Source organism: Diadema setosum, chromosome 5 (assembly GCF_964275005.1).
Source record: "Diadema setosum chromosome 5, eeDiaSeto1, whole genome shotgun sequence".
In the NCBI taxonomy this organism is placed as follows: Eukaryota; Metazoa; Echinodermata; class Echinoidea; order Diadematoida; family Diadematidae; genus Diadema; species Diadema setosum.
Window position 1 is genome coordinate 38,123,017 of NC_092689.1, and position 288,358 is coordinate 38,411,374.

The window sequence follows — 288,358 nt, forward strand, 5'->3', positions numbered from 1 at the left end:
ATGTGTGGTCTCTTCAGTCCACAGTGTATGCACACAGGTATCTACTGGCTCACAGTGAGCGACAGGCTTGCAGGGTATCTGTCGCTCGGGTAAATCAAGGTTTGTGAAATTAGTTAGCCTCACACCACCTCCCAGTGACTCTTTATCTTGCCGTGTGATGAAGAACGCCATGTAAAAACATGACAAATTGACTTTAAGAAACTGCGCAGGAGCTACATCCCCAAGATTATTCCCTCTGCAAAACTTGGAGCTAATGTAATTCCAGTTAGGCAGCAGGATATGCCAAACATGAAGTCTTCCAGCAAAGTGATTCTTACTGTCTGATGCAACTGACCCTTTAAAGCCCTTTAGAAAAGTTGCAGCCTTCAACATCTCTGAGCCAGTAATATGGGAGACACTCCGATTCAACTCCTGATCACTGGTAATGCACTTTTTTTTTTTTGGGGGGGGGGGGGAGGGAAGGAGGCATACCCTAAATGTTAAGCATCTGCATTATGCTTGATTTCTGTCTTTCAACAGAATGAAAAAAAAAAAAACTTCCCTCTAGACTTTCAATTTCTTTTACTTGAGTGCATAGCTTTTGGGGCAATTTGGAGGAAATTATGAGAGATGGCAAAAGATGAATTTCTAGTTAAGGATACTCAAGTAAATTCTGGCCAACAATTCTTTCGAAAATTCAATATGATACCACAAAACTTGGATGATTACATGGGGCTTCTGGATCTCCACACATCAAGCGAAATGACAGAGGGAAGGGCAAGAATATTGCTTACTGTGCTCTCTCTAAAAGCAGGCCCTTCAACATTTTCTGGGTCAACGCGTTCGGTGTTGTGTCCTTATTCATCTTGCCCACTTGTTTAAGAGAGAACCTTTCATGTGCAGAGAGAACCCTTCATGTGCATCGCATTTCCTAATCACAATTGCACTATTAACCGTGCTCTGAGGCAATGGAGGAGGGATGATACATTCCTCATTTTGAAGGCTGCAGATTCTTTTTTTTTTCTTCTTCTTTTCCAGATTCATGGCTTAGGGAGCTCTCTCTGCCTATCTATATATATAATCTCAAAGGGCAAAAGGATATCAAGGATTCAAACAGCGTCTTTGAGCCACAATTAGAATGAGACTGTTAAAGGATTTGTGCACCCAGCATACATGCATTATTCCAGCAGGAGTGGATTTCTTGTATTGCCCCATTTAGAATATGAAAACAAGCAAAAAGAAAACCGTATGAACTAGTAAAGAAAAAGAAAAGATTGGTAAGATAGGGGTGATGACAAAAGTTGATATGTCCCTGATGGCAGCATTATGTTGTGGAATTAACACCGATACAAAAGAGTCATGTAGGAGCTTGGTGGTGAATGAGGACCATGTGTCTAATGCACTACTCTCTCACTCTGTAGCTTTGTATAGAGCTTGGGCAGGCAGGTTAGAGTCACGTTTACATCTAGAAATGATACTACACTCAGCCTTGGGGCAAACCTGCCCTGGCAGTTTGTTTTTGTTTGTGTTTGTGTGTGTGTGTGTGCTCTTCTGTTTTTTGTGTTCTTCTTACACTATTAGAAACATTCGTACACAGTGACATTGCGAGTGGCTTTTTCTTTTTAACCTCTGTTTTCTTTTATCAACAATATTTACAATGCGTCTTTGTGTGTTCTACACTCCTCTGCACAGATAATAGTTATTACTTCTCTTGTATACATACAAACAAACAAACAAACAAAGAACAGCAAAAGTTCTTAACAAGGCGAGACCAAAGACTCCTCTTGCAGTATCCGTTAGTACGGGAGTGTTGAATTGTGGTGTCTTGTGCAGTGGTATGTTCCTCGTATCACGGCATGCCATGAGGAGAAACAAACCACTGCGACTCGAAGCTATTCAAGACACAGACGAAAAAAAGATTCGGTGTGTAGTGGTTGTGGTTGGAGGGAGCCTCATTGTACCTCTTGACACGACCTTTGACACGACCTTTGACACCCTATCTCTGGCTCTCCCCTCTCCTCTAATCCCTCGCCTCTGACAAGTGGGAGGCGCAACCCTCAAGTTGTCTACTGAAGGCACCTCTGAAGATGGCTGACTGTTAAATTTTGTGCTGCACATGTATAACAGAATATTTCTCGCTTGTGCTATTTTCATCCTTTTCTTGGTTTTTTGTTTTTCTAAACCAGTCAAAGTAAACTAAATTTGTGGGAATCAAGTCCCACTAGCTTTACTCTGGTTGCATGAAAACTACAGCTACGTGAGAGCAGATTTCAAAAGTGAAATGACAAAATGTGTCCATGCCGACGCATGCTAACGACACAATTTAAAGCACACTGTCAGTTCTTTCTCAACTATATAAAAGCTCTATCTGGCTAAATGTCACAATGTGAAAAAATGCTCAAGTTACCAAGAAATCTGACCACTGCGTGTGTTTCATTTTCTTTACCAAGCACAACTAGTTCTTCTTATCTGATATGTGAGGGCTTTTTTTTTTCCTTCTAAATTTATGGATTCACACATAAAACACAGTAACAAATAAGCCTAGCTCTTTGATGACCAAACACAACAGTCAACCTGCCACTGTTTTCGTCTCTGACAAATTCAAGGATGGACTGTGCAAAGCTTGAATCAATACAAATGCATGCATGTACCATCCCCATGACACACAACGTACACGCATGTACCACAAGACAGGGACAGGTACCCCAAATAGGGCAGTCATGACTGGGTGCGTTTCGGATGTACGACACCAACGACTCGACTGCTGTGAGTTTAGCATGCAGAAACATGGAGTACTATGGAGACAGGGGTTTCTAGGCGGGAACGAGTTAACAAGCTTCTATGATTAATATTCAATCACAAAGATTTCAAAATTAGGTGCAGGGGAGAGAGAGAGAAAGAGAGAGAGAGAGAGAGAGGCTAAGAGAGATTGAAGAGATTTGATGGTAAAGAGAACATACTGTAAAAGCGGAAATTTTCACGGTGTGGTTATTTTCGTGCATTTCGCCAAACCAGAAACTAGCACGGAAAGAAAAGCATGCAAATATTTTTGCTTGTTATACATACCACTATGTAATGTCTCAATTCCATGGAATTAAAAACATATTCATCTTACTCAGCAGAGTGCGAAAAATTACTTCCACCAAAATATCCACTTTTACAGTACGTAATTTCACATCAGAGAAGGATTTCATCTCCTCGATGGAATCAGCTGTTTGTTTGGGAGTTTTTTTTTTTCTCTCTTTTTCAGTTAATTTGGGGAGAAGACTCAATGAAAAATGTTGACATATTGGATGCATATGTACAATCTTAAATATAATATCTATACACATTTTTTACCTTGCAATGGAAATGCATACTAATATAATTTTTTTTCTTGTGACTGCGCCAAATCGGCGACTTGCCATAATAGAAGCTTACGTGTCTCTTACTTGAAATCTCTAGAGTCATGAACACCATAAGTTTCATCCTGGATTTCTCATCTTATTGATACACATAAAAGTTTTGTTTAAAAAAAGAGAGAGCCTTGGGAAATCAGGAGCGAATTAAGAGTCTGGCATCATAGATTGCAATGTGTGCAATTCATCTCGTATATCTGTCACTTCCCTCATAGGATGGAGAAGTTGTGTCTTAAAGCTTGTTCCTTGAAGGCACAAAACTATGTGAAATCTTAGTTTACTTGTTTGCTTTTTTCTTTTTCCTTCAGATCTCTTCGATCCTTTTTTTTTTTTCCCAGTCACGGAGAAGATTTCCAAGTTACAGGATTAAGTACTGATATAGGATGTGGCTTTAATAAGTGGACATAATCAAAAGGAGAAGAGAACAAAATGAAGAAAAATCTACCATCAAGTTGATAATTATCTGTTATGGCTTATGTAATTTTACTGATATGCTGCGGTTGACAATCAAACTATGTTACATTTCAAATGTTAATACTACACTGTTGGGTGCCTAGCGACAGATACATCCCATTAAACTTTTGCAACATCACACAGAGCATTTGTGACACACACACAATTATATATGGTTCACACTTAGCACATCCGATAAACGTCGTGATGCGCCGAAAATCGAGAAGAGTCTATGCCGGATGAATCTGAAACCACAACGACAAAAAGAAAAAAACAACAACAACAGCGTGATATTCCGATTTGAGCAACGACAAACAGTGAGGGGGCTGGCTGTCTTTGGAATCTCCCGGGGGGTGGTCTCCTCGCGGTCCAGAGGTCAAAGGTCGCTGACGCATCCTCCCTGGCTACCTCTTGGCGGCAGCGGCTGCCAGGGGAGCGGCCGCCGTCCCTGAGGCGGCGCCCTGAAGCTCCTCGCCGGCATCGCAATGGTTGTGGCCCTTGGGGTACACTCTACTCGAATTCCGGGCGCCCATCCTGAGATCTGTAAAGACAGCAAAGCAATGCAGATGATGTGATTGCCAACTTTTCATTAGTCTCTCTCTGACTGGGTGTGTACCTACTGGTTTCCCATGTCACTTCTTCATCTAGACCAAATTCAATCTCACTCAAAGTATAGGTGCACATTTATCACAAAGGCTGCTCCTGATAAGTAGAAAGCGTGCTTTAAGTTTGCCCGACATAGCAACAACTCACAATCGCAAGTGGACATACACATTGAAATGTATATATCATAGGAACAAGTGTCTTGAATAGCTCCATACCAGGTCAGGGGAAAATAATTGATGCATTTGCATTCATCAGTATACCACGCTTCTAGTGAATATTACATAACACTAACATTGTCTGGATGTTTCCACATTCTAAACTTCCTGTCAAGATGTTTAATACAAGCATTTGAATAGCGCATTCTTTGCCACAACTTACTGGGAAAGAGCTATTTTCAATATTCTTCCACAGAAAATATACATACTGCTGGTCTTCTTCGATGTGGTCTGAACTCTGAAATCTTCACCCTCTTACTACTATATGATTTCATCTCTTATATATACAGTATTCATCGCATAATCGGGGCAGGTTGGGAGTAGCAAACACGGCCCCTTTAACCCTAAAAAGACTGGGCTATTTTGGTAGTTCGAAAGACTGGGGGGGGGGGGGGGCCTAAAGGCCCCCCCCTTAAGATCTTGGCTGTGGATCGCGCGATCGCCGCGGAAATTTGCACAATGGTAGTGTGCGATGTAATCTACAAGATCGTATATCTAAATTTTACAAAATAGTCTTCTTTTATTTTATTTTGATTAATTATGCTAATTTATGCGAGAAATCAGACTCTTTGATCTAAATCAGTAAATAAAGCTCCAAAGTGCTCATTTTTGGTCTAATTATTCTTTGTGGCATTCTTAGCAAATGTACTTGAAAAAAAATTCGGGATCAAAATCAATTCTTATTTATTTTATTGTTTTATGAATTTCTTATGTATTTCTTGTTTTTTCGACCTTTTGTTTTTGTTGTTTTTTTAACAAAATTTGTGGCAGACACTTTTTGAAGCATAACACTCCTAAAACAAATTAATTTTAGCCATTGAGAGTAAAAATAAGCATATTTATATGAACCATGTGAAAAAACTCAATTTGCATTGACTTTGTACACAAAATCACATTTTTGAGCCATTTTCGGCCTCACGTGCATGTACAAAAAGTTATGTAACTTCAGAACCGTATCCCCGGGCGTCACAAATTTGGTGTCAAAATGTGCGGGAAACTTGAAAGAAAAAAGTCATAGAGCATCGCGGCGAGAGCATTACGTGTTGCAGAGTAATCGCGTGAAATGTCAAGGGGGGCCTTTTAGGCCCCCCCCCCCCAGTCTTTTCAGGGTTAAGCGGGGTGCCCGATTTCGAGATGAGCACTCACCATACACTAACGGCATACGACATGTACATGTAGTGCACACACACACACATATGCATACTGACGTACTGTACATGTACATGAATACACAACCACGCTACCCCTCTGCGCGACCCTCTAGCTCTCCCTGCACATGGCTTTGCTTATATGGAGGGGAGAAGAATGTTCGCGAAAGCATGTGTTCGCAATGGCATGGATACTAATACACGGCGCTTTCGTGGCTATGCATGTACGTGTACTGGATGGACGGAGGTCAAAACACACCAGTCCGAAGCTTGCTTTGTAAGTTCGATGTAAACGACAACTAATAGGGAATCTTTGAAATATTGTTGTGGTATTTTGGTAGATTTTTGGTGTAAAATATCAACAAAATCAAAGATCGCTTGAAAAAAAATTGTCCCGTTTATCAGAGGTCCCCGCCCGATTATCCAGTGAAAATAACATGCATTGGAAATGTTTCTGGGAAGCGTATGTCATTTAAGTGAGGTTCCCGATTATCAGATGCCCGATTATGCGATGAATACTGTATTATCTCTATATAGCCCACATACTGTATATGCCATATATTTATCGAGTCTAATTTTTCCCGAATTGGGACTTCCCGACGATTTCACGAGTGGTTAAATTTGCGATCGTGAAGTGCAGTACTGTATGGAAAAAGGTTTGCGCGCACATCACATTCATGTCGGGACGAGAGTCAATACTGTCACATTTTTAACCCTATATCTGTCACATACGCCGTAGTCAGACTGCTCAGACATTTTGCAGTGCACAGACACAAGATTGTTGATGGCCATTTCTGATTATTATTGTTGATATTAATGTGTCATGTTATACATCATTTGAAAGCTTATGGTCTAAACTTTCATTTTCCATAATAATCTGAGTGAGGGCGCACTTCACTTTTAAGTAGGACGCCCTCTCATGTCACATAATTATCAATGCAGACTTATTTCCACATGTTACCACCTCATTTTTCCACACAACATGAGCTTGCATCACAAAAAGGTCTCACAGATGTTGTAGAGAATTTATTCAGCTTTCAGATGGTATGATTTTTTCATCAATAGCATCAGTACTTTTCATTTTAAGAACAAAAGTCTGTGGCAATTACAACCTAGATTTCACACATTTTGTGTACCGTGGTAATTTCTGATTTTGTAAGTGATGTTGGCCTAGCTGAAAGTAGACAAAGCGTTTTTGTATCTTGTCAAGCTGAAAATATAAATTGAATTGTGCTTTTTTCTTTCAAATTTATATTAATCTTGTCCTATGATAATGCCATAATGATAAGATAATCTAAGGATAAAAAATGTTACTGAAAATATTGACGTTGGAGTGTCCATGCCTTCCAGTTGATCATCATATGCTAGTCTATGACTTTCTGCACTTTCCTTATTGAAACAGAATTAACTATCACAGCAGTCATTTTCTTTATGATAAACCTGCATTGAACTGAAGTTTCGCATAGTGACGGTTTCATCATGTAATAATAATAAACAGTCAAACGTACCCCAACATCAAGACTGTACAGCTTCAGGCCGCCAGCAGGAAGCTACTGTAACCCTATTGCTCCTTACACCTGCCCCGCTGGCCCCGGCTAACTAGAGACCCATTGCACTGCTGTTAGTGCTGAGTAAACAGTTGCAACTGCTGCACCGAACGTGCAGTGTTCAACTATTCTTCAGATCATTTATGAGGCTGATATTACTGAAACTATACCCCTTCACAGAATTCAGAAATGTTGAAATCCCTAATCTGAATGTTTTCACTTCATGTTGTACTATTTTGACTTAGATAAAATAGATGAAAATTGACCCACGTGTACGATCTTTTCATCGCTCGCGGCGATCTCTAACAGTCCCACATATACAGATTCGTGTAAGTTCTCCACACATGACAAAACTGTACACAATACATTGCAGTCTGAATGCAAATGAACATGGGCGGGGCCACCACTATTTCTTAGACTTTGAGAAAGCTTTCCTGATTGGTTAAAGGTGGGGAAGCTTTTTTCAGGCTGGAAATCGTTTCCTTACACTGTCAGCCAATCACAAATGAGTTTATAGAGTGGTAGTGTCATAGCCTTTGAAGTAATCTGTCAATCAAAATAGGGCCGATAATATCGGCCGAAGCATTTCTATTGCAGTTTTTGGGCCGATTTAATCGGCCCGTGACAGAGATAGGGTTAAAGTCGCGAATAGCAGCAGACTTGCAAAATTCACAAAAATATAAACCTCGCGAAATATTTGGCGGATACAGTATAGTAAAAGTCTCCCTCTCCCCCCGTCTATCTACCGACATATCTATCCCTCCATTTATTTGGAGAACGTGCTCTAACATTCCTCATATCTGTCCTTCCATCAATCCTTTCAATTCTCTATTCCTTCATTTATTTTGTTCTCCTCATCCATCCATCCACCCTGTCCCGAGTGAAAGGGGCTCGCTCACCTTGGTGGTGTTCCTCGTGACCGTTCTCTCTTGGCATGACGTCGGAGACGGGGTCAAAGGGTATCGAGTTATTGTGGCACATGGCACTCATCACCTCCTTGAACATCAGTTCTGTGGGGGGGGGGGGGTGCAGAGAGTTGAGATCATGACATATGAGCAGGTCATCAGACAGACAAGGAGGGTCTTATTGAGATTGGAAGTAGAGGAAAAGATACTAGAAAGCAAACATTACCCTGTCACAACTAAATCCTTTGTGTTCACATGTATAAATACAAATCTGTCTCGTATCAGGGCAATTACTCCCTGGCTAGATACTGGTTAGTGATTACGTTAGAGTAAAGATTAGGGTTCGGGTTAGAGTATAGGTTAGGGTTAGGATTAGGTGCCGGATTAGGATTTGTGTTTACAGGGTCAGGGGAAGGGTTTGGGGTAATTATCCAGGGGGTAATTGTCCTAGAACCATCTATCTATGAATCTATCCATCTATATATCTACATATACATGTATATCTCTATCTATCTATCTATCTATCTATCTATCTATCTATCTATCTATCTATCTATCTATTTCAAATGAAAAATATATATTTACTGACATTGTTACTTATTCAAATTATAGCTAAAAACTAACAAGGCATTATTTCATCACCTGACAAAGAGCCACATAAAGACTTCTATCAAGATTGATGGCAGTCTGGTCTACAATATATCAACTGAATAACTGCACCTAGGATTTAAACATAGGTGTAAAAGAGATGGCTCTGCTGATTTTTGTTGTAGTGTTTTAGTATTTCTGGATGCTCCTATAATAGCAAGCCCCTCCATACAGCAGCACAAGTGGGTCTAATTTTGTGGTTTTTGGAACCCATGAGCAAATGTAAGGGGGGGGGGGACAAGTAATTGCACTAAACCCTCTTTCAAAAGACAATTAAACAAAACTTTTTAAAAACAATTACTTGGCAGTTACAGAAATGTTACATTGTATTTTGCTGACAATTCTTACTAGTACAAATCATACGGATCATGTGGGGACACTGGTAGCACTTGCTACAAGGAATCTCTGAACCTCTAGCTTTACTCTAGGCACAGTGACATAATACCTCGGCTTCAAAATGTTCACCAAAACATATGGCGTGGGTCCTCATAGCAACCAGCACACATAGATCATGGCATCTTCACAACAAGGTAATGAAAGGGGCCCTTCCAGAAATGATGAGACTGAATCAACACCCACAACTTACCTTTCCATTCTTCTAATGAATGTTCTCTCTCGTCTATTGAGTGGTCGTATGGTATGGGTGGCGGCTACAAGAAAGAAGGGGCAGAAAAGGGGTATAAAATGATTAAGAGCCTTGTATAGAGCCTGGTATAAGGTCTTGTACACATACTTTACCATACAACAGCATTTTACATGAAATCTTGCTCATATCTGAACTATTCATAACATCTGTATTCATAGAATTTGATGTTGAGACTCAACATACCCATACTAAATCTGTGAGGGGCAGCTAGTACAGATGGCTGTGCCATGGGTAGATGTTTGATAAAAGGTTTTCTTCAGTCATTCAACCTAATAAACACTGAGAAGCATGTGTGTGTGAGTGTGTGTATGAAGGTTTCCTCATCTATTTGATTAAATCAACCAAGGCAACATAATGGACTCCACAGTTGCCGTTAAGTTGCACTGATAGACTCTCCTCCACCAGTGGCTTGTACTTGACCTATGTAATTTCTTACTGAACAAAATCATCAGATGTGACTCAAGAACAGCCACAAAGGTCTGAGCACAGTGACAACATAAAGAGATAAAAACAATCAAACAAACAAGCAAACAGACAGTCTAACAACTTTTAAGGAGACAGTTTGTCCTGGTTTACTTACATTCTGCATACCATTGAACACAGGCACACACAGACAAAAATCTATTTACTGCGATTTAAAGGGACTGTACAGTACTGGTTGAGGTGAGGATTCAGGTTTATAGCATTTTTTGGTGAGATAATGGGAAACCTCTCAATATGAAATATGAAAGAGCATGTAATTTCATGAAGGATTCAACATTTATTTGATGAAAATAGGCCTTGAAATGGCTGAGATATCAAAAAAAGTGATTGTAATAAAATTGACAGGTCACGGCTTTTATTAGGATCTCTTTCTTTTTCCTTATTTTTAGATATCTCAGTCATTTCAAAACCGATTTTCATCAAATAAATGTTTGACTCCCCTTAGAATTGTATGCTCTTTAACATTTCATAGAGTGGTTTCTAAATATCTCGCAAGACGTTACAAGCTGAATCCTCACCTCAACCAGTACTCTACAGTCCCTTTAAAATTAAAAGGCAGCTAGAAAGTCACCATCTTTTCCCTCGAATTTATGTCAAGACAACTTAACCATCAAACTATCTGCAGCAATCAATCGTCCCCCCCCCCCCCCCAGTTGAGTGCTGCACAATCTTCTCATCTGATACACAACTCACTGTACTACAGAGGATGAAATACTTTTGTCCATTTTCCCCCCTCAAAACATTACATCTGAAATTATGTCTCCAAAGCTGTCTACATTTATCCTATAGACGTGGAAGTCGCATTGAAACATTTACCAAAGGATTGTCCCCTCGAAACTATGCTTCATACATGTTAGTTAAGAGACACTTCTTTCTCAATCCAAAGACTTAATCCTTGGAGTCTTACCACATATGTTTCCCTTCAATCCTTTCCCATCATAATTTTTAGTCCATAGTCACTCAGACTCAACTTATACACTACTATCAGGTTAAACCACTTTGGAGTCCAGGGTTTGGAGGACTAGTCCCACAGACTTTCATCACGTCATACCACTGGTTACTGAATGTTCTCCTTGAAACATTTACATCACAAAAGTTTGAACCCATGGCCATATATTACACTCACCCCATAGACTTCCCTTGGGTCAAACCACACGTTGATGTAGGGGTGCTGGAGTGCCTCGTCTACCGATATCCTCTGCTCAGGATCTACCACCAGCATCTTGGCCAGGAGATTTCTTGCTTGTGCGACTGTTTTGTGTTGGAGACAGATATGGCAACGATGAATGGGAAATTACATGTTACATCATTCTCCCAGAAATGATCGCCACAGGTGATGGATTATGGTGGGGGAGTGTTAAAGCCCCTTGCTAACATTTGCAGATGAAGAAAAAACAACAACAACAAAACAAAACTATCAGACAAGCACATCATGTAATTTTATTCATGGTCTTAGAGAGATGATGATATTAAAACTGTCTTTCATTGTTTAAGACAGACAGGAGACATCACAATATCATTTGAGCATCATTCTCTTACAGAAACATTTCTGTACCTAAGTGAAACTTGACGGCATCTCATTAACATTATGCTGTATTATGATCTCTAGGTGGCTAAGGAGGTTTACAAAAAATAAAACAAAAACCTAAAACTCTCATGCCACCACAATTTTCATAATGTAAGACAACATCAGCACACACTCTTTTATCATCGTAACCACATTATTACATTCAGTATTACTATCAAAATCATCAGCAACAGCAACATGATTACTGTCTTAATCAGTATCACTGCTATTACTTTCACTGCCATCCTCCTCCTCCTCCTCCTCCTCATCATCATCATCATCATCATCATCACCATCATCACCATCATCACCATCATCACCATCATCATCACCATCATCATCATCATCATCATCATCACAAACACTGGTATCCTGACCAAAATCACTCCACAGATAACACTCACAAATCCCACCCACCGGTGGACTCTCTAATCCAGCGCCACTCACCACACAGTTTGGTCTTCTCTGTACTGCTCTCTGCCTGGTAGAACAGCTCATCCGGGAACAGCATCTCGAACGAGTAGCCGGGGCATTTTGTCCTGTTCTCTACGTACTGCTTGACCATGGGCTGGAGCCTGGAGAGGAAGATGTCTGAGGGGGTTCCCAGGAGATCCGCAATCTTGTTCCACTGATCGATGTCTGCACGTAGGTGGTGGTGTTAGGGTTAAGGAATTGCACCTCAAACCTCAGAATGGAATCTTTACAAAATGGTTGAAGAAGCCAACACACCTGGAGACATCAGGGGGGCATTTCGTGAAGCATTTTGTCGGATCTTTTTTTTTTTCTGACAAACTGTTATAAGCTACCGAAATCCTTGTATCTGACTGGTTGAGAGCGAATTTTTCATGAAATGCCCCCCTGAATATCACATAAAGCTGGCTTATAGTTTAAGAGATTGCAAACAGATGTAAGCATTTTACCACAAGTGTGTACAAGAAATCCTTACTTGTGATAGGCTAATATGCTGGATATTCAAATAAAGTCAGTTCTGCTCTTGTAGCACCACTTCCACAAGCAGAAATTTTACCATGAATGCCTCTGACACTCGTATTGACCACAAAGAAATCAGTTATAATTTTTGTTAACATAATATTCTACTGACGACTTTCACATCAATTTGTCCCATCTTTTCTTTTTTCTTTTTTTTTTTGTAAGTGAGAGGGACATACACTGCATTAGGAGACAGAAAGCCAAGGGTTACTGTTCAACAAATCACAGCCCCACCAGTGGTGACAGTTGTACAGCCAATTGTGATCCCATGAAAAATCCATTTGTTCCCAGTGACCCAGAAAGAGAACATAATTTTGAGACCTGGATGGATCCCTGTCATCAACTTTCTTTCAAGTCACTTACATATCTATAGAGATGCTAAAAAACTGTGTGTGTATATATATATATATATATATATATATCAGGGCTGCACACTAACCCATTTTTTCTGCCGGTCCAACCTGTCTCTGTCGGACCGGTAAATGCCCCGTTTTAACATTTTTTACCGGTCTGAATAGAAAATTTACCGGTCAACAACGACAACCTAAAAAATAAACTTATTTTCTTGTTTTTTATGGACGTACCCCTCCCCTACCCATGTACATTTTACAGATTAATATATTTTTCTTAACTTGCATTATCTATTGCACAAGAAATAAAAAAAAAAGATAGGAAAAACTAGAATGTTTGTTTGTGAATTACAGTGTAAAATGATAATGAACAAGAACCTACAGTTCGGGAACCTACAGTTTTTACAAGCATCATTGCTTTTATGTAGGCCCCATCATATTTCTGACATTTATTTGTGATATCCTCCGATGAAAATGACCATTTATATTTGTGTGTAATGTTTGTTTGTCTTTTTTTTTTCTTCAAACATAAGATATGGTTGTATATGTTTTGTACTTTTGTTTTATTGTCAATCATTTTGTAATCCCATCACTGAGAAATGGAAACATGAAATAAACTTGAAACTTGAAACTTGAAACAAAATTAGATTGTATCAAATGCGTTTGTGACTTTTTCTAAACATCGGCGCACGAACTTGCTGCGTAACCTGCTCTTGGTGGTCAGTTGGATTGCGACGATTTAATGAATTATTTTAGCTGTGAAATTTTCTGATGTACGCGCTCCAAGGAGTTCTTTATTTTTCGCCCGATAATCTATTCGCATTTGTGCATGCGTTCTTGAAAGGCACACGACATGCAGGGCCGAATTTGCAATCCTTTTTGCGCCCATTTCCACCTCAAATATTAGCGGGATTGTGACGATTTCATAAATTACTTCGGCTGTAATCTTTTATGATAACGCGCCAAAATGGGTTGAAAATGTGTCCTTCATTTTTTCCTGATAAACTCTTCGAATTTCGTAAGTGCATTTTTCAAAAGATGCACCACATGGCCGAATTCATGATACTTTTTGCGCCTATTTCAACCTCAAATATTAGCGGGATTGTGACGATTTCATAAATTACTTCGGCTGTAATATTTTCTGATGCAAGCGCCAAAAGAGGTTGAAAATGTGTCCTTTATTTTGTCCCGATAAACTCTTCGAATTTCGTAAGTGCGTTCTTAAAAAGATGCACCACATGGCCGAATTCATGATACTTTTTGCGCCCATTTCTACCTCAAATAATCAGCGGGATTGTGACGATTTCATAAATTACTTCGCCGCGGTTGTAATCTTTTATGATAACGGGCCAAAATGGGTTGAAGATGTGTCCTTTATTTTTTCCCAATAAACTCTTCGAATTTCGTAAGTGCGTTCTTAAAAAGATGCACCACATGGCCGAATTCATGATACTTTTTGCGCCTATTTCTACCTCAAATAATCAGCGGGATTGTGACGATTTCATAAATTACTTCGCCGCGGCTGTAATCTTTTATGATAACGGGCCAAAATGGGTTGAAGATGTGTCCTTTATTTTTTCCCAATAAACTCTTCGAATTTCGTAAGTGCGTTCTTAAAAAGATGCACCACATGGCCGAATTCATGATACTTTTTGCGCCTATTTCCACCTCAAATATTAGCGGGATTGTGACGATTTCATAAATTACTTCGGCTGTAATATTTTCTGATGCAAGCGCCAAAAGAGGTTGAAAATGTGTCCTTTATTTTTTCCCGATAAACTCTTCGAATTTCGTAAGTGCGTTCTTAAAAAGATGCACCACATGGCCGAATTCATGATACTTTTTGCGCCTATTGTATTTCTACCTCAAATAATCAGCGGGATTGTGACGATTTCATAAATTACTTCGCCGCGGCTGTAATCTAACGGGCCAAAATGGGTTGAAGATGTGTCCTTTATTTTTTCCCGATAAACTCTTCGAATTTCGTAAGTGCGTTCTTAAAAAGATGCACCACATGGCCGAATTCATGATGCTTTTTGCGCCTATTTCCACCTCAAATATTAGCGGGATTGTGACGATTTCATAAATTACTTCGGCTGTAATATTTTCTGATGCAAGCGCCAAAAGAGGTTGAAAATGTGTTCTTTATTTTTTCCCGATAAACTCTTCGAATTTCGTAAGTGCGTTCTTTGATGCACCACATGGCCGAATTCATGATACTTTTTGCGCCTATTTCTACCTCAAATAATCAGCGGGATTGTGACAATTTCATAAATTACTTCGCCGCGGTTGTAATCTTTTATGATGCACGCGCCAAAATGGGTTGAAAATGTGTCCTTTACTTTTTCCCGATAAACTCTTCGAATTTCGTAAGTGCGTTCTTAGAGATGTTCCACACAGCCGAATTCATGATACTTTTTGTGCCTATTTCTACCTCAAATATCAGCGGAATTGTGGCGATTTCATGAATTACTTCGGATGTAACTTTTTGTGATGCACGCACCGGCTAGAATGGTTGAAAATGCGATCTTTATTTTTCTCCCCATAATCTCTTCGCATTCCGTACCCACATGCATGCGTTCTTGAAAGGTATACGACACGGCGGAATTCACGATCCTTTTTGCGCCTATTTCTACCTCAAATATCAGCGGGATTGCGATGATTTTATGAATTACTTCGGCTGTAATCTTTTATGATAACGCGCCAAAATGGGTTGAAAATGTGTCCTTTATTTTTCCCGGATAAACTCTTCGCATTTCGTAAATGCGTTCTTAAAAGATATACGACACGGCCAAAAATCATGATTCTTTTTGCGCCTATTGTTTCCTCAAACTTCAACGGGATTGCGATGATTTCATGAATTATTATTCGGCTGTAATCTTTATGATGCACGGGCCAAAAGGGGTTGCAAATGTGTCCTTTTTTTTTCTCCCAATAATCTCTTCGCATTTCGTACTTGCGTATACGACACGGCCGAATTCACGATCCTTTTATCGCCTATTTCTACATTGAATATCAACCATATTGTGGCACTTTCATGAATTACTTCAGATGTAATCTTTTGTGATGCGCGCACCAACTAATAGAATGGTTGAAAATGCGTTCTTTATTTTTCTCCCCATAATCTCTTCGCATTCCGTACATGCGTTCTTGAAAGGTAAATACGACACGGCCGAATTCACGATCCTTCTTGCGCCTATTTCTACCTCAAATATCAGCGGGATTGCGATGATTACATGTATAACTTCGGATGCAATCTTTTATGATACACGCGCCAAAATGGGTGAAAATGTGTCCTTTATTTTCCCCCGATAAACTCTTCGCATTTCGTAAATGCGTTCTTAAAAGATACACGACACGGCCAAAAATCATGATTCTTTTGCGCCTATCGTTTCCTCAAACTTCCACGGGATCGCGATGATTTTATGAATTATTATTCGGCTCTAATCTTTATGATGCACTGGCCAAAAGGGGTTGAAAATGTGTCCTGTATTTTTCACCCAATAATCACTTCGCATTGCGTACATGCCTATACGTCACGGCCGAATTCACGATCCTTTTAGCGCCTATTTCTACATCAAATATCAGCAGGATTGCGATATGTCATTAACTATTTCGGCTGTTATCTTTTGTGATACATTCACCAGTGGCCCATTGCATAAAACTTACCGTTGAATTTCAATGGTAACTACCGTCAAAATTAGGCGTCACAGCCAATCAGCATCAAGGATTATAAGCTTTACCGCTAATTTGAAGACTTACCGCTAGTAAGGAGCGGTAAGTCAAGCGGTAAGGGTTTTATGCAACAGGGCACAGAAGGGTTGAAAATACGTTCTTTATTTTTCTCCCGATAATTTCTTCGCATTTGTGCATGCGTTTTCAAAATTATACATCGCACGCAGGGCCGAATTCGATATTCTTTTTGCGCCTGTATTATTGTTTACTCAAATTCCAACGGGATTGCCAAATTTTCATGAATTACTATTCGGCTGTAATCTATGCAATCGCCAAATTAAAAGGGGTGAAAATGTGTCCTTTATTTTTCTCCCGCTAATCTTTTCCCATTTCGTACATGCGTTCACATTCACGATCCTTTTTGCGCCTATTTCTACCTGCAAATATCAGCGGGATTGTGGCGATTTCATGAATTACTTCGGATGTAATCTTTTGTAATGCACGCACCAGAAGGGTAAAAATGTGTTTTTTATTTTTCTCCCGGCAATCTCGTCGCATTTGTGCATGCGTTTTTGATGAACAACACGGCATGCAGGACTGAATTCAAGATCCTTTTTGCGCCTATTATTTCCTCAAATTTCAACGGGATTGCGTTGATTTCATGAATTGTTATTCGGCTGTAATCTTTTATGATGCACTCACCAAACTGTTTCCTTTATTTTTTTTTTTTCTCCTCTATAATCTCTTCGCATTTCGTAAAAGCTTTTGAACGATACGACGCGGCCGGTCGAATTCATGATCCTTTTTGGGACGATTTCTACCTCAAATATGTAAGCGGGACTGCCATGATTTCATGATTTTTTTTTTCTCCCTAGTATTATCTCTTCACATTTTGTGCATGCGTTCTTTAAAAGTTCACGGAAGGGCCGATTTCGTGATCCTTTTTTGCGCCTATCTTCATTATGAGACCATTCTGAGCGAATGAAAATATTCATTTGTGAAATGACTGTGTAAAATGAAAATAAACGCAATCAGATCCATTTACTGTATCGCTGAATATCGAATGTGTTTTTACTTTTTCTAAAAATCGACACTAGTATATTAGTTCTAACATAACTGCCACGCTGCAGCGAAGCCGGGATCGGATCGATCTTGCGTTAAAAATCATGAGTAAAAATGACCCAGAAATGCATGCGCTTCTATCAATGCTTCTTGTCTGGCATGACCGCCGATCGCAAGCAATCGAAAAGCAGTTACACTGTATACATGCTTTGCATGTATTGCATTGCATGCAGTGCGTGAGCAGCGCCAAATGCGCAAGCTAGCGCGACTCCGATAACTGGTTGACTGCTAGTGCTCAAAACTAATCCTGTTTACTGTACAAATTGCACCGGTAGACATACACGAAAACTTGCGTAAAACTTGTTGAACAGTGCGATATCTTGCATTCTGTTTCTCCCTGATTGGCGCTGCTCTTTTTCTTTCTACTGACCCCACCAATGTTTTTTTTTTTTTTTTTTTTTTTTTACACTGGTCATATCGGACCGGTAACTTGTGGATTTCCTGAAAAGTTACCGGTCCGACAGTGACTTTTACCGGTCTTTGACCGTCGGACCGGCGCCAGTGTGCAGCCCTGTATATATATATATATATATATATATATATATAAGTCTGCTGTAGAAAAGGCTGTTTTCTACTGCACTGGCAAACATAGTACATGACTATCGTTGCATGAACAATACTAATAGAAGAGAATCTCGTAGCAAAATTCTCTGATGATTGATTGCTTTTGGATGTTACATTTCTTTTGTGTATACACACTGCGATTTTCAAAATCATGCACAAGTTGTAAGAACAAACTACCTTCCAAGTAAAGATTTCATTCTTGAGATGACTTCCAATTTGCTTGCCATAATGTACAATGAAACATGTATGAATACATTTTTCCTCTTTGTCTAAAACTTTAATGCTGCAACAAATACTTTGTGGCGCAGGTAGCTTGATTTGGTGGAGTAAATCTGCTTGAATGTGACTATTCCACATCATGCACTGCACTGGAAAGCACAGCATGTCTAATAGATCTTTAAGAGTTGGAAAGCCTTATAACTCCAGCAAGGGAATAAAAAGAGTACATACACTAACCGTATCCATCTATCCCAATTCTCTCCCCTCCCCCCTTTTGTTTTGCAATAGGCGCACTGTCCACCATATCTCAAAAACTTGTGAAAATAGACGAGAGTCGAAAGGATACGATCCGAGCCTGGGAACATAACTTGGCCCCGTATCATTTCTCCAAATATACAGCCAATGGACCAGATGTCAACTGTGTGGAAGAAAAGATCAAAGAAAAGAATAAAGAGGTGTAATCAGAAATACAATTACAGAAGAATACATAGGTACAAGAAACGATAATTTTGATGTGAAGCAACACTGGGGTCCCACAACCAAAAGGGCTCATTTTCTTCACTGCCTTAATTTATTCAGTACTCGTTCAGTTTCTCTTGAATTCTACAAATCTTTTTAGTAGACAGACAAATGATCAAGTTATCTGGGTTGGTGTATACAATGTCTCTCTCACCACTGGGCACCCTGTGGGCTCTGTCTCCCTGTTTCACCTTATCTGTCTTCCATGTGGGATGCTCACCACAGGGACTCAAGCCAGTTCTTCACTGGTATAAATATGCAGCTCTTATTAAATGTTTTTAAGATCACATTCTCACTTCAAATTAACTATTTCACAATCCCTTTAATCATCCAGCCTCTTTCTTCTGTGTGTGTGTTTTTTTTTTTTTTTTTTTTGCTTCGTATTTTAAAATCAATGGAGTTCACAATTATGAGGAAAATGTTACTGAGATGGGGAATCAAGTTTCATAACATATAATATCTAGACCTTGGTTTACTTTGGGATCATAACAAGTGCTGCAGAACCGGACACTGAATGCACAATGTAAATATAATAATTGCTGGTAGCATATCTGCTCATTGGAGGGAAAGATTGGTGTCAAAAATTCTGAAAAATAACAGAGAATGAATAAGACTCATTCCCATAAAATTGGTTTAATGAATGTTATTTTTTCCTGTCCTTCAGATGTCTTAAAAAGCCTTGGCAATGCAATATATACCATTTTCATATGAAGTTCTGTATTCTTAATTACAATCTCACAAAAGAAAGCTTGTGAAGAATTAAAGGTTTCCCTCCCAACACTTCCTCAAGATCTAAGCTGCCCAACTCTTACAGAGGCATGACAGAATGTGCAAAATCACACATGAATGTGCTAGATGAAGTAGAAACACATTTCCAGTAAGTTCAATAGGAATAGCAGTGGGAGATTTGTGGGAGATTTTTCACGTCCGCTGGAGAAGACTTTACGAATTACAACTTTCAGGAAAGACACAAGAAGGATTTGTTTGGTACAGATGTGTCTGCCCTTATCAAACTTGCATGAACAAATTTGGACAGGATGATTTTCAAATATATATATCAATGCACTAAAAATGTTTGCTGGAATCTTCACCACAGCAAAATGTTGAGGTTTAGGAACACTCTTTAATTACAACACAAAAACTCTCCATCACTATAGATGTATGTTCAAACAATTTGGGAAGCAGTTCTAATTCAAATATGAACACTAGAAACCAAGAGATTTCTCTTGGATAAATGAGATCATATCACTACTGTTTTCATCATGTAATTCCGAGTGAGACACTCTGGGCGAGTTCTAGGCACACTGCTCCACTCACCGTTCTCCTTGTAACCCATGCCTAGGATAACCTCCGGTGCTCTGTAGTACCTGGTGACAACGTAAGGCGTCATCATGAAGCCAGGACTGGCTGTCCTCGCCAGACCAAAGTCTAGGATCTTCAGGGAGCAGTCTGTCTTCACTACTATATTGCTGGGTTTCAGATCCTGCAGGTTGGAAGGACAGTAGAAGAAGGACCGTTGGATTTCGCCAATTAACTCCATAATCAAAGATTTGACTATTAATTCATAAATGCATTTAGTGGTGAAATCGCCAACACTTTAAACATGTGTGTGTGCATGACTGCCTTTTCTGTATGTATGTCACATTTTTAGTGCACCAAAGCATGCTTTCCATAAGAGTTTGTACTACGATGTTAGTAGCATCAAAAGCCCTGCTTTAACAGACCTTACCCAACAACGTTAAAACAACGTCCGGAGAACAAAATTCCTCAACTTGGGCGAAAAAACCGCAGTTAATGCAAGGGGTATTGTTTTAACAAATGCAGAATGAAAATCTTCTCCAGGTAGGGTTCCCTAGCAACCTACCTGTTCATGTGCGTAGGGAGTGTGGTTACAATCTATGCACATGACAGATGAGCGGTGTATCATTCTGTTTGGACTATTGGAATGCGTGTTGAGTGTAAAAAAGGAATGTTACTGCGCAAGCGTTTTAACAGAAGTGTTGTTGGGGTAATGTCGGGGTGATAACCCTGGCTGGCTAGGGTAGAATTTGGCAAAAGTTACCATGACAATGTCCGAGCAACATTTTGCAGGGACCGCTTTAACAGGCAGGGTAAAAAGAGATTGCCCGGATATTGTCGCAGGAACTCTGGTTTGAAAGGCTCTTTAAAAACAGGGCTTAAGTCATGCAGACAGCAAATTTCCCCACCCGATTTGAAAAACTGGCAACCGAATTGAATAGGAATTGTTCTTTTTTCCCATTCCTTAGTGAGGCCATCTTTCACCTCTCATCCACAGCTTCACCTAATGTCACCTACAAATGGCTGCAGAAATATGCATAGAGGAAGCAGGGAAACTAAGAAGAACATCCTTTTAATTTCCTCCTGTCTCATGTGATATGTAGAGGCCTCTCCCCGGTCGCCTCAAGACATACATATGTGACCTTCACCTTCTTCTTTTAGATGTTGCACCTCGTAACCTAAAGTCAAATGTGGTAATGTGTTTCTGGAATGACTTGACATTTCGAGCTATAATGAACCTATTTTTTGCTCCTGTATTCCTTCCTTACGATGCTGCTGCGTGTTGGCTGCTCTCTAACCTCTAAGATATTTACACTGATTAAAGGCGCTATCTCTCATTTGCAATGCAAAGCTCTGCAGCTAGAGAAACTGCTATATCAGAGCATGAGATTAGCTGACGCAATATAACACTAGACTACAGATGTCAATCAGAAGAAAAGATCTAAATTGATTGTTGCAAATACTGCAGGAATTCATGCACACACACACAAAAAAAAAACCCCACACATCAAAATGCAAGAAGACTTCTACTTTTCACAATATCAATCCTTCACTTGGATTGTGTGATACTGTTCTCATTTGGAATGTGGAGCCCCTTCACTGCCCCTTTTCCATGAGACTGAACATCCTTGACATATTTGATCTTAAATAACTTACAATACTTGCAGCCTAACATGATGGTGGCCTAATTGCTGCATTTCCTATTACTGCAAATCAACTGCCGGTCTCATGCACAGAAAAGGAGCACTCAAAGTAAATACCACTGCACACTATATGACTTTTGGTCCCACGACTGACCAACTTTGGATCCGACATAAATCACAATAGCCTGAGAATAAATATGCTTGTTTATTTCAGATCCAAAGTCGGTCAGTTGTGCGACCAAAAGTTACATAGTGTGCGGTGTCCTAAATTTAAGCTTAACCTAGACAATCAACAAAACGGCACATTGACACTAAAAGTTAGTGAGTCCGCACGCAAAAATAGAAAAAAAAGCAGGGCCAATTGAATGTAGTCTCAGTGTATGGCCTACTCTGTGTATGATGCCTGCACTGTGTAAGTGTTTGATGCCACACAGCATCTGGTATAGCAGGTAGGAGATCCGCTCGTGATCCAGGTCCATCTGTACTACTTGGACCAGGCTGGCGTCCATCAGCTCCATGACCAGGTACACGTCGGAGAACTCTTCAAATGTCCGCTGAGGCGTGAAGACATTCAACAGTCCTATAATCTGCAGAAGACAAGACATCAAAAAAAAAAAAAAAAGAAAAGAAAAGAGAGCTATGAATAACATCACAAAGGAGCATTTTCTGATCTTCAGTATAAGTCCGATTCTACATTGCTGAATGCAAATTTATACAGAAGTCAGTTTGTAGATAATTCAGAAGCTTATGTGGAAAAGGAAAATGTGCAAACTATAACATGGACAACTGACTGGTGATAGAGCATATCTGAATGTTAAGAGAACAGCTATGGATGCATGATGTGTGACACAATTTCATCGTTTTGATTACTGGCTGAGCTGAAGGAGGGCAGCGAAGCTAATAATTTTGTGCAGAATTATCATACTTTTGTCTCCTCTCTGGAATAGAGAAAGCATCATTATGATAGCAACTAGAAAGAAGAAAAAACACTTATTACTACTCAGGAGCGACTTCTTTCCTACACATCTCTTGCCTAACACTACATGTATGTCCTTCTATCTTACATTTATAATCCTTTTTTTTTTAAAATCTTTTCCTCTTTTTTCTTTCTTCGTATATTCTTGATTCACTCTGTGCTGTCCAGTCTTTAGCAGGTGGTGGGGTGGTGTTGGATCAATGTTATCATATCATGTGACACCCTCAGGAAAATGTGTGTAAGTTGATGCAGACATTTTAATCATCTGCCTTCAATGCCCACTTATGTACACATAATGTACAAATACCAACACTGAATTACAATGTATAAATATCAACACTGGATTACAATGTATAAATACCAACACAGGATTATAATGTGCAAAAGTCTACACTGGATCACAATGCACAAAAATCAACCTCTGAACTACATACCATGTAAGATAATGATCAATGCAAATCAAAATAAGCAAAAAAAAAAAAAAAATCAACACTGGATGATAATCATTTCATTCCTATTGATTCCATCTCCCACATCACTCCCTACTCTGTCATCACAGTTAATTGTTATGGAAGGCAGTTGCACTCAAATCCCCCCCCCCCCCCAATGCAGCACTATTACTTTCAATCAGATCAAGCAAAGTAAATCTGCAGTGGCCTGATCCTGACCTTTTAATGAGAAACTAGAATCAATAATTAACCATGACCTTCTCCTCGAGTACATTCAGCCAGCCCATTGTCAAATACACTTTCACTGCTCAGACCATATGGCCTGTTCTGTCAACCCCTTTTATTACTACCTCACATTACAGTCAGTATGAAAAAGTGATTGATGAATATTTCCTTGATACTATGTTTATCCTCAAAAACCAGCCAATTGTGTGCTGGCCAAATGTTTTTATTTCTAGTTTTTACCTCTGTTTATCATCCACAGAAGATGGTACATAAAAATTTACAACTAACGATTGAACTGGGGGGAAAAAAGTAACTTCAGGAACAAATCACTATACTTTTCTGAAACATAATACTCTAACAATCATCATGCCAGTCCAACATATCCACAACCGTGTCAGTACTTTAACAGCATACTGAGGGTTTTTAACAAATTCTACTGATTCAGTGTTGTTTACATCATCCATTATTCAAGGTGTACAAGACAAATTGTTATCACGTACAATGCTGTCATCAAATTTTTTGAGGATATTTGGCGTACCTTTGTATGTTTTTGTTTGTTTGTTTTTTAAGACCAACTTACATTTTTATGATTGCACAATTTCATGAGGATGTACTCTCTGTACGCTCGTTTTGCATGTGTGACATTCTGGAACGGCCGACTTAACTTCTTGATGGCAACACTCTGATTTGTGAGCACATCGTAGGCAGCGCTGTAGAAAAGATAAAAAAAAGGAGAAAGAAAGAAATATCATGAACATCCATGACTACCTCAGAGATATTGCGGTCACATGCAGCTCCTGTACTGATCTTTCATGGCACTGTTTCAAACATTTTTAATGATTTGGATTTCTAACAATTATAAACTAAACAACCTAAATGCTCATGACTGGTTATCACTATGGCAAGTAAACCTGTTTATCTGCATGTGTTCCAAGTTTCTGTGAGAAATGGGCAAAATGGGCAGAGTGGTAGTGTCACGCACGAAATGTTAATTGATATCCAAAAACAAAACACTGACAAAAAAAACCCCCAACAACAACAAACTTCAAATTCTTGGCCAACTGTTCACAAATCCAGCAGCAATCACTGCACGCTCCTTCTGAAAATATCAAATCTTGCATCATACAAACTATTTTTCCTCTCCAGATTTAGTCCACAATGGAGTTGGTATTTTTTACTTTGAGCTAATAGTCTAATTAATGTTTTCCTAGCTGCTGCTCTATGTGCCCTCGTGCAAGGTAACTGAGGTTATCACAAAAGAAACAGGATATAACTGTAATTTGGTACAATGCTCATGTATAATATTACAAAAGACCCTTCTGAATGCCTGTTGCTACTATTGATATATGTGCTTTTGTTCTAAAAAAAATCAATTCAATTACAGGTGTTCATTGAACTATCCCAAATCACATGACAAGGGTGCATCGAATATCCATCTACTCTTGTCAAAAATATCTCCGACAGGATTTACTTTATTTCCCCCACTGCCCCTCCTCCGCCTCCAATTTGTTCTCTTGCTGTAATGTGTACGGTCCATAAAATTCGCTTTCGTCGATCTACTCATGTTCTCTGACACACTACAAACCTCTATCACGGACATCTCGAGCTCTTTGCGATAATTTTGGCAAATTGATAGTTTCCTCGCTGGAACTGCACGACAAACATTTGGGAAATCAAAAGTCTGCGGGTTGTCCCTGCGGGGCAAAACATTTATTTTTGCGCTGTTCCGTTTTTGTTTTTGTTTTTTCTCCCCGTTGTTTCTGTTTTGTTTTGAATCCTGCCAGGTGTCATTCACTGCGTGCTAAAAGCTGCCATGACTTTCTTGACACTTGCTAATGCCAAGTGCATCCATGCTCATACACTCCCTGCCTTTAGAGGTGTGTAACGATTAAATAAGCCACAGGAGAACCATGATTCCTTCTTGGGATGAGTTGATTCAAGGTTACCAAGGATGCTCATACTTCCTGGTGGTTAGAGAGGAGCTACCGATAATAATGCATCGTCTCTTCTTTACAACGTCCCACATGTAGGTGTCAGCTATGACTGGTGTCTAAAGCCATGCGTTCCAACCAGCGGAAGCATGCATGACCAACATAGCCAAAGCTACCCAACTCCAGGGCTGCACATTTTTTTGTTTGTTTTTTCATTTTCTACTGGTCCAAACCTATGATATATTAGTCCTGCATATATTAGTGTTAAGCACTGCCTACTCAAACACCATCACTACAGGAACCGCAGACGACGTGGAGAAGACGAGATGCCTGGGAGGTTGGAAAGCATTGTCCTTGATGACCTCTTTATAAGCTGCTCCACTTTATTGTCACCAAAACAAAAAAAGAAAGAAAGAAAGACAAGTACTGGCGACAAGAACAGGGAGGCAGAGACAGCTTCTCTACCTGCAGGTTCACCTTTGATGGCTACAGACGAGTGATAGGCGGATGGTACAAAATTGGCTGGAAATGGCCGGGAAATTGGCAGCCATCGTTGCAGGATCAATGCTCGCTCAGCCCCTTCCACCATTGGCTGACAAAAATAAGGCGATATGATTTGCTCCAAGGGGCCAGTTGGTATAATAGCTACAAAAATATGTAAGGATTTTGATCAAAGGGAAAATCTTTGCTTTGCATGTGAAGCTGGGATGATGATGTGAAGAAAGAAGGGAGGGGCACATGAAGCAGATTGCAAAGTACCTTAACACGGACAACAGGCAATTATTAATTTGAGTGGAACTAGGACAGAAGAATTCATGTGACAGGCAAGGATGCACTATCATGAGATTCCTGCCCACAAATTACCCTCACTAGAGACGGATAGTTTGCACAGTAAACTTCAATCACAATGGAGAGCAAAGGTGTGGGCCTACAGTATTAAAAAGGGTGATGGTTGACACACATGAGGACCAAGTGGGACCCATCAATAATGTACTATGATAACATGCCATCTCCTCCACAAGCCACAACCCTTGCCTCTTGGCCTCCAATCGCAAGTTCCACTAATGCTACCCTTTCTGAAACATACCGACAGCTGCAGGCTGTAAATTTTTGTTTCATTATCTTTTGAATATTGAGTACATCATTGATATTATCACTATCAATATTCAGTTTTTATCATGTTTTCAGAAGACATGGGAGGGAAAAAAACGGACGTTGTGGGAGAGTAGCATTCTGGGTAAAGAAGGTTTTTGGGGTACTCACACGACGAGGCCTTGGGCCCCACTGCCGACGCTCTTGAGGTTCTTGTACCGCTTGAGCACCTGGAAGTGGGTGTCGCCGATAGTGACATGGTAAAACTGGGTGTTGAGTTGGTGGTAGTTGAACTGGTGGTGGTTGGGTTGGTGGTGGTTGAGCTTTGTGCCTGCCATGAACGCTTTCCGCTAGGGCCTGCACCTATATATTTCACAACAACAGAGGGAGACAAAGCACAAGGAAGCAAACGGTTAAAGGTCTTGTTTACCTTAGGGAGCAGTGATTTAAAAATGTTCAAGATATCACTTTTGAAGCATACATGTAGGTCAGTTGTATCACAAAACATCCTACCATAAAAAAAAATTGCAATTAGGCCCAAAATGAGATATCACTATTTTTCTCATTATACCATAACTGTAGACAGTTTAATCTGGAAACATTTTTATTATAATCCTTGTTCACATTAAACAATACTTAATATTGATTATACTGGTTCAAATTTTTACATTGGTTGTTTCTATCCCTAACTCACATGTTAGAACTATTTTGAAGCACTAATGCTGGGTTTTTGTTTCATCTGCAAATGGTGCATGTAAATTATGCCTTTAAAGCAGAGATACAAAGTCTCAATGTGACTCTACAGTCTAAAGCCCAATTGGATATTATGTCTCTTCCAATACCATGGTCACCTCTTCTCCCATTTTATACTAAATGCAACTATCATCAAAAAGCTTGGTGCCAATAATTATCCATTGTAATTTAAAGGACCAAAGGTCATATTGTTAGACTGTTTCACTAAAAAGCATACACATAACATTGACTGGGAATTCTGATAAATGTTCAAGAAACCTCTTAAGCAGCTTTAAACTATTGGAAATGTGTCCTGACTACTAAAATCATGTCCAAAACACTACATTTCAATGTAAGTCATTGCAATAACTTTAAAAATACATAAATAAAGACAATATCATTCTGAACTAGATATTGACAGTTTATTTGTGAAAAAGGCACATGGTTTGCTATCAACAATATTGTTATCAATTATCCAGACTATATCTCTTTTTACTCTCTCTCTCTCTCAAAAAAAAAAAACAAACAACCAAAAACAAAACAAAACAAAAAGAAAAGCAAAACACCCCAGGATAATTTCTCGAAAACTAAAATGTAGAAACACAAGTACAGAGTATGATTTTGTTGAACAGTTCTGAGACATTAGAAAGAGGATGCTATAGAACTTCACTGATAATACATGTACCTCTACAAAGGTTTTCATTAACATGTGTCAATTGATGAGATCTCAGCCCCAAAAGGTCAGAATAAACAACAGCAACAACAGAAAAAAAAGATACTCTTACAGAGAACAGTGATAGCACTCTTTTTCAGTCGTGTAAACATACAACACATCTAAGTTTTTAGACGTGAATGGAGTAGAAAGGAAAGGAGAGAGACAGAGATTGTAAATGAACACAGCAGCGTTGACAAGCACACGCTCATTGAGAGGCTCACCCACATGTCCCACAAAATTCGAAATGTTTACCGAGATTAGCGAGGCGCCACAGGCTCGTCCTGCGGTAGACTGACGTCTATTAATTATTTCCCTTTCTTTCTAATTCGGGGCTGGGAACATAAGGCACTCTCTCCCCCTGCTCGTGATGTATTGCCCTGTCTGAAAATGCCGCATTCCCGATGCTGTTTCTAACTCGCTGGGTCCCAAACAAACTCCATTTCAAAGTGCGAATGTGCACTACGGCTTTTAAAAATTTTACCTTAGTACAGTTGCCTTGGTATCCAAAGAGTTAAAGGTAGCAGTCTCTGATCTATGGGGTTGTGGGAGGGACCAAGGAAGGTTGTTATCAGAAATAAATGCTTCCTTATGGCAAAGAAAAGTTTGTAGCTGACCCAGATATGCCTACTGAAGAAAAAAAAAAAAGATTTTACATAATACTTTAACTGGGCAGGCTTTCTAATTCTGTTCATTCTCACTACCTACACATCTATGTTTGTGTAAACTTGTATCTAGTTTTCTCATTCATTTTTGTTTACAGTAAAACATTTCCAATTTTCATGACTCAATATTGCACACAAATATATTAATTGACCGGAGACATCAGTATACATGTAAGTGCATTACCAGTGGTCGTTAGATTGAAATGACTAGCAATTCTACCAGGCTTCACTGTGTACAGTGTTTGAAATAGTGTCAAATTCTGTGCTTAACATCATCACTGTCTCAACTTATGGGAAAAGACCTGACAAATAAAGATAAAAAGCTTGAAGAGAAAAAAAAAAGTTAAGAAAATAAGGAGGGCATAAAGTATGGGCAGTAGAAAGAAAATGACCAAAACTTCACCATGCCTTTTCGGTTTAGTGCCAGCTGTACAATATTTCCCTTTTAAAAATCTACAAACTTGTTTGGGTTGTAATCGGAGTTGAATGACTCCATAGTTACAGTACATACATGTAAATGTTACAACTTTGTATTTCTGTCCCGACTTCAGTAGAAGGGTGCCATGAGCCAAAGTCCAGATGGCAAGGGGAAATTGGGTTCATTAGTTCTGGTATACAACTGAAGGACTGAGATTTCATGTTTTTGACACACCCCTGGGATATAGTTTAATCACTTTAGCCCACTGGGCACAAAACAAAACAAACAAAAAACAAACCATACTTCTTTACACAAAGAGAACTTACTCCTTGTGAGGTGTGATATTGACCACATGCAGAAAAAAAAAAAGTTTACAGGCAAATAGTACATCTCACTGGAAATCCTGAAATTATCTGATAATACATTCAGACTAATAATAGTGGCACACATGGGAAGTGAAAACAAATGTATTATACCCTTGCAACCTCCCCCATAGGAATTCCAACACCCTATTTGCTTTGTGCAAAGGCTTAACCATGTCAAATTAAAGGCTCTTAACATTGTATTATGCTTCTGCGAGCCAGCACAAGGTCAACAACAGCATCAACAAAATACACAGGGGACTCTCATTATTACGAAGTCCTCGGAACCAGCATTTTCTTCCATGTATTGATATTTTGTTAAAGCCAAAGAAATAAAGTAAACGATACATAGATAATAATTTTGGGACCCCAATTTTTACTTGGTTGTAACAATATTTCACAGTGACTGTGTTCACTATCATGCAAGTGTACTGTACATAGCAAAATACCATCAGCTTGTACTATGTGTCAGGTTTCAGATCACATTGTCTTCTAAAGTCAAGCTCTTTGTTTTGGTTTATTTTTACTTTGCGAAATGTTTGAACTTTTATGTCAATGTCCTTATCCCTTTAGCTCATAAAGATGACACAGACACAAATCAAAATCATTCTTGATATTTTTATCCAGTCAATAAAATCTTCACAAAAACAAAGCATCCATGCAAAATATAAATTTAACACTAAAACTGTGATGACAAATATTATCTGGTATCAGCGATCAAAATGAGATCTCTCATTTCTTTTTAAATGCATTATTGAGGTACCCTTCTAGTCTGGAGGACGCACTTCAGATTTGAAGAAACTTAACTATCTCAAGGTTGTACATTGTATGTGGAATATCTCAACTCATACAGTATGCATGCATGTATGGTTATGTAACAGTACCGCTAAGTCTCCTGATTCATTTAACCCAACAAAAAGTTTTTATGGCAGCACAATCATTACACTTATAGATAATAGTCCGACTTATACCCCATTCACAGACTCCAAACATGGCACAACCTCTGTAGGTCGCGACATGTTTACCTCAGATGATGGGGACTCTGAATGGTCACGGCACAAAGTATAAAGCACGAGTCTAAAGTGAGTCTGGCACAAGTCTGGCATGATTGTTGTGCTAGACAGCCTAGCACAAGTCTAGCACAACCTCTAGAGGTTGTGCTGTGTTTACCGTAGACGAGCGGACTCTACACGGTCTCAGCGTGAACACGGCACACACTTCCAGTGACCTGCACTGTTCGTGGTAAAGTGCGCATATAGGTGCGCAAGAAAAACTGCATGCCCACTGGTTTCCATAGAAACAGGCTGACCTTGTGCTAGACAACCGGGGAAGTCTACACTGGGGTCTCTCTCATCCCCCTCCGCACAATTAGTTATTAAAAAACAAAACAAAAACAACAACACTTGTTTTCGTCTGGCATGTCCTCTGGAGGTCTTCCTTGTACAGGGGACTCTAAACAGGGTAAAAGTCATTATGTACCATTACGAAGAATTACTACTAATGTCTTAATGGAAGAAAAGTAATTATTAATTGTAACAAAAATTCTACACTTTACATTTATATGAACACTGATAAACAGGTTGATGTGGGTGATGTTGACTTTTCTTTAAGGGGGGAGAATTTCATGTTGTAACATTTTCATGGGGGAGCATCATGACTTTAAATCAACCTTGAAGTTATTCCCGTTGGAACATTTGCTGACACCGCGAGCTGAATTCGGCATTTTACTAACGAGCACCTATTTGCACTTTTTTTCTACCCCTTTACTTGGCACCGAAATTAATTGTAACCACAGATCTGGAGGGGGGAAACCTGAGACAAAAGATGAACAGGAGAGCTGCTTGGCCTTGGTGTGCTATTAGGAACAATTCAAAGGTTATTTTTACAATGGATGTGCCAAAATTATACATTCCTGTCCTTCATTATATTGCCTCCTAGAAAAAAAAAAAATGTAATCTTTTCAATGCTTACAATATGGAATCTATTTTGAAAAAATAAAAATAAAAATAAAGACAGTAGTGGAACAAATGTTTTTGTTTATGCCAGTTGTTGGCTACATTCACTGAAGGGGTACGACGTCACACCTCCTTTTAACCAGCAATAAACAGTAACAGCAATACTATACATGTACTGTCATGCACTGTTCTAATGTAAAGCTGGGAACGTAAATTGCTTCATGAACACAAAAAAAAAACAACTCCATGGCGCAACTTTACATGGTATAAATACAAACAATACCAACAGGTCACTGATCGATGAAAGGAACAGCCCGAATACACCCTGATAAAAGCACATGGTCATATATCAGAGATGAAAAATAATAAATGGTAGGCCTACATAGAAGACGATTCGAAGATTATTCAGAGAGGATTTCACTTTGTCCTCAAACTGCTACATGGAGTGACTCCTCCATACCTGAATTTAATGCCACTCCTGGTTTTAAATTACTCAAAATTATGTTTAACTGCCAAGTCATTCAAACAAACTTTCTTGTCTGAAATCCTTATCCCCTGTATCATGGATGTGGATACCACATGAGAACAGATCGATTTATTTTTTTTTTAATTGTGCATTATGCACACCTTTTATCCATCTATAACGGCTTTTCTCTATTGACACTGCTTTAACACGAGGCAACTATATTTGTTCCACATGATGTCGACACTAAAAACGGAGGGGGGAATTACGGATTTCATTATCGACACACCCAAATCGACTGCGCAATCGACTTAATGAAAAGATAACTTATCCCGTGTCATGGGAACACACTTTTCCATTGGCAGCAAATGTGTGATGAAATGACTTTGCATCAGTTCGTGACAACAAAACAAGGAAGTAGTATTCCTTGGCAGAGAACAGCCAAAACACCGCCAGCGTTGACACAAAAAACATTTGCATGTAACTAAACATCTTTTCCCAGATACCGACATCTGTACTGCTTTCATTAGTGCACCCCCGACTGCATTGTCTTGTCGTTGTTTGGTACAATCTTAGGAAGGTCAACTGCCTGAAATCTGGTTATATTTTTCCCCTCTCTTTTTATCAAGAAAGCAAACTGTGCTTGATTTCCTCCAAAGGGAAATTGTCTGTCCATCAAAAGCAGTTAGACGGTCAGGAGACCTCCCTCGATAACAATCCAAACCAAACACTACATCACTATTATGCCCTCCCCGACACAAGGGTACATGTAGCACTGTATTTAAAACTGTGCGGTAGAAGCATCTCCCCCCCCCCCCCCAATAAAAAAAGAGAAACAAAAAGCCAATCAGGTTAAACCTGAAGATGAAATTCCATTGCGTATGACACTGACATTTCTTTACAGGATGCCATTACAGATTATTCTTAACCAAAAGATCAAATATGAGAGCCATACATAGGAAAGCGCAAGGATAACTCAAAACCAATTCCCATGTTTCCCACTCTGTGTACACATGTACAATAGTTGTAATTGCACAAATAATGACAAACAACATCTACTGCATATGTATACAGTAGGTCCACATGCAAACTTGAGAATCTAGTGAAGTATGTAGAAGTATGTAGAACATGTGAAGTATGTAGAACATATTATATACTAATTATGCAAATACACTGCAGCAAACCCAAGCTGCACATCCTTTTATTTTCCCCTTTCGCAATCTACGGCGACATTATTTAATAAAGGGGGTGTACAAATATAAGATTGAGACATCATGGCACAACAATAATTGTGCTCATCAAATTTATATGTCTTGATCTGACATTACCTGAGTAAATTACTAAGTACATTCCGCAGGATTTTTGAATGATTTTGATTTTGTTTTTGAAAGACCCACCATGAAATACTGGAACATACTGATGCACTTTAATTTCATGCCATTTTCCTTGAACACTTGATTCATCTTCCAACTGTGACAAATTTGTAGGGTGATTGATGAGGTAGCTGCTACAACATGACCATGAACTCATTTTATCATACATTAACAATAATGGATTTCCATTTTCAGCACCAGTGAAATCATTCCCTCTTTTTTGTTTCTAGACTACGGGTAGATAATATTTTAAAAAGGGTATAGTGCCCCACTACAAATGTAAAAGGTCACAAGCAGAAGACAGGATAAATACTGTCGATCAGTAATCGTTTGTAGTTCCTTGTAAATTTTACAGTTTTTGAAACCCCTTGCTGATAAGTCAGTCTCACCTACTATAAAGTCCTATCATCAAGCATAATTTGGAAGCATAGAAGATTTAGAAAAACAACTTTGCTCTTGCATGTGTGTGCTAAAAAAATGCTGAAGAAATACACAACTTCTTTTTTTTTCACAAAAGAAGGGAAGGTTGAGACTGGGGTTGAAATTGAGAGTAATGTCCTACAATTGTATGTACAACTGATTTCACTGTTTGTTTTTTTCTTTCTCTTCAGGGTTTAACACTTTATATGATGGCCTGTTCGGGCCACTAAAATCTTTGAATCTGACATTTTGGTGGCCCAAAATGATAGGAAATACAAAATTTCATATTTAATCATAGTTGCCTGATCTGGCCACAAAATAACCTTTTTTGGAAATTTAGTACCCCGACATCAATTTATAGTGGCCCTGTGTCATCGCTTATGTTGAGCCCAGCTTTGTTTCACTTCAGCCACATATTACAACTGTATGCACCTGCATTTGACTACAAAGTCACCTTGTGTTTTTATCTAATTTTTTTCCATGAAGCAATATCAGCAAACTTACACCAAATGTCAGTCATTCAGCTAGCATAAAGTGTCAAAATGTGAATGTGTGGATTATTTATGTCTTTTCAATAAAGACCACCAAAAAAGAAAAATCACTAGATTACAGGAAAGGTATTCATTAACAGTGAGTACATGTAGCAACAAGGTATACTTGCTACTTTGCCTGCGTATCTGATTGACCTTTAATCTCCTTCATTACCTGGTTTGGCACACAATCTGAGATGCTTTCTTCACCTATTGGCACAGATGCTGGGGACACTACTTGTCACTGACTAGAGATTAGTTAATCTCCTTAAATCCCTATTGTGTCACTGTGACCTTCCTATTGGACTGAAGCACATTGCTACACCTGAGTGGGCCTACTAACTTTACAACTTGGATTGATAAATGAATGCTGATGGAAAGGCTTGATAAGTTAGGTTAACTAATGTCTGGGCACACAAAAGGGGTACACTGGAAAGGGAGGGTGGGGGAATGTTTTGAACTTTTGCTTTAATCATTCTAAAATGCCAAGGTTTATTACAATGGCAACATTATAAACATGACATCAATGCTTTTTCACATTTTGCACTTTGACAAAAATAGTCTCAAAGACTTTTAGGCTTGATGGCTGTTCTCTGATAAAAGGGTGCACAACCAACTACGAACATCAATGCCTGGAGCTTCTTTGATTTAAGACAGAATGTATGACTACTGTAGGTGTTTATGAAGAAGAGACATTATACAAATATTCCAGAGATTGTTGTAAAATGTTTCATGAGATGCATTTGTAATGAATAAGACCTTCAGAAAGTGGAACAGTTCTCATGGTTATGTCCCATCAACTTTGATGATTTATATTCCTTGCACTTGAAATGATTCCCTGCTTCTTCCCTGTTTGGACCATGCAAATATTCCAGTGTGTGCCTGCAGATGCAAATACTTTGAAATAACAACCAAAACAAAAACAGAAAAACCGCTTGCTATCAAATTTCCCAACCTTTATCTCTGCCTGAAGTAGGGTAGGCCATCAGGATTTTAGAAATGTCACAACTGAAATTGGTATTAAAAATGACACAATCTGTCCACAAAGATTTGTTTTTTTCAGTGAGTTTGAGTATCAAATCTAACCAGTAACAGAAGAGTGCTCACAAGTCAATACAAAATCTTCATAAAGGTCTGGTAATCCTCATTAAGCAGGGACTAGGAAACTTAAATAAGATTACCATAAACAGGCAAATTGTAAACATGTTTTCCGGTGGGGTGGGGGGGGGGGGGAGGGGTGTGTACTAGTACAGCTTGTGGCCATTTATGGGGGCTTATCTGGGTATACTTTGTATATCAATTGACTTCTTAGTTTCACCCAGCACAGTAATCTTTGAACAGCTTAGTGACATGTTACATAAAGGGATATGATGAAGGTAAACAAGATTACATTGTGCAGGCTAGTATATCCTACATACCCCCCCCCCCCAAAAAAAAAGGCCAATTCCAACAACAGCAGGAGAATGAGAACTTGACAATTACCTAAGCTAGCCACAGCGGACATTACAAAGCAGGAAGCCCAACTCGTCAAAAAGAACAAAACAAAAATGAACGAAATGTTCAACTTCAAATGATGGATAGATTTGGCCTGTACTTGGTACTTGGTACTTGGTAGTGTATCCTCCAAAAGACCCCAAGCGGAGTTTAAACTGGAGGTGGCGGCAGAGGGTGGACTCAGTTTGGGAGAATACGGTTTGAAACCATGGTCTTAAAAGTAGCTGAATTAACTTGGGAGATTATACATTGAGGAAGGCTATTCCATGTCTTTGTGGTTCGAGGGAAGGTGGAATTCCTGTACATATCTGTATTGCTAGTTGGTACCTCAAACTGATTTGAATAATGTACAAAATGTACAATAATGTACAAAAGGGTAAAACAAAAACACAGAAATATTGGAACATAGGCCTGTCCTCCACTTCTCTATGTATTCATTCCATTGTGTTCATCTGACACCTGATACCACCCTAGGATTTCATTATTGTGTTGCTGTGCAATCCATTCTCTATCAAAGGAATCCAATCTTGATGAGGTACAGTATATAGCTCCATGATTCTAGGGCACCAAAGCATGATGTCATAGCCATTCATTGCCATGGTAACTGGTTCTAAACAAACTCACCTGGCCTGAGTGTTTATGCGCCCACCTGGTTCCAACCTAAGCTGAAACAAGAGAGAAAATGTATGACATCATCACTTTGGTACTCTATAGACAACAATGCCTACTACTAAAATGTACTGCGCTGTAAATATCAGCAAATTTCAAGTTGCCTACAGGGCGCACATGTAGATAGTGTGCCGACACCTGATGGAACAAAGTCTATAAGTACTCACATACAAAGAATAGGATCCCGAAGGCAGAGAGCAGCTCTTGGCGGCTGCTGGTTGGCGTTAGTCCCTGCAGCTTGGGCAGCGAGTTTGTCAGTCCTCCCTTCCTTCAAGGTGAGCTCTGCACATAGACAAAAAAAGAAAAGAAAAAAAAGAAGAAGAATGGTGAAAAAAAGCAACTGCAAAACAGGGTCATATCTATACCCCTGCCAGTGGTACAAAACCAGCACACGCTGTCCTACAAAAAGGAATCATCATTTTAATACTGGCTGATATGAACAGTACTTCACAGAATCAACTCCTTGTATTCACTCTAAACTACACGTATATGGCTAATACGTGCCCACAGACAACACCAAGCTCCCAATTTCAATCAAGCCCAGCATTAGCGAAAAAAAAAGAAGATACAATTGTAATTTCATCACAGGCTATCAGGGGAAATACCACGAGGAGATGTGCAACATTTGTGTCAAGTTGGTTCTGAGGTACAGTATACACATGTCTTGTATCATTTTAAATTGTGCAGGGTATTACCACAGCTATTTATCCACTAGCAGAATAAGAAAAGTGGGCAAGTGGCACATATCATTAACATTGACAGACATTTGCTCCTGCGACATTTGCTCCAGCCTTATTTTCTCTAAGGACTTACGATGTAGGGCTAGGTTTAGAGTTGTGATAGGATTTAAGGTTTAGTTTGATGTGAGGATTAGGATTATGGTTAGGGTAATGTTTGTGTGTAGAATTTATGTTCGGCTTCAGTTTGCACATATTTCACAGGAGCAATTGTTGCAGGAGCAAATGTCATGGAACCATCATCAACAGGCAAGTGCACGAGAGCTCTCATTACTTGCCCCGACAGTGAGTTTTTCTTGTCCTGGGCAAACAGGGAATGTGTGTTTGAAGAACCCTGACATGCACAATGTATCATTGTACATGTAAACTGTGCATGTATGTACTATCACAGGATTCTGCAGCCTCTGTATCATTCTGCGGTTGCGTACTCGTCAAAAGAACCCAGTGCACATGACGAATTCAACGTAAAACGTGTAAATATTTGGACAGCGTTACTCCTCATAACATGACGTGCACTGATGGTGGCTATTTTGGTTTCTGACACTCATGTTGCATTGCTACGCTTTTACAGTAGGATTACATAAACTAAGCATAAAATCTTTTGATATTCTTGAAGAGTTCCAACATATTATGGTATACAACCTGGCAGGAGTATTATCATCTGCACATGAAGATAATGATCTACACTAAAAAGTGAACAATTGAACCTGATATGGGGAAAATATGATATGAAAAACATAAAATAAAATAAGAAGATAACTTTAAATGCAACATGAGAAGGTCATCATATTGCAAAGCATAAAATAAAAGGCATTTGTATCTATAAACAACTCTTAGAGCAAAAATGTCATTGTATCATTTAATGACTATTGCTAAGCATTTAAAAAAAGTATCCAATATACCCAATTCTTTTTTTAGCAAGTTAAAATGCCTGTTTCCTTCAGCCAATTTGTGTGATTCCTTTCTGTTTATCATCCTGTTTATAGATGATCAAAACAATACCTTCTGTTTCTTTCTAAGAAAAAAAAAATATATATACACATGTATGTGCTCATATATTCATTATTGTTTTTTATCTGGTGCTTGCACACAGCTTCTACAGTAATACCATCAACTTCAACAACCTGCCTACACCTATTCCATAAGTCTGGGCATTGTGTATATCCGTTCGTCACAGAGCACGCTTGCCGAACAAGGTCAATCTTCTCGACCTACTATGATGACGGTCTTTTAAGACGACTGTCTTGCAAGCGGGAAGATTTTACCCTTGGCAAATATTACCATGACACTGCAACCTAGGCTGTATGTAAAACCTTGCGCATGTTACAGTATGTGCACAGTTTGGAGGCCGTGTGAACATGTAAGCAAGACTGCTCAATGCAGTATACTCTATCCCAACAACTTTGCCATGTATACACCTATCCCAAAACTTCAAGTTATACTAACTACGATCATAAAAATTCCTTCCCTTCACGACAAAACTTTGATGCCGTTCACACCTACATGCAGTTAGCAAAACTTCAAGTTAATGCTAACTACGATAGAAAATAAAGGGCGCCTCACATTGGCGAATACTGCACACAAAATTCCACCCGTATAAGGTCACTCAAAACGACAAGAGTGTCGTGGTTAACAAAACTCCGTTCACATTTGTCGTAGTTTTAGCGCTCTGTGGGGGGCATTTCCAAAACCACGATGAAACTACGACAAAACCCTGTGAAATCTTATGGTGTTCTCGTGGTGTTTTCGCCTTAAGGTTTTGTCGTAGTTTTCAAAACTACGTGCGTCTACATCTGCACTGTAACTTGAAGTTTAGTTCCCTAGGGGACTATTGTAGTTTACAAAACTTCATATTTTGAAAACTAGATGTGAACCCTGCTACAGACTAGTTACGTTCAGACGGGAGCCCTTAACCTCGAAATTAGGAAACTTCGAGGTTAGAGCTTGTAGTTAGGGACCGTGAAGACGCACTCGTAGTTAGCAAACCTCGAGGTTTGCTCGATGTTTCGAGCCACGAGAAATCTTATGGTTAGCGCTCTAACCACGAGCCATGGGGGGTCCCCACTCGTAGTTACGCACCGTGTGGACACAAAAAACAACGAACTCGAAGTTAAGAGTGACCTCGCCGTAAACTCCAGCCCCTACAATTTCCCTCTGCTTCCGGGTCAACCTCCCAAACGTACACCACAAATACACTACACGTGAAAAACCTATGACGCACGAGACAACAACATCATCTTTTCTTCCCATGCGCTTGATCTCTGAAACTGAACACGTCGAACTCGCTACTGTATTCTATATTCTTCTCCGACGCTAAAAAAAAATGTTTTCGATGAATATCTTCATAAAGGCATAAAGTCATTAGTGCAGTGCTATCTCTGCATACCATGACAGAGAACAAGAGTACCTGTAGGCGAGTCCGACAGGGTTGGACTAAAGAATGAATAGACGTCTTATTAGCAGTGTGGGCTGAAGCTTCCGGTTTTGTGGTTTTAACATCGAGTGGGACCCACTCGTAGTTACGGGGGGGGGGGGGGGGGGGGCAGAAGCTTTACCTCGAGGTTTCGTAACCTCGAGGTTAAGATTCGTCGTGTGGACACACGTGGTAGTTAGGGGGCAAGAGCTAAACCTCAAGGTTTCCTAACCTCGAGGTTAGGGCCTGCCGTCTGAACGTAACTACTGTCAACTTGCCTGCTCAAATGTTGATCGACAATGCCCAATGCCATAAATGATCTGCAGTCAACGCTTAAAAAAAAAGGAATTAATAATAACACTGTAAGACCTTAATTAGCCAAAGTAGTAATGGCATGTGGTAACGAACCTAAGTATTAATTGCTTCACAGCTGAGCAGATGGAAATAGACGTCCAGTTGCCATTGAAAACACATACCTTGTAGGGCACAAGATCAAACAAGGTAGCCAGACAGGGTAATGATCACACAGTAGGTCAGCACATGGCAAATATATGTAAGGTAATTATAATAGTATTGACACAAAGTCCATGAAGATAGAATGATAATATTCAAAAAGGAAGATCGATGTGAAAAAAATTGATACATGTGTACTATGGATTTATCAAAAAGGCAAAAACAGCCAGAAAAACGGAAAGGACCAATTTGAATGACAAAATACTCTAAAGTAATCTAACCTTGTAACCTTGGACATTTTGGCGAAGGCAGTGATAGAGATAGGAGTGAATCTTCCTGTCCAATTTAATACAGAGTTTAGAGTACCGGTGCTCTATGTGTAAATGCCCGGTACAAATGAGGTATAAGTAGCCCTAAGCAAACAGGCATGATGGTGTATAGCAACTTGCATTTTCACAACACTTTAGTAGAAATCTGACATGGCGCCTCCGTTTGTAGAAGAAAAATCACATGGTTAACATAAACTACAAACGATATAATGTCACTATAAATTTAAACCATACAGTAGCTTTAGATTTATGGTAGTTTTACTATACAGCACCTTCAAGAAGCTACATTCTGTCAATATTGAAAAAAAAAAAACATTTGGTTGTAGGTGACCTACAGCACAAATCACTGAAAAAATACAAACACAGACGAGGCGCATTAATACAATCGTGAGTCTTTATCTCACTGATCACAAAGATCTAGTTCACACATCTCCCGCACATTTGAAGACCATCCGCGGAACCACCATTCCCCCAACCCCACTTTGATTATCATTAGGAGGCATTATTCTCCCCTCAAGGCTTCTGGAATCGAATAGAGCGAATCATCTGTGCAAATCTTCCACGCGCCACTCAAGTGGCCGCCCTGCAGTCTCCTCTGCCGAAGAAGACGACGAAGAGAAAGGGGGGGGGGGAGGGGTAAGGGCACCTTCCATCTACGCGTGGCCTTGGCTAACACATCCAATATCGCTGGGCATTCAGGATGCATGAGCATGCACACACACACTTTGCCGCATTTAGATAATTTGCTCTCCCTCTCTTTGCCCAGCAGTAAATAACAAAGGGTGCCTCTCCGATGCGTGCGTGCGTACGGTGCATCGCAGAGAGGAGAGCAATGGCCAAATGCATGCATGCATGCATTTCTTATGCATAGTTATCATCAACGAGCGCATGTCCCTTGCAACGTCTCTGTCTATGCCTGCATACAACTAACTGTGTCAGTACATCTACTCTTCCATTAAAAAAATAAAACTAACCAAACATTCACTGCACCATAACAAATCTCATTCATTTGTGAATGTGCCCAGTCATTATGATGTTGCAGAATGTGAATGCATCAAATAAGTCCGTGAACAAATGAAAATAGGAAGAACTACTCATTTGGTAAAAATTTAGTCATGGTATACACATTCCATTTCCCCACACATACAATTTTTTTTTTGTCTTTTGTTTTTTCCTCTTCATCTACTACATCCTTCTTTTCTTGATGGAAGCCACTAGACAGTTTATCTGAAAAAAAAAGTTGTGCATGGATTATCACTCTTAAGTACCTCAGAGGTTAAATCAGTCCATTCTCCCAAACCTAGCTGAATCACTGATGGTTGTTAGTCCTACATCCATCATTTTTTTTTTCTCTACATTTCTTGTGAATGCTTTGCAGCACATACTGTATGGGTACATTAGGTACATAAAAAAAATAGTTTTTGTTTTTGTGGTGTTAAGTTTCTCTCTCCTATGCCCATTCCAAATATATTTCACCAATCTCAGCATTGAAATAATTATCCTCTTTCTTTCCAGAGGGTATGAAAGGGGGGGGGGGGGGGGGGGGAGGATACTACTAGTGACCAAAGCATCACTTACCCCCCCCCCCCCCACCACCACCACCACCACCACCACCACCACTCCAACATTGATAAGAGTACTTTTGTCTGGGCATCAAACTGTAATTTTTGCACATGCATGTAATTCAGCAGTACATGAAAATCATTTAGTATGTAGATCATCTCATACTTTTCCTTTATGATGTAAATCAATGTCTTTCAATATAATTCCTTCTATGTATTAACCACCTTTCAATCCCCCATCATCAATCTTGCCCTTCCCCTCCCACTTTCACCTCCTGAAACACACACAAACACACACACACACACATACACACACAAACCTCCCGCTGCCACAAACCCGGAGGGTCTGCACCTGTACACCCAAAAATACGTGTTGAGCCAGTGGCAATGCCGACAACTCCGTCATCAAATTGAATGATAATTAAAATCGCAGCAGCTCTCTCTTACTTTCTCTGTCTCTGTCAATCTCTCTCTTTCTCTCTCTCTCTCTCTCTCTTGCTATGTCCTTCTAAAGTCTGAATGTTTCTATATTGGGGCCTTACAGTCATTCTTGGGATTGCAGTAAAATTGCAAAGCTTCTTGGCACCAATAAACAACAGATCTAATTAAAACAAAAAACAAAAACAAACAAAAGCAATGGCTAAATATCCAATTTCCCCTACAACATTTTAAGACTAAGCATGCTAAGTAATCCCTTGATGATCCCTTAAACTACTGAAATTACATAAGAACAGAGAAAATAACAGTTGAATTAGCAAGCATGTGATCAAGATTTTGATAACTTTTCAGGATTTGGTCACACTTTCTTTGAAGCTTTTATCATTTCCCTGTTTTTGTGGCCACATCAAAATGAAAAAAAAAATGTATAGGCCCTATAAATCAGAAGTCTAAGGGAAGTTTCCCTTAATACAGCTTCCTCCCTAAGAAATCCTGTGATATGATCAAACACAGAGGTCAGACGCACAATGTATTCAAACCATGGTAGTCGTGGTTTATTGCCACTTGATATAATATCAGATGGTCTACTTCCCAGTTCGTCTAACACCACTACAGCTCAACACATTTGGTTTACTATTAATTTCGTCTAATGCCCATTTGGTCTAATGTCCAGTTTGGCTAATTTTCATTTCGTCTAATGATCAGATGGTCTAATTGCAATTTGTTTTGTTTTGTTTGGTTTGTTTGTTTGTTTTTTGTTGTTGTCTAGTAACCTGTGGTTATTAGACGAAATGGGCATAGCCCATCTGGAAGTAGACCAACTGGTAATGAGGTTAAGTGGCAATTGGACTAAATGGTCATTAAACTGGTTGTAGACAAAACGGGATTAGACCATGTGGGTCAATACTAAACAGCTATTAGACAAAGCGGGAGTAGACCAAGTGATACAGAACTTTGTAGATCATCATAGTCTTGGCCCTGTTCACACATTGCGACAGCTTGGATTTTAGTGTGTTAACAAGGTGGCGACTGGGTATAAAAGGACAAGAGACTACTATTAGTAAGTGGAACTGGGTACACACCTGTGGCTGGTACATGATTCTGGCGATCCAAAAATACAACAGCCAGCGTCACATGAAGGATACTGCCTGTCATTTATAGACAGCATGTAACAAGCCCCGAGACAGATTACAAAGAACCCTGTCAGTACCGGTATCTACAACTGTTTAATGTACATGTACATACAGTATAGTATGTCTTAACATAGCATTCCTTTCCCGGTCATGTTCTTGGTTTAGATTGATCTTGTGTTAGGCAGAACTGATTACCCAGCAACTCGGATGCACATGCCCATGATGTACAGTACATGCAGATCTTTGCAATTACAGTACAATACACTTCCTGTATAAGCAACTTGCAAGAGAACTTACAGGCCCTACATGTACAGGTACATGTGTGGGCCACTAACAAAGTTGTGAATTTGCCAAAATAGTCCAAGATACTCTTATTCTATGGGTCAAGTTACACTCACTCATGAGTTATATGACTTTCAGTCATGACATTGCCAGCAAAACAACAACAACAACGCGAACCAAACCAAACAAATAGTGCAAAAAACACTACCACTCTCAGTGTGCTGCTTAGAAGGGAAAAAATACCCAGAAAGGCCTAGTCATGTTAAAAAAAAAATGGAAACATGACCACAAAGAAAACAAACATGGTTCGATACAGGAAAGCACTCCGCTGTGCAATACTCACACACACACACACACACACACAGCCACACACACACAGATAGGGCCAGACTGTGCATACAGACAGAGTACATTGTAGGTAATGTACAGCTGTACAAGCTAGTGTGTGTAGCCATTTCTGAGTGCACTTTACATTGCTTTCTGCTGTACAGCTGTACGTGTATGTACAAGAACTGAAGCTTGGAATACAATTCGGTGGCACAGAATGCTGTGACTGCAAGTGCCACATGTCAAAGTTGAAGTCTTATGCATTATTTAACATCTGGTTTCATGACATTTAGCTTAGAAGCATGAACTACCTTATACCTTCAGATAAAATTCATAATGACAAAGACATTGACAGAAATGTCAAGTTCAGAGAGCAGCTTGGCATGAGATTTTGCAGGGCATCAGAGGAAGCCAATCGACCAGGGGGGGGGGGGGGTGGAGGGGGATGAAAAGGGGGTTTCCCCCTCTCACAGTAAGGGGCTTAAAGATCATATGACCTGGTGCACACTAAATACAATATTTCGGCTCACACTGATTGAAAAAAAAATATAGTGTCAAAATGTGAATTCCACAGGTGGTTGGACATCTATATATATTTTTTTTTTTTGGTGTGGTTTTGGGATTGTTTTTTGGTGAGGTAGGTCAGCGCTGACATACACCCAAAAGACAAACTGGATGAAGGACAGACAATGGCAATAGATAATGACTGAATAGGCTTTCAATGTACAATGTACAGTATGTGAACCATGAGTTTGTGTACCACAGCTCACAGAGAAATACACTCATGCATCTTGTACAACATTTGTACATGATCACGCATCACAGATATAATATGACTTGCATGTCACCAGAAAGAAAAGCAGAGATGGGAGAATGATTATGAAAGAAAATATGTGCACTATCAACTTGGTATTAACGTCAATCTAGCTGGTGGGTCTCAGGTATCAAGTTTCATTTCCTAATCTTGGGAATTTTAACCAGACACTGTACTTGTTAACACTGGAACAGAGGAAGTTTCATCTCAAATTAATCTCTACTGTTTTTGTCTTTGTTTTTTTTTTAACTGGCAAACCTGTCAAAACTCCTCAATTCATAGGTAAGCTTCTCAAATTAGCTATTACACATTCTCTTAATGAGATTTGCAGAACATTATTCAATAATTCATCCTACAATGGCTGATATGTTAAGTGCCAAACTGAAATTTCAGCAAAATGTAAATCAGCTTTCTTATCCTGATGCAATCTATCTCATGAATACAAATTTCTTTAATACTTTGCATCATCTTAAAACAAGCTACAGTGTAAGATCAAGGCTAGACACACATCCACAAGCCAGTAGCAACTACATAGCATTTCCTTTGTACAATACATAATAGGTATGTGAAATATGATACTAACCCAATAAAAATGATCATTTTATAATGCACTGCACTCAAGTCTGCCAATTCAAGTAGAGTTAGCAAAATTGCACTATCATGAATCAACTGAAAAGCAAAAGCCACTAAAATGGCATTTAATGAGCGCGAGACATTTCTACCGTCTGATGAGAAATTCATCATTCATCTGCTGAATGGGAAAGTGTTTGAGGTGATGATGAAAGCAGAAAAAGAACTTTACAACAATAATAACGTGAGCCTTACAATATCTAAATCATCTGTAATGTAATTGGTTAATATGATGACTAACAATCATTGAATTTTGAAGAAAAAAAAATGAATTAAAATTCCAGACACATTACCTTTTTTTCTGTAATACATGACTATTGTAAAAGCACTGCCCTAGCAATGTGTAAACGACCACTTAATATTCATAAGGCCTTCATTTTTGAAAATGCAAGGCGAAATTTTGAAGAAAACAAGGCATACCCCTTGTACAAGACTAGCGGAAGGAATCCCTCTCAGTTGTATACTACACAGGCCAGAGACAGAGGGAGGGAAAAAAAAAAGCATGAATGAAATGACATTCCATCAGGTATGAGTCATCCTGGGCAAAAAGGGTATTCCCTGAACTACCAGGTTTATCAAGCCATGTGTATTCTGGCTGTCTGTGGGCGATGACTCATGCTAAAGTACTTTTTTTTTCTCCCCCATCTCTCCGCCGCTCTCTATCTCTCTCCCATATGCCTGCTACTGAATGCTCCAACTCTGCAGAAGCAGCAAATACGAACCTGGCACAAAAGCTACAGAAGCTAGTCTTTGGGTACAGCCACTATTTCATTCATTGCTGCTCTGCAGGTGAGAGAAAAATATGCCTATAGACAGCTTAAACTTGCAGTAGCTTGTTCCAAATACGCTTTTGTATTTAACCCTGTAATCTGCAAACTACACTGTGGTAGATATTAGTGGCATTGGAAGTATCAGTCCTTTGAGGGATCAACATGAAATTACGCTAATGGGCACACTATTACAGCTGTTATTTTGCAAGGGTTTACTTTTCACATATCCCGCGCATCACTGTTGGGCCGCGAACGTAGCAACACACAAAAATGTCATAAACGGACAGGCATGAGTGAACTTACGATAGCCTCGGTGTCAAAATCGCCAAAACAACATCGCACGAAAATGTCTGTGACCTCTCTTTTGCTAAAGTATCTGTATATGCAAAATTAACAGCTTTTACAGTACACAGTGAATGAAAGACACATACTCTGCTCAAGATCAGCTGCATGAAAGGAAAATAATTCTACCATTTGACTGACAGCTCATGAGCAGGGTTTCAACTCAAGCTGTAGTCGTGATGAATGAATAAATCATGGCACATGTCAAGAAGTGCTGTGAATCATGTTCTAGAGCTAATGCTCAGCATACAGTATCATGAATGACATGAGCTTCACAATCCGACCTAGGTTGCGTTTATCAATTCTTTTTTTTTTATGGCAGAAACAAATTTTCCAAACGGCTTTCAGGGATTTTTTTTAAAGATGATAAACACAAAGCTGTTTTGATTATGGGGTTCGGAAAGCCTTTTTGAAAACCACAAATTTGTGCTTTCCAAAACAGGTTTCAGCCAGAAACGTGTTTCTAGAAGCGAGATAAACACAAAACTGTTTTAAAACAGCTCTGCTGCATGCTGTATAAGACCCCTTCTCCTCGGGTCAAACGCGCAATGCAGCTGCGCAGTGACAAGGCCAGTTTTCGTGTTGGCGATGAGTTGATAAAACCAACTTATTTTGAAAGGCATTTGCAAGGACTTTGGAAACGACTTTTGATACTGGGTATGGAAAGCCATTTCAAACTGGGGAAAGATGATAAAGGGACACAGGGAGCTTATTAACATATTCCTTCTTGTTATCTTCCTTTTCTTTTTCTTTGAAATCAAACATTACTTGAAATCATAGGAAATCATTCCAAGCAGAGCAAGAATACTCAGGCCCCTAGTGTACACACACTAGCGCATAATGCACACATACCAGCGAAGTATGCACACACTCGGGAGTCCTCACATTGAATCGTTGATACACAGAGTGGTCTTGCCGGGCAGGGGTACTTGAGACACGTGTTGTATAAATATTTTACATGGGACATGTGATGGGGTGTGTCTCAGCAGTCCACAGGTGTTTGCTGATCAAGTTCAACGATGGGATGGAGGTGGGGGGGGGGCTGGAAAGAGGGAGAGGGAAAGGGGAAAAAAGAGTCAGAGGGAAGATCGGGATACATATGGAAAAGAAAAACACAGAATGACTCTACACGTACATCTAGTTTTATCACATTGTTTTTCCTCTTTCTTCCTGATCTTCTTGAAAAAAAGAAAGGCTTAAAAGGAAAACTCATTTCGATTGGATTTGATAAAATCAAGCAAACAGGCCCGCAAAAGCTTGAGCAAAGCCAGAGCAGTTACAGCTGTACAACAGTTTTGATATTGACTTAATCAGTTGACATGTCGTCATTCGGGGAACTCTAACATACCCATTTCAATCACATGACTGTGGTATTCCTTTTATAAAATCACTCTAAGGTTGTGTATACAGGAGACCAACTCATTACAGTTTAATATGATTGACATAATTTATCAAGGCATATCTTCATCAGTTAAAGGGGGCATACAAAATGTATGAAATGTGATGTCTACACCTACTGTGTGTTAAACTGGTCACAAATAAACCAGAATCTGTCCCCATTTGCTCTTTTTCTTTTGACTTGATCTGTTTTATTCCCTTACTTGCATTCACTAGATATCAAGTTTGCTTTCAAGGGCAATTCTCTGTAACTCCTGCAGACTTACAGTTGTAGAGTTCTGGGCTAGTATTTCTTTTTTTTTTTAAATGGCAATGTTGATATGTGTGGTAATTGCAATTTTTTTCATGTATCATATCCTTGATTGTGCCGTCTGCTTCCTTCCCCTTCCCCTCAAAAAAAAAAAAAAAAAAAAAGCTTAACATTATATTTGTATGTAAAAAGCCATCAAAAGAAATACTTGTGACAAAGATTTTGTGACTGTTAATATGATCTGTGTGTTTGTTGATTTTTTTTTTCTTACCTGCACAAACTGAGCTCTGACATAAAAGTCCTTTATTACACCCAATACTCTTGTTCCCATGACATAAGATAAACTTCACTTTTGTGTAGGCCTACAGTGTACAGTATCAGTAGAGGAAATGAGAACAGCTTGGGGTATACAGCTACATGTAGCACATGCCACACAAATTTTTCATGACTTCTATTACACACTAAGAATATGATGTAATCTTATTTGCATACATTATGACTGGACATGCTAAGTACCTGGCTGTCCAGGACTTAACATGGTATTTCAATGTGCCAAACAAGACAAGATCACTCCAAAGCTCACGGAATATCGGCTTTAGTCTGCTCCAATGTAAGCAATGCTGATGGGCACACACTGGAATCCCATCCAGAAATCATCAATTCTCTCAACTCCCTCTGGTAACTACGGCGACGACGAGCTGAGTTCCTGACGAGGTATGGATTGCACATTGGTGTATGAGAGAGACACTCTGACCTTATCGCTAGGTAACTGCTTTCACACAACAAAGATACAAAAATCTGGGGAAAATGAAAGAAAGATGATGTACAAAAAACTGTGGCCTAATCATACACATACTGTACACAAACTCACACACACTGACACACACACACACACACACACACACACAGACAAACACACCCACATACATTCACACGCCCACACATTGTCATTACATACATAGTTCTCTTTGGCCATCTTGTGGCAAATATAAAGATAAGCTTGAAGCAGTAATCTGAAACTAGAAAAATGTTGATGTTGTTATCCACATATTTTATTGAAATAAGAAGGTACTGTTGGTTCACTGGATGCCACACTGATGCACTGTACTTTGACAAAATTATGATACAGATACATCCAAAAATAGAAAGACTATTCAACAGGTTTTTGTCCCTTTTAAGATCCCTATGAACTGAACACCAAATACCCTAAATGCAGATACTGCCCTGTTGTTTTCCTTCAGATATTGTCATCAGGAATGACGATTAAAATAATGTATTACGCATTTACCCTTTGAACTCCATGATGAGCCATTAAATACATGCACAGCTAATAGTCTGGGGCAAGTGGTTTCTTTGCTACTCTGGAGCAAGTCTTCTGAACACAAGAATAAGATTCAATATATTGTAGATCACAACATCCCCCACACCATTTTCACATTTTTACTCTTTTTTTTTTCTTCAAAAATTATCTATCAAATCTATTCAAAACCTTAGTACACATTGCCAAGGTATGATTCCCTAACCTAGAAAAGACATCCCCCTCCCCAACTGTGACATATTGTACAATGCATTTCAACATATCTGACAAAAAAAAAAAAGAAGTGCTCAGTGACATATATTCATATTTACATAAGAAGTGTATTACTGTAACATACTACTTCCTGGTTTTCCCCTAGCCGGTTTCCATCCAACAAAATTAAAAAAATACTTCTTCCCATGGGTTAATTTCACACTGTACTGAATTCCTGTGATTTTGTTGTTGTTGTTGCCATTTTACTCTTTGTGACCAGTAATTACTTGTTCGTGTTTGTGATGTGACTGTTTGGATGATTACTTTATTGACAAACTACATCAGGAAAGTCTGGCAATATATAGAATGGGGGGGGGGTGCTAAATATATTCTGAGGAAGTGGAATCATATCATCCTGAGGAGTATAAAAGGTCAAATGAGTTGATTTGTGCTAGGTAAGAGATTCTCATGCTGGGTGAAGCAAGGTGGGTACACAATTTCTGCAAGTGACCCTGGCTAGGAATGCATTGACTGTCAATGTCAAATATGCCGCATAATAATGTGATGTGTCATCGAGTGAAGCACCTGTAGCGTTTGCACACAAACAAGGCAAGGGAATAGCATATGTGCCAACTTCTGGATAAACTGCTTTTATCAGTCATCCCTGTGTCAGTATATGCTATGAGTCATCAGAGAAAATGCTCATGGAATATTATTTTTAGCTCCTCGATTCTCCCATTCCCCCCCCCCCCAAATATGCGTTTGATTTGTGGGTTTGGTTTTATATTTTTACAAGGGTTTTTTTTTTCCCCCTCTTTTTTTCCCCCAATCATGACGTCTGTACGTCTACATGGAATAAAAGGATCACATGTCATAATGAATACTTCTTTCATAAAGTCAATTACTTGGTATTTCATTGCTTGAATAGGTACATGCAGAATCTGGAAATCTTATATAACTATTCAACGTCACTTTAGTGTGATTACCCCTCACTATATTCATCTACAGTGGATGATTGTAGATGCTACTTGGACTTTCAAGGCCAGAGTGACAAAGTAAAGATTACTCTGCCAAATCCCCTCATCCCCTAATGGGATGAGATATTGCACCATATTTCCTAGACATACTGCTGTAAAACATGATATATTTGCGGCATGAAATTTTCGCAAATTGGAGCAGATGGCCTTTCTCACAGCATGAAATGTTTGTGAATTGCCACTGGCAATCAATGGATAAAGTGTAGACAAGAACATTCACGTGCATTCTAATTTCCTGAATCTTGGCTCTCGTGAAATTCGCGAAATTAAAATGCACATGAACATTCCTCATTTTACAGTATATTCACTCTGTGCAGGTCATTTTACAACTGTACATTACAGATACTACTGTAATAAACAACCTGCCCATGAATCAGCTGATCACGTAAATGAATGAAAGAATAAATGATTGTGAATGCACAAATAATATAAATGAACACGTACATACTGTATGTGTATTTGTGCACAGACATATGAAGTTTAATAGTCATGCACGCATGAACACATACACATTATTTCATCCATGTGTTGTTGCTATCACATGGTAGTGCCATCATAAACAGTGAGGATCGGCGAAGCAAAGATACGCTGTTTCCACATACGAATGGTACCCCTGTACAGGGCCATGCTTGTTTTGCCTGCGCAATTACACACCACTGCATATATAGGCAAGAAGGCATGGGATACAGGGGACCAGTGTGCCTGGCTTTGCGCAAAATGTCATAAATTATGAAGGTCCATCCAGCCATCCATAGGGGAAGGGCTTGAGTGGTGCTTGAGAGGGGAAAGCATTGGGCACAGTGTGAGGTTGTCCGTGTGCATACATGTACAACATACAGAAATACATGGAGGGCGAGTTCTACATTATGGGAAATTTGGGGAATACGTAGGCTCTAGGATTTTATTGGCATTGCCCAGGGGAGCCAGCAGCCAGTAGAAATACTTCCAAGCCGCTCCAAGCATGAACGTCAATGTGGCAAGACGATGGCTCATGCATGATATGAGGTGCATGTATTATCCCCCTTTCTACAATCTGTCTACAGTAAAACAGTTGTCGGGATGTTTTGCCATGCGATGCGATCATCCCATCTCAAAGCAGTCAAGTACAGGTAATAATTTTAATGCAATTATCAGAATCGTTCATTACAATCAAACATCATATACAGTTCGACCTCGATTATCCAGCCTCCTTTTATCCGGAAATCTCTATTATCCGGACGCATTCACAAAACTCTATTATCCGGACGCGTTCACGCAGTGAAAGACTTTTTTTTTAATCCAAAAATTGAGAAAAAAACAATGACTTTCATGGATCTATTTCACTAATTTCATAAGATGTGCATGATAGGTTTCTCAATATCTAATGAGGTAAAACATGTATGATTTTCACATAAAGATATACTTTATTTTTGTGAAGAAGGGACTACAATTTTGCTCAGGTTAGCATAGATTACACCACCATTGCGGGGTACGCTACCTGCCTAGCTGCCAGTGCACTGGGACGGCAGCTTGGACGGCAGCTATATAACATTGTGTCTCCCATATCCGGCCAATTCGCTTATCCGGATGAGCGCTGTTCCCGACATGGCCAGATAATCGAGGTCGAACTGTACATTGAAAACTACAATATGGAGCCGGGGCATTCCCTTTGCCAACTTTTTTGCTGTTTGCATGTTGTACCCTCATGAACAAAATCTTGTTTGAATACATACATTGTACGTTTAGACATTCAGCAATTCCTCTACACATCAAGACTGTCCTATCCCTTAGCTTTTGTAAATGTTCAGGTACTGTATCTGCAATCACTGAGAAGAATAATGTGATGTAGCGGAGACACAAGAGTTGCCATAGCGACATTTCTAGTTGATTTATATGTTAGGACTATATCGATCGTGACCGTAATGGAAATGAGTACCATGTTCACTGTGATGTGATTTGTTTTTGTTCTATTATTGTAAAAGTGTTCATGGAAACAAAATTTCTACATACTATCAAAGACAAATAAAGATGAATCTGAATCTGAATATTTTCAAGTCATCTGGTCTTCAGACCAACAACCTCGAGTGATATCTTTTGATATATATGTCCAATTATAGCAAGAGCATACACTGTGTTTTTCATTGTCTTCTTTTTAATATACAAATGGTGACTTCCTTGCCATGCTTTTCCAATTATCACATTTTCTGTTTTCTTTCTAAAGATAATAGCCAATATCAGAAAAATATATTACGGCTCATATATATATATATATATATATATATATATCTTTTTTTTTGGGGGGGGGAGGGTTTTAGAATAGGCTTAGTACAAACAGCCTTACTTTAATTTTCTCACAGAAAATAATGGTTGCTGACATGACTTTTGCAGCACACATCCAATTTATACCTCCATGCATTTTTATTCATCTTATCACAACAACCTTTTCTCAAGAGGGCTAATCTCCCCTCAACATATCAAATTAGACTCTGTGGGGACTCAGGGTGTGTTTATCTAAAAATTTTCTGAGGCAGAATCATGATCCTAAACGCATTTGAGGCATTTTCGGGCGATAAACAACCATATTTTCACATGCATCTCCAAACGCTGGTTTAAAACGTCATTCGAAGGGCAATTTGAAATGCATTTGAGACCACGATGGCCTTTCCGTGAGTAGATAAACGCAATGCTGTTTTGAAACGTGTTTCTCGGAGCTGCCATGGTCAACTTCCATTAGGACCTACAATGTATACTGTACAGCCATTAGTTACAAAAAAAAAAAGCTCGGGTCAAACTGTGCAAAGCAGCTCAGAAGTGACAACACTGGAATCACTGTTGTATGATGTTTTAGAGAATCACATTTCAAACCATGTTTCTTGAAAGCCATACGAAACGCATTTTGAAACGTGATTCTCTCTCTCAAGTTCGATATATGTGGCCTTTAACTGATAATAACAGCTGTAGAGGTATATCAATGTACGTGTACTTTACAACCAGAAATTTTCACGCGCATGAAATTTCCAAGAATTTCACGAGGGACCAAAATTTGCAATTTAATCAAAATTCATGTGAAAGTTCTTGTATACACTATTCATTGAATGCCAATCATGAGCACAAAAATTTCATGCCACAAAAAAAGCCATTCGCTCCAACTGCAAAAATTTTTTGCCAGAAATATTTTTGGCTTTACAGTACTTACATTTGTACTGGAGAGCCATACTTCACATATTTGTATATCATCACTATTAAAATCTTGCCCAAATTGTGTGTGGGTGTGCAGGCATAAATATAACTGGATATGCTTTCACTGATGTTTCTGGATATCTCCAATAATCAACCATAAACTCATTCATGTGGATCATGTGCAAACATATCAACTTGTGGAACCATTCAATGAGCTTTAAATGGAAAAGAGCATGGCTCACATAAATCTACTTCAAAACCTGGTATATTATATACAATATTGTGGTTTTACTCAATGGTCCTGGCAGTCAAGGCAAATGTTTTCTTGGCAACTGTAATCTTCATACAAATTTACATGTATTGCACAGAAAACCTAGGGAGAAAAAAAAAGACAAATGCAAAGCTAGGAGCTCAGCGAGGCATTGGTAATTTCAGGACGCCCTGATAAGTGAACTTCCATCCAGCTTTAAATCCTGCGGCGTCTCCTGATTAAGGGGAGACCCTGGCAGCAAGGACCACAGAACGTTGTTTTTTAGCGTCTCCCTTTCTCTCTCTCTCTCTTCGATTTATGTTGCGGGTGGCTTTTTTTTTTTTTCTCCTCCACTCGCAGAATTTTTCGCCTAGCGCAGTGTACTTATTGGGCTTGGCAACTGCAACATTTACCCCAGCTTAGGTATCAATTTGGACACAATTTTGTGCGAGCCAAGTGCAAGAGTTGCGACAAGGATCGATTCCTTCAGAGACAAGATGGCAGCAGTAGTCGCAGTACAAATGCCCAGCCATGGCCTGGTGATGCCTCTATCTCATCTGAGACAAGACAGGCTTTACTGGCATCAGTTTTGTTCTGCAAGCCCTCTCAGCCAACAGATTTCACCTTACAATCAGTACTTTACAACATTTGGCAAATATTATATAAAAACATGGCGAACATTTTTTTAATGCTAAGGTAGGGAAAAACTCAAGTAATTTGTTTACCTTTTCTCCTTTGAAAGCTTTGAGTGCACTGTACCTCCCAGCTACTTGAACACTTGAACGATCAGTTTATTTATATTTTGCAAGAAGCATTGAGACTGCAAATTTGACATATTAAGGCTGCGTTTATCTAAAAAATTTCTGAGGCAGAATCACGATCCTAAACGCGTTTGAGGCATTTTCAGGGGTTAGATAAATGCAACCGTGTTTTCAAACGCGTTTTGAAACGCCGTTTTGAAACGCCTTTCAAAGGGCGTTTTGAAACATGTTTGAGACCACGATCGCCGTTCTGTGAGTAGATAAACGCAATGCGTTTTGAAACGCGTTTATATCTCAAGGTCAAATTCCAGATGTTTCTGGTTGTGTTCGCTGCCTATTACTTGTGTGTGACTGATGAGGCTTGTTTGGTGGTATGCAGTTGACCTTTGCTTCCCGGGTCAAACGGCGCAAAGCAGCTGTGCAGTGACACCACCTGAATCGCGATTGTATGATGGTTAGATAAACGCGGCACCCGAAGAATCGCGTTTCAAACCACGTTTGCAAACACCATTCCAAACGCGTTTAGAAACGTGATTCTCTCTCTCAAGTTAGATAAACACAGCCTAAGACTTTCATTCCATGAAATTTTTTTTTTTATAGCCAAATGGGTCACAGATTTTGTTTTGAGACATTCACGATGACAAGTAAATGTCAGCTTTCAAAAGTAGGGTATTGATAGGTTGACTCTTTCTACATTGTACATACAATGTAGGCCTATGTTTGTAAATTATATTTTCCAATTTTCAATGTGATTTCCAACAAAGCATTTGTTGATCTCGATATCCTTCTAGCCAAATATCGCAGATAATTTATAATATGGGACTATAAACTTGTTTACTTGTAAAATGCAGTAGCTTTTGAAAGCACACAGATGCATGTACGCATCTCAATACTTTCAAAGTATACTGCTAAAATCCCCAAATCTGAGAAATCCTTCATTTTGCTTATGAATAGATCCCAAGCAGTACATGTAGGCTAAAACAGTCATATTCCCCCTTTTCAAGCATATTTACAAAACAATAATGAAGGACTAAGGAACATCACACAATGTATTTAAGCCTACATGTAAGTCAAGAAAGAGTACAGCATACAATGTATGTTGTACTGTGCAGAGCTTGCCATCATCGCCATACTCTTATGTCTGTGATGCTACACAGCAAGCTGCAAATCATATGCATATGTCAACAAATGCATCCATGACGCCACTGCCTAAAGGACTGTGTGCTAAGCTCGCAAATCAATATTTCCCGGGCTTTAAATATCCCAGAACACTGATTCCAGGAATGCATTCATCATTACAGGAAGCTGTATGATATGAAAAGGAAGACTGAAATGGTGCAGAATACATCAAGTCGCTCTGCTGATTTCTGACCAAAATATCCAACATAAACAGTCCGCATTGCATCAAGAGTTGTGAATATCAAATCCATTTGATATCACAAGATACATTAATGTGCTTTGGTCATTTGATATCAAAGAAATATATTAATGTGTTATGAAACCTTTTTTTATTTTTCTGAAAAAGAAAACTGAAGAAAATGTGAACATGGGGAAAAGGGGGGAAGGGAGTGATGAATAGCCTCTTGTAAAGGCTGTTGCACTAGGTGTATTAACATTAGAATTACTGTGGTATTAAATATCACTGCAATATGCTGACACTTTTCTCATTGGCAAAATACCACGGTAAACATACTGTGGTAATTCTCTTGGTGCTGTTCTCATTCAAGAAATACCGTAGTATTTCTGGCAAGCATTGCGCATTCACATACAATGTATTTCCAAAGGGAAACGACACAAAGTGCGTCAGGCCACGTGATATTAAATAAATACTTTTGTACACCACCGTACAATCGGTGGTACATTGTATTTTGAGACAAGATTTACACTCAAGTCCCGCATGCAGATTTTGTGTGACGTTTGAATTAACACCCTATATACTACATTGTATTTGCATTCACAATACAAAATATCAAAAAATAGAGTGCCATAATATTTCACCATCAATGTAAATGCACCTCCTGTTACTTAGTCATCACCATGGCAACCTGATTGTACACAGTGTGCAATGCATTTTGAGCTGGTGGTCCTGAAAGGATCAAAAGCAGCACCTTCCTAAATTTGCCAAACAAATCTAACCCACCCATCATAAAGACTTGACTATCAATTAATACTGAATCCATCACACGGAAGGCTACCGCTGTACTGATAATTATGATACTTCAGGCAACCTTGGGGCAGAGGCATTAGCAAAACCATCAAAAATTAAAAATTTCTTGAAGTTCAAGGCATTTCAAATTTATGTGTGTATCTGCAATGCTCAATAATCATTACCATCTTTGAGTACAATTTACTGTAAAAGTGCACATTTTCGTGGTGTTGAAATTTTCACGTACAAATTTCGTGCAACCAGAACCCAGTGCGAACATAAAAGCACGAGAATATTTTTGCTTGCCATATGTTCCAGTAGTTGATGTTTTGATTCCGTGGAATTAAGATAACGCGAAACTCTTCTTTTTCGGCCAAGCGAAAATATCCATTTTTGCAGTATGTGGCTGGTATGCAGTAAGAAATATACCTGGGAAAAAAAAAAATTGCACATGAGGCTGTATGACATCAACACATTCTAACACAGACACAAGAGCCGTCTTAATATTACAACTGCAGCATTCATTGGGCATGCTGACAGCAACACAAAATGTTATATTTACCGGGCAAATCGATCAAAATCATCCACAAAATCCTGGCTCTCTGAGACTTTGCAGAAGGCGGCGCTACTGGATTACCCGACAGCGTACCTTGCCTGCTGGTGCTACCTGGAGGGATTTACTCTTGCAAAAGATTCGGCCAACAATTCAGAGTTGAAATGGACATGAACTTCAGGAACAGACCGTGCCTCTCAAAGGCAGGGCTTACTACTGTGCAAGTGCTTGGATCTCTTTCTAATTGCCTCTATTGACAGAGGAAGCCACGAGCCGAGGGGAATAGGAAGGTGGATATTTTCTCTCTCCTGTTGCGGAAGTTTGAAAGCACAGACTAAAACTCCTGACTCTCCGTCCTTCTGTCTTTCCTTCTTTCTCTCTCTGTCCTTCCTTTTCTCTCTGCCATTCATTTTTGCTTCTTTTATGTAATAGCAAATCCCTGTCCATTTCCTTTGTGTCATTGAATAACCTATAGATTCACAATTCAATCATTCCGTCCTTCACATTTACTTCATACAATTTTTTAGCTGCTACATGTACAGGCCAATCCGTTTACCATCCGGATAGGTTTCTCCAAATACAACATTCCTTCACTCTCAGACAGAGCCTCATTCTACATGTGTATAAGTATGCATTGTAAGTAATAGCAGGATTAATTAATTGATGTGTGCTGCTAACTTTTGGCTCATCATCACCACAGCAATTCCTCATCATGGGCACTGGATTTTCCCAATTACCAATCTCCACAACATGTGTACAAATAGATTATATACAATTGCACCTCTCCACTCACCTTTCCTCTTCCATCTATTCCTTGTCCCATTCCCATCCATCCCTTTCCATCTGCTACCCTCTCCATTTGGGCGCCTTCCAGATTCAACAGATTATACAGGCTCTGGAGGGGTCATCCTGAGGTTACATGCAGAGATGCGCATCCCCGAAAAACAGCCGGATTTGAAGTGCATTTTGCAGTTACAGCACAGCCTCGTTGAAATAGCTACATGGCGTCTAGTACAAATGGTTCTGAAAGTCAGCCTAATCAATTATGCGGCACAACTGATACAAGGTTATTGACATACACTGTAATATACAACTGCATGTGTACGTACACAAGCAAATTTCTCATGCAGAGACAGTTTGATGAGCCAAGTATTTATCTATTTTGGCTTTGAAAATTATTTCAGAAATGCATCACTCATTTTGGCATTCTTTCTCTCACTCAAGACACACTTTGTAGGAAACTAACAGGATTACACAACAACATCTCAGCATGTACATTGTAGTCCCGAAAATGATTATGATGAAAACAATACCTGATGACTATGATGATGATGATGATGATGATGATGACAGTAACAACGATACCATAGTAAATAAATGCATCTTGTTTCATCTTGAAAATCAATGTAATGTAGAGCACACCTTATAAACTGATCATACTGTACAAGACAAGTGGCCAGTCAAGCTAAATATTCTATGCCTCGTTCAGCTTCATGACAGATTACCAAATGTACATTGTATTTTGTACATACAATGTATGCACCCTTGCACAGGTTTCAAAAACTATCATTATTTGCGAGATGCCCTCTCCCTGAGTAAAATGCAGATCAGAGATGGCACATTTCCCCACTCAAGTCTTATATCAACATGATGCTCATCAGCAAAAACCATCATGTTCTATCTTGTGTAGAATTTGTTTCATAAAGCCACCAACACTATTTCAGTAAACCTTGTGTCCCTCGTCTCGAAAAGGCAGCGTGCCCCGAAAATCACATGCTCCAAGAAACGGGTCCCTCCCTTGACTGCCGAGGGTTCAGCCGTTGGAGGAAATGGGCATTTCCCAATCAGCAAGTCAAGCAGACCGAGATCTAGATTACGAAATGAAATGTAGAACGCTCACACACGTACAGTATGTATGCACAGCATCTCCTTATCAAAACCACACCTTCTAGCAATCCACCTCAGCTTGTCACGGAAAGATTGTTAATCACATGGTGAGCCTGATTAACAGATAATCCAGACAGGCCCGACAAATAGACACATAATTAATTGTGTCCACGCCATGCAGCACTAAGATTTTTTAGAAAGTACAGCATGCCGTACAATTTATAATGAGAATGACATTGTGTTTATATTCCTCTCACAAAATTTGTCCTACAAATTTCTTGGGTGGAACCCTGCTTGTAAACACACCCTGTAGAGGATGTACAGAATGTTATGATTGGATGTCAACAGAAGCATGTTGTAGATGGACAATGTGTTATCACATCTTCTCCAGGAAAGAGAATGTCATTCCATATGTACTTTGCTGAAAATGATAGTACTTATCGTTTCTCCACTGCAACATATCCAATCTAAAGATGTGAAATGGGGGAGAAGTTCTTTTTCTGCCTGCATTATCTCAAGTAATCTTCAACCCATTAAAATGCCTGTTAAATTGATGGTAATTGTTCTTTCTTATTACAACACTAAGCACACAAATCGAGTACTGACAAATATTTTGTGATAAATAGAAATAGCACTGGAATTCAAACACACATCTGCAGCTATTAATTTCATCTGGAAAAAGGCTTACTGATGTTTACATGTGTAGGAATGTAAAACTGGATAGTATTGTACATATAGTACTGTACATGTGTATAATGCTTTGAAAGCACATACACTGTAGCATTACAACACTGCATGGAAAATACATTGTCTGCTATCCTGAGACTGAATACATAAATCTGTCTACATACATTTTGTATAATCAACCTACCCTGTTTATGATGTATCCGTGATGCTCATGAAAAAAAAAAAAAATTAGGGGAGGGGGGTAATGAAAGCTAATTGGACTACCGCACAAATTGACCAAGTGTCATGCAGCGCATGCACACTGTATCAGTGTTGCCAAGGTAATGGCTAATTAGACAGCACATTGAAATTGAAGCCAGTGAATCCGCAGTAGGAAGAAATTCAGGGCTAGGATCAGGCTCGTTCCTCCCCAAGTTCCTCTCCGCCCACATGGTAATCCCGTCCTCCAGGATGCAGCTGAGTCTCCTGCATCCTACCTGCCCACTGCTCCTCATCTTATCGTGAGCCATCAGCCATCCTCTTCCAACGTGTGTGTGTGTGTGTGTGTGTGTGTGTGTCTGTGTGTGTGTGCATATCTGCTAATCACTGACTTTAAAGTGTCATCTTAACCAGGACTTCCAGCCATTTTGGTATCGATCATCAATTACTCAATATCTGCAGTATAATAATTACATCAGCAGGGAATCTGGAGGGGAAAGGTGTTTTTTCTCTTTCAAGCAAACCATACAACCATGTAGATCATATTAAAGTGGAAGAGATATTACAAAAGTGTATGATGATACCAAAGTCAAATACAAACTGAATCTTCAATGTGCATTCAAGAACAGATACAGTGCATATTGTCATAATTCAATTTGCTCACCTGTGGTGTGAATACAATTTCAGCATTTCAATTTCCATGTGTTGGATACAAAATAGGTTCCCAGCCAGCTCTAATGCCTCTTTTCTATGGGAGATATCAGTGCATCTCCAAAGAAGTTTATATATTTATGAATGTGAAATAACTCTGACAAGGCAGGGGGGATCAGCATCTTCCGGTTGAAGGGTCTCACTCACATGGCACAACGATGAATGCTCCCCCAACAGTGCGCAGTTGGTATTCTCTTCCTGACAATACTCAATCTCTGCCTTCTCATAAACTCAGGCAGGTCGTCCATGAATTTCCATCCATCTCATCAAAGAAGGGAGGCCAGGCACTGTCCCCAATAAACACTGAGGCCATCGGAAACAATCAAACCGACCCACACTGGCAGGACGAGGGGGTCAGGTCACGCATTCACTTTAGTTGATGGACTGGTCCAGTGGAGAAGGATACCCTGTCCTCACATAAATCACAATTACGCAAAGCTGATGAAGGCAGGGGTACATGTGGCAAGTGCACATCTGTGCTTCCTAATTCTCTGCAACATGGCTGACAATGAAGAAAAGTCTCAACATTGAACCACACACTAATAGATGTCTGTTTCAACAAAGCAGCACAAACAGTGAACTACTATAATAGGGATCGTCTATTCTCACATTGACAATATCACTGCACAAGCTCGATTGTGGCAGGAATTGTTGAGCAGTGAAGCATAATCCTGCACATCTACATGAAATTTTATTCTAAGCGATGCACTTGTCACAGTTGCATGTTTCACAGTCCTGAAGCCAACCATAAGAGCATGTACAATGTACAGAGGTTTACTCGCACAATACTATAGTAGTTCATCAGGAGTTCATTGTGTCATTTTTCTTTCTCTTGTGTTGTATTTAACAGATTCAAGACACACTTCACACTACACTTCATGACATCCTCCCCAGTGCAGACACGATTGCCACAAAGATCATGTGTGTGTGTGCAGAATGAGCACTGTTTAGAAGGAAATAGTCGCGGGAAAAGTAAACTAAGATGTGATACATCTCTTGTACTGGTCACAGTATCACACGTGATGCAACGGATGTTTGGAAATGATCACAGTTCACTGTTCCATCCTGGCTTTGTTTTAAAATGAGATGAAATCCAAGTTCATATGACCAGGCATCGAGTAGGACACACATTGAAATGGCTTATGAAATGTCATGCCACTTCTGGTTTATACTTGACAAAAGTCAATATTCCTTGTCGGCAACACGTAAGGAATCTGGAAATACTTCAAAGGTCTCCTTTCAATTGTGTACCAGGCACAGAAATATGAAATGAGGAATATTCATGGTCAATGCAGGCAGTGCACGCATTCCATAAAATTTGATCTCTCCGTCATCAAAGTGTCTCTCTGTTCAACACACCGAGAGCGCGATCGCGGGAGAGGGGTGATGCGGGGATGTCAAACACACGGGTCTGCTGATTCACCATCTTTACTCCCACCGATGGCGTAAGCCTGAGTCACTGTTTTAGCAATGCTTTGGAGAAAGGAATGATTCACGGTGCTCTATTTGAGCCACTTTCGATCAAAGTCACAAAATGGACAACTGATTAATTCAATGATAAGGGATCAATTATCTCTCACACATCAGGGATGGCAGAATAATTTCAAACTGATTACAGAAATATTATACAGCTCATGTGTCATATTTGTTTATTTGAACTTCACTGGTCAGATGGTGGTTACTCCATTGTAGCACTAGTTGATGGTTATATTGATAATTCATGCAATCACTGATAAAACAGTGTACCGGTATACAAAAAGCATTTTACAGAATTATACAGGGCCTCTTATTGCTACAATTTAATGTATCTGCAAATATGCCTGATGGAGGAGGATTCTAAATTGAAGAGAGAGCTCATGCAAACAGGAATACCAAGAGGCCAGGATTAAACGAGGGCATCGCACAAGATCTTCACAAATCACATGGCAGGGACATACATTGTAACACGCCCTCCTCTCTGGCATATCATGCACAGTACACACACATGTACCTTCTGAGCCATGCACGAAGAGCAGGGGTCTGAAGAGCATGCACTACTTACAGCATGTACAATACAATTGAAAACACCCTGTTAAATGGAAAAAAAAAATCATCCAGGCAAATTTACTTGCCCCCTGATTACACAGAGCATACACCAGGGTTTCAATTCAGATTTTCAATAACTAGGGTACAAAAAAATAAAGAGCAAATGGCAACGTGGAATGAAGAGAGATAAAACTGAGAAGAAGAAGAAAAAAAATCTGTATGCTCAAAATACGGGCTTCGTCTATCCCCCTTCTCATCGCTACCAACTGCACATCCCTCCAACTCCCTTGCATAATTTATGTGAGCCGTGCGAATAAAGTGAGGGGCCTTCCAGAGGCAATTATGCTAATGGCGTCAGCGGTGCCCCTGGCAGGGCATGGACAGACTCCACGAGATGGGGACAAGAGAAATTGGGAGGGGGAGCTGGGGACAGGGGACGAGGAGATAATAACGGCACATTTCTAATTCAGCCCAATTTGGGAAGGAAGGTTATTGCATTGTCGGGGATATATATCTAATTTGGACACTGTTTCATCCGCCTTGAGAACAAAAAGGGTAATACAGGCATAACAGACAGATCTTGAGACAGAGTGGGCAAGCACTTGTCTCTGTAAGAGTAATGGTTACATCACTAGCTGCTTTTTCCTTTTCAACTGCCATGGCTGTGCTGTCTCGAGTATTGTAATATAGGAAAGCCTCAATAAACTGTTCATTGACTACTTGGACATACAATTGTATTACAGGCCAACTTGTGGAAGGAGTAAAAGTGTGCCAATACAATATCATTAAAAAAGATATTTATTCATGGAAAATGACCAAAGAAAAGGGATTCCATCAAAAAAAACAAAGAAGATACTGATTCATACTTTTCTGTCACTTGAGATTTGAAGTGCATTGATTGACATTGTGTCAATGTCTGGTTTAACCCTTTAGAACCTGAACCTGTTGGCACCCGGAGGTTTCTTACAATTTCATCTTTTAGTCACTGAAGAACGCAGCAATTTTTGCACAATTCACAATTTTGATTGGGTTTGAACAAATCGACCATGTTTAATACATAAAGTAACAACAGATAAAACGTAAATTGCACAGTAGGAAGGTACTATGATGATATACACTGTACGTGTTGTACATGAACATGAACCATACACAGAAACACATACATTTTTACACACTGTATCACAGCCAGACATACACACACACACACACACACACACACACACGAAATGGAGACAATGAGAGATGCAGTGATTTCAAGGGGTAGCCTGAGGTAGTTATGGGTGCTACAGGGTTAAAAGCCTATACCCATTGGTACGTCAACATTGTGGTCTTATACTGACTGTGACATACATGTACAGGTTCTACAATTACAGTATAAAAAAAATGCGTGTTAAAAAAAAATCTACAAATTTTAACAACCCACTTGTGACATAACCTGCCACAAATAAAAAGCAAAAGGTAAATAAAAAAGAAATGATCATATGAAAATACAGTTGTAGAAGCACAAGGAACAATCAGACTGATTATCATGCCTGTGCACTGGACAAATGTTACTTCTGGAACTGTTGATTTAGAGTACATGAAGTTAAATTTTAATGAATTTCTATGGTACACAAAGTAAGTTTACTAATGTATTTCAAACTCATTACTACAATGCACAGCCTGAGAACCTAAAATTTGTACTGTAGTTTGAATCTATCTAAGTCCTTTGTTCTGAGTAAATATATCTTGATACCTACTTTGAAATCAGTTTGCATGCATTTGTTGTTGCTCTGTCAGACGATCCGCATGCAAGCTTGTGTAGTTCCTGGAAACACTGTTTGTTGCAGTAACATGCACATAACTGGCAATGTTAGTAAACTGGTCTACTTGATGCTCTACGATAGGTCTTCATACAATGACACCCACTGATTCCCAATACAGGTGGGCCATTGTACAACTGTAGTTTATTTCCTTGACATTTTCACCCACTGATGTCAATCAGTCAGTGCTACACTTGTACATATTGTTTTGTTGTTCTTCTTCTTAACTTCTACAAGTATAGTAATAGCATAAATTTATATCTAACTGTACAATTGTACAATAACAAGAAAAGAACAAAAAGAAAATTTGTAAACAAAATTTATATTGTACAACATACAATTGGTATTGGCATACTCTGTGGCAACGTCCGTTTCATGACACTTCCATAGCACTGTGAAATGAAACTGTCAAGGCTTACAGAGAGGGCTTGGTACATTGTAGTTACATATTACTGTATGTGTACTTGAAAGTCCCTTTGAGCAAGGTTAATATTTGATTGCAAGGTTGTGTAACACACATTGTATGCAATCATAAAGATACATGTACAAGTATGTACATGGTAGCTCGTGTCTACACTGTTGTTATTTAACAGTGATTGGGCAAACTTCGAAAATGTGTGGAAATTACAACAAAAATATAAGCAATAGTTGGACACCAAAAAGGCATGTGCCCAAAATATGTTGGCATCTGATGACAGCTCTTGAAAGAAGAAAGCAATTTATAAGGTCTGTACATCTTTACTGGATAGGGGTCCCATACGAGACATGTACAATGTACTGTATTGTGTACATATGAAGCATACAGTACTCAGTAATACAAAACTTGGAGTTCCTAACATTATGTACGATGACTATAAAGTGTATTCATTATGAAGAGTGGTTGTTTGTGTTTTTATGTAAAGGTGCACAAATATGTATGTGTGCAAGCTTGTGTGTAACTTTATTTGCAATCAAGTACACAGCAAATCATACTAATACAATCATAATCATACCAAATCAAACTATAAAAACAGCATATACTGTAGGTTTTGAGAGATGTTGATGAAGCAGATGTGAGTACACGTATGAGAAATTGTGTCTAGTTCCTACAGGAAAAGGATGTGTGAATGATGAACAGAACTGTGAGCATTCCTGTTTTGTGTTTCCCAACAAAATATCAATAATGAATATATCAAAACAAATGCAGACTTGATAAAGAATACACTGCACATGATCTTTGTGCATTGTATCTGCATTTACAGTTTCAATACTTGTAATAAAAATTGTTACTTCACACTACCAGGTGTGTTGATTACTGTAAAACGAGGAATGTTCGTGTGCATTTTAATTTCGCAAATTTTGCGAGGGCCAAGATTCACGAAATTAAAATGCACACGAAAAATCTTGCCTACACTATACCCAATGAATGTTAGAGGCAACTCACGAAAATTTCATGCCGCGAAAAAGGCCGTCGGCTCCAATTCACAAGAATTTCATGCCGCGAAAACATTGTTTTACAGTATAGAGATAATGAGAGAAGAAGGGGGGAGGGTAGAGGGGATGAGAGGAAACTTGTTTGTAACATTTCTGAGCGAGGATTTTTGGCACTTGTTTTAGTTTTTTGTTTTAACTTTCTACTACAAGCTCCTAAAATACACCTCTGATTGCATGGTCACCAACAAAGACCATCAACTGTATTGTGATTATATCTTTGCTATGATGAAGGGGACATCTTTGAAAATATGTCAACAGGTTTGCAATTACATGTACGTCTGCTACAGATATTTCTCCTGTTTGCAATAGAAAGAAATTGGATGGTAAATTGGTATTGAGCACACATGATAATCAAGTGTTCTTACATTTTCCACAGAGTTTAGAATGCCTCAGGCAAGCCAAAATGAGGGCTTCACATGCTGAATAGATGAAATTACACACATGCAAAGTTCGACATGTCATATAACACTTAAAATTGATTTGTGTAGGATTAGAAAGGAGTGGTAATGACTTGTTTAGACAGTACTTACACACTATGCAAACAAAGACACATTGGTTTGTTGTTTTTTCTTCTTCTTGGAATGGAAAGTACTATGTACAGTCCACCATCGGGTGGATATAGTCGTACGATTTGGCAGTTCTGATGTCGTGTACATGGATGTACAATGTATTTACAGTGACTTTAAACACATTTCAATATGTGCAGCTAAAAACAATGCTCCTCTATCAATGAAGCAGGACGCTCTGCACCTCCCTCTTGAAGAGGTTTGCAGAGGCGGTTTTTCTGCCAGGGTCTTTCATAACTTGAGAGCATCTGGGAAAAAGGATCTCTTTTAGATCTTCTTTCAATACTAGTTCAGTGCACAACTAGAAAAGGGCGCTTTTAACAGTTTTCCTTGATGCCTGTACTAGATTAGAACCTGAAAGGCTCAATGAAAATTGTTAATTTTACTGCACAATAAGTCTTTTTGATGAGCTTAATTGAGCATTATATCTTCAGTTTGCGTAAAGGTGGGTCTCCTGAAGTTACTGTACTTGTTGCTACAAAGCAACAAAAGTACAGTGTAACTAACATTTTCTTGTAAATCACAAGATTGACAGGTACATGTGTGCCTACATGCATACAATGTATGGTTGAGGGGTCTAGATATCGCGCACGAAAATTTGTGATGCTCTTATAATAAAAATTATTCCACAATCGTACCTGAATTTCTCAATAAATATCACGAAAACGCAGAAAAATCACCTCCCAGAATCTCCTGATGATACGATGACGGAGTAGTGCGCTGTCGCCGTTTGTATTTCGGACTTAATTTTATGCGTTCGATTTCTCGGGGTATGTAAAGGTTGTGCAGCTGCCCTATGTAGTTTCATGCGTGAAAGTGTCTGCCCCTCTCTGCGGCTGTAACATGCTTCGGCTTTCGTAGAATATTATAAACGATCGATCGAACAAATTACGAATTCTATCGGCTACAATCATACGAACGAGACAAGCGAGACGACACGTCTAGGCTACAACATCCTTAAAAAAGATTTTAAGCTAAGGTAGGTAAATTATAAGGTACAAAATTGGAAATTTAGTGAAAAATTTGTTCCAAAAAATTGGAAATTTAGTGAAAAATTTGTTTGAAATCAAAATTTCTAACCTGCTTCCTTCTCATGTTTAGCGGTTGTCAGGTATGTTTATTCCATGGGCGTATCGGCAAATTTTGCGCTTAGTCCTACGCGTAATATTGCTTGCTATACGCAGTTACGCTCTGCGCGATCATTAAGTCCCTGCACAAGAGCTAGTACCCTTACTATACATGTATTTTCATGACAATGGCAGTAACTACATTTTTCATTTAACAGTGACCATATCCACATAAAATCTATTTGTGTGATTTTGTATACCGGTACACAAATCCACACTTGACCAAAAAATTGTTCTTGTATGATGATACATTGTATGCATCGCACATTGCCTACTGTACTCGGAGGTAGGCCACAATTATTGGTTGTCTTTGAGATACCGACATATTGTATGTGTACAATGTGTACTTCTCCCCTCAAATTTTTATGCTCTTGACAGTGACATGCCATGGGTCGCCTAACGATTACCAATGCATGTATTTCAGCTATCAAGTATTTGGACATTGTAATTCTCTTGAGAAAATCACTAAACAGAATGCACACACACACGAATGCACACACACACACACACAGACAAATCTGCAAGTGCTAATAATTTTGCACATTTCTAATAATTTTGGTGATACACATGCCCCTATGCTGACTGCTGAATAATGGATTATTTTTCTCATTTCTCGTGCAACCATGATAATCCTTACAGTTTCGAGACATTCAACAGAAAAAGTTTGGTCATACTTGATGTAGCATGTGAGAAATACAGTATAGCATAAAGTTTGTATCAAAACTACTGTAGGGTCTATTGTACAAAAGTATGCACACAGAGTGTCTCACAGCACACACAATGATTGTTCACTTTCTGTTCTTTTTTTTACCACTGCATGACACATTTTCTACATAAAGTATGTTAACACAAACAATTATTCTAAATCAAAACCACAGAAAATAAGAGGTGTTGGCTTTGGCAACTAGTCATTTATACAAGCACTAGACTTTTTAATCTAATATACTGTACACAGACCATAAATATCATTATTAGTCTATTTTTCTTTCTTTTTTAATGCCTAGACTGTCTGCATGAACGAGGGTCCCTCGGAAAGGATATAAAATTGAGGTTACATGTGTGAGATAATTCTTAACTTATGCACATACTGTAAAAGATCCTGCTTCATTCATTCATTCATCTGCTTTGAAAATGCATTTGTTTACAGTGTACGACATATAAGCAAACATGAAACTTGGTACCATCACTACTTATGTATAATTGGAATTGTATGTTTTTGTATAATCTCTTCATTTTTTTAGCGCATAGGGACATTATCACTTTGTGTTATGCGCTATATAAGCACCGTCGATTATTATTATTCATCCATTGCAAAGGGCGGCAGCAGGGTGCTATCCCAGTGAAATGGCCCAAAGTGCACCAGTACCTACCTACCACCCCCCCCCCCACATACACACACACACACACAACAGTGCATAATCTTCAAGCATGAAGCAGCCTGAGCTGCACTTAATAACACACACACACACACACACACACACACACAAAAGCCTTTCATCAGTTGTGCAAGTAGACACAATCTTACAAGCCAAGGTTCTGCACGTTGAAGAATTGGTACCAAAATACATTGATACAATCGGTAGAAATATGGTTCCCTAGAGCTTCTATTGCATATTGATTGGGATCTACATTGTACCTTTGCTTTGGCCAGTGCTAAACAGGTCTAACGTTAAGTAGTAGTAGTGCAGGGCCTGCATAAGCTGCGTCTGCAACATGATTCGATACTAAAAAAAACCTCGGGCTTCTATCCATTATGTGACTATGACCATGATACAAAACAATACTTCCACAGACTAAATTGCTACTTAAGTGTGTATGGTATGGAACACAATTCAGCTTGGGACATACACACAAATGTCACAGAGCTCAGTTAGTATCACTGATGTCACACTAGAACACTACAGTCGTCTACATCAGTTGTAAAAACTTGTACGATAGCTGGTAGATTACAAATCTGCAATGCACCAACTAACGAGTTATTCTCCACGGGCAGCCGTAGAAGCACATAGAATCTAGTAAGCCTGTGTCTCCACCGATACCTTAGTCCTTAATTGATTTGTGTGGGCTGGTGATAAAAATGTAATAGTCGGAACAGAACGACGATAAACATAGCAAACTGAACATTACTGGAAAAGTGATACACACTTACCGACTTGTACAGTATGGATATTGTTTCGCAAGATCGCCCGTACACCCTTGAGTGTTAGCAGGATAGAATCTTGATGTAGATAGTGTACAGATCTATGCTAAACTGGCTTCACTGATGCAGGTTTGTCACTCGAGAATCATAGGATTGGGATAGTACACATAATAATATGCTGTTCTAAATAGGCAATTGACGTCATTTCAATTTCGCTTGATCCGCTATTTTGAGACTGAAGTTGTCGCTGAGTAATACGTAAAAGGTGCAATAAATCCCTTTGCTGGTGGTGTCAGCGAATTTTCACAAGCTGAACCGAACAGGTCGCCAGTAGAGAACGCTATAGCAAATTCACTTCATCGACGAAGAGCTTGGGTCATGTGGTATCGTGTATTGTTTTTGTCTGGTATCTTCAGGCATTCGACGTGGTTATCATCACGTCATATCATTTGTAAATAAATCATTAAGTCATAGTGATATAATTTCATGCATTTTATAAACGATACAATTTGCAGAGTTGTGATCCTCATCACTGTTTTCTGATTTTAATAAAGTTTGTACCGTTTTGTTTGTATGATTTTTACTTTTGCTTCTTCTCTTTGAGTTCAATTTTCCATCCAACAATAAAGCGACTCTTTTTTTTTTGGTTAAATTTCTGTTCTATCAAATGGTGAGAGGAAAGAGTAAGCATTTAGTATCAAACCGTATTCTCTAACGTCATAAATAATACTTACGTGTGTATGTAAAAGATTGATCACATAAACCAATGTTTCAGAAGGTAAACTTTAATACGACACTGGAATTTTTTAGATTAAATCTTTCCGAGAGTCAGACAAGAGAGAGAGGGAAAAATTGTGTGACTGACGAACAAGAGCTCTAACAAGTTATTTTTTAAGGGAATCAATCATTTGTGTTCATTTGGATTGCCATGAGAGAGAAATACAAGATGATGACTAAACGAACAGCAAATCGACCACTTTTTTTTTTTATTAAGAACACGCCAAAATAATAATCCACTTTCGTTCTGTCATAGTGAACTTCATTCAATGGTGCAAACTCAAAACAGCAGACTAACATATCAATATCCTGCTTTAGCCAGCTAACGAACATGAGGTCAACAATGACAGATTATTTTGATAAAACAGCGATGATCGATTGAGTACAATTAAGTACTTGATATAGTTTATTATTTGGTTATTATTGCGGCGTTGAGTATATGAACGCATCAGTACTGTACAATTTTGTACACTACATAAAAATTAAAAATTTAACACGATGACAATCCCAAGAATTATTTTGTAATATTTTGTAATATGTTTGAAATGTCGCGCAGCTAGCGAACAATAACTCAATCTTCAATCTTAATCAAGAATGGATTATGGAATCGAAATAAGATATTGTTTAAAACAAAAAAGAAGTAACTGTAACCAGATGCCCTCCGATCTATTTCCCACTTCTCCTCTCCTATAGCCTTGTATACCGTTATCCCCCAATACACCCCTGTCGGGCACTTCGTTCTTCATAAGTTCTCAATCACTTCTCACACAAGCTAGTACAAACGACAGACATGATGCATGCAGAGAGTATAGTTGGTTAGTTAGTTAGTTAGTTAGTTAGTTAGTTAGTTAGTTAGTTAGTTAGTTAGTTAGTTGGTTAGTTAGTTAGTTAGTTAGTTAGTTGGTTGGTTATTCAGTTAGTTAGTTAGTTAGTTTGTTTGTTTGTTTGTTTGTTTGTTTGTTTGATGTTTTGATACTAAATATATGTGTCTAAATCGATAGCATATCACTTTCCAGTCCGGAAGGTGGACGCTTAAAAATGTATAATAAATTGTTGTTTTCATTGGTGTTTAACACAGATCTTCAGTAAATGTACGGAGGCACGCACACAAAAAACCCACACGCACACACAAAATTCAATTACATCCATGGAAATGCATCCAGTTGAGTAGCAAAGATGTAGTCAGCAGAGAAGCATTCAGTAACAACGCCATCTTTTGTCTGACTACCGACATTCTGTTAGCAGCCTTCGCCTTTGATGATCAATGGACAAGGGAAGTGATGAGGTTGTTACAGTTTTTGTTGCACGTCGCCACGATCCTGTCTCATGATCATTGACTATGATATCCCGTAGGTCCACACGCGAAAAGCCCACAATGGTCAAATTCATTTACAAAATCGACTCACATCAAACAAATTATTTAAAAAAAAATCTAAAATGTTCATTCAAATTGGAAAAAAAATGGTCATTTTGTTTTATTAATAGTCTGCATTCATATTTACATTTATGAGTGATATCGTTCGCAGTTACAATTGAAAACTTGATCATCGCATCATTTTTCTCATTACCTTGCATGCACATAAATCCTTAGCTCAGATTTCTCTGTTGAAAACATGTTGAAAACAAACTAAAAATAAGGATATACATTTTTCACAATATACCCTGTTAAAATTGATATAGTGACTTTTTATAGCATGAGGGGTGTTCTTATATAATTATTTCCAACTTTTGACAACGAATGATTATTGTATACACTTAGACACCTATATGTTAACGTAAATTGGAGGGACAGTTTGTGATTCTATGGAGCCCTAAGTTCATGAAGTTCATCTGTCTTATATTTGATGAGTTGGTCCTATGCCCGCTATCACTGTTACGAAAAATATTAGAATCTCAGAAATTCCATAACTTTCTTGTGAATACTTGATTATAGTATATTTTCTCCATTCTGTTTGTTTGACGTTACCATTTTTGTATTCTCATCAAACTTGAACATCACGTGGAACTATCCCTTGCACACGGCACACCGAGTCAGAACTGACCCGGAACTGGGTCCGTTGGGGTCATACACCGTTCCGGGTCAGAAATGACAAGGAATGGGGTCAGATATGACCCATTCAGAGTCATGAATTGGGTCAGGGTGACCCCATTCTTCATGACCATATTCCAAGTCATTTCTGACCCGAAACGGTGTATGACCCCAACAGACCCAGTTCCGGGTCAGTTCTGACTCGGGATTTTTTAGAGTGCATTTTCCTTAATTTGTACCAAGATCATTTCGTGCTTTTCTGAATTCTGTCATCTTGAATTCACTTGATAAAAAAAGAAGATATTACATGCCCAAGCAATAACGTAGGACATGAATACAGTGTATAATTATGTAGAACTTACATGCAAACACAGATAAATCATTTTTTTATCAACTTGGGATATTTGAGATTGAAGCTGATGAAAAGCAAAGAAAATGATTGAAATACATGTTATATTCTTATGATATCTTCAAAAACTAATTTACTTGTCATGTAGAATATGCGTGTAGTATCATTAAAGATATTTCATATTCTTTATCTGATGATAACGTTATTTTTCAACAAAATCAAACTGGTGTGTATCTGTTTTGCAATCACTCTAATCTTCATGTATACACTGTGTAAAACTCATTTACTTGTACACGTAAAAAGCGAACGTTTATGCTGGGAGTGCTTTGTAAACCTGTCAACGTTTTTTCAAATATATTAGGTACAATATTATATTTCGATGGCATTAGATTTCCGGATTGCAAATGCGATTGAAAACGTTCTTATAATCATCTATGTAATCTCTTTTTCTGCTGAATCCGATAAAGATCCGATATTGATCGAGGTGATCGGATGAAAGACTGATATAACCACCCGATATCTGCCAGTTGTTTTCACTGCGGCGTCCGATTCACGAGGGTGAGTTGATGACGCTAAGTCCAGACTTCCAACAGTCGCCCGACACCAATCTGACCAATAGGTTAGAAATCGGATGGTAATCGAACCCTGACCCCATTATAATGGGCGTTGTTTTTTTCCCCCGTCAAAATCGGAAATCGTGTATAAAAGTGGGTCATATGGACACCCCTTCAAATGCTGCAGCCCTGGCTGTGTTACAGTTCGTTATTCTGAAGGTTCTTTAATCCGAAAATGTACAGTTATAAGCTACGTTATTCTACAGGTTCGTTAATCTGAAAATTAAGAAAAAAAAAAAAGGAAAGCAAGAAAACCATTTCAAAACTAAATGAGTCCGTCAATACCCATCTTTTATTCGTTTTTGGGTTAACCAATCTTATTATTTTCGGACTAACGAACCTTCGGAATAATTACGACCTTTCGGAATATGTCACAAATGTTCTTATCAACGAACTCTCTTTCGTTTTCGGATAAACGAACATCATCTATTAGGAAAGGGACTTTGTGTGTTTCGGAATAACGCACCTTTCGATCAAAAAACCTTCGGAATAATAAAATTATTCTCTACGAACATCACCCGTGTTTTCATGCTACATCAATTCTGTGCAACAAAGGCTGTGGCCCTTGAGGTTGATGGACGATGGTGGTTGATGGGGTAGCAGTACAACTGTAGAAGTACATGTACGATAGGCAGCCGACACTTGAGGTGGAGGCACAGGATAGTCTCCAGGCACTTAATTTGATCTATCAATAAGTTTTGATTCATCCATGTAACATTCAATAATATTAAGACACAAAATGAAATCACTGCATCTGGACTTCACAGTTTAGTCCGAGAACGGTTTCACGTCCGATCCGCTACGTTTCGCGAACTCGTCTCTGCTACACAGTTCTACTATCATTGTTATTGTCTTCATTATTCACTATTTCATAATTATAGGCTACGTCATAGCCACAGTGTATATGACAGAAAACAAATATGATGGGAGCTGAGATAGTAACAAAAAGTGTAACGCGTGACAGCTGTTGACCAGTCCGAGAAAAATCCTCCGATATTCATTATAAGCTCTGCTGGACTGAGTGCTCATAGAAAATTCGTTGATTTTTTTTTTCAACAACGTTGATAGCAAAGAATACGATAACAGCAACAAACGGTGTTGGCATCATACACAAAGGAAAAATGGACTCGTTGTTAAACAAACAAACAAACAAACAAACAAACAAACAAACATCAGAACTCATCCACGATTACATCCTTTTATGACGGCTATATCTCTGCGATTGGGTCTAGGGCAATTACCCCATGGAAAATTTCCCCAGACCTTTCCCCTGGCCCCAACCCTAATCCTAATCAAAACCCTAACCCAAACTCTAACCCTAAACCTAACCCTAATCTTTACTCTAATCCTATCACTTTAAACCAGTATTTTTCCGGAGGTAATTGTCGGGGGGGGGGGGGGGGATAATTGCCTGATATGTTGCGGTTATATAGCAGAAATAAATTTGATCAAGGCCGAATGAGAGACTATCACAGGAAAAAAAAACAACAACAACAACTATCAATGTTAGCGTGTGGCAGGAATCTCTTATATTTTCTTTTTTTTTTTTTACGAGTGTGGGAAGATTGGTGGTTGTCACCTCTGAGTCCCATGCGAAGAGATGCGCACTTGCACTTGGTAATTCTAGTCGCCTCTGTTTACATTGCTTTTCCAAGAAACCGGAACTAAACTTGGTGAGTACGCGCTGCCAGGGCGCAGCTACGCGCTGCCAACAATGTATCATTTTACTATAAAAAAGAAATGTATCTTGTGTGTGCGTGTATAGCCATGTCTACACCTATCCAAAAACTTGTAGTTATACTAACTACGAGCGCAAATATGCGTTCCCCTAACCATGACAAAACTTCGATGCCGTTCACACCTACATGCAGTTAGCAAAACCTCGAGGTAAAGATAACTACGAGAGAAAATAAAGGGCGCCTAGTTTGCACATAGGGTTGCACACTATTGTGGAAAAAACTGTGCGTCGTGGTTAACAAAACTCCGTTCACATCTGTCATAGTTTAAGCGCGCTGCCACAGCGCGCTTAAACTACGCGCTTAAACCACGACAACACCCTAAGATATCTTGTGGTGTTGTCGTGGTGTCTTCGCCTTAAGGTTTTGTCGTGGTTTTCTAAACTACATGCGTCTACATCTACGCTAACTTGGAGTTTAGTGCCTCGTAGTTTACAAAACCTCGAGGTTTAGAAAACCTTAAGGTAAAGGGACCTAGGTGTGAACCTCACTTATGTGTGTCTTTATGCACGTGTGATTCATTGGTGTGTATGCTGAGTACTCTATCTGGCTGGCCTCAACTCCAACATAGTGTACGGAAGACGCTCCCATTGCCCATCGCAATTCACGCACTACGTATACTGTACTATACTACATGTACAATGTTGTATATTGAACCTTGCTTGCACTGTGTACAATCGCTTTGCAGCACAACAGTGACTGCTGTGTATTATCGGGATCTGCGGCCAGTCGCACGCTGCATTTATGTACAAAGGCATAGCACTACAATTGGTATGGACGTCATTTGTGTACGTCGTTATCGGGCGAGGTAAGATAAATCTTGAAATATTGTGAATCCGTAGGGTGAATGCCAAGTTACTAAGTTGAAATTACGGTCATGATAGTATCCACTGGCCAGTTGTGGTTGTCATCACGCCATCTCTTTTACCAGCACGACGATGGCTTCGCGCATGTTTTCTACGGGTACCCAGCCGCAGCCGGGTCGCGGGTCAGCAGCCGCCACCCACGTCCCGATCCTATCCTCCGAGTGCTCCTCAACCAACTCCTGCACACGATGTACCATATCAAGATGATTTTTTACTCTCGTTTGTCATAATGTCAGATTGAAACTTTATTGACGCAAAACATGTTGTAACAAAGTGTAATTCTAGCTAGGTAAATTTATATGATTTAATGAACAGAAACCATGCCAGTGCATGTGCAGTAAATGCAGTGTACAATGTAAATTTAAATTTTATGTAATTTACAATTCAATTTATAGAACCTGTGTATTCCATCTGACTTGTGGTCGTGCTGAGTAAAGTGTGTTGTATGTGTAATGGTCTCATGGTGTCTATAATTTTAGGAATACATTTGTTAGGCCTACTGCCATGCCTCATTACTATACAAATAATGACTGCTATGTCTATGACTGAGGCGTGAGGGGCACAGTTAAAATTATGGGCCCAAGGTGATGTGAAAACCGTAACTATGCCCGAAGCGAAGCTGAGGGCATGGTTATGGTTTTCACATCACCGAGGGCCTATCAAGCAGTCATTATTTGTTTTATATACCAAAAATAAAGATTCCGAAATATAGATACCGTAGGCGTAGCATTCGTAATCAACGCTGATCGACAGCGCGGCGGTCGTATCATTGGTGCGTACATACCTTACATGTGATCTATGTGTACGGGGTTGCGACTGTCTGTCTCCAAACGTATTTACAGGGCACAGTCAGTCAACTGTGCCCCTGGCACAGTAAATCATGACGTCATTTTGATCAACAATGGGGCACAGCTATTTTCATGACTCCCCTTTTAACCAATCAGATGAGAGGATTTTATACAGATGAGGTATATAAAGTGAATTATGGCACCTTTGTCCTCCCTGCAAGACTATAGAAATGGTCTATGTGACTCTGCATCACAAAACCAACAAAAAGTCGCTAGACATGGATTTTTAGTTAAGAACAGGTCCGGAAAGACCAGACTCTAAGCTTTAAAATGATGTGTAACTCAATTCAAATGGACTCCCTTAACCCGTTGAGGACAGTTTGATTTTGCTACAACACACACTTCCCATAGACACCTGTCCAAGCATACTCGGGACTTGTCCTCAACGGGTTAGCCTATACTGGAAAGAAAGCATGCACTCTGGAAAAGTGTGAACTGAGAAAAGAGGCTCTGAAGTTTGGGGTCTATTCAAGCGCTTAATCTTTACCAAGCCGCGCTAGCTGTGTGATGAAAGGGACAAAACACAGTATGACAGGATGTAAACCACCGGAGCAACAACAGTACAATGAAGGGATTATCAGATTAAACTGAAATTGAACATGTTCTATTAACACGTTCTGTCCATGATTAATGCTACTCCTACTAGTAACTTTCAAAGCAGTAGCGTCATCCTTTCAAAAGTTATTAGACTTGAAAGTGAAGAGTGAGCAAAGGATTTCAAGAAATGAAAAGGGGTCTCTAAGACATACCTGATCATTCTACTCTCTTTCTCACTTTCCCATTCATGTTATGATCCCAAACTAAATAATGTAGAAGAAGGATAGCTCTTTCAGAAAATATGAAAAACTGAAGATTGACTCGGTTGACCCAATTCACCTTTTTTGAGTCCTCACGTAAAATCAAGGGGTGCAACTTTTTGTTGGTTTTGTGGTGCACGGTCACATATTGAATACTAAAGAGTTTCACTTGAGCTATTTCCAATGGGCCCAATGCCAATGGCAGTATACATTTTAATGATACATTTTCTATCTCATACAATCTTTTGAAACAACCATAAACAGCAGTGGAAATACAAAATAGTTTGTACCTCTACTGATCTTGAAAAATGTGTAAGTCTACCAACCATATCTAGTGTATAGATGTCTAGATCCTATGATTTCATTACCTGCTTCATACTCATTTTCATTTCATATGCCATGTCTTTCTCCAGTGAAACTACCCTGAACTTTACATGTACAAATACATGGAATGAGTATGTTTCATACTGCCCTGCCAATTTTCAGAATGATTATTTTGTGACCATCCATTAAATACAGTACCTTTTGTCTTTGTTTTGATTTTTACAGCTGACCAATGACTGGCAAGTACGGTGTATTTGTGGGGGAAATTAAAGCCCACATAAACATGCAGAAGCAGAAAGGCAGTGAGTGAAGTGAGATCCTTCCAGTATGTAGCAGTATACATCTGAATGGCATTTTACCCTGACATTCAGGGTTACCACAGTATCAGAGAAGAGCAGCTTGTCCAGAATTTCTTGCCAGGGGCTGGATATTCATGCTTGTAAAGCAAGGAACACAATCTATGGAAAATATGCCAGCCAATTTGCTTTACATTTTCTGTGTCCTTTGCAATCGTTCAGGTTAGCGATGCTAATGAACTCGGTTGCTGGGCTTTTGCTACAGTCAAGACATTATTCGTGATGTTCAGCAGCATCAAGTTGGCCATGCGCCGCTGCCTCTTGCCAGGCAGAGCAAGGCGCTGCTTCTTGGTCATCTCTGTGGTCAGCCTGACTTCGCTATGGATGCTCGTGATGCAGGTGTCGCAGCCGAAGGCCTCGTCGGGTCTCGACAAATTCAACAGGCAGGCAGGGATGATGAAAGATGCTCCTTTAGTACGAACAGCAATGCCGTTAAAGGTTACTGCAAAAGAAACAGGACCTATAGGGGTGATACCAGCAAAAGAAATAGCAAGGCAGCTACAAAATCACCACATAGATGATCAGCCTGTTTACAAGACAGTTGGCAAAGTCATAAAAGAAACAGAAGACTGGATACTTGTATTTGTGGAGAGTCCACAGTCAGGACGCTCTATTCTAAATGTGCTATGGTCGCACCGCTTCAAAGTCAAAGTCGTATCAGTCCATGGGAACATGTGGCCGTCGTTGGTCCGTGGTGAGAAAGGCATATTCAATTTATTTATCTTCGAGAGTCTAAAATCGTACGCCCACCTTAGCAGTTTAAAAGCCAAAGTACTTGAGGAGTACTGCTGGACATATGGTGTGGGCATGGTCATTTTCTCCCAGCCAGATGTCGTCAACGATTTCAAGCAAATTCGGCAGTATCCCCTTTTTGTCGACAAACATGTGAGATTAAAAGATCCAATTTTCAACCAGAGTAGCGGAATCCCTCGCATCACGAGAGCAAACCAGAGGTTTGTTGGGAACCTCCCTGGAAACTCATGGACCACCTTTAGGACTAACCATTCCACTTATGTTCCCATCATGGAAGCTAGAGTAGCAGTACCACAACAGAATCTACCTTTGTTCAATGCCAGTGGAGCATCAGAGAGTCGGACCTGTGTGTTATACGATCGGGGCTGGCTGGACGGGATCAAGCGGATATACTTTGGCTACTCAGCAGACCAGTTTATGCTCTCCATGCTTCTCCTGGATAGCATTGCTCACCTCACACAGGGGAGATTGCAGACTGCCCTCGACAGGTACGTCCTCGTCGACATCGATGACATCTTTGTCGGAAAGACAGGAATACGTCTGAAGGAATCCGACGTTGAGGTGAGAGAAAAAAATCATGATGCACAGGAGATCTGTAGATGCTATTTCTTTTTCTATTAAGTGTTTTTTTTTTTTTGTCAAGTGGAGTGTAGGGGTGAATGTCCCTGTATTGCTATGCAAGAATGATTTTTTTTTTATTTTTTAAATCTGATAATATCACTGCTCAGTGACTGCTGGGTTTGTAATTCCAGCTACTGTAAAAGTGGATATTTTCGCGCGACTAATTTTTCGCGCTCGGCGGGGTGAGAAGAGCTTCGCGTGTTTTTAATTCCGCGGAATCAAGACATCAACTACTGGAACCTATGGCAAGCAAAAATATTCGCGTGCTTTTATTTTCGCGCTAGTTTCGGGCTGCACGAAATGCGCGAAAATTTCCACTTTTACAGTACTGTATAGCAGTTTGATGTAGCCAAGCATTATAAATACATGGGATAGTGCTGTTCATCATTGAAGCCCATGTGGGATTTATGATACACATGTACCTACACGTAATTGGTAGAGTTAACACAATGTAATTTTCTTGCAGTGACTTGTTGTACATTCAATGTAGCTCTAAATAATTTATGACCCACTTACCAATTTGTATTAATGCTGTGGTTATGATAATATGTGTATGGCATTACAAAAGAGTGTAATTAAGTACAGTGCACTCCCGTTATAACAAACACGGTTATAACAAAATTCCAGTTACAATGAAGTTAAAATTTAGGCAGCAGCATTATCGGCTCTATTTTTTTGTCATTGTTTATTTGTTCTTTATAACAACATTTTGATATAACAAAAGAAAACGTCCAGTCCGGAGGACTTCGTATAACGGGAGTCCACTGTAGTTCATTATATGTGACCTATCACTCAGGATTCAAAACCTGATGAGAAATACAGAATAAGGTGACTTGTGTAAGAAAAAGGAAATTTTTGTCAGTGAAAAAACATCAAAAGGGTTTGAAAAGTTAGCCATCTCCTGTGTAAATTTTGAAACACGATGTTTTTGTTTTTTGTTTTGGTTAATTCAACACTCTTCTCTCTTCATTAAACATAAAACTCTGGTGTTGATTATTGATCTATTACTGTAAAACGAGGAATTTTCGCGTGCATTTTAATTTCGCGAATTTCGCGAGCGCCAAGATTCGCGAAATTAAAATGCACGCGAAAGTCCTTGTTTACACTATACGCATTGAACGCCAGTGGCATTTCGCGAAAATTTCATGCCACGAAAAAGGCTGTCGGCTCCAATTCGCGAAAAATTCATGCCGCGAATATATCATGTTTTACAGTATTTGCAAATGCCCAATCACTTGCATGTGTATTAGGTCTAAACTTTATCTGCATGATGAATAGACATACCATGGTAGTTTTAATTGCATAGTGGGATTGTACAGTGTACAGTACATGCACTGTTACCTATAATTTGTGTGAAGTGTTTTGGTGGCTTTACAGGCAGAGGTGTGCTGTGGAAAATGCCATTTTGCTGTACATATGCAGCTACATACAGTGAACCGCAGCTGTTTGATTAGTGGCTGTCACTAGTAATCAGCAACCTACTGAATGCAAACTGAATGCCAATTGCTGTGAATATTAACTATATGGCCTTGTTACACTAGAATGAATGCCAAAAGAATGCCGAATTAATAAAAAAATTTGAAGATATGTTCTCATCCGTTGCTAGTAATAGTTTGTAACATGTTTGATGTTCTTTGTATTAATTAGCTATTTGTAGGGATTCGCAGAGATACATGTATACTGGAGATTTTGGACATATTCAATATAAAAAATGGCTCCAGAATTCGGATTGTATGTGTATCTCTGCGAATCCCTATGAATCGCTACATGTACAATGTAGTGTATCCTATATTGTACATACGAAGAACGTCAAACATGTTACAAACTATTCTGGTATTATTTGTAACAATGGATGAGAACATAATATCTTCAAATTTATGAAATTGTTGGGCATCCGCTTTAGTGTGACAGAGTATAACTATAGAGCATCCATGTGGTACTGTATGTACAAAGTTGTACAACACTGTACAATGTAACTGCAGGGAGGTCTCTCTTCCACCTCCTGGTAACTGTATACATGTTTTACATACACAATTACTCCATTCGCAAAGCATTCTCTTCCTATTATTATTGTACCATTATCTTGAGCATTAATTACATGTACAAGACTTTGTACACATGTACAGCATGGAGGAGTGCTTGAGTGGGTTTTTGGACAAAGTTTATAGTATTTTATGGGGGAGGGGCAAGTGCAAGAGTAAAGAGGACACATACAATTTTGTAGGCCAGAATGAGTACAGTACACAGGTAGAGAGGCCTACTGTGCAGGATGTGTCTGGGGAAATGAGAATTCACATCATACATCCTGTAAGTGTGGCAGTCCACAGCAACCACTTTTTTCTCTCTCTCTTTTTCTCCCCTCCCCCCACCCCCTCCTTTCCTACTCTCTGTCTTGTCTGTTTATATTACATGTGTATCAGCATACACTACATGGCTAGTGAGTGATTTTGTTTTAAAAACACAATTGTATTTTTAACATGAACAAATTATGTAAACTATAAAATATAATGTATCATGCACTTGCCATTGTGCATTGTCTTTCAGATTTATACCGTGTACATACTGTAGGCCTATATTCGTATCTTAACTTTTTGAGCAATTGTACACGTTCTCAATTCATTTCATTATCAAGTGTGATAGTCCCACTTTAGAACGAAAGCAAGAGTTTTGTAAGTGTTATGGGAAGTGAGGGTGCTGTCGCACCTGATTGGGCCTTCTGATCAACAAATGAAATGGCCCCTGCCGCAAACAGGTAATACTCTACTTTGTTGGAAAGTCCCCACCGCTACAAAATTTATTAAATCACAAGATTGTGGACATTGCTGATATCCACATGTGTGATAGAAAAGATTACGTTGTACAGTACTGTACAGCTGTACTTGTGCTACATGTATTTATATGCCAGCAGGGGTATGACAAATGCAGTAAAAACCTGCAATATCATTTCTCCCTGCCTGTAGACAAAACTAGACAAGTTCCAGGTTGACTTCAAGGACTTGACACTGACTGCTGAAGTGTTTGATGCAGTAGCTGATATGACTCAGTACAGGAGATTGCTACTACCTAGGGAATTGTTTTTGAAGTTTGGATATGGAGGTTGGGGATGGATTGGGGGGGGGGGAGGGGGAAGGTAGAGGGTGTAGGTGTGGGGGGGGGGGTTAGTGACGGGAGATGTGATTGTATTGACTTGAGTTTGCTATTAGAGATGTAGCTCTCGGGGTATGTCAGTGGGACCGACGCTTCCTCCCTCACATTTGTGTTCTTACAGTGACTGCATGACTAATGTTTTCCAAGTCGAGGTACTGTACCATGGTGGTCGGGGAGTTTTGCAACCCATTTGTGCACTGTTATGTGGTATTGGTAGCAACACAGGCTGGAAAGAAAACTGCTGCAAAAAGGGCTAGATAGTCAAGGGTTTATAGTTGTTGTCGTGGAGTCTTTTCTGTAAAGCAAGATATTTTGCATATCAAAATGCCTGCGAACATTTCTGGTTTTACAGTATTAATTCCCGTTGCGATCTTCTATCTTTGTTTCGTTATCATTATAATTTTTTTTTTTTTTCATCTGAATCCTTCATAATAGAGCTGCTGGCAGCATTTTTTCCCCATCGGGCATCCTGTCTGTCAGGTATTATCTTTTCTTAAAAGTTTATTTGTTTTCGCTCAAAAGCTGAAAGCAATTCAGCAGACCTCGTCATATTTACTAGACTCATAGGTGACGGCAGGCAAGCATTTTCAAAGCGTTCATTGATCGCATGAGTGAAGCTTAACCACAACCTTGTTGATGGTAATAACGGTTCACACGGGCCCATGAAGTACAACGTATGATGCTGGGGGCAGGAGGCTTGCTCATAATGTCAAGCTATCCATGATGTAACCACAGGAAAACTTACAGTTAGGATCCTTGACTAAAACTCGCAAGTTGCCGGGTACGTACCAAGTGTACAAATACTTAACTTCCGTAGTGTTTACATGATCCCTAATAATCATTTGGGGCTCTGCTATCATTGAATTTAGCTTATTTTTAGTTGATATGAAGTCAGCTTATAGTGTGAACATAACTATTGGTAAGTTATTGGGAAATTGGGCATGATTAATGATATCACAGGTTATGTATGAAATGCATGGACAGAATAAGATACTGTACAAATTGTACATGCCATATACTGTATTTCACGAGTCTAAATTTTCGCGAATCGGGACTTCACAACAATTTCGCGAGTGGTTAAATTCGCGTTCGTGGCGTCTTATACTGAACGGAGAAATTTATACTCGTACGTCACATTCACATTGGCATTAGAGTCAATATTTTCGCGAATAGCAGCTGACTCGCGAAATTCGCAGAAATAAAAACCTTGTGAAATATTCGGCGTATACAGTAGGTGAAGCTCATGGAAAAGAAACAAAACAACCACCCCCTCCTCCCCCCCCCCCAAAAAAAAAAAAAAAAAAATAGCATACTCAATCACTGTACATAGTAATCTACAATGTATGTTGTAATAGGCCAGGATTTCTTTCAGGGTAAACTCTTATATTCAAGGTTCAGGTTGAATTTGATTGGAAAAGTGATTAAAGGCAAGTTTAGTAAGGAATGAATACTCATTGATACAAATGCTTGACACAGCAAAGACAAAGAATTCTATTGTTTTTCATGCTTGATTAAGCAATGGTATCACTTATTGTTCATGCTTTTCCATGTGATAACAAAATGAGATAAAAATAGTACTTCCTCTGACACATTTTTCCCATGATTTGCTTGTGTATTATAAATGTAAATACAAAAGAATAATTCATTTGTCAGTGTGCACTTTATTTTCAAGCTGCCATTTATCATTGCACAACATTTGTAGAATGATTGTATATGCTGAAGGATTGGATTTCTTCTTTGCCTGATTCATGCAAGTAAAGGAAAATTTAGCAAGGATAAGTGAACATATTAATGTACATTTGTAGGTTGTCCTAAATGTGGAAGCTGGTATTGTGGTACATCCCAATCTTGGGACCTTTTGGCTCTCTGTTATCCCCCTTCTTAAAAAAAGAAGAAGAAAGAAATTGAAGCGAATAAAATTCATGTACAAGTGTAGAACTGTATGTAATGATTACAGGCCCCCACTTCATGTTTGGTGAAGAGCGAGTACAGCCTACATATATGTATGTGCAAGATCATTAATTTTTTTTTTCTCCCCTCATTCATGAGACTTTGTTATTTCATGTCATAGGTGTAATGTACACGTTGTAGTTCATGGACACATACAACTGTACGTGTACGTACTTACAGATTGTTAGATGCATGCCCTTGCATAACGTACAACTGCATTGTAATGTGTAGCCCCTTACTGCTTGTATGCCAATCCTACAACGCTACAGGGAAGTGCGCTGGACTCTGAATGTGGTTAGCCATCTCATCACCTGCCCGGCAGGAGGGCCCTAGCATGAAATTTCACCTCCACATTAGATTTTTTTTTTCATTACAGTTAATACAGAGTTTTGAAAGCTCTTTCATATGATATGATCATCATTTTTTTTTTTTTCGGTGATTTTTTCGAGCCCGCAAGCCTTAGGGCCCTTCTGTCAGGCAGGTGATGTTTTGTCAATTGCATCCTATCTGAAGCTTGGTTGTGGTTCAAGGAGAAGTGGCTAAGGACCTAATTGTCAAAGACTTTTTAAATGTGTCCTTCATGTATTAATTTACATGTAGTAATATGTACCTACAATCTTGGTTTCTTATCCTTTTCTTTCCATCTTTTCCTGCTGTCAAACACCTTCAGAGCCTAGTCTCAATCCAGGCTGAGTTGCAAGAGCTGGTACCGGGCTTCCACTTCAACCTGGGGTTCTCCGGCAAGTACTTCCAGCGGGGGACGGAGGAGGAGAACCGCGGTGACCAGCGCATTGTGGACCAGGCCCGCCACTTCTGGTGGTTCCCCCACATGTGGGATCACATGCAGCCCCATTTAACTGGGAGCACTGCCAAGCTGATGGAAGGGATGTATAAGAACAAGCTCTTTGCTGAGGTGAGTTGTGAAATACAGTGTACTCCTGCTATAATGAACACTGACATACTGTAACAAAATTTTGTTACAAAGAAGTAAAAATTCAGATCCCAAAATTATCATTTGTATATCTTTACGTACTTTATCGTTCAGCTATAACAAAATTTTGATGTAACGAAAAAAGAAAAAAAAAAAAAACTGCCAGTCTTGATGACTACGATTGTATGTTGTAATGGGAGTCTCTATACATGTGTAAGAGATTGTCATTATATACATGTATTACCGACTAGATCTGCATGTATCACATACATGTGAATATACCATTTAACCTGACGACAGTCGGCAGTGCCATGTCCATTGAGCCACAATGGCCCCTCTATGAGCTTGGGATAGTTGTGGTTTGAATACAACTGATGAAACCAGAACAGCAGCTTTATTATAAAAGCCTGAACAATAGTGTCAGTGACACTGGGAAACAATTTGTCATTTAAATGGTGATTCTAGTGGAAAATAACTCAAATTTGGATTTTTTTTTTAGGATGTGTGTATTAAACTAAACTAGAATCAACAATTCTAATTATAATCATGAATTCAAATTCTAATGTAGAGATTAACACTAGTAAAAAAGAACAAAAAACTCAAATCACAGTACATACATGTAATTAATATTTTATGTACAACTTGACCTGGAAAAATTTGATTTCGGAGGAGGAGCTTATGTGACCTTCCAAGCACTTCTGTCAATAAACTGTGTGCCACACACACATTTACTTACTACTGTAGAAATTGTTTGAACTGCTGGTTGATATGTAGCTTCCACAGCCCTCACTCATCGTCGATATCGATGCAGTGAAGGTAGAAACATTTCAAAGCGCACACTAGACATACAAGTTTTATTGACCTACAGTTGTAGCTCAAAGGATTAGGCAGCATCTCCTTTTGTGAATTCACATTCCAATCATAAATTGTAGTTTTCAAGTTACCATGTGTATGGTCCAATCATTCTAATAACAAATTGCAATCGCCATGCAAATCTTAATTTCTACAATAATTTCTTTCTCACGTGTAACTGCTCTTAGTCAGCAATGTCAGCATACATGTACAGTGTATTTATTTTTAAAAGATGGCCAGTTTGATGCTGTGATGTGAAATGGCATATGAGCAGAAATCTTTCATTACTTCAGGCATCAAACTATGAAAACGTACATATTGATAAAATTTGTGGTTGGGTTGTGATGATGACTATGATAATGATTCAATCTGTTTCTGCAGTGTAGGTCAGTATGTAGTTGATTTATTTGCATTGAAGTACAAACATAAAACTGGAAAGTTCACTGGAGTTGGGAAGTGTAATGATTCTTTTGTGCTTGGTAGGAAGAGAATAATTCAAATTTTACATGCATTTATGGATAAGCAACACAATAAAGCTGATATATCTGTAGAAAGTCCTGAAATATCAAATGGTTATGATTGTATAATGATATAGCATTTTCAGTGAATGAGTTACACCTTTATTGTTTTCCCTGGTAATATTTTGTATGCCCTCAGAGCTAAAATACATACAATTCTTGTCATGTTGCTTCTGCCACAAGCCAGAAATACAGTGTACTGACAGTTACTGTAAAGCAAGATATATTCATGGCATGAAATTTTTTGTGAATTGGAGTTGACGGCTTTTTTTGTGGCATGCAATTTTCGCAAATTGTCCCTGGCGTTCAATGCATAATATAATGTAGACAAGGACTTTTAAATGCATTTTAATTTTGTGAAACTTGGCTATCGTGAAATTTGCGAAATTAAAATACATGCGAACTTGTTTTACAGTAGTGCCGTTGCATGTTATGGCATCATAGCTTCTCCTGTGTATTAAATACAGCTGTAGACTCCCTGAACCATCTCATATACACATTGTTTCTGTAAATTATCTCCCCTCATACATGTGCTTTACAAACATACTGTACATTGTAGAGTCACTTTCCATTGTTGTGTACTATTTCAAAGGAATTCACTGCCAAATTCTGGGCTAAACTGTGAATTCTGTGGTCTGCCCTCTGATTAAGCTCATGGCAAGCAGTGAGAGTATTTCATTTCCTATCATAACCGATATGAGATACTAATCCATGACTCATTTCTCCTGCCTAGCTTCTACATCCATGTCATCTGGCTTACTTTGACCGGGTCGCTCTCCTAGTCTTGCAGGCAGACCTTTCATTTGATGAAGATTCTTCACACAGATTTTGAATTTGCTCTTGCATGTATCTCTAGTCAGTGTGTGGAATCTTGGTGTTACAAAACATAGTTCTCAGAAAGGCTTAGAGTTTTATCTGCCACCATTTGGAAGTTGCTTGCAATATTTTGAAAGTCTCTAAGTACCAAGAACTTGTGTGGCTGACGCAATTTGCCTGGATAATGAGTTGCTGTGGAGTATTTTGAGATCAAAAGTGTGAAATAATTTAGGTCAGAGTACCCAACTTTTATTCCTCGAGCCCTCCCCATGCAGAAGTGAGTAAGCAGAATGTGATGATGAATCGTGCATTAGCAATCGCATTTCCCAACAAGCTACAAGCGATTCACTCTGGCATGGAAGATTGATGGATACTGCTATGGCCCGATTATAAAACATTATGTAGCAACCATGAGTGGATGTGTTCTCAAATTGCAGTACTGTCTGCAAACCTTTTTGGCTGATATTTCACATTTTCGTTGTTAGCCAACTGAACTTGTGTTATCACATTGTTATTTCACACATTTCTTATAATGCATAGAGCACAAATCAACAGCTTCTGCCGGCATATGAGAACTGTGTTTTACCTGTAACATTCACCTTAAAATAGACTGTTTACAGAACATGCTGCCAAGTTTAGTTTGAAATGTGACTTCTTCCTCTTAACTCAGCAGCACAGATGAATAATGTAACAACAAAACCCATCCTGGTTTCTCTTTAAATACCACATACTTGTATTTCTTTTTTAATGAGTATGTACTTGTAAGAAGTATTTGAATAAGAAAGTTGTAGATTTGTTTTTCTGTACCATGCCAGCTAATGCAGTAGGTATGAATCCTTACATGGTGTGGGATTTGGTACAATTGTAGAACAGTCATACAGTTGTAGTTACTGAAGACTATAAAATCTCAAAGGTAATATGGTAGAAGTTCTAATCATGTTTTTTTTTTTCATTTTGTTAGTGTGTGTGTACATATTGTAAGCAAAGGTCACCTGTGATGCTAGAGAAGGATCCCAATATATTCGATTGATAATATTGGTCTGCAAGCAGTTTTGATTGACAGCTTCACATACCAATTTCTTTATGCAGTGTCAAACTTTTCCTGATGATTTTCTATCAAAATGGCATTTAGGATGCTGTACACATGTATCTCAGTAGAACCATCTCAATAACATACATACAAACATGTAGATGTCATTTTACTTTTGCAGTTGAGATACAGTGTAGGATAATCTGAGTCCTGTTTTGCATATACTCATACATTCTAATGTACAAATTGTACACTGCCAGTCATTTGTGCTGTATACAACAATCTATGAACAAATTATGAATTATCCATAGGAGTATGTTCACTTTTTTCCCCCTCAAAAAGAACCCATCACTATTCTGTGTTTTCATATCTACACTATCTAGTATCTTTTTTTCTCCCGAACTGGACATTTTCATTTCAGGAGTCTAGGCAATTTCAGACTACGGGTACATAAAACTTGCAATAGCAATTTCCCTGCAAAATTAACTTTAAATGGATAGCCATGAAGCTTCCAATATGATAAAATGACATTGAATCTGAGGGTAGGACCAAACATGGGATGCGAATATGATGGTGGTAAATTGGCCTGATGGACTATGTTGATATTCCGAGCAAGATGCATCTAAAGGATACAGCCATTTACTGTGCGCGTATATGCAGAGTTGTTAAACTGGGGGCCTGGCCAACCTATAATATGGATGACACCATATTGTTGACCTGGTTACCCTGCACCATCCCATTACAGTAAATTGGCATACCATGTGTACAAGGGACATACTGTCAAGTATGTGAAAATCATTCCTAGCTAGTTTCATCCCAGCTTTTAGAGGACAGAAAGGGGAAATTTGAATACAAACTACCAAAACAGCATGTTTAAAAATTCAATGTGGCATCTCTCTTACGGCCAGGCAATGTTGACAAATACCATCAATTTTTACCTCTTTGCTATTTATGTTTCATAGGAATTGTGATATTAATCAAAATGTGTCTGCTCAAAATAGTTATAAGATCTGTTTTTGTAATACATAGGGCCCTGAATTATATTGTGATCACTAATGTCTAATCTAGTATTTGACACCCTCCTTTATTGTCCACTAAATTGAGAGGTCATGTGGTCATTGCTATAGGCTCCTAACCCAGGGACTACCATGCAAAATGGTCAAGTCATGCTAGTGTGGAGAGGCTGACTTCACAGTAAAAGTTATGCTTGTGTGACTGGGCAGCAAGACTACGTGTCAGATACCCCCAGGGACTACGTTGTGATTTCAGCGGGATTTGACATCATAATCTGTGATACTCAGCACAGAATAAGTCTTCCTTACTGTGTTGATGAGTGGAATTACATACTGTAGATCTTTACAGGGAGCAATGCCAGAAGATCTTCATCTCATCTGCATTGAGAAGGAGCTTGTTATCAGCCTCCCCCATAATCTCATTACGTCTTATTTTTCTCAAGACTTTGTATAGATCCTGGCACTAAAGGTGGTGGCTCTTCAGTAACTGCAATTGATGTGCATGTACACGTTGTATGTAGGCCCATCCTTGGAAAGTATTTACCTTGATGTTGGGCATAAAGTATACTGAACTTATTTGCCTCTGCACATGTTGAGGAATGGACATTTGTTATATTAATGTACCACTGTACTGTGAGGACTTTTCACTATCAGTGTGACTGGTTCTTCTGCCAGTTTTTGATACCTGATGCCACCCAATAACAAAAATAATAATCCATGATATTGCTTTTGACGCTTTCTCTCAAAACATTCATATCATATTTGCAAGATCTGCATGAATGCATTTACCAGATCTTTGCCTTTGCAAAATAATTTTATGCACCATGCTAGGTGAAATTATATCCCATTTTAGGAAGATATGGAGAGTTTTACTAGCCACTGTGCAGTAAAGCTTGTACAGAGCATATCTGAAAATTTTCCATTTGGAGTTAGTAATTGATTGTAGTACCTTATCCATACTTTTAAGTGTACCTCTAGGATCTTTTTCATCCCTGAATGCACTGCATTTCCTGGCCCTGTAGCATTACAGGATTTAAATGAGTAAAATCTCTTCTTCAATACTCTGAGTTATTCTGTTGTAATGCTATACAGTACTGGAAGTAAAGTGTACTTTTAGTCAGATGATCTTCTTTTGTGTCCTTTCACTCTCTCTCTCTCTCTCTCTCTCTCTCTCTCTCTTTAGCAGGCTTATGCTTTTGTTTCACTCACTCAACTGCCAGTATGGCTACAGTTTGATTTGTGCTCATCATTCCACACAGTAAAAGTTTGGTGGTCTCAATAGAATGCATGGCAGAGGAGATACAGAAAGCAAATTTGGTTACTTGTATGGGTGGTGTTAGGTAGTTGGAAAGCTTTGCGTCTCAAAGTATCGGACAATCAGCTTTTAGCAGTGTAGAGAATTCAAAATTTATAAATGCTATGCATTTGTGGGAAAATCGTCATTGTATCTTTTTGTGTACTTTTTCTATATGTTTTTACTACAAAAATGTTCCCCCATGGGCGACATTCTTATAATATTCTGCTCAGGGGAGAGCATGGCCAGTAGTCTGCTTATCATGTGATGATCGGAGATGCCAGTCATTACTTTTCTTTTGCAGCAAAAATACGGCAGGTTTCATGGAAAAAATACTGCTTTTCATATATTATATTATCAGACACTGTACACATCTCTTGCAGGGAAGGAAAAAATGTGTTTTTTTCTACTGGTATTTGATAACCCATATGAATACTATATACAGACACAGACAGACACACACACACACACGCACACACACACAAAGAAAGTCATAGAAAGAAAGGAGTGGTGAGATGATAGCTGATGTGCACTTAGTTTGTACTTAAGAAGATTTTGCTGCTTAATTTACCAACTGATGTTGCAGCTTTTGATCAAGACAAAGACTACATAAACACAGCCAGCATTCAATCAGTGAATGCCAGTCATGACTTTGCATGACCTGGTCATTGTAGTGTAATTATTTGCACCAAAATTTTTGTTAATTGTGCTAAAGTTAGGAATGAACTTACTCTTGTAAAACATGTGTATCATCTGTTAAAAAACAAAGAGTGTGGCATTATTAAGTTCTGTTAATTCATGTTTTTGCAGGAGAGAGCAATTATAGAGGAGTTTGTGAAGTTAATGAGTATATACATAGTGTAACTTTTTTTTTTTTTCCTCAGGTAATGGTCTTTCATGCTTCAAGCATTTCACTGATAATGCAAAGTACATTCTGAGTTTTTACACCGTATACCAATATCTTGAGGCATTATCCATCATGTCAGTTAAGATTTCTGATTTTAGCAAAGATGAAGAAATTGTTTGTGTGAGAGGAGGGTTGGAGAGTAGTCTGCTGTGAGTGTGCGTGTTTTTGTAACATCTTTAACATGTTATTTCAGCAGATTTTCTCAGCTGATTTGGTGTGGACTTAACCCGAGTGTTGCAAAGGACTTCCGTCAGTTTGGAACTCTGACGTCTTTTTTTACATATACTTTCTTTTTTGTGGAAACCACACACGGGAGTTCATGGCACTTCAGAGAAGACCAAGCGTCAGCGCCAGGTACACATTGAGAAGCTTGCAGACAGTCTTGGGTGTGACTCATGAGACTGACTTATAAGAGTTCATTAAACTTTGAGTGGTCCAGGCAACTTCTGCGGTGTTTTTTTTTTCCTTTTTTTTTTCGCCGCAGAATTGTATCCAGGTTGTGGAAAGGCCACCAAAAATTTTAAAGGAAAGAAAAAGTTGTGCATGGCAGCACTAAAGGCAATGATCTCACAATGGGACAGAATATCGTGTGGCGAATTGTTGAGATTTGCATAGAATAGATTCTGATTGCTTATTATCAAAAGGATGTCTTTATTTCACCTTAGGGTTTTATTGTAGGCCTACGCTTTTACTTTTTTTTTTAGGAGGGGGGGGGCAGGAGAATCAAGTGAGAACACTTTTCCTCAAGTAGAGGGATGCAAAATATGAGCTGGATATACAGTGTATGATTAAGTGGATCAGTTGCATCTAATCATTCTCAAATACAGTATGTGCAGTAGTTGCCAATATAATGAGTTAAAGATTGTTATTTCTGCTGCAAGTTCCCCTGGGACATAACATTTGATAATTCAGTTATATCATACTGCCTGACATGCCTTCTAAAGGAGAGAAAAAGAAGTTGATATCGCAAGAACCTACACCATTGTCTTTTTTTCTTGAAAAAAAGAAAAGAAAATTCATTTTGGACAGTGACAAAAGTAATGTGGTCATCACATTAGCAAGATGGTTGATTTGTGCTTCTTTTTACATTGTCACGCATGATGATTTACCACAGATCAAGTACTCGCAACCTTCTCTGTTGATTACCTGAATTTTACTCAGCTTGCCACCAATCCATTTGATGTTATTTTTTTTTTCCTCCTAAGAATCAAAACAGTTGTTCTGTCATGATGTCATTTTTACAACATTAGTGGTTCCAAATCTTAGGCAGATGTGCATACATTTCGTATGACTAATATAATGTGACGTGCTGTCTATGAAATGAAGGAGTGTTGTTGTCCCTTGTAAATATCCAAGTTTCAATATCCAGGCATGTATCCCTGGAGGCATACAGCATCACATATTTAAAACAACATCAAAAGAAAAAAAAAATGTAGTCAACTCATTGAGTGACGAATCTCAGCACAACAAATTTTAGCGACTTTTATGTCATGATGCAACAGGTGACTGTTCTGTGTGAAAAATGCGAGATGGTTGCTTTTGTGCTTCAGTTACAGTGTATGCTTCTAATCATATTTCTGGCTTCATGGCCTTATACAACTTGTTAATTTCAGCCAATTGCTCCCGTGGTATTGCCTTAATATTGTCAGGGACTTCGTAATTAAATCTCTCAGACGGAGGAAGTTGTCTAGCTGTCTGCTGCAGACCACCCTGTTTTATATGAATGAGATACGAGTAATAAATCCAGGATGCCCTTCCACCATAAAGCCAAATTTTGGGTGGCACACGTTTATAGCCTGGGGTGTAATGCCCATTATCGGAATTGTATGCAAACTTTTGTAGGGAAATTATCATTTAGAGAAGTCATCGTTTCAGGAACTCATTGTATTCAATGCTGTAAAAATGAATGGCTTAAAGTGTGCTGTAACTAGTGGCAGAGAAAGGGAGAGAAATATATAGAGAGGAGGGGAGAGGGTAGAGGAGGGAGGGCAGGAGAGAATGGGGAGATAGAGGGGGTTGGGGAAGGGAGGGGAGGGGAGAGGAGGGGTTCTCTTCACATCAGTTACCACATCATATTGTAGGTGAAAAATGAATGCAAATTTCTTATAACCTGCTATAACCCTAGCTAAACCTGTCCTAATGTGTGGAGGAACTCTTAGCTTATTGGAAAGCTCTGTCACTTTCATTGTAGTTCCATGGTTGGGGTGTAAGTTTGTGCGTGTGTGTAGGTCTCAGGGTGTGAGTCAAGGGCAATTGACACCGTCTGACAAGAAATCAGAAACCGCTGTTCCGTTGAGAACGTGCATCGGCAGAGTATGCCCTGCACCTACCCACCCAAGATTGGGTTACGGATCAGCACCGTATCAGTGTCACACTCCACAGAGTCACGGCGGCGTTGATGAATTGCAGGATGTTGTGCCTTGAGAGCCTTAACTGTACTGCGTGCTATGCATGTCTATGACATTGTCAATGAAATTGCAGTTAACAAAATTTCTTTTTATACCTAGATACATGTATGTATACATTCAAAAAAGAGAAAATGCATCCAAATTTGCGTGGTAATGCATTTTGTACAGAAATGCAGTAAATGTGTATGTCCTTGAAAAGTATGAATGGACCCCGATAAATTTTTGGAACGAAGATTATATCATTTAACATACGGTTCATTGAAACAGTTCTCATGATCAATCACATGACAAATATGTAATTTATCTCATTGACAGCCAGCCAGCCATAGGAATGGGTAGGATGTTCCTTTCATATCAAAGTGAAGTGGAATCTTTAAGCATTACAATACATTATCACACATTCAGTAATGATTCTGTCTCATAGGTGAGTTCTTCTTGAAATGGAAGTTGCGTCATTAGATATCTTTCATCAAGGCAAAGAGATGATATCCTTTGCTGAAATCACATCATTTCAGCACACCTCTAATCTGTAAATCTTCTCCCTGTCTGTGGGACCTTGAAAATATTATATAAACATTTGTTTTCCATGATATTACATTAATATATTTGATACATGAGTTCATCGAGTAACCAGAAAGCTAATGTCAACTGGTGTAAATGTCAGACATAAGTGTTGGTGAATAGTAGAATTGCTTTAGCATGTAGACTCATACTATGCCATATTTCACAGGGTTTTTATTTTTGCACATTTTGTGAGTCACATGGTCTTCACGAATGTAAAAACATGGGAGAATATCAACTCTGATCTTGACATAATGTGACATGCATGTATACGTTTCTCTATCTGGTGAATTTCACCACTCCCGAAATTTCCTGGATGTCCCGATTTATGAAAAATTAAACTCGATAATTACAGTACTGTATATGGCCTGTATAGTACACTGCCCACTTACCTGGTAATGGTATATAGGATCTGATTTCCAGTCTTACAAGGGGATCTTGATGGTGTAAAGCTGTGTATTATAAACCACACTAGCATTACAAACTTGGCTATATGATGACATAAATGGTATCCCGGGGTACCAAATAAAAATCAGCCATTTTGTTGAATTATTTATTTTTTTGAAAAGGTTGTACCCTGGGTGCCAAAAAGAGGAAATTATTTTGGTGCTGGAGCTAGCGCACGCTAGCCACTGCACTGCACTGCACTGAAGCACACACTAGTGGTAACACAGCGTGCCATGCACGCATGGCATAGTATAACATGCAGTGGCATGGGAATGACTATGTAGGCCTACATGCACACACAGCGCATGCATTTTTCTCTGGCTGTCCTCGAGTGGACGTGAGGTGGTGCTACGCAACGTGGTAATCCGGGGTACTACGGTACCCCGGGGTAACGCGTGATGTATCATATTATGCTCAAATGTTCAGTATCAGAGCCTGAAGTGACCCATTGCCATGACAGCTGTGTGTGTGTGGCTGTGTGTGTGTGTCTGTGTGTTTGTGTGTGTGGATGCACAACCTCAGAGGTCATTACAAAGTTGAGAACATGGATGTGGGTTGTGTGTTGATTGGACGCTTTATGACAAGTTGTTGACTTGGACATGAAGTTGTCAAAAAGGGTTTGGGAAATGGAGAGATTGGGGTACAGGAGGTCAGAAGTGGGGGGGGGGGGGGGGGGAGGGGATAACCTACGCAGTGCCAGATGTTGGCACAATTTCAGTTCACTGTTCGGTGAATGCAGGAGGTGGCTAAAGCACCATAATATGCATCCCTTATACAAATCTGTAAAGCATGCCTCGCAAGCTTGCCGCAAGCTTGCGGATTAGCTTGCCGCAAGCTTGCGGGCCAGATCTTGGCAAGCTTGCGGCAAGCTTGCGGCAAGCTTGCGGCAAGCTTGCAGCAAGCTTGCAGGGTTCCAAATATTTAAATGAGCTGCCGAAAATTTGCATACTAGCTTGCTGCAACCTTACAGGGCTAGCTCACATACCTGCAAGCTTGCACAAAGTTTTAGCTTGCCGCAAGCTTGCTGGCCAGCTCACTGCAAGCTTGCGGGCCAGCCTGTGGCAAGCTTGCGGCAAGCTTGCAGCAAGCTTGTGGGCCAGCCTGTGGCAAGCTTGCGGCAAGCTTGCAGCAAGCTTGCAGGGTTCCAAATATTTAAATGAGCTGCCGCAAATTTGCATACTAGCTTGCTGCAACCTTGCAGGGCTAGTTCACATACCTGCAAGCTTGCACAAAGTTTTTAGCTTGCCGCAAGCTTGCTGGCCAGCTCGCTGCAAGCTTGCGGGCCAGTTTGTGGTAAGCTTGCGGCAAGCTTGCAGGGTTCCAAATGTTCAAATGAGCAGCCGCAACCTAACATGCTAGCTTGCTGCAACCTTGCAGGGCTAGCTGACCTGCAAGCTGGCACAAAGTTTGAAACCTTGCATATTAGCTTGCCGCAACCTTGCAGGGCTACTGGTAGCTGACCTGCAAATTTGCAGCCTTTGTGTATTGACTTCTGGCAACCTTGCAGGGCTAGCTGACCTGCAAGCTTGCAGGGAGTTTGCAACCTTGTGTGCTATGCCACCAGTTCGCGGAATGCTTGCTGCTAAGCTTGTCGCAGGCCTTTGCAAGCTTAGTTTTTTACGAAATTAAGAAATTTGATTACTATAGAGCACTCGCACAGGAGACCCATTCGAGCACTTGAAGAGTTTGTTCGCAAAAACCGATAAGTCCATTTTTGAAGATTTTGAAGTACGGTTTCTGTTATAAAGTACAAATAATACCTTTAAAATGATATATTGGTCCTTACCTATATAAAGGTACATTTTTGAAGTTACGGTCAAAAGCAGCAAACATTTTCTTATTATTCTCTTTATTTTTCTTGACCTTTAATCGCAAATATCTCCATTTGGTAAATATGGACTTATCGGTTTTTGCGAACAAACTCTTCACATATCCCCTGAACCAATCTCCCAGCCCCCATCTGGATTACTTTAGGCCAGAATGTTGTATAATATGGCAACTGTCGCAGGATACAATAAAATCTGACGAGAAATGAGGCTGGTATATAGCACATACAAGGAATATGACATGTCATCCTATAAAAGTTTGAACAATGAGAGCACTGGCAATGAACATTTTTGTTACCTAGAATAACTCCCCATAAACCTCAATAGCAAGTTTGAACAAAATTCAACAAGAAATGTGGCTGATAGAGCATGCACAAGAAATGTGACTGGCATCTAAGTTGGAGCACTGAGGGCACCACCACCACAAGCTGTTGTGTCCTACATGTAGAATGACCATTCGTTTACCGATCCTTAGCAAGTCTGAATAATTAAATCCCATAAGAATTGAGGTTACATGTAGTACCATACAGCACATACAAGAAATATGACATATCCTTAAAAGTCGGAACAATGAGGACGCTGTCAATGAAAACTTTTGTTACCGGTACCTACATGTAGAATAACCCCCCACAAAACCTCCATAGCAAGCCTGAATAAAATCCGACAAGAAATGTCGCTTCTAAATAGCTTACGAATAGAGCATATATACAAGATATGTGACATGGCCTCCAAGTCGGAACACTGAAGGCGCTGTCACCACAAACTGTTATGTGTCCTTCATGTACAATGTAGATTGACCACCCGCACCTCCTTTAAAATAGCAAGTCTGAGTAAAATCCAGTGAGTAACGATCAAGTCATTGCATTACCATAAGCATTTTTCCAAATTTTGACATGGTCAGGGTGACCTTTGAACCTGTAAAAGCTAGAACAGTGAGGGCAGCATTATCAATACACTGTAGGTATAGGTGTATAGATTTGACTATGATACCTTTACATACCAAATTTGAAAAAAATCGGTCGAGAAACAAGGCCAGCATCACACACACAAGCAGACCCTGCTGAATTTACCTTTTCATGTATAAAGACGGAACAAGCGAGGGCACCACCACCAAAAACAATAGGCACCTTGATTTCACTATAATGCACCTTTTTGCCAAATTTGAAGAAAATCTAATAAGAAATGTGGCTGATAGAGCACACACAAGAAATGTGACATGGCATCCAAGTCGGAACACTGAGGGCGCCATCACCACAAACTGTTGTGTCCTTCATGTAGAATGACCACCCATATACCTCCTTAGCAAGTCTGAATAAAATCCGTCGAGTATCAATCAAGTTATTGCATATATAAGCACATTTGCAAATTTTGACATGATCAGGGTGACCTTTGACCCTGTAAAAGGTGGAACAGTGAGGGCAGCATTATCAATAGGCATACACGTAGGTGTATAGATTTGACTATAATGCATTAATACATAGGCCTACCAAATTTGAAAAAAAAAAAAACGGTGAAGAAACAAGGCCAGTGTACGTTGCACATACAAGCAGACCCTGTTAAATTGACCTTATTTTCATGTATAAAGACGGAACAAGCGAGGGCGCCATCACCAGAAACAACAGACATCTTCGTTGTACCATAATACACCTTCATGCCAAATTTGAAGATGATCTACGAAGAACTGCAGCCAGTAGAGCGCTCTCACAAGAAAATCTCTGTGGCGGACGCAGCGGTGCAACGAGGCCAAATCCATAGTATCCTCCGAACTCTGTTCGGGGCCGGGATACAATTAGGAAATTTAATTGAAATTTGCACAAAAGTGAAACACAAAAAAAAGGAATGAAGTATAAATAATACACTCAAATCTGTTATACATTCATTTATTTTACTATTAAAAAAAAAAGAGAGAGGTATGCAGAATGTACCGGTATCGAGTTATATGTATAAAAATACCTGTTTATACACACACAAATTACAATGGGTGGGACTGTATTGCACATGTAGGGGAAGTTACAATGATTAATTTGTTAAAATGTGTAGATTATTGAGGTTTATGGGGAATGAAAATATGGTGAAGTTATTCAGCATGTTAATGCATGCAGTTAGTTATAATAGTATTAATCAATTTCATACCTTTGAACAGAATTATTGTCCTGAAATCTAAGCTGCACACAGAAACAGTCAAACCGCCATTTTGAATTTCAGAGTGAACAAAGTAACTTTTTTGTAACAGAGAGGGCACCAGGCAATTTTCTCTATCAATTAACCTATAAGTTTGCGACAAGCTTGCAAAGATTTTGATTGTGGCCATACAGTTGCAGTAAGCTTGCGGTAAGCTTGCAGAATTTGCTCTAACAATTTACCCACAAGCTTAAGCTTGGGACAAGCTCACGAAGATTTTGACTGCATTTTGCATGATTGCGAAGTTCTAATCCGCAAGCTTGCAGCAAGCATGCAAAGATTTTGATCACAGTTCACAAGCTTTTAGTAAGCTTGAGGAGTTTTCTTTAACAACCTGCAAGTTTGCGAGGAGTTTTCTTTAACAACCTGCAAGCTTGCGAGGAGTTTTCTTTAACAACATGCAAGCTTGCGACAAGCTCACAGAAATTCTGATAATGGCCTGCAAGCTTGTGGTAAGCTTGCGGAGATTTCTGCATTACTTGCAAGCTTACGGCCAGCTTGCAGAGCTGTTAGTTGTCTCACCGCAAGCTTGTCATAAGCTTGCACAGCTTTCATATGGTGTTGCAAACTTATCTGCAAGCTTGCGACACAATCTGCAAGCTTGCGACACAGTCTGCAAGCTTGCGATTATTTTTGCAATCATATCTGCGACCTTGCAATCGTTCACAAGCTAATGGTAAGTTTCTGCAAGCTTACCGCAAGCTTGCAGCAAGCTTACCGCAAGCTTGTAGCAAGCTTACCAGGGGATGCCAAGTTTGTATCATGCTTGCAGTAAGATGGCAATAAGCATGCGCAAGCTTGCACTCTGTAATACAAGCTAATTAAGGTTGCCGCAAGCTTACCGCAAGCTTGCTGCAAGCTTGCCGCAACCTAAGATTTTTATATGGGATTGCTGTGGTCACACAGCCAAATTTCTGGCTTGAGTTGAATGTGGGAAGTGTGATTCAGAGCCAAGTTTGGGCCACAGTCGTATCTCTAGGAACAGTCAGATTTCTCATGCAAGCTTGCCACTGGCTCAGCTACAAGTTGTATCTCTTTACATCTAGAGTAAACACTAGATGCATGGTGAAAACTTATATGCCATATAATATTGTTTGATAGTGAGTTAATTTTTTTTTGCAAATTGAGACTCCCTGACAATTTCACGAGTGGTTAAATTCGCGATCATGGAGTACAGTGCTCAACAGCGAAATGTATGCGTGCATGTCACATTCAGATTTCATATTTTTGTGTCTTTAGATTCGGAAATATCACCTGGCTCATGATATTTGCGAAATAAAAACCTCGTGAAATAAATGGCGTACCAGTATTCAGTATTAAACCTTTGTAAACTCTGTAGTTTGTATCTGCTGATCTCTGTATGTAGGCAGGCATTTTCTTTATTCCAGACTTACAGTTGCACATTCACTGGCATTCACTGGAAGGTTTTCAGTTTTAGTTGTCGATCCAGGGAAGTAAATTTCTTTGAAGTACTTTGCAACATGACTGCTGTCGTGAGCACATTGCAGGTTTACTGCAATGTATCTACTGGGTCCTTAAAAGAGTACCACAGGTAATAGTCTCTGGTCCCTCATTAGTTACTCTACATCTTCTATTGCTGATGTATGACAATCTCATTTACAGAACTGCTGTATTAGTCTTGTCATTTTTACAAATTATGAATGAAGTATGTGTATTATATAGTATCAAAGAGTGTATTTAGATTTTGACCTTTGATCCAAAAGATTTTAGTTACACATCATTTTTCTCTCTGTCAGTATGAATGGTTCCAAGGAGAAAGAGAAACCATGTAAAACTTCCCAGATCAAGGCTGGACTTCTGGCCTTGTGTGAAAGCTAGGACTGGTACTGGGCCCAAAAGAACCTATTCACTGTGTGGGCAGGTCTAGCAAAATCCTGGGCCAATCTCTCTTTGAGTTCTGGCCAATCGGCCCATATGAATGGGCTCTTCTATTCACTCTTGTGGGGGTTAGTCTAATCTTGCTTTTCTGCTATAGATGTGCAGACTTTTATTTGTTGGGATTATGGAAGGATACATCAGTTACGTGATAAGAGTTGAATGCGTGTTATTATTGTCTTCACACTGAAAGAGCCCAAGTTGTCCTAAAAAAACAAAAACAAACAAAACTCCTTGTGAGCATGCTTTCTGTAACCTGTTCACATTAAACACTTCCATTGCTGGGATACTTTCACATTGGTTTTGCAAGTATTGAATATGATTATCCATTTGTTTCTTTTCTTCTCTGCAGTGATGTTCATGCATAGGGACCTATATCTCACCTGTAGCACCCTGGAGTCTGACATATTACGTATTTCAAAGTGTTATGTTGAAGGAAAATAACAAAAACTAAAATGATTGAATTGAAGAAGAAGAGGGTCTGAAGGAATCTTAAGATAGTTATGACATCTTTAATTATGATTTCTTTTTATCTTGTGTTTTTGTAAATTGCAGGTCTTGGTCATGTAAATTGTGAATTTTGACTTTGCTAATACGTTTCCCAGTAATAACGATAGAACTGTTCAAAAGTAGGTCAGTCTATGATAAAAGAGTGTCATTTTTTTTTTTTTTCCTGCTTGAGGTTAGTAATACCACCCCACTTTTAAATCAAGATGGAACCGTTTCGACCGATGTTTTTGGTCTCTGGTTACAGGATATTATTACACTGCAGTGCGTACCCCATGTATGCCATACATTGTAGATGACCCGCATAAATTTTAAATTGTCTCTTAAATTGGATCAGTGTCTCTCTCTCTCTCTGGTGTCCTCCCTGTCAGGACACACAAGATTTATGAATGGGAAGATGATATCATTTCCGATTTGCATTTTGAATACTCTTCTCAATCTGGGGAGAGAGAAGGCAGAACACATTTTCCAATAATGCTGGTTTGAGAGACAGTTTAACATTGTGGTAACTCGATCTAGAAATGAAAATGTCTGACAAAATTCTTGCTGACTTGAATGTGGTATGATGTTCAATATGAAAAAGAAACACTCAGGCATTGTACACATGGATTCACTATCAAGATACATGTATCTGATGATAAACAACTACAGTATGTGGGAGAAAATTCAATGTGGTAAATCCAATCACTCACAGATATTCACTTTTTCCTAATTGTTAGGATTTATTTGCAACCATATAATTTCTTTTCAAAGTTTCATATTTACATAATATCAGAGAAGCTAGTAGCATGGAAGACCATGTAGCTTACATTGTAGATCCTACACAATGGAAACTTTGTTCGTGTGTAAAGTACAATGTATTAAAATAAGCAAAATAATGCAAAATAAGTCCATATTTTCCAAAGTAAAATATTTCTGAGAATGTTCTCAGTCATCCCGGTAAAGTATATCATGAACTATATATCATTACAAGTAAGTCCAGTTGACTAGATTTAGTGATATAGTTCATGAAAAGTAAAATATTGTTTATTTTTTAATGATGATGTGCCTTACATAGGGTGATCAAGAAAGGAAATAGTAGAACAAGTTTTGTGTGCTAAAATTATGTAGATAAATGAAGATAATGACGAGAATGATGGTAGTAGTGATGGTGATAATGACAACGGTGATATTGGTAACAATGATAGTAATCAAAATGGTTAATTATGATAATATGCTTCTACTGTTGCATAATAGTACTAGCATTTTTACATAGTCTGTAATTAGGTGATACGCTATCAGCGTATCACCTATTGTGATTGTCAAAATCTCTCTTTATTTTTTTTTATTCTTCTTTCTTTCTGGACAATTTTGTGTCGTCAATATCTCAACAATGACATTACGAAATAAGATGACATTTTCAGTCAACATGTCTCATGACAAAATCTAGCCACAATAAGGTTTTCATGACAGTAACATATCTATGACGTCATCTAGGCGCCATTTTGTGATTTTCGGACCTTGTCACGTGATCGATCATAACTTCATAACTAGATGTCATTTCTGTATCATTTTCGGTGGACATGAAGTTTAGGTCACGCTCTATCTTACTTTTTAAGGCTAGTTACACAGGTCATCATTACGCGCGCGTAAGCGCGCGTCAAAATTTTAAAAGGCTCAAAACGACTTCCCAATGGGAAATCTCGAAGTTTCAGACAATTTTAAGTGTTTCAAACACTTTCTCGCGTGCGCGTCCATCCGCGCAATTTCGCGCGCAGAGCCCGTAAGCAACACGAATATGCATTGTTTTTTGACTGATTTGGATTCCTGATACTTTGAGTAACAATATCCATTGGTTTCCGATCGATTTCGACCTATAACAAAGGAATGCACTGGCGTCAAAGTTGAAATTCCGCGTGCGCGTCTTTCTTCAAATATAGTGAAAAAACATGTCTTTGTTTATTTCGCCATAGCTCTTTAAATCGTCCGTTGACCCTATATTTCTATTGCATATTACAAAAGTATATGAATTGTAAATAACATTCCAAGTATCAATATTGCCAGGAAAACGCGATGACGTCATCATATCGTCATTTTGAATAAAAAAAGTGGAATTGATTTTTTGAGGTACTGTTTCTAAAATTCATTTGCTCGTATCTCTGTTGTTTAAGCTCAATATTATCCCAAATTCAGATATGTTGTACTTTGAACATTTGCCTCTCAAGTCCATGTGATGGTTTTGAAATATGATGACGTCATCATACTAGAAATTGTGATTAAAGGTAAAGACTCAAAATCAGACAAGTTTACGTGTTATGTCTATGGGAGGTGATTTTCTTTAAAACCATGCATTGACTTGACAACGTTTAAGCACCTTTACCTCATCTGATTTTGCTCCATTTCCTCTGAAACATACGTATGTTGTAGCTGAGACAATAAGCTTTAGTAATCATGCATTTTATGTTTTCAAATCTCCTCATCAGGTTGATAATTTTGTAGTTTAAAACTGAAAATGAGAATGCAATCTGTACGGAACGATTCCCAATTTTTCTTTGCAACTGTATATTGATCGAATCCACGCTGCCACTTGTGAGAAGTTGAATAGCGCCATCACAAGTCAACACATTCACGACAGTATTTAGATTTAAGTTTCGCACTCAATCTTCAGGACAGCCGTGTGGCATAATCGCTTAGCGCGCTGGGTGTTCATAACGCCTTACCGGAAGGTGAGAAGTTCGACTCCCGCAGGACTTTTTTCCGTTCTTTCTTTTTCTCTCTCTTTTTTTTTTTTTTTTGGCAGTTCAGCTTTACTCCGATGCCATTTTTCGTATCATTTCATCAAGTGTACGTAACTCGTGAACACGGCTGCTCTATTTCCCTTGTTTTGTATTGGAGTTTGGAGTTTGGGTTTGCTTCATTAATTTTGTCACACTTAATGTTGTAAATTGCCCCTTGTTACAGTGTCCCGCTTGCCACATTTGGTTTGCTCTTTCCTTTTCTCTTCATTGGTTATTGTTATACTGTAACAGGATAGGTAGGAACATGTACGTTTAAAGGGAAGGTAAACCCAAAGAGCAATGTGGATTGAGTGAAAGCAGCAACATTAGTAGAACACATCAGTGAAAGATTGAGAAAAATCGGACAATCGATGCAAAAGTTATGAATTGTTAAAGTTTTGGTGTTGGAACCGCTGGATGAGGAGACTACTAGAGGATATGACGTATGAGTGGACAACAATACAAAGAAAATATAAAGGATATTCAACAAAAATTCACTTTTCTAGAATTATGAAAGAGCAGTGGACCAACCGCTTTCAGAAAGCAGGGGGAATAATTGCTACCCTTAACATATGTCAATATCAAGTTGATGGAATTTGTAATTTTCATGAAAAATGGATTTTTGTAGTATTTTCTTTATATTTTCTTGATATTGTAGTCCACTCATACGTCATAACCTCTAGTAGTCTCCTCATCCAGCGGTTCCAACACCAAAACTTTAAAAATTCATAACTTTTGCATCGATTGTCCGATTTTCTTCAAACTTTCACTGATGTGTTCTACTAATATTGCTGCTTTCACTCAATCCACATTGTTCTTGGGGTTTATCTTCCCTTTAAATAACTTGCAGGAATGGGAGCTGAATTGAATAACTCTAGTCCAGGTGTATGGCGTCTCGCTCATCTCTTTGAAATTCCAGGTTAATGTTTGAGCCAATAACGAAGTTGTAGACAGATTTTATGTTGCTATAGAGGTATCTTGTGCCACATGAGTGGAAGGCATCACTGTTTATTAGTGGTAATGAACTTTTTCATGTTGTAAATGGTATAAAGATATAAATTTCACATCCAATCTTCGGGACAGCCGTGTGGCTTTATAGTCGCTTAGCGCGCTGCATGGTCATTATGCACTACCTTAGGACGAGATGTTCGAGACCCGCAGGACGCTATCATTTTTTTTCTCTCTCTTTCTTTGTTTTTCTTTTAGCAGTTCAGCTTTATTCCGATCGGCGATGTCATTTATCGTATTATCTTATCAAGTATACTACCCCACGACACACAGTCACTCAAGTTCCCTTTTTTTTTTTTTTTTTTTTTTGTCGGAGGCTGGAGGTTGGATTTGCTTCATTTTATACGTATTGTTTAAATTGCCCTTGGTACAGTGCCCCGCTTGCCACCTTTCCTTTTCTCTTTCATTTTCTCTACGTTTGTTCCTGTTACACTGTCACAAGACAGGTCGGAAAATAACTTACATAACTCAACTGGAACAGGAATGGCAACTGAATGAATTAACTCTAGGCCAGGTGTATGGCGTCTCGCTCATCTCTTTGAAATTCCACGTTGTTATTGTTTGACCCAATAACGGAGTTGTAGACAGGTTTTATGTTGCCATAGAGGTATCTTGTGCCACATGAGTAGAAGCCATCACTGTTTAGTAGTAGTAATGAACTTTTTCATGTCCGTCCATGTCAATTATAGTGTGTTTAAAGGGGTTGTGTGTCTATCTGCCAAAGAAAAGGAAAAACTTTTATTTTCGTCATGGCTGTTTCTCTATACGTAGCCGTAGATGATGAGTGTTGTTGGTATCTGAGCAGTGAAGAACAGAGCATCAGGCTAAAATCCCCCTTAGTTATACGCGCTAAGCGTTCAATTTGATATAATCTTTATTTATGTAGTCAGTCACTGAGTTATAGTTACAGAATTATGTTATGACACGTTTCACTGAAAGTTTGTAAAGCAAAGTTTATGGACAAGGCAAGCAATTGTAGATTAATAATACCATTGATTTCAGAGGGAAATTATGCTATGCCTAAATGTAAGGGTATCATTGCTTTGGAATTGCTGAGACAATATGCTTGGCACGAGGGCTTCCACTTCTAATAACTGATCCCTTTGAAGATGTGTCGGTCACTGGTGATCGTCATGATTCATCTTTCACGTAGAAGCTTACGTTCCACACTCTTAGTTCGAGAAGACTTACCATCATACTTCAAATTGTGATTAAAGGATAAAGACTCAAAATCAGACAAGTTGACGTGTTCTGTCTATGGGAGGTGATTTTTTTTTAAACCATGCATTGACTTGACAACGTTTAAGCACCTTTATCTCAGCTGATTTTGCTCCATTTCCTCTGTAACTTCAGTATGTGGTAACTGAGACAATAAGCTGCAGTAATCATGCATTTTATTTTTTTCAAATCTCCTCATCAGGTTGATAATTTTGCAGCTAAAAACTGAAAATGAGAATGGAATGTGGACCAAACGATTCTTGAATCATCTTTCACATATAAGCTTACGTTCCTCATATTTTCTCGTCAAGACGTACATGGCCGAGAGTATAAAGGCGACGTCACCAGAGACGTGAGGTTGCACACGTACGGGTTCGAACCCCATAAGAGCACGAAACAAAATACTTATATCTTTAACTTTTTTTTCTATATCTTTTCACTTCGTTTGTTTTTGTTATACTGCAGGTGGGAATGATAACATTAGCATAATCCAACTTGAAGTAGGAATAAAAATTGAATTAATTAACTCTAGGCCAGGTGTATAGCGTCTCGCTCATCTCTTTGAAATTTTAGGTTGTCATTGTTCGACCAACGGAGTTGTAGACAGGCTTTATGTTGCTATAGGGTATCTCGCGCCATATGAGTGGAATGCATATGCTGCTTAGTATTAGTAATGAACTTTTTCTTGTCACTCCCTGCCAATATTATGGTGTGTTTAAAGGGGTTGTGTGTCGTTCTGCCAAAGAAAAGGCAAAACTTTTATTTTCAGCATGGCTGTTTCTCTATACGTAGCCGTAGGTGATGAGTGCTGTTGGCATCTGGGCAGTGAAGAACAGAATATCAGGCTAAAATCTCCCTGCGTTATACGTGCTAAACGTTCAATTTGATATATCTTTCTTTATGTAGTCAATCACTGCAAACGGAGTTGCAGAATTATTTTTTAATCGTCTCACTGAAAGTTTGTAAAGCAAAATTTATGGAATATGAAGCAATGGTGCATGATTAATACCATTGATTTCAGAGGCGAAATTATGATATGCCTCAGGGGCTAATCCAGGGAAGACCGCAACTGGCGCATGCCCCCCCCCCCCTTTATTTTTTGTTGAAACAAAAGAAATGAAAAGGAAAAAATGGGGGAGGGGTGCGTGCGCCCCCCTTTAATTTTGTAAACGCGCCCCCTCTTTACGGAATTCCTGGATCCGCCCCTGTGCCTAAATGTAAGGGTGACATTGCTTTCGAATCGCTGAGACAATGTGCTTGGCACTCCTTCCACTTCTAATTATCCCTTTTGAAGATGTGTCGGTCACGGTTAATCGTCATGATTCATCTTTTACGTAGAAGCTTGCGTTCCACAATCTTGGTTCGAGGAGACTTATACCGTTTAGTTACGTGGTTAGAAGCGATGTCTCTTTCTTTATTTTGATAGAGGTAATACCGCTTTCGTCCAGGTACAATTCACATTGTCATGTAAACAAACACACACTCTACTTATTTTTGTTTTGTATTGGACGCTTCATCGCTTTTACTGCTGTAAAATTTCACAGGCTTGTCGCTGTAAGGGCTTTCATTATTTTTCTTTTTTCTTAGGCAGTTCAGCTTCACTCCGATGTCATTATTTTACTATAACCCTTTTCGTCAAGTATACACACCCCACCAACATAAACATGCAATTTCCCTTGTTTTGTATCAGAGGTTAGAGTGTTTCTATTGCTCATGGGAATTTTTGGTTATCGCCAAAGAACAATTCATTTAGCTGAACATAGATACTCAAGCAGCAGAGCCCTTAAAATGGGTCAGTAAGTAGTTACAATATGTATAGCACCATATTTCGTCCAGGTATAAACCTCATTGTCATGTAAAGGCACACATACTGTACTGTAATATGATGTAACAGGATAGGTAGGAATGTGGACGTTTACATAACTAGCAGGAATCGGTACTGAATTGCTGTACTCTATAGTTCAGGTGTATGGCGTCTCGCTCATCTCTTTGAAATTCCAAGTTGTTATTGTTTGACCTAATAACGGAGTTGTAGACAGGTAGGAAAGGAATGGGCTTTATATGGCTTCAGTACGAGGTATTTCGTGCTACAATATGCCAAGTTTGGTGCTTATGACGGGGTTCTATGTCCTTTGTTTTCGTCATGGCTCTTTCATTAGTATCCGTAGGTGATAATTATGTATTGTTGGCATCTGGGGCAGTAGAACAGATCAGTATCAAACTGGAATCACCCTGAGTAATGAGGTAAGCATTCAATTTGATACATTATAATTTCTTCTGTGAAGTCAATCACTATTGATCGAAATACACAATATTATGATATGGCACGTTCGACTGGTAGTTTAGGAAAACGGAAGTTAACGCACCATGAAATCACATGTGCATGAGTGCTGCCATTGATTTCAGAGACGTCATTGTTGCGTGGTAATGGTGGTGGTGGTAAAGGAATCATTGCTTTTAAATCAATGAGACAACTATCAATACCATGCGTGTTCTTGCGGACACGTTTGCTATCCTGATGCGAACATTTTTGTCCCCGCCGAACGAGTTCGAGCAGGGGACTATGAAACGGGCTCCGTACGTGTGTGTGTCCGTGTGTCCGTCCGTCCGTGTGTCCGTGTGTCCGTGTGTCCGTGTGTCCGTGTGTGCGTCCGTGTGTGATCAAAATGTTCAAAATGCTACTCCTTCGCCATTTCTAACCCGATTTTGATTCTGTTTGCTTTATATGATAGCACTACATGGGAGCTTTGAAACTTCTATACAAAATTTCAGTTGTGACCTTTGACCTTGACCTTTGACCTATATTGTACATTTTGCTTCAAAATGCTACTCCTTCGCCATTTCTAACCCGATTTTGATTCCGTTTGCTTTATATGATGGCACTAGGTGAGGGCTTCAAAACTTCTACACAGAATTTTGACCTTTGACTTCTTTGACCTTTGACCTTGATTTTTGACCTATATTGTACATTGCCTACAAAATGCTACTCCTTCGCCATTTGTAACCCGATTACAATTCCGTTTGCTTTAAGTGATGGCACTTGGTGAGGGCTTCAAAACTTCTACACAGAATTTTGACCTTTGACTTCTTTGACCTTTGACCTTGATTTTTGACCTGTATTGTACATTTTCCTACCAAATGCTACTCCTTCGCCATTTCTAACCCGATTTCGATTCCGTTTGCTTTATGTGATGGCACTAGGTGAGGGCTTCAAAACTTCTACACAGAATTTTGACCTTTGACTTCTTTGACCTTTGACCTTGATTTTTTTTACCTATATTGTACATTGGCTACAAAATGCTACTCCTTCGCCATTTCTAACCCGATTTCGATTCCTTTTGCTTTATGTGATGGCACTAGGTGAGGGCTTCAAAACTTCTACATAGAATTTTGACCTTCGACTTCTTTGACCTTTGACCTTCATCTTTTTACCTATATTGTACATTTTGCTACTAAATGCTACTTCCGGCGGGGACATATATTACGCACCGCGTAATTTCTACTTTTCCTTGTTCCGTTTTCTTTTCCTTTTATCAAAAAATGGTTATATCTAAAGTTGTTTCTTTCCCTTAACATGTGTGTGTGTGTGTGTGTGTGTGTCTGTGTGTGTTGTGCGTGTGTTTGTGTGGATGTTCCTAGGCAGAGTGGTAGACCAGCGATTTACGCTACGGTTTACTGCATTTTTAATTGTAAGTTAGTTTCTTCTCTGACATTAAGTTGATGGTTTTTAAATTAGACATTGCCTATTTGTCAGTCTATGCAGGGAGGTGCTAGAGAAGGAGAGGCAACTACTGCTCTCCTTTGAAGTCATGCGCGGCGCCGCCGAGAAGTTATGCGTTCAATTTCAGGTGTTACCCATGTGCTTTGACAAAAGAGAGCATCAATAATCGGGATTAGCGCTCTCACATCTAGAAATACTTGCCCCTACTGCAATTCGCTCTCTCTTTCAATGTGATGGCAACAATGAATTTGTGTAACTTGAATTGGAGCAGCGAACCAAAATGCAGTGTAAAACTAACAATTTTAACAGCAAATAGTTTAAAAGCACGCTGGAATACGCTTTAGCGGAGTACTGTATTTGAAAGATCAACATATCCCAGATTAAAAGATAAAAAAAAACTAACATGCACAAATATGCGCATTATAGAAAAATATTAGGTTTTTAAGAGGGCCTAATTTTCATTTCATTTTGATTAGCGCATTACGAAGAAACTAGAAATACATGTTTATAATATTGAATTCTTTCCTAAACTATTCTAAATCAATTCGAGTATTTCATTTAAAATTTTACGGTGAATAAAACTTGTAATTCAACGAAAGGTGAAATGCGTTCTTCGTCTTGTAAACCAGAGCGGTGCGGAGCATGACTTCAAAGCGAAATGGAATGCTAGACATCCCATTGTAACGCCTTGAACCCATATTTTGTTTGCATGAATTACGAAGAGTTGCCACTCCATCTCTGTAAAACCTCCCTGGTCTATGCTTAAGACTATGCTATGACATCTGAAACATTTCCTTCACTTGTATCATGCAAGGATATAAATTGCAGTTGCGCAGTTTTGCTCTTCCCACTTCTTTTTTCCCTTTCCTCTACTTTTGTTTAAGTTATATTGCAGATGTGAATGTTTCTACTAACATAATCCAACTTGAGTATTTTGAATGTAAACTGAATTAATTAACTCTAGGCCAGGTGTATAGCGTCTCGCTCATCTCTTTGAAATTTCAGGTTGTTATTGCTCGTCTATCGGAGTTGTAGATTGGCTATCTGTTGCTATAGAGGCATCTCGTGCCACATGAGTGGAAGGTATACACTGTTAAGTATTAGTTAAGAGCTCTTTCATGACACACACAGCCAAGTACAGTGTGTTTGAAGGGGTTGTGTGTCATTCTGCCTATAAAAAAGCAAATCTTTATTTTCACCATGGCTGCTTCTCTATTCGTAGCCATGGGTGATGGGTGTTGTTGGCATCTTGGCAGTAAAGAATCGAGTATAATGCTATAATCCCCCTGGTTAGGTTCTAGGCGTTCAATTTGATATATCTTTCTTCTTTACTATGTTAATCACTGCTGATGGTATTACAGAATTATGTTACGACACGTTTTACTCATAGCTTACAAAGCAAAGTTTATGCACTATACAAGTAATGGTGCATGAGTCCTATACCATTGATTTTAGATGCGAAATTATGGTATGCCTGTATGTAGGGGTGTCATTGATTAGGAATTAATGAGACGATTAAGCACTCCTTCCACTTCTAATTGTCCCCTTTGAATGTGTGTCTATCACGTGGGATCGTCAAATGAATTATCATTAACGTATTAGCTTACGTTCACTACTCTTGGTTGGAGGAGACCTACAGTTACATGGTTAAAGACGCCGTCTCTTTCGCAGGAGCCGTACGTTTTGGCACGTGAAATTTTACTATAACCTTATAGAATGATAAGCAAGAATAGTTGAAGAGTTTGTTTGCAAAAACCGATAAGACCATATTTGCCAAATGGAGATATTTGCGATTAAAGGTAAAGAAAAATAAGGAGGATAATAAAGTTTTTACTTCTTCTGACCATTACTTCAAAAATGTACCTTTACTATGTAGTGACCAATATATCATTTAAAAGGTATTATTTTGTACTCTATGACAGAGACCGTACTTCAAAGTCGTCAAAAATGGACTTATCGGGTTTTTTGGGAACAAACTCTTCAGTTTTTCTTTTGCCCTTTTTTTCTTCAATTGAGGTAATGCCATTTGATATTCGTCCAGGTATAAATCACATTCTCATGTAAACAGACACACTTGCTCTATATGCCTTTGTTTTGTATGGGAGGCTTCATTGCTTACGGTACTGCTGGTAAATCTCACAGGCTTGTATATAGCTGTAAGAGCTCTCTGAACTGACCAATTATGGTAACAAGATTAGAGGGAATCATATTGGTTATGTGAATAAGTGTCAAAGGTGATATTTTAAAAGGCCAATGTTAATACCAAGATGATTATTAAAACACTCGTCATGTTTAATTTGTTCGTGTCGAGGATTACTGGGTGAATACACTGTAGCCCTATGTACTCAAAAGCCTGTAAATCGACTTAGTCGCACACGCACAGAATTTCCACTTAGTTTGTGTGACAGAAAAAAGAATGATCTGAATAATGTAGGTCCAAAAAAAGTTCAACTAAATATCTCAATATAACTTCAAGGTGCTATATCACATTCTTTTCTTTGTCGATCACAGATGACCGACATCTGATGACCCCAGCGTATCACCTAACTCGTCCTCACGGTGACGAGTTTCATATCTCGTTGTTGTTATTGTTGTTATTAATATTATTGTATTATCATCATTATTTTTATGCTGATGATGGTGATTATTATATTATAATTATCATTATTATCATAATTATTATTATTATGATGATGATGACAATGATGACTATAATTATGATTATTATTAATCTATTTATTCAACCAGGTAAAGAATATAGGATACTTAACATAAACATTACAAACATGAAACAAAAACCATAATACAAAGTTTTTACTGCTGGCATATTTTATGTTCGTTTATAAGTGTTACATTGTAGAACCTAATAGCTGTATAAGACCAGCTCTAGCTTCAGAAATGTGGTAATGTTAGCAATCTGATTTACAGTGTATCCTAGAAAAAAAAAAGATATGAAAATGACCCATTAACATTCACAGCACAGTGTGCCTGCACAGCCGGGCTCTGCCACAATTAATCATCAGAATGTATTCCAAGAGACAGTTAAGAATGGGGGGGGGGGGGGGAGGAATTGCCATTGCTACTCGTGGAACAGAGAACCTTATAAATGGCTGCTTGTAGACAAACTACATGTTATGATTGCAGTGTCCATATCGTATCCACTGATACCTTCCTTTGGTATTGAATGAAAACATGAACTGTATGCCATTGGAGGCAGATATAAGTTGTCATAAAATATATAGGAGGAGAGGAAATTTTCACTAACATGAAAAAGAATATGGAAGAGTCATAAATATAGCTCTTTTTGTGACTTAGGCTGCATTCATGCGAAACTAGAATTGCGTTTCTAAACACGTTTAGTCGCTAAACGTGTTTAGTTGTGTTGCATTCATGCGATTTTTCCATTTGAATGCGTTTCAAAACGCCAATCTGAAACGCGGAAAAAAGGGCGTTTTGAATCATGATTCTGCCAGAATCACGATCGCAGAAACCGCATGAACGCAACCGTGATTTCAATCATGATTCTGTGACGTCATTGTGCGCTGTGCGCATGCGTGTCTCATGGGGTATCCCACAGCTTCTAGTTCTGTTCGCGAGCTTGTGTACGTCTTATGAATCATGTGTTTTGGTACCATACTTGCTCTTGTTTGTTTACATCAACGCCATACATCGATTCTATGCTAGTATCTAACGTTACCTGTTTAATAAAATTATACATGTAACTAGACTCGGAATTTGTCAAGACTGACAAATTAGGTGATCCGATTTTTTTTTTTTTAATCAATGATTCGAGTTTTCACCTGAGATTAGGGACATTCGTCGTGTGATGTTTGGATTCTCATTTTGAAAAGGGAGTCAGACCAGACATCTTGGGTACCGAATTCCATATACACTATCAAAGATGCAGAATGAAGTATATTTGACCTTTGACCCCACTTTGCACCCCAAGATGGCATTTGAGCAAAAAGTGGTTATTTTGTGAAATGATTCTTGTAACATGGTCTTTGCATGTGCAAAATATGGGAAAGATAAGACATGTATTCACCAAGATACAGGATGAAACATTTATGACCATTTACCCTAATTTACATACCCAAGATGGTGTCTGATCAAGTAGTTGTTATTTTATGAAATAATGTACGTAACATAAACTAAACATGTGCAAAATATGGGGATGATAGGGGCTATTTTTCTTGAGTTATTGCAAAGAAAATTGGAAAAAGAAAGAAAGATGGAAATACATCGAAGATAACCTTTAATGTCAACCACGTTTTTGGACGTGATCCCGACACCATATGAAAAACAAAGGGTCACGTACGATCGCGCAAAGTCTCAGCTACAACATATTAAAATCTGGGAGAAATTCACCGAAGGGTAAGTGAGCTAGTGCTCGATAAAGACAATCATGTCAATTTTCACATCTAGAAAAATTCCCTCCAATAGAGATAACACGTCATAACGAAGATAAAGAAAGAAGTACATATGACCTTTGACCCCGATCTGCGCAGACAAGATGGCATCTGAGCAAAAAGTGGTTATTTTGTAAAATGATCCCTGTAACACGGTCTTTACGTGTGCAAAATATGGGGAAGATAGAACATGTATTCACCAAGATACAGGATGAAACATTTATGACCTTTGACCCTAATTTACATACCCAAGATGGCGTCTGGTGAAGTAGTTGTTATTTTATGAAATAATGCACGTGACATGAACTAAACATGTGCAAAATATGGTGGTGATAGGGTATGTTTTTCTTGAGTTATTGCAAAGAAAGTTGGAAAAAGAAAGAAATATGAAAATACATCGAAGATAGGCTTTGATTTCAACCAAGTTTTTGGACGTGATCCCGATACCGTATGAAAAAATGAAGGGCACACTAACGATAGCCCAAAGTCTCAGCTACAACATATTAAAATCTTAGAGAAATTCACCGAAGCATAGGTGAGCTAGTGCTCGAAAAAGAAAGTCATGTCAATTTTCATTTCCAGAAAAACTGCACTCCCATTAAGATAACACGTAAACTGGTCAAATTTGACAAGATTACTTTCAATCCAATATTGCGAGGTGATGCCGTCATCTAATCAAAATGTTGTTATTATATTAATGAAAGAACATTAAGTAAGCTGCAACATACTGAAATCTGGGTGAAAATTGGCCAAGGATAAGTGAGATACGCTCGAGTGAACTTGTCATTTGATGACGTCATTTTGAAAATTTGCTCTTTTTATTTTATTAAGAAATTTGATATCTTTTAATCATTTTTCCAGCATCGCCAACCCATGAAATGACATGTACAACTCATCAGCTTTCAGAATATGTAAAGAAAATAGGGGGTCACCGTCCATCCTGACGAGTAAAATCGGATTTAAAATTGGCGGTTTTTTGGCATTGTTGCACTGTATATCGCCATTGACGCGCGCGCGGAATTTCAACTTTGACGGGCCCGTATGACGTCATATTGAGTCGGATTGACTTGAAACTTGGTAGACATATTCCCTGACATTTCAGGCAGGCGATAAGTGTGAAAAAACGGGAAATTTCTATTGCATATGAGCTGTGCGTGCGTATATGCGCGCGCGCGTACGCGTCCGTAAAATTTTTTCAATTTTTCAAAAAATGCTCTAAATGGTCTGAAACGTGTGCAAAAAAAATTTGAGCTCGATCTGAGCATACAAATATTTCAACGCGCGCGTATGCGCGCGTTTTAAAATGAATATGAATTCTGAGAATATGAGTAGAATTCGCTTGACTTAAAATATATGTCACGTAAATTTCATTGAAGAATTCCATTCTATTAATGAGATATGCATGAAAATGTGTTTTCATATAATGACGTCATAGTGACGTCACGGTCGACTGATCACTATGATTTTACTTGCGCTGTCGTCTTTGGGACACGATACATATATGGTATAAGTTTGAAATTGATAGGAAGAGGACTTTCTGAGCTAATCGATGCACAACTTTTGGGGAGAAAGAAGAAGAAAAAGAAGAAGAAGAAGAAAGAATCCGTACAAAAACAGAAGGTGATCCGAGAGGATACTCGGATCACCTAATTACTCTCCGATTGAGTTGATAAAAGTAATGGCTGCAGCGCTGTGTCTACCAAGGGAAACAATTGGAGAGACAAAGAATTAGGATTATTCCTCGATCTGTTCCTCGATCTGTGGGCAGAGCCTGAATGCCACAGCTTATCGGAAAGTATTCACCGAAATAAAAACGTAAAGGCCAGTACAGTTGGAATAAGGCGGTCTGGCTCGAGTTGCAGACACGTAGACAAGGTCAAACTGCGCAGTGCGCTGCGCAATGGCAAAGGATGAGCTGAGCCAGAATCAGCGTTGCGAAAGCCCGCATGAACGCTCTTCCGCTGAGACCGTGATTTGAAATGCCATTTTGAATCATGATTCATGTTTGTGATTCTGGCTACGAAATTCGCATGAATGCGGCCTTACATGAACCATATTCTGTACACAGAACCAGATGCAAAGAAAACAAAATTATGAGATATTCTATTGACCAGACATTGTCATGTTGAGTAATGCGGAACAGCACCTTTAAATTGGTATTGAAGGGAGGGAAGGTAGACAAAAGGGGTCCACAGAGCAAGAAAAATCACTCACTGGGCATAGTCTCCCCCATTCTGTTTGCCAAATTTTGTCATACCCTTTGCAGCAGCAAAGGCTGTTGTTTATTCTGCAAAGCCCATCTGAACCTCCCACTCTAACGACATTAATGTTTCATCATCATGAATTATAGGTATGGCTGGTTTTGTGATTATGATTCATCAACATATTCGAAGTATTTATTGAATGTTCTTTCCAGTTCTTCCACGGGAATTCTCCTTGTCAGTATTTGTGTCAGCTTGCAGGATCTCGTGTGTGAATGATATTGCGTGGCAGCAGATCATATGATTTGATACATTCACTGATCAGCCATTATTTTTGCTTTGCAGCAAACAGTTCCAAAACATATTTTCATGTTAGACTGGCTACCCATAATTCTGTGTAAATTGGGTCAGGGTCAGCATGAGGTTTTCGCACAGACAGGCAAACATTTTTTGACTGACAACCACTTCAATGTCTCATTTGACTAGCTCTGCACCGAAACAGAAGCTACACTGTACATTATATTAATTTACTATATCCCCCCCCCCCCCCCCCCCCGGAAAAAAAAACAAACAACTCTTCAGAAAAGCTTGTAGTATTAAACTGCAAGTGCGATTAGCCTTTGTAAAATAATGCTATACAAATCTGTATTTAAGACAGAGTAGAGAGCAAGAAATTGTAGGAATACAGTGTGAATACTATGCTAATCAAAGATTATGTGCTGTCCATAGTTACATGTGTAGGATACTAAGTGCACGACATAAGCATTTGCATGGAGTGAGTAATTGGCTGTCTAGACTCTTTCACCAGGAGTGACAACCGATCTCACAGGCATCCTGTTTTTCTCCATAAGTCATTTATTTGAAGGCATGGGGATATAAACCAGGATAGTGTTTTTATTCTTTCCCTTTTGGTTTCATCTAGGTTGACCCCTGTGGTATTCTGCACAAAGAAATGAGCACCATGCTAGTTTCCTCCCTGCCATGGATCTACCACTGTTCAAGCCTTTGCCAAGTTTTTGGTTTAACAATTTAATTAAAGAACAGGAAAAACAAAACAAAAAAGTACTTGCTGTGCTCTACAGCTATTTTGAAGTAGGGCATAAGATTGGTTTAACCTCCTGCAATAAAGCAGGCTTGAAAAATTACATTGTCCCTTGATGCTTTAAAGGGAGATTTTTTTAATTTTATTTTTAAGATATACATTGCTGGTGCCAGAAAAACATTTATGGACCACAAACAATTTGATTTGAAAGATACATGTATAGAAATATAATTATAAATGTACAAGGATGCATACTGCATACCAGTAGTCAGTGTGTAGTACCATACTCCTCATGATGCCTGTATACAGCTGCCTATGAATAATGTTTTTCAACTTGTTTTTGATCAAGGGACTGTGTATCAAATTGAGAAGTGATGGTTGTCCAGGTGGGCAACTTCTGCCACAATTTCCTTGCCGTGGGGTTAGCTTTGCCCATCCTGAGGAAGCAGCTGCTTTGCATTGTAGGTGCCCTGCAGCACTCACTTGTACTGGACGTTAATGTATCGGTCACAGGGAGGCTGACCGTTGTCCAGCCCCCATATAGCTCTGTGGTTTCCTACCACAGAGCTGTGATGAAACCATTGCAGGGATGTCTGGATGTGTGGATGTGACAGCGACGATGTTCCCATTCATTTCCTCTCCTGCTCTTGAGCTTCCACAGTTAGTCGTATGGTGTATACCTTGGCATGGCTTTCTGCCCAATCCTTAGTGGTATGTTGTACAGAGTGTGAACGTTCCAGAGTAGATGTGAGAATTAAATTGGAGTTGCACCCTCAATATCTTCTTTCTCACATACAACAGAATCTAATGGATGACACTGTGTATTTCTTCCTAAAGTTCATTATGAATCTGCCACAACAGTTAAGGCAAATTAATGAACGACTTCAACAGACAGTGCGCATTGATGTTGTTTTGATTAGGTGAGTATTTTTGTTACAGGGAAGATATTGCTTGTGGTGTTACTGTTACTGTATTTTACAGATGTCTCAGCAGCCCATTACTATACTGATTATTTATGCCTCCCAAGCACAGTTAATTTCATGCACTATAGTGAGTCAGCTTCTTTATAATTGTCTTAATGAGCAGTAAATTATAATTTGATTGGAGGTTTAGGATGTGGTTGATCTGAAAGTGCTGAAGGATGAAATTTATTTTATGTGGCATTCAAAATAATGCCAATCTGAACAGTGGTTGTAACTCGGGATCATCATCATCATCGTCATCATCATCATCATTTAAGGTCCATTTTCCCCACATACTGGAATTGGACAGGTCAGGATGATTAAAAATGAAACAAGAACAAACATAACATGTTGTAAACTTGTTGCTCCTTCTAGGAACATGGTATCCCCATCACCAAGGGGTACTCGGTTGCACCCCATCACTCCGGAGTGTACCCCGTCCATGAGGAACTTTACGATGCCTGGAAGGAGGTCTGGGGAATCGAAGCCACTAGCACCGAGGAGTATCCTCACATAAAGCCAGCTTACAAGAGGAAGGGATTTGTCTACAAGGATATCATGGTAACTATGACAACATCATGAATGTGGAGTCTAAATGTTACATAATTCCTCTCCTCATTAGAAGTTGTTGTTTTTTGCCACCTAATGATTTGACTGAGTGGTGTTGCTCTTCATGTTTTTTAAGCTTTCAAAGGTGATGTTTCATCGAATATTTGCACTGCGTATTAAGTAAGATTAAGAAAGAAGGTAAGTGGTTTGATTGACTTGATTGTGGCTCTGACAATAATAGCAGGTCATTAGGATGACCAGGATGGTGAAGAAAGAGAAGGAAAGATTGATTTCATTGTGATGATAGTGCTATTGTGTTTATGTTGATGACATAGTATGAGGTCAAATGTGTGATAAAAGCAAACTTATGAATATGCTAGTCATATACAGGCACATGATGCCTACCCCTCATGGTTCATCCCAGGTGACTAGCACTAGTCAGCAAAATGTTTTCAACCAGGCACATTGTGCCATATATGGAGAAGAAGAAGATATCACAAATAATTGTCTCAATAGCAGTAGTAATCATAAAGAGGCTGATGATACTAACAATGATAATAGCATTGATGGTAATGATGATACTGATGATGAGGTTTTAAGCAGAATAATGATATTATTAATGACAATAACAATGATAACAATGGTAATAGCAATGATAATATTAATGATGATAATGAGGTTTTAAGCAGAGTAATGATATTGATAATGACAATAACAATGATGATAACAAGAATAAGTTCTATAGTTTCTACTTGATATGGTGTTCAAAACACTTTAAAATGCATCATTACCCCGACCTTTAAAGTGCACTCACTACTCTCCTGTTGGAGCATTTGAATTAGGAAATGAAGATGAACATCTGATGGTATAGAAAGTAGACCTAATCAAGGTGCGTCATTTGATGTCATGTGTCACACATATTGTTTGAAGTATCATATTTTAGTTGTTTATTTGCTTTTTTTTTGTTTTGCTGTCATCATTGACCCTTGACCCCAGGTGATACCAAGACAGACGTGTGCCCTCTACACCCACACAAACTTCTATGAAGAATTTCGTGGTGGCAAACCTGCCCTGGATGCCATGATTCAAGGGGGTGAACTCTTCAGCACACTACTCCACAATCCAGTAAGTCCACTTTGATAGCAATTTATAATGAAATGATTTCTCATATTGTTCTTAATTTGCCTTTACATGCACTTGGGTGATTTTGCATCATTTTCTGCGTTCAAGCGAAGGGTTTATATCCTACCGTCTTGATGTCTTTCCACAAGAGGCATTCAAGTTCAAGTTCAAGTTTGTATAACATTTATTTTCCATCTTTTTTTTTCATGTAGGAAATCACATGCATGAAATTATTGTACAGGAACGCAGAACCTCAAAAAAAAATTCACTTCTCTGAGATTTTGTCAAAGTCAAAGTAATGGCAACTTCTCATCTGTCCATGAGAATTTCAGGTTTGTGGAAAGATTTGTTGAGATTTTCTATCATTTTGTAGTGACTCTTCCCCCCACAGCTATTGTTGTCTGTTGTAGTATTCGTTTTGTGTTCACTGTGCTTTTCCTGATTTCTAGCAGTGCTAGTACGAGCTCTTGTGATTAGACAGCAAGTTTCTCACCAGAGGAGTCAGACGGGGAAAGAGGGGAGAGTTCCCGTCTTGAATTCTACGCTTTTTGCCGCGCAGACTACACTGACAGCTGCTGGACTTGGAATCTGTCCATGCCGTTGCGCTTCCCGCTTGCTCCCAGCAATATGATCATACCTCCCATTGTACAGATTATGTGGTTTAGGCAAAAGATTAAGGCATCTTTACTCTGAATCAGTTGATAATTCAGTCATTGTATAGATGAAGGGAATGAGCAGAGTTTCCTTAGGATTTCTAGGGCTTGTGGATAAAGGTTCATATTGGTAGTGCTCTTCATTTTTGGAACAAATTGTTTGAATTTTGACTTCGATGGTATTACTTTATGATTCCCAACAACAGAGTCTGACATGCTGCTAAAATTGGCATTGATACATTTTCTGTTTCTCAAGTATCATATTGATATTTTGTATGTTCGTTTGAGAATAATTTGCAACATAGTATTCCATGGAGAACATTGTTTAAAAAGCTGATTAAAACTCTGTAAATTATCAGATTTACCAAACTCAATTTCCAAAGAGAGTAGTTAGGATTTTTTTTAAAGGTTATGTACTATCATGGTGGTACATGTATGTGTTCCTAGATATCTAGATATTAATGGCAATGTAATTTTCAAAATATATGCAAGCATGAGCATTTCATCATCAATTTTGACATTATTACATGGTTCAGTCAGCGGAGTTGATATTTATTGTTTTTGTTTAGACTATAAAGCTGCCTTAATTTTGAACAATTTCTGTATGACTAAGTTAGTATTTAACTAAAGACAGAATAAACTGACCAGAAAGAATATAAATTATTAGTGGAAAAGTGAGCAAAGAAAATGGGATTTCATCGGGATTCGAACCCGAGACCTCCGGATTGCTAGACCGGTGTTCTACCGACTGAGCTATAGAAAGCCCTAGTGCAGTGTTCGTCCCAGAAACCCTTAATTCTCAATGCTCGGGTGGTCAGAAGCTATAGCAGTGTGTTTGTGTGTGACACACACGCACACACTTGAACCTGGCATAAACCCGAAGGATAATTCAACTTGGGGATAAATGCGAGGGATCACCGAAGTGATGCAGCTTTTTGAGTTTGTAACAAATAAAGACAGAATAAACTGACCAGAAAGAATATAAATTATTAGTGGAAAAGTGAGCAAAGAAAATGGGATTTCATCGGGATTCGAACCCGAAACACACTGCTATAGCTTCTGACCACCCGAGCATTGAGAATTAAGGGTTTCTGGGACGAACACTGCACTAGGGCTTTCTATAGCTCAGTCGGTAGAGCACCGGTCTAGCAATCCGGAGGTCTCGGGTTCGAATCCCGATGAAATCCCATTTTCTTTGCTCACTTTTCCACTAATAATTTATATTCTTTCTGGTCAGTTTATTCTGTCTTTATTTGTTACAAACTCAAAAAGCTGCATCACTTCGGTGATCCCTCGCATTTATCCCCAAGTTGAATTATCCTTCGGGTTTATGCCAGGTTCAAGTGTGTGCGTGTGTGTCACACACAAACACACTGCTATAGCTTCTGACCACCCGAGCATTGAGAATTAAGGGTTTCTGGGACGAACACTGCACTAGGGCTTTCTATAGCTCAGTCGGTAGAGCACCGGTCTGGCAATCCGGAGGTCTCGGGTTCGAATCCCGATGAAATCCCATTTTCTTTGCTCACTTTTCCACTAATAAGTTAGTATTTGCTACAAACAGTCTCCATCATATAGATGTTTAACATAGGCTGTCAATACTGTAAACTGCCCTGCCACCATCTTTTTCTTTCACTTCAAAATGTCAAGACCCACCTCAGAGGAAGGACTTTTGTTTAGAGCAGAACGACTTGCGCAATCTTTTGTCAGCTGCATGTACATTTTCCCGATATGATCGCGCCACAGCGACTGAAGATTTTCCTTGAAAGTTGTGAAGCACAGATAAAGATACGGGTCAGGGCCAGCCATTTATTGGCCATAAGTGATGACAGTCACAGTCTCTTAACGTAAGTTATGAATAACTTGGAGAAAAGAGGATAGTGAAGAGTGGTTGTCATGGCAACATACGCCAAGTGAAACCATCCAAGAAAGACAGTTCTAATTCATTCACTTCTTGTTAAGGAGGGGCTTTTGATTAAAGCAGACTGTGAAATACTGTGTGGTGTTGTTCCCCATCAAATTTGTCCCCAATTTCCCCCAGAATATGTGAGCTTGTCCTTGGCCCAGATATGGGGAGAGCTACTTCTTGATCAGTGCCCTCCCCATCACTCTTATTCATTACTTCCTTGTCTGTGGGGGGAAAAAGCACAGAAATTTATTGCAAACCTTCCGTATCATATTGTGAGGAAAGTGACATTGAATGATACTTCTTGTCGTTAAAGTAGTATAAATGAGAACACTTTACTGTGGAATTTGGTGATAATTTGTTTAGAAAATAACCCTAATCAATGATGTGTTCCTTGTCGAGACACGTCCCTTTTTTCCCCATAGTGTAGTAGGCCCTAATGCTATGGGAAGCAGCATCATGAAAACCCTGCACCCTTAAACTCCCATTTGTAGTCCACATTCACAATTCGCATGGAGTGTTGAGGAGTGAACAGGGAGTGTGCAGAAGTCACATGACAAACTTTACAATTTTTCTGCGGTGAACATTGGCATTGCAAATCGCGGCAGCAGACTTCGTGTGAAGAGCAAAACTTCGCACTCTGGCTTGCAATCTTTTTGGTGAATTTTCGGGAGGCATGTTGCAATGTGAACGGCACTATCATAAGAATATGGAGAAGTCTATACCAAGCAGATTTTAGACATATATTAAGGATATATTCAACCAAAACTTTTTTGAAATGAATTGAAGTGGTTTATTGATTAAAAAAAAAACACACACACACAGTAAAACATAGCAGCCAACAGGCTCAATTGCTGTTTGTACTTCACAATTATTCAAACTTACGCTGGATTACACACTAAAAACACTGAGGTATAAATATAAAACAATGGATAATATATGGACTTAACCGTATGTACAAGCTAGAATTAATCAATTATATGAATACATTAGATACACAGAAAAAAAGTGAAGCATAAATCTGGCTTCTGACTTCCTTTGATGTTTTAAAAAAGCAAAAAATATTCATTCTCATAAAATTGACTGAGGCTTTGATTCAGAATGACAGAAATCAAGTTTTATTCTTCAAAATGTTGACGATGGCTCTCTGTGCATTTGAAGGTACATGTGGTGTAACAAATTGGCAGGCCACATATGCCAGTTGTCATTTCTACATTCTGACCCTCACCTTTTAATTGGTTTCATATTTCCATGGGCACTGCTGCTGTGCATGAGACGATCTGCCCCACCCCCTTCTCTCTGCCCACCCCACCCCTTCTCTCTCTCTCTTATTCCAGCATGATTTGGCACTGCTTCCCGTGAAAAGGAAAAAAAAAAAAAAAAGAATTCCCCCCCCCACCCATGATCATAGCCTGTGGGTCACTGACAGTTGTTTTGTAGGTTACAAGTGTTGGGTTTTTGCCAGGGTATGCCCTAGTGAAAATTGAAAATACAACTTGCTAGTGAGCTGTGAGGTCTATATGTGAGGAGAACAAAGTTAAAAACTTTGAAATGGCCACGTTTAGGCATGCATTGGCATGGATGATTTTGTGGTCTTGAAACTATTGTGTATTTTTGTTCTTTGCTTGTTTGAAACTTGCTAGATAATGCCAGCACAATTTTGCTTATTGTCTAATTCACAGTCTTAGTAAAGCTGTCAGTGAGTACAATTTGTGCATACACGGTCTTCTGGGGGGCGTTTCATGAAGGAACTTGTCGGATAAAATATCTGACAAGTCAATTATATCCGACAAGTTTTGAGAAATTCTTTAGTCTGGGGGGCATTTCATGAAGGAACTTGTCGCATAAAATGTCCGACAAGTCAAATATATCAGACAAGTTCAGAGAAATCAGCCAATCAGACTAAAGAATTTCTCAAAACTTGTCTGATATAATTGACTTGTCAGATATTTTATCCGACAAGTTCCTTCATGAAATGCCCCCCAACTGATTGGCTGGTTTCTCTGAACTTGTCGGACATTTTATCCGACAAGTTCCTTCGTGAAATGCCCCCCAGGTGTCCACAGGATGCTTTTTTACAATTGTGTTATAGGATGAGTAGCTTTCACACTCATCAGATGATTGCTAGTCCCATATACCAGTGTGTGTATGTTTTTTCGTTCACTGTTCTTTTGTTTGTTTGTTTTTCATTATAAAAGAAGTTATGGTAAAGAGTAGGCTTTTTTGGTAATTTTCACTAATTGGCATCCTAGAGCAAATTATGAGTGGCTCCATTTAGGCTGTTATGAGGTTATTATATGTAAAATATGTAAAATTACAAAAATTTTCTGAGAGAGCAGGGAAATATTGTACAAGGTAATTATCACAGGTTCTTTTCCTCCTGCACTTTGACATTACAGATTGGTGATACTCTTGTAAATAGTAGCTTGTTGCTATTGATTGTTCTCAAGATAATATATCAGACTACTATGTCAGCAAATCCTATATGTTTAACCAAAATTTAGATAAAATAGTTAAACAGTTACTTCAGTCAATCAGAAGGAGAAATACATATGTACATTACGCATGTTCGTCTTTAAGAATTTAGCCGAATTCTGTAACTAACATATCTAGATGCGCACATCATCATATTGATTTTATTGCCTCCCCCCCTCCATTCCCCTATCCCCTTCTCCTTTCTAACACAATGAAAACCAGGTGGCCCCCTAGCAAATGTATTGACTAACTTACTCCCCCTCAACAAGTGGTTTTCCGCTTGGGTCTAGTGGACAAGCAGTGCTCAGTGTACCCCTGTCTCGAACCAGAGAAGTCCGTTCTGACTGTGCAACGTCTTCTCTGCTACAAACTGATGGTGATGGCAGACAAGAATGCAATTTTGTCATCGGGATGAATCACAAGAGTTGACCTGACAGTGATTTGATACAGACTAACGACAGATAGTCTTCTCTCAGCCTGCAAATCAATAATTTTCTCGTCCTGAGTACAACATTTTGTATGTAGAATTCCAATTCGTCATCATTCTCAGTCCACGTTTTGTTGAGAGATGTGTAATTGCTGTGTTTTAAATTGTTGTGGCTACCATGGCAATAGTTCCTTCTTCATAATTAGCTGTGGCTTATCTGTTGCCATGGTAACTGCACATAAAAGATTTCAAACTGTAACCTGAAAATGCTAGTGAAGTATGATTCGATTCAGAATGATAATGATAATGATAGTGAGAATCATTGTATAATGATTATGATAACAATGGGTAATGATAATGAATGAAATGCAGTTATGACAATAATGGTGATATGGTAATGAGAATTATGCTAGTTATATTTTAAGTCAGGTGCAAATATGTTTGTTTATGAGTGATATGGCATGATATTATGTCAACAAATGGCCCAATCATCAAATGAATGCTTCTGAAATTCATTGCATCATACGATGATGTAATGTCATGAATACCTTATGCTAGAGAAAAACCATTTTCAAAGTTCGTCACATGCCTTAAAGGTTGTTGCGATACTGAGTGGTTGGAGTCAAGTTTACACTTCTCTCATGGCTTAATTTTAGAATATTTCTGGGCAAGGGCCCTCCTCTAAAAGCCCCTTTGTTTCAGTATGGAATAAGTTTGAAAGAAATTCTTGAAAAGGCATCAAGCATTCCCAAGGCCAAACCTAGACATTTATTAGAGGGTAATTGCAGCCAGTCATACTCAGTTTACACAATATTTCACCCTTTATTAGGAACCTTCTGCCACCCCAGCACCTGCTGTCTATTTTGGCAACCAGAAAGAGGTTTAATTCTATTTTTTGTTCACTCTTTTTTTTTTTTTTTTTTTTTTTTTTTTAGTGTTCATGGAAAATTGTTGAAATAAGCCTAACATTAAATATGCTACTGTATATGCCATATATTGTAGTAAGTCTAATTTTTCATGAATCGGGGGGCTTACAGATAATTTTGTGAGTGGTTAAATTTGCAGTCATGGAGTACAGTGCTGAACGGAGAGGTGCATGCAGGCAAATCACATTCATGTTGAGTTCAGAGTTAATATTTTTGCATGTGTTCATATTCATGAATGCACCCAAATAGCACCCAAAATAAAAATCTTGCGAAATATACGGCATTAGGGAAACACTGTGGAGGGACCCATGACAGAATGAGACTCAGTTCAAAGCATTTATAGATGCCCAAAGTTTGGGGAAATTGTCATTTCCAAACTGAAGTCAACCTCATTCATATCCTGAATTTGTCAGATATGGTCACATACATTTATTATTTTTTTTTTTTTGTTCCAGGGGCAGGCTGATGTGGGCGCCTTACAAACACATAAACAATAATTGATGTAATGCATGTCACTACAAAATAGAGAGCAAGTGCTGTATTCTTCTTCAGTAGGGATTTTGATTCAGCTTGTGTCATAATAATGCAAAGATTGAAATCAAGGAAAATATTCGCTCACAATATAAAAAACTGGAACTGGGGCACTCTTCATTCATGTAAATACCTTGCTGAAAGTACACCTTATTTCCCTTGCTCTCTCTCCTTCTCTTTCCCTCTCCCTCCCTCTTTTTCTTGCTCTTCCTTCCTCTTTTCTGTAGAGGAATATCACTTTGTATTATTATCTTTCTAAGAGGTGAAGTATGTTGTGTTAGAGACTAGAATGTCTTCCTGTTTTGATGGAAGTGCACACTGCCGAGCGTTTACAGTACTGGTGTGTAGCCAACGGAAGAGCTGCAAATGTTTGGCAAAGGAGCTCCATGAGAAACCGAATATCCACCACCCCTGCACTAGCTCAAGCTCTTTCAAGGTGCTGACAAGAGAATTCTTCCTTTCTGGTTCAAAAGATTGCCTTGATGCTGAAACATGACTATATTCTAATTAATTTGAACTAATCTTGCCTCTATGACTTGTTTCTGTATCATAATGAACTGTGTGCATTCGTTGCAAGTGAAATAAGAGATTTACAGTTGTTACAAGTTTTATGCATCTTCTAAACTGTCTTTAAGTGGAATGATAAACCTAACTTTTATGTAAGATGCAAAGATATTAAAGCATCGTAAATGTAGATCGTCACAAGCCAGAATATATCCAATTTTTCTTTGGAGTGTTTTTACTTCACTGTACTTCATTGAATGTTGCCTTAAGCATCTCAGATAATGCAACACTATTAACTTTAACTATACCTGCTTCCATTTCACACGCACAAAAAGGTTGTATAACGTAGGCTCTTTCTGATTAAGGAGACATTTCCTTGTGTCTATAAGCAATATCATCAGGTGCAGTATGGAAAGAAAGCTATTTTGGTTTGAGGTACTGTGATATCTCTGAGATAAAAGGAAACTCTAATGTGATGTTGCCAGATAGCTCTTATTTACGAACTTCCTGTCATGGCGGCAATTAAGGGAAATTTTTACTTTGCTGTTCTGTTGACATGCATCTCTAGATAGCAGTGGCCCAAATCAAGGTAACAGTATGCCTTCCCTCTAAAAAATGGTAAAAAAGAACAAAAACAAAAATGAGAACAAAAAAGGTGTATGAAAAATTATGGATAAACTTGCATGTGATTAAAGGGATGGTTTAGTTTTTGGTTGAGATGAGGGATTCAGATTTTAAATTTTTGTGAGATAATTAGAAACCACCTATGAAATATTATGGATCATACAATTCTAAGAGGAATTCAAAGTTTATTTGATGAATATCAGTTTTGAAATGGCTGACATATCCTAAAACAAAGTAAAAGACAGTGGTCCTAATTAAAGGTGGATCCCACCTTTTATTAGGACCTCTTTGTTTCTGAATATATCAGCCATTTTAAAACAGATTTTCATCAAATTAACTTTGAATTCCTCTTAGAATTGTATGCTCTTATGTATTGTATGTACTGTCTTTCATCTAAAAAACAAACAAACAAACAAACAAACAATTGTTGGAAACCTGAAACCCCATCTCAACCAAAGTTATATCATTTCTTTAATCCAGAAATATGTCATCACTGTTCATGGTACAATGTAGTAGATGTGTGATATTAGTGATGTCATTGCTGTCTGCTGCTGTTACATTGCTCACGTATCGGCAAAAGGGGCATAGACTTAGCCAGTTTGCTGACACTGATGATGTGTAATATATGGCGTGCACAGCACTTCAAAAGCAACCCTGTCGATTTTGCCATTGGTTTATTCTGCATTATGATGACATGGGGGGGGGGGTTGTTAATTCATTCATAGTGAGCTTAGCGATGATGTGGGATTTCTCATGCAGAATGCATGCTGACATCAAACCTTTGAACCGCTTTTTCTCAGTGAACCGAAATGAGCAGTTTTCATTCTTTTTTTTTTTTCTCGCTGGTGGAGTGACCAAGGGGTGGTGCTTGAACAGAGATGTTTGGAAATAGCGTGATCAATAGTTTACTTATGGATTATGTAGTGAAGTATGAAACTTCGGAATTAGGGTAATTGATGATAGAAAGAAAAACATATGTTCTGAGCCAGAAATAATGATCGCACTACCCTCAAGAGCCAAGTTTGTGCTCTGGAGGCTTCATCCTCCACTACAGACATGCATGCTTCGTTTTCATACTGTACATGATTACTGTGGACTGGACACTGTTAGTCATAGTCTGGCTGACTTGGACATACCAAAGGGGCTTTGGCTCATCAGAAGGTGTAGTCTTTGACCAGACTGATGCATTTATTGAAAAGTGTGATTGATTGATCCATCGAAAAGATCATGCAAGAAAACAAAAACACCACACATACATTGTACTTGGGTGCTGTTGTCAGCAGTAGCCAAGTGTAACATGATAAACCTACATTGTAAAATGATGATGATAGCTATGATGGCAATAGCTACAATTGTACTTGGTAAGAATGAATTCAACCTGCTGCAATATTAGTAGTGCATTTTTTCTCCTTATTTGCAGTTTTTTTGTTCCTTATTTTCTGTGATTACGAATAACTGTCTGTTTATAATAATAATAATAATAATAATAATAATAATAATAATAATAATAATAATAATAATAATAATAATAATAATAATAATAATAATAATAATAATAATAATAATAATGATAATGATAGTACAATAATGAAAATAATAATAATATAATGATAATAGGGAATTATTATTATTGTTATTGTTATTATTATTGTTATTATTATTATTATTATCATTATAATTATCTTCTTCACATTTATGCCACCATAAATACAGGCCTTCATTCAGAGAGACAGAGAGAGAAAGAGAGAGCAAGAAATTGAACCATCCAGTCACGCAAAGCACATGTCAGAACCCCAGTCTAGTCCGGGGTCTGCAATTTATACAGTAAGTACTCACAATCTTATTTATTTCCTTCTTCCTGTGCAGGTAAATGTCTTTATGACTCACATGTCAAACTATGGCAGCGACCGCCTGGCCACCTACACATTCAAGCGCGCGTTCCAGTTCGTCAAGACCTACACTAACCTGCAGCTACAGACGCTTCCTCCCGTTGCCACGGCGAAGAAGTATTTCGAGCTATACCCGGAGGAACGAGAACCACTGTGGGGGGTAGGTAGTCTTGCCGGCGTAGATAAGAGAAAGAAAAACAGCTATTTAGGCCCAAAAATCAGTATTTATTTTCAGTCTGCACTATTTGATTTGAGTCTTGATAATTTGCTAGATTCACAACACAGCACTATGCTATTTGGAGGCTGTGGTGGCCCACAAATGGTGCAGTTCTGCACGGGGGAAAATCTGATGATGCCAGCTGGAATTTGAAATAAAGCCATTGGCTCATCTTGAATTTGTAAAGTGTCAGAGTACAGGTACCAGGGTATGTGCTAGCTCCTGGAGAGAGCTTTATGGCAGCACCAATTTCTTGGATGCTAGCTTGTTATTTTGATATCATGACATATTTGTTACAGTGATCTTTGAGCTTTACAATCTGACAGTTGAAACTTCAATGCCACCATATCTTGAAAATTTTGTCAAATACAAATTAATTGAATTAGAAAGTTTGATGAAAGTTGGGCCTAGGAATGTTCCTTTATTTCTATTATTTTTAAGTTTTCACCATGTTTAAAAAAACCCAATAGAACAGAGATACTGGTTAATGCGATAGATGCACAATAGATGTAATGAGATATAAAATACTTGCCAACACTCCCAAACCAGTGGCAGATTGGGGGGGGGGGGGGGGCACCGAGGGTACGCTCCCTCTTCATTTGTTGTTATAAGAAAAGAAATAAAAGAAAAAAATGAAATAAAACAAGGAAGGAGCACCAGAAATATCGTTTGCGCTCCCCCCCCCCCCACCCCTGTTACGAAATTCCTGGATTCCCCCTGCAAACATATTCACTCACAGATATTAATCATTATATACTCATAAATAACGGCATGTTGACTGTTACTTATTTGTAGCTACAGCCCCCACATCCCAGAAAGTCATCCCTGCTAGCTTATTACTATGATTAACTTGACCCAATGAACATAGAATGTCTTACTGATTTCATTTTTCCAAAAAAGAAAAAAAATAAACCAATTTGTGTGTAGTATAGTAGGAGGATTGTGAAGTACTGACATCATCATATATGCAGGAAAAGTGAATATTTTACAGTGAAGTCAACGTATTGTTTATGTGACCATAACAGTGAGAGGTGGTATATTTTCATCTTTGAGCTTGTCACCGAAGCAACGCACCATACCTTGCGAATCCACCGAATTCATGGTGGATTTTTTCAGCGCCGGTGAGCAGCCTAGAGGGTAATGACAGTAGCGTGAGAAGCACACCCACTGTCATACCCAGGGGGGAGAGTAGCGGGTTCACTCAAAAGAATTCTGACCCACTGATGGTCCCCATATATACATGCATGATGACTCACGGGGGTTGGTATATCTCGCTTTTTTTTTTTTGTCCGTCTGTCTGTCTCTGTCTCCTTCTTTCTCCACCTATATCCCCCTTTTTTTTTTCTTTTTTTCACCCGATACCAGAATTAATTAATTTCACCCGGCTAGAAAGCCGCCCCCCATTTAGGCCAATATTTTTTGGCATGCCATCATATGCATGAATCATTCTCATGCCTGTGTGTAAGTGCCTACTAATCTTTCCTCTTTTTTTTTTGTTTTTTTTTTGTTTGTCTTGTTTCTCTTCATTATTTTTTCTCATTGTGCAGAATCCGTGTGAAGACAAGAGGCATGTTGAGATCTGGGCAGAGAACAAGGACTGCACAAAACTCCCAAATTCACTCATCCTCGGCCCCCAGAAAACAGGTGAGCTAATAGGATCCAATACAGCGCTTTGCAGAATGCAGTCATGTCTGGCGTGCATTTTCAAGGAGAAGCATTGTCAGTAACTCTATGGGGTTCACATAGATTGCACATTGCTGGAAAGAACAATCCTGAGAGTAAAATTTTATGAAAGTGTAATGATGACTCCATACAGCCTTGAGAATATCATGCATTATGCCAGAATATTGTCACCGAATGCAAGTTATGTAGAAAATGGCAATGTCAATTAACAGTTAGGATTATATCAGTAGGTACGATAGTATATACCATTTACTAAACATGGTGATTGTGATAGATGTGAATAAAAAGGATGGAATATACAAAGGTAATACAGGGCAGATGCTAGTGGCACAGAAAAAGCCCGGCAACTGCAGCAGCATAGATCACATAATCAGATTACACAGAGTGCAATGAACAGCTATGGAATCTTTATGAAATAAAAAGAAGGCGAGAGAAATCTAGGCCGATTAAAGAGGGCTGCAGCAGTAATTGCTGCACCACTGTCTGCCAGTGGCTGTGATGGAATGCATGAGTGAGTGTCACGCCAATCCAGCCCATGCTGACGTGTCGTCGCCTCTCCAGGCCCCCAGGGGCTGACAGAGTCGCCTCGGCGGCGTCCCTATGATATCGGCCGGCCGGAGAGGCCGGCACCGGCACCGTCTCCCGTCACAGACGCCCAACCAGTCCCCAAACTGTTTGAGAGAGCCCCCTCTCTGGCATTAACTTGCCAGTCCTGAGGGCCTTAATGCTAGTCCTGAGGGACATGTGTGGTTCTCAGCTGTTGAAATGCTGTGTGCGATGATACAATGTTTTATATGACAGTGTCATCCAGGGTGATGAATGTAGAAGTGATAGCTGTATGTAACTTCACTAGCTTTTTGCATTCTTTCTGTCTCTGTCAACCCCAAAGTCAATTCAACTGAAGTCATGCAGAACAGAAACAGACAAAACCAACAATAGCTCAAGTAAAAAAAAAAAAGAAGGACTGAACAGAGATGGGTGTAGCATGTACAGTAACTGCAACTGATTGACAAATTGTCCTACATGGATGTAAATGTAAGGTAACAGTTGAAAAAAACTATGTGTCATACTCTATGTCATGCTTCTAAATGTCAGATGCAGATGGAAAGATATTCTTTCAGAGAGTACCTTTAACTGGGAATCAACCTCATTGACCCAAACATGAATTTTAAGGCCAACAGAAAAAGATTGACTCATGCAACTTCGTATTAGTTCAGGTCATAAACTATTATCTTACTCCTATCTTCCATGGATGCATATGGGGTAAGTGTGCCTCAGTGGTTTATTCATCTGTCAGTTGTAGAAATATAAGGCCGATTGAACTATGTATTTGATTATATCAGTGGTCTTAGTTCAGGTAGGCACTGATCATATCGTGGTTGGCAGGTGTGCTGAAGTACAGCTGCACATTCGCTCATGTACCCGTATATACCTCAGCAGGACCTTTTCACTGAACTTTAATTCAGCTGTGAGCCGGAGCGGTGCGCGGAAAGCACCCTCTGCCAGCTGGCCAATTTCAAAGTTGACTCAAGGTCACTGGCATTTGTCGAGGCAGCCGCAATGTTTAGATATCTCGTGACTTTGTGGCGGAAGACACACTGCCGGCCTCAACACGATCTACCCTGACTGAGAAGGAGAACTCTCTCTGTGTTAGAAGTGGTGGAGTAAAAAGACATGCAAGTTTGTGAAACTTTTTAAAAACAAAATCAAATAGATGATGATAAAGTTGGAGCCAGTTGTCAGTAAATAATTTGTGATAGCATTTTACTGTACATCTATTTCTCTCTAAAATTCTGAGAAGATGGCGTTATGGGCTGCATTTTTGATTAGCAAAGCAAATGCTGTTGAATGGATTTTAACATTTCCATATGTGATTGATCCTCATATCACTGTCTTTGTAAAAATGTTTGAAACAAAAAATTCCATAACAAGTATATTTTCTGACACATGGAAGTTGATTGTTCCTTGATTTTCATGTCCGACAATGCAAAACCTCAAGTGACAATTTCCTTTGACATAATAGGCGTTTTCACATCAGCCCGATAAAAATCCAAGCTCGAAATATTTTCCGCGATTGTGTAGAGCGCTATTTCATTTCTTATTCACATCAGCCTGAAGAGGGGGTAGCCCGAATAGTTAGAAATTTTAAAATAGCTAATTCGACAGCTGAGTATGTGCAAACAGCATCAGTAATGTGTGTGCCCTCTCAAAAATTCCTCATGATTTGTGTGCAGTTTGCCTTGATCGATCGGGTCACACACGCTAGGCATGATGGGATTCATCGCGCTAATTTCTTGAGTCGTTTTCACATTATCAAATAGTGCGCTACTATCCCGCTATTTCAGAAATTTCTCGAGTTGGAGTCGAGAAATTTTCTCGATCAGAGCGATACAATTAGCGCGCTAATTTGTGTTCACATTATCAAATAGCGCGCTATTTCGCTATCGGGAAAATAGCGCGCTATTTCGAAACATCGGGCTGATGTGAAAACGCCTAATAACATCTTTTTGACTTAATTTGAAATTCACCCAAACATTAGCCACAGTCATGTTGACAAAAGATCGCAAAGTAAATTTTAAGATCTTGAAGTTTTGCCAGTGTGATCGCAAACTTCCCGAAAACTTCCCACTCAAACTCGCAACTGAAACTTCGCGAAGTTAGTTACATGACCAGTCCACCGCCTTTTTGCTGCATTGATCAATGATTGTGGGCGGTATTAGAATGTACATGTGTGCATTGTTACATCACAATCATTTGCTGTTACAAGTCGAACTCTCTCTTCTCTGGTGTGCATGCCCACCAGTGACCCAAACTTCAAATTTTGAGAAGACTTCTCAATCCTAAACTATGCAAACTTTTGCCAGTGTGACCATGGCTATGTGATAAGGACCTCTGCAGATGTCTGCGAAGAGGCAGCTCACTCTCAGCTCAGCATTGAGCAGGTGTTCTCTGCCATACCTTATTCTCCAGTAATATGATTCATTCCATGCATTCATCCCCACCCACAATCTGTGAGGGGTTTTTGGACATCATAGTGTATTAAAACAAAGATTCCTGTCTCAAGGCTTTTACGAGACTTCCCGTGGGGTGTGCATTCAACAGTCTTGTTGCCAGGAACAGATGGGCAACTATTGTTCAATTGATTCGTTTAGTCAAAAAAGAATGTCGTTACCTATTATGAAATGGGTTCAAGAAAGTAGCCGATCAGAAGTGCTGAAATGAGTCACATCTTTATTCTTTTGCAAATGCACAGGGGTGCAAAAAGTGTGCAGCAACAAGCATATGGTTTAACTGCACTGTGTGTTATCCTATGGAAGATTCTGGATTGCTCTGTTCATTCAGCTTGCTGTGCATGCAGCACGAACCCAAACAATTGCTTCAATCACATGGGTGTCTGCATGGCATATCAAAGAGATGCTCCGCTGTATTGAAATTTAAAGCTTTTCCCAGTTGTTATCATAGTTCATAGACCCATTATATAAAACAAATAATGCACAGGTTTAAGTTTGTGATGCTAGCAGAGATTCAGCACACTCTCAGGCATTCACATTGTTGTACATGTTGCACCATTGTAAGTACCCTCGGAAGCACTGCATCTCCACTATAATGCACCTTTCTCTGTGCTGTTAATGGACATCTGTTTAATTCACTATGCACTGAAAGCAGAATGCATTTGGAGTTCAGGCTTCTAACCACACACATATAAAGTTTCAGATTTTCTTCAGCACCTCCTAATGTGGTGATACACAGAGATCCATAGCATGTGTGTGTCTTTCTGTTTGGTTTCTATTGTTTGAAGACCTGTTACTTCTTTCATATATACTTCATTGAAAAAGCAGACCTGTAAAAAAGACAAAGAGATGCAGGGAGAGAGAAATAGAGAGACTACCAGACAGACTGACTGACAAATGAACAGAGATAAATAGGAAAGTGACAGCTCACATGAAGTAGAATACTGCCAATTTTTTTATTTTATTTTATTTTTTTAAAGAAGGAATTTGCCCTGTCCCCTAAACATATTTAGAAACTGTTGCTAACTTTCATATAAGGTTACCATTGAAGGCATGGATGCTGTCATGCATTTCATATCCTGGAATGTTACATACAATTGTAGTCATCTGGCAGTGTTATTCAGGTGGACTTGCTTTCTTTACAAGAATGAGTAGCAACCAAACCAAGGAAGGTGCTGGGTCCTGCCAATAGCTGGCTTTGTCGATGGCCTGTTCTGCTGGGAAAACAGGAGTGTCGCACCCTTCCTTTTTGCCTATGAGCGCAAGACAAGGCACTCTAACTTGACGAACCGAAAGAGGCAGGAACAAGTGTGTGTCATCAGTCTGTGTTGAGATGGCACGGAGCATTGCCGCAAAACAATAATCTCGTTTAAAGACCTTCCCCCCTCCTCGCAAAGTTCCAGGAAATGTCAAGTGTGTGTCGCGTAGGAGCTCGGCTTCCTCTCTCTCCCCCTGGGGTAGTCGGGTTTCCGGGTGTCCCATCTGCCAGGTGATGGCAGATCCGTCCCTTGAACCCTGTGACCTTGGAAAGGATGTCCCAATCTTTCTCTGTGCATTGTTCCTTTTTTTTTATACCCCATTACCATTCTGGGCCCTCATGATCTGATCAATGTTTCAAGACCTGCTCCATACAGAGAATGGGGTTTGTTTTTTGGGTGGAGGTAAAATTGTGTTCATATACTGTCAAACCAGTAACATTTTGTGGCATGAAACTTTCCTGAATGGGAGCCGTCAGCCTTTTTTTTGTGGCAAGAAACTTTCGGGAATTGGTGACTGGCTTTCTAGGCATTGTGCACAGACAAAAACTTTTGTGTGCATTTTGCTTTCACAAATCTTAGCTCCTCGCAAATTTCTGACAGTGTCAAAAAACTATGGTTTTACAATAATTCCAAACAGTGCATGAAAATTTGGATCCCCTTCTGTTTGTCGGTTGGTATAAATATAAAAAATAACATTGCAAGCACCCATGCTGATGGGTAGTGCTTTAAAATAGCTGATGCAATGGAGATACGAAGACAAAGATATGTGATTTTTTTTTTGTCTTTTTATGAAGGTTACCACAGATTTGTTTAGTGTTCCAATAAAAGATTGGCCATGACTTGATGTAACACCATTTATATCAAAGCATTGATGTAAAAGCATGGATGTTGAATTACGCTCTCCCCAGAAAACCAGATTTTACATATGAAATGTACCAGAGTGAATAAATATATGGTATGCCGTGGAGGAGCTCTGCATGCAGTACACATGCATCTTTTCTCAAAGATTGTATATCCCTTTTGCAAACGTCATGGAATTTTACGTGGTTGGAAGATAATGCTCCCAACATTTTGTATGCAATCTAATGGTAATACACCTCCAGAGGTTTTAAAAAAAACAGAAATGAAAAGAATAACCCTATGTGACTCAAGAATATGCTCCCTTTTTGTATCAAGAATAATGGTTGGAATTTTTTCGGGGTCCAAATGGATTCACTTGATATCTACAATATTGTGTTGCCCTCCATCATAAAGAAGTTTCAAGTCTTATCTTTCTGAGAAAAGGTCGGAATTACCTTCCTCTACATTATACCAGCTTTAGAAAGGAGTCGATTTTTGAGGGTTTCAAAAGGGACACACAAACTTTTATGGTCCTCTTCTCAATCTGTTTATGAATGCATCCTGCAGGTACTACAGCACTACATGCCTTTCTTCTAATGCACAAGAAGATTGTGAGTAAGCGGCCGAGCGAAAAGACGTACGAGGAGGTCCAGTTCTTCAACGGTCAGAACTACTACAATGGCTTGGACTGGTGAGTCCAGAGATTTCCCCCAGTTTTTGCATTTCATTGGAATCTTTTATTTTCCTGAGGGTTTGCATTGCTGGTATTTCTTATTTCTCCCTCTTAACCTAAATATCACTTTCTCTATCTTTCCATCATAATACAAACAGTGAGTGGTCACGAGTGCAATGGTATGAGATTTTGCACAAGATGAAAGATAGAGGCACTCTATTCAACAAGGGAAATCTAGTTCCTTTGCATGAGTAAAGACCATACACTAATTGTTTTATACAACACCTTAGGACATCAATAAATGTGGTCCACACAGATTCTTGAATTTAGTACAGAAATGGCAACATTTTTTTTTTTTTTTTAGTTATAAGTGAATGAGTAGCACAGTCAACGTCAGCTGTACACAAAACCTATTAGTTGAAGTTGCTTTGAATACAGTAAAAATGTGTGACAGCATGCATGCAGCAGAGGTTTTTTATTGTGCAGTGGAACAAAAACGAGTCCATCATGAGTTTAACACGTCGTTCAATGGAAAGTGGTGACATCAATATCCATATTTGTTCAAACGCAATTCCACGGCTGACACTGACAGCGTGCAATGGTGCTGTTCACTCATGCTACGTGATGGTATACACAAGGGAAGTGGAGTGCACACAGTGTAGGTACACGTTGGATTACTGTGACCAGGGTAAGTATTTTGAGTACCAAGATGTGAGAAAAAGGTGCCATGTAAAAAACAATATGTTCATCATTGCCGTCATCACATCTAAATCTTTCCACAGGTACCTTGACTTCTTCCCGTCCAACAAGAACCTCACCCACGTCCATGTATTTGAGAAGAGTGCCAACTATTTTGACAGCCCCCTGGCCCCAAAACGAGTCAAAGCGCTCCTCCCCAAGGCCAAGCTCATCGTCATTCTCAAGGATCCGGCGTTGAGGGCGTACTCCTGGTACCACGTGAGTTGCCTCGCAATTTCTATAAAACCAGAAACATTCGTGGCCATGAAAGTTTTGCAAATTGGAGCCAAAGATGTTTTTTGTGGCTTGAAACTTTCGTGAATTGCCACCGGCATTCAATGCATTATGTAGAAATAAAAAAGAAAACACTTTTGTGGGCATTTTTTTCAGGTATCTTGGCTCCTCGCAAAATTTGTGAAAGTTTTGTGCATGTGAATTTCTTTGGCCTTTTAATACAGTATCTACAGCTCTGTGCCCTCTCTCCATCAGAGAGTAGAGTGAAAAGCATTTCAATTTAAAATCTAGGACTTTCATTATGCTAAGAATTAACACATTTTAATTCTTTTTCATAAGTATATTTTGAGAGGACTGCAAGAAAAATATTGATGACGATCTATCAGAGTGGTGACATGAATAAATCTAACCTAACTCTAATACTTTCATCATACATTTGCAACCAATGTGGTCATGTTAAGCATTTATAATTTTTTTTATTCTCTTTGCAAAACTCTTTCTTCACTTCTATGGCAAATAAATTGAATCAGATAGCAGCCCCTGAGTGAGTTGGGTGTGAATATGAAGTGGTTCATGTAACTTTTACTGTAGGTCCCTACATTTTTAGTATTCTGTACTCCACAATCCATCTCCCCTCAAACCCCCCCCCAAAAAAAAACAAACAAACAAATAAACAAACAAACAAACAAACAAAAAACAAAATAAAACAACAACAAATAAAAAGTCAAGTCAGAGAAAATCAGGAACCACAAGAGTTAACATGTAACTGGCAATTACAATCTATTAAGAGTGCTCTATGAGGATTCAATTAAATGAAGTCAGTTTTCTTCTCCCACGCTGCTCACTTTAATGTATCCAGCACATGAGGGCGCACAACGATCCCGCCAGCCTCCAGTACTCTTTCCGTGATGTGGTTATGGCCAGGCAGGATGCCTCCAAGCCATTGCGTGACCTTCAGAGGCGGTGTCTTGAGCCCGGAAAGTACGCCACCCACCTCGAGAGATGGCTGCAGTACTTTCCAGCGGGCAAGGTATATTTCATTATTTTTTTTTGTTATTATGTTCATATTATGTTATTATTATGGTATATTATTAATAGAGCATACTCATCTCCTATCTATGGCAGTTCCCTCTGGTAGAGCAGTGGCAACACTGATGAGGTTGCCGTGGATAAAGAAGACCTTATTATCATTATTATCTCCAGTACTTGTTTTCTCCACTTTCAATGGCAGAATGGCAAAGATCTCTGAAGAGAGGTCACATGTTTCATTCACTTGGCAGTCATAGAGCTACAAGTTACATCCTTGAAACACTGTTTGATGTACACTGTATTTCAGTGACATGCTGCTCCTCGATGAGAAAATAAGGTTTGTACGAGTTGGGAAATGGCCTTACAATGAGACTGGTTTCTCCTGTTCAATAAAGAAGAAGAAGAAAAAAAAAGAAAGACTATGAATTCCTGTTTGTATTGTTCTGTTTCCTTTTCTTGAGATTCATTTGAAAGTAAGGAAGGATTTTGTGAACTGAAATTATGACCATTTTTACATAAAATTACCCCTTGGAGCACATAAATTACCGGTAGAAGGTTACTTGGCGTAACGTGATATCAATGCATGTTGTCATAAACTACCGTAAAGTTCCGTGTATAAGACGCACCCGTGTATAAGACGCACCCCTACTTTTGGACGTAAAATAAAAAAAAAAAAAAAACACGAAAATTTCCATGCAAATATTGCGTGTGTCATACATATTATTTCAGCTCAAAATTTCCCTAGAATGCAGCATGTTTTTGCTCTATTTTTCGTTTCATTTCATACTTTCCTTTAACGGTATTCATCGGACATCGGCAAAATATGGAAGACGCAAAATGCGAGACTTGTCTCGGTACTCACTTGCTATTGTTTCGCCTTTCAATCGTGGTACTGTGATTGTGTCATGCATGCATATCGTACTCATGAGTGTACAGTACGATCTTTGCTGTCATACACAGCAGAGGGTCTCTCGCATATTGACGCATGTCAGACTGGAAGGTTCATTACGAAAAATAAGAAAAACATCAACAAGTGTAGCAGAGGGATCATACGGCGAGACGTACGGTGCGTACGGTATTACACTCACTGTTGTTTCGCCCGGAGGGATTACCAGTAACATGTGTGTCTCTTGTACCATGCTTGTATGCACAGTGCTAGCCTTTTTGCAAAAGGCAGCTCGCTATAATTTCAGCACACGCACACAGAGAGCAATGGACTTGCACACACAGCGCGCAACGGGCAGGCGCGCTCCGATCCGATCGCCGTGTGCACGCGAGTCCATTGCAAAAGCCTCTCTGCTGCAGCTAGCTGCTGCCTTTGCCAAAGGCTTGCTAGCTAGCTAGCTGGCTACAGTGCAGTGTAGGCTAGCTGACCTCGTGAGCAAACGAACGACATGGATAATACTGCATGCATGCTTCACACATCATTCATATTCACGGTGACATAGTGTCGATCCTACTCCGTATTTTACAGCTTTTGACTATGGCCATATTGATACTAGTACATCGATAAGTTTTACGGTATCGGTAATTTAGTAATGATACCTGTACATCGCGTATTCCAGCTACTAGGTTGGCTGTTGGTAGCTTGGTAGACTGACATCAGTAGCATACAGCAGTGCTGTTACAGCTGTTGTCTATGGGCAGATTGATACATCGTTACTGCACAAGGCCGATGTAAGTTTATGTCGTATTTGCAGCTTTTGTGTGTGTCCAGATTGAAAGATCGCTCATTTATCCGTAAGTTTTAGTGATTACTAACCTTCCAAACGTCGATGGGCATACATGGCCCCAAGTTGGCCTTATAAAATTGGGTGTACATGACGGATTTTTTCCCGTGATTCGACTGTACCCGTGTATACGACGCACCCCCGATTTTCAATGTTTTCTGACGAAAAAATAGTGCGTCTTATACACGGAACTTTACGGTAGTGTTTTTAGTATGAAGATTTCTAAAGGCAAGAAAAAACTGAATGCAAATGAAGGAAATTTTTATAATATTTATTCTGTCATTGGAGTAACATCCAACACCAGATTTCTTGTAGCGATCATAGTATTTAAATGGCCTGATTTGAGTTTTGGAAATCTAGCAGGGCTTTCAAAGCAGGCCATATCCTCTAGAGGGGACACAAAATACTGGTGATGATGTTGTCTTTTTTCAGAAGAGAAGTCATTCAAAAGTTCCTTGATGCTCAAGGCAAATCACAATCATATTTGCTGTATCTCATTCTTAGTCTGGTGTTGAATCTATTTGAATGAGCACATGAAAGCACAAGTGCAAATATTTAGAGGTAAAATCAGGAGATAAAGCTTTTTATTGGGGAATGTTGAATTTTTCCTGTTATTTGTTTGTTCTCAGTTTATCTAGACAGATTACTGTCAGACAGATTACTGTCAGAAGATAACTCCATGGTAATGGCATTCAGATATCGTACATTATCATATACCACAAACATATATCGATATGTATATATTTCTTTTCTTCTTCATTGATTTGCAGCAAATCCTCCTCCTGGATGGTGATCAATTAAAGGATGACCCTCCACAAGCCATGCAGAAGGTTCAAAAGTTCCTGAAAATCAAGCCAGCTCTTGACTACTCCAAAATGCTCAAGTAAGAAAGATTAGAGTGATAAAATGATGACTGGTATGCTTGTATTGTTGTGTTATTAGATATGTTGCTCATTGTCAGTTTGATCAAGGAGGTTTTATACCTGGAGTTCCAACTGGCTGTAATTATTCATTCAGTTGTCAGATTTTTATCGCTGTACAAAAGAATTCCACAGGTGCACTTGTGCCTTTGATGATCGAGGTTCGTCCTATCAGCTCTCATTTGTTCCATAAAATTTGTATTTCCCACCTCTAGAAAGTAGTATGGGCCAGAGGGTTGCAATGCTCTGCTGGTCATTTTGAAACTCGTATTTCAATAATTTCAAAATTGAACTGGGTATTATCTGGTGTTCTATCTGGTGTTCTAAAAGTTTCCTTGTGAAGGTTAGAGGATGAAATTACTCAAATGATAATTGAGGAGAAAATTCTAAACAAGGAATGTGATGAAATGTTGATACTGTAAAACCAAAAGTATTGTGGCATGAAATTTTCACAAATTGGAGCTGACAGCCTTTTTCATGGCATGAAACTTTTGCGAATCGCTGACCATGCAAAATTATGAGTATACTACATGTACTGGATTGAGTAGAAAAAAACTTTGGCATAAATTTTGCTTTCATGAATTGTGGCTCCTCACAAAATTCATGAAAGTTTCATGCATGCAGAAATTTCTGGTTTTACAGCAATGGTTCTTGACCAGTTGGGAAGGGAAGAGAGGTGGTTTCATACTAATGCATCCAATATTTCACATCTATAGCTGTTCCAGTTGTGCTTATTGTGTGTTGCAGTGATGGCAGTTTCCTCTCATTTGTGTGAATCCATTCTAACGACGCCCATTATCATTTCCTCCCCGCCATCTGTCCAGATACGACGCCCAGAAGGGTTTCTTCTGCCCCGTGGGTCCGAGGAACCACGTCCACTGCCTTGGCAAGGGCAAAGGTCGCAAGTACCCGGAAATGGATGAGGAGTCGGCGGAGTACCTGAAGGGCTACTACCGGCAGGAGAATCTCCTCCTCTCTGCCGTTCTGGAGAGGTTTAACCAGGCTTCCCCTCAGTGGCTGTCCAGTCAACTTGAGGACTTCTAGATCATCAGTACTTTCTGTTGGACAAAATATGACCTTATGCAGGGCTTGATACTAACTTTTTTTTTTCTTTGGTGGCCCAAACAAAATGCTAAAATCTTTGAATTTGAATGTTGGCGGCCCCAAAAAAGGGTGTAGTGGTACTAAAGAAAAGGAAACATAGCAATCTATTTTGAATCTTATTTGCCCGATTGGGCCACTAAAAGATGTGCTATTTAAAAGTTTGGTGGCCGGACATCAATTTGTAGTGGCCCTGGGCGACCGGGTCACTGCCAATGTTAAGTCCATCCTTCTTCTTGTGACAGCACAGGATAAGGAGACTATGGTGTCCCCCATCTCTTGTTGAGAACAGTGAGCCATCTTTGTAGGCACAAATGAAGTCCACTATGAAGGCATCGAGGAAAGCTGCAGATGGATAAAGTTAAGCTTCTGTGTGCAATGTGTCTTCTTTTTTTTTTTTTTTTCGTGCTGGCCAAGCAGTCACTGTGAAATTTGAAATGTAGCTTTGGGTTTTACTTTACCCCCACCCACAGTAAGTTGTATGTTGGAATCACTGTGAGGTCAGGTGGCGGAGTGGTCAATCGGTCAGTCAGTCAGTTGACCGGTCCGTTGCAAAATCTTGTGGATCTGACTACTCCCACTGTTTTTGAGTAGTTTACCAAAAATTTGGCACTTGTGACTGCTATTTTAGGTAGATGTGTAAGACACCTTTTTAGTCATCAAGTAATGCATTACCATGGTAACGGCAGTTTTTCTTCAAAATTGAACCAAAATGTGTTGTGGATCGAACTACTCTCTCAACCTTAAGGCACTTCACTTGAAATTTGGCCCATGTGATCAGTGTACTTTAATGATAGATGAAAACAGGCAACTCACATTTTAAAAATTTGTACAGAATGAGGTGTAAGGAGCAAGAATCAATGGCTGCTAACAATTGCAATCAGGTGGATCAAGGGGTAGTAGTACCTGGAAATGGTCATCTAGGTCATGTGTCTGAGGTGTCATGTGACTGAGAAGTTCTCATATATTCTGCCTTTGCAGTGACATGTGTTCACATGTTACGTTGAAATGACGTCATTGATTACGACTGCACTATTTCAAGGGCATTATATTTATAGACCTTTTTCAAACTGAATTTAGTCTAAATCTCTTTGTGTGTGTGTGTGTGTGTGTGTGTGTGTGTGTGTGTGTGTGTGTGTGTGTGTCTGTCTGTCTGTCTGTCTACAAAGAGCAACTGAAAAATACTACGCATGTGGTACGACAGACGTGTGTCTGTTTCCCCAAAAACTTTTTTTGATGTGTCATTTTTTTTCCACCAATTAAAAAACAAACAAGAGAACAGAAAAGAACAACAAAAGCTCTCAAAAGTTGTAGTTTAACACCTTCTGTCTAGCTTACTGGCTTGGTTATGGGACAAAAGTACAAGCTTGGTCCAATCATCTTCCTGCCAATTGACTCGTCCGTCACTCGCCCATGATGTCTGTGCATGAGGTCATTTGTCCCTGACCCGCCTCATGGAAGGAGAGAACTTTTGACTGCAGTGGTGAGAACAGGTTGTGGACTCACTCCTCCACAGCTGCCAAAATCGTTTCTTTAAGCCTTGAAGCTCCACAGCAAAGATTTCTTACCCCGGGAGACATTCCCAGGTGATGCTAAGACGTTTTTAATTCTCCGTAGAGGGCTCTGTTTTATCAAAAGATATAATCGATTATAAATTTCCTTAGCACACAGGGCTGCCATAGACTTATGATAGAAATCAACTACTGTAAAAGTAGATATTTTCCTGGGACTAATTTTTTGCGCTCTGCCAGGTAAGATAATTTTCGCGTGTTTTTAATTCTACAGAATCAAGACATCAACTACTTGAACATATGGCAACCAAAAAATATTAGCGTGCTTTTATTTTCGCGCTAGTTTCTGGTTGCACGAAATGCGCGAAAATTTCAACACCGCAGAAATGTCCATCTTTACAGTATATAATAAATTATAACTCTTCATAAAACAGGGCCTAGGTAAAGAATCTTCCATGTCGTATTGAACCACACATGTAGTCATGTGGACTAGGTCTCTTCAAATGATACTGATGCAGATTGCGTATCTGCCGAAATGTATACATGTATGTTGTATGTCAATTTTGTGCAATCCGAGACACGTGTGTATGCTAGTAATTTAGTGATGATGAGATGAATAGGTGAGTGCTAAACAAAGGGATACATATTGTTCATACATACATTGGTGGCTGAATAGCGCTCGCCATGGATAACACCTCATGAGTTATCAGCCCAAGCTGCATCGACAATCGACTTTTCATTTGCTGTATGCTTGGCCGCTCACCTTTCACCAAACTACATATCAAGCAATTTATCAAGTTAGATTATTGCCTGCACTTGATATCCATGATAATGTATGCCTGATTTTGCCATATATCGTTGTGGAGATGTTTCTCAAACTGTGAGACTTCTTTCAGCAAAGTGATATCATACTTGACTCGAGCCATTCCGATGATTTCGATCATGACGGTGACAGTATTGTGGGATATGTACGGTTTCCATTTACAGAGAGAAAAAAGATTACTATTTTCTTCAAACGATCATGTCGTGACAAAGGATGTAGCTTTGTTCAGAGAGAGAAAGTGTCGTTGAAAAAAAAGGAAGAATTATTGCAAGCAGCAAATTTGTTGATGTTTTGCAAAGGTTGTTATTTGACAAAAGTTTTGTGCATGTCATCTCATATGAGCAAAAACGAAAATATATATATTATATTATAATTATGTACAGTCTCTAATATTGATTTGATTCAAGTTACATCATTTGAATCAATGTAGTGAGATTTGTGTGTTTGTCATTTCTTAAGGAGATGTTAATTGTGTGGTAATTTCAATGTGGGTATATTGTAATTGTAGTACTTGAAAAAATATTAACAAAGATTATTAAATGCACTTTAATTCCTCATTTTCTTGACCGAACATGTTTTAACCTTGGAGAGATATAACAATGTAAATTTGTCATTTGAGGAACACTGCAGTAAGTGTTGAATTTTAAGCTGTCATTTCAAACAGCCTCACTGTGTGCAGTGTGATGGCGTACCCTGAGGGTTGTAAATGTTGAATGGATTCTATGTGGAAGTGTATATTGATAAGTTAGGGCTGTAAGTGTTTAACTGTGAGGACACACTAAACTCAATCTACAAAAGCTCTGTATTAGATGAGGCATGTAGTTTAGAGAAGCTTTTTGATGTCTGTGTTTCTGTTAACAGGTTAAAGTCACAATGTGACCAAAGCTTTTGTAGTTGAGCTGTCGTAATGATATCTCTTCATCACTTTGAAAATCTCTTGTCGCTCACGCCACGATGGATGTGACTTTTGACCAATATTTCGAGCAGGGGTTAGATGTTTTGGTCCTTTGGTCTGTGGAATGTTGAAGTCACCAATATGAAGACTGGTGAAGTAATGTGCTGTTGTTTGAGATATTTCACCTACCTGTGGCCACTTTTGGAATATCAAAATGGAGACAAATAGGAAAGTCAGTACTAAGTCCTAATAGCAACTCATCAGTATTGTAATGAATTTCAGTACATGTACAGCAACATTTTGATTTCAGCTACAAATGTTTCTATTTAATACCTGAAAATCTGTACTTGGTGGGCGAGACAGTGATATTTCAAGTTGCCGACGGCATCTAGAGTTTCTGCTCATATCACAGAATGCATGCAGTGGCAAAAACGGAGAGACTTTAAAGGCAGCGTTTTTCTGTGAAGTTAAAAAGTACTGTAGGATGATCTTTTGTGTTTAGACGTAAGGACATGTACCATACAAGACATGCATGGATGTGTCCATATTGTATTTCAGATGGAAGCACAGTCAAATTGAGAAACTTAAATTGGGGGGGGGGGGGATGATTGGATTGCCATTAGCTCCTCTTGTAAATCATGACTGAGGGTTATTGGGAATGGGGAAACAGGTTTTTGTATCAAGTCATTTCAGAGGAACAGAAAACTGCATAGATCATTTGGAGATATCTCTTTTGATGGAAATTGGTATTATTATGCATTGGAAGCATCCAGGCATTATATTCATCTCATCTGTGTTGAGAGACTTGTTTGTAGCTACGAGTTTAATATATTGGACTGAGAAAGAGAAAACTGCACACTGTTCGAATATTTGTGTCAAAAATAGTTTTGTAGCCAAAATCTGATTGTGCTTTATTGATAGTTCCATTTCAAAGGGTTGCCCCACTAATTTGTACTGCTAATTTTGCCATACTCCTTGAAAGCAACATTAGAAAAAATAGGCTGTACATGGCGGAAATTAATGGTTGAAAAATACAGATAGAACAGTTTTCAGGTTTGGAACTTATCACATAAATATGCAAGTTCAGTGGTTAGGAGAGATGTCTTTATTCATGCCAAATTATTTTATTTATTATCTTATTTTGAAATTGACAAAGAGAACATCTTTTCACCTCCAGTCATCTCTTCGCATCCAGTCATTTTTGTGTTCCCCAGTCATTCTTCTGCTACCATGTTTATTGGTATCTGTAGTTTGTTTGATGTTTACTGGATTGACTGTAACAACAGTGTGTATTTGAATGTTATGTTGTATGAATCAGCATAGTGTAGTGGTATAGGAAGTGTGCATTTGTAAAGTTTCTTTTTCTCTCTCTTTATTGCTACAAATGTATGTTCTTTCTTTTTCTTGCTGTGTCATTTGTAACAATGTCTTATATCCTTTCTATAAAAATAGTCTGTGCTATAAGTACTCCTTTTTTTTTCTTTTGGTGCTATTAATGCTGCCTTCCCTCTGTTGTACAATCTTAAAATATTGTTTTTCCCTCAGGATGATATTTCTTGGGCTTGCTTTTGTTGTCATTTCCTTTAGATTCCTTGAAATTTAAGATTACCTGGGTATTATATTTTTGTTGCAGAAAACTAAATGATAAAATACTGATACTTACTTCTCTACTACGCATTACCTTTGTTCCTCCAACACAGCGGTTCTTACACTCCCCTCTGCCATACACACATGCGTATAGTATCAATATAATCTGCCCAGATTCTAGGCAACATTTTTATATGTTTGATCGTGTGCATGTGACTTTCTTTGTCCAAGGTTTATCAAGGCTGGTCATGATGGGTCTAATGAAAATGAAAATGAATGTGATGATGATAATGATGATGATAGTGATGATGGTTGATTAATGGGTGGTCAATCACTCTCCCATTCATCTACCATTGCAGAAAGACACATGTAGCAATTCTGTTGGGACTACTACAACCTGATATATCATGTTGATGTAAATCTGTTATACACTGAAATTGACAATCAGTTTGATGCCCTTTTTCTTCAAGCATCAGAGCGATGTTAAATGATTTCAAAGTTCATCTTAATACATTTCTTTTTCAATGCGTCTCTGACTACAGAGCAATTATCGATAACAAAGATCAAATTATATCAGTACCATGTATAGGTGATTTGTATATACTAATGTCTTGTATATTGATCTACCCATGTAAATAAATCTTGCACTTTTCAATATTTGAACTGATGTTCTTTTCAAACAATATTTGGTGTGTGTTTGACATCAAGATTCTGCATTTAGTAATAACTGAAGAGTTTGATGGGAATGTGGGTCGAGCGCTATTTTTAAACACTTTTTATTTAAGTCCATCATCAGATATAACAAAATAAAACACTTTCAATGATACCTCACTTGTAACATGACAAAAAATATCCTTGAAGTTATCAAAAATATCCCACATTTTCTATTACTGTTATTTTTCATCAGCTTTTATTGCAAATATCTCAACTGAATATGAATGGGGTTAACTCATTTTGTGATCAAGCTTTACAACTGTTTATTGTTGATTTTGCTTTTATGTGACACTCCATGTCATGTTCAATTTGAAATCAAGTATGAGGAGTTTTATCAAATAATCAATGGCAATTTCATCAGGAATGGGCAAGAAGAGATACATGTAACTTGGTAAAATTTTCAGATATCATTTTATTGAAAAATATGTACATATGCAAGTCATAATCACTTCTGCAAATTAGATGAGATGTTGATCTCATTGCATGACAATTGGAATTGTAGTAACTGTAACCATTATGATTTGGCAATGATATTTGTGTAAAGGAGAGGGGCATGTTATTATTAATTGAAAAAAAAATCATTATATGATATAAAACTTGATATGTAACAAGATACTCTGCATGTTGAATTAGTTATCTCCATGCAAATTTTCATGACAATAGAGAATTCTCCTTTAAGAGGTGTGGGGGGAGGGGAGTTAAAGAATTGACAGTATTTCTCTTTAATGGTTTGATTATACCAACTCTCAAAATGGCAACCTGGAAACTATTTTTTTTTTTAAAGGGATAATATAGTTTTGGTTGAGATTGGGCTTCAGATTTCCAAATATTTTGTGAGATGAGAAACCGCTTATGAAATTTATGTAACAAAGACCATACAATTCTAGAGGAACTCAAAGTTTATTTGATGAACATTGGTGTAGAAATGGCTGAGACATCCAAAAACAAAGAGGTCCTAATAAAAGGTGGGACCCATCTTTTATTAAGACCACTTTGATTTGTTTTCGGATATCGCGACCATTTCAGAACCAAATTTCTTCAAATAAACTTTGAATTCCTCTGAGAATTGTATGCTCTTCGATATTTCATAAGTGGTTTCTAGTCATTGCAACTGATTGACAAATTGCCCTACATCGACGTAAATAAGCACTGAATTGATCAGTGTTTTAATAGTAGCCATGATAAAAAATCATGAGCGTACATACTCGAGCAGGATTCGAACCTACGACCTCCTGATCACTGGACAGGCGTCATCTCCACTAGACCACCGAGCTTTCGCCCGACAGCAAGTGTTGGTTCTAATCTTTATAGCATGCAGCAGGTACTGCGTAATTATTCAAATTCATGAAATTCTTCCGTCAAGATGTCTTTCATTGCAACTGATTGACAAATTGCCCTAATCAATTCAATGCTTATTTACGTCGATGTAGGGCAATTTGTCAATCAGTTGCAGTGAAAAACATCTCGACGGAAGAATTTCATGGATTCTAGTCATCTGTCAAAAAGTTAAAATCTGAACCCACCATCTTAACCAAAACTGTACCATCCCTGTATGGGAAAATCTCCCACAACATACACACTGATTCATTGAATGAATGAAAGAACACCCACTGGCAGCACTCTACACTCACTGGGCGTTCTAGGAGAAATGGACAATCTCTTCAAAGGCTTACAAATGTTGAAAGTTAATATTGTACGCTGCCCTCTCCAGATAAAGACTCTACAAATCTGTTAAATGATGTCACAGTACAAGTGTATAAAAAGAATACATGAATTTTTTAAGATTTTTTTTTTTTTTTTTTTGATATGGGAGAAGCATATGACCTTACTTGTCCAGAATTCATGGAGAATAGTTGCCCTGACATATCTCAGGACAAGGTCAAGGGCACATGTACTTTTCATGAAAGAATTTAACTCTGCAAATATGTCTTCAATATATTCTGTCCAATGTTTTACTACTGTGACTGAATAGATTGTTCTAGAATTCCTATCAAGAGAGGGCAGTATTCACAAAACTTAATAACTCTTGTATGGATCGTCATATTTTCCTTAAAATGTCACTGTTTTTCTGAATCCATGTCCGTAATCAGGAAAATTTCCTCTTTGAATGCATCATTCTGGTAGCTATGTTTCAATCAACATTTTGGGGAAAGATCAACACTAAGCAACTTTAGGTTAATTCTATTCCAAATAAGCAATAATGCTTCTTTCAGTGAGTTTCACATACCTCTAGTTTTTGCCTGACTTCACAATGAAATATTTGACAACATCAAAGAGATATCAAAGACAGTTATAGTTGCATTGCAGGGCATAAGTAGAAAAAACCCACATTTTATTGTTTAGATAACTGAAAACCTAGACCCCGTTTACAGTGCGAGGCTCGGCCGCGGCTCGGCCGCGGCCGAGTCCAGCCTCGCTTCAGTGTAAACGCGCAAAAGGCCAAATGCGAGGCCAAAATTGGCCTCGCATTTGGCCTCGCTCTGGAGGTGGTCTCGGCCGTGGCCGAGCCGCGGCCGAGCCCGGCCTTTTCTTGGTGTAAACGCAAACTGGGCCAAATGCGCGGCCAATTGCGCGGCCAGTTTTAGTCTGGCTTCCAAACCCTCTGCCTGTATCTTTCGCTGTTCAGGATATTAACCCCCTCAACGTCGAAAACTAGTATAGTTTAAGATGGTTTTGTCCTGCAAAGGATTTTTTCCTTCGGCAAAGGCCTTTGCCCGAACGGCGACTTCGTCGCCACGGAATTCAGTTGGCAAAGGGTCTGAAGACCAGACAATATCAAATTGCGTTAGTTTACAAGCAGAGCGCCACTACGACCAAATAATGAAAGGTTTGAATCGAAAGCGCGGCCGAGCCCAGCAGTGTAAACGGACAAAATTGAGAGGCTCGGCCGCGCAATTGAGCCGCGCCGAGCCGCGGCCGAGCCCGGCCCCGCACTGTAAACGGGGTCCTAGCCTCTGTCATGTGTTAAGACATATGGCAACATTCCACACTCCTAACACAAAGAACTAGACTAAAGCTTACTATACGTCATGGGGAATCATACATTATATCAAGTGTGAAAATTATTTAACATCACGTAGGGATAATGTTTACTGCAGGGAATATGTTAGGAGTTAGGACTTCAGTATTTAGTATTTCCCTGTAGCATATCAATGCATTCGGCAATTTGTCAGATACACATAGAGATTACAAAAATGATAACTATGAAGGGAATGCATGCGAGCCTGTAAAGTTTAAAGCCAAAGTAAATTTTTGAATATTTAAATCACACCAAAAGAAGACATCATCATTAAAAAATATTACTTGCTCTGACTGCTAAGATAGATACGACGGAGTGGTTTCTCAAGACAGTGATTTAAGGCTGAATGACAAGTTATTGATAAACAGTAATTAATATGTGATTGAAAAAATACTGCTATGTTGCCCAATGTGTACTGAGCCATTACTAGCTTTCAGAGGTAAAGAAGACTAATGTTTCATCACCTCATGACTGCTAAACACTTAGCTAATGGTTCACAGGATTTTACAATTACTGCACAATCACCAATAAACACCAAATACAACAGTTTCTAAACATGATTTCTTACTAGCAACTCCCTCAAAAACAAAACCACCAACAGTATTTTGATATTCAGTTTGTGATAAAAGAAAAAAAAAAGGTTGAATACACATAAATGGATTTCATGACTCCCTTAATGGCAAATCCTGAATGAATACACTTAGCTTGAATATAAATAATTTACAGCAATATATACACAGAATGGCACACAACAAAATCAATAGTCTCTAGAATGCAAATAAAGAGGAACCAAAAATCCAAAATTCAAAGCTCTTGTCACTGGGAGCATTCATTAGTCAGAATTGATTTGAACCAAATCAAATTTCCTTGATAAGCATGAAGATTTTGTTGTTAAATCTGACTTTTTGTCCAGCGTACCACAGATACCAAAATCAAGAAACAGGAAAAAGTTGGATTCAAGACCTGTTGTTTTGCATTGAACTAATTGGACTGCAAAAATATACTTTGGCAAAGACAAGTGAACAGTTTGATCACAAAACAGGTAAAAAATGCCATTTTTAAGTCAGTTTCAAAGTAAGTTCATCATCAGATAGAGCAAAATATAACCTTTCCAGCCATGTCTTACTTGTAACATAACAAAAAAAAAAAATCTTAGGGCCTATTATCTTCTTTGTTTGTTTGTTTGTTTTTTTAGCAGCCTTAATCGCAAATATCTCAAATGTCCGGTTGGCCCCTACCATGGAGCTACCAAAAAGATGGAGTAACAACGGTTGGGGTCCTTTTGAAGTGATGCTCGAAGCCGACTCGTAAAAAGTAATCCTCGCTAAGCCCCCGTGAGCGAGAGCGATGACAGATGAGACAGTGCGTACGCACAATGACGTCATCCGCAGCGCGTTCGCAAACTGGTTCTTACCATGGAGCTACCTAGCTCCATGGTTCCACCATGGAACGTCAATGCATGGGACTACACAAACTGCAACTGCCCCGTCGACTTCGAGCATATTCGATTTAACATGATTCTGAATTAATTATAGCTACAAATAGTGAATCTGCAGTGTAACAAATTGTTTAACATGTCATACCATCGTTTAGTATGTAAATCACGATATGATACGACCGGCATGTAAACAAACACTGCACTCTCGACACGATCAATAATGGCCGTCACGCTGTCCCGAACAAACACAAAGACAAATAACAGCTGGCTTCACAACGGTATAGATAAAATGTACGCAATTGTACGCAGTCAACACTTACGTAAGATTGTAGTTTCAAATGTCAGCTTTACGGACAGATATTGAAATATGTGGAGAAATGTGAGGGATTTTTATTAAGAATTTTATTCTTAGGGTATGTACTCGCCACAGTCACAAAGCATGACGACAATACACTGTACAGTATCTTCGCTGTTCATGAGCCAATTCAGTTCGTTCAAAGTGCACTGCACTCGGTATCTCCTCTGTTTTGCCTGTGGATATTATGCGCATGCGCGTGGTCTTCAGCAAAGTTTTGCGCAGCCATATGTTGTTGCAAGTCGAGTTTTCGACTCGATACAGCACTATATTGTATGTGCAATGTCGGTGAGTATGACGTCATTTTTGCGGCTCGGAGCATCGTTTGCCAAAGTATCCCCTGCGGGACGAGTTAAGCCGTCCCAGCGAGTGCGGTGCTTTGAAGTCTGTCAGAACTGACCGCTCGTAGTTGGGTTACGTAATATTGGTGGCCTTCGTTGTTTACTCCATCTTTTTGGTAGCTCCATGCCCCTACTAAGGGGTGTTGGACAGTAATAAAGAAGAAGAAGAATAAGAATGCTAACTCATTTTACTAGAATGAAAAGTTTGGAGTAGGAAACAGAAAGACTACTGTGCTGGATCAGAGTTTGTCAGGTTTTTTGGTTTTTTTTGTCTTTGTTTAATATTTTGCTTTGCTAGACTTGTCCTGCCAAAAAGCCTACATAAAGGCAAATGTCCCTTTGACTGGCAATTCCCAACAGCTTTATCTGAGTGAATCCTCTGAACTGAAACAGATACACATCCTGTAAAGAACCCAACTTCATGACACTATTAGACTGGTATCTTAAACAAAACACAGACCCAGCAAGACAAATAAGTAAATAGAGTTGCTGTCAGAATTATAAAAAAAAAAAAAAAAAAACAGCTAATCTCACTAATCCCTGGGATATTGGCAAGACCACAGGGCAGCTTGGAATGACAATTCAAAAATATGACAGTGCAGTCAGCTCAATAAGTGGTCTTAATTTAATGTGAATATGAACACATAGGTAAAGTAAGCATCTTAGGAAAATAGAAGGTGCTCTAAGATGCCCTATGCACTGAAATCAGATTCATACTGTTATAAAAGACACTTTAATTTCTCACTGATAGATATGTTAATTTCAATTTGCAATCTACCATGTGCTATACTGGTACTTGCTTAAATCCCCCAGTTTGATACATTTTTTTTTTTTTGGTAGTTACAAGGGATTCAAAGATTTAAGATAATTGTATCATAAGTATGTGGGCAATCCCCAACATGAAAAAAAAAATGACTATATATGACAATATTTGTACAGAAAAATACAATTTTGCTTTGTATGTACATTGTACATTAAAAACTCTACAAATTCTAAATTCTATAAGTCCATTGCTTGGCAATTTGAAAATTCTGTACAAAACAATATTATATTCAAATACATAATCTATTCACATTGGCTATAAACATGTGTCCTTAATGTATGTTTTGGTCAAAAGTATTGCACGACTGATTATTCATTTGCAGCTGAGTTGCTCTCAACCACAAGGCAGTCAATATTTTCTGAGCCTGCATCTCTTCTGAGGGTGCTCCCTTCTTCTTTAGCCTCACCCTGTTTCTCAGCTTGTTGAAATTCATCTTTCAAATTAATTTCACTCATGACACCATTCCCATTGAAATCATCAACATCCTCCACCCCCGGGTTGGCAAAGATGAGATCAGACGACATTTCTCCGACCCTCTCAAGGGTTGCCACGACGACGGATGATGACGAGATGCCTTCCTCCCTGGGACCAGACAGGGAGCTCTTCTTTCGTGAGAGGCTGGCTCGAGCAAACATCCAGGACGCCCTCTTTTTGAGGGAGTGACTTCGGTCAAGTGTGCAGTAGTGAGGCAGGACTTCCTGGTATGGCCGCGATCCGTGGTTTTCGATGACTTTGTGCGGCGGCAAGGTGGGCGTGGGATAGAGGGAAAGTTCCCGCCCAAGGGCGTAGGATCGCATCGTGGGATGGGCGGAGCCGTTCATGTCTGCGGGTAGAGTGGCGGATCTGTTCTGCTCTGGCAGCGTGGTCGCCGCCCTGGGTGATGGGAGAGTGCCCCTGGTGTGCCTGACCGGGTGTTCTGTGGAATCTGTGCCAACAGGTGTGCTGGGAACAGCTGGCTGGGGTAGGGCGGGGTGAGGAGGCAGCTGTGCAATGGCCAACTCCACTGCAATCTGGGTGCTGGTCTGTCTAGAATTAACCACCGGTCTTCCCTACAGAAAGAAAGGCACAGCCAAAGAAAGAAGACATTTTTCTTATTTAACTATTTAACACAACTTACTGAATCATATGCTGTTCAGAAAACTCAAATCAAAACAGGAAGGTGACCCCCTCTCCCTAATTATCACACGCATGCAAATATTTCACATGCACTGGATAAGGTGAATGATGCAAATGGCCAAGCTGATTGACACAGATGACTTAGAGGTGTTCTTTATACACACAGAATCACACCTTACAAATATATGAGTATTGTAATGTACTGTCACCTCATCAGTTACTCGTACAGGTTTACTGACCCAAAACTTCCTAATACTCACAAAAATTCGAGCCATGATGCACTTGGAGGTAACGTAAATCAATTCTCTCACTTTTTTTATGTCAGCCATCAGTTGATACTTTTGGCCTTTCCGTGGTACATTGTCCTGTTCCTGATTTGTGTCATATATTACTGGTATATCTTTAGCATGCTAAAAAAATGCTCAAAAAAAAAAGAGAGACCATATCTACACAATTTGCAGAAATCATGATGCGCAATGGTCTAAAATTGTTTGGAAACCTTCACCAAAGTGATGACAATGAATACTGCATGTACACTGAGTCTGGGCTTCTCAAAATGGTAGCCACATGAAAAAAACATCTCCACTAGACCAGCAAATTACTACATATTGACTGATCATGCCACCAATTTGTAAAATGTGATTTTTGCCTGTTGTCATTTATGGTGAAAATAGGTAAATTCTATTTGAGCTGCTGGCACTGATGTGATTCGGGTATGTGTTGAAAAATGATTGATATTCACAATGTGTCTTCACACGGATATCAATCATTCTCGATCACATTTTTAGAACTTGAAATGATAGAAAATTGCAAGCACGACAAGGAATTGATGCTACACGTGGAGTTCTAAACCAGGCCTTAATGCCATCAAAATATAAATAGATATTTGTCACGCCTTTCACCTTAATGGGAGGAAAATACATAGGAGAAAAAGATCATATGGCAATTTCAAATCAGTTCTGTCTACTATGTAGATTTAGTAAATATATTTTCATCTCCTCGGGTATCAAACATGAGCATTTCCTTTTTCATTGCTAACATGCACACTCACATCTTTAACATTTGTGGCAGAAGGATGTAAACAAAAGCCCCAAGGCCCTAAAGGAAGCCATGCTCTGATGAAATAGGAGCTGCAAGTCTTGTGCAGTGGCACCAGCTAAATCCTTAACACGGGACTCAGCTGACAGATCTTTAGACAAAGCGTGCCATTGCCACGAACATTTTTTTTTTTTTGGGGGGGGGGGGGAGGGGGTTATTTTTTATCATCTCCACTCAATATGGGACAAGCTTGAATTTGCAGTAATTTCTGGAAAACAATAGAAGTGTTATGAAAATCTTGACAGTGAATTATATCAAAGCAAAATATACTGATCTTTTGTCAACAGGTACATGAGTAAAAGAGATAAGTCAGACTCCATACAGACAATTCTACCGGCCCTGGTCTTCTCATACACCATCTCACAGGTGTTTGAAGTTATCATCCAGTTCTTTGAGTATTTTCAGAACATATCATGAGTAAAAGAGATAAGTCAGACTCCATACAGACAAATTCTACCGGCCCTGGTCTTCTCATACACCATCTCACAGGTGGAGATGTTTTTTAGGTGTCATTAAGTATCTGTAAGTTTAATAAAATACCATTGCGATTTGATTGATGACATCATTAAAAATGAGACCGTCAATCACTGCAATTATTTTGGGCTGGAAAGAGATGCTTAGTCTGAAGAATCAAAGATTTCCCTCTCCTGCAGTGTGACAAACAATCACGCTAAAATGCAACATGTTCTCTCATACACACACAACATAAATCTGGCAAAGAAGAGAGCTGCATTAGCTCTTAAATGTATGGAAGGGGAGGGATTGCAGTGGCAGGGTTTTGCCACTAAGAAATGCAACAGGGAATTCTGGAGGAAATTACTGCACGCGAGATGCAAGTCCATCAATCGCACAGCAAATCCTCCTCCAGCTCCGGCGGCAAAGGATTGCGCGGGTCCTAGCTGCCACCACTTGCAGTGCGATGAGAAGTTAGGAAACATTTCTTCGCAGCGGGCAACCACTGTGCCAGAAAATTTGTTAACCCATTGTGTACCAGACTCTAAAATCTCCATTAACTTTACACAAGACCCACAAGGGTCCTGTAGTCAGTAGGTTAATGAGCAAGGGGTGGGGGGGGGGGGGGAGAGAAGAGGCCTGCCATTGACAGGTGCGTATACAAGTGAGAAAGACTCACAAGTCCCCAGAGCCACCCCTTCCCCCATCCATCCCCCCCCCCCAAATCCTCCCATGAATGAAGGTGAGCATGAGGAACACAGGGGCTTGACGGATAAGGAGGAAAGCCCCTAAGCTGGATAAACACAACATGTAGAATACGATAGAGGATGTTTCCTGGTACCGTGAGCTGTGACCATTTAATCTGCCATGGCACAGTTTAGGTGCACGGGCCTCCTGTGCTGATCTGAAATTACAAAATCACTGCTGCATGCCCCAAGGAGGAATCGTGAATAACAAGAACTTTTGGCTGTTTAAAACATGGGTCACTATAGATGGGAGTTTGCTCAATTATTTAATTTGTGTTTAATTCTAACATACAAACATTCATTACAACTGCCTTTCAATAAGATAGGACCCACTTATGATTGCATTCAGCAGCAACTCTGTTTAAATGACGCATAGTGATATATGTGCAATGAAGGATGAGTGCACATGACTTTGAAAGAGGATGGAAATAGACAACAGCCTTATTCATTAACACCTGAAATTAACAGTTTTGAGAACGATTTTTTTTTTTTTGTGCAACGCATAGCAAAAATTGTTAATTTGTATGTTTAGACACAATAAAATAGTTTTAAGTGAATCAAAATCAATATGGGTAACTTGTCCTGTGCAGTGCATGTTTGAACTAGTGGCAAATAAAATTAATTTTTGTATCACGATGCAAAAACTGATATCTCCTCCATGTGAATACAGTTAATGCATTCTCTTAGGACTGTCTGTCAGCTAGCAGTTGGTTAGTTAGTCTATGCATGATTATCTTCAAGAATTGTCATTTTCTTAGAATGTGAAGAGCATGGATATGGTTTCTTCGTGAAGCCATACAAAGGATTGCTGCATTTGGATGATCAATGCTCACTGCTAAAAATAACAATAATAATAATAAAATAAAATCACATGGAATCAATTTCACTGACAGCATAGTGTACAAAGACATTATTCCACTGTCAACTGATGCCATTTACAGCACTAGTATAATACAACTGACACAGAAACACAAATTCTGTGACAATATTTGTCCATTCTCACTCTAAATGTCGCCTGCACCATTTTCATTCAAGCCAGATGTATTCAAGCCAAATTTTGTTCAAACGTGGTGTCAGGTGCTAGGTTTTCATGCATATGTGCCAAAACAAGTTAGGTTTGAATACAAAATAATTAAAAAATTGAATAATTGCAATGTTGTCATTTCTGTTCAACAAGGATGATATGAAACTGATGTTGAAAACCTTCCGAGGGAACGTTAACACGATAACACTGTCCAAACACACGACATCCTCAACTAGCGACTCATCCCAATTAGGTAGTGATGTGACTGGCGGGGCCCCCTCGTGTGAGCCCGCAAGGAAATATGGCCTGGACGTTCTCTGTGATTAGTCTAATTATACCACAGATGTTGATAGGGCTGATCTAGTTCATGCTGACCCGATAGATGACAGAGGCTGTCCCTAAATAACCCCACTCTCCGCACATCGAAAGATAATCTCTTCATTTTAGGCTTTCATATTTTCATGCTTCAATTTACTGCTTTGGTCCGTCTTGCACTTTTGAAACTTGATAAAAGTTCAGTCACTCCTACTATGAGTTGGGCATTTTTCTGCCCCAGTTTCTTTCTGTCACCTGCAATGTCCCCTAGGGACCATCTACCTCATCACACCCTTGCGAGGTTTGCTCATCATTCTAATATTTGTCCAAGTATTCAACACCCCAACCCCACCTCTCCCTTCCCCCATCCCCACCAAACTCAATCACACAACACACACACACACCAGTGGCGGATCCAGAGGAGGGCGCATTGGGAACGTGCCCCATCTTTATTTTTGGTTAAAACAAAAGAAATAAAATGATAAAAATTGGGGGGGGGGGGGGTGAGTGCGCCCCTTTACAGAATTCCTGGATCCGCCCCAGCACACCCCTGAGAAATGTTGCTGAATAGTATCAATTCAGGGCCAAACATTGACTGCAATGTAAAAGGATGTTCATGTATTTCTTGATACCTGTCATTTGCACTTCTGTAATTTGGACTGTGAATGTGTTAGCTCCTTTCGCACTAAGTTTTGGTGCTCATGCAATATATTGTTTGAGTGCATGGTGCACTAATACACCATGCACACTTTCCAATGATGCGCTTCCTGTTGCAGGGGGTATAGGGGGATTCACAGTTCATTTTTTTTTTTTTTAAAAAGTAGGACAATTTGATGGGACATCCCAGGTGTAAGTAGAGTCCCTCACTGGGTTCTAGGGCTTTTTGATGCTTTCTGATGTTAACTGAGCCCACAAACCTTTCATCATAACCCCCCCCCCCCTCCTGTCTCCCTCAGATTTCATGACATACAGCCTACTCCATGAACAGTTTGAATAGTCAAGGTCATGATAAATTCTGCATTCTGACATGAACTAAACTTTGGGCACTACCGTGCCTATAGGTAGTAATTGTGTATGATGAGTAAAATAAATACAAAACATCTTTTATATTCCTATTGAAGACATCAAATTTTACCAATGTAATACAGAATTGATATTTACTTATTCAAAAAAAAAATACTGCAGTTGAATTACTAAATAAATAAAATATTGTACACCATCTCCACTGGCTCAATACATTGGGCAGCAGGTGTCATATGCGCCTTTTTCCTTGTTGATGAGTTATACCATGGACCTGGTTATACTATTAACTAATCTTTACTATAAACATTGTAAATTGGAAATGCTATTAATGATGATGCATACTGCATAATTGTTAATTGATTTACATTACTTATCTAAAAAGTCACTGAGGTTGAGTTACTAAATAAATAAGATATTGTACACCATCTCCACTGGCTTGATACATCGGACAGCATGTGTCATATGAGCCTCTTTCCTTGTTGCTGAGTCATATTAAACTATTTTTTACTATAAACATTGTCAATTGGAAATACTATCCAATGATGATGTATACCAGTTTAATTGTTGCCCAAATTGAATAGGCCATAAGATTTTAAAATGATCAAGTAGCAGTTACATTACTGCAGACGTGGATGATCTTTATGAATTTGGAGTTTACTGAACAAGCTCAAAACTAAGGTCAAGAGAACATTCCTAATATTATCAAAATAAATACAGAAATACTCCCTTTGGCAAGACAGAAAGCAAACAAAGTTCAGTGAAATTGGCCGCAAGGTAAAAAACAATCAATAAAGCCAATATTTTCATCTTTACAAGATTCTTAGATGCAATGCATGATTGAGAGTCTAAGACAAAATAGTAGACCCAATGTAGGAGATACATCACAACTTTTAAATCATGCTGGGCTGGTAAGTTGTGTAATGTAAACATTGCTCACTTGAAAGGGAAATTGGCCAATTTCTGAAGCATTCTCAGAAAATAAATGGAAATTTAAGTCCCAAGCCATTCACATCCAGTGTTATCATTTCTCCCTACTCACTGAAGTCATTGCTTGAACTGAATATTGTGAATGCCACTGTGCACCTGAATTCTGGTACCATGCATCTTCAGCTCATATCTTTAAGGTGTGAGTGTTTGCAAGATGGCTGCTCTAATTAGTCTCTGATCTTTCTCTCTGTACCAAACCAACCAATTAACCCACTCTCTGCCATCACTTAAAATGACACTGACATTGTACGCAAACACATTAGCAAAGATGATGACAGAGTTAATCGGAGAGCATTCCGCTGTCCCCTGCCTCCGCTGCACGATCACTGATAGTGAACGTCACGGTTTCGACGATTAAATATTTTGCAAGCAGCCCCGACTTCCACGCTCACGGCTAGGCTTCCCTCTGACCTTCTCACCGTATGCCCCCTATCTTGATACCACACAGTCTCAACAGATATCCTCCATGTAATGACAGGCGTAATCTTCCGTGTTTTCCTCCGCTACGCCCAGAGAGACATACGCACTACATCATCTTGCTTATTTTAAAATCACAGACAACACATGCTGTGTCAGGTATCCTCACATGTTTGTGTGTTGCTGAAATTGAGACATACTAGCAGAACCCCCCCCCCCCTTCCAATATCTTAAACAGTACTCATAGCCTTAACTTCTTGAGGCATTACTTAGCTCTGAAAATACTGGGACATTCACAAACAACAGCTATCATTTTTGTAGTCATATTGGCCCCCAAACCCCATCATATTCTGAGGTTATGCATATGAAATTGAATTTTCAAGATATTTCAAATTAAGTGCTATATGTCACAGAGCTATAACATCTATGATATTTATAACACATAAAAAAGCCACCAAATCAGCTGATATTTCAGGATGTTTATACTTAATAGCCATTTGAATTTGTGAGTTATACAACAGCTGTAAAGAAAGTAGTTTTAAAAGATCACAAAAAAAAAACCAAACAAACTCTGAGATACTTGTTAAGGTACTTTCTCTACACACATTCAAAGCAACCCAAACTGTCACACTTGTCCTATTTATACCCATATACGGCACATCAGTGGGACCTACTGCATATTCTCTTGAATATATCACATATCATGCAAGCAAGCAGAATTTTCAGGATTGTATTACTTCATGCTACATATATCCTTCCCCTCTGGAGGCCCTTCGCTGTTTTGCAGCAACCAGACTAAAAAGCGTTATGAATCACTTGACAGGATATCTTCCCTGGATTTGTTCCTTGTTAGAACATCTTTAGAGTTTGACAGATATGCTTCCCAGATGTTGTTGAATCTGTTCAGGAAAGCCCAGAGGAAGGAGAAGGTCTCAAGACTTTCTCCATCTTTCTAAACCATTGCTGTTTGCATTAAAAAAAAAAAGTCTTAGTGATGTTTTGAAAAGAATCTTGGATACAGCTTAGATATCTCAAAAGTTTAAAGGCATTTCTTACTATTTGAAGATGAAAGAAAAACCCAGCATTAGTGCTTCAAAATAGTTCTAAAATGTGAGTTAGGGATAGAAACAACCAATATAAAAATCTGAATCTGTACAATCAAAATGTTAAGTATTGCTAAATATACAAAATGTGAACAATAATTATAATAAGAATGTTTCCAGACTAAACTGTCTACAGTTATGGTTTATTAAGAAAAAACAGTGGTATCTCCTAAATATTTTTGGCTTTAATGTGAAAATTTTATATAGTAGGATGTTTGGTGATACAACTGACCTACACAAATGCATCAAATGTGATATCTTGAACATTTTTCAAATGCTGCTCCCAAAGGTAAACAGGACATTCAAGAATGTATTCATTGTACACAATTTCATGCAACAGACATGAATATATATACATACATATACAGTAAAACTTGCCTTAGCAACCACCTATCTTTAAGTGCCACCTGCTGTATACGACCACTATTAAAAAACAGTTCCCTACGAGAGAAGAAGCATGTTAAAGAACCTTTCTATGGCGTTCACCTGTCTACAATGGCCACTTTTTCGTCTCCCTTGGGTGGCCGCTATAGACAGGTTTGACTATAATATGGTTTCTTACCTTGAATGATCAGCATGTGATAAAATTGTAAACTTATTTGATGTGGAAAACTTGTTCAACCATTGTTGTGAAGTGCATCCAAATGTATTATGATGCTCTAGAGTAGCTGTGACAGCATGGTGTGATGCAGTGAATAGTACCCAGTAGGTCTAATTACTCGTAACTATATGCTAAACAGATAACACAATGAAGGACGTTGGAAATATGAGATTTGTTGCAGAATAATCTGATGGATACACAACTCATGCTTGGCAAACCCCTCAAGATACCATTTTGCAAGCACCGAAGCAGTTGAACAATCGTTTTGTGGCAAGTCAGCAAAACTATATTTGCATGCTTTGGGCTAAATAATCAAACCCGATAAATTCCCAGGCTCAGCCAATACGGAGAGAAGGAAAGCGTGGTACTCAGCTTCAATTTTTTAAAGAGCTTCAGAAACTCTTCTACTTCCAAAAGGAGGCCATGGTCAGTGATAAATCTTTGAGGATGTAACTTTCTAAACTATACTGACTGCACTCTGAAAGCATGATTAATATAGCTCCTATACCAACTACAGACAACTGAAGATATTATTTTACAAATAAACTGGGACTGACCCCCCCCCCAAAAAAAAAAAAAAAAAAAAAAAATGTGCCCTACTTTTCCTATTTTTGCAGCAAAACATGTCCTCCAAGCCTATTGGGCAAAACAAGGAAAATAATGCGCAGACCATTTCAAAAGGATTTGACATCATTATGTGAGGATTGAAAATGTTGGGCTACGCGTCTGCATCTGGATCCCAAACGACTTCTTGTGGACTACATGGGATTATGAGCGCCTAGCACAGAAAAGCAAGGAGTCGTCGGCTGCTACGATGCATGAGAATGATTACAGAGACACAGATAAATACCATCTGCAATGTACACTGTAAAGTGGACTCACGTTACGATTGGTAACAAGAACAAATTACATTTGTAGGAGCCCTTATTCAATAAACAGTCAATCCTCCTCCATTCCAGGAAAAACTGAATAACATTACTGTTCTTTTTTCAAACAGTGCTATTGCTCAAATGTCATGTAGGAAAGTCAAAGTCAGAGCTAAAAGACAGCAGCCTAGAAAGTTATGAAAAGATGAGCAAAACCTTTTTAAGATAAGCTGCTCAGTTTTTTTGAATATTCTCTGAAAATTTCTAGTTAAATCAGGAACATGTTGCAGGTTTCTGTATGTCTGCCTTATTTCACTGGGGGCTTTTTGAAGAAGCCAGCATATATTTTTGATGCCTTGGAAATGGCTGTACTTGCAAACTCTAGAATAGGTTATTCATCTGACCAGTACTACTTTGAAATACCACAAGAATCAAATGCAGAATAGTTGCCTGTGGCAAGAAGGGGGTCAATGCATTGCAGCTACCTGCAAATGACTACTTAAGATCACTTGTGACTGACATTACGCATAAATCAAAAATTATTTTATGCCTCGGTAAAGAAAAAAAAAAGGATATTCTAGCAGAAGAGCAAAAGGTTTTTGTAGAAAGTTTGGATATCTTGCTCCACCAGCCTGTCTCACCAGCCATTGAAAAAGGCATCTTTCCTGGACCTACATCACCTCATAATTGAGTTTTTTCTTCTCTTTCTTTTATAATGCTCATTCAAAACTGACATTCCATACAAATGAATCAATCTTTTTCCATTTAATACAGAAAATGTCAAACTCTATAAGGCAATCATAGCAACTGCAGCCATAGTCAGGCAACTATTGTAAATCAAAATTACATTTATAGAAATACAAAATACTACAGTAAAAATAAGAAATAAAATAACAAAGCTTGCATGGCATCTTTAATGTGAAGGAAAATGTCATTGCTGAAATAAAGTGATCAAGCCCCTGCCAGTAAGCGCCATGCATTTTCAAGGCCATAAATCTGTCGCTTTTGCTCTGAGCACAAATCACAAAGCTGTAAGTCAGCCCCAATGCATATATACCTATATCATGTCACAACATACCTTCAACCAAAGTCTTCAGAACAATCTAAAGGCTTAAAACCTCAATTATACACCTGTAGGAGGAAAACAAGCCACAGAAACATCACATCCGATGGAAAACATTTGAGCACATTTATTCAAAGTCACAGTTTATTTATTTATTTATTTATTTATTTATTTATTTATTTATTTATTCCGTTTTATTTTCACAGGGTAGCCCTTTCAGTTAAAAAACTGATTTACAAAGGGGCCCTGCATTAAAAAAAAACAGTTCCCATTTTGTATTTTATTTCTAATGGTTTTGGAATGTTTTCTCAAGATTTTTAGATATTTTGACAGATATTCTCAATATTTTGAAAGGTTTTGAAAGATCTGTACAGATCTGGTCTAGATTTTTTTTTTTTTTTTTGGTCAATATTTCAGGACTTACATAAAATTTAATTGTAAAATATCTATTCTGTACTCAAATGCTTGTAATAAATGTGTTCAAAATACAATTTCATTACAGTGCATTACAACAATGCCCAATTCAATTCAAGTGCGCACGAAGGAATGCAAATAAGTCCATGATTAAAAACAGCCTCAGCAGCTTTCAAAAACGTTCTTGGCAAAGGTGACCCACACTTGAGGGAAATTTAGTTACTAACTCTCTCTTGTGCTGCTATCTACAGGGATGACTAACATTGAAAGCCAGTATCAAACTACTTTGTGGTCATCTATAAGAGTGAATTGTCAGCGTGCAGGCTTTGAACACGTTCAGACTACCACTGGAAACAGGGCATAGTGATACGCTATGATTATTGCCATCAGCATGCAAGGTACTCACAAAGTGGAACATGCAACAATTTGTTCAGAGGCTGCATGTGGAATTTGAAAAGATTAATCATACAGCCAGTTGTAGGACTGTTCACATCTGTGCATGCGTTTCTGGGAGAAAAAACATCCAGTGGAAAAAAAAAACAACAACAACTAAAAGATAAAACAAGTTCAGAAAAATTATTCAAAGGAAGTGATCTTTGAGTAATGTATAAGTGTACTGAGGCATCACATTCCTGTGAAATGTTAAGTTAGGTGTCAGATTGACAATAGTTCTGTCTTCTCAACAGAAAAATCAAAGGCAGGAATAATATGCAACTATCATTCTCTTAATTGTACTGTATGTCCAGTGTATGGAAAAGCAAATATCTTTGATAGCATGTGTAAAACAATAAATTCAATTAGTGGCAGAGATTATAGTGCTTGTTGAAATGAGTGCATGTGTAACATATCGGTTATATTTTCCTTTTTTTATCGTTATATTTTCTTTATTCTTAATTGTTTATGCCCTCCTTCTTACTTTCAATGGTAGGTTAAAACTCACATTTGTAATTTTTGTCAAACAATGTTATGAATGAGGGGATGGGAAGAGAAATTAAGACACAACAAGCAAACAAACACATATCCCTACACTGTATTTCTGACAAGAAAAATCTTCATTCAACTGTCTGGATTTTCCATGATTGCTGAAGATTTGTTTTTGTTTTACTTCAAATGTCCTTACAGCTTGCAAGAAATCTCACCTGAACAGTGCCATTTGATGCTATGTGAGAAACACACTCTTGTCCTCCCTGGATGTTTTCAAATGCCGGGTTGGCATAGAAGCCACCATAGGAGTCGATGCCTGGCCCCGCCCTGTTGTTTCTAGGAGACTTGGACTTGGTATAAAACCTGCAGGAGAGATAGAAGAGTAACAGATGAGCCATCGATTTCAGAAGGACTGCCAGTTTCTGCAAGGGAGTGTTGTTTTTTCATCTATGAAGCTACTGAAAGTCAGAAATAAGAAATGACAAAAAACAAAATAAAATAGTAAGTATAGATACAGTATGAGACTGGAATCATGGAAGTACAAGATATCTACAAAGACAAAAAGACTAACAGGATTTTAAAACAATCTCAGTAGTGTACCACACGTTGGGGTGACGGAATTTTAAATGTTTGAATCAAGAATCCTGATTACCTTCACTGGGCTATCACGTGTTGAAACACGAGTGTGCTTAGTCTGGGTCTTGGCTATACCATGAGTGTCCCATGAAACAGCGGCAGTCGTCTTTCTGACAGCTGAACCACGACAGCCCCGTGTCAAATGTCACCCTGCACCTGTCATGTGTTCCTGTCAATCACCTTGCCACGCCCACCCTTGACACCAAGCCCACTACAAAGACATATCCCACCTCAGCCCCCCTCCCCCAGCTACCCCCTCTTGGTGCCTACTGATACCTCACTGACACTGATGATTCATGGCTTTCCTGCATACAGTGGTATATTACCCCGGTGCTAGGTGGAAAAGTACTATTTTTACCTGCACAGGCCTGAAAAAAAAATTATAATAACATTTATAGCAAATCTCATATCAATCATACTTGGAGTGTGACCTAAATGCAAATATTGCTCGGCTCAAGCCAAGCTTAGCTACATGATTCACATGTCTGTCTACAGAGCAAGGTGTGCAGCTCATCAAACTTACCGTACAGAATGTTTTTTGTTTATTGCCCTTCATTTCCTTTAAGGGCTGCGGATCATTTCTGACAACCTGGGAATACTTTACTGGAAAAAAAAATTGTTGCTTTGAATGAATTCAAATAAAATGTATTAAATGACTGTAAGGAGAGTTTCAAATTGTCATCAAATTATTCACCACAACATCCCCACAGACCCCCCCCCCCAAAAAAAAAAAAAAAAAAAAAAATCATCACCTCGTGGCCTTGACCAAAATGTTGATTGTGTTAAAATCATCACAGGTTTGCAAATAAAGAAATGTATAAAATATTTTCTTGCATTTCATAGATGAAATCTAGTGGTAGGTGGTTTCATGTATTCTTTCTTGGATGAGGATGGTCAGAACATGCTTACTGAAACATTGAGATTGAGTAGACCCTTTTCAGGACCACACTCACATCGAAGAAAAAATACATGGTGCACTGTGAAACCATACATTCAATCACCATGGAAACCAAAAGAATTCAGATGGATAATAACTTTTTAGTATCTTGGAGGATGAGTGATAATGTAACATTCTTGATGGATCTTGTACTGAGTTAGAAGGAATATTCATAGGGGAAAAGTTTGAAGCACGGGACAATCAATGTGATCGAAGAACCAATGATGAGCTCTTCATACATAGCATTACAACTACAAATATGTTCCTTTTAAAATGTGCCTGTTCACAGCTGCCTATACCGACATTCTTAATACTGTATTTGTCAAATTTTGCAAAACAGGAATTTCTTTAATGAATCTGGTATGATAAAAATCTCTCCTCAGTGCATATTGAACACAGTGCTACATTCTTTTTTTTTCATACATGAAAGTGCTGATGAGTCACTTTTGTTCCATGTCCCATGATAATTTTCAAATGAATGCTTACATCCGTCGGGATTTCAGACAAAGTTCTACTTTACCGAGGCATAATGTGCAGTTTTTTAGTTTGTTCTTGAATATTTTTATGATATTCCCAGCGCAACATTTCCTCATGACAGAATGGTGCAAAAGGCAGACTAGAGCTGGAAGAGCCAAACGCAGGCATGTATAGAGCCACAAATTAGCACGAAAATGAGGTGCGGAAGACCCAAAAATACAGGGTAGGGAGGAAAAGTGAGAAAAAGAGCAAGGAGGAAGAGAAGGAAAGACTAAGTGGAGGACATCCTCATAGTTACAGGGCCTCATGACTGTTGACAAATGATGTTACTGAACATGAGTGTGCGTGTCTGTCTGTCTGTCTATGTATGTCTCTGTTTGTGTGCCTGTCTGTATGTGTCTTTGTTTGTGTTTGTGTATGTGTGTGTGTGTGTGTGTGCCTGTCTGTCAGTCTGTATATGTCTCTGTGTGTTTCATGTACCCAGTATGTGTGTGCGTGTCTGTGTGTGTGTCTGTCTGTTTCTGCCTGCTTATGTGGTCTGTTTGGGGAGGAAATATTGTGAGTTTATATACTCTCCCATATGTCTCTCTCAGCCTTCAAACCTGGTGGCAATGAAAATGGCAAACACACCAATGGAAACATCGCAGGGTTTTTGTGGCCTCAACTTTCAACATGAAATACAGGAAGTCTCAAACTAAAATGAGTAGAATTGATTCCTTATTTGAACTTGTCAGTATGTGCAATTAGTGGCCACATCAACCCTGTATGGATTTAACATGGCAGTACCTGCAATAAATGACCACAACCCTGTGCGGACGTACAAAGAGATATCAGATACAAGGTACATATATAGGTATACAGGGCCTAGCTAGATGGCATGATGGGGGAGAGAGATCAATCAATTGATTGATGGACATACAAACAGACAGATAAATAAGCAAAAAGATAGATGTATGTATGAATAGACGGAGAGGTAGAAAGAAAGAAAGATGGATAGATAAACAGATAGATAGATAGATGGATAGATGAGAGTGAGAAAGATAGGGAGATAGATATATAGATATATAGATAGATAGATAGATGGATAGATAGATAGATAGTAGATAGATAGATGGATAGATAGATAGATAGATGGATAGATGGATGGATAGATAGATAGATAGATGGATAGATGGATAGATAGATAGATAGATGGATGGATAGATAGATGGATAGATAGATAGATGGATAGATAGATAGATAGATGGATAGATAGATAGATGGATAGATAGATAGATAGATGAATAGGTAGCTAGATAGATAGATGGATAAATAGATAGATAGATAGATGAATAGGTAGATAGATAGATAGATAGATAGATGAATAGCTCGACAGCATGACTAAGAGGGAGAGAGGATGTGGACACTTTCCCCTTGCCATTCTTGGGAGACTCATTCAATTTTGCAAGGAAAACACTTGAGAATGCTTTACTACAGTCATCAGCATGCACTGAAATATTGCACAGCATAATCATATTGAACTGAACCCATTAACTAAATAGGGAAGAGCTATGACTCCCGTTGAGTTGCTCACTGAGGGTTCCTTTATATTTTGCTGTATCATAACCTACACCACATAAGATTACAAAATCTCCATAGATTTTGTACAGAATCCATCAGGTTTCAGTAGTCAATGGATTAAAGTAGATAGCCCCCTGCAACACTTCCTGGTATCCACAAAATTTCCCCAGTTCTTTGCAAAAACAGCATCTGGGCAGCAGCATCACATCTTTTGACCTTCAATTGTCTTGTCCCTCTCCAAGCTATTCTCTTAATATCTTTTTAATTTTGTTTGAACAATTTCAGACAGCTCCAAGCTGCCATAGCAGAAGAAAGTTTAATCATTCGTGTGGGGATAATGAATGTCACATCAAGAAGTTCACTATTCAAAATAGACTGCCATTTTAAGGCTTGTGCAAATCTGGCACACTGCATCAAAACTGAGAATGAGATGCATTAGTACAACATACAAACATCGTGCACTGAGTACCACTGGAGAGAGCAAGGAACATAGAGTGGAATAACAAAGCCCTCAGGACTGGCAGCTATAATTCATTATATAAAAATGTCACAATGACCAAACAAATAAACAACAACAAAAAAAAAAAAACAACAACAACAACAGAGTGCATAATGTTGCTGCCTGAATTTTTACTTCATTGTAACCAGAATTTCCTTATAATAGTCTTTGTTATAATGGGAGTGCACTGCAATTCACAGCAAAATGGGTTGGATGGGGATGGAAGTGAAAGGGGGTTGGAGTTAACTGAGTACATCCACACAGGTAATCTTATCCCCCCCCCACCCCATTTCAATCAACAAGTGCACAGTGTCATAAAAGGCATTGTCACTACATCTTCATTCATTTCATCAACCTTGATATCACCTCAAGCTTGTCAAAACAGACAGCCATCTATCCAGCCCACAGCAAGGTTTGCATCCTTCTCCGATTTCATGTGCAATACACACAAACCAGATGTCAGAGAAATGGTCTCAGCAAATCAAAAATTATGAGCTAGACAGATTCTGCGGCAGATTTGTCAATTTTCTTGTTTTGTTTGACGTCAGTCCTGATATATGACTATGTTCCACTTCATTTGCCAAAGCGCCTTCACATCCACAGAATTCTTGAATCGATTTTCATTTCTCATCCTATCTGATCTATAAAAGCATCTTCCCTCTCCTCCTCTCTATCTCTCCCATGGTCCGAAGCCACCAGTATTCGTAGGAGATCGTTAGGGAGGGGAAGTTCCATTTGTCAACGCAGACATAGTGGCTATGCTGATGACCGAGAGGGGTGCTCTGTTCAAAATATTTGCTGGGGGAGGAAATCCAATAATTTGTCAAGGACGCGGGACTCGTTGTTCGCTCAATGAGGCGGTTTGGTGCATCTCCACGTGGGGCAGGTGCAATCAATACAAAACCTCCGTGGTTACTTTCTTCCGCTTAGAATTTTGAAAGTCAGGTCAAATTACTTGCTACATGTGGCTCCTTCGTAGCATCCATCACAAACCGGCTAAACCATCTTTCATTAAAAATGTGAGAAATGATCACTGAAATATTCCAAATATGTTTTAGTGAATTAGACTACTAAATCTAAACCAATTGCCTGTGCTCTCCTATGTTATCTGTTTAGGCCACTTGCTGACTTCAGTGTTGTTATTCGAGTACATTGAGTATATGATGTTGATGAAATTTTCATGGACATAATTGATAACATATGAAAAATGAGTCAAATTTGACCTGACACTTTTACCTGAATATAGCATAATAAACTGCACATATGCCTGCTTGTGATATCTTTAAACAGAGTGTGATTGAAAACAACAAGCTTTACTTGGTTCACTGCCTACAGGGAATTAGTTAAAATCTCTTTGACTGAGTGTAGATTACCTAGTATTTACCACATCAACATTTCTCACCTTTGACTTATCAACGGCATTCAATCAAATCTTGTTTGCAGAAATCTTCTCAATGAGCTAACACTAGTTACTGAACACACAAATCACCCTGATAAGAACGGCCTACAGTCATGCTATCTGACCCACTGAACCTCACAGGTTACAGTAAATTACCCATTACATGTGATACTACTTGGAAACAAGCGTTAAAAGAACAGGTGCTCTTTATGAAAACAAAAGATAATTTGGAAAAAAATCATAGATTTCAGCTTTTACTCCCAGCTATGTGATAAGACCACCACAAATCACTTGTTAAGTATGTGTACCAAATTATATACAAGTGTATATGATATTTACCATCTCCAATTTACTCATAGACTTGCATATATATGCATAAGAGGTTTTCGGTGAAGATGAAGTCAGGGAGGTTGGTATTTCAAATTTTAAGGAAGCTGTCCAGCTTGTGGAAAGCTGAATGACTAGCTGATGATGATTTTAAACTCAAAACACAACCTAGAAACCTTGTAATTTGCAATGTATTTATTCTGTCAAAGCCACAGGCTTAAAGGCATAAATTAGCATGTAACCAGCTTTAAGTCTTTACATATGTAGACCTAGCTACATCAACAAAATCTATAAGGTTGACACTTCATTGTTAAATAATGAGGAAACTGAAGGCATGAATTAGGCACGCACAGCAGCCTAGCTCGGTGCATCTCCCATTTCACACCCACCTGAAACAGACGCACATCGTTAGCATCGTCACCATGGTAACCAGCATTCCCACACTGACACCCAGTACGATGCGCACTCTGGTGTTGAAGTCGCCACTGGAGTCGCTCCCACCTAAGAAGGAAAGAGAGAGAGAAAAAAAACAAAAAAAACTTGTTTTTTAAAAATTTGTGCCATATGTGAGATGAGTCACAGATATATTATAATGTGTACTAAGAACAAAGAAATACAAGATTTGGTTTTCTACCCAGTATATTCTTGCACTGTATGCCTAAGATCCTATGCAAAATGATAATAATAAAAAAAGCAATAATGAAGCATCTGCTATTAAAGCTGAGAGATTATGCATAGTCTTCACTGGCATGACATTTAGAGTGTCAAGTTAATTCTCAACGCTGTTGGCTGCTTGACTTCTCTCTTCACACCTGTTACACTTTTTGCTCCTTCACACAAGTACTACAGTTCGACCTCGATTATCCGGCCTCCTTTTATCCGGAAATATCTATTATCCGGACGCATTCACGCAGTGAAGGACTTTTTTTTTTCATCCAAAAACTGAGAAAAAACAGTGACTTTAACATGTTTTCATTGATCTGTTTCTCAATATCTGAGGTAAAACGTGTATGATTTTTACATAAAGATAATTATACTTTATTTTTTTGAAGAAGGGACTACAATTTTGCGCAGGCTAGCATAGATTACACCCCCGTTGCGGGAAACGCTACCTGTCTAGCTGCCAGTGCACTGGGACGGCAGCTTGGACGGCAGCTATATATATCAACATTGGGTCTCCCATATCCGGCCAATTCGCTTATCCGGATGAGCGCCGGTCCCGACATGGCCAAATAATCGAGGTCGAACTGTACTTACTTATCTATGATTTTTCTATTAAGTACTAGAGTATTCCTCAATCCATACATGTGTCTATCAGTCTATTTGTATGTCTGCCAATCTGTCTTTCTGTCTTTCAATCTAGAGCTTTACCTATGATGCATTCCAATCAGCTAGACATTCATGAAATTCTACTTATTTCACTCTTTTTTTACATCATCAATCACATTACATGAGCACCATGCAATTGACTCTACACAGGAGTTGGTTGTCAGGACAATTAAAGGATGTTGTCACAACTGCAAATTCAGCAGGTTGTGTAGAAGAATGCACTTGTGTCAAACATTTTGTAATGTAGGATAGAAATCAGTATGGGCTTAATGATTTCAAGATGGGGTTTTCTGGTTTAAAGCCTTATCTCCATGGTTTGGAGAGGAATTAGAAAAAAGAGATAATACCATTAGCTGCATCATTCACGTTATTGCTGGCGTCCCCGCTGTCCCTGTCCACACTATCAAAGTCCAACGATCGGTCACTGATGCTTTTGGTGACTGCGTGGTAAATGGACGTGGACAAAGTCATCTTTGGAAAGTGTGTGATTTCATTAATAGTTGCTGGGTGGAGCCGCTTAGGACTGGTGGAATCTACTTCAACAGTAAATGATATTGTTCCTGTCTTGCTGTCGACAGTTGTCGTGTCGGATGAATTGCTGCTCCCAGTTGTCGCTACAGGAGAGGGTGTGGTCGTCGCTTGAATAATACCTCTCTCGTTTTGGGTTGTGCTCTCTCTGGTAATGCTACTACGCTTCGACCCCATTGTCGTCCCTGCATCAGTGGTCGGCGACGAAGTTGTGCTAACCATCAGCATGCTCTCACTTATACACTGTGGATCCTGGACAGCCAAGGGGTACATGAGACAGTCGATTTCAAGGTTTGAGAACACCAGGGCAGCGAAACAGGACTGCATCACACTGCTACACAGCTCCCTGCACGGTGGCACCGTCGAACCAAACATCGTGCATTTTGGCGTAGTCAGCGAGCACAGGAAGAAAGACGTGAGCTCGTGGCAGCCCAAGGCGTGAAATATCTCAATTGCATTCCTGAACTGTGTGTTTGCCTCCTCGGCAGATGAATGTCCCAGGTAATTGGGAAAAGTAGTCCTGTTGTACGGGAGAATTTTCTGACAAAGATCGAGGGTGATGTATTCACACGAGTAGGCTGGAAAGGGAAAAAAAATATCAAAAAGAGAATAATACTTATATTCCGATCAGCACATCATCACAATACATCTGCACATTTTAGAAGGAGCTTTCCTTCAGGTCTCTTTCCCCATAGATCCATTTCTTTCTCTTCTCAGAACACCTTTTGAAAACTAAATGATAAAACACACACTGACTGTAAAACAATGTAATGACTATAACTGCAAATAACTCAGTACTTGGCTTTTCAGTATGTACTGATTGGTGCTTGTCATCCTCATTGAGTTTGACAAGTGGTGTCTCTTCCTCAATTAGCTCACTGCATGCTTTGTATCTACCTAGTCCCCTCCCCTCCCCAAAAGACAACAACCAACAAAGGCAAGTGATTGTTTAGGTTGTACCTCACATTGACTGCTACACTTCTAAACCATATTCCTAAGCCACTTGTCTTTCTTTGTGCTATGACTATCAGAATGCAAAGCCTTTTATAAATACACCTGTAGTTTGACTGTGGAAATGATCTGAGAACCTGAAGTTTATTAAGAGATGATTCACTGACATTGGTTTTTTTTTTCGAAAGACTGACTAAAATCAATAAAATCTGGCTCAGCAAAAACTAGTAGGATTAATATTTTTAGTAGAAAATGGCAGATGAGTAACATGGGTGAGTACTGCAGGTGAAAGACCTGCTGTTGTGAAGAATGAGAACATGGATTTCATGAATAATTAGTATATGCATATAGAGTGTATGAGTTCCTACAGATATCTTCAGAAGATGAAAACATACAGGTAAGACAGGAATGACTGGTAATTAGTTGTACAGTCGAGTTGAAATAAAAACATACTTGTAGGAATGAATAACCGCATAAAGATGGAAGGGTGACAATAAGCTACAATATACCTCTACCTTCAGAAGGGTGTTAGATTCTACATATTTCTGTATGACTGAGATCATGACAATTGTCCAAAACATGTAAATATTTCTTTACAAAAACTGGAGGTCATGCAATACATGTACTCCACAGAAATGGATATGAAAATGTGGGACAGATGATCTTTTCTTTTCTTCTTTTTTGGAGGGGGGGGGGGTTGTTTATAGGAAATATCATGTCAGTCCTGTAATTCTTTTGTTTTGTCTTGTTTTTCATTTCTTGGACCTATAAACAATTCTAGCCAAGACATAACCTGTGGTATTCCTAAATACTACAAACAGACCATATTTTCTTTTGATTGATAATGAAACAAGTGAAATTTTGGCAATACACACTATCTTCCTTTTATGGATTGTCAAAACTAGATGCTGCATTAACTGAAATAACATTGACAGTTCTCCTTTTCTGCAAGTCAGTAAAGTAGCAAATCGCCTTATAAAACACGACTTCAAATCACAGCCAGTTCTGGACATGCTCGGACTGCAAATTGGTTCAAGGACATAAAGACTCTTGATCAGTTTGCTTTCTTTGGAGGAAGATGACATCCGCACTACTTAATTTCCTTGCACTGCACTGGATACAGTATTGATTGGCAAGAAGACAAGGCTGTGATTTACAGAAGCCATAGATTGGTAAAGGTTAGAGAATTTAGCAGAGAGGAAGCCCATTGCACATGTGAGATATCACTGGACAGGAATTTTGACATCAAAGGCATCTATGCAAATGAGGTGCACACAGAAACCATTGGAAACCTTTTGCATTTCATTGATTCCTTTTGTCCAAGGCAATGTGCAAGAACATTCAACTTTCACAACCCCTTGGGGAGAGTCATAGAGATTATGTATCCATGATAAACTCCAAGAAAATACAGAATTTTCATGAAGTACAGAAACAGGAACAAAAACATAGGACAGTATAACATAAGATGATGAATATGAAATCCCAATCATGCAACCACAGCATAGTTTTTTAGACATCTAGCAAGGCTCTACATTACTTGACTGGCCGACACAGAAGTGGTTCATAACAACTTTAATAGTTGTCTCATTTCTCTGGAATATTTTCGACTGTGCCATTGCTCTTGAGTCCCTACTTTCATTCAAAATTACTCTCTGGTTGGTCTACTTCTCCTTTCAACCAGCACACATATCCAATGGCAAATATTGACAGAGTAAGATCTATCATATGGGATTTCACACAACCCTTGCATTCCACTTCCATCAGAAAGTTGTACAGTATTGGGGGGGGGGGCATTTGCTTCCCGTTCCCATTACCAGCATTCGTTATTCCCTGCTCCTCAAATTTCACCAATTTACACTCTTTTCACCGACGGCTTCGAGTCTACGCACGCATCGTCTACAAGAGCCGAGCACTTGTGAGCATTCCTCAAATTTCACGGCTTTAAGATTCAGCCAGGAGTCCAATGTCACCTCGCTCTCATACAACATGGTAAACAGGACTACAAAACTCTCAAAGAAAGTTCTGTGGTCACACAAATTCACATCTTTTACAGGCAGTCCTTAGCACTGTGAAAAAAAAAAGTCCCTTACACCACACAAACACAAAAAGAGCATAACTGCCACAGGACTCTCTCTCTCTCAAAAAAAAAAAAAAACTTTGGCAGAGAACGTGAGAGAACTATCAGTATATAGTATGTTGATTTAATAGATATTCAGAGTAGCATGAACATTTATTCATGATGTGTAGTTATTGAAGTAGGCAAGAACCAACTGCCATTAAAGTTATTTTCTGGTCTTATTTGTTCTTTTTTTTCTACTTTCTCTCTCAAAGTGAAGTTGTATTGGGAGTAAAGAATAATTTCATTCACAGTTGAAATAAGACAGGCAAGCATATATCTATTTGTAAGCTTAAAGACCAACTCAGATAGATGACTGAGCTGAAAGAATCCCTCATGACTCCCTAGCATCATCACACATTTTATGGCTATATCTCTACGACCCTGTTTTGCAGTGGGCAGAATATGTGAAAGGATAACTTAACTCACCAAGTGCGGGTTGACAAGGCAGTGTAAATGAACAAAAAATGTGTGGCCAAGTGCTGCAACATAGATGGGCCTTGGGCCAGCCCGCCACTGTAAACATGGTCTAGGATGACTGCTTCTCCCAAATATTACATTCACTAACCAATCTGCTCCAAACCATGATTTTGTTAACTAGTACACAATGTACAGCATTAGCACATCAAAAACAGCGAGCTCCCACAAAGCTGAGGGAGATACATGATATGTGTGTTACATGCATTTCATTGGGCAAACCTAATTCCCAAACCAGAGAGATTATGATATTTGAAATGAGGATATATTGACACAATTCAGGAAGCCCCTGGTACATTAAGGAAGACTTGGTAGCCCTGGTAATGCTACCAAAGCTTGACTGCAAAAAATTACTGAAATGTCCACCAGCACAGACTTGCAATGTTCAGCATATGAACTTCACAGCGACGGATGTGGAGGCAGAGAAGCATTTGGACCCCATTCACACTAAAGGCCTGGGACAAGCCATGACTCTGCATGAGTTCAATTGCAACTACATCTTACCTACTTGAACGACAAGAGCTGGTATGTCTTCCAAACAATACTCAGATTCACCATATCAGGGTAATATACTCCCAGAGGGCACCTAACCCCACCCCTCCCCCCCTCCCCCCCCCCCCCCCCCCCCCCCCATCCCCATGGCTAAATACTGGTTAGTGATAAGGTTTGAGTAAAGATTAGGGTTAGGTTTAGGGTTAAAGTTTGGGTTAGGGTTAGGATCAGGTTCAGGATTAGGATTAGGGTTAAGGTCAGGGGAAGGGTCCGGGTTAATTGCCCAAGGGGTAATTGCCCTAGACCCAAGATTTACATGCATGAGATCCAGTACTGCATGAAACAAAACAAAACAAAAAGAAGATCCACTGTGATATTATGGATGTAAATTGGAGGGCCAAGCTATGGCTGAGCCATCAGTGCAACCAACAAAAAATAATTATGTGGCTTCGCCTCAGCTCAACTGCCTCCAGAAGTGGATCCAAATTAGACTGTACAGCCTGAGCTTTGGTGTATCAAAATGGGGTCTTGGTTACTGACCCTCCTCATTATTATTCGTTATTATTAGCTACACTTAATGAAACCACTTTAAGAAGTCAGCCACTGCACTACTGCATGAACCTAGTAAGTCTATGACTACTATGAAAGAACCCCTGTGGCTACTTGACCGAGTTACCCTCTCCCCATGCCCCTCTCCATGCCCCTCTCTGCCCCCCCCCCCCTTCTCATTTTTTCCTCTCAGTTCATGTAAGGTCCAATCCTCCAGTGTGCACTCTCTGATCATTTCTTCAGTCTAATAAATATTAAAGGACACTATCACTTTCTTTAAACTAGGATTATTAGTCTGGAAGCAAACATATCAAAATATTTGACCTATACAGAGATAATTCAAATGTCATTTTGTAAGATCTTGTGCAGAGGTGATTTTATTGTGAACTGCAGCACATCTTGACTAGAGTGACAAGTGAGATTAATTGTTGTTATCGTGGCCATTTCTCTTAACAATATCAACTTAACACCCTTCTCATTCTCAACCGATGATATGATAATGAAAACATATCTTGTCTTTCTAAAAAAAGGAACATTTTTTGAAGTGTCTCATTTTATTAATTATGAAAATAGGAGATGATAAAGAAGTAAGAAGCACAATGTTACCATATCCATCTTGAGTGTGTAGCAATCTACCACCGAATGGAACAGAGTGAATTGTTACCTGAACTCAGAGATGCTGCTTGGTGGTTTAATTTGAGAGCAGAATTTAATCTAATAAATTCACAATTTTGCTTGGGGCACTTTATGAAGGCACAACAGTGCCAGATCATAAACAGACATTCCCGGAAATGCACCTTCCCCCTTTTTCCACACACACACACACACAAACACAAACCATGCAATCCATGGCAGACTGCATAATATGTAGGGCAACCCATTCATACTTCCAAAATATTTATTGTAAAGAGTTTCAGTCATTATAGTCTCTGTCATGAAAGCTTTTAAATAAATTGACTTATGCACTTGCTATAAAAACAAAGAAATTGAAGTAATGCGAAAAAAAAAGAGGTGAATGAGCTGTAGAGGCACGCTAAATTATTTTTCAATTAACCCGCTGAGGAAGGGCTTATTTTGCTACAACACGCAATTCCCATAGACACTTGCCCGAGTATACTCTGGACTCGTCCTCCACCGGTTAACCCATCTTTTTTTTTTTTTTTTTTCTAAGCATTAACTACTTTTGCAATATCATAAGACCTTCTCACTGCAAATTAGATGTGCTGCATGCAAGTGATTGATTATATTCAACTTCATAGCATTATTAAACTTGTACACCATCTAATTGACTTAAAGACATGAGGAAAAGAAAGAAAGGCATGCACATTGCTTGGTTGAAGTCTAAATACAAACAAACAGATAGAACAATAACTAGATAGACAGATGGATAGATAGACAGACAGATGGATAGATATATAATTCATACAATAATACATTCAGTGAATACATACATGCATATTGTATACACAGACACACAAACAAAACGATTGATGGATAGAGTAATAGATTACAAAATCAAATGCACTGAGAGAAAGATGAATAAGGTAAACAGTTATCCATCTTCATAATTATTGGAAAGAATACAGGGAAAGACATACAGACATAAAAAGCTACACAAATACAAAAAGAATGGATAGACAAATTGAGAAAACTGGAGAGAATACTGGAGACAGATAAAATCAGCACACATACATCATGATTATGGAACTTTCAACTTCCAAAATTGCTTTGAATCCTAACAAGAAAAAAAAAAGAACAAAACACAGCAATGTAATATACTCGTGAGCCCCCTGCTCATTTTGAGCTCTTTTCCGATAGAGGGTTAGAACAAGGAAAGAACCAATTTCCCCTTGACTTCAGACAAAAATGGCATGTAGATTGTGCATTATGTGCTCAAATTGTGGGTGCAGTCCAATATAATGTCATAGATGAAATCGTTAACATTGACAGATCTGATACACACTACAGGCTGACAGTTCTAACATGATTTCCCTATCATCTTTAGTTTCACTTCTCCAGGGGTCATCTTTTCTTTAAATATTCTTTCAAAATGAAAAAAAGATGCTCTGAGTCATTGTTGCTAAAAAAGAAGACGGGAAAAGCTTCATATGAACTTTGTGTACACTCAGTGATTTTGTTGACTGTGGACAAATATTTTGCTTGTAATTTAGAGAAAATACAAATCATTTATGGTATTTGCTTGAAATTACTGAAATCACAAGAATCACCATGAAAATACATGTAGGCCAATGACTGAGTTGGAATTTCATTATACTAATTACTACTAATCTGAAAGTAACTTTATTGTTGCTTATCATTCATTGTTGGCTGAAAGGGTTACTTTGACTGAAACCCTTCAACAACATTCCACTTAAAATTATTTTGTAAAACTTCATTCACTGTCTTTTTTTTAAACTAGGGTAGTGTAAGGGACTACTGAAAAGAAATCAGTCAAGGTGGAATATATTGACTTCATTCTGTGAAACATGAATCTTCAATGTGATGTCATTTGTAAAGATCCCCTTTGACCATTTAACCATGAAATAGTAATCAATCTGTGCCACATGTCTGTTTCAGTTCACTTACAGGATTAGATGTAAGGTTGCAAGTGAAAGGAATTTAGTTGTGCACAGCAGAACATATCAGCATCAATCATAACATACAATTATAAAAGATCAATATGATATCATTTGCGAAGGTCATCCTTGATCATTTAAACATACATGTTTATCACTCCATGACATTAAAAAAAAACCCACAAAAAACAGAACTTTACCAAGGGGACCAATCATTCTTTTCCCCTGAGTCAACTCTTATAAGACAAGACAATAATTTCGGAAACTACCGAGGGATAAGGATGACTGATCCGCAGGCCGTTCTGCAAGCTGGGATTAAAATAGGCGCAGGGATTTCCTATTTATAACTACGGATGAAGGAAGGGATCTCCCAGCAACTTCAGGGTTCCTCTAGAGGTGGATGGATTACAATTCCTTGATGTTCAGAGTGTACCCTCAGACCTGATCAAAACATTTTTTTTCTTCTCTCTTCATCTTTCTTTTTCCAGGTTTTTTCTTTTTTTTTTGCTTTTTGTTGGGGGGGGGGGGGGAAGGGGGCCCTTTGGTGAGACATAACTGGCTGAAATTAGTGATGCAGCAACGTCTACCATACGTTGACGTACACAGCGGCCACATCCTGAATGCTTGAAGATCATGAGACATGTATGTGGGGAGAATGAGGCTGCTATGCCACAGGCATGGCAAGGTGGCAGCCTCCTTCCGGTATAGGGGTGCAGGAGTGTGTAGTGTGTGGGCAGAAAGCCCCCTTTAATCAGTTCACAGGTGTGACAGTAAACACTCCCCCACCCCCTTTCTTTTAAAGTTTTGGTGCAGCCACCATCGGATGAGAAGACTAAAGTACTTTGTGACGTCACACATGGAAAACAATATACGGCCTAAAGAAAATATAAAGAAAGTGTCTTTTTTTTTTTTTTTTTTAAAGGTAGGCCTATATATCCCCTTGACTTGTTACTGACATATGTAAAGGGTAATATTACTCCCGCTGCTTTTTGAATGAAAGAGGTAAGTCAAGTGCTCTTTTATTATACTACAAAAGTAAAAATGTGTTGCATTTTCTTTATATTTTCTTTATATCATTTTCCATATGTGACGTAACAAAGTGTTGTAGTCTTCTCATCAAGAGATCACTGCACCAAAGCTTTAAAGATCCATAACTTTTAAATGGATTGTCCGATTTCCCTGAAACTTTACTGATGTGTTCTATGATGTAATATTGCTGCATTCCCTCAATTCACATGAACATGATCTCTTGGGTTTCATTTTCCTTTAAGGACATTACTTTTCACTAAGTATGAATTAGAAGAAAGTGTAATCCCTATATATTTCTTAAAATCTGTGCAAATGAAAGAAAGCACATACACAGTTGAGGTGAATGGGGAACATTACCATTGGGACCAGCAATTTAAAAAATGTTGGAGTTATCACATTTGATGCATTATGTGTAGGTCAGTTGTATTACAAAACTTTCTAACATAAATATAAAAATTTTGCAATAAAGCCTATCAAAAGGAGATATCACTATTTTTCTCAATAAACCATATTTGCTGGTGGTTTAGTCTTAAAACAATATAATTGTAACTATTGTTCACATTTGTATATCATTTAACAAAACTTAACACTGATAAATTTTTTATTAGCATTTTTATGCTGGTTGTTTCTATCCCTAACTCATACTGTAGAACTACTTTGAAGCACTTTTAAAAGCTGCATTTTTGTTGCATCTGCAAATGGTAAATAATGCCTTTAATAGAATAGGCTGAATCACCACCGTTGGTGTCCTTAAATTTGATTTTGCCTTGTTTAAGGGCTGACTTCTTTGTAAAACCAGCTTAACTTTAACAATCTCCTGACTGGTCATACACTCCCTACCCCGCTGTGCTCACCTCAAGTACAAAAATATCATTACCGATACTGCACAACCTTCATTTGAGCTATACAAAACTTGGGTTGTTTTTTTTTCTTCTTAGACCATTCTTCTTCTTTTCTTCTTTTTTATGTTATTGGTATCGGGCAAGTTCTGGTATGTGAATCATTGAATTTACATTGCTTTCACTCTCAGGCCTGAACCAGAATAATATGGCCAAAATAGAATGGACACAACATTACCTCATGTGTGGTACAACTGTGATTTGAAAGTTATTGTACAATATGTACTGTATCTCCTGTACTTGGGGGAAATGTTTCATGGGCTTTATATTGCAAGCCTACAAAAATTATCCATGATATTACATAAATAACTCAAAACATGTTGATGATTTTTGATCCTGTATGTTCAAGGGCTATCAATTAAAATTCATTAGAGGCAAGTATGTTTTTTTTTTTTTCAAATATTTATACAAGTGACTAGACTGGACTGAAAGTAAGGCCAGGCCATTAAGTAATTTCCCTAAACTAATGCAGAACTTGATTCTTACTGATGACTTTTACTAATTCCTCATATCATTCTAATAAATGTCAACTAGGAGTGCTCATTAAAAAAAAAAAAAGTTACATAGTATGTACTTTAGGAGATGGGACCTTGTGTCTGTATGTCTCCTAACAAAACAGACAGACAGACAGACAGACAACATACAAATAAAGCAAATAAACAAATATCTACAATTAAATGAGAGGTACGATCATTTCTTGGTGCATAGTCCAGGACATGAATACTCATAATAAGTATGTCTCACACTATGTGGATTCTTCATCAGCTAGCCACAACACTGGAACTTTAAGTAATTCTTGGCGACAGATGGACACTGCAATGGCCTGCGAATATGATCCAAATATATACAGCACCCATTGAGAGCCAGTAGCTCTGAGTGCCTATTAGGGGCACTAAATAATGGATGCCTTGTCAGCTGCTGGAGAGATTATTCAGGGCACATGTAACAGAACGAGGAAATACACACGTAACAGACCATCAAAGGAAAGAGGCTGGTATTGCATGATGTAGTGTGAAAGAGACACTTGCCTTTTCTTTCTACTTTCCTTCCTCCCCACCTCTCTTTATCTCTTTTCTATCTATGTATATATATATATATATATATATATATATACATATATATTCTCTTTCTCTATCTATGTATATATATATATATATATATATATATATATATATATATATATATACATATATATATATATATACATATATATATATAAATTATATTATATATATATATATATATACATATGTATATATATTTGTAGGAATCAGTGAAAATTTTGATATACAATGTATATATATTCTCAAAATTTTCACTGATTCCTACAATTTTCCTATCCTATCCTATCTTATCCTATATTTGTAGGAATCAGTGAAAATGTTGAGGATATATATATACATATATATATATATATCCTCAAAATTTTCACTGATTCCTACAAATTAAAGTCATCCACAAAGGAATATAGATATACTGACATCAAGACAGTTAAATTAACCTTTTGTCCAATGGAATTTGGTGGGTTCATTGCAAAACCCATGAAGATTTCAGATATCTTGTAAGAAATTAATTGAATATCTAATGTCCTGGCAGGACAAGAGATTGTCAGTGGCAATATATATTCTAATTAATGCTTTTAGACTTTAGAACTCTCCTCATGCTGCATATCTGTGAAAATAACTTCACATCATACAACAGAAAACTGGTCAATGCCCAGTACAAACTCAGTTTGAACCACCACAATCAATACTTCAAGAGCATTTTTGACTTAATGATTTTGATGTGGAATCCTATAAATTCCTATAAATGAAATAACTGATGTATTTCTTTCATCTCTACTAGGTCTGTCTTATTATAACAATCTCTGTTATGTTGCAACTTAACTGCAGTAAGTAGAGTACAACTAAGTTGATAAAAGAACTGCTGGACAATAACTATGCAGTCACTTTGAGTGATCTAAGACCCCGTTTACAGTGCGAGGCTCGGCCGCGGCTCGGCCGCGGCCGAGCCCAGCCCCGCTTCAGTGTAAACGCGCAAAAGGCCAAATGCGAGGCCAAAATTGGCCTCGCATTTGGCCTCGCTCTGGAGGTGGTCTCGGCCGCGGCCGAGCCGCGGTTGAGCCCGGCCTCTTCTTGGTGTAAACGCAAACTGGGCCAAATGCGCGGCCAATTGCGCGGCCAATTTTAGTCTGGCTTCCAAACCCTCTGCCTGTATCTTTCGCTATTCACGATATTAACCCCCTCAACGTGAAAACTAGTATAGTTTAAGGTGGTTTTGTCCTGCAAAGGATTTTTTCCTTCGGCAAAGGCCTTTGCCCGAACGGCGAATTCGTCGCCACGGAATTCATTTGGCAAAGGGTCTGAAAACCAGACAATACCAAATTACGTTTGTTTACAAGCAGAGCGCCACTACGACAAAATATTGAAAGGTTTGAATCAAAAGCGCGGCCGAGCCCAGCAGTGTAAACGGACAAAATTGCGAGGCTCGGCCGTGCAATTGAGGCTGGACTCGGCCACGGCCGAGCCGCGGCCGAGCCCGGCCCCGCACTGTAAATGGGGTCTAAGGCATAGCATAATCTTTTTATAAATGTCCTTCTTGATAATATTTTACCAATTCAGTTGGATGATCTACCAAGTAATCTTAAATACATCAGATTCAATAATGACCTTGGAGAAATCATGGGGAAGGAAGCAAAGGAATTAAAGCTAAGGGAATTAAGTACAGTCACATTTGACAGAGACTGTATAGGGATATCAAATTCTCATAATGAGAAGTTATAACAATAATATTTGGTAATAACTTCTATTCAAAGGCCCCTGGAAAGCTTCATGTCACAAACCCTTGCCAACCTCACCCTGGATAATTACAAGCATACCTCAGGTCACACACACACACACACACACAAAAAAAAAGATGGCATGATGACATATATCATGTAATGCAATCTGTTGACATTTGATTGCTAACAATGTGTGACAACATTGACAAGAGGGGAAATGCACAGCTGGCCAACAGCCAAACGGAACCGGAACAAAATGTAAATCAGCTGTCACATGGATGTATACAAAATGTGAATCATTTCTAGGGACTGCTCCCCAGTGTACAAGTGTAAACTCTTTTTGTTGTTGTTCTCTCCCTCGATCAACGCATCATGGAAACGAGAAACACTTGTCGTCTTGTCGCACAGATCCATAGACTCAAGAAGAGAAGCAGTTTAGGTGTTTGGATTTTCATCGAAATCATCAGAATAACTGATGGAAACGTTGGCAAATGAAGACAACAGTTGACCGACTTAACTACGGACAAGGAGGAGCTCATTGTTACAGACGAGCCCGCCTGCCCGCGCCTGGACTGATCGAGAAAGAGAGGTACCGGAGATCGAGAAAATGGGGTAAAACAAAGTGGCAGACATGGCAGAAATTTAGCACCGTTGTTGTGCACCCGTTATACAGCATGCATTCGGAAAATGAATACACATTTAAAGGTAAAGCATCTTTTCAAACACTCACCAAATCCAGCGGTAGCGATAATCCCTAATATGAGATGATTCCAATAACTGAACGGATGGAGTGACATCTTGCAAGTTTTTCACCTGGACTACAGAGCAACGAGCTGGCAGGTCATCTCAGCAGACGAAGCAGCGACGACCGTACTCACTGTCCGTCCGAGCGCAACAGGCTACAGCTGGTGTGAATCACTGAACACGGATGATCCGGACCATAGCGGGCGCGGCGTATGTGGGTGGTGGAAAGAAAGGGGGAATATGGAGGCGGGTGCAGAAGGGAGAAATTTGGGTTTCCCCCCCCCCTTCCTGCACCCGCCTCCATATTCCCCCTTTCTTCTGTCGAAGTGCTCACGTATTTTCACGAAACATCTGTATATGAACATGACACAAAGTGACATGGTGTTAATAATATCAGTCTCAAGCTATGCGAATTAGCGTTTTGGCGGTATTAGAAGTTCCTTTATTACCTAATTGTACTAGGTGAAGGACGTCATCTATTCGCTTACACAACCTTTCTGATTAAAAACTTTTCTGAAAAAAAAACCCGAAAGAAGTAAAGACGGATTGGGTTCATGAGTTTAAATTTGTGTTTTTGTAGCTTATGAGGCATTGAACGGCTATAAACATTGTAAATCCGGATTCCTTAAGACGTTGAAGTCTGTCATATAAAGTGTACAACGTTCATGGCATTTCGAGCCGACGTTCATAAAAAAATTGAAATTGAACTCATTTGTAGAAATATTGGTCTGAACTTTTCATGCCATAAGTGCTGAAGTGCCACAGTGAGATACTTTGGCTAGATACGTTTGATGTTACACTTACCATTTTAATTTAATACTTACAGCAACAGGATGCGTTATTGGATATCAAGAACTTGTGAAGAATAGAAATGTGTCATCGCTTTTAGTATTTTTTGTCTTGCATTGTAAAATGTTTTTTCTTATAAATCCGCAGAAACAATTGAAATGTTAATGTTATCTTGCGGTGACAATCTGGAGTGGATCCTTGTAATGATGCCACCACTTAAAAAAAAAATGGTATTGTTAGAAATCCAGTCTGACGATAAGGTTTGATTATAATGTAAATGCAACTGGATATCTCGAATGGGAACCGAGCTTGTAGGAGTTATAGAAAAAAAACCAAAATAATTACATGGTAGGCCTATCCTTCTAAAAAATTTCGTTTTAATTCAAATTATAAAGTGTTCATCAATACTTCTGAGAGACAACGTGAATACCTATGACATATGTATGCAGAAGAAATTTTTTGTAAAGTTAAATTCATGTTCCAACGAATCACAGCTGTCAGGTACAACTACTGAAGATTAAAAAAAAAATGGATGAAGCAGAGATGTTATAACCTCACGACTTTCTGATTTCAGTGTATCCGGAAAATATTGCGAATGTGTCTTTGTCCATAGTTTGCCATTATTTAGTTAGCACATTTCTACGTAACTTTTATGAAAAAAACAACAACAACACAATTAAACCATATAAAACAGAACATGAAAGCGGATCCCTTACTTTGCTGGTCAGTGGGAGATTCAAGAGGCCCCGACATTATTTCCCCCATTTTACTTCCCATGTGCTTGTAACAACTGCCACTGTTTCATGAAACGTAGGGCCTACGAAAATTTTAGATTCAGGTACTAGCAATTTTATATGTCAAGTGCCACGTTGATGTAGTTTCTACTCTGTCGTCCATTAGAGTAAACGTGAACAATAGAGCGACACTTGGTACATCAAAGCCCAATCTCTTGACAAGATTTTTCTTCATCACCCCAGGCCTGGTTTCCAGCATCTCTCAATGTCAAGTGTACAGCGCTCCCTCTTGTGTCAGAAACGTGGTAGTTCCCCGAGCACCGATGGTACCAAAATTTGCGTTGTAGTCGAAGTTGTGCGTGAAAAGTCAACGACCAGGCAGTCATAGGAATATCATCCCTGTTGACGAACAATACCTTGATTGTGGGTTTTGTTTATTAGTACATAACTTACAATTGCATTATTTCTTGAAACATGATGAAGACAACCAATGGCCTAATGTCACAGTCAGCTGAGGATTAGATATAGTGAGTCAAATTTTGGAGAAAAAAAAAAATAAGACGCACACGCACTTACGCATATTCCAAGCATAACATGGCTTATAAGTTCAGTAGTTCATGTTCAATCTCATTTCGGTTTATGTGTTTTGATAAGAACCAAAAGACTAAAACAGACAGAGATCAATAGTAATGCGTATTGTGAATTCTTCCTACCCTGTAACCATCGCCAGTCTTAGTGTTTATCCTTTCTCGTCGTTTTCTTTGCCTTTGTCTTATGGAGTTAACGTTATAGCTTTCATTTTTCGAGAGAGAAGAGGGGACGGGAGAATCACAAACTGCCTTACACAGAAATAAATAACTAATGACCCTTTAATCACTTGTAATCAGTGATAACAATAATGTCGTAGAAAGGACTGCCCACAATAACCTAAGTCTGAAGTGAAAGCGCAAGTACAATCATGAAGTACCAATGAAACTTTTTTTTTTAGTTTGCATTGTGATGTCACAGTACATAATGTGCGCATAACCATGCGCACTTAGCTCTACGCAGCAGTCGCTGTGGCAACGTGTGCGCACGCGCTCTTTTCCCACGAAAATACTGTAATAGTGCTGAAACAGTGAACATACAAATTTTCTTATGATTGATCGAGTTTGCGTTATGCATGTTTATATACTAGTAGTCATGTACACTCCTTCGAACTGATAGATATGGAATTTCATGATGTAGACAGAATTTGCTATAAACGGGAATAAATGACGACAATGTCTCCTCAACACGAAGGTAAGAAATGTTACATTTTCAATAATGGTTTTCACTGAGGAAGCGCACGAGCACATTCAAAATCGACAATGCGATTTATACAAAATTACCGCCCCACGTCCATATTTCAGTCATTTTGAATTCTCTCTTTAATTCTGTACGTATAGTTAAGATTTTGTTTTTTAACTTCCCCCTGAAAGTTTTATCAATGTTATCCTTCGTATGCCTAATTGTACCAATCCTCCATTTGGCAATCAATAAAAGTGTAATTATGCCAAGATTATTTGATATTACAGTAGCAAACACGTGTCAAATTTTAATTTTCTGTGTTGACAATGCAATCAGTGAATGAAGAGAGAATTTTTCAGTTTGGTTACCGCACAAACGAAATAACGAAATAACCTCGACAAAGTTCACTAAGCCTTCGAGAAACAGTTGAAAAAGACGATTGGTTGATAAACTCCCACTTTCCTTGCTCAGGACACCGCGTTAGGTGTTTCGTGGCTTTATACCAGAACAAGTGTTTTGTGAGATATTATCGCTTTATAAGTTATATAATGATACACACACATACACAACTCACATAGTGCTTATCAAAGTATTTGTATATCATACTTGCAGATATATGTAGGCCCTGTGCATATACTGCATCATGCATGCACATCGACGGTATTATGCACTTCAGAACACTCGTTGTTCAAAGATAAGTTAATTTGGTCTCCTTCCAGAAACTCTCATAACAATTGACGAGCAGGTCGCAGACATTTTCATCAGGGCAAAAGCTGGAGAACCGTTTGGAACCAAGAAAGACATCAACATCCTCATTGATAGGATATGCGACCAGATTTACAGGTATAAAGATATCTCTTTGGTACCTTCATCATGCACAAAAACCCCCATGCAAGTTATAGACATTCCTTTAGATGATTGGAATAGATATATTGTCTTACATCTATATCACTATTTTTTTTGTTAGCTTGTCAATATCAATCTTTGTAAATTAAAGGCTGGTATCGAAGCAATGCACAAGCTTTGTATTCTATAAAATGGTGTAGAGTTTTCTGACGCGGACACAATATTGAAGTACAATTCCACACTATTTTCAAGTTTATCTTCATTAGCATGATTATAGAGTAAAATCAAACAAACTAAATACAGTAAAATGTGGTCAAATCGAACCTAAAAAAAGTTATGCAATTTTAAAGTTTTTCATTTCTCATCGATGTATAGAGATATAATTAGCAACCACAACACGTAAAAGAGTCGTTATTGTCGTTACCTAATGACGTTTCTTCTAATTGACCTAATTATTATGTGGTTCCAGCTAATATTACTGTTGGTTATCTTCACTATTCGTGGAGCAAGTTTTGATTTTTTTTTTTTATAATTTCATTCAAATATTTTGTATCCACCCAAGAACAAATTTACGTACACGCACTAGCTGTACGCTGTTCTAGAAAGATTATGATGACTTTTTTTTTGTATTGTATTTCACCACTACTGCAGCAAGCTGATCGAGTTACAATGGTGTCCATGCCCCGAGCACACAAAGACAAGTGACGGCACGAGAGATGTAGCGTACAAGGGCACTCAGGGTATGGTTAAACATGATGCCTCCATGGGGGACTACATGCAACGTGTGCGGGATAAAGTACTGGAGATTCTCTCATGTTACCTGGCAACGTTCAAGGAAAAGCTTATGACAAAATACGAGCCGGCACAGACGGATGGTAAACTTCCTGGTGCTTTGGACACCACCACCTCTTACGCCAATCAGACCAAAAGAGACCGACCCCAAAATTTGGAGAGCGTTGTTCAAGGGGAGACCCTTACAAGAGAGAATTGCTCCTCTCGATACGAAGACAGACAGACACCTAAATATAGGCCATCGCCTCCGTCATCGGGCGAAAGTCTAAGCTCCGTCTTTTCGGAGGACGATTGGGTTTTCGTAGGCCGCTGTGTATCCGGCGAAAAGTTCCCGGACTTTGCTTGTTCGCCACCCCTGATCTCGGCGTCGTCAGCCACTTCCGTCTGGAGTTCCGACCCCGAGGCGGAAATCAAAGCGCGGAATTACAGTCCGTTTCCTACTTCGTTGAATAAACGTGCTGTCAAGTCCGAAAACTCACTTCAACTACGGCTGGATACTGCGAATGATCGGATTGACTCACACGATGTGGTAAAATGTGATCAACAGAAGAACTTTAAGAAGACAAACAACCCGAGGCTAATCAAGGGCAGTGCAAAGATACGGCCGAGCACCTCCAGCAAGGACAGTTCGCAACTCTTGCCCGACTCTGAGAACTACAGAGAGCAGCATTTTCGCGCACCATCACCAATAACAGAGCCGAAGGCAGCAGATTCGGGTCTCACCTCTTCAAAGGTCACCTCTTCAAAGGCACCCCAAACACCAGTGGACAGTGTTCCAGACACCCACTTGCAAAAGAATCCGCTCCCGCTTTCTACGGGTCAACCTTCTCAAGGTGGTACTGCTAGTAAATCACAGGTCAAAGATCAGACATACATCGGGGGAGTTCCGGTTTATAGGTTCTTGGACTCCAGCCTACAGAGTGAGAGTGCCAAACAGCACGGAGGCAACTTCAGCAGGGCCTCCATCAGTGTCCCGAATAGGCAGCGAAGACCATCGCTGAAGTATCGGAGCAATAAGGCGAAGAGGGCTTTCCTCAAGTTATTCAAACCCCTGCCAAACTAAAGAAAGACTACACGACTTGTTCGAAGGCGACTCTTGTTGATCTTTTTTTTTTGATTATTTTAAAAGACACAAGATAGATAGATATAAAATGAAAGACAGTGTCAACAGCGTTAGAGTTTATGTGCAAAGTAGCTATCAAGGATACAAGCCAAGTGAAATATCTCTTCAAGCGAAAATGGCTTGAGGAAACCAGGAGTGTACACTTTGTCGATATATCTATCAGCACTTATACTTATTGATTTGATATTCTGGAACCATCTCCCCTTCATAATGAGGAAACTGGTGCCCGGGCAACTTGAACGTAATTCTGCTCCCAAGAGCGAGAACCATTTTGAAATTATAGATGTCTTTATTCTTCTGTCGAATATCTGGAGCAGGGAGGTGTGAGAGAGACACGTGCACCTCCCTGCCAAGAGTGCGTCCAGTACACCAAGCTATATAGTTGATTCACCCTTATATGTCTTGAACTCATCGGAGTACCGAACAGTCTCACTTGTCAAGTTCTGAATCTTGTAAATTTTGAGAGGGAAATACCATAATGCTGTTTGGTATAAGTCGAAAGAATTGCAGACTGGCAGAGATCTGTCATTTCATTAAAAAACAGTGAATACTTTATTCCCACTTTCTGCGTACACTTGTATATTACATTACATTGCAATGATTATAAACTGACTATAAAATATTCATAAAAATTCAAAATAGATTTTGTTAATCTTATTTGCGTATTACATGAACATACTCCTCTAGTAAATCGTATAGTTTCTTCACCATATTGTTTCCATTCTTACAAATACAGCAAAAACAAAAAACAAAAACACCACACCAAATATTTAACAAGAAACACTAAGAATCGAAACGGTACTCGTGTTATTGAACAGGAAATCGATCATAGATAAAACTCCTCTTAGTCGAAAGATTAGGTTACTTATATAAACTATACCTGATGAGTTTTGCCCAACAATGACAAATTAATATAGTAACCAACATTATCCTCTATTCATGATAGTTTCTGAAAGTAGCACCTCTATAACAAAATGGCAAAGATCTACCAAGCATTTGATGTTATATTGGACAAATAAACCTTTGGCATGTCTTTACTCAAGTTTGAAGTCACGGTACTGTACTACTCTTTGGAAGTTAACCTCAGCAACGCTACATAGACAACATAGACAGCAACAATGATATTCTAATCACCTGGACAAAATATGCTACTGTCAGATATGGGAGATATCTCTCCCCCCCCCCCCCCTTTCAGTGCACACGCCTTATTTGAAAACAAGTTATTCTCGCCATGTGACTTACACTCTAAAAACACAAATGTTAAATTAGCATTTAAAAGGGCCGAGGAGTGACAACATTTTGAAAGTGTTGGTTTTCCTGCTAGATTCAACATTTAAAATGTTATTTTAAAAGTTGGATGCAACACTTCAAAAAATGCTGTCACTCCTCGGCCCTTTTAAATGTTGATTCAACATTTGCGTTTTTAGAGTGTATGTATGAAGTCTACAGGACGAGGTATGGGCGTTTTGAGGATCAGAAATCCATTTCAATCTCACCCTTTCTCAGCAGATATACTGTTGATTCTGCTACAGATACAGACATTTTCCTTGAGATGATTGCTGTTAAGTTCCAACATTTGTTGCGTATGCCTCCCACTGGTATTTGAATGATTCCACGTTAAGAAAAATCGTATATAGTATATTATGAGTCGTCAATAACAGTCAAACTGGCAAATTCCACACCGCATTAGAAAAGTTGAATTAATGGTAAACGCCACCTATAGGTCAAAATATTTACAAGCAAACTTTAAAGTGTAACCTAATTTTCCCACTTCCAAAATCGGAAAACAACACACCCATGAATTACATCACGATGCCCTGGCTTGAGCTTTAGTTATCACCAGTCACCAGCATACTAGTATTCCAAACTCTTACCTCTAAATAATTATGCTTTTGTTGTAGGTAAGATGACATGTCATATATTCAATAATTCAGCCGAGAAAAGGAAAAAAAATACTAATTTGGGTATTTGAATGTTTGTCAAGGAAGTTGCCTCGATCAGAGTGCGTATGATTGTGAAAAGCGGAAAGACCGCGCGAGTGAAACAAACGGCATAAATTCGGCGGTCTGTCGAACAGACATCCGCAAATTGGAATTTCCTGCAGAGGTTTTGCCCAATGCACGCTGACGGCACTGCTAAGTGATTGTCATCCATGACCTGCAAAATGTGAATAAATAAGTAAATAAATAGAATAAAATAAATAACAACCCAGCAACGCCTGCAAAACCGGATGAATATATCACAAAATCACACTTGTTTTGTACAGTGTCTCTTTCAAGTCGAGTGATATCTGTCGCTTCAGAAGAAAGGCTAAAATTGCAAACATTTCTGGACACGATGAATCATAATGACAACTTTACGACGAACACAGATGATGTCCCAGTACAGGCTTTGAAATTGATCACTGTCGTAAATGTATCTTTGAATTATTCTTTTCAAACTCGGCTATACTTGCAGTCAATTTAGTCCATGGATCATCTTTTTGATTTTTTTTTAAGTATTACAAAAGTCACGAGTGACAGAGACACGCAGATAGATTTTAAAAAATATACTGACAAAACATCGGAATGGATTTGAGCAAAGTTGTCATAGTGTAATGTATCATGACTTCAAGTTATTTGGCAACAAGTAGAATTAAGATTGTATCTCTTATTTTCTTTCTTTTTTTCGCGCCACAATGAAAGTTCGATTTTCTGAACGTGTGTGTACGAGTTGATTTGTCCCATTTGTGTGATGTAAGCTGTGCTACTCTCCTTGTGGTCATCATCATTATTATTTTCCTTTTGAATGGAGACAAACTTTCTATATTCACGGTTACTCAAAGTTCACTATTGCGAACATTGTGACGACAACAATAAGTTACTGATGTCAATAAAACATGTCTTCAGGCGTAACATATACACTGTTAGAATACGAATAATCACAGCATTTCGGAACTCAAGTCGAAGAACTCTACTCAACTTATTTATCATCATTATGAGTATGACGGCTGTACATGTACTTATTTACGCTGCTATAAAACTGCTTAAAGCTCATAAAATGTATTGGAACAATAATTTTGTAGACAAGTCAAGATGAGACTGACTTAAAATTCACAGAATTGATTATCCCTGTAGGATAAATTTCAGTGTTGTATCGACATTAATCGGCAAAGCAGAATTGGTAAGAATGTTATGACTTTGCTACATATGCAAATTAGGATGTGGGACAACACGTCTCGAGTCAGTCAGCATACTGTTTAAAAATAGCTGCACAATCTGACTTTTACGCAATACATGTATTTATTAAAAAACAACAACTAATCTTTGTTTAGGTATAGTACATTAGAACATCCCTGAGACTGTCGTGATACGAAAGGAAGGCTTTGCGATGGTCGTTATTTCAGAACGACTTCCAAAGCAATACCAGGGTTTTAAGGTCACTATAATGTACTATGATGCATTTTAAAAACGATAACAGAAAACAAGCGTTAGGCACACGGTTAGTCATCACACATTTAGACTGAAAGACATTTTTTTCTCCTTTCCGATGCAAAATTGGAAGACACAGACACAACAGTAGCGGTGCTGGATCCTCGTTCTACAGAGTTCAGCCATCGTATGTGGAGGCCAAGATATCAAGACTGAATCGTATTAGGTAGCGAGGAGACATCGGGTCACCGTAAAGAAATCTACAATCATGTTTGATAACAGGCCATTACAATAGAGTACCGAAGTGATGATGTCAGAGTGTTTTGTGTTTATAGATTGCATGGGTTGAAACCAGGTGCGAGCATGGTTGGCAACAATAGTGTTTACAGATATTCAGGCCGGGTGAGGTTGTTTAGAACCAGTTTCCATGGCGATGAAAGACTATGACATCAAACTTTGGTACTTTATCAGATCAGGGTAACAAAATGGAGCCCATCTCCAATTTCACACCTTCCAGTAGTTCCCTTTGAGTTATGTTCTCAGAAGCGGAAAGATATAAAAGAATCTACAAAATATGAGAAAGGTGGAGGTTTGGAGGTTTTCAAATGAAGACTAGAGTTCACCAGACCACAAGAATACACATGTCGTTTGAAAATACGCCGAAACACTTAAGTATAATGTATACAATTCCCCTAAATTCAAGGGGAATGTGCGTACGGTCTACAAATCCAATGCCTTCTGAAGAAGAATTAAATCTTATCAAATACAGCTGGCCAATAGTATACTGATCTATTATAGTGTCCGTAGTATGACAAAATGATGGGGCAAGGGAAGGTCCATTCTATTCATGGGTGTGAGATCCTGCCTGAACTCTGTTGAGCAGAGAGCAATGAAGGACACGTTGTATATAGGCGCCCACAGCCAGCGATCGCCCGGGGGTATAAGTCAGTTCGCTGTTCGTCTTCTACGACTTGGCGTACATGGCGTCGATGTCCGCCTGGAACATCTCCTTGATGGCGACGCGCTTGTTCTTGAAGGTGGGCGTCAGGAGGTTGTTTTCGATAGTGAACTGCTCCGGATGCAGGACGAACTCTCGCACCTGAGGGCAAGGCATGACGGATGGATTGGTGTATTACGTAACAAACACCCTGTTCATCTTTTTATTTGTCTGTACGTTTCTTCACTGATTCACTAAAGAACTCTCAGTTGAGTGTCTACCATTCATCTGACTTTTCCACATTATATTCTTTCAACAGCGGTATACGTCATTTGCTTTTTTTTAATCCATGATTACCATGATACAAATCTCATCAACAACTATTACGCGATGAAACAATAATCATGCTCATATTTATAAAGATGAACCGTTTTGTAGAAATACTGTTTATTTAGACACCTATTCTACAGTAACTGGAGATGTAAACTAAAAGCAAACATTATTCAATAATGAACACCGAATCTCCTAGGTATAATTATACTTCAAGCGTCTGCATTCATGAGGATTCACCTCAAGGAAAAGATTTAAAAAAAATTAATGAATCTGATTTTACCCATCTCGTTTTTGTTCATTATTGATTGCGTCCATTTAACGTCATGTTTCCGTTATCATCGATGATGTATGAATTGAACAAAAGCCAAAACAAACAAAACTGACATTTTGAACAAACTTTGATAAGATGCAATAATTTACCATTTCAAAGCCACAGAGTTTCCCATCCCGACACATCTTGTCCACCTCAGTCCCGATGGTCTTCCGCACAGTCTATGGAAAGACAAATATTGAGCAAAGACAATACTATACATGCCTCCGAAAGAATTTGACAAGCAAGATGCAGCCTAGACAGTAATCTAAACTGATGAGATTGATGAGATTAAGGCTTTTTTACTCCATCATATTGCTCAATTGCTCCGAGCTGCAATCCATAGAGTACCAAAGTGTGATATCACAGCCATTTATCGCCATGGAAACTGGTTCTAAATAACCTCACCTAGCCCGAATATCTGTGAACACTATTTTTTGCAAACCATGCTCGCACCTGGTTCCAACCCATGCTGTAATAAAATACTGTGACTTCATCACTTCGGTACTCTATATCCACGTCCAATAAAACATTGATTTACAATCTCATTGGGGATTGAAAATTACTGATATTGTTGGTTCGAAATTTTAATCAATACCTATGGCTGTTTTTCTAATATGCAACGTGTAATGACGGTAAACAAAAGTAATACACAAAGAAAATTGATTCAACTTGATTTTTAACATCGGGGGAAAATTAGTAAATGAGTTAGTAAAAAAAAAAGTAAACACTTTGCTTGCAATGTCTCTTTAGAACGTTTTCTTTCGCATGAAATAAACCGTTTTGAGAAGAAAAAGAAAACATTCCCGGGAAAGTCAGAGCTCGAAATACAAACCTCATTTTTGCAGAGCTCTTCCATGGTTCCAGACAAGTCATTATTAGAGGCGAATTTCTTCAGCTCGTCCTCGTCCGGCACAATGACTGCCACATTATATGACTATACAGGTTTAAAGTGGAACGAAAGAAGGGTGACATCAAGCGTTTGACAACAAAATTTTGGTGATAAATAGTGTGTTTTTTTTTTCAGCATCAGTGTCACTTTATCATTCCTATGCATCTGAACTGAATGACAATACTTTTCTCTTGACAAGGGGTGTCGTTCAAATATGCTCCCAAGGAAGACAAGATCAAGTCATTTGTATTTCGAGAATGATCTGATAATTGAGAAAATTCACACATACAATCAGTGTCCTGGAAAATGCCTTCACTGTTACTCCATGCGATACAATTATTTTGGAGATGATTGGGAGTCAATTAAACTATTGATAAGTCACATATAAACTGTTGATTTACCATCCATGGCTTCTTTGGAAAAATCGACAATCAGACCTGAATGTAAAGGTTAGCATTCTCGACGCAAATCAATTCATCAATCAATACGACTAAGAATGTATTCTAGTGCAATATGCACATGTACTCACTGATGAAATCACATCTTAAAATAAGAATGTAAGTTACCGGCCGAGAAATACATTAAGCAAGATTACAGCAAATACGACAAAGTTCCCTTAGATATGTCAGGCATTTGTGCTTTGGAATAACAGTTCAAGATGCTACACACTGATGTATTTTCAACAGAGATTTAAGACATGTTGCTGGGAAACACGGCTATGACAAAGTGAAAATGATGAATTTTCCCTTCCCGTTGTCTCTCGTTTGTCCTATCTAAGTCTTTGTATCCCCAAGCGTCTGTGTGCCCCTGTGTGTATGTGTGTGTGTGTGTCTGTGTGCGTGCTTCCATTACTTTACTTTTTCTATTGCAAGTTCAATTTATTGAGTGGCCACATCTCTACATTTTGGTCATATACGTGGGCCTCTTTTCTCAATAATACAGCTATTTTGAGCCAATAGTTTCATATATGTATGTTTATTCATATATGTTATAATACATTTTTAAATTGTATCTAAAACAAAACTGATATTGGAAATGAAATTATGAATTGAATAGAAATATCGAAAAATTAAACGTCTAACATTGCTTTTACATTTGGCATAATTTTTGATATATCATACTTTAAACGCGTCGTCCTAGGTATCTCTAGCTTTTTCCTTTATTGTGTGTGTTCGGGCTCTTGTAGATCATTAGTCTTCTTCGTCATCGTCCTCGCTGCACAAGTTACCATCAACTCACCTGCAAACTTTCACCGTAGACAAACGCCTGGGCGATAAGATTGCTCCGGATGATGATGTTTTCGATTTTTTCCGGTGCGACGTATTCGCCCTGTGACAGCTTGTAGATGTGCTTCTTGCGGTCAATGATTTTAAGAGTTCCGTTCTGGTAGCAACAACAAGAATCAAGCAAATGGTACATAATTTGGCACTATAATCACAGTTTGATTAGACTAGCTTGCATGTTCACTACGATTTCAGACACAAAATTACACTTTTCTTATTTATTCCAAGCAAGGACCAGAACACTATTAACAAAGCAAAAGCGAGCAAAAGGTAAGAAAAACACACGTTTCACTCTAAGCAATACTCGACTTTTATCTACACTTTTGGATACTTCTCAACACCGTTCGACAAATCTCAACACCCCTCAACCCTTTTTCACCCCGACATTTTTTTCGTCACCCCTCGACCCTTCTCAACACCTCTCGACAGTTTTCATCACCCCTCAACCTTTCTCGTCACCCTTCGACATTTCTCAACACCCCTCGACCCTTCTCAGTGCTCCTCGACCCTCGTTGGCACCCGTCGACTCTTTTCGACACATCTCGACCCTTCTCGTCACCCCTAAACCCTTCTCAAAACTCCTTGACCCTTGTCGTCACCCGTCGACACTTTTCGACACATCTCGAACCTTTTCGTTACCCCTCATCCCTTGTCGTCACACCTCGAATCTTCTCGTCACCCCTCGACTTTTCTAGTCACTCCTCAAACCTTCTCAATACTCCTCGACCCTTGTCGTCACCCGTCGACACTTTTTAACACACCTCGAACCTTCTCGTCACCACTCGACCCTTTTCGTCACCCCTCGACATTTCTCAACACTCCTCGAACCTTCTCAATACTCCTTGACCCTTGTCGTCACCCGTTGGCACTTATCGAAACACCTCGACTTTTCTCGTTACCCCTCTACCCTTTTCGTCACCCCTCGATCCTTCTCGTCTCCCCTCGACGTCTCTCGTCACCCCTCTACCCTTTTCGTCACCTCTCGGCCCTTCTCGTCACCCCTCAACCCTTGTCGACACCCCTCGACACTTCTCAAGACCCCTCGACCCTTCTCGTCACCCCATTGACATAAGTCGACTCTACTCGGCATTTTGCAACAATGAACAAGTTTCCTCGCCCTACCTAAGACTTACCGGAAGCCACTGTCCAACGTCGCCCGAGTGCAGCCAGCCATCAGCGTCCAAGGCCTCGTCAGTCTTCTCCTTGTTTTTGTAGTATCCCGAGAAAATATTTGGACCCTTCATACACACCTGTATTTCACATTCAATCAGACAAAAACATAAAGTGATAAGAAGCTGTTAGAATTAAGGGTTTAATGTGTATTTAGTGTTCTTTTTTTTTCTATTTCTAAAACAAAGGCTTCAGTCCTTTTTTACTTTTTCCCATTCGTTGCTAATGCAATGAGGATTACATTTTGCATTCCCTTTCTTTTTCTTTTCCTCCCCTTTTTTCTTTTTTTTTTTGGGGGGGGGGAACATTGAGATTTGTATGTGATAAAGCAGGGTCAGAAAAAGAATAAGACAAAAACAAACTTTGTGAAGGATTTCTTTTCGAGTCATGATAGGACAGTATGTTATGTCCATTAGGTGGCCCTCATTTTTGAAGAGAGAGGGTTGATGATAGGAGCGTGAAGTATATGATAATCATGTAAAAAAAAAAATCTTAATTTAAGCAGTAGTTTCATGATCTTTCGCTTTTTTTACGAAGTCTATTGACATATAAACATTCAGGTACAAATGAATGTCATACATATTATCAATAAGTGAATACTTTTTTTTTTATGTCACCATTTCAGGAATTACGTTTACCTGTAAGTTTTAACTCTCCATGATCATTTTTTTTTCTTTTTTCCCCTCTAAAATTTAAAGACAATTTTGAGGGATGGTAAATGAGACTAAGTACAGTCAATGCTTTGGATGTTGTTGTTTTCTTTTTTTTTATCTATATTGGTCACTGACCTCTCCTTTGTCGTCTTGGGCAAAGTATCCCATTTCAGGAATGTCCACTAGCTTCACCATGTTGCAAGGGAGCGGGGTTCCAACGTGTCCGCTCTCCGTCTCCCCCGGTGACGTACAGGTACACGCTGCTGCGCACTCGGTCTGACCGTAGGCCTCTGATATCTAGGCAGTTTGAAATGATTAATTGTACGTATAACCCTCCGCAGGAGACTTTCTGGGCGGTAGGAGTGACCACAGCTCAGCATGATAATACAAATGACAGGAACAACCGTTTTCAATCTTGTTACAGATATCAACTGAATGCAATTCCTAAACCATTATCATATTCTTAATAATTATGTTGAATAAAGAGCTGCTATAATTAAAAAATATAATTGGTTACGAAAGTCAAAGGCTAAGACAAGAAAACTATGTGAAGATTTTTAACAAACTATTAATTAATACTTTGTGGTGTGTCCATACCTCGATTTCCCAGAACTCTAGTTCAGAGAGACATTCATGATCTAATGTAATGGTGACAATGTGTTTCGATCATTCAGATTCGGTATTTATTCACACCTTCTCACAATCCATCTATTACTTTTCTTGCTGACTTAGGAGGAAATTGTTAAGGTTTAGTCTACTTATTCAACTGAAATTTAACTTAATGACCTGAGTAGTACAATGCCTCAAGTTGGAACACACTCCTAGCAGACGTGTTCCCTTTCTCTAGGAACTCCCTATAATTTAATTCGCGCACCTTGCATCCAAAAACGACCCTGAAGAACTCAAGAACTTCCGATGAGATGGGTGCACTTCCGGTGATCATCCAACTGACGTTTCCACCCAGTAAAGCCTTCGATAGGATTCAGAGAAATACACGCCAGTAAATGATTATTCAATAACCAGGTAAACATGGTGGAAATAAGGTCGATTTATCTAACAGTCAGAAACAAGACATCTGCAACAGCATCTTGTAGCATTGTATATTGTATACGGAACAGATATAGGAGGAAGTGCTTTCTACAGTGTCTTTCATGCACAATAATTTCAGATGCTTTTTCGTTTATGATTACAATTATTCATAGTTTCGTCTCTCTGAGGTAATTTAGTAGTATTACTTGAACATACATGGTGTATTTTTCCAACTTGTATTTCTCAACAGAAGAAATATAAAAATGAGTTTCGTTCTTTCATTTGATGATGCTTGTAAAATTGTTTCAGGTCAACTGTGTCAAGTACTGGTATTAAAGACATTAAATTTCAATAACTTCTCTTAATTAGACGCATATATCATACAAGGCAAATGACACATCATTACAATTTCCAGTTTCCTTCGCTATTCGACAACATCTAAAATCAAATTACAGTACGATAATACTGAGTAAATGCTTTCATATATCATGGTCTTAGTTTCAAATATGATAATCACCCATAGCGATATAAACTATTAAGCTGCCACTCTGCACTGATTAATAATTACCATTTCACATTTGGATTCTAGTTCAATGTATTGTAACTTGATTTTCGAAACCATTTGTTTGTTTCTGTTTTTCTAAAATAAAAATCGAAAATGGTCTAAAATTCATCAGACACCAACAGCAACAAGCAAGAGTTGGTTAAAAGACTACATATTGCGGTGAAATTTAACTTTTTTTTTGGTCCAAACTTGAGTGTGTTTTCTTCAGGAAGACCACCTTTGCCTCGTTGGAGGCAAATCAATGTGACACCGGCAACTTATTCTGACCCTATGCCTCCCTCCCCCTCCACCCTCGTCCTCCTTCAGAAGTAAAACAGGAAGAGTGCCGAGAGCAGTGATCATAACTGTACTCATTGTTACCTTTTGGTCTCATTGCTAGAATTGTTACTGCGCTTTGCAGGAACTTTTATAAGTTTGTTGTTTTGTTTTGTTTTGTTTTGTTTTGTTTTGTTTTTTGCTCTTTTTTTTTTAGAGGGAATTCCTACCTGGACTTTGGAGAACACGAGGCTATCGAACCACGAATCTCTCCTCACGATGCCACTGGAAAACGGATAAGAGAAAGCAACAATTGCAGTAAATTTTGAGCTGACCAAAAATCAACACCAGGAATTGACCAGCGTGTTTGACCAACGAGAATGAAATGAATGGGCAATGGATGATAAACATTTGCGCTCAAAATGCATGGTTCTTGTTGAATAGTCGTAATTTAAACGCAATCCGGAATTGTACAGGAAAACATCCCCGTCTTAAACCTTCAAGAATACGTTCTTGATGCATCTTAAATCAGTCGACATTGGAGTAAGGTGACCATCATGAACTGTAGGCCTACACGCGATCAAAGCGATCATGATCGCAATAATCGACACAACGTACATCAGCAAGCGACCTTCAATAATGATAATGAAAATATATTCAGGTAATGAAAGAATTGATAATCATGTCTCTACAACATATTTGACATCGATATCAATACGTTATGCTAATAAGAGGGAGGTTTAAATCTTACCTGTATTTAACGACAAATCAATCCTTGCCATCGCCATAACGACTACCACTATACCACAAAAATCACCATCTCTACTAACATTGCTTCTGTGGCCACTGTGACAATGCCTGTACTACTAATTCAGTCTATCGGCAATGAGTCATTAACCAACAATTGCACGCGTTTCGTGACATGTTCTATCTACTTAGTATCACACACTTTAAGGGGTTGGCAGTGAGAAGAAACGGATGTACATTCTGCATGTAAAGACTTCAAATACATCTCACCTGTCGGTCTCGCGACGTTTCATATAGTAGGCCAAGTTGAAGAGATTTCGCTTGATGAAAGACGCCGAATTGATGCCATTCATGATCTGAGTTAAAATGAATGTGGTTGAAATTGTGGGTGTTTTTAGAGTAATGAAGAGCAAATTTGCAAATAAAGCTTGTCATTTCCTTTCAGAGCAAACCCCAAACACAGCATCGAGGACTAAAATAGTGAAGAAACATACAAAGAAGATATTTCAATTAGTTAACATCTTCGTCGTCGAAATCATGTCAAAAATAATAGGGGCCCGTTTCATAAAACTTGTTATCAGTGACAACTGCCACATTTCTATGACAAATTTGCTTTCAGCCAATCAGATGCAAGGATTTCAGTAGCTTGTCACATTTATGACAACTTGTCACTGATGACAAGTTTTATGATACGTGCCCCAGAATAAATTATCAGAAACATTCTTGCATATCTGTCTTCTTCTCACATTTGTTACAACATGTGCAACTTTATCTCGTGCAGTGAAGTGATGTGCGCCATCTGTAGTCAGTGGCAACGCATGCTACACGGTATTATTTTTGTTTCCAATGCCGTCATAACTTGACACTCATTATCAGTTATTGATGTGAAAAGCCAGAAACTGCCAATGACTGCACAGATATGTCAGCATTGCCAGTTCATTGTTGTTGTATCTTTTTTTATATATATATTCTCGTTGGTTTTTGTTTGTTTGTTTGTTTGTTTTTCTGTGGATATCTGCTTGACCAGCTCTGATATTCGGTTCTGGCAGTGTACATCAATTTAACAGCAATTTCCTACTGCTGAATTCGATATTAAAATGAGCTTGCATTTAAAGTGAGTTTCCTTTTTCGATAAAAATAAATTAGAAATTAAAAAAAGAAAATACGTAAATGACGAAAAATTCTTCCAGGAATGAGAAATGGACAAGCAAACATAAACAAACAAATAAAAACATACATAAGACTTTATCTTGCGATATTTTGGTAAGTTTTCATCGATGTTGGTACAGCGTAATATAAATCGTGCACGGCCATTTTCTATGTTGTATTTGACACGTAATGTCACTAAATGAACGAACACAAAAGATTTCCGTTCTCTTGTGGCCCTGAAATTGACAAGCAATAACTATATGCAAATATTGTTATACCTTGTCGTAGAGCTTGTTGGCTAGGCGGGGCACACCGGGAAAGATATCCGGTTTGAGGACCTGCATGTCATTTACGAGCGTTTTCACGTCCCCGCGGAAGAATCCCACTTTGCATCCGTGCTGGAATAGCATAGCCTGCAAACAAGTATCAGACAGATCACATTGTTACTCATACATCAACACCTGTTGAGTTACCACGGCAACAGTTTAACTATAGTGACATTCCATATCTCACATCATTAGAGAAAAGTCAGCCACAGTACAAACAAAAAAGCAACAACAAACCAACCAACTAATTATATCGACTCACACTATGAGGAGAAATAGCTACAGATGAAGGAGATGGTTTAAATAAATTTTCGAAGCCTCCTTTTCTCTCCTTTGTTTATGTTTATACAGCTTAATCACAGCCACGGTGAACTTACAGAGGGTAGGTACTAACGTATTCTCGCATTCCTGTGTTGTTTTTCCACATCTCATGATGAAAACAAAACGTTTCAGTCTCTGCTTTATACTACCACTGCGTAAACATATGATTAAGTGCCCAAACATTTCCACCAAGTTAAGTCTCAGTAGATCTGTTGGTTTAAGCTGCATATGTCCATCGTGCGATATAGGTTGTTAGTACTATCAGGGTAAACTGATGCGTAGCCGGAATGGCTAATCCAGCTCTGGGTAGTGCTTCACTGATATTGACGAAACTTTTCTAATCTCCAATCAAAGAATGGAACCCCAAGATCACACCACGTTATCTTTACAAGCCAAGTCCAACAACCATCTAACGAGGTCTTCTTAGCACTGACTTAGCGAATAAGACCCTTGCCCTTCTTTTCTCGCCACTGTTAGAATTCAGCGTTGAGCGTGTTGGTGTTTTTTTTTCTATTCCTTAAACAAAGGTTGTAGTCTTTAATCATTTTCCCAATTCTCATTAAAGCTGATTTGGGGGGTTGGGAGTTTGTTCGTTTTATTGACTGAGGTGATATGTGACAAGTATTTAATACCTCCTATCTGGCTAAATATCTACAGCCCAATGGATTGCGGAGTTATAGGGATACTAATACCCTTTGAATAGACCAACAAGATAATTCATCTATTAAGTAGTTGTCAATTGTCAGCCCGTCACTAACAGTAAATGTAATTCTCTTTATACTTAGCAAAGTGAATTGTAAATTTGCAACGTGCGAGTGGAACCAAGGAGACTCATGGGTTCCACTCCAATTCTCTGGAAAATCAGTGCTAACACTGTAAGAGGCCATCATTGAGAGATAAAACCACTATCTCTTTCACTGTATACACAGGAAGCACTGGTATTGTGCAAAACCGGTGCAGTGCAAAAAGCGGACATTAATGCTAGATTATGCAGGAAACAAAACGAACGACACAAAGGAATGGAATCTTACGTCGAGAGTGTGTTCGTAGGCGTGGGCCAGAGGCAGGTACGAGATGGAAGTCGATCCCGGTGCGCATTCGAAGACGGACTGCATGACGAAAAGGGATATGAAATCACGAAGAGTTTCATCGCAAAACGGATTAAGAGCCATTTCGAAACAATTTGGAGTAAGTCCATCACCAGATCTAGCAAAATAACACATTTCCACTGATAACCCACTTGTTACAAAACGAGGAATATTCTTAAGTTATGATTATGAATATCCCTTAATGTATTCTCATTACTTTCTTCGATTTTGAGCAGCTTTAATCGCAAACTTTCCAAATTAACAGCAACGGAGTTAACTCGTTTTGCATCAAACTCTTGATATACAGTATGTCCCCCCCCCCCCAAAAAAAAAAAAATACAATCAGATTTTCGCATTGATAACACCCAATATGATTAAACTGTCTAAATGCTACTTCAGGGTCTGAAAAATAACATCATAGCTCTATTTTGCAGAAAACCCCATCCGATTTGGTTAAGCGGTCACAGAGAAATGTGGATTATTGTAAAGCATGTCATGAGTCTGATTCTTCGAAGTTTAGCACTTCGGTGACCTTGTGTGTGAATACAATAGACAGGACTTGGAGGGAAGAGATTCCTGACATCCTCTACAAATTCCTCATTTCTCTTTGACCATTGAAGCAAATCGAATGGGGTTTTCTGTAAGATGTTGGCAATGAGTTATAGTTTCATACCCTGAAATTGTATTTGGATTGATTCACTATTCTTAAAGCTATCATTGTGGAGGGTACCATTGTAATTTTTTGGGACATACGGTATTACATTATGTTAAATCACCTGTCAGAGAGAAAACTGTAAGTATACCATTGGATACGTGTCTTTAATATACCTCAGGATCAACCATATTGACACTAGACAAAAATGAGCATCGTCTTCATATTGACTGTAAGCACCCACGATTTGCGGTCTAATAGCACAAAATGTATACCGATTGTTTGAAGATGCAGGAACAGAAAGTGAAAAAAGCAAACAAAACCAATACCAAAAGGCTAACGTTTGTATCCTTTGGTATGTAAGGTGGCAATACTGCGAATAAAAAATAAAATCATCAGAGGGCACACACGCACTTGCAAAAGTCTGCATATGCAAACACAAACACATTATCAGAAACGATATGGAAGACGTAGATTTAATCTGCGTCTTTGAGAACGAGGGACATCATGCTGTGTATGAAGCAAAGCTAATCAACCGTTATCATCAAATCATACGTATACCGGTACTCACTTTGATGTGAGGATAAATGCCAGATATATTGGCTACGAGTGTCTTCTGTAGAGTCATGGCACCTTTTGGGACACCTATAAGGGTAAAATAGATACAAAATGTTAAATAAACTATATAGTACAACAACAACAACAACCACAGCATTGGAAATCAATCTGTTAGGATTATACGAACGAGTTCTTCCGATACCTCAAATTTTACCCCTTGTAATCATGTAACCAATACATTACCGTTTCATACTACAGTAGAAACGCCTTTTCAGAGCATAAGACAGTTGATTTTTTTTTCGCAATACGTTTAAATCGCGGAGGAAATCTACAAAAACTTCACAGCTTTTTCCTATGTGAGATGTCGAGTCAAATTTGGACGTTGTTTATGACCGATAACAAAAAGCGCGCATAGCGCACCTGCACTATATTGGTCAACATATTGCATTCTTACGAAAATAGAATTTCATCGCCGCCGTTGAAGTATCTACATTAATGGGAGAGAGTTGGATTGATTCTACGCTAGACATTGCGCCTTCGTTTGCATGCACGAATGTTCGGTGAAATCTGAGCAGGGGAGGTTGAACTTGTTGATACGTTAAAGTGTAAGGGTGAGCAGCGAAACGGCCCAGCAGCAATGCTAAATAACGTCACTTGTTTCCGCTATACGAATATCTTCATAGACACTGGTGCAGCAAAATATGATATGTGTGTGTGTTTGGGGGGGGGGGGGAGGAGGGAGGGGTTATTTTATGCAGTTTGAAAGATGTTCGATAAGCTTGTTATTGCTAAGTGATATACGTCGGCAATACTGCGACGAAGGTCGCTCATCTTCTTAGTAAAATAGGCCAACAATTCTACTTAAGGCACAATATTTTATCTCACCCCCCATAAAAAAAATTTCTGATCTTACGAACAAAACAATATAGTTTTTGAATGTGTAACATACATTACAGTTCAGGACAAGAAGAATTACTTCGTTATTATTGTTGCTGATTGATACATTTTGTATAACTCAAAACGTACAACAATAAAAATTTATTGCAAAATGTTGTATTAAAAAAATCATTTCCGTCGTCATTCAAAGTAGATAAATGAAGTAGTATGGTGAATGTGGAAATAGATATAGGAATGAAAATTATCAATATTGGAGCTGAACCTAGAGAGTATTGTAATTGACTGTTTTGATTTTTATTGTCCATAAAATTAACCACCTACCTGTTGTTCCACTTGTGAATCGAATGACAGCCAGGTCGTCAGGTTTACAGGGCTGAATGGCGTTGAAATTAGGTGAAGTTAGCAAGAACGTCAGAGCCATGATTGTTTTACTTCCATTATCAACAGAATAACCTGAGAATCGCTCGAGTCATATCAATGCGAGGGTGATATACGCATATCCGGATCTTTATGCAAATTTTAAGTCATGCATTGCGTATCATGTTTGGCACTCCCTAGATTGCATGGATTTCCAGCCTAATATAACACTATGTCGTAATGATTTATCGGCGTCACGATTAAATAAAACATAAAGCGCTATGTTTCCTTGCAAGCCCTCTATGAATTCTTTACAGTTATAGCTGACATTGTTTAAGGTGTTTTGATGGGACTTACACGGCTCACACGGGTAAATATTTCCCCATAGAGACGTGTGTTTAAACTCTGCCCGAGGGTACGCAAAGCCAGACTACGAGTTCTTTTCACTCAAAAAAAAAAAGAAAAAAGAAAGAAAATCGCCTATTTTCTGTACATGCACCCAATCAAATATAGTCCCTTCAAATTCCATGAGAAAAGCTTTCATCTTCCAACCAAAATGCAGTAAATGTGGCGGAATTCATACTCAATATCTGAAGCTTTACAGTTTTTTGCCAAGCTGCATTTCTGATTTTTAATAATTTTTTTTCTCCATCTATTTTAGTATCTTGAGTACGATTTTGTGAAGCCGTCAGGGACATGCCATTACATATTTACAGGTGTGAGAACTAATGCACACAGTGAATACATTCGTGCCCGAGCATAAAAATGCATCAATCCTGGAAATATTTTGGGTTGTGCGTATATGCGTGAAATCTATTCAAAGTATATCACTGGAGGCACATGGGCGGCGGGAGAAAAAAAAAATGTCAAGAAAAGAGCAATTATTTTCTCACCGATGGATCCCTTAGGTTCTCTTTACCCTCTTTGAGTAGATCTTCAAAGGCGATCACTTCTACATCGGCAGCCTTTGCCTGACCCTTGACCTCGTCTGCGATTGGAGTATTCATGACAACGATTTTTTTCAGGGTAGGCATGTTTTGGCTCTGCTCCAACAAACTGGAGACTTTGTCCATTGAATCTACGACCATGAGGGCGATGTCCGCTGCAGGAGAGAAAATTAAATGGAATATGATATCATAAACATCAGCGAGAGAGAGAGAGAGGGGGGGGGGTGGAGGGAGGCCTCCGAAAGAGGTGTAACATTGCGCACTTTTTTTTAACCCAAAACATGTCTTCGCCTAACAGAGTTCTGAACTTTAGAATTCCCAGAGGAACTCAACATCACATAAATATTCGTCCATGATTTTGAGGTAGCTAATACAATAAATGTTCAGATCGATAAATTTTCCTTGTTTAGATAGATCCATAAAAAAACAACAACTGTAGATAAAAAAAAAAACCCAGATAAATACAGATAGATATGAGATACATGTATTGTATGTATGTATATACACTGATTTTTTAATTTATAAAATAAAAACAATTTGCAAGGGAATAGACGACATTTCTATCCTGTTAACGTCTAGAATATCTATCTACCTATCTATCTGTCTGTCTATGTTTTTTTTAATTTATATACTATATATATATATATATATATATATATATATATATATATATATAACTGCATGCGTTTGTGTGTGTGTGTGTACAAATTAGTATTTTTCAATTCAACTACAATGATTCAAGTGTAGGTCCTACTCCTTCATTGACAAGAGATATTCTGTTTCGTATATTGATTTGTATATCTCAACATTCAAGTGGAATGTATAGCAACGAATAAAATCGAAATAAAATAATTTTTGGGGGAAAATTGTCCTCATGCAGACACAACATTTTAGATAAATAAAAAAAGAGAATAAAGGTTAATCCCAATCAGAGGAATACCCAGTGGAACTTACTCAGGTTGACAATGTACTCGTAACCCTCGCGTCCCAAGGTACTATACAGTGGAACTGTAACCATGGAGTACGTCATGCATCCCAGGTCTGTGATTATCCACTGGATTATAGAAATGCACGCGTTAGAAGAGAGAAAATTTAGGTTATCGATGGTACCTTGCAGTTGCAGGAAATCATTAATCTAGGTCCAAATAAAGTCTCCGAAAGACACTGACACATTTCGATAGATGATGGCGGGAATGCAAATACCCAAATCCCAAATATTCTCAATCTCCTTGCATTGATCATGGTGTAAGGGCATTTACGATGATCATAATCATGAAAAAGACAAGAATGTTCTGTGAGATGAGTTCCATCCTCTTCTATTCGATAATCTACTCTCTCTACTTCTGATATCTCTCTATTTCTGATATCATTTCATCACTATTTGTTTATCTGTTCTCAGTTCTCTCACTTTCTATAGGCTGATCTAAGAACTCTTATAGACTTTCTCGCATCGATACAGGAGTGTTCGATTTTGAACCACTTTTAATTTGTTCAAGGTTGCATCATACATCTTGGGTGTTGCGTTGTGCCAAAGAAATGTGTTCTCCTAAAAACAGTCAACAAATTACTCCCGAAATGCCTCTCGAATTGACGTGAACATATAAAAAACCTGGCGGAGGAGACAAACCTCTGGTCTGTTCTGACTGAAAACCCCGATTCTGGTGTCGTTGGAAGCTGCGAAGCCTCTTGACAGTAAGCCCGAACCGAAGTACTCAGCTTGTTTCCGAACCTGGAAGGAAAATCGAACACATCAACATCAACCACAATGCATTAATGTCTATAGACGGATTGTACGCCAACATTATTTGCCGCAATATAAAATCAGCCATCTCTCAACATTAAAAAAATTCAAGAGCGAATTCCGGTTCTCCTGGACACGGTGACTCTTGCCGGCACAATTTAGATTACGGTGCCAAACAGAATACTGTCATTGAATCATTGAATTCGGGTAAAAACAGGCAATTTCTCTGGCACGGTGTGACATTTTGAATGACCTATTTTTCTAGCAAATTTGCAATCAAATACGATCGATTCGACGTATAGGATGAAATGGAGGAAATAACAAAACAAGTTCTGCTTATCATTCCTAAAACAACCTGTTGTTATAACCATTATCATCATTTTTTTTTAATTATCATCATTATCATCACCTTCATCGTCCGTCTTTTTCTCTCCAAATAAAACTATTTGAATCAATGTCACTGTCATAATGTAGCAATCACTGCTGTATTCATAATCATTGCTCATTGATCAGTGGATACGTGTGACCATTTTTAAGAGCATAAAGGGATCATAGTTACGTCAATGACGATTTTTTTTTCACCTCACTGTAGGACATCCATGTGTATTCTGATGTAGGACTCGTACGCCATCCAAGACAGGGTCCATCATCTGGTGTGTAAAACGAAATGTCGTATTGGCGGTTGAATTTTCTGATGTAATATGTTTTTCATTACTCTATCGAGAGAAAATGTATACATTCGTGTAGAATGAGCGTGACGCACAGCCAACAACGGCTGTTTAGTATCCGTCATAGCAGACACGTATATATGGTTATCAGAAACTGAACGAAACATGGAAATAATGAAATGAAAGTGAGAACACAGAGCCTACAAATAGTTAAAGCTCTTCGCGAACACACTCGAATTAGAAAATTTCCTGCAATTGCTGATAATCATGGTGTGTAGTGCTAAACACGACTGAAGTGAAATACGTTGGACATGCAAATACAAAATATTCAATATTCGTTCTAAGAATTTGATGCCATTATTTACAACGGCAACATAAAATGACATAATTTTGCAATCAAGTTTGTGATCATCCATTCTCACATCATGTCCCGTTAATTCAACTATATAAGGACTGTAAGACAAAAATGAAAATTATACAAGGAATGCTGGTTAACATTAGATGGTCACGTTGCCAGACCAGAGCAAGACAAGGGGCCCATCCCCTTAGTTTAATTGAATGTTTAAAGCGTCTCTTGATAATGAGTAAGAGAGAATTATGCCAACTGCACATGAGTGTCGAAAACTGAATATTCATTATCATACTGTATCATTAAACAAACAGTGATCTTTTGCAATTTGAAACACGTATATACCCTCCGATGAAAGTTTGTATATTCTTTTTGAGTGCTATAAAAGTAAGATCTTTGGGATTCTATAATCTTTCTTTCCACTTACTTGAAACTCTCTCTCCACGTAAAAACCCCTCGTAAAGTGTTGTGACGTCATCGTAGAGTTGTGTGATGTAATATTCCTTGTTCGCGTAGTCGCATAATGGCGATACGTGTATGCGCTCGTCACCCTGCGTCAAGAAAAGGATAAAATGTATATTGTCTCACAACTTAAATCTTGAAACACACAACCATACGCATTCGTACGCACCCAGCGGCGGTAATCAAATAGACTGAAAATAAGAAAAAGTAAAAAAAAAAATCACAGAATCAAATTCTCACGAAATAGTATAGTGTTGAAGGCTAATAAGTTACAAATTGTATACGATGATGACGTAATCGCTTGACAATTTTGTTATTGGTATAGACAGAAAAAAATCAAATCACAATTTGGTTGATGATTTAGCGACTACGATCCTCCCCCTATTTTATACAAGTCATCATTGTTAACTTACCACAATTGTCAATGATTTCAAGCGTGTCAAAGAAGAAAATCTATTGTTTAAGAGTTTTTGTTTTTTCAAAATTCAGCGTGGGCTATATTATATTATAATGAACTTGTAATAATTGTGTCCAACATCATTGCATCCTGATAACAAATTTGAAAAGCATATGATTTCCTCCTTTCTCTTTGCTTTACATTGAACGGTGGACATTTTGTTTGTTTGACTCCATCGATCAAAGCAAACTTCAACATGCATGAAGTGGGGTTTCAACCGTAAAGGTTGCGGGTACTTAGTACAGGAGAGCCGCGCTTTCAAGGTGGTCAAAGTGAATGAACGGATAAAGATGCCTGCTTTACAAGCCTCTATTTTCAACAGACAAACACACTAAACGCGTCCACAAGGGTAATCTTTTCTATGTCTTTGTGGAGAAGTGTTATACTGTAAATCAAGGAAGTGATGTGTGCGTCTGTAGGTGTGTCTGTGTGCCTGTTCAATGTGTGTGTGAGTGTGTGCGTGTGTGTGTGTGTGTGTGTGTGTGTGTGTGTGCCGATGTGACCGTCTGTCTGATGGGACTAGAAACGCAACAGCGGCTGTGAGATATCAATACATGTGTGTGGGTGGTTAAACATGTTTAGACAGCAGAGTACGTGAATAGAACAAGTTCATGAAGTCCCCTACCGTGTACATTGCATTGTCGTCATCAGTTCCTTTTTTTTTTAATAATGATAATGATAACACACATTATTTCCTTATACATAATGTACCCGTGGCAGAATAGCCCATGCATATCACTTATGGCAATAGACACTATGCGAGTATTGACGTGGAAATGCAGCAGTCGCACTGTGCTGATATTTAGTAAAGATGAACACATAACAAAGTATCTTTTTATATTCTTAATTCGGCTCCTAAGATTCGGGTCATTCGTGAGGGCATCTTGCATCGTATGAAAGAGTAGCATATGTTGGAGCGATGCTCAGCCGAGGATATGAATATATTCTTCAGGATTAGGGTTAGAGTTTACTTAGTTTATTACCCTAGGATATCGAGATCAACATTACCCTAACTCAAACCCTAACCCTAACCCTAAACTGAGTAAACTCTAATCCTGATCCTTACGCATATTCATATCCTCGGCTGAGCATCGCTGCAACATAAAGCTACCATATGAAAACCGATTATAGAGGTTCTACAGCAGCAACTTCGTTAGCGGTGTCAGCTTTTCCTGCAGCCACTGTGCTTCCTCGTGCGTCCTTTGGGTAAACTTTGTAATAAACAAAGATTCACATCTTCGTGTATAGCCTTTAGTGTGTGTTGCAGGTGCGACCTCCTAGGTACTTGCTTGCTCCTGTACTTGCTCCCGTATTCGTAATGTCACCTTGTGTCAACTTGTGTGTCGCCACGCTTGCAAACAATCGTGATTACATTTGCCGTGTTTGTTGATTGTTCTGTGACAAATCTACTTTTAATCCTTCTCATTTTCCATTCCTTAGCACATCTTGCCCTCAAGTAATGCTGTCCGGTCACTCTTAACCGTTTGGTATTTCTTGCTCTTTTTACGTATTTCCTATCAACTCGATGAACACACGAACAAGGCATTTTCTAAATTCGGCTCTCATCGTATGAGCTCCCGGTCATTCGTAAGGCAAACTAAAGAGTTTCTCAGGCTACGGTAGCAGCTTCGTGAGCTGCGGCAAAAATCTTTGGCCAGCAAAAGAACAAGAAAAAAAAAATCTCGTGAAAGTTTATTCCATGATGAAGATTCACATCTTCGTGTAACCTTCTAGGTGTGCTTCGGTAGGCATCGTATTTACTTCGGCTGTTGATTGGCTTTTAACCAAGTTCGGGGCCAATTCTGAGCGAATGATTGATGAAAATTTCATATTCGCAAGGACATCTGTCAATTTCGGGACAGTGTGATGCCACCCTAATGATTATCAGGGACGGTATACAGCTGGGACTGTTATTCGCATTCCCAATCGTATCATTTACAACTCATTAATGCGTTATAGGCCTACTGTCCACTAAATCAATCTTCTTATCTGTTTGGATGAGATGATGGGATTAAGGAAGTCCAAACATTTGATTTGCGATAAACGTGAGAAGGACGTATGAAACGTTTGACGGATCTCGCCAACAAAAGTCCCAACACTTCTTGGAATGTACAAGAATGGCTGCAACGACTTTCGATATAACTGAACGGGTTTGTATCAAACAAGGAGCGCCATGATTAACGTTACTCTCACCATAAGTGTCTTGCTCGGGACTCAGCCAGTATAGGAAATATGTAACAAAACAAGGGAAACAATTACAAAACGGTAAAGAGTGACTGGACATCGATAACTTGAGGACAAGATGTGCTAAGGAATGGAAAATGAGTAGATTTGGAAGCAGAGCGATCAACAAACACGACAGTCATAATCACGATGGTTTGTGCACATGACAGAATACTTCCACAACTTGTACGAACGTGTCGTCGTCACATTCACAATGTCGTGTGTTCCAGTCCTAAAGATACATGATGATTGTAAGGCAGCTCTGGAGACGTTCGTGATTTCTTCTGCACAAAATGAATAATTCTAGCCAGAAATGCATGTAGCATTTTTTTTTTTTTAGTTTCATACACCTTGTATGATTCAGAAATGCAAGAGAAACACAATGTATTTATCTGCCTCTCAATGGACTGATAGCGAATATTCTTAATATGGTATTATATGACCGATTCACATTGATAAAGCGAGAATAGACAGAGCATACTTTAGTTGAATTCTACAAGTCACCTTGACCCAAACTACCCATGGAAAAAAAAAAGAACGACATTGATATGAAATTTGAGACCTCGAATGGCTTTATCAATTTTCTAGGCTCATAATGGCAGACAGATATTTTGTAGGTTGAGTGACATTGCTTCTCTCCAGAAGGGTATACTGAAGTCATTCACGGAGATGGAAGGGAGAGAGAGAGAGAGGGGGGGGGGGGGATGGAAATAAGTACCATTCACCCTTTCCTACGCAGTGGATTGCAATACTTCGTTATATCCAGCTTGCATGCATTCATTTTGCTTTGTCAGTTGAGGCTTATTATAGCCTTATGTTTGTCATGGAAGAAATCTGAATATAAGATCTAAACTACAAGTTTAGCATACTGGACTGTTCTTTGATGCTATGCCGCCGTGATTCGGGTAAATAAGTTGATGGTTTAATAGAGCAGATTTATTCCATTCATGATTCCAATTTATTTTAAAAGCAGGTAATAACGATTTCAAACCCTTTATGGCCTCCTCTATCTAGGGTAGCCTCTTCAGTTGACAGTGCGCTACCGAGGAGGCCCCTGACATGATTATTACCCCTGTAGCGTTGCCAGAACCCATGCAAATACACCCGGGTTGAAAGTGGCATAGTTATGGAGGGTATAAAAGCAATCATCTTTTCCATCGAGGACGTATACGTATAGGGCACTTGACGGGATTCGAACTCGTGACCTGCAATTTAAAGTCAAACTAGATTATCCACTGTGCCGCAGGGCCCTCACAGTAGGTAGGTCATCTCCTGTAGCATGCATTTTATTCAAATTTATGTGTATTTTGACGTATGTTACAACAACAAAAGTTACTCCTGCTGTCAAGAATGTCCCACTCCTACGTTTTGGTATTCGTTTTAATGCTAGAGAGTGAGTCACGCAGTGCTCAGGAGGTCTGCGGGAAGTAAATTGTAAGTTTTCATTCCAAACCTCCTGACACTTGGAAATAAGACCCACATGACATGCTCCAAATCACAACCTTTAGCATTTTTGCTGATTTGGATAATCTCCTGTATACACATGGCTGTTTTCTGCGCTCTGAGTTTGCTTTTACCGTTTGTTAACCGAGGTGGATATTCGCTATTCCGAAGGTTCGTTAATCCGAAGGTTCGTTGATCCGAAAATGAAATAAGGCTCGTTAATCCCCCCCCCCCCTAGGAAAAAAAAAATATATACAATTAAAGGAGGAAGGTACATACTCACAAACCATCGGAATTACGAACCTTATTTCGTTTTCATTTTCGGAATAACGAACCTTTGGAACAAGAAAATGTAACTGTTAACGCATGACTTTGAATGCACATACACTTGCACAGCAATCAAATAAGAAATTGTATTATGACTACACTTTTGTTGGTCTGTTTGTTTCTTTGTTTGTTTGTTGTGCGAGCCAACAGACTAGATATTCATCACAATATAGCATTGCATCTGTAGATCTTTTAGTAAACTGAAATATTTTTCATTCCTATGGTATTCGTTTCCTCACCACATTCCTGGCTTCACCCTGGAGTATGACAGCTTTGATAGATTTCTGTATCGATGTACATGCACAAGAGAGCTAACTATTCCACACACATACATACACACACGCACACACACACGCACACACACACGTACACACACACACACACACACACACCACAAACAAGCACATGCATTCATAGATATAACATGCAACATGCTATAAGAGGGGAAAAAGTAAGAAAAGATATACAGCGGAAGAGAAAATCAAGATAGAGAACTAAAGATAAAAACACACCGCCGTTATCCTATGCAGATGTTAGGACCAATACGCTTTGGTGGTGGTTGTTTTTGTTTTTTTTTTTTGGTGTTTTTTTTTTTTTTTCTGGGGGAGGATTTTGTTGTTTCCAGACCAGGTACCGCATAACTTCACTTTCTCTGTCTTTCATGGGTATCGATGTGGACAGGATTAGGTGATAATATCCCTCTCCCTAAAGGTTCGAACCAATTCATTCACAACCCCCCCCCCCCCCGCGCTCCTTATTCAATCCTGGGCACTTGATATATCATTGAATAACGCAATACACAATGTAATTTCTATCTCCAGGGTGTATGATCAAAATTATAGATATTTTTACAATCAAGACGTCATCAGAAGAGATGTCAACGAGAATTTCTTCCTTGTAATAGATGGACTTGTGATCTCATACCATACCCTTGTGATTAACTTCTATATAATTAAGTAGACTGGTGAAGAATTATGACTAAGCAGATAGCGAGGGACCAAGTGGGTAAATGGGTAATCAGATCTCAGAATTCGGAGAAAGTTTAGGAAATGACTATGAGAGGCTTAAATGGAGTTAAAGCGGAAGTAACTTATTATTGGTCCGGACATCTAGCTTTAGGTGACCCATGCATGTCACTTTCGATGGGACAGTCTGCACGGTGCATGTCATGTCGATAGCACCTAGAGAAAAGTGATAACTTCGTTAAACCCGTTGATGAGTAATCTTGATTGCTTGGTCAACAGGGAGATGGGCCTTTGTATCAACATTCATATACAATCATGTTATAAAATCTGTTATGAACACTATAGACCCTATCCTGTTACTATATGGAGGAAAATGATGAGCGAAGTCTCATGAGTATGATAATATAGTATAATATTCTGTTATGACGTTTGTGTCCTTGTGTGTGTGCGCACCAGTGTGTGGTTAGTGATGTTATAGCGAGACCATGTGTATGCGCGTGGTTTCTCAAAACAAGAAGAAAAGGAAAGAAATAGAAGTCAAAGACGCGTAAATGGTTGACGAATTCCGTTTATGGTATTCTAAATAGGGTACAAGTGCATATTTGTAGGTTTGTGTGTATTTTTGTCATGTCCGTATTCTAGTGTGTGGAGCATAATTACACGTGTCAAAGTTGGCAGAGATAGATATAGGCAGCTTATTATTCACTCGATCGATTTCGTTTCCTTGCAAAAGACTGCCAGAACTTCGTGAATGAAATAAGTTAACACACAGAGGTGATGTTGATAGAAGCTATGAAGGATGAATAACAAATAGGTTTTCAATTTCAAATTCTCGTAAATATGCAAAATTGTTACGTCCGAATTCAGAGTGTTTTGATAACGGGTGATCGGTGGTATAACCTTTGCTATCGGTGGTATCGTATAGGCCTATGTGTTTAAGTGTCATTTACATAAGCTATTATACGTTGAGAGGGATAAAAAGATAAGAATCGATCAAGATTATGTGCGGAACATCAGGCAGGTTAGAGAGAACACGAAAAAAAAAAAAAGGCAAGCGAAATGTAAGAAAATACCGACTTACGTCCAGTACGATGGACTGGTGATCGAGCGGGACGCTCCTGTTGATGCAAGGGTTGACTCCCCGCTCACTCATCGTGACCACACCGCGGCAGTGGGACTCCGAAGCAACGCAGGTAAGAGTAATGGAAGCCGCTGGATACTAAGAATTCCTTCTGACCCTGTGGCACGGATCAATGGTGTGTAGTGAGCTGCACCTGTAGCACGAATGCGAGAGGAGCGGAACGAAACTCGAGTTGATGGGACGATGTGACCGATTTGAACAGGCGACGCCAATTCTTTGTCAGTGCATGTGACCCGTATACAAAATTAGCTTGGATTCCCGTCGAGGTTCACATAGAGAATAAGGTGTGTGAGGGTACCCACGTATTTATTTGGCTCCGAGTTCTATTACGGAGTGATGCCGATATCAGCAGCAGATAAAAAAGAGTCACACATGGTTAACTTCTTTGAATAAACACCGCTTTGGTTGGATATTTTTACTTCTCTTTCTGTGAACTGTGCGTAGACTGATGATCCTCCCCCGCCCAGTTTTAATGTTGGCTTGTTCACTTGCTTCTTTATAGTACTGCTTGGGACCTGTAGTGCACTTTAAAATGTCTAATTTCTGCCTTCGTGTAACCTGCAGTTTGAGAGAAATGTATACCATACTCATCTCTCCCAGAATCAAATAAAAACCCAACTTCGAAATTATCATTTGGTACAGGTCTTTGTTGCTGACAAACAACGGTATAACGGCCTATGACAGCAGTTTTAGAGCTTAGAGTTACCGAGGTAACATGGTTTTAGAGGAATGTATACCACATCTTTCGTAGAATCAAATAAAAAACGCACGTTCATATTGTTCGGTACAGGTCTCTATTATGTTGTTCTATTTATCGAAACATTGATTATCGTACTTCTTAACAGCAGATTTGCGGCTTACAGTTACAAGGAAAGCGTGCAGTGCCATAGATCGTATTGATTTGTCAGCATATTTTGTACTATAGCCGATTACGCGATGTAAAAGTCTGTGGAATCTGATTACGTAACTAAAACCAATGAGAACACCTGGACATCATATAGTTACTTTTGTCTGTGTAAATGACTTTGTGTTTGACCTTCAGTTAGAACCAGCCTCTTTACACAATGTCAAACGGCTTTTTGCGCGTTTGGTTTTGTTTTATTCTCTTTAAGACAACTATATATCTCTCATTTACGAGAGCAAAATACTGTTTACAAACCAGTTGATCAATCCAAAGGGACATCACTAGTTTACTGTGTATTTCATTATACAAACTGTTGTGATTGTTGTCACACAAATCCTTGTATTTTGTCTGAGATGTGAGGTGAGGAGGAGGGGTTAAGACGCACGATAGAATCAAACAGATACAAATCTAGCGCTCAATGAGTTGATCTCAACCACAGAATTCATGAATATAAGATCGAAGCAGAATTGCGAGAATGGCATTTATTTGATTTTTTTTCCCATTCCCAGGTCCGGGGGCGTCGCCGGATATCGCGAAAGGAGAGGGGAGGGGTGGAGGCCTGAGTGAAATCATGTTGTTGGTAGGTATCTATTTTTATTATTAGTGTTTTAAAATCATAGATATAAAAAGTTTTTGTTTGTTGGTTGGTTTTTCAATGCGTTGGTTTTGTAGCCAAACGTGTTCCATGCATCCATGACAAGGGCTTTACATACCCACAGTATCCATCTTTACCCAGCCATTACGAATATGGTTTCCTGACAAAGCAATGCTGCTGCAAACAATGTCGACAGGAAGGACCAGTTCTGACACTAAAGAGGCTATACCCTATAGGTGAATAGGACCACTTTCATCTCATTCTTTCTTAATCCATTGCACGATCCCATAACTATAGTGAAATCCATAGTAATAGACTAGGGCCTATACTCACTTGCACCACAACATCTGAATGATCTCTGATCTTGTTTCATTGTCAACATCGTTATTAATTCATCACTGAATAGTGGAGAGATTCCATGTCGTTGGAACTCTGAAACTTGAACTGTTGTATCTGACGACAGAAAACGGAAGAAAAGGGGAAGCGGGCCAATTAAATGCACTGTGAACCAATGGTTTACGCTTGAAGAGTCACTCGTATTTACTCAGACACGAGCTGCAAACAAGATTCTGTCTCTCCTTCGCATTATAGCACTGTCGTTTATGCAGACACTTTGCTATTCTACTCACACATTCCTACCGAGCATTTACTTGCTCGCAGTGGAACATATAGGTAAAGCGGTCCATTGCATTGTCAATATTCTGGTACGGTGAATTGCCTGTATGCGAGACTGCTTTGTGATAAACGGGAATTTGAGGGGAATTTGACGACTGTTATAGCTGTTTGCATTGTATAGTCGCATTTCGTCGCCATTAGCTGCCCAGTCAGTCCAGATTTTGTTGATAAAAACAACTGATTTAAAGGCGACAAACATTACAGGCCCATGCACCATTCCAAATTCGATCAAAGTTTGTCAAACAGTGAAAAGCCAATAAAAACGGGGATCTTACCTATTCCTTTTTTATATTTATCTCGTTGATCCATCGCATCTTGTGCCTCGCGTGTGCTGGTATAGACCCTTCAACTCCTTTTCCTTCTCCCCCTTTCCCTGTCTTTTCCTGTTCTCATGTGTCTTTCTGTTTCTCCTTCCAAGATAATTTCCTTCTTTTACTTCACTCTGGGTTTTTTTTCTCTCCCTCTCTTTCTCTTTAACAAGGGAACGTACTTTGTCTGTCCGTCTGTTCATTGTTTGTTTGTTTGTTTTCTTGTACAAGTATGTATTGTATGTTCTCTTTTTTATCTAAGCAACTTGCTTCCTTGGTGTTTTTGGTAACTTGGCCACGAGCAGACTGCAAAATACAAGCCAGTGGTTGTTCAGCACGTCTCCTCCATTTCCTGCAAATTTTAATTCTATTTCATCTGTGTTACGCATTGTTAATTTCACGTACTTGTCTTCGCTACTATAACATTGTATTGATATTGTGTTATTTTGTGTATGTAAATTTTTAGCATTGTTTAAAATGAAATAAATGAAATGAAAAGTTGTGATGTGGTTAATTCAGAGTTATAATGAATTCAGTTATATATTCATATTTAAGCCCATTTCCTGAAATATTCAGTTATGTCTACTTTTTCCCCCGAAGAACTTATATAGTAACAAGCTATTCCATCCTCATGTACACTGTACATTGTTTAGTGCATTTCAATACTTGGAATCCAGTTTGCATTAGTCGTTATCTGCTATGTCGGACAAGCAACTTTTTTTGTTCGTCGGGAACCCAGTTTCTAGACTATATAACCGCTTCAGCTGTCGGTTTTCTTTGTTTTTCTTGAAAACAACGTAGAATGACATGGAAAGTGACACAACTGCTAAATCATGCATAAACGATGGGAATATAACATTTCCCATCCCATTGACTCATTGCATAACCCACCGATATCTACTTTTTATGTAACAAGTGGAGGCCGAGGATGAAAAAAAAAGAGACTAGTCTTGCAAATTAATTATTGAATTATGGTTGTGCGTCCTTCCCGGCATATTTCTTTTTCTTAGAAAGACTTATATCTTTATCTATTTATTAGTATTGTTATCACGGGTTTATAGCTTGACGCCGTTTCGCGTAACATGGTTTAATGTCTGCAGCATTTATTGCAAAGTATTGCTGGCTATATCTGATATGACTGACCGACATTGAAATGACCTTACTTTGACGCTCTCCTAGTTTGTTTCACTCACATTGCTATTGGCTGTTGATTGGTCCCTTGTTTGTGCTTGCCGGTTTGGTCATGGAAAGTGCATTTAAAATGGGATTTCCTTATCTAAAGCTGTGATTACATGATGAGATATATTATGATAAAGAAGTATCAGACAGGTAGAACGACGTGCTGCCAAACTGAAACCAAAAAAAAAAAAACAACAACAAAAACCGATGAAGACAGACGGATATTATAACATTGTAAACCTGTAAAAACTCATTCGCATGTTTCTTTCGGAGATCAAAATGAATCAAAGAAATGAATGAATGAGGCGTGCTTCAAAGGTCTCCAATTAAGACATCGAACCCTTCATAGATCTTTTGTAAAAACAGACGATATACGATAGCATAAATACATTTGAGATCATTTCAATAGGCCAATTACTGGTTATCTATTACATAAGGCTGATAGGAAAAAGAGTATACAAACACACATGCATATAATAATTATGTATTGCTGTGTAATACTTGGAGACCTAACACATAAAGAGGCCTAGACCTATACAGTATATCAAAAGAGTGATGGAGGTGGGGTAGGGTAGCTTCTAACACAGAAAATTGGAGAGGAAAGAGACGGGGATACTGGTAATTAGGTTAGATTTGTCATGAGCCTCTTAATATGAAGCGATCCTCTTCGCATAATCTGGTGTAATTCATCATTATGGACTTCATCCAATGACTTGTTATATCACAATTGCAATCTTCTTTAGTGTCTGAGGGGAAAAATATCTGAGAAAGGGTTTCTTACAAATAGGAACGCTGTCAGAGATTTCTTAATTCTTCCTTTGAGTTCCCGTTTCCATCCTACAATAAAAGAACTGTATCCTGTCGGCCTCTCCTCCCTACACGGCTTCTTCAATGTATTGAATCTAATAGGTACCTCCTTTGGTCAATTTGTACAGACCCATTCCATGCACTAAGTCGTTTTTCTTGACTATCGTAGGTTATCATGTTTCGGTCTACTCGAAAACTACAGAACTATGTCAACCACCACAAAAGCTGAGCCTTTCTGCATTCTATTCACGGTGGGTCTATAAATCTGATAAAGTATTACGTTTAGTGCATAATGACATTGAACCATCCGTAGTATATTATATACAAGATCTGTTATTTCAATTCCATTATATTTAAAATTGATTAAAAAATTTCGTTTTCTTAAAACATTCCGTCATTGTGTATGCGTGGCATTTAGATAAAGTAGGCCTACTGTATCAGTGTAAGTTTCTAATTTCTAATTATATGCCACATGTGATAATTCAAATTACAACATGACGTTGATAATTCCGGGGTCACGAAGCAATTCGAATTACCACGTACACGACGTTAAGACTAGTAGAACTTGCCTCTAGCCAGAATTAACGTCATGTTGTTAATTCGAATTACAACGTGACCCCGGAAACGTCATGTTGTAATTAATTGAATTACCACAGTGCATGTAGCAAATAATTACGTCGTGTTGTAATAGTATTGCAACGTCTAGCAAGTGGGATTGAACGTGTCGGAAAGTGATGTTTTTGACGGGTTCCTGTTTCTATACGCTCACGCACATACACACATCAGAATACTGCAGTACCTGTACACCAAACATAAAGAACAACAACGCAATAAACCTTACAAAACGGTAGCCCGACCAGACACTGTTACGCTATGCCGCGACGTACCATGTACAGCGACTGGGCTGTGTATAGTTAACAAAACGGTTGCTATTCCATTTCCTGCTGTGCAAAGCAAGCATACCTCTTTTCATGGCATATTCCTCTTGTCGAACATATTTTACTTGTTTTTTCTTGAAAAATTCAAACATACATTGTTATCAGAATATCTATAAAGATTATTATTGTGAGTGGCCCTTTTCTATACTAGTATACATTTTTTTTTGTTATACCTGACCATGTTAAAATCGATCAAATTATTGAATCGATCACAAAACATCAGCTGTTGACCGTGCAGCGCTGTCAACGGAAATTTCCATAATCTACCATGTTTTTACCTTGTTGATGAGGTATCTTCACTTGAATAACTTCATTCTGTTAATTTGAACTCTTATGATTCTTGCAGAATGTTGAATTTGTTTCTATTGTCAAAGAGAAATTAAGGTAAATAGTCTAGAAAATAAAGAAGCTGGATTGTCCGTGTCATATCGTCAGTCCCACATGTATTATTTTTTGGGGTGCGTAACTTTGTGTTGCGTATGTACGTATATGACAGCTGCCAATTTTGTAAGCAAGCAAGAGTGCCATTTCATTTCAGCAATCCTAGGTTTTAGGAGCTGAATTATTTTAGACTTCTAAATTCATCCTTATTAAACCCTAAGAAAAGCCACCTAAATTTAATCATATTACTTTGATACATAGCTCTACCGCTTCGCTTAGAACACTAGAGCCTCCATGATCATGTAAAATTTAATTTATATATTCTTCCCAATTTTAGCGGGAGATAAACTCGTACTAAAGTTACTAATTGACTACTGAAACCAGTTAGTTAGTACTACGGCTACTAACTGCACCAGCCACCCCAACCTGTACCGAGTCGGGGTTATACGACGACTGTGCTGAAATTAGACTTGGAAGCCTAAAATAATTTACCCCCCTAAAACCCAAGGAATGGCTTCATTTCTTTGCAACACTTCCTTATGCCCCCACTGTGTTCAGTTACACTTGTCGTACCGACTAAATCGTGATATCAGTCCCCTCTTGTCTGCGAGTGCGTCTTCACTATGTGCAAAGTCTATGGAGGTGGATAGCAGTCTCCGACTATGACAAAATGAATGGCAGTGAATGGAGTGGTGGACTATTTCAGGATAATGCCGTTGTACCCCACCACTTGGCAATTGTGTGCGAGTAACATTAACAAGGTTAGGGTTAACTGCGAAATACAGCCCGAACGTCAAACGTGTAACTGTATACAAGGAGCGCCCCGGGGTTAGGTAGGGTAGACCTTTTTTAGGTCTAGTCTAATGCTGTGTAGGTATAGTGGAATAGCAAAATTATTGGGGGATGGGGGGGGGGGGACAGAGGGAGGGCATAAGTCATGATTGCCTTCGGAAGTCTTTGACATTTCTACCCCACTATGAATGTGTCTAAGATATCAAACTATTCTTGAAATTTCACAGGATTCAATAGCAGTACCCTCCAGTGATGATGAGATAAGAAGATGTTGCAGAGGAGTCTAGCCTGCTGTAGGATTAGGAGCCTTCTGCTGCAGGGAGCCACTAAGGAGTCTGTGCTTCCAAGATCTCTTCACAGATCAATTCCAGCCCTGTCTGCCTTGTCCTGTTTTTCTGCTCCTAAGAGGCCTTCTTCATGCAGGGCTCTCCACACCTGCCATGGCTGTTATGATAAAGACAAACCTGCACATGGCGTGAACTGGGATAACTTTGGCATCTGGAACAATCGAATTGAGGAACCCATACTTCTTCAGCAGAGCATCAAACATGGAATTCCCATCCCAAAGATATCCATCGAACGCATCGGTCAGGACTCGCTGACCGGGCGGAGAGCGGTCAATGAGGACCGAATATGCATCAAGGAACTGCGGGCAAACTTGCTGTATGTGGCAGTCTTTGATGGACATGCTGGCTCCATGGCCGTAGACTTTGTACATCAGCAGCTCGAGCACCACTTGAATTTCTGGCTGGAGCGGGAACACAATCTACAGGTTGTCCTTCACAATGCCTTCATAGACCTGAACAACAAACTAACAAAATATCTACATCTGCATTATCCAGGTCAGAGAAACTCTTGTGTGTCTTTCTGCTAGTAAAGTATTACACAATGCTGACATATAACTGTGATATGATATCATGATTATATCATGATAACCTTCATTTGTCTTTCACTAGAAAATCGTACAAGTGTATTTTAATCATCACTGCCTTCTTGATGTAATGTTCCTATTTTGATATCTTTTATCGCCCACATGAGAGAAAAGTTTACAAATGTAAGAAAGAAATGGAATAAACAATTTATTCATTGTTATTTCAGCCATTGTATTTACAAACTATTGAAAGAAAAAAAAAAACACCCCACGCTTTAAATCACATGCATAATGATGAGTAACCTACACATACACCTACATCGCAACCAAAAAAGAAAGAAAAAAATATTTATGGGCTGGTTGATTCCATCTTCACAAAAGAACATATGTTTGGCTGTGTTTATCCATGACAGATAAGGACAGTGAAGTCCATAACTCATCACTGAAGGTCACTAGAGTAAGTGTGGATATCATGTCAAAGACATCATATCTTTGTATCTTTCATACCACCAGTCAGAGTTGATATTTATGTATGTATGAATGATGTAAATTTCTATCCAATGTTGAAATCTATGTGGAAAGCTTATTTGGTCAAAAATCCTGAGTGCTGTGATTCTGATACAAAATGTACTTCCTGTATTCCCCATTTAGAGTCAGACTACGAACACACGGGATCCACAGCGACAGTCACGCTTATACGCAATGGCAATGAACTGGTTGTGGGGAGCGTGGGTGACAGCCGTGCAATTCTGTGTCGCAATGGCAAGGCAATGCGGCTCATCAATGACCATGAGCCGGAGTTTAACTCCAAGGAGAAGGATAGGATCAAAGCGAGTGGAGGACACATCAGGTGAGTTTTTCTCTTTTTCTCTTTTCTTACTGGAATGGAAAGGTGTAGCAACACAGGAATCATTCTGCAAAAGATACAGGTGAGACTGTCAGGGTGGTGATACATTTTTGTGCTGAGAATCATCACTTTAAAGGACAATCCACCTTCATACACATGTGGATTGAGTGAATGCAGCAATATCACTAGACCACATCAGTGAAAGTTTGAGGAAAATCGGACAATCCGTTCAAAAGTTATGAATTTTTGAAGTTTCTGCTCAGTCACTGCTGGATGAGAAGACTACTAACTACAGCTTGTGATGTCGCATGTGTACAACGATATAAAGAAAATATAAAGAAAAATTTAGCATATTTTCACTTTTCTTGCATAATAGATGAACCACTGACTTGCCTCTTTCAGAAGGCAGGGGGAATATTACCCTTAACATGTATACGTCAAGGACAAGTCAAGGGAATGTGCACTTTTTTCAAAAAATAAAATTTTATGAAATTCTCTGAACATTTTCCGTATATTGTTCTATGCATGTGACATCATACACTGTAGTTGTCTTCTCATCCAGCAGTGACTGCAGATGCTGTAAAAATTCATAACTTTTGAACGGATTGTCCAATTTTCCCCAAACTTTCACTGATGTGTTCTATTAATATTGCTGCATTCACTTAATCCACATGTATTCATGAAGGTGGACTTGTCCTTTGAGGGGAAAAGAAACCCATATGTATGTATGGATTAAGTGGATGCAGAAATATTAGTAGAACTCATTATTGAAGTTTGAGGAATATTATTTGCCTGCGGTATACCGTATAGCAGGCAAAAGTTGTCTGGAATCATTAATGAGAATTCTATTATATACATTATGCGAATATGAGGCAATGTGGGAATTTGCATGTAATTATGCAGGAATGATGCGTCTCGAGTACAGTGGGTTTGGTAGCGGTATTCGAGGCTGTGGTTCTTGTCAGTTATTCTAGCTTGCGCCTTCAACACGTTCAGACTTAAATGTTAATGATTTTAATATGACATGGGTTGGTTTCCGAATAGTGTCGAATGTCATACAATCATTTCAACGCTATCACTTCAGAACATTTATATCTATATAGAAGCTTTTCGGAGTTGAGTATTGTGAGGTCAAAGGTTTTCCAGAGAATTTTTTGTCTCGTTGAGTTTTTTACCTCTGGTTTTTAACCCTGGGCCGAAGTACATGCAAGCCCGTCTGTGTAAACGCAAGAAAGTAACTTGAATAAAATTCACGGCTGGTTCTAGTCTTTGGGCAAGCTGTCCCCAAAGTGAATATACTTTGTAATACGGTGTAATGCTTCATGTGGTTGGCACCGTAGGAAGAAATTAGGAGAGCAGACAATCAGACAATCCACTCTAAAGTTGTGAAATGTTAAAATTGTGGTTCATTTTTTTGTACCACCATGGTTGGATAAGAATCTTCAACAATTTACGATGTTACAGTGGGACAACAATGTAAAAAAATTTTAAGAGAATTCAGCATGTTTAGATTTTTCTAGCATAATAAAGAGCACTTGGCATGAATCTTTTGAGGGCAGATGGAATAATGTCACCTTCAACATATGTCAGCGTCCAAGTGCAACGAATGTGTACTTTTCATGAAAATGTTATATTTTTGTGGCATTCTCTTTGTAAACTTTATTTTCTTCACATAATTGTCCTACTCTTTCACAGCTGGAACAGTCTGGGAAAGCCCCTTGTCAATGGCATCCTGACAATGACCCGCAGCTTTGGGGATGTGACACTGAAGCAGTATGGGGTGATTGCTGTCCCTGAGACAAGATCACTTGAGGTATGTGCAGGGTCTGTTTGTTCAAACTCAGTCATCTCAAACCAGTATGCTGCTACTGGGTAGAATGATTGAAAAATGTAGAAGTATTGACATTTAGCAAACGATTCATCATCTTAGTTATGTGGGTTTTTTTTTACACTAATGTGATAGATACGTAATAAACCTTTACTCTGCTTTGTTTGCGGATTGGCAAGCATGCAGTTCTTTCTTTGCCAATTGGCTCAGATGCACAGATTCGAACCCGAGTCTGGACTGAGTAATGTTGTGTGTAAGCATACCGTCCCCTCTAGCAAGAGGCAAAACACTCTTTCCCTTGGATAGGACATAAAATGGAGGTCCCGTGTATGAGAGAGTCACAACTCATGCACGTAAAAGATCCCGCTTCATCCATTCATGGCAAAGAGCAGGGTGTTTAACCCGGTGAAGTGGTCCCACCTCACATCCAACTGGACCCCATGGAAGACCAGCTTAACATAGCTGAATATGGGCTATCCAGCCATCTTCACAGAAGATGGAAATGTACAAACAAACAAAAACAAACAAACAGATGTCTGGAAACTAATCCCCCTAATCCTTATTGTGTCACTATGACCTTCCTCTTGGACTAAGGTACTTTGCTACACCTGAGTGGGCTTGCTTAGTTTACAATTAGGTCAACTGTGGATGGATTACTAGTACTTGAGACTTGAAGAAGTAAACCCTGTTGCAGCTTTTCATAGGAAGCCGTACTAAATGCTGATGAAAAAGCTGGCAATTTAAGCTAAGTACCTGAACACACACACAAAAAAAAGGTGTTTAAAGTTGATGTCTTTTGCTTAAATGGTGGTTTTCTAATACAAGGTCTCTTTGTTACTTAGTATCTTTTTAATCTTCTCTCTAATCACATACTTAAACAGTCCTTTTATTGTCTTGCCCTCGGGAGGTGAAGGCGAGACTAAGGGATCCAAATGTCGTCCGTCCGTCGTCCGTCCGTCGTCCGTCCGTCGTCCGTCTGTCCATCGTCCATCACAAATGTTAAAGTTTACCTGCAAGACTCTCTTATGATGCATAACTTGGCAACTGTTACAGCAATGGCAGCCAAACTTGGGTGATAGAAGCACTAGGGGTATCTTCATGTTATGGTGTTGTCAGAGGTCACATGATAAGGTCAAAGGTCATTTGAGGTCATACGTTAAAGTTTACTTGCAAGACTCTCATCACACGTAACTCAGCACATGTTGCTACAATGGCAATCAAACTTGAGTGATGGTAGATGTCTCTTGGGAAGTTGAAGGTAACCACAAGGTCAAAGGTCACAGACGGGTCAACGAACTTTTAGGGCCCAATGTTAGGTTTTTAGGGCGCATTTCGTTTATGGCTCATAACTTTTGATCCCTTTGTCCGTTTGTGACCAAACTTGGATGGAAGATGTCCCTTGGGGAGGTGAAGGTCGTCACAAGGTCAAAGGTCACAGACAGGGGTCAAACTTTTAGGGCCCAATGTTATGTTTTTAGGGCGCGTTTTGATTGTGGCTCATTACTTTTGATCCCTTTGTCCGTTTGTGACCAAACTTGGATGGTAAATGTCCCTTGGGGTGTTGAAGGTCACCACAAGGTCAAAGGTCATAAGCAGGTCAATTAACTTCTGGGAGTTATAAAAAATATTAATTCCTTGTATGCGAATGGGCGAGACACAATTTGGCACTTGCCTTGTTTGTTTTCTTTGCGCAACTAAAACATCTGAAGAAGGACGAGGGGAATGTGAGGTTGGGGGGGGGGGTGGACTGTTTACTTCTTATCCAAGGTCTCACTCATTGTACTCATCATGCCTTGCTGCTATAGATGGATCTTTTCTTGTGATTTCTTGGATTTGTTTGTTTATTTATTTGTTTGTTTTTCACCTGCTCAAACAGATCAAACATGGGCGGGATAGCTTTCTGGCCCTCTGCACCGATGGTGTCCACTTTGTCATGAGTGACCAGGAGCTGTGTGACTCCATCAACCTCTGCCACAACCCCCAAGAAGCAGCCAGCTTCATTGCCGACCAGGCCCTACAGTTTGGCAGCGACGACAATGCCAGCGTGGTGGTGGTGCCGCTGGCCCAGTGGGGGCGCAATAACGGGCCCAGCCTGGTCCACAGCCTACGCTGGCAGGGTCGGCAAAGGGCGTGACATACGAGTATATCCTACATGAGACAGTATTTGTGAAACGCCTCACTCTTACCTTTTCCAGGAAGTGTCACATCACATGATTCATACAGACACCTCGGCATGATAAACTCACTTGAGAAGAAAGAAGAAATTCGGAAATTAATATATGAAACACACAAACTTACATTAACATGTCTTCATGCTGAATACAGTGCACTCCCATTATAATGAACACAATTGTAATGAAAATATCATTACAATAAAGTAAAAATTCAGGTCCCAAAGTTACTATCTATGTATATTTATATATTTTATAATTTGGCTATAATTGAATTTCGATATAATGAAAGAAAACTGCCAGTTTGCAAGGACTACATATAACCAGAGTTGTCTGTAGCAATGCAATATATGCAGTGTAAAGTGACTTGACCAGTGTTGAAACCTTGATGTTTAAATGTGGGCTGGTAAACTAAGAGAATAGAATGGTGTTGAGAGGCAAATGATGAATTGAAATGATTCTCTTATGGTGTCGTGGAGATCAACTCTGAATCAGCTGCTTTCTGCAGCTTCAAATAATAATAGTTTGTAAGCTATCCGTGTGCAATATGCCATCTCCAGATTAGAAATTGTGGAATAGGGAGAGCTTGTGAAATATTGTTTTCACTCTTGAGTTGTGGTGGAAATCAACTCTGAACCAGCTGCTTTCTACAGCATTAATATTACTCTGTATGCCATCTCCAGATTAGATTTGATGGAAATAGAGAGAGCTGTAAAATATCATTTCCACCTTCTAACCCCATGCTTGCCTCAAAGAGACCTTCCCTTTGTGTCCCATTAACATGAAACATGGGTGAAAGAAATTACTTTTAAAAGCGAACGTAGGAGCTCTTTCAATGTTTGCAATCCTAATAATGCAGTGATTACAATTGTGGTAGACCTCACAAGCATTATGGACAGGAGTCAGCCTTCATTGCACATTGAACATCCTGCTTGTCATTGTTTGGCATCAATCACTGTTTGCCATCTTGTTTCGAATGAGAACGATGCAAGCATGGCATAACTCAAATGCATAGAGCGTTTAACCCAGGCGCAAACAAAGTGACTGAATGAAACTCTACCCCATGTTCAGGCTAAATGCAATGATGAAGGGTAAACTCGCATAAAAGAACAGTACAGAAAATCAGACAAAGAAAATTGCAGTAGTGGGATTGAGAAGATTTTCCTTTTTCAAGTGATTTTGGTCTAAATGAAATAAGCAAATTACATGAGGTGTTTTTCACTAATCTGTGTTTGTTTTACTCTATTTAATGACAGTCTATCAGAACAGGATGCAGTGTACTGATCAGTAAAGTAATGCTGCGTGAAGTTTTTATAGATACAATTTTTCATAATGTTTTTTGCTTGCCAGCTTTCATAAGAATAAGTCAGTTTTTAGTCTTGTGGTGTTTTCTGCATGCTCAGAGATTTACAAGGGCAAGTTGCCTTGTATGAATGAAACCATGGGGCACCAGCTTCATGCGAACATGCATGCATTTTTTTGTTGTTGTTGTGAGTGTATGCTACACTTTCAATTCATATTGAGAGGGGTACACTGGACGATTCATCTGTGTTTTGATGTTTTGATTTGATGAAACGAACTCCACATGCTTCACTTCTCTGTGTTTAGAAATTAATGTATTTCAATTTTTCTTAAAGGTGACTACCTCAGACAGAAAAATCAAATAATGAGAGGAACAGTTCAGTGCAAAATTAGACTGAAATTTGATGTTTACTATGTATGAAAGTTATGACGTTTTGAATATCGGCCAGTAATACGTAGTTACCAAATGCGGCATCTCATGAAAAAATCAAAGTAGCCCTCTCTTGGATTGCAATGGCATGGAATCCTTATAAATGATGCTTGCTAACACATCCACCTGACAGCCAGCATGCTATTTGGCAATATCGATAGAAAAGGGTTGTTAATGCAGTCAGTACAAAACAATGAAATGGATGCCTGCTGAATTGTAAATTGACAAACCATTCTGGTCACCTGGTCTATACGCAGATTCATTCTTTGTTTGAACATGAATTCCATAAATTTTTATGTCGGGCAAGCTTATGAATTATGCTGCCTTCAAAACAAGTGAAATGCCTAACCAAAACTGAGAAAAAAAGGGTCATTTGTACCAATGTGCACATGAGCTAATTGTACACTGACTTATTGTTAGTTGTGTACAAAAGAATGAACTCACACCATGAACATATGTTTTGTGAAAGGGTATGAGTGATCTGTGCCTCCCTTTTCAGAGGATAGTAAATGGTGTAACATGAGATTATTTGTAGCAGCTTTTGGAATAAAGGCAGTTTGTTTGAGACACTGTTGCATTATTAAAGGACAGGTTCACCTTCATTAAAGGATATTAAAGGAAACCTCCGGATGATTTTCAGATTTTTACATTTGAACAACTATAAATTATTTATGCTGAGGACAGAGTTTCAGAATTTGTGATAATTGGGATGAAGAATAAGAATATTTTCAAATTTTAGAACAAATTGCACTGAACAAGGATGATGACATGGCAGAGTCACCATAAGAATGCATGAGTTGGGGCTCAAGGAAGCAGAACAAAAGAAGAAGGCATGCATAGATTATACACAGGTGAACTCGCAAGCAAGCGGTATTGTAATGGAATTACACTGCTACATTTCTGAAATATGTGAACCTCCTATGTCATCATCCTTGTTCAGTGTAATTTGTTTAAGGTTTTTCAAAGTATTGTTTCTCTGCTCAAGAACCACAATAAATTCCACAAATCTATACATGGAGTTGTCGATCTATGTACTACATGATGTGAAATTATGAAAATCGTCTGGAATGTCCCTTTAACATAAGGATTGAGAGAATGTAGCAATATTAGTAGAACACATCATTGAAAGTTTGAGGAAAATCGGACAATCCGTTCAAAAGTTTTTTGTGCAGTCACCGCTGGATGAGAAGACTACTGCAGTGTATGATGTCACATGCGTACAACAATATAAGGAAAATATAAAGAGAATTTCACAAAATTTAATCTTTTGAAAAAAGTACACATTCCCTTGACTCGTTAATGACATATGTTATGGGTAATATTATTCCCATTGCCTTTAGAAAGAGGCAAGTCAAGTGCTCTTTTATTATGCGAAAAAAGTGAAAATATGTTGAATTTTCTTTACATTTTCTTTATACTGTTGTACTCATATGACATCACGAGCCTTAGTAGTCTCCTCATCCAGCGGTTCCAACACAAACATTTTAAAAATTCATAACTTTTGAACGGATTGTCCGATTTTCCTCAAACTTTCAATGATGTGTTCTACTAATATTGCTGCATTCTCTCAATCCTTATGTTTATGAAGGTGAACTTGTCCTTTAAATATGTTGTGGGCATAGTGTTATCATGTTGCTAAGACTACACTTTCAAGCTTCATATCAAACAAGATTTGTCATGTATTGTTAACTATGAAATGATTTTTCCTTTTTTTTTATGAGCACCTGATATTGGCCAAATTTTTGCCCACCTGTCTCATTGTCACTGCAGTTCACAAAATATGAGTCTCTCTGTAGGGTACACTTTCCTTTGAACGTGAGGAAGTTGTGAATGTTGGTTCTTTGGAGACACTAATTTGAACAGAAATATTCATTAGTTGTTCATTTGTTTTACTGCGTGAATTGCAGACGTTTTATCTAACAACTGGCAGTTATGCATATTGAAAGTATCGACAGGTTGGAGACGTGACACGAGAAATGCACACGGTGTACTCGCGATTACAACTCACCAAGTATACATTGTGTATGCGTTGTGTACTATAATGATGTAGCGTTGGCTGTAGCCATCTTTATATATATATATATATATATATATATATATATATATATATATATATATATATATATATATATATATATATACAATGTATATTGCCTTGTAGCAAGGTCTGTACAATCTATTCTTTAATGTCACATGGACTCACGCAGGTTTATCATTGATATGTTTTTTGTTTGTTTGCTTGTTTGTCTTTTTGTCTGAGTAATATTCGATGCTGAAGAGTGCGTCCATCTGAGCTACGCTCACGAACACAAGTAATGTGAACGTAGATGATAATAATTTAGCTGCAGCCACTCACAAAGCATTATTTGGATTGTTCCATTTAAGCAACCGACATCCCAAGATGTTACAATTTTACCCCTTTACGCGTGAATCTTCAAGAAGGTTAATGGTACCGGGTGTATGTGAACCTAAAGGTAGAGTCAAACAAAGCAACGTTATCGTGTACTGTGTGCCATGCAAATGCAGTCAGCTTTACCACATTTTGATATCTTTTGTGTGGTATTCTTCTGTTGATTTATGCAGAAAGTAAACAAAATGTGAACTCCTTCTACATAAAGTTTTCACCTTATTCTGTCTTGAAATATATGCTGGATCATGAGATTTGGAAGAACAAAGGTGTGTGTGAGATCGGAATGTCTTGGATGTACATTTTACTTTATGAAGAGTCAGAAGAAAATGTTTCATTTCAGGAAAAGTCCAGTCATTGACAAAAGAAGCCCCCCCCCCCCCCGAAAAAAAAAAGAACAAAAGAACAAAAGAACAAAAACAAACACGGATTACTATTGATGACAAGTTCGACTTCGCAGTCATGTGACAGCAATAGTTTATGCCTATATGATTATGGGTGCTGTTCGTTACTCCGAAAGTTCGTTATTCCGAAGGATCGTGAATCCGAAAATGAAATAGGGTTCGCTATTCCGAAGGATCGTTTATCCGAAAATGAAATAGGGTTCGTTATTCCGAAGATTCGTTAATCCGAAATGAAATAGGGTTCGTTATTCCGAAGGTTCGTTGATCCGAAATGAAATAGTGTCCGTAACGAACCTTCGGAGTAACGAGTTTTATTTCATTTTCGGATTAACGAACCTTTGGAATAACGAACCTTATTTCATTTTCGAATTAATGAACCTTCGGAATAACAAACCTTATCACATTTTCGGATTAACGAACCTTCGGAATAACGAATCTTCTGAATAACGAACCTTCGGAATAACGAACTGTAACCATAATTATGACATAATTCGTAATGTTCGTAATGTACAATGCAGTTTGCTATGAATTATAGCAGCGTTACAGCTATCAAGTTGTCTTCTGCTTACAACTACGAAGTGCAGAGGACTGCCGTTACAACGATCACGGTTATTACGAAATTCCAGTTACAATGAAGTAAAACTTTAGGCTCCAATATCGTCAGCTCTATGTTCTTTACTATTGACTTGTTCGGTTATAACGAAATTTCGATATAACGAAAGAAAACTGCCGGTCCCGAGCACTTTGTTATAACGAGAGTCCAATGTATTGATAAAAGTGAGAGCAAAATTTGAAAAACACTGCAATATGGGTATTATTGTTTAAGTGATTTCGCTCGAAGTTGAACATAATTTAAGATCGACTAAAAATTATGGTATGCCACTGGTTTCCCTGTTCAATTTCATTAGCCTAATCACCACCTCCTTCAAATTATCATTAATGTTTACAGAATAATTCCATCGTTATTTATTGTATCTTGTATCATCAATGGCTACATGAAAAAAAAGTCTCCAAAATCTTAATTTTCATTAGAAAGTTGAGCTACATTGAAGACACACACAGCCTACCATAATTTTTAGTCAATCTTAAATCTTAAGTTCGACTTAAATTCTTCGTGAAACAACCCCTATTGACTTAGCTGTGAGTTTGACATTCTTATTCAAAACTTGAGAATTTGACTTTGGTAATGGTTTTCCAAAACAGTACTCATTTCACAATTTCACATTATACGCACTTCTTTCTATCTCTCTCTTTTTCTCTTTCTATCTCTCTCTTTTTCTCTCTCCATCTCCCCTTTACCTTCCCTAGTCTTTTGTCTCTATCCGCTCTATGTCATTATTTTACAAACAGTTGTAAAGTCCATTGTGATATCTATCTGATATAAAACTATGAACTTAGCTTTGACTTCCCCTTTGAACGCACGCAAATCATGTTGTGCAACACCACCCCTTCAACGCACAATCATTCCACAAATAATACGTGAATAAGAGTCTACATATCATTGCCAAATACAACACAGAAATGATGCAGAAATAAAGAGAAAATGAGGGGAAATTATCTGTAAGAAATAAATCCATACAAGAAAATGAAAATCAAAAGTGGCTTGAGGCGATTTCCATTATTGTCTAGGAGATACATCTCCACGCGTCGTATTAAGAAGGTGATGAAACTTTGCTATGCAAGTATTTCACTCAAAACCATCGTAAACTAAATTAGATATCCAAATTGCTATAAATTCCATTCAATTCCCATGATACAGGCTACTAGCTGACATTTCTGTATCATAGCAATGATTCTTTCTTGAGAAAACAGGCGGTAGCTGCAAGGGAATTATTGTGTATACAAATGCATTCACTGGTAAGTAAGAATTTAAAAAAAAAAGTTTGCATTTTGACGATGGGGCAGTGAAGGATTAGTAAAGTATATACGGGACAATGTTCACAAAGATTCTGTTTTCGTTTTCTCTCTTTCTCTTTTTTTTTTTTCTTTGCAACAACACAGCTAAGGAAAAACAAAACCCGACGTTGTTCCAGTTTTTAAGTCACTTCGACAACATCAACAACAACAACAACAACCACAACAACAATAAGTCCATTGTGTTTTTAATAGCGTAAGTGTTCGGGATAATTGATTTTTCCAATGCCAAATTTCTTTTATATCAGCACAACTTCATAAAGCCCAAAATAACGATCAAAACGAATGCTAGGTACGTATGTATTTTTGTGCCAATGTAAATGTTTCTTCATCCGAATGTCTCTGGAATAAAATGATTAAATGTCACATTACTTTTACCACAGCTGTTTAGGTTGTCAAATCATTGAACAAAACATATACAATGCACGTGCGTTCATTATGCTCAAATCGTCTACAGCACTCTACGCTCAAATCGTCTTTAACGCCTTTGAATTTGGGAAAAACAATCAGCTCAGAATAGTCGAATATCCGAAGAAATGAGCCTCATGGTAAAGCCAGAGGAAGCGAAGGAAAGGGGAATAGTTTGGTGTCTCACACGAGGAGTCTTCATTACTTCACATCACATACACATACATGACAAAATAGAGGACAGAGTAGTTCTTTGGAGAAAATAGCTTTATTTCAGTAAACTCCAAAACTACATTATTTCATACGACACTCCTCACAAGATAACATCCGTTTGCTATATTTTCTTGAGTACTTTTTCAATATGAGCTGGAAATGGTTTTACTTGGAAAACGGGGGAAATACACAAACTACACAACATTAGAGAAAATGACAGAACACATACGGATAGTTTCGCTCCTTCATCGTGATCATTCTAAGAATATCCTTAGTAGTATGATTTCATGGACCACACGTACAGAAGAATGCACAAGTATACATAATATGTAACCATCGGTAACCCTGGTCTTTTTCTTTTTGCGTGGTACGGTAGGTTCTCGACCCCTGGCTTGTCAAAATAGAATTGTACTGTCTTGGACAAAGGAATTGAATGTCTCGATATGGATTTTTTTTTTCTTCATAAATTCAGCACACCTGTCGAGTCTCATAAAGCGTTGTTTTAAATCTGTAGAAGTTTGCATCAAAATGCTCGCCATATGGCCTGGAAATTGTTTCATCGCACTTTGATCCTGTGTAGGAGCCGCGAGTTTCTGTCAAATCATAGATATGGCCCTCTCGGCAAGCAACCATTCACGCTGAAATTATTCCATGTGCACAACAGAGTAACATACAACAGGTGATGTTATAGCATTCATCACCACGGAAACTGGTTGTAAACAACCTCGCCTATTATGGCCCGAACATCTGTGAACACTATTGTTGCTAACAACGCTCGCACCTGGTTCCAACCCAAGCTATTTGGGTATAACAAAAGACTCATGACTTAAACACTTCGATATGCTCTATGCTTGCAACAAATCAACTGAATAGTCAATATATTGATTACTTTCGACCTGCGTCCCAAATTGATGAAAAACAAAATGAAATGTGAAAGTGATGTACATTATCTATGGGAGTAAAAATCGCATTGTCCTGATTTGTTATTATCGTTGAAGGGATGATATAGTTTTGACTGTTTGTGAGATAATTAGAAACCACCTATATGAAATATTAAAGAGCATACAATTCTCAGAGGAATTTAAAGTTTACTTGATAAAAATCGGTTTAAAATGACCAAGATATCCAAAATCAAAGTAAAACAAAGTGATCCTCATAAAATTTAGATCCCACCTTTTATAGGATGACTCTGTTTTTGGATATCTCAGTTATTTCAAAACAAATGTTCATTAAAAAATGAACTTCCTCTTAGAGTGTATGCTGTTTAATATTCCATAAGGGGTTTCTCACAAACAGTTAAAACCTGAATCCTCATCTTATACCACCCCTTTAACAATGTCAACAGAACTGGCCACTGAATACTGAAAGACGACTGTGCATACACGACATTCATTCGAACGCGGAAGACTCGGCTTTGATGAGGATCAAGCGATTCACTCCAGACAGAGACCGGTTGGTAAACCCCGTCCGAAACTGACTTCCTTCTTATATTCATTCAAAACTACTCACGAAGAACAAAGACTCCTCGCGTGACTTCTTTCAGATTGTTGGTGAATCAATGGATTGTTCACTACTTGTTGAAGTATTCACTATACAGTGTACCAGTGGATCTAAAGGAGACCTCCAAATGACTTTCAAACTGGGTACAGAGTTTCAGGATTTATAGTGATTGGGACGAGGAATATGAATGTTCTCAAAATTTATACCAAATCACAATGAACAAGGAATATGACATGGCACCTTTATCATAAGAATGCATTGGTGTGTGTGTGTGTGTGTGGGGGGGGGGGTGGTTCAAGGAAGTCGAACAAAAGAAGAAAGCGTAGGCCGTACTTAAATATACATAGGTGAACTTTTTAAGCAATCGGTATACTGTAATAGATTACAGTGCTATATTTCTGAAATATATGGGCCTCCTTGTGTCATCATCCTTGTTAAGTGCAATTTGTTTTGGTTTTTTTTTTAGAGTTTCTCTGCTCAAGGACCACACTAAATTTACACAAATCTGTAACTGGAGTTGTCGATTTACTGGTACATACCATGAAACTATGAACAGTAGTCTGTATTTCCCTTTTAATGCGCATGCAAAACTAGAAATGTCGCTATGGCGACTGATGCCTCCGCCATAATGCATGATTCTCCCAATAGGTGTATGGTACAATGTCTTCACAATGTGTTATGACAGTTTCACAAAACTGACAAAATATTGAAATGACAGGTTTGTCAGAAATATCTTGAATGTTCACTTTCCTTGAACTAGGTTTGCTATAATTGTCTAAGAGTGCAGGTACCTGTATTTGGGGAATTGAGAACTTTTACTTGACTTCTGACGTACCCTTTCATAAGTTTACGCATTGAGTAATTTTCAAGGTATGAAGAAAGAGTGTAATTACAGTATAATATATATATATATATATATATATATATATATATATTTGCATTTAAACCTGACCTTTGACCCTTAACCTTTGACCTTCTGGCTGGATATTTCTCAGAGAATCTCCATTAGGGAATACATGTATATATCAAGTTTTAGTTTTAAAAATAATAATGTAAGCATTGCATATACTGGTATATGAGGGAAATAGTAACATTTTGAGGAGTTGACCTTGACCTTTGACCCCCTTACTAGTGACCCATGACCCCTACATTCCCTAGATCCCTGCCAGTCAGTACATGTGTACACGTTGTATGTACCAAGTTCCATGAAGATACGTTGAACCATTTGCAAGAAAAGTGAAATTGTAACATATTCACCTAACCTTTGACCTTTTGACCTTTGACCTTATGACATGAAACTCTCTCTGGAGAATCTTTATGCAGTAGTACATGTCTACAATAAGTTTCGAGATAATACCTTCGGGCATTGCATGGATATGGGGGAAATAGCAATGTTTTTAGCATTTGACCTTGACCTTATGACCTTTGACCTCTTGCCAATATCACTAAAATCTACTCAACTAATTGCCCCATCATACATCATCCTTGGACCAAGTTTGGTGAAAGCTGCTTCATCCAGTTTAGAGTTATCACGTAAACAGATAAATTTTAGGATTTGACCTTGATCTTTGACCTTTGACCTCTGTCCAATTTCACTCAAAACCTAATCAAGTAATTGTCCCATCATACATCATCCTCAGACAAATTTTGGTGAAATTTGCTGAATCCAGTCTTGAGTTATCGTGTAAACAGATACAATTTAATGATTTGACCTTGACCTTTTGACCTTTGACCTTTGGCCGATTTCACCCAAAATCTAATCAATTAATTGTCCCATCATACTCTATACTTGGACCAAGTTTGGTAAAATTCCAGTCAATATTACTCAAGTTATCGCGTAAACGAATGCGGACGGACGTACGTACGGACGGACGGACAACCCGAAAACATAATGCCTCCGGCACCACTTCGTGGCGGAGGCATAATTATGCTGCACAACACAACCCCTTCTACGCAAAATGGCTCCACAAATCAATTTAATCTATCAACATAAGTACGTGATTAAGATTCTACTGATCATTGCCAAACACAACACGGAAATGATCTTTGGTTATCAGAAATAAATCCATACAACAAGAAAAGGATAGATCAAAAGTGGCCGGAAGCGCTTTTCATTATCTTCTAGCATATACATTTCCATACATCGTACAAAAAGGTGACGAAACCCTGCTATGCAGGTATTTTACTCTAAACCATCGTAAGGTATATAAGAGATCCAGATTGCTATAAATTCCATTCAAGTCTCGTGATACAGGCTACTAATCATGACATTTCTGTATCATATTGCCGATTCCTTCTTGAGAAAACAGGCGGTAGCTGCAAGGGAATTATTCTGTATACAGATGCATTCACTGCCTATGGTAAGTAAGAAGAAGAAGAAGAAGAAAAAAAAAAAAGGTTTGCATTTGGACGATGTGCCAGTGACGGACTATAATGTATATACGGGACAATGTTGCAAAGATTTTGTTTTCGATTTCTCTCTTTCCCTCTTTCTTTTTAGCAACAACACAGATAGAAATATAATGACGCTGTTCTAGTTTTTAAGTCACTTCGACAACAACAAGAACAACAGCAACAACAATAAAACAATCGTGGGCATTTGCTTAACAAGCAGGAGTAACATTCACTCCACAGATTTTCATTCCAATCGTCGGTAAACTTTCTGGAAATCTCTCACAGATTGTATCTGATACATCGCGCCTTTTTTTTACGATGGCTACCACAATGAACCACAATGATGATGATGATGATGATAATGATGATGATGATAATAATAATAATGATAATAATAATAATAATAATAATAATAATAATAATAATGATAATAATAATGATAATGATAATAATAATAATAATAACAATAATAATAATAATAATAATAATAATGATAATAATAATAATGATTATTATTATTATTATTATTATTATTATTTTTATCATTATCATCATCATAATCATAATAATAATAACAATAATAACACAATAAAAGAAAACCCCCCAAAATTGAAAATGATAAAACAAAGTAACACACTAAAACAACACCTGGACAACTATCTGAATACACTGCACATTTGTTTTTTCTGTAATACTTACACAATGGACCCTACCATGCTTACACCGACACCTAAAAACACTTACATTTACCATGGACCCTATGTAGGGTCCATGCATTTACAAAGACGTGCTTTCAGCGTAATTAGCTTTGAACTTGGATAACATTCATATTCTTCGACAAAAAAAAAAGAAAAAGAAAAAGAAAAAATGAGCAAACTTACAAAGTTTCCAATCCATAGTTAGACACATAACAATATTTCTACATTCAACCTCATACTTCCAAAATTCAAACATAAACATTTGAGGTTAACCTCTTTCAAAGTTTGCAATAGATCGGAATCATCACCAAAGACCTTTGCACCATTAGTACGAAAGAATTAAAGATGAAATTCAGAAAGACTGCTTTGTACGATAAATATTTGACGTTTTGAGAGAACCGACGGTTCCTCTTTCAACAACAAGGCACCGATGAGGATCCATTTACATGGAATGTCGATAAAAGGTAGTGAATCTCTTTTTTAATTTTTCAATCTATCTAGCTATCTATCTATGTATCATACTCTCTTTTTCGCTTTCTCTTTCCCCCTCATTCCATCTGTATAAAATATAATGTATATTTTCTTTTTTGGTCAACGGCGTGGGAAGAAATAGAAATATGTGCATATATGTGTGTTACATCTGCGCTTGCATCACACGCCTTCTTCCATCTCCTTCGTCTCTTCATTTACACTCCTTTCCCTCAAGTCGTCATCGTTCAAGTCGGTCTCAATCATGGTATGGTCCTCGTCCGCCACTGTCACAGCCACAGGATGCTTCCCGTTCTCGAGCTTTGCATCGTCATTGTCATCGTCGTCAGCTTTGGTTTCCGCCACAGCGAGCTCGGGGTCGGGCTCGTCGTCGTCCTCCTTCTCGTTGCGTGCCTGCTGGTACAGGGACTTCGGAATGCAGCACACGTACCAGATGACCACCACAACCACGATGGTGACCACCACGAAGGCGATGACCCCCGCGATGATAGCCGCGACGTTGGGCTTTCCTGATTAGCGGATATAAACACAATAAGATACAACAGTCGTGTCGTGTGGGATAATAAGACAAGTACTAGGTGTTACACAAAAACATTTCCCACTTTTGATCCTTAATAGTTCAAAAACTATACATCAGATAACGCTGACATTGATATGAGCAATAGCTGAATAGTGTACAATTTTGTTGGAGGCAATTTTACAATGACAGCATAATTCAGTTTCTTCAAATTAAACATTAATTTTTCAGTTAGGTTGCTCTATTTTCAACCCTCTGTACAAAACTTCAACTTTGCACAGAAGTCAATTGGTGTGTATGGGAGTGTGTAGTTGACACCCAGACAATGGTCCTGAACAATGGCCAGGATTGGAGTGTTCCATTGCTTATTCATGAGGAATTCCACTATCACAGCTAGCCTTTATTCATTCTGAAATGTGGTGTATGCAAGCACATGGAAACATGGGCTTACTTTTTTCATGTGCATGCATTTCACCCTTTGCCATGAATTCAGACTAGCAGCGCCGGGGGGGGGGGGGGGGGGCAATCAATCATGAATAACTGATAAAGCATTCATGTGCCTTGGATCAAAGCTCTGAACAGGTGGTATCCATGTCCATTGTTCAGATTCATTGTAAGCACACACTCACATACACATCATTGGTTCCTGCGTGAAGTTCAGGTTTTGTACAGAGGGTTAAAATGTGACCAAAATCTGGAACCTAATTTTAAATTAATCATGGATTTCATGAAATCGATGTAGGTTTGCATATTCAAATCACCTTCCACTAAATTGTACACTATTCAGCTATTACTCGTATCAATGACAGTTTAATCTAATTTATAGTTTTTGAACTATTAAGCATCAAAAGTGGGAAATGTTTTTGGTATTAACACCTAGTACACGTAAACACATGAGCACACACACACAATATTAGTCCTTCCTGTTTGGGTTTTTCCTTCGAGACACCGCTAATTTACTTTAATGAAAGACAACCTTTGCAATAAAAGGGATTATTTACAGTTAAAAGAAATTAAGTGACAGGTAAGGTACACTGCGTAGTGACGGGTCGAAACAACACAGCACACATTGATTTTATTAAAACATTGATACAAGAGTGAGATATCAATGACTTTGAAATGTGTGTATATGTGTGTAGAGGGAGAGTTGAAGAAGGGGTACCCAGTTTTTCCTCTCTTCTTTTTTACTGGTTCATTCCTTAAAAAGTTACTGGTCCGACAGTGGTTTTTACTGGTCCTGGACCGTCGGACTAATGCCAGTGTGCAGCGTTGGTTAAAAGCATGTTCATTACAATCCTTTCCCCTTTAAAACAACAAATAAAAGAACTAAAGAACAGCTTACTTGTATGACACCCTTGGCAGCGTATTCCCACGTCGTTCGTGTGTCGAATCGTGCTGCATCCTTTGCGCGACCCCGGGGTCGGGTGTGGGCACTCACCGATACTGAGCTCATCCCCAGTGCAGTTGAGCATACCGAAGAGGTCGGGGACGCCAACCCTCGCACCCGAGAAAGCGTCGCAGCACGGCACAACCTCCGCTCCCTCGGCCTCGAAGCCCAGCTGTCGGCAGATGACCTGCGCGTCCATATCGGTGATGTAGTCCTGGCATACGGTGCCGTACTCGCTCCCGTCGTACACCTCCACTCGGCCCTCGTAGTCGCATTGTCCGCCTTCCAGTTTTACCGACAAGTAAGGTGGCATGCCTGAAAGTACAAGTGTTTTTGACATTTTTCTGGGATCTACAGATACTTTGTCAGATTCGATCAGGTTTCCCGTAGACTATAGCGTAATCACTTTCTCATCGATCCCGTTTATTTTCATAGCTTTAAAATTTTCTTCATCAGCCGTCAGGTTTCACATTAATATGTTGTTTCTTCTTACAATTTAATTCCAACACAAGATCAACAAACCTACTGCAGATTCACAAATAATCATATAGAAGAGAGAAGTTTATGAAATCCAACATTAATATCTCTCACAAAGGTTTATTAACAAATTGGGTAATTGGGCATGCCATTCCTATTTCCCTAATCATTAGGATTTTTATTCTATTTTCCGGCAAAATCATACTACAAAAGAGTGTTGACGCAGATCTAGAGTGGACAAATGTCAGTCTGAGGAAGAAAGAAATTAATATATGAAAAACTAGAAATGTGGCTACGGCGACTGGTATGCCTCCGCCATAATGCATGGTTCTCCTAATAGGTCTATAGTACAATGTCTTGACAATGTGTGATGACAGTTTCACACAATTGGCAAAATATCAAAATGACAGGTTTGCCACAAATGTGCTGAATGTTCACTTTCCTAGAACTAGGTTCAATTGGATGAATGATTAAAACGTCAGAGTGCAGGTATTTGGGGGAACTAATGATTTTTACTTGACTTTTGACCCTTTTATAAGTTTATGCATTGAGTAATTTTCAAGGTATCGAGAAAAAGTATAATTTCAGTATCAAATGGTAAAATAGTATTATCTAAACCTGGCCTTTGACCTTTGACCTCACAGTTCCAAAGAGAATCACTGTTAGGTAGAACATGCATAAATATGTAAGTTTCATGATAATACCTTGAGTTACTTTTGAGATATGGAGGAAAAAGTGCAATTTAGCACTTTCACTTGACCTTACTTGACCTTTTGACCTTTGACCTTTTGGCAAGAAACTTCCCACAGAATATATATTGGGTAATACATGCATACATCAAGTTAAAAAAAAAATCCTTCAGGCATTGCATAAATATAAGGAAAGTAGTGATATTTTGAGGAGTTGACCTTGACCTTTGACCCCCTGACCCTTGACCCATGACCCCCTACTTCCCTAGATAATCACTGCCCATCGGTACATGCATATATACTAAGTTCCATGAAGATACCTTGAACCATTTGCGAGATATGGAGAAAAAAACATGAAATTTCAACCTTATTTTTCACAAAATAACCTGTGACCTTTGACCTTTGACCCTGTGACCCTAAAATCAAAACAAAGTATTATCCCCCCAGGATATACCCTCATACCAAGTTTGATGCAAAACAACCTCACAGTTCTTGAGATATCGACAAAAACAAAACGGGACGGACGTACGGACGGACGGACGGACGACCCGAAAACATAATGCCTCCGGCCACTTCGTTGGCGGAGGCATAATAACTATATTTATAAGAGAAGCAGGAAGAGATATGGCGTTAAACGTGATGTAGAGGCCTGCCTCATTGATGTGGAATTGTTCTAGTATTATGGCAGTAACCAGGAATGTAATCATTTCTGTGTATATTGTCTTCAGTCTTCAAATCAAGAAACGCTTTGCATTATCTCAACATCTACCCTGAACAAAACAATTTATATTTCTTTTTTTTCCTCCACGTCCATTATCGTCGGCGTCATCATCGTCCCCATCGTCATCATCATCTCCTTCTTCATCATCGTCCATTTCCTGTATTACCTTTGGTGATCTACGCCCAGTAAGTCAAAGACTTGTTGAAGGCCATTAAAAGGATCCAATCCTGAGCCTGAGGACTTTCACGTGATGCATCCATGGGGTGGTCAATTTATGCACTCTGGATTACATTTTTTTTTTAATGATTCTGTTGCCAGTGATCATTGAGTTTAGACATGAAGGCGTTAAATGATGTTGCCTCGACTGCTTCCGCACAAAGGCTGTTCCAAGTATTTACTACTCTTTAGTGGCTGAAAGAGTTTAACCTCTTACTAGTTTAACACCTTCCTTTACACAACTTAAACTTATGACCGCGTGTAACTTGTGTAACAAAGAGAACAGCTGGATCAAAATCTTCCATATCATAAAATCTTGAACACTTGAATCATATCTGCACGTTCACGTCGATACTCTAGGGACGGAATCCCAAAAGACTTGAGTCTCAGAATATTACAATGATTTAACTGGGGCACCAACTTGGTCGCTCTCCTCTGAACCGATTCAAGCTTTTTTTGCATCACTCTTTGTAAGATCATTTAATACACAAGAGCAGTATTCCAGAAGCGGTCTGACTAGGGCCTTATGCAGCAAGACAAACACTCCCTCCTCCTCCTCCTCCTCCTCTTCCTCCTCTTCCCTGTCATCCAGTTTCTTCCTATATTGTAACATGGTAACATGATAATTATGCGTGATCCCTGAAAATGATAAATCTCAGTTTATTCTTTTTATGGTGGTACATTTACAAACTAAATTGATGTGGTTAATCTAAGTAGCCGTGTAATACACAAGTAGGTACCTGGGTCTGACAGTTTATCAGTGCAGATGGCAATGGCGTCAACGAAATCGTCCGGACACGTATCCGACGTCGACATCATGACATTGCAGTCGGCAATCTTCGCCTCTGTTCCCGAGCAGGACACATCTCGGATGGAGTAATTGTCATCAGGATTCTGCAGTGATAACAATGGATTATGAAAAGAAGAGATTTGGGTTAACAGCAAAGTGATTTTGATTAAACCGTGGAGCAACTCTTGTAGCTCCATGATTAACGTAGATACTGTGAAGGCAAGAAATCTGTGCGTTTTGTTCAAGCTCCACATAAACAATGGGATTGCGACATTACAACAAAGATTTATTTCTCAAATATAGGAACTATGTTACAGAACCAAACTCAAATTGCTAACAGTACTTTCATACTTGGTTTTACAGAAAATGTAAAGTGTTACAAAGAGTTTATTTGTATGCAGAATACTTTATATTTTCTGCCAGAAATATAACAAAATCTTTAGATTTTTGCCAATTTCTAAAGCAAGCGAAGAAAGCAGATGAATATATGGCTGAAAAAATAAAGGTTTTGTATCCAATATTAAATGGAATCGTATCCATATCATTTAGACTGTTTGTAGCTGTCTGTCAAATTGTATTATTTGTTTTATGTATCATAAATGGTGTGGCATTTATTTGCACCTGAATGTTGATAAGTGAACAAAATTTCTTTGTGAAAAAAAAAAAGAAAAGAAATTTGAATTTAACATAAGAGGATTTTGCATCGATTACAATTCAATGGAGTATACAGGAGAGACATAAATGAACATCTGACGGTGAATCTTGTACGCCACATTTATACAGAGGGCAACAAGAAATGCACAGAAATGGCATACATTGCAAAGAGATAAAAATTTGTTGTTTCAAAGTCAGTCAAATAAGTTTTAACACCTGGCCGCAACAGATCGACATTCTTAAATGTAGCACTGATTACTTTATCTGTCATAATTTCCGAATGAATTATAATCGAGAGTGCAGAAGACTGCTCGCTCCTGTCATTGGGTTGCATGCGGGTATCGGGGTTAGAAATCTAATGTGCAGCATGCAATATGTAATTCCAATCCTTTGTTGGTCTTATAGCGTAATGTCGTTTCATGAAAAAAAAACAAAAACAAGTACACGGCTTGGAGTATTGTCTTTTAGATGTTACCATTATTACACGCAATCCGAAATGCACATTCGAAATGATATCTCAACGTTGTTGTTGACATACCAAGTTTGATCTATATAGAGAATACACTCAGTCATTCAAGCCTAGAACTGGCAAGAGCCAATCATGGAGTTAATTCTGCTTTGATTGATGTTGCTTCAATCATTCTAGCTGTGCTGATTAGATGAACATGTACTACGACAGAAATAAATTGTATAGATACTCGGCATTTATCAGGTCATTCTAGATATCATAGCTGTCCATTCACTGATGAAAAATACAGCAAAATCTTATAGCATAAACTAAAGCCTTTGTACGCAAATGATTTGTAATTGATTTGTCATTTCTCAATTGATGTGTAATTTGATTCATTTCAAGGTGTTTTGAACAGTTTTGAAGAAACTTTTTGAAAAAAAAAATGAATAAATTCTAGTGAGTAATCACGTGAACAAAACAAGTTTGACACGTTGGCCTTACTTGAAATTGATTGGCACTGTAAGTCCTGTTGCTTCTGTACATATATCTAAGCTCTGCGCAGACGACCCTCTGTTCATTCGCGCCAAAACTCGAGCTGCACACTTTCCCCCACTGCCCATCGGACCACACCTGGACTCGCCCGCTGGACTCGTCGCTCCCGCCGTACAACCGCGTGGTCAAACCTGGTCCAAGAAGAGCAGAAATCCTGTTTTTAACATATTATCACAACGAATTCTTATTGGCACAGACAGAGATGTCTGCTAATGTTTTCTCTAATTAATAGCTGTTTTTTTTTTAGTATTTCATTTAAAAGAAAAGTGAAAAATACATACACAAACAAAAGCACACATACATACACACACACGGACACACATACACAATTCTATTCAATTCAGTTCAATTCAATTCAAAGTTTTTTTTCCAGATTTTTGGAAACAGAACGATAAACAAAGAAATATGTGAAATTTGACATACCTTTTATCGAATGATATACAGGCAACATAAAAATAACAACATGTTCATTTCCATGATCAGTGCACAAGATATCGTCAAGAGCACTGCAAACTAAGACGCAGATAATGTAAAAAAACATTAACAAGATAAGTGTTTTGAAAAGAATGTTTCACCTGTTCTTTTTCTCTTTTTCAGTTTCTACGGCAATTAAAGCCGCTTAGGAATGCACAACTAGTTCAGTGTCTTATTTTTGAGGGTAAAGTCGGGAAACAACTTTACATTTTATAGGTAAGACGCTGACTGCAAGCTTTGGTTCACCTTTTTCAGTCAAATGCTTCCATCCATGGATTTCCATTATGTAGCGAAAAGCGCAATTATCATTCCGTCGAAGAGCACGCACTTTATGGAAGGGTCGTGTTTAAACGCCGAAACAGCCCAAAATTACTCTTTCAGACAGTCGCCAAAAAAGGCAAACAGACAAAGAATAGATGTGTCTACCAGAGCATTGCTACGTTTGGGTGCAAATTTACATAAAATTAGCCGCTGAGCTAACGCTCGAATAGTTTTCTTGTAGATGTTATGCCACATAGATGAAGTCAATATTTGATCGCGAAAAGTGACATGGTACAGGGGGATTCTTCTTTCAATTATGAGGATTTTGTTCCTGTATGAGAAAACACTGGCAACTTCAAATCAGTCGTTCTTTGCTAATGTAAGCTTATTTGACCCTCCCGAAAATAGCCTTTGCGCAGAAGGCCAAAACACAGGAATTTCATATACTAACATGTAACTGAAGAGGGTAAAGATGCAAAGTCTTAGAAATGCATGATTATGTGTAAATCATCTGCTTCACTCTCTCGATGCTATGGAAAACCTGGTTAGCACAGTGTTAACGCCATTTTGGGATATTGTTTCTGAGAGGGTTGAGGCTGTGTCACCGTCGCGCCAGTTGATTCCAGTGGAGTTCGTGGACTATAAGGTGCCTCGAACATTATTGTGCAATTTTCGAGGAATCTGATGAGTAATATTGCTTTGGTATGACACGTCAATGCATTTTAAACCAAAACTTAACTTTGCACATAAGTCTAAAGGGGACATTTACTTCACGTTTTGATGACTTTCATATACCCCAAAAATAATAAAAATAAAGTTGCACAGGTTGAGCGGTGGAAAGTTCAATTCAAATTTCAAACAAATGAAAGGATCTTCAAATTTCATGTTTCCCGAAACAAGAATATCAGTCGCGATTGAATTCACAAATTCAACGAGGCAAATAATGGGGTTGAATAGCAATTCTCCTCTTAGTTTGAACATACAATATCAATGAACCCAAGTCATTTAGTACTGAAAAGATTATTGCTCAATTATCAACAGTGGCGGACCCAGGCGGGGGCGCACCGGGCGCGCGCCCTTTAATCTAATTATTATTTTTTTTTTTTTTAACGAAAGAAATAAAAGAGAAAAAATGGGGGTGCACGTGCACCCCCCCCCCCCTTATTTTGTAATGGCGCCCCTCTTTACGGAATTCCTGGATCCGCCCCTGATTAAGACTCCAAGGCCCGAATTCACGAATGTGGTATAATCTTTGTCCATGGTTTAAGCCATGGACAAAGACCGTAGTTTTGCATGGGGCGCAAAGTGTCGCATGGCCTATTTCGTTACGAAATCAGTCATTTCGTCGACGAAATGTTACTCGACGAAATGACTGATTTCGTAACAAAATACATGTAGGCCATGCGACACTTGGCGCCCCATTCAAAACTACGGTCTTTGTCCACGGTTTAAACCGTGGACAAAGATTGTACCACCTTCGTGAATTCGGGCCTATGAAAATAAGTTAATACCAGGGATACGTGATAATTGCATTTTTTTCACATCATTACAAAAACATAGTGCAGATTACATTAAGGAGGGATTGTTATCAATACCTGTTCTATACAATTTGTAAATGGTTGTTATTGTGGTTAAAGAAGAAATTTATAGGAAATAATATCATATAAATTGACTGTTTTCCATCATTTAATGTTATTTTGATTAATTTCTGACATAAATCATGCAATAAAGTTGTCTCTGCTTTGAATATAAGAATCTTTATTCTTACCAAATTTGAGCACTGGAAAAAGTTCGATGCAGCTACGAAAAGTGCCAAATCTGTGACGTCACCACGTGTGTATGCAACCCAGTGGGGTTTACGTATCTATAGGCAAACTGTGCGCACTTTTCAGGAAATTGGTGTGTAATTTGTTGTCAATCTAGAATAAATCGTCCGCCAAAACTATATATTCACGTCGTGAAATTGTTTGTTTGTTTGTGTTCACTGGAATCATATTTTACACCCATAGATTTACGGAAAACAAAGTTTTAAAAGCACAAAACCTATCGTCAGCTCAAGATTCACGATTGCCGTGATCAGCTGTTCCTTCGTACAGCAACAATTTGCTGTTATTATTGACACAACAAATCGATCATTGTGGGGGAATTGCGTATAGCTGAGGTATACATACTCATGAAGGATGATAACTAAGTCAAAGGGCTGTAATTGGTATGGAAATCACTTTTACACCCATAAATTTACGGAAATACGACGTTTGAAAAGCACAAAACCTACCGTAATCAGCTCAAGATTCGCGATTGCCGTGATCAGGTGTACGCACAACAGTACCAGCAGAATCGGCAGTGAAGAGGTATTCCTTGATGCCGTGATTTCAGCTTGATTCTTCTTCGAAATGGCATGATGAAGGTTTGTTAGATAAATGTGACCTTCTTTTTCTCTTGTGTGTCGGTTTAAATTCTAATTTCTACCTCAACTTGCTAAAAAAAACCAGTCTAACAAAGCGGGAAACTGCAACATTTCCGTGCTGAGCAGCAGTCACGATACACTGCAAGCATGCATCGCTGCTGCAGCGATCCCCATAGTATAACACGTAGGTTGCTTGTAAACAAGGGGGTCCTCGGCGCAGTTGACCAATCGTGAACACGTATTTCGATCACTCGTCTTGGTAAGCAACAAGGCTGTTTACGCGATATTTCAGACGAATTTATGAATGAAAGTGAGTAGCATGACATCATGCCATGACCATACTTGGAATAAGCAGAGGTAGAGCTTTCTGTAGGTACCAAATGTGTCAGGGTTCAACGCAGAATATCTAAGACACGATTCGCCAAAAGAACAGTCATTTTCGCCGTAAGCGAAGGCGATTTGGTCTTTAGACGTAAGATTTTGGCCAACATTTGAGATTGACATCCCACTTTTCTCTTCAAAATTCCACATTTTGTAGGTTGTATTTTGAAATGTTGTTGATATCAGTCAGATACTAGAAAATTTCCCCTGCAACGTGATACCAAAATGTCAATTTGGTCCCTGAGGTAGGTCATTTTTTGACCTTTTTCGGGCTGTAGCGCGAAATCACATTTGCCGAGAAGTTTCGGGTTTTGCCAGAGCGGGTCTCATATAGACGTACGGCAAATCAGCTCATACACATTAGGTGACGTCGCTCAAATCCGATGTTTCTTGTAGCGAACGGAGCTACGTGGTCATGGAAATTGGGCGTTTTTCAATCTCAAAAACAGTTTGGGGGTGAAGTTACATCGTCTAAAAGATATCCAGTTTTGTTAACTAGCTTCTTAGCTTTCCGTAGATATCAAACTTGTCATATTTCTAGATTCTCTATAAATTTCTGCTTTAACGCGAAGACTATACTGAAACTCAACAATCTCAAATTTTAGGGGGTGAAATTAATGAAACTATCATTGTTATGTTGTTTGATTTTTACTTCATCGTATCACATAGCGTAAAAGTGAAGATGAATAGAATGTCTCTTTTATGCGATGACAACATGATATTACACGTACATGATATTTTTGGCGCCTTGTTATTGCACTGTGTGCTATTGACGAGCCCACTCAAGTTGCATTCATCCAACGCTTGGTGGCGCTGCCCGTCGGTTGTGTCACACCACACGTGCAAAAGAGCATCCCCGCCTTTAATGAAATGACAGAATACATATAATGAATACGACGAAATTTAAACAAACGAGTTTTAATGTGTAACAAAACAATACCCAAAATAATACAACAGTGCAAAAAGGGCAAAAGAGAATACTCGAAGCAATCAAAATGTTACATAAAGAAATCCATGGTGTGTATGTTGTGGGAGTGGCTTGTGAATAGAAGAAAGCAGGAAGGTGAGACCACCATGAGCAAGGTAAACTGCTGCAAATGGGGAATTCTTTAGTCTCCATATATCAAGGCATTAGCCTTCTAACTCACTGTGGTAGCAACCAATCTTGCTGCAGTAACTTTATTCAACTTCCACACCAAGGACAGGAGTAGGTACAATTCAAGCATGACAGCTCACAATGGTCCATGTACAAACTTTCTATTACGATCCAAGAGCGGATCATTCCTTTCTGCAACAGGTAGTGACAAAATGCTGTTGTATTACACCGTACTACGCAGATAGAATGCGTATGCTTCAATGCACAGTTCCATCTGACGAGCACATAAATACCCCCCCCCCCCCCCCCCCCAATGTGGTGAGATTGTATACGGTTCATCAAGGTCCTGGCACAAATTAACATCCCCACCTCACTCTCGACACTCTTCTTACTGTAGGTCTATGTCTCGCCTTTAACGCCTGATGTATCAAGTGACATGGGGGATTTCCAATCGATAACACAGTAGTGGTGTTATCGTTGCATTCTTTTTTTTTTTTGTCTGTTTGGTGATGGAGACAGTATAATACATCCACAAATATGAGTGATCGTCGACCCATTTTTTTTTTTCAAAGTGGGGACATGATAGAACGATTAGTATTACTTTATTCATATCTGGGTATGATGGTGACTCTGGCATGTCTGGAGAAAAGACAATGGCAGGTGGTGGTAACTTGTGTTAGTCGGTGATGCGTGGTGTAAGTTCGACAAAAGGTCATTATTTTTTCGCCCCCTCATTAGTGCGTTGACTTGTGAACCGCTGCTCACAAACGCAAGACCTATACTAGGCTTCCGTTCAATCCTGCGAGTAACACGGGGCTTACCCTATTTGTTGTTCTCAAGAAAATGTCTTAATAAAAAAAAAACCAAACACATATGTAAAGAAGAACAATACAAACTGAAGTATCCCTGTAGGTGTGATGTCAATTGGTGTGACATTAAAGTATCTCAAAAAGTACACTACTTGTGCTACATTTGCAATCACTATGACTGATAGGCTAATTCATGAAACAATCCCATCGATCTACAGCGCTGTGTAGGCCTATATACCTTTCTTTTCTATGAGAATGGACAGGAGTTCCACGTGGACTTTTGAGTCCTATGTGCACATAACTGCGTTTCATTACCACCATGATTTCTGTACCAGAACATGGCTGTGGTTTCTTTTGTAGATACACTCTAAACACGCATTAATGTTGAATCAACATTTAAAAGGGCCGAGGAGTGACAGCATTTTTGAAGTGTTGCATCCATCTTTTAAGATAACATTTTGAATGTTGAATCTAGCAGGAGAACCAACACTTTTAAAATGTTGTCACTCCTCGACCCTTTTAAATGCTAATTCAACATTTGTGTTTTAGAGTGTATAGAACATGACAAAGAGGAAAAAAACGAAACTTCACTAGAAGGATCCGGTAAGGATGTAACGTGGCAGGAATTCCTCGAGAATTAGTATTCCTCGGGGCAGACTTACTCATGGACCGGGTCACATTGGTGAGGCTGTCTGCTCCGTGGAAGCCCAGTTCCCTGCAGACAACATCAGCATCTTCCAGTTGGATGGCTTCCCCGCATACTGAGACCCAATCCTGATTCTGCCGGTGGTAAAACTGAAGTAGAACAAACGAACAAAGCCTAAAGGTGTAAGCACATTTTTGCACAGTATTCTAAATGATCATTTATCATACAAACTATTACAGACCATAAATAACACAGCATGGATCATTATTGTGCCCACGGTACACAACACTAAAATCCAGGATTGATTTACTGAGATTTATTAATATACCATTGGGTGAGCACTGGTTTACTCCATATTGCAATAACTTTTCAAAAGTAATACCACCATGTAATGTAATACCTATAGTTTCTAGTGACATTAAAATTGTTTTCACGTGTTGATGTTCTTGAAGTGAAAACTTTGGCAATCTGTAAGAGACCGTGGAGCTACACCAAGATAATGAATGACAGAAGCTTGCCTCGGTACGACAACCCACTTCTGCAGTGACTAATGCCACCACACACAATACTGCAGGATCCAGTCAAATATAATAAAATAACCGCTGAGTATAGGGCTGTATGGGACTATGGTCCACCATGGAGCTACAACATTGAAATGGATGACAGACGCTTGCCTCGCTATGACCATCCATTTCTGGTGTGACTAATACCGCCTCACACAATATTACAGCATCCAGTCAAATATAATAAAATAACCGCTGAGTAGGTCTTTATTTGGAGGAGGATGTTTAGGGCAATACCAGATTATCAGACACGCAACCATTAGGGCATCATGGCACATGGTTGCGAAATTCCTCACTAGTCTGCCGCTTCGGATTGTGGGCCATAACACTTATTTACTACAAGCCTTTTCGCCTCCAAAAGTTAAATCACTTCGCGCTTCCTCTGTCAAAACAAATTTTGCTGTGATGCACGGTTTAAAGACCACAACTAGCAAACAAGCAACCATACCACAACTATAGACTTACCTACTCGCTTTTAAAACACTGTAACTTGTGTCGCATAACTGGGGGCTTCAGAATATATCTAACAATCAGTTTGTATTTCTGCACAGACACAGCAATGCGCCCGACTCATCGCAACCCATATAATGAATCATCTTTTCGTCTTATTTTGGAAGCTCCAGTTATGGCCGACATTTATAAGTTAGTGTTTTAAAACCGAATGGGTGTATAGTTTTCCTCGCTTTCATGAGAATTACCATCACGTTATGAAACGAACATCATGTTGTAGACTTCGCGTTATATGCATCTCGCATTCACGTTTGCACATTCTGTTAGTTATTTACTTTTGTATATATACACTTATATGGAGAAAATGAACACCATACTCAAGTCATTTAATCAGATTTAAAACAAACCTCAAAAGTGATATTCAAGATATAATTATAAATGAATGAGATACGTTTTTCATCCCATAATGGTAGACCTCAGGTCTTCATGCCAAAGTAGTTGCTCATCCTGGAATGATGTAGCATTTAGGTATGGTTGAGGGAGTAACTCACCTCTAAGATTCCCTCATGTGCGTCCATTCCCTCAAGTAAGCGAACCTTGATGTCAGGGATCTGATAGGAGGCATTGCTTGCTGGTGGCTCGGAGACAGCTGTGGGAATGAGATGAAAAGTGTCCGCTTTACTGATTTGGGTAGACGTTTGAAGCCGTAATAAGACTAGCCAGTAATAATGTAGACATATAGCGGACCCAAAACAACGCATAGAACCTCAGACCCTTTTTTAATGTCTGGAGTCAGGATTCATTCAAATTTAAATTCAATTCTATAGTTTATTTATTTCCATTCAAAAAACAAACATGATTCAAAGCTGTACTATGTGTCAATTTGATTTTAATCCAGCTGGGAAGGACAGTTCATTGAACACAATATAAATATATGCACGAATGATATTATAACAAACAAAAAAAGAAACAATGCACACTTAGTTGTGGTAACAAAAAAAAAAGAAGTAATCATAACGATGGAAAAGAATGTTCCACTAAATGCTACACTATATGTTTAAAACTATCTGTATGAACACAGTGAAAACAATAGAACATGATACAGGAAGTTTCATCACAATGAGACTTAGCAGAATAAAAGTATTGAAATTTTAACTTTTTATTTTTTTGTCGAATAGTGATATTGATTGCAACCGCACGTGCAAATTAGCTGAGATGATGATGATAATCAACTCATTTTTCTTATGGTTTCTGCTCAACATTATACTATACAGGGATGATGTTTTGGATCTATATCATCTAGTAACAGTGACCTTTCACCCTTCAAAGAGATAAGACAGACAATGAGTAGTGTGAAATCAAAATACGTTTAAGTCGCCAACATAATTATATTCTCCGCTATTTTAACGCTATACAACGTGCTGATACACTTTGGTTGAACTGGCAACAAATTGACAAAGAGCTGGAATAAAAGTTGACCCCTCGTCAACTTGGCTAACCTAAGTTTGACTTCTTCCTTTTGTCACCGACTAACAGTGCGCGTCGCAATGTGACAAATAGTGTCTCTATTTGCGATATATTATTCCCGTCTGATTTTGAAGGACACGTATTATTCATCTCCCATGAAGACTCCTACACAAAGGCGCTAAACTCTTAACAAATAATCAGCAACAAGTATCTATCTATCTACCTATATACATATACATGTGTGAGTTTATACATATATTATATAGTAGGATATATGCAAATGATCAGTAATTGTATTTAAGTATATATATATATATATATATATATATATATATGTGAGAGAGAGAAAAAAAAAAAAGAAAGAGAATAATACAATATACTCCGAAACGAAGTAGGCCTATTTGTCGTTGTGACCTTTTCTCAACGAAGCTGAATAAAGTCACCATAGAATGATATGAATATCAACTCAGGTCAAATTCTAAGCGAGTTAGACGATAATAAGTTTAAGACTATGGTTCCAATTTCAAAGGGACCATCTGATTATTCAACAACTTCAAGATGATAACTCACAATCTAGACACAATCATTTCCAAATGCTGCTGTATCTGGCGCATTTCGCAAAATATATGGGTGTCAATATCTTGGAAGATAGCTGGGCAAAACTAAGAAAAGAGTTAGAGAGAAGTACACACGTCTCAAACACTGTTAGGTTTCACAAAATCGATAAGAACGTCACTATACTTCCACTTAAAAAAAAAATCAGATTCAATTATGTGCTGTTTAAGACTGGAACTACGACATATCAGTTAATATGTTGTGTGATCTTGGATGTTTTCTGTAAAGGTGTTCCCATTGCTTGTATCACCTTCGAAGCAAGAATGACAGCTACAAAATTAGACACAGATTTTATGGTAACCGACACTACGTTAAAAGAGAGAGAGAGAGAGAGAGAAAGCTATTAACAATTTCTTGTCATGTTCTATCAGGATCATGTATATATACTTTTAAAATATAACTTCTGCACAGCAAAAAAAAAAAAAAAAAAAAATCGGTGTTAGATTTAACATCATGGGTGTCAAATCTAACACCGATCAAGTGTCAATACAGGACCATACCCACAGGTGTAGAAAGTATGTTGTGATGGTGTTGAAAAGTGTTCACCTAGCACTTCGTGGTGTTAATTGGGCACTGTAGCTGGTGGCATTTTTGACACTGCACTTATAGTGTTATTTCAATGATATTACATAGTGTTGATTTGATATTGCTGGTGTTAATGTCAATGGTATAATTCCCGTCCAGCTTCAATACGAGACCACACTAACTCTGGTGTTACTGTGGTGTTATGTTCACACTTTTTTTTTTCAAAAATCAAGTACTTTATCGGAAAATTCTTGATCATCTTGTTGAAGTTCAGCATCAACAAGAACAGTAAGTAAGAAACTATTCAAAAAACAATTTTATATTTTGAAATGGCACGCGGAGGTGTTAATCTAACACCATAAATGAGAATCGGAAGCTTAACACCAGCTCGGTGTTTCATATTTAACACCGGACTTTTTGCAGTGTGGAATGGGCTCTTGGATGGGACAGATTTCTATAGCCAATATGTCTCTACCCAAAATGACTCCCAGCTCCTCTATTTCCGTAATGACATGATTTTTTTTTTAAACTTCAACACCCATGTGTTGGCGATTGAACGTCGGTTATATTGCATGTTGGAACACTGAAAGATGTCTCCTGATATAGATGTCTTAACTGTAAAATTTCCTCTTTGACATTGGGCAAATATTGTCCTTCAGAGTTTAATGACAGGATATTAATGTTCCATTATTTGCCTATTCCATTCTCCTGCTTTTATTGTACATTTCCACTGATGGCACAACAAAGACGAATCACTAGGTGATGATTTATAACATTTTATCTAGGTCGTCAAACAAAGAAAGAAAGGGAAGCAGACGAACTCTGAATGCAACAACTTCAGAATTCTTCATTCATGTCATTGAAGTCGTTTTCCCACTTTTTTTTTTTCTTCTCAGTGAAATCGCCTATCTGTCATGGCCCGAGGAGAAGTACAGATAAAAGAGAGATCGTGAGTTTCGCACTGCTCGACTGGAATGTACACTCCATCAGAAGTCATGTACCAGTCTTGTTGAATAGCCGTATCATAATAAATAGGCCAAAAACGAACAACGAAACACAAACTCCGCGAATTACGGCACATTTGGGTATTTACCAGAGGATTAGAAAATAAAGAGTATCATTATGATACAGACCATCTTCAGTTACTCAGTATCCGGCCATGTCGAGATCGGCGGCAAAAAGGATAAGTAGGCCTGTACACGGTCAGATAAGCGAAATATGCTCAAGCACGACACTTTGAAGTGCGTTGTATTTGGGGTATAGTTATAAACCTGTCTGAATTTACTATTATTACTATTTTTGCATATTTACATAATAGCACTATGCTTCATAAGGCACAAGAAAAAGAAATTAAACTAAAATTAGAGGAGCAATGTCTCTTCGTGTGTCTTTATTTCTCCAGGTTTGCTGACAAAGATAGATGATCTATACCTATCTAAAAATCTCCGTGATCAGAGGCCATCAGATGAGCGACATACTTTCCCTTCCAGCGACAGAAATATTGGATGGTACAAAAATACATCACTTTCACAGTGATGGGCATTAAATGTTGATTTTTTTTTAATTGCCTATATATCATGTATATAGTCTTTGCAAGACTATGGTTGTTTTGTCGTTTGGAGTGGTAAGATTTCACATTGAAACGCAAGAACAATCGTGTGCTAGAGCCCGATATATTTATGTAAGAGAATAATTGAGCGATTTGGAAAAAAAAAAGTGCCGGTTGGATAACTGCGGGTGGATGGCATATATTATTATGTATATACGAGGTACGGTATATACACGCACAACATTTACACGAGTATTCTATAAAAACAAGATATATCCTGATTTGGTTTGCAGCGCAATCAACTTTATATCCATATATGTACTTTTAAAGGCATACCTCAACAGCAATCCTCCCGAACATTTCTTCTTCTTTTTTTTTAAGTTGGGGTATAAGCAAGACAGAACCATACTCGTCAGGAATAACCATTGTTGACAGGTACAGGCATACGATTTTAGGCTTAATAGAAATACCGACAGGAGCGAGGAAGTGAGGATGTTATATTCACGAGCGAGGATGTTATATGCACGAAGAGGAAGCTTTGTCTGTACTTCATTCAGTTGACCACATTTCTTTAAAGGGACTGTGCAATGCAAACGCATGTTGACTTGTATTGATAATACCCTTGATCATCATTTACGTGGCCAAAAGAATAGACCTACCTGGATATGGGCCATATATACATACATACATATATATATATATATATATATATATAATATATACATATATATATAATATATATATATATATACATATTATATATACATATTGTAATCATGATGTCTACTATTTTTCTTTAGATTATCTGATAGCTACGCCCACAGAAAACACACACACACAAAAAACACAAAAAACTTGCAAACCAAGATTCTGTTATGTAGTGACATTTGATACATGTCAGGCATTGCTTAAAGGGACATTCCAGACGATTTTCATAATTTCACATCATGTAGTACATAAATCGACAACTCCATGTATAGATTTGTGGAATTTATTGTGGTTCTTGAGCAGAGAAACAATACTTTGAAAAATCTTAAACAAGTTACACTGAACAAAGATGATGACATAGGAGGTTCACATATTTCAGAAATGTAGCAGTGTAATTTCATTACAATACCGCTTGCTTGCGTGTTCACCTGTGTATAATCTATGCATGCCTTCTTTTGTTCTGCTTCCTTGAGCCCCAACTCATGCATTCTTATGGTGACTCTGCCATGTCATCATCCTTGTTCATTGCAATTTGTTCCAAATTTTGAAAATATTCTTATTCTTCATCCCAATTATTACAAATTCTGAAACTCTGTCCTCAGTATAACTAATTTATAGTTGTTCAAATGTAAAAACCATCCGGAGGTCTCCTTTAAGTACTGGTATGATTAACAAAAGACACTGGAATGTACCTTTAACAAGACTGAACATAACTTGCGTGTTTTCCTGCAAAGTCTTTTGTTAATCATATTAGCAGCGTGGAAACATGCGAGCTATTCTCAGGAATTCTATAGGAAAACGTGCATTCCAATGTCTTTTGTTAATCATTATAGTACTTTAGCAAAGGTTGATAGATGATGTCATAATGGGATTACACTGGCAGAATCTTGGTGAGGAAGGTTCCTTCTTATGGACGTATCCAAGCTAACTGAAGAAAAATAGGAAAATTATTATGAAATATGTGGCACAAGTTTATGTATTCACGTGTCCACATAGATGTTGAGGGAATCAACACATGTCAACATGCATTTGCATTGAATAGTTCCTTTAAGATCACATCAAATTGTCTCCTGACTTGTTTTTTAAAAGACGTCTTCTCAACGGTGTATACATTTTGTGTATAGAGGAATATTCATCCTCCGTCAAGTAATACAATGTATCTGAAAGGTAACATTGAAGCTCGTCTTTCTGAAATGCGCTTCTCATGTTAAAAGATATTCTACACTGAGGTCGGCAATTCATGAGCCCTGGCTAGACCAGGCTGCATGGGTATAAGACCATGCTATGTTGTCATGCTGGTATTCTGATGATAGAAACAAATCCGATTAATGTTAAAATATAGACAAAAAACAAAACAAAAAACAAACAAACAGGAAATGGCATGAAGTAAAATATCGATTAAGATTTATTCTTTTTTTTTCCCGTCACGGTCAACCACGCAGAACAAACGTGTTTAGTCATTTCGGCAAGTTCTCAGGTTTAGCCACAGACAATAGTATCATTATTGAAATACAGTTCCGCATTCCGTATTGATATCGTAAGCGTCCACGCTTGGTACTTTAGTCAACACAGCTGCTATAAACACAGTGAAAGGTATTAGAATATGAGGATCAACTTCTGTAAACGTCCTAAATTGCTGCAGGCGTCCGAATCTTAAGCACAGATAGTAAAGCCCGAATACACAGAGCAGAATAGGTCACGTTCCTATAAATCTATTCAGATTAATGGACGTTTTTGCAGGATATCCTAAAGATATAACGACAGGCTATTTTCATATCTACATGTTTCCATACCAGATAAATGTTGGTATACCTACTGGAATCAAGATTGTATGCACTATATGAATCACTTGTTGCTATACAAGGCAAGTCATGTTTTCTGGTTGTCAAGAGCAACAAGAACAATTAAGATCATTTAGCAAGTTTATGAATTGAAGCGTAAGTGTAATTACTTCATTACATGCCTGATAACAGGTACCCCCGAAACGCTACGTGTTGATAAAATATAAAATATTTTATCATAATGGCAACACATCAGACTATAACATGAACCAACTGTAATTCAATGGGGCAGACTAATGCAGTACATATACCATTATTTTGTTCCTATTGTAGCCCTAAACACGAATTTTCACGAAATTCTGCAGCCTCTAAACTGTAGTAACAATTTGAAGCACTCGTACAATCATCTAATTGACATCAGCTTGAATATCATTATCTCGCAAACCCGCTTACGAAGGAATCTTTTCTGACTTTAGGAAAACTAAAATTTTGGCAAACATGCACGTGCAACGCCATACATTGATCGCGCCAGGTGATTTCCGCGTGATCACCGAGCTCCGTGCGAAATCGAAATTCCATTCTGTCGAAAGTCCGTTAACATAATTTTAATATCTGATGATGGCGTGTAATGTTTTTCCGTCCAACAGAGGTAAAGAGAGTAATGTATGTATGTGTGAGAGAGTAAGCGATTGATTAAAAAAAAAAATGTGTTCAAAAAAATCTTGTGTATTATATCTATGCTGCGATAGTTTCCATGAGATCATCACGGTTTTCGTACTCGACGCATGTTCTTAGTGCCTGCACGTACTCTACCCATTTATTGTCTCCAACTCACATTTGCTAGCACGAGTTTCATTCTTTCTTCACTGTCAGACACCTGCATGGTACATTGTATTCTACTGTTGTCTCAAATAATAAAGAAAATGCGAGAGGCAGAACAATTTTGTTTTTCTCGCTTCAATGGCCTCTTATCTATTTTCAGTTGAGAATGCAATACTTGTGTCTCTCATGCTTTGTGTATCTGTCCTTTGATTGCTGCACAAATTCGAAAGCACCTTTTATTCTACTTCACCAGTACACCGACAGCATAACTAGAGCTGTAGTATGCATCGAAGCTGGTGTAAAAGCAAGGAGGTTTAAGAGATGGAGTTCCAACTGGCTGTAATCATTCAAACAGTTGTCACTATTCTATTGATGTACAAAAGAATTCCACAGGTGCATCTGTGCCTTTGGTGGCGGGGTTTGATGCCGCCGTCTTGCTGAGCAATCTGAAGATTCATTTTGAACGTTAACTTAATGTTGGCTATATTTTGCTTGTTTATCTATCAAAAAAATGAAACGAAATCTCACTTAATGATAAAGCTCATTAAACAAAGGTCAATCCCTTTAAGAAATATGTGCAAACGTGTAAATCAGAGCTGTATCATGTGAAAGTGTTTAAAACTGTACCCTCCCGGAAAGCCGGTTTTATCACTTTTCCACTTTTAATTCCTCCAAATAAAACTGATATGGAATAATCTTCGAGTATAATTCTATATTAATAGATATATCAGATTAGTGGCCGGGCACGGCCAGTCGAGTAATTTTCATTTTCATTTCATCATTTTTTGCGCAATTTCTATTCGCGCATCCCCGTGTCTTTACCATCATATACCACCTATCTTTTATAAGTAGGGATAGCGAAAAGTAATTACCATCACAAAGACATATTTTCGTTAGAAAGTGGCTGATGATTATGCAATGAGACATGAGTCAATTTAACGTGACTTCAAAGGAAATACGACAGTTGTGACTCCATTCTCTTGAACCTCCTTGGTAAAAGCAAAATCCACTTCAAAGCAAATCATTCAAACTTCACAACTCAAAAAAAAAAAAAGAGAAAGAAAAAAAAGGAGGGATCTTTTTTTCCCTTCAAGGCTTGTGGACAAGTGTTTTGGGTTTGATCTGGAAACGTGATACAGATATTAGGCTCTACTGGCAGATTGCCCCTGCTTTCAAAAGAAACACAGTAGAGTATGTAGAATCGATAATCAAGACATCAATTCATTGATGTCTTGATACATTTTATACCATGATCTGACAGCAGACTCACATCATGTACTCCAAATTCAATTCTTTTTTTCTTTTTTTTTTTAATAAACAGCCAATTTCAGTTCGTTCTTTGTCCTTGTTGGTGTCGCTCGGGATGTATAACACTACCTTTGTATATTTCAGAAGTGTATTTTGCCTGCCCAATCCCCCATTTTGAAATTTGTTTTTACTCATGGCCAGTTTCTGTGCACGGCGGATACAAATCTCACATGCATTACACAAAAGCGGTCCCAAATGTAACAATCTGCTGAAGATAGCGAGGGGAGGTTAGCGCCCAGTCGGGATCGTTGGAAAATGACGTGTATAGGTGTATATAAAATAAGGGCGAGTGAAGTAGTGCCTATTGCGTAATTTAGGTTTCCTCTCGCCATGGACGTTATTCTTCAGTTCCCAAATGAGGCTCTATTCTCCTACCCCGACTTCAAGTTACATGCTTTTGACACTTTTCTTGTGTGCTAGTGTGTGTGTATGGGTGTGTTTACACGTAAAACTCAAATCGTTCTAGCATGGGCAGTGGCTGTAAGAGCTCTACTAGATGCAAATGCAAACACTGCATTCCAGTGAATAGAAATAGGTCATCAGGACAAACTGAATTCGAAGTAATGAATAGCCAGGATTCTGTACTGACTAATCCATGCCCCGTCGCTCGGCGGCGCGAACTACGGAGGCGTGGACACCACCAGCCAATCCCTTTGAAGGTTCGCAGCAGACTATAAACACACGCATACAACGTGTGTGCAGGGAGACTTTGGAAACCGAGAATGGTATATAATTTTACCTACCTGCTAGTGAAAGAGGGCCATGGAATACGATGAACATGTACAAGAAAGCAAGGTAGAAACCTCCAGTTGCGTTTTCAAAGCAGCTTTTGCGGGGGTACCGATGAATCGCCATTATGTTTGTCTCCGAGATCGTTCCTCAGCAGTACCTGGCAGTCGGAGTTCGACCAGTTGTCTCTTTCCACTCGCAGCGACGAAGCCACCAAAGTACTAGTACTTTCAGCAAAAATCTCGCGGAAAAGGAACCGGGAATTTACCGCAGCAGACGAGACGCGGCGTTGAGGTATCGATCACGTACCGATCGCACCCTCGTTTTACAGCCGAGTTGCTTATTGACCCACGTGTATCTTTCACAGCGATTCGGTTCCATCTGACTGGCCCTTCGCATTCAGTCATGAAGAGTCGCCAGGGTGTAAATGCTTTTATTTGCACGACGAATTACAGTTCCTCAAGAAGTCATGCCACTAGTGTCAAGGTTATTGTGCTGGCATTTGCGGTTTGATTTTGATTTTTTTTTTTTTTTTTGGGGGGGGGATGGGGGGTCGCAGATATTTGCCACGTGATTCTGATACCATTCAGAGAGGACAAAGAGTCAATATTAGTCATTCCACTGGAAATGGATGCCTCATAGAATAAATCAAATCAAAAACAACAAATGGACAAAACAACGGGAAAAGGATGTTGAAAAAATGTTAATGTCAGCAACACGAGCTTTCCGTGTTCGGGCTAAGAATAGACGAAGCTGAAACATCCGTCTGTATACAGATCTGTTTAAAAAAAGATCAAAAATCGCAGTGCAAACAATACGTTAATAAACATTTGAGGGGCCATCAGTTAATATATCCTAAAAGTAATGAGTATACTATATCTTTCTTCTCGCACGTCGTGTCCCGTGTGTAGATAACATTATTCTTTTTTAATGTGGAGGCGTAATCTAACATTTGAACAAAACAGAAGTAAAATGAAAGCAAAATAATAGCAAAAAAAACAAACAAACAAACAAACAAACAAACAAACAAACAAACAAGTCGGGATTGATTCAAGAAATTGTACGAGTTAAGTATAAAATCCACGCCTATACGTTAAGGCCAGGTCCCACTGGCCGATGGACACAAAAAGTACGCAGAAAGGACACAGCGGACGAGCAAAATTTCGGGGGTGGCTCCATTCGCTCCAGAAATTGGCGAAAATTTACGAAAACAGAACGGAAAAGAACGGACGTGGGTAGTATGTAGCGGGGATGTTAAACGGATGTTCATCGGAAGCCTAGCGGATAAAAGCGGATGGAAGTGGATGACAGCTCCGAAGGGGTTACCGGGGATAATTGCGAAGCGGACGCATAGCGGAAAGAGCGGATGCAGAGCGGATGAAGCGGATGCATCACGTACGCGTAACGGAAACAAACGCTTTGTCCGTTTTAAATACTTTATGTACGAGATGTATACGCTTACATCCTTTCTATTTCAGTGCTACTAACGATGTACAGACGTTCCATGTACCATATCTTTCCTCCCTTTTTCCGTTTTCTGCTGCAGCAGTTGTGAGTTGCGAGAATGCCCAGAGAATGCAAAGAGGATACAGCGGACGTTTAAGGGATGATAACGGACATACAACGTTTGTTGCTCGTATATATCGCGGATTTACATCGTACACGGCGGAAAGTTCATCCGTTCTAAAAGTTTTAAGCAGCTTAAAACTTTTTGCGCGGATGATATCACCATGGACGGATGCTCGGTGGATAGGGCGTATGAAACACGTATGCGATGAGTACACAGCGGATGCATAGCGTTTTCCAACGGATGGCAAGATCTTTTTTACGTTTTACATCCTCTTTGCACCCGTACGTGCAGTGGGACCGGGCCTTAACTAGTAGTCCTTATTAACAAGAGGAAAAAAACCATGCCATGTATGGCATCGTTTTTTCCAGACGAAATGATTTGATGAAATGACTGATTTTACACGTTCTAATATACCTGGTACATCTGCTAACATTTTGTATCTTTTTTATTTATTTATTTATTTATTATTATTATCATTTTTTTTTTTTTTTTTTTTTTTGTCGTCTAAATTCATCCAAGTATTTGTACCTCCATTACGGTCGCTTGTAGGGGCCCCCTATGGGGACACATTTCTTATACCGGTAACCGCACAGCCACCACGGCAATCACACGAAATTGAACAGCGCCAGCCAGTGGTCAAGTATGCCTGATCAAAGTGGATGCATCAAGCTGTCACTCAAATGATGTATTATATCCGCGAAATTTACTCCGTAGGCGAAATCAATTTACATAAGAACCGTTCATTCAATCAAAATAGACTGCAATCCTCTATATTTAAAGGTAGTTATGGGAATTAAACTTCACATGATTTTACATTTAGGTATTATAAAGTTTACTGGATCGATTAACACATTATTCACTTAAGAATTGAATCATAAAGCTTAAGAAAGAGAACTACAAAGCATCTCGAGTTTGTAAAAGGCAGTTCTGCTGAAATGGAAATAGCTCTGAACAAGCAGCTTATTTCTTAGTGTTATAATAGTTGCACGGTTCGTTGCCACTTGAATCGCAAGGCTTGTCCCTTTCTAAGCTGGTTTGATAGGTGTAGGCTCACAAAGAGGTGATGTGGGCAATGAAGCAACATGAATATGTCTCACTTTTATTTCCCCTTACCCCACCCTCCCATTGCCCTATTGCGGGGGGGGGGGAGGGGGGGTCTTTGAAAATTAAAGGTCCTGCAAGCAGAATCTTAAACGATTTTTCTCCCTTTACAATTTCGAATCTTTCACGGTGTCCTTTTATAGCAGAACGGGGGAGGGTATCTTTCTGTCCACATCAGCGTAATTTCATGTGCAGATTTCTAAATCGTTCATATACACACACACACACAAACACACACACATATATTTAATTTATTCATACACAAGCGTACATGTTACTTAATATGCGTGATATATGCAATCACACATTTCAAGTTACTTAATGAATGAATGAATGAATGAATGAATCAATCAATGAATGAATGAATGAATCAATCAATCAATCAATCAATCAATCAATCAATCAATCAATCAATCAATCAATCAATCAATCAATCAATCAATCAATCAATCAATCAATCAATCAATCAATCAATCAATAACAAATATGCAGTCACATTGAAAAGCAAGGATAATAGGAGCCAGAAAATAGCATGAAGGCTAGTCTAGTCTGGCCCATTACAATTCAGGTTGTTAAAGGATTATCTTTACTGTATTGTATAGGCTACATTATGGCATATCAACCTATCATAAGTTAATGTATTAGACATCGAAGGGGATAGGTGAAATTTTCAAATACCTGCATGCCACCATCCAGCTTACTTTTTGTTTGGACCTATTTGTAGCAAGCGAGCGAATAATGATCGCTTGTTTCGTTATCCCATATTCAGCTATTAACATCATCTTAAAGCGAATATCACCAAAGTGTACTCCATTAATCAGACAGTAGCATTTGTGTGCGAAATGTCTAATACTTAAGAGGTAATTAGCATTGACTGCATAGGAATGTCCTTGATTAAAATAATGATAACGAATGTGAGACCTCTCCATTAAATTGAATATCTCTATACCGCTTATATTATATTTAATGATATTTAATATCATTAGATATATCAATGTCATCAAGATGATTGACGGGGGCCGTCAAAAGTTATAGGGTGTCGCAAAACAGGGGTGGATCAAGGAATTCCGTAAAGGGGGACGAATGTTAAATTTCTGGTGCCACTTCAGGCTTTAATTAGCTGACAAGCAAAAGAAAAGAAAAAAAGAGGCTTTAACAGGAATGTTCTCGTACCACTTCCGGGGTTAATCGGCTGACAAGCAAGCAAGCACAAAAAGGAAAAAATAAGGGTCACCGTGCGATATCATGCATACTTTTATAAAAAGAAAAAACAAACAAACAAACAAACAAAACCCACACTCACACACACACATACACACAACACAAAATTAAAGAGGGCGCGCGGTTCCTCCCTCCCCGCGATCCGCCACCGCAAAGGAAGTTTTCCATCCATGATAGCCCACTGAAGAAAATGATGGACCTTTTTGTTTGTTTGTTTGTTTGTTCGTATGTTTAAGCTAAAAATTGAATGTATATGCAGGCCTTCTTGTTGTTTCCCAATATACAGTAGGCCTACTTGATAAAGAGCAGCAGTGATAGCTAAACTACACGTAGCTTACTTCTGCCACGAATGCCGCAGCTTTTCTTTTCTTTTGCTTTTCTTTTTTTTTCGTTAGGTGAAGGAGGTGAAGTCAAGGATTATCGACAAACACCTTCTTCTATTCTAAACAAGTTATTGATCTTACACGTCGCAAGGATTTGCGCTTGATTACGATTATATACTCAGTCCATGTTGTAAAATGCACTCGCTTCAAAAGTTTTCACGCTTTCTCATCTCACTATACGTTTTCGCTTTGTCAATGTCCAATACATTTAGTTATGGTTGAATGTTTCGCCAATGTTGTTGCTGTTGGTGCTGATTTGTTTTGCATGGTTTAGTGATGGACAGCGGGTGTATAGTTCCAGGGCCGGGGTTGTGTCAGTGTATTGCCAATTCGTGAAACTGTCGAAGGCTCGAAAGCCAAACCATCTTAAAACAACAGCGATTACCTGTTGAATACGTCCAGAGCTTTTCACAAGGACAAGGCTTCGGGCTAAAAAAAGCTTCTTATCGTCGTTTTAAGCTTTAAACAATGTGAAAAGTAAACACACACACACACACACACACACACACACACAATCATGAGACATTTCCTTCGCTTGGAGGTCACATCCATTTTTAAGGCCAATTTGCCAAAATTGTATATAGGCGGCCTCGTGTGAATCCAAGGAGCAAGTTAATAACGAAACTCATCCGCGTGAACATCGAAACCAATCAACCCTAACAGCTCCTAAGAGAATGGCTGCCTAGGAGGGGATGAAATGGCCGCCTACCTTCCGATGACGTGGATTAGGCCATCGACTTAATTGCAGGCGGCGAGCGTGTTCCTTGGTAACATCCCGTCACTCGCAAGGGTGACTTGAATAGGCGTATATGGTGCGAAAAACATTACGAAAATGACAAAGCGAAAACAAGGCAGACCCAAGGCGACAAGAATGAAACCACTTTCTACAATCTGACATAAGAAAGTAATTTTTGAGAAGTTATTCCTACTCGAATATTGCAGAAAGAAAAGAACGATAATGCCTTCCGTTGGCCTTTCTGTTTGTTTGGTTTTTCAGCCCTTATTCTTGCCGAGAGTTGATGTATGAAAGTGATTTATAATGAACGTGTTCACAAATTTTCGCTTTAAAATTCACTCGAGCTTCATCGCCAGGAACGTACTTAATTCAGTTTCCACATGAAATACACATTTTATGTTGTCAAATGTTAATGCATCATTTAAAATAGGCGATTCTGAATGTATTAATCTTTATAAAATGTCGAAAAGCGGTGCAAACAAGATGTTAATGTTAATGTCACTTATCATCACACGACAAATGGAACTCGGGGGGGGTAGGACTGTATGACGAAACATTGTTGGATCTTGTGGCTAATAGGCATTGGTGCTTATGAAGCAACTTTTGTCTCTGAGAAGGTCAAAGTTGTCCGATATAATATATTTTATTCAGAATATATCTCCATTATTCCTAATTAGTCCATTAGTCAAAATTAGTCTATTTCTTGCGATGAAGCTGAATTATATTCGTCGATGAATAGGCATGGTAAAATAATCATGATTGGTTGTTTGAATTTACTGGTAGTATTGGAGGCCGTGGCTAATCTTCTTGAAGAGAAACTGATATTTTTATGTGATTTGGATGAAAAGAAGTAAACTAAGACTCCATGATTTCATGGTTGGTTTCCCATTGAAACAACGTGAACTCATCTTTGTTGTTGTTGTTTTTTTTTTTTTCTCCGCGAGATTGAAACCACGCCGGACGCGCGCTCAGCATACTCGTAATGCAGACACTACGCACATTAACGATCGAAAGCACGAATCCGCAGATGTTACTCATAGTATATATACGGCGGGAAATCCGCAGCGCATATAAAATCTGAAGTAGATGGTAAAGAACTTCTCTCTCAGCAAGTGCGTAAATTCGTTATCGATTTCTGATCTTGTGGGAACTCAAGTCTAGGAAGGCGCAACTGAAAGCATGAGGGACCTGGTTAAGCTGTCAGTAGACTAATAGCTTGTTCATTTCCAACATTGGAAGTAGTTTCTATACCTACATATACGCCGCCCCCGCCCCTTTACAGAAAATCCATTCCAAGTGCCCTTGGAAACGATTGTCGAATGTGAAGCGTTGGGCTTCGTTGCACAAATAGATGGAAAACATGCTAAAAAAAGAGGAACTACCAGTCGATCACTGAATTTAGGCACACTGAATTTGACCAATAATACGAGGGAAGATGGCTTGATTGTTCTGATCAACCAATTTGCCTGATTCGCGAAATTGCTGCCGTGTTGTGTCAGCGTGGCACTGAATGTCCTACATCTCGTTATTCGGGCTGAATCGTGAATTGCTGCAACATATAGACACGGTGCTCTCGTTTCCTTTCAACGTCTACATTGTCGCCTGACGGGCGGGGTAAGTACATTTTGACATGTGTCAATAGGCGTTCACGTTTCCACTCGCAGTGAAATCAATGCGAAGAAAATCACTTTCCGAATGATAATGTCTTACAGAAAATAATGACATTATGATTAAATTCCCATCATAATAGTGCCATGTGTCTGTGGGGACTGGCACCAAGACGTTGCAATTCAATATCCATGTTTGCTGTATTTGAATCCAGCAACATGATAGAAATCAGGCGGGTGGAATTAGAAACGGAAAAAAAAGCCTGAGATTATGTTAGCACTCCTTGACGAACAATGGTAGGCGCTGGTTTCCCGGGATGAGGGTGCGTTTGCACAGATCATTTTCCACTGATAACAAATTAGGAGAGTTGAATGCAATTTCCGCCTTTTAGCATCGTGTTCTAAGAATATGATTCTGCATTTAGCAGTGAGGCAACGGTGATGGTTAGAACCTGCATCACTTCTGCTGATGTATTGTTTACCAGTCAAACTATACTCTGTCACCTGGTAAATGATTAAAAATCCACCATTACATATCACCAGCCTATTAAACGTTCTCCTGTTTTACTGGTCTCTTCGTTTTATTGATTTCTTGTACGCATACCCGACATATCTTTAGAAGGTGTTTAAGTTCCAACATCTTTGGTTATAGCTTTTTCATTTTCTTCTTCTTTTTTGCTTTCCACCGATAGAGCTTCTGGTGATCATGGCTCTCAGAAATACCAGCTCCGCTTCAGTGACTCTTCCTTTACAGACTGGGTCCAGCGATGACTGGAGAGAAATCGCGACAGGTTTTGAGTTCAGCAATTACACCTACCGCACCTTGTCAGCCTGCTTCATCCTTGCCATCACACCAATTGGTGTCATCGGAAACAGCATGGTTATCATAGCAGTATGTCTGTCCCGAAAACTGCAAACGAAAACGAATTTGTTCGTGATTAACCTGGCGTCGCTCGACCTTCTGAACTGCGCCTTCTTTCCCGTCCAAGTGACGATGCTGCTACATCGCGGCAGCAGTCCGCCGAGGCTGGGACCTCTCTGCCCGATAGCAGGGGCGATCGTCATCACCACGAATGTTGGCAGTGTGGTGACCCTAGCCGTAATCGCAGTGACAAGGTGTGTGAAAATCATCAAGTCAGGCTCTGCATACCACAGACTCTTCACCCGCAAAGTCCTCGCCTGCATGATTGCCGTCTGCTGGTGCTATCCGATCCTGACCATGGTTGTGCCTCGGGTAGCGGGCTTGGGCAGCCTTGGGTATTCCAATCGCTACAAACTGTGCCTCTGGAGCGACGAGCAACAATATCAGATTTACATGTCGATGATGCTCTCGCTTTCTTTCATCCTTGCCTTTGGTATTATCACCGTCTGCTACGTGACCATCGTGGTTTTCGTTCGTATCAAGTCACGTAAGGTCGCGCCCCGCCGCCGGGAGCAGGTCTTTCATATCAGTGTCCAGCAGGAAGATACCGGTAACTCCGCGCAATCAGAAAACGCGCAGCAGGGAAAGCAGCAGCGCGGGAAGCCAGTCAATGCGCGGGAAATCAAAGTCACACAGAACCTGGCGATTGTCATCTGCACCTTTTTTCTCTGTATTATGCCGTATGGAGTGTGTACTCTGATACCGGGAAGCTACGTGCCTTTTATCTGCCTCTCACACCTTCTTCTCTTCAACTCCATCATCAATCCTTTCATCTATGCCATGAAACACCCCGTCTTCAGTCAAGTGTTCAGATGTATTTTCACGTGTTCATTACGTAGTATTCCCGAGCCCACGCGCGAATTGCGATCAGTGCTCAATATGACTTGATCAAGGATGAAAGAAGGGGGTGAAAGAAAAAAAAAGTCCGGAGAATATCCGAATCTGAGTTCACGTGATCCTCAGTGACTCTCGCAGAGTGTTCAGACACACACAAACACACACACACAAAAGAGTTGACCAAAGCGGTATCGCTAGTTTACGCGATGCGTGTATATGTGTCAGAACGCTGACGTCGTATACTCGTAACGAAAACGAGAATCGCAATCATCGTTTCGAACTTGAACTATAAAACAAATCACTTTTCCGTGTTTGTCTGAACAAAAGTCAAATTTCGCGCGCTCTATGGAAGAGGTCCGGGCAGAGCTAGCGGCGATCATATCAACATGCGTAGTGGAGGACTGCGCATCGTTACGATTTTTTTTTTCAAATCAGTCGAGATATTGTGTATGAACGGTCCCTAGGCTATATATACGATTACAGTATTATTATTTTTTAAAGACGTAATTTCTTTATTGAGTTTCTGTGTAAACGTTTTTGTGTCTGTGTCAAAATATACGACGGAGGATCACCTGTATAGACACTGATAGACAAGTAAATTCCTTTTCAGAGAAAGTAATACCTTTCATTATATTTTTTTTTTCCAGTTATCTCCTACGTTTCTTATTCGCGTTGAGATGTGTATGTAGATGTCGACAGAGAATAATAAAAAGTCCGGGGAAAAATCATGTCAATTCAATGGTAATGCCATTAAGGAAATTAAACTGTCAGTTTCATACTAGATACAATGTGTGGACTTATCACCATTCTGCAACAGTGCTTCGTATCAATAGCGCATTATACCTCCTGCGATATACCCGATACCCCAGGATGAGACGTCGTGATAGTTTAAAATGATATAACAAGTCCTAACGGTGAAACTTACATTTTGTCAACTTTGTCATATTCTTTGGCTGATGTAACAGCAAAAATAAGGAATGCTGTATAAAGAATAATGCTCTGCCATAAGAGTTTGTGTAGACATTTTACAGTTCGTTATATCTAACTTATCAAAATAGATAATGTCGCTCGATGTTCAGTGGGACCATAAATAGTAAATATATAGACTAAAATCAAAGAAACAAGGTGGTAGTTTTGAGGGATCCGACACGAATGAGGAAAAGGCTGTAGGTATTGCAGAATCCCGTGTTTTCATATATCAACAAACGGCGATCGATGTCTAATACGGGCGACTTCTCAAAAAGTATGGATGTGGGAATTGTATCAAGATCGGTGTAAAAAATACAGAACATCGAAATTATGTTTTTGGTTGATAAGTTATACCAACTGCAACCCCACCAATATAGATAATATCAAGGAGGCGTTATGAAAGGAGTATAAAAATTTGATTTGCAATCCATGCAAACACATGTTCGGTTCTGCAGCATTACAGTGACATGTCTAACATGCATCCTTTATATGCTTTTATCCCTTGCTCGGCGCCTCTCTATATCCCAGACAAAACTTAGGTTCGAAAAAAGAGTTTCACATTTCATTTCATTACAAGCTGCATATCAGCGTCAAAGTTTAAATGAAATACTGTACTAGAATTTGTTGAAAATAGTTTAGGTAAAAATTCAAAGTTGTATTTTCGTTCTCCTCGTAATGTGCCGTCGTAACGAAATAGAAATTGGTTCCTCTTATAACTGAATATTTCACTCTAAAAACGCAAATGTTGAATCAACATTTAAAAGGGCCGAGGAGTGACAGCATTTTTGAAGTGTTGCATCCAAATTTTAAGATAACATTTTAAATGTTAAATCTAGCAGGAAAACCAACACTTTGAAAATGTTGTCACTCCTCGGCCCTTTTAAATGCTAATTCAACATTTGTGTTTTTAGAGTGTTGTATAAGTAATGCTCACATTTTGCGCATGTTACTTTTCTCTCATTTAATCTAGTATATTTGATATTTCAAAATAAGGTACATTGTACTCTAATAAAGCGGGCTCTTAAGTTAAAGATGTAGCATTTACGAGTAATGTATATTGCATTAAATCTGTTCACTGCTGCTCGAAGTCAGAGCGCACACATTCATTGCCAGGACATTGAAAGAGAGAGAGAGAGAGAGAGAGAGAGAGAGAGAGAGTGAGGTGCACCAGGGGAGATCTTTTCTGCTGTGATAGCGCTATACTCCTGATTACTGATGCGCTCTGTAGTTGAAACATCTGGGTACCACTTGTCAAGTGCATAGCGGTGTCGAGCATGCCATCATACAGGGGAGCAATTATTAGTTTCTACTCCATCCGTAACACGCCCCGATGATATTATAGCGGACGTGCCCTTTGTAACCGAGGCAATTTTCCTTCCTCGGTTAGTCCTTCGGGGTTACTTAAAGCCTTTGGTCGCGTGGAAGCTTGCTCGTTAGCATTTAAGTGCTTTCGTGGTGGCGTCGCAAAAAAGATGATAACTAAAACGCAAACATTGTATTACTATATCACTGTAATTTGATGCAGAGGTTATAATGTATGACTTTTTAAATTTCATGTCACAAAAAGGAAGTTTAGTCATGAATTCGAGTGCAGACTATAACAACATTTTTTTTTTTGTTGGTATAATGAGAGTATTACCTACGCTACTGTTTACAGCAGACAGATATAAAACTCTAAGATTCCATATCTTCCATATTTGACGTCTGGTTTGAATGAAACGTTTACCGCTCTGTCTTTTTGATTCCATTATTTGTATCAAAACAGCTCGAATTTGACCTGTAATTCCAGTGTACACGTAACAGAGTCCTTAATTGGCAAGTATTTTTTATGCGTCTTATTTGACTATTAGCTGTGTTCACCGCATCGCAGGGTGGAATCACCTAAGTAAGGACTTTCATAATATCATGTTATACCTTGAATAAGTTTAATTTGGCATGATCACAAGCAGACGAAGAAAGAATGGAAATGAATTGAGAAAGGAGAGATAGACTATTCTTACACGACGAAACACTTAAATCTATAGTTTAAAACACCATTCAAGTGCAATAATTTGCCATGTACAGCTAAAATGTCTTCACTTTTTTTTTTGGTCGAAACCACGGGAATTTCATCTCAATTCTATACTGTATTGTGTTAAGTCAAGTAAAATGGTTATGTCAGGTCTATGATTATCAATAGGTGTAATCGAAATAAATTGTTGGTGGAAAATGAGCAAAGAAGATGGATGTGAATACGGCACTGATTACAGCACTAACAACCAGGATATGAAGTGTAATGCACATTTCTATTGTATTCTTTTGAAGAAGAAAGTGATGAGAAGTTATTCATCATTTTATGGATAATTGGCTGTTTTCAGTTGCCAAAATGTCGATGTGAACCTGATTTCTTGTATATAATCATACACAAGATTATATTAACCAGCGTCTTGAGGAATATCTTCGCATTAATAAAACACTGCAAAATACTGCTTGTGAAATCTTGAATGCACAATATATTTATTTTCATATATGGGCCCAAAACTATGGAATGGCCTACCAAAATCTCTTAGAGAAGCATCTTCCATTGATGGTTTCAAAAAGAATCTCAAGACATATATTTTCAATTTAAATTGACAATATTGTATACCTGTATGTATAGTATGTGTACGTATATAGGCCTATTGTTTGTTGGTTTATTGTCTTATTATTTTTTGTGATACTGTTGTAACGTGACACAATATGTACTCTGTTCTATAGCGCCTTGGGTATCTTTTTTAGGTAGAAATGTGCGCTTTATAAGAGTCTCACTATTATTATTATTATTATTATATGCACACACACAAACACGCACACAAATATATATATATATACATGTATATATATATATATATGTATATATATGTATATATATATTATATATATACATATTATATATATATATATATATATATATATATATATATATATATATATATATATAAAACTATGTATGTATGTTTTTCTGCTATGTTTTTCTGCTAAACAAGAATGATTTTGTTGCTGTTGTTGTTGTTGCTGCTTGCCGCAATAACTCACGGTTCAACAGCTCCAAGGATAACAGCGTCTTGGTGCATTTTTTTTATTATTCACAAAGTATCCTATCATATTTAGCTGCATCATTTTTTCTTTCCTCCTTCACGTTCTATATATATACACGTTATATATATTCTATTGCATCCACGAAGCAACTGGCGCCTGTCTTTAATCCACCAAATCCACTCACCGTGAAGTATGTTAATCTATCCCACTTGCTTGGACAGTTTCTCTTCATTTTAACATGCCGATGTTCGTGTTCCTAACAATGACGTTATGCACACCGGGCTTGTATGATATAGATGAGCACTTCACTTTTCTGATCTGCGAAAACTGCAGACAGTCATTAGCGAGGTTTGATGAGTACTCGCTGAGAACACGGTGATTGATTAAATTTGACGGAAATGGTGAAGTCCATATTTCATGTCAAACAAGCAACCGGCTTCTCCCACATTTTCATTATTTATGCTCTGGGTGAATGCAATGATGACTGTTTTGAGAGATATCTTTATTACGAAAGGAACATGTAGTGTCATAAATAGAATCATCGTCTAGACTTACATGTCACAAATATTGGTTATCGACCGCAGTCTCATCTCACAGTGTTCTCGGTTGCAATCAATCAGAAAGTGGCATGCCCACCACCGTTGTGTTTGAATGTGATGTGATTACATTTATCGAGCTATCATGTGATCCTGTATCATAAATTGACAGTTTTAGCTCACATGTTGCAAGATGAAAAGCGCAAACATAATTGATGCGTATAAGCGTATGACAATGTACCTATAAATATTATTGATTCCATAAATTGCAAAAAGAAATGATATATTATAAGTTAAGTATTGCTTTACTTTGAGAATTTCCACTGTCTGCTTACTTTTACTGCGATCAGTTGAAGAGTTCTAATTGCAAGTGAATTGAAAAAAACAAAACAAACATTTAATTTGTATCGTTCTCTTCATCATCAGATCTCGAAGTAAAATGCTCTGAAAGTGTTTATTACTATTAATACTAACCGTGTGTTGACTGTGCGCTCCAATGCTGTTTAACCTGCCCATGCCTGCAATTCCAACTATGGAGACAACTCTTTCACTCAGCTTATACGATCCTCACAAGTAATTATCAAGCATTGCATGTAGGCATAGAGACAAGATTGTGAGCATGCAGGATCTCAAACACGGACTCATCATTGAGGGGATCATGAGCAGAAACCGTGGTCGTATCGATAGTGACGTTGGCTCACGTACCCGGAAAATGCCCGGGGCCATAATTAATCAACGTCGCGCGGTCAATGTTTGACCAGGGAAGTGGGAAAACAAGGTGATCTGACTTCAGAGGGGCAAGGATGCGTTCCCACGTGGTTACCATGTGTCACAGGTGCTGGTCAGTCAAGCGGCTGTTTTTAGTCGGTGTCTTCACAAGCTACCCATGATAGCATGGCATTTCATGTGTCCTTTAGGGTTTGCAGCATTTGAAACGAAACGAAAAAAAGAAGAAGAATGCATTTTGTAAAATGCATGTCTTTCACTACAGATGATTGTCACACTTTCTCGTCAAAAGGGTGCAGTCCCTGATAATAACTGTTGTCTAGCTACAATTTGGGTAGGTCTTTAAGCAAAAAATAAACAAAACAAAACAAAACAAAATAAAAACAAGCAAACAGCTAAGTCAAAAACACTAAACGAACAAACAAAACAGCAGCAAACGATAAAACAAAATAAAAACGGATGGAAACAATGTGCAACTTCAAATTATCTGATAATCTAGTCGGGAATAAACTGTAAACCAATGATATCTGTGTTTCTATCAAGTTGTATGTATACGTATTGTATATACATATAATATTATATATCTATAAATATATATATATATATATATATATATATATATATATATATATATATATATATATATATATACATATATATATATATATATATATATATATATATATATATATATATATGTGCGTGTGTGTGTGTGTTTGCGAGTGTGCCAGTGCCTAGAATAAAATGCCTATATTGTCTGTATGTGGGTATGTGAAGGCCTACATAATATGTATGCATATAACATAAACGAATGTGTACGTGTAATTACCTATGGGAACCCCTCTTTCTACATAGCATGCATAGTAATATGCAAATATATGAATATCTGTAAATATATGTGTTAATGGTTCGTGTGTGTGTGATCAAATAGTCTAATCTCGACTTTTCAATCCTTTTGGGGTCAATACAGCGAAAAAATATTTCCGTCGACAATTATTAGTGCTTGTCCTTTCTTCTCTTTTTTTAATAGATATTCAACAAAAATTGCTTCACTATCAATATTTCAGTTCTAATTGTGCTTTATATATTTCCATTCTACTTTATCTATTTCCATTCATGAAAAGGTAAAAAAGATATATATCAAATACTTTTATAAATCATGCAAATTGTCTACAATTGTGAGAAATAAAAATCTTAAAGTTTGATTTAAAAGCTACGAAAGAATGGATGGAAATAATGCATAGATTGCAATGGTGAAAAATTAAATATAGCGATTGAAAAGGGTGATCTACTGAAAAGCAGAGCTTGTAAAATGTCAATATCATTAATATCACAGATCAAAATTATTGCTCCATAGATTGAATCCACTAATGCTGCGATACCTTTACGGGAACATGTATGATGCATGATGCGTTCAAAACGTTAGTGCGTTTTTTCAAGGATGGACTGATGGAGATGTGCTGCTGTATCAATCAATACCAAGACACTCGGAACGGATATGTGACCTTCAGGACTCGAAATTAGCACGGCGATCGTTTCTTTGCAGATTCAGTCTTCCCGCAAGGTCAGATATCTGGTAAAATTCCATCGAGTTTCCATATTAGTTTATGAATATGCGTGCACATCATTCCTACAACTGCTACCATGAAAAAACGTGAATCAACCTATTAATGTAGTATCATACATTTCCAAAGCATTTCAGTCAACAAAGACCTAAAACTGACATGACAGACAACACAAAACAAACCAACAACTACGCAAGCAAGCATACACACACACACACATACATAATATCGCTGCTATGAAGGTACGATATTGACGAAATGATGAGACGTTTCATAAATCCTACCTTATTCTTTATTCTATAATTTTTAACAGGGGGTGGATATTTTTCTTTTTATCTAAATGCGGAAAAGAAATGGAGCTTTCATGTAAAAATTTGCTGCTTTGTTGTGCAGAATTCAACATGATTCAAAACAGTGGTGATATTGTTAAAGTTCAACTTGGAGCTCATTATCTACACTCTTGAGGGGTATATATATATATATATATATATATATATATATAAATATATAAGGATAAATAATTATAAGGAATATAATATATATACATATATTATATTCCTTATTCTTTATTCATGGAAGTCATGAAAGCACAGTAATGTTTCTTTTTGAACATTTTGCTATAATGCTGTTTTTATTAATAAAGTTAAATGTATGTATGCTATGCAAAATCTCTGAGGAATTTGACTTCAGAGCATAATATTATGAGATAAAACAGTATAGAGCAAATTGTTATTATGATTTTTTTTTTTGTTGGTCAAATACGAGATTTCTCAAGCATTAAACAAACAACTGTAAACAAACGCTCACTTACAGAAGAGTAACCTAATAGACGCCCACTTTGTACTAGAGAAACACAACACCATTTCTTAAAGCTTTCAAAACATCTTGCAGATTTTGACGATATTGGAAATGTATTACACTGTATAATAGAGCTTCAGAAACAAGTGTGTTTTTACCTTCTTCGGACTTATTTCAGTGTACGTTTTCCGATCTCTTCTTTTTCACCTCTCTCGCTCCCTCTTTCACTTTTACATGAGTTACTTTGATTTGTTGTATCGCTTTATGTATAATATGATCCAAAATGAATACAAACAAGCAAACGTTGATGCGGAAATGACGCTGAGTAAAAAACAAAAATCGCGATAATGGCTGCTGTGTTGTGTAGAATTCAACATGGTTGTGATACTGTGCATGGTGGCACAGCTTGACACTCACATGTTTTAACTCTTTCAAAAGGATGACAATGACAGAAAGGCATGTAGGCCTATATATATATATATATATATATATATATATATATATATATATATATATATATACATATATATAATATTATATATATATATATATAATATTTTATATATGTATGTATATATATATATATATACATATATATATAATATATATATATATATATATATATATATATTATATATATGATATACATATATAGAATATGATATGTGTGTGTGTGTGTGCGTGTGTGTGTGTGTATATGGCGTGTGTAAATATGTGCGTCATAGAATTTTAAAAATTTGTTGTTTTTTTACTCGTCATGAAAATGAAACGATGTTCCTTAGATTGGAAATTTTGATATCTTATATTTCAACGTAGTTGAATGTATATTATGTAACTCTTTGAGTGATCTGACTCCAGAATATAATATATAAAACATCAGACCAAAATACACTATACATACGATAATCTTTTCAGTCAAACATTAAAACTATGTTTGCTCAAACATCAAACGAATAACTGTAAACGAACGTTCACTTATACAAAAAGGCACCCTTAAATATTGTATGACGGGCGCCAACTCTGTACTGGAAAAAAAAAAAAAAACAACACACAATACCCTGTCTCAAAGCTTTGAGAAATATCTTGGATTTCGACTGATGTCAGGGCATCAAGACGTAGCTACGTCCTTGCAAATAATTATAACCTTGATCGGCAAGAGTGCTCGATATACAAGATATGTCTTTTCTAGTATCACTCTGCCGTCATTACTTCACAAGTCATCTGTAATATATAATTTCTTGCAAAAGAAAAGAGGGTATTATATTTCGCATAGAGATGAACACTGAAGAGGTCTCTGCGGTATTGTGTTTCAAGGAGAGCCTCGCTTATCATTCGCTGTATAGATTAAGGACAGTTTGATAATAGTACACTCTCGTTCAAAACACTTCGTAGGACACTTTACTTTCATATTATATACTCATAAACCATTATTTCCATGAAAACTTAAATTACTTCGTTCTGTTTCTGTTTTTTGCTTTGTTGTTGTTGATGAGGTTTATGGTGGGATATATGCTTAACTTGTGAATAATGTACATGCTCAATGTAAAGATCAACGTATTCCCGATCCTTGATAGAACCTCTCGTGAAGGTGTTTGTAAGGAGTGTAATTAACATGAGAAGGTAGTCTTGAACCCATTTGTGTAATATTGGATTTAAAGGGTTGTACTCTTACCTTTTGTTGTTTTACGTGTAAACAGCATATCACATTGCATTACACGGGCTTTCATGAAATGTGCCGGAAGTATCGAGTATCTACGACAGATATACATAATAATGGCGCATTATTTAATGTACGTTATTGTTATTGTTATTGTAATTGTTATTGTTATTGTTAGTGTTATTCATTGTTATTGTTGTTATTGTTATTGTTATTGTCGTTGTTATTGTTATTGTTATTGTTATTGTTATTGTTATTGTTATTGTTATTGTTATTGTTATTGTTATTGTTATTGTTATTGTTATTGTTATTGTTATTGTTATTGTTATTGTTATTGTTATATTTGTCTTCAGCCCAATACTATTTTTTATTTTCTCCCTGGAATTATATACCCGGGTGTCCCCAAAAAAGGGGAACGGTGGATTTTCAGTACCTTGCGTTCTAAAAGTGATATGTTTTATGACATCATTAGAAAGAGCATCTTCCGTAGAAGACAATGATTTCAAAATCATTAAATTTGGTTCAGAACTGTTTATTCTACGCCAAATTCTGTAAATGCAGTCATTTTCAAATTTCGCTGGATTTTTGCGACTTATGAGCGAAGAATTTGGGTGCGACACGCGTTCCACCATCCATGTCCACAAAAGATACAGCTTTCACATTGGGCGCGGGCCAGGAAAACAGTGTGTGTGTGTGTGTGCGCGCGCCCAATGTGAAATCTGTATCTTATCTTGACATGGATCAACGGGCTTACACAATACACCGTATGGAACGCGTGTCGCACCCAAATCCTTTGCTCATTTGAATTCGAAATTTGAAAATGACTGCATTTACAGAATTGGCTGTAGAATAAAAAGTTCTGCACCAAATTTAATGATTTTGGTATCATTGTCTTCTGCGGAAGATGCTCTTTCTAATAATGTATAAAAATGTATCAC

At 38.6% G+C, this 288,358-nt stretch overlaps 8 protein-coding genes and 1 non-coding gene across 11 annotated transcripts; 5 read left to right on the forward strand and 4 right to left on the reverse strand.

The window, feature by feature from the left end:
• Positions 1–2,892: 2,892 nt before the first annotated feature.
• LOC140229354 (stress-activated protein kinase JNK-like) lies at positions 2,893–70,501 on the reverse strand. Of its 2 annotated transcripts, none has more exons than XM_072309642.1 (12): positions 70,362–70,501; positions 36,610–36,724; positions 26,821–27,012; positions 24,207–24,336; positions 22,366–22,530; positions 20,352–20,517; positions 18,862–18,933; positions 12,043–12,234; positions 11,155–11,279; positions 9,486–9,549; positions 8,246–8,356; positions 2,893–4,371 (listed from the first exon to the last, which is right to left on the reverse strand). In XM_072309642.1, exons 3-12 carry the CDS (start codon positions 26,985–26,987, stop codon positions 4,235–4,237), a joined length of 1,329 nt encoding a protein of 442 aa, XP_072165743.1. In that variant the 5' UTR covers positions 26,988–27,012; positions 36,610–36,724; positions 70,362–70,501; the 3' UTR covers positions 2,893–4,234. The 2 variants fall into 2 exon arrangements, with proteins under 2 accessions (XP_072165743.1, XP_072165742.1); XM_072309641.1 differs by having other exon boundaries at positions 22,366–22,563.
• Positions 70,502–76,622: 6,121 nt separating this feature from the next.
• Positions 76,623–145,007, forward strand: LOC140229355 (bifunctional heparan sulfate N-deacetylase/N-sulfotransferase 1-like). Its single transcript, XM_072309643.1, has 12 exons — positions 76,623–76,665; positions 78,918–80,362; positions 86,190–86,432; positions 120,399–120,584; positions 121,569–121,697; positions 131,607–131,789; positions 133,394–133,490; positions 139,207–139,330; positions 140,095–140,269; positions 141,144–141,314; positions 143,814–143,926; positions 144,788–145,007. Exons 2-12 carry the CDS (start codon positions 79,271–79,273, stop codon positions 145,005–145,007), a joined length of 2,733 nt encoding a protein of 910 aa, XP_072165744.1. The 5' UTR covers positions 76,623–76,665; positions 78,918–79,270.
• Positions 123,787–123,860, forward strand: Trnaa-ggc (transfer RNA alanine (anticodon GGC)). The gene has a single exon. It is a non-coding gene; the product is annotated as a tRNA-Ala (tRNA).
• An 11,871-nt stretch (positions 145,008–156,878) lies between the features above and the next one.
• LOC140228896 (uncharacterized) lies at positions 156,879–190,569 on the reverse strand. Its single transcript, XM_072309166.1, has 5 exons — positions 190,533–190,569; positions 176,232–176,990; positions 174,945–175,056; positions 168,936–169,083; positions 156,879–157,619 (listed from the first exon to the last, which is right to left on the reverse strand). The coding sequence occupies exons 1-5, from the start codon at positions 190,567–190,569 to the stop codon at positions 156,879–156,881; spliced, it is 1,797 nt and encodes a 598-aa protein (XP_072165267.1).
• A 1,106-nt stretch (positions 190,570–191,675) lies between these two features.
• Positions 191,676–195,743, forward strand: LOC140229356 (uncharacterized). 2 transcript variants are annotated; one of them, XM_072309644.1, is made up of 3 exons: positions 191,676–191,831; positions 192,539–192,662; positions 193,317–195,743. In XM_072309644.1, exons 1-3 carry the CDS (start codon positions 191,804–191,806, stop codon positions 194,518–194,520), a joined length of 1,356 nt encoding a protein of 451 aa, XP_072165745.1. In that variant the 5' UTR covers positions 191,676–191,803; the 3' UTR covers positions 194,521–195,743. The 2 variants fall into 2 exon arrangements, with proteins under 2 accessions (XP_072165745.1, XP_072165746.1); XM_072309645.1 differs by lacking the exon at positions 192,539–192,662.
• A 2,377-nt stretch (positions 195,744–198,120) lies between these two features.
• On the reverse strand, positions 198,121–222,329 carry LOC140229357 (long-chain-fatty-acid--CoA ligase 5-like). The gene is made up of 19 exons (XM_072309646.1): positions 222,176–222,329; positions 215,645–215,768; positions 214,783–214,850; positions 214,087–214,188; positions 213,414–213,513; positions 212,406–212,614; positions 211,477–211,528; positions 210,272–210,345; positions 208,992–209,069; positions 207,592–207,726; positions 206,435–206,520; positions 205,648–205,702; positions 204,443–204,538; positions 203,704–203,865; positions 202,879–202,995; positions 201,702–201,845; positions 200,406–200,507; positions 199,681–199,752; positions 198,121–199,089 (listed from the first exon to the last, which is right to left on the reverse strand). Exons 1-19 carry the CDS (start codon positions 222,245–222,247, stop codon positions 198,955–198,957), a joined length of 1,983 nt encoding a protein of 660 aa, XP_072165747.1. The 5' UTR covers positions 222,248–222,329; the 3' UTR covers positions 198,121–198,954.
• A 5,544-nt stretch (positions 222,330–227,873) lies between these two features.
• On the forward strand, positions 227,874–234,530 carry LOC140229358 (protein phosphatase Mn(2+)-dependent 1K-like). The gene is made up of 5 exons (XM_072309647.1): positions 227,874–227,931; positions 229,042–229,656; positions 230,337–230,535; positions 232,228–232,345; positions 234,237–234,530. Exons 2-5 carry the CDS (start codon positions 229,083–229,085, stop codon positions 234,492–234,494), a joined length of 1,149 nt encoding a protein of 382 aa, XP_072165748.1. The 5' UTR covers positions 227,874–227,931; positions 229,042–229,082; the 3' UTR covers positions 234,495–234,530.
• Positions 234,531–246,852: 12,322 nt separating this feature from the next.
• LOC140228897 (neurotrypsin-like) lies at positions 246,853–269,939 on the reverse strand. Its single transcript, XM_072309167.1, has 8 exons — positions 269,750–269,939; positions 260,783–260,880; positions 259,235–259,367; positions 257,399–257,527; positions 253,094–253,275; positions 251,438–251,591; positions 248,550–248,909; positions 246,853–247,199 (listed from the first exon to the last, which is right to left on the reverse strand). Exons 1-8 carry the CDS (start codon positions 269,859–269,861, stop codon positions 246,853–246,855), a joined length of 1,515 nt encoding a protein of 504 aa, XP_072165268.1. The 5' UTR covers positions 269,862–269,939.
• A 7,120-nt stretch (positions 269,940–277,059) lies between these two features.
• LOC140228898 (melatonin receptor type 1B-A-like) lies at positions 277,060–278,163 on the forward strand. Its single transcript, XM_072309168.1, has one exon. The coding sequence runs from the start codon at positions 277,060–277,062 to the stop codon at positions 278,161–278,163; it is 1,104 nt and encodes a 367-aa protein (XP_072165269.1).
• Positions 278,164–288,358: the final 10,195 nt, after the last annotated feature.

Excerpts from the sequence above, each read along its gene's own strand:
- LOC140229358 (XM_072309647.1), top strand. The coding sequence starts at position 229,083 with ATGTTGCAGAGGAGTCTAGCCTGCTGTAGGATTAGGAGCCTTCTGCTG. Across the intron at positions 230,536-232,227 it reads GCGAGTGGAGGACACATCAG|CTGGAACAGTCTGGGAAAGC; the intron begins GTGAGTTTTTCT and ends ACTCTTTCACAG. Across the intron at positions 232,346-234,236 it reads CTGAGACAAGATCACTTGAG|ATCAAACATGGGCGGGATAG; the intron begins GTATGTGCAGGG and ends CTGCTCAAACAG.
- LOC140229357 (XM_072309646.1), bottom strand. The coding sequence starts at position 222,247 with ATGAGTGAGCGGGGAGTCAACCCTTGCATCAACAGGAGCGTCCCGCTC. Across the intron at positions 212,615-213,413 it reads CGAGTACATTGTCAACCTGA|CGGACATCGCCCTCATGGTC; the intron begins GTAAGTTCCACT and ends TCTCTCCTGCAG. Across the intron at positions 211,529-212,405 it reads AGAACCTAAGGGATCCATCG|CCCTGTAAACCTGACGACCT; the intron begins GTGAGAAAATAA and ends AACGCCATTCAG.
- LOC140229354 (XM_072309641.1), bottom strand. The coding sequence starts at position 26,987 with ATGGCAGGCACAAAGCTCAACCACCACCAACCCAACCACCACCAGTTC. Across the intron at positions 22,564-24,206 it reads AATTGTGCAATCATAAAAAT|ATTATAGGACTGTTGAATGT; the intron begins GTAAGTTGGTCT and ends TGTCTTCTGCAG. Across the intron at positions 11,280-12,042 it reads AGAGAAGACCAAACTGTGTG|TCGCACAAGCAAGAAATCTC; the intron begins GTGAGTGGCGCT and ends AACACAAAACAG.
- LOC140228897 (XM_072309167.1), bottom strand. The coding sequence starts at position 269,861 with ATGGCGATTCATCGGTACCCCCGCAAAAGCTGCTTTGAAAACGCAACT. Across the intron at positions 259,368-260,782 it reads CACATGAGGGAATCTTAGAG|TTTTACCACCGGCAGAATCA; the intron begins GTGAGTTACTCC and ends GTTCTACTTCAG. Across the intron at positions 257,528-259,234 it reads CAATGTGACCCGGTCCATGA|GCGGGGATGCTCTTTTGCAC; the intron begins GTAAGTCTGCCC and ends ATTTCATTAAAG.
- LOC140229356 (XM_072309644.1), top strand. The coding sequence starts at position 191,804 with ATGACGACAATGTCTCCTCAACACGAAG. Across the intron at positions 191,832-192,538 it reads AATGTCTCCTCAACACGAAG|AAACTCTCATAACAATTGAC; the intron begins GTAAGAAATGTT and ends GTCTCCTTCCAG. Across the intron at positions 192,663-193,316 it reads ATATGCGACCAGATTTACAG|CAAGCTGATCGAGTTACAAT; the intron begins GTATAAAGATAT and ends CCACTACTGCAG.
- LOC140229355 (XM_072309643.1), top strand. The coding sequence starts at position 79,271 with ATGTTCAGCAGCATCAAGTTGGCCATGCGCCGCTGCCTCTTGCCAGGC. Across the intron at positions 86,433-120,398 it reads AGAACAAGCTCTTTGCTGAG|GAACATGGTATCCCCATCAC; the intron begins GTGAGTTGTGAA and ends TGCTCCTTCTAG. Across the intron at positions 143,927-144,787 it reads GACTACTCCAAAATGCTCAA|ATACGACGCCCAGAAGGGTT; the intron begins GTAAGAAAGATT and ends CCATCTGTCCAG.
- LOC140228898 (XM_072309168.1), top strand. The coding sequence starts at position 277,060 with ATGGCTCTCAGAAATACCAGCTCCGCTTCAGTGACTCTTCCTTTACAG.
- LOC140228896 (XM_072309166.1), bottom strand. The coding sequence starts at position 190,569 with ATGTCGGGGCCTCTTGAATCTCCCACTGACCAGCAAA. Across the intron at positions 175,057-176,231 it reads CGTGAATGATGCAGCTAATG|GTGGGAGCGACTCCAGTGGC; the intron begins GTATTATCTCTT and ends TTTCCTTCTTAG. Across the intron at positions 157,620-168,935 it reads CATCAAATGGCACTGTTCAG|GGAAGACCGGTGGTTAATTC; the intron begins GTGAGATTTCTT and ends TTCTTTCTGTAG.